Genomic DNA, 288,358 nt, shown 5'->3' on the forward strand with positions numbered 1-288,358 from the left:
ATTAATTTTTAGAAAATACATCATTTTTTGACATAACCTCCTTGCTTTTCAATACACTTTGTCCATCTGTCAACAAGCTTTCATATTCCCTTATTAAAAAATGTTTTAGGCTGAGCTGTGAGCCACATAGGCACCATTGTCTTCACTTCTTCATTGGGAGTGAATCTTCGTCCTCATAGAGCTGCTTTCAGGGGACCAAACAGGTCAAAGTCCGATGGAGCAAGATCAGGATTATAGGGAGGATGCTTTAACACCTCAAAATGAAGTTTTTGCAGAGTGTCGACAGTGTGGGCAAAAGTGTGCGGACATGCATTGTCATGCAAGATCACAGCGCCCTTGGATATCAGTCCTCTGCACTTAACCCGAAGTTTAGGCTTCAGCTCTTCAATAAGCATCTCTATCCATTCATACACACTTCTTCGTGACAAAACACTTTCTCCACACTGCACACAAAGTCTTCAATAAATAACGGCACTAGGTATACCCTCAGACCACAAAAAATGAATCACTGCACGCTGCTCTTCTTTCGTGCAGATCACAAGTGGGGCATCTGTTTTTGCTCGCACCGCAGTTACAAATGAACTGTTGTAACACGTTCACATCTGCACAGCAGTGACTGGGGAGACAGTAGCCTTGAATGGAAAGCGCTGATAAGACAGTGCAGCCAACAGAAGTTTTAATATAAGCAGAGTGCGGATAATTTTTGACTCACCCGGGTACTTAGGACATGGCTACCTACCATGAGGATCCAGGAACAGGAAGGAGCCACCCAGGCCAGCATTATTCACTCTTCAGGGCCAGGAATTCAGATCCTTGAAGGCCAGAGTAAGAAATGTAGGTGTTCTTCTAAGTTAGCTGGACCTTGTAAGACTTTAAGCAGAGTGACATGATTTGACATATGAAACGTATATATGGAATATTCTCCTCCCTTTCACCCTCAGCCTCTTCTCATCCTTAACATTCTTCAGGCTTATCCACAGATATGATTATCTACCCTCTTCCCTGGTTTCCCCCACTGTCTAGATTAGATGCCTCCCTTTTCTATCAGGCCTGATACCTTTGCTTGTCATAATACTGCCTGTTTTGTGTAGGTAATTGTCTCTTTCTCTGTCACTATACTGTAAATGCAAGGCTATATCCACAGCACAGTATTACCTGGCTTAAGATATCATCTTGGCCCTCTAATGGAGGATTAATAGATAAATTCTTATTTTTAGCTTTTATTTTAAATTTACTCATATTTAGCTTTTACTATATATCTAGGATTTATTCTCTTTCTCTACACCCCACCCTCAAGCATTGAGTAAAATTCCTTTAGAAAAGCCAGCCTGCCTCCACCGGACAGGGAGAAAGAGGGAAAGATGTCTGTAAGACAGATTGGGAGGAAAAATTAAAGGTGGACACACACATGCACATTCACAGTCTTTGTCGGCTCTGAGAGGTGGTGGAAGCAGGAATAAGAGATCTAGAGTGGAAGATGTGGTCTCTTCCCCAAGAAGGCTCTCCTTTGCTGCCTCTCTAAATGAGGCGGGCACTTTTCTCTTCAAGGTATCACTGGAGTTTTCTCTCCAGGGTTTAAGGGTGCTTGGAGGACCAGGCAGTGCAAGATGCAATTCATATAAACGCTGAAATTCCAGAATTCAACAAAACCAGAGTGAACTAGCAGGTTCCCTAAAAGCCTCCGCTTTTAGCCCGGCATAAATCCATACAATACATTTCTGAACGTTAAAGCTCTTCCCGCGAGATACTTTGCTAGCTCGCACGAGAGGCGCGAAACCAGGCTGGAGTAGTGCATAAACGCCGCTCGCAGGAGAGTGCTGGCTTACTCAAACCCGAGCTTCCGCGCCCATTCCAGCCCACATCCCACAGTTACCAGTTCCTGCAGTGAAAGGTGGGAGCGGGGGTGGGGGGGGTGGGGGGAGGAGGGGGTCGGGCAGAGGAGTAGATGGTCCCAAGAAAGGCTCGGAAGATTCGAGTGCTCACGGAACCTCATCTCCCAGGCAGTCTGGCTGCAATGCGCTCCGAACCTCAGTCCTTCTCGGTTTCTGCGAAACGGTTGGCACCCTCTGGCGAGCCCTTCCCGCCTCCTCCCAGTTCCCTGTGCCAGCTTGGCCATTTAAAATGGCCTTGGACTAGAAGACGAGGCCTCGAAACCCGCCAGGGGCGGGTCTGAGGTGGGGAGATAAGGCGAGCAGACCTGCCCACTAGTACTTATGCAACCCTAGCATCGGGTTGAGGAGAGGAGAACGAGCCCCCGATTCCACCCCGGGGACAGGCTCTGGTCCACAGGCCGGGGAGGCGCGAGGTAGAGGCTGCCGATCCCGGGACGGCGAACGTGAGACTGCAGTGGGTGCTGGCAGAGAGCCCAGATCTGCGCGTCTGGGAGACACACTGCTTGGCAGGGAGCTCAGCCCAGTCCCCGCTGCCTGCGCGGGGGGCCTCATCTGGAGAGCTCTGCTGGCGCTTTTCGTGGAGCGAGGGGCCAAGCCAGTAGCGTGGCTGGGGAAGGTGTCCGCAAAGCTTAGAACCTATCACTGCTTCCCAGGGGAATCGGCCTGCTAGGGAAAGGAACTAGATATCTGGGGAGTGTTTCGGGCTGGAGCGAGGCCCGGAGCGCATCGCTGGCATCGCCCCCACACTTGGCCAACTCCGACCGTCAGTGGCAGGGGCCTCGGAGGAGCTATGGCAGCATTCCTGCCCTCCTTGGATGTTGAGTGTCCATCACTACAGCTCTTTCGCAAATCCTTCCTTTCCCCCTGGTTCATCTGTGGCTCCAGTTGCGGACTCCATCTGGCGCAGTTACTCCGAGGCGACCTAGCTAGCGCCCCCTCGAGGAGTGCGTGGGGAGCCCGGCTTGCAGACTCCCACAGCAGGTAGCTGCAAAAGGCTTGGTGGCTGAGATGGTGCAATGAGACAGTTGTCAACAGATGGTGCAGCTGCCGCTCTGCGCAAGGGGACTGGCGAGCACGCAGCCAGGTACTGCCCCTTCCCAGTGACGTCTCTACAGCGGGTTATAAAGACCTCGCGCACAGCCTGCCAAGGTTCTGCTAACTTCCGAGCTGAGCAGGACCTGAGCCAAGAGGCGCCTGCAAAGCTGCAGACGGTGGCGGCGGCGGCGGCGGCGGCGGCGGTGGCGGCGTTAGGGAAAGCAAAGGAAAAAAATCTCTAGCTGGACTCAGGGCCCCAGAATCCCGGCCATAGCCTCTGAACTTTTACAGGTCGTGCTGTAACTAATACTCCCCACCCCCACCTTCGCCCCCAGGTCCTCGAGCAGCACAGGGCTTTGCCTTTCCCGCTGCAGGCAGGAGGAATAGCAGTTGCAAGCAGCAGCAGGTGCAGAAAGGTGGAGGATCTCCTGCTTCCTGGAACCGTGACCCGTGGAATTTCTTTCTCTTTTCCAGCTCAACGCAGGAGAGACGCTGTCTCCAGGTTACAGAACTCAAGTGCTTCCTGAAGCTTGAAAGTGGAGGAATTCAAAGCCACCAAGGGCACACAGCATATCTAAAAGCTTTTATCTTAGCACCAAGTCTTCTGCTTACAAGGAAAGAGTTCTGTCCAGAAAGAGCCTGCAGCCCACCTGTATTGGTTAAACAGGACTCTGACCCCAGACGCTGGCTCAGGACTCTGCTGCAAGTGTCTGTGTGTACAGAGAGGAAGGTTTAATCGCTTAGCAGAATGGATAACGTCCTCCCAGTGGACTCAGACGTCTTCCCAAACATCTCCACCAACACCTCGGAGCCCAACCAGTTTGTGCAGCCGGCCTGGCAAATTGTCCTTTGGGCAGCTGCCTACACAGTCATTGTGGTGACCTCCGTGGTGGGCAACGTGGTGGTGATGTGGATCATTTTGGCCCACAAGAGAATGAGGACAGTTACTAACTATTTCCTTGTGAACCTGGCCTTCGCAGAGGCCTCCATGGCTGCATTCAATACAGTGGTGAACTTCACCTACGCTGTCCACAACGAGTGGTACTACGGCCTGTTCTACTGCAAATTCCACAACTTCTTCCCCATTGCTGCTGTCTTTGCCAGTATTTACTCCATGACGGCTGTGGCCTTCGATAGGTGAGCTTGCCCTTTGTGGAAAAGGGAAAAAGTATCCTTAAAGGAAGATAGCAATGCTATGGAGCTTCAGGGTTGGATAGTGCCTGGTTCAAGATGGAGATTGGCCACCTGTACCCCTGGATTTATACTGACAGCTAGCTGAGTCAGTTGTTGATGGGGAATTTTATTTTATCTCACTATTTTCTTTTCTATTTCTCTTTTTTTTCTACTCATTTTCCCTTCTTTTATATGTACACTCCCCCCTTTTCTTCATTTAACTCTTTTTTTTTTTCCCCTTCTCCACTCATCTCCCTGACATTTTCCTTTCAACTTCTACTTTGCCTCTTTCCATATATTCCTTCTCTCTTTTGCCTTTAAAGCCTGAAGGGGATACCCAGGGTGTGGCCAAGGGGCTGGCTTTGTGAATCTTCATAGGCCTGCTATTCAGCTGTGCAGCCTTTTGATGTCTTTCAGTTTTAAGTACATGTAGGCAAAATTTCTCATTTTCACTTTTTCCTGAAGATTCAGGGGCTTTCTGCTCCCACCACAACTCTCCAATATTATTTGAATGTGAAGAGCATTTCATTAGAATCATAAAGTACTCAGGATTCAAATTCAGCTCTCCCTCTGTGTTGCTAGGGTTTCTCATTCAGGAATGAGAGGCAGCTATGCTGTTCTTAAGTAACTCCACACATAGGGATCCAGGAATTTTTCTAAATTCGTCTTGCCATGTAAGGTCAGTGTTTTTAGCCTGTCTATATCCACAGAGAAACATGCTTGGCAAAGGCAATCAAAGGCAATTGAGAGCTCTTTCTTTCCTGCATCCAACAGGCTAGTGTTTGAGAAGCTGATTAAAAGTGAAATTTTGCCATTTTCAAACATTGGGACTACAGTTCTGGAGTGAATGGGTCCTCAGATGGCATGATGGAAAATTGATTATTAGAGTACAGCTCTATTTGTATTGACCCTTTTATGGGTATCCTAGGTCTCTAATGTGTATATCTATGGGTGCACAAGTGTTAAATGTTTACCTAGGATGTGGAGGTATGTTTAAAACACCTGCCACTGTGATTCTGAAATGGGTCCTTTTGATGGCCTTGCTGAGATAAATGAATATGAGAAGCCCAAAGAAGAAGCTAAGAGAAAAAAACTTAAAATTTTTCCCCCAAATTACTGAACTCTTTTGCATAAAGATTTGCAATTGATTTAAGGTCTTTTGCAGGTTCTGTACTCAATGATCACTTTTAAAACCAGAGAAAGCTATGTTTCCTTTGCAGTGATGTCCAAATGCTAATTTTTAAGTTCCCTTTATGCAACTCATGTGCTTAATATGTTGTGTGTAAAATAAGTTGTGGTGAATAAATTTGTATTTTAAATGTGGAAGAGAAACCAATTACCCAAAGTGGTAGTGAAATGAATTCTTTTGTAAATTTATCTCTTATGCTACTCTAGTTTTTAAATATTTGGTTTGTTGAAAGTGTACACTTGTAAATCTGTCTGCACTGACTTGCTCCTTTAACTTCACAGCAGCTTCCTTAAGCTTAGAAAACTCACAGCATGCTGTGTAACTGATTATATGTGCAGTGAAACCTGGTGCCATTTCAGCCTTACACACGCTATCTTGATATTCCCTAAATTAGGGGAAAGTTGGTATTTTTACTGCATTGGGTACTTGTGTGAGCTCAAGGGAGACCTGACAGTCAGTGTGAGTCAAAGCATTCAGTAGCTGATGGAGCCCAAGCATTCAGCAGACAGCTCTCTTGCTTTGGCTTACACAGAAATGACATGTTCCATGGCCCTTGTCTTTCCATATGAACTTAGAAGGTTAGGGGCAGGATTCTGGGTCAAAGTCTTTGCAGTGGGTTGGGCAAGAGCCAGATTTTGGGTGCCTTCACTCTGGCATCTCAGGTTCCACTATTTCTCTCTAGGCAAATCACAGACAGGACCCTGACCTTTTGTGACACCTGCTCAGTGAAGTCAGAGGATCTCTGGTGCTAGAGCTGAGGGAAAGGGCAACAACAAGAAATGTCTGCCTGATGTGTGGATTATCAATGGCAGGCTCAGGGTTAGAGTTCAAGGTAAAGTTAGGGATGATGCCTCAAGGCTGTGTCTCCAAATCCTCCAAGTGCTCCTTCCTTTTTTCCTTGCTCAGCCTCATTAGCAGAGTGAATTAATGCCCTCAGGCACTCTGCTGAATCCAGCTCCACTACAGTTCTGGCCATCCATTCTTTCCCAAGAATGCTTTCCAAAGGAAGAGGCCTCCAGCTCTCTCCTTGAATGATCTCTTCTTTCTCCACCATGGCAATGCAGACTTTGAGGAAATGTTAAATTATCTTTCTGTATGCTCCTTGAATTTTTAACAGATAATCTTTGAAACATCTTAAAAAATAAAAGCAGTGTGGTTTTCCTGATTATAAAATTAAAGCTTCTTCTTGAAGAACATAGACACAAAAATACAAATCAACCATTACTTCACCATGCAAAAGTAACACCTGTTAACATTTTAATTTCTCTTCTATGACTGTTACACTACATAACTGAAGTCAGATGCTAGATAATTTGGTAGCTTACTTTTTTCCATTGATATTAAGGGAAAACATTAGTAATATTTTCCCGTTATTGAAAAGTCTTCAGTAACACAATCATAGTGGCTTCCTATTATTCCAGTATATGAATGTGCCTTTATTACTTTAACCATCCTCCTACTGTTGGGAATCTATGTGATTTCTAGGTTTTCTTTGCCCTTATGACTAAAGTACTAATAAACATTTCTGTACGATAATTTTATTTTGCTTTCTTGATTATTTCCTTAGGGTAGATTCCCAGAAGTAGAATTAGTGGGTCAAATGAAATGAAATTAAAAAAAAAAAGTTTCTTCCTAATTTTAAAGGATTATAAACTCTGGGCAGAGCAAGGAACATGTCTCTTCTGTCTTGTTTATCTCCTCAGAACAAAGAAGAGTGGTTGGCACTTAACAGTCACTACATGTTTATTGATTAGATGGATGAATGAATGAATGAATAAAATAATACATGCTCCTAGGAGAACATTTGGAAGAACATTATCAATGGCATGCTCAGGGTTATAGTTCAAGGTAGAGCTAGGCATAAGGCCTCAAGGCTGTATATCCAAGTCTTCCATTTAAGAAAATTCTACTACTGACAGTTAACTAGTTAAAAGTCTGGCATGCTAGCTTATGCTTACTTTTTCTGTGTTATTTATGCCACATACAGTCACTCATACCCTTTAGGATAAATTTTGGATCATAATAAAAACAGTTTCAATAGCTGTTTTTTTGTCTGTTGTTTTGTTCCTTAGCATCATATCATGGCCATTTTCCATGTCATGAAATAGTTTTCAAAATAGGATTTTTAATGGATGCATTATAATGCATGGCTATAATCATTTATTTAACCATTCCTCTATTTTTAGATGTATATTGTTTCCATTCTTAATGATTACAAGTAACTTTGAAGCTAATATCCTTGACATAAACCTTTGAGAGCATCCCTTGTTATTTTCACATAATAAACTCCTTAAAGTTGAAAAGCTAGGTCAAACCGTCTTTGTAAACTTTGACAAATTTCCTTCTAGAAAGAAAATGTAAGCAGAGAAAAAAACTTGAGCTGCAGACTGTAGAACTAATTTGAATCTTTCCTGTAATCTTTCCATAGAATGAGGGAAGGGAGGGAGAGGGGGAGAGAGAGAGAGAATGAGACCCCCCTCAGAAGGAATTCTTATTTACCGAAGGCAATAGCTACCTAGAATTTTTAAAAGTTGCAGAGACAAATATGCTAAATAATTTCAGGTCTACCTCTAATCAAATTCCAGCAAACACCAGGGATTTTACTTTTTAAAACTCCATAAAACTTTAAAATTCCCTCCTATTGCAAAAACTAGAAGGTGTGTATGATGTTTCATGAAATTAGAAGCTAGAGGACACTGAGAGGTGACACCTTCATTTTTCAGGAGCGAGTGATGATGACTGGTTCTAGTTTTGTCGAGCAGCATCTAAGAAGAGAGGAGGGGGGTTACCAATCCTTAAGCCCCACAAGAGAGGCTATGGAGGCAAAAGGTTATCTGACTTGGAACCTAGCACACAGCAACAGGAGGTTCAGAAAAGCACTGGTCTGATAACTGCTTCTTTACATGGTAGGGGCAGTTATAATTTTCGTGAGATGAAAGGTGAAGGTTGCTCACTACTCAGACTGTTTCTAGATATGTTGTATCTACATGAAAGAAAACATCCAAATGATGATGGCCTCTGGACAATATGAAATTTTGTCAGGACCAAAAATATAGTTGCTCAGATAGGGGTAATGGTTGAAATAAAAGAGGGAATGAACTCTCTGAGAGATTGAAAGAGTAAAGACATGCATAAATAACAAAACTCTGCCTACTGATTCCCTGGTATCCATTTCACTCTGCCCCAGTCATACTCAGCTACAAGTCTAAATAGCCTGCTTCCTGAGTCTCTGCTAGACCTGCAGTCTATCCTTGAACCTCACCTTGTTGATAGACTTGGACCTCATTGTATATTTCAGGGAAGTCCTTCTCCATCACACCCAGAAGTGAGTCTTACATTCTAAGACCCTTTGCACTAGTTTAGATAGATGTTACAATCCATGACTAAGCACCCAAGTGTTGCTAAGAATGTACATTCACTAGAAACTCATCCACAGTTTCTGACCCTGTCTTTTCAAATCAGGAATCTTGAATGTCAAGTTTATGAGGATCAACTTGAGTCTGTTATATCTTGGATGAGTCATTTTGGCTGCAGAACATTTCCTGGAGAGGTTTAATCCTATCTACTCCCCGGAGTTCCCCCACTGCACTTGCCCCATCTTCTCCCTACTCATATGAGCCCCCAGTGTCCTGAATGGTCAAGGCCCTTGTTTTGGCAGAGGGGAGGGGATTAGTTGTCAGAAACATAGATAGGTTCAACTGGGGGAAAATAAAGAGCAATTTTCAATGTAAAAGCATGTAGTAGGAGCACAAGACTTTGTTACTGTTGTTGTTGAATTAGCAAATGATAGAATAAGGATTGTGAGGGAGAAATACTCACTGTTAAATTTGGACAAAGATCTCCAGTCCATCAAGGGATGGTGCCACCAGGTAAGGTGGTTCCTGAATCAGGGCCTCATGTCTTCCCCCAAAGGGCTTATGCTACATAATGAGGAAAATAAGACTGATTTAAAGATAACTGCAACATAAGGTGTTATGTGATAAGGTTCATAAGTATTGTACAGACAAATTCTATAGGAGATTATCTAGCAGTGATGATCAAGGAAGACCTCAAAAGGTGGCAACTGATTTGGGCCTTGAAGATTAGATAAGATTTTAAGAGAAGAAGATAAAGAAAGCTTGCATTCTAGATAAAAGAAACTATGACGAAAGTATGGAAGTAAAAAGTTGCAAAGTGGGGAGAATGACAGGCTGACTCAAAGTGAATTCACAAGTGAATCAAGGAATGAATGGAGGAGTTGGTCAGAAGAAAATGAGTACAGTTTTTGTTGGATTTTACATGAAAATATAACGATTAGTTGGAAATGCCCAACAGGCAATTTGAGAGGTGGGGCTAGAGAATGAGAACCCAGGGACCAAAATATGTATTTAGGAATTTTCCAAACAGATGGCTTATTGGAGATTTGAAAGTAGAAAACATCTCTGTTACCAATGTGCATATTTCCAGAGAAGAGGTCAAAGATCCATGGAAATGTGCTATCAGGTAGTAGGAGGGAAAAAAAGAAGAAACAGAGAGTTAGTAGAATAATCAGGACATGTGGAGTGACAAAAATTAAGAGAGCCAAATTGTGGTGGGTTATATTAAATATAGTATCATTAGAATCCAAGGATGATGACATTGATTGTGGCAATTAGAGAACATTGGTGAGCTGTGAGAGACAGAGTCAGCAAAGTGTGATAAGGGAGGATAAAATTAGATGGTAATGAGGGAAATGGCCTCTTCCTCATCCATCCATCCATCTATCCACTCATGAAACCATTTTTGAGCACTTACTATGTACCAGATGCTAAGGCAGTGAAACATTGCCTTTGCCCTTCTGCACTCAGTCTTCATTTATTGACAAAGTTATGAACACTGCTATAACCCAATGTAATTAGTACCATGCAGAAGGAGCTTGGAGACAAAGCAAAGAACTATCCTTGGGAATATGGCAAAGACTTATAGTAAAATAAAGGAAAGGAAGAGGAGGGGAGGAGGAACGAAAGAGCAAAGTACAGAGAAAACAATGCGGAGTTTGGGTTTTTTTGGATTGGGAATTATCATAATGATTTATTAATGTTTGTCACTTAGAAACTAGAAAGGAGATTTTATGTTACTAAAATTTATAATGATACACTATGATGCACTCTCTCCGATCCACTGTCTCATCGAATTCTTGATACCAACAGGGATTTTGTTTCCACATTGGAAAGACTATTAGAAACAATTTCTTTTAGCATCAGTCCTCATACTCTCCACTCCCTCATAGCTTGGAGACTCATGTGATTTGTATTTGTGTGCCTTAGACATCTGCCTGTATACTTCTGCTCAAGATGGCTTTTGATGCTACATCATCTAAGGAAAGTGATTTAAAGGTCCTACTGTGTCAGAGAGGATGTTAGATACCTTTTGACAAAGTTTCACTCAAATAATAACTCAACCCCACAACCTTCTAGACAGGGTCATTGTAAGAGGATCAGATTCTGCTTAAATATTTTACTCAGTTTGTCTCATTTGTTAAATCCATTCCATTCTGAATCATTATAAAATGTCTCCTTTTGTTGAAGGAATAATGCCTCTGATTTGGGGCTGCTCTTACTAGTATAATGCCTCTTCCATGTGGCTGTCTCTCTGATAGATCCCTCCTGAAGCTTCTCCATCCTTGGTTAACTGTCCCTGGTTCCTTCATCCTTCCATCCACATTGGTCTCTACTTGTTATTCCCATTTGCTAATGACCCTTTCAACTGAGAGTTTAACTAATGCCCAGAACTGAGCATTACCCTATTATCCTTACCTTGTCCAGATCCACTTGCTGTAGGGCTGGCATACTACCTGGTGATTTTGTCTTAGACTTAATTCAGGTGTCATCTTCACTAAGAAGCTGACCTTAATCTACAGGTCTAGATGAGATGTCCTTCTTATATATTTCTATGTCATTTATGCAACACTCTGTAACTTGTTGGTCTCTCCCACAACCCCCTACCCACTAAATTGCAAGCACTATGAAAACAGGAATACTTTATCTGGTTTCCTGTTAGCAGTAGCTTTCCAGTTGCCTGGCACAGAATAGGTACTCATTAAAGTGTGTGTATAGTGGTTGATATGACTATACCTCTCTTCCACACACATCAACCAAAATCTGAAAATGAGATCCAATGCATCAGGCAGACTTCAAAATACATGTATGATGCTATGCCTTGAAACAAAAGAAAAATCAGGCCAAGTTTATGTCTACCATGGAGTTTTGCTACAATACAGAACACTTTTGGTTTAGAACTCCCTGTTCAAGAATAACTGCATGTTCTAATTCACCTTGTCTCTTCCACACTTCACTTGACTGATTCCCACTGGATTCCTGACCCATACGCTGTCCCCAACAGGTGGGACACCCAGGAGAACACCTTTAGTTGAGAGAGGTGTTTATCATTTCTACCTTACCAGTATCAAAGCATACTGGAAACTCTGAGATATTTCATGGACACTTCTGTGGCCCAGCTGTTGCCAACTACCCTGGCCTTATCCAACACCCCCTGCTAGCAACAGGAAGTGAACTCTCTGCTTTGCTTAGCCTTCCTGAGGCAGGAGCAGCAAAAGCCTATCTTCCTAGACTATACCATATTAAAATACCACCACAAACATAGGAATATACCAGCAGAGTGGCCTGAGAAAGTCATAGACCTGGAGGACAGACTGAGAAACTGACTTATATTACCCAAAGCTTCCCTCTTGCCACTTTTAGAAGCTGTGATTCCAACTTATTGGAAGGGGAAATAGACGCTCTATGGATAAGGAACCCCAGAGATGAAAGGATGCTTTAATGATGCCCATGTGACATAAATCTCAGCATGAGTGTTAATACATGAACTCCGCTAGGAACCTTGTATAAGCATCCTGGAGCTTGATGCCTTTCCCTTCTCTTTTATAATTCTTTACTTAATCTACTTGCCAATTCAGCTTTATCAGTACATTTAATATTTGGGACTCTCCATGGAGTGCCTTTCATGTCCTTTGTATAAGAATGTCTTTTAATAACCTTACCTCTGACCTTTGATTATGGAGTTTAGTGTAGGAAAGAGCATGGCAGTGGGTCCAGCAGTGGTTCTACCACTTACTAGCTATGTGAATATGGGCAGGATACTTAACCTCTCTTGGCCTCAATTTTCCCATCTGATAAAAGGGATATTAATAAAAGTTACCCTGTGGAGTATTGTTGCAAGGAGAGAGGGAAAAGGAAAGGAATGGAAAGGTATGAAAAGTTCCTGATCTGTGATCTCCAATAAACCCTGACACACCACTATATCCATTATATATACCCATTTCTGTCACAGCCTCCTCTTGGGTTCCTTCTACATCAGGTGTAACAGCAACAGGGTGAAACATTTATATCCTTCCCTCCAATAAGTATAGCTTAAAATACTCCTAATTGGGTCAGCAAACCTGTTGTTAAATGCCATCCAGCATCCTTCCCAACTGTGGAGATGCACATACCCTCTACTAGAAGCCAAGAATTTGGATATTGTATACAGTTGACTCTTGAATAACAGGAGTTTGAATTGCATGGGTCCACTTATACTCAGATTTTTTTCAATAGTAAATAATATAGTTCTACACAGTCAGTGATTGTTTGAATCCACAGATATGGAAGAACAGAAGGCAGGCTATAAACTATACTGTGGATTTTCAAGTGTTGGCACCTCTGATCCTTGCATTGCTCAAGAGTCAACTGCGTTACAGCCCAGAAAAAAACAGATCATTTTCTTTTATACCGTCTCCAAAGTTTCACATTCACTTCCCACATCCTGTATATCCCAAAGTCACCACCCTCATATGAAGCTTCATTTGAGTGTTTCATGTCTGAGGGAGAAATTGGTCATAGCAAAAAATTCTTACTTGCTGCATGTGTTTTCATTGATATTCAATTTGTTAAAGTTGTGTTTCTTTTGCCTTTGAAAACATCTTCTAAATCTTGGAAGTTTTCTTGTAAATCTAGTTTGCGTGTGTTAAACATTCACTTTCCTTGTCCTGTGACTAATGCTCAATTAGCTATTAAATATGAGCTGGAGTCCTTCTCCCTAAACATTTAACAACATTTTCAAGCTTAATCAATCGAATGATCTTACATATTTCCAATTAGCCACAAAATTTTATAAACTTAAATAATCTTAAAAATGTAAACATCACTTTTAAACTTGATTAATTAAATATCTCTAAATATTTCAAACTATAATTGCAAACTTAATACATCTGATTTTCTTAAAACTTCAAATCCCTAACAGGATGATTTATAAATAGGAGAAACAAAATCTTTCTCAGAACTTACATAGTTCCAGTAAAGCTAATAAATCAAAACTTCTAAATGTATCATATCAAATTCTCTTAAATCATGTCAACCTCCTAAGAACTATTCTTACAAATTCAATAAATGAGGTTCTCATGAATATCTAAACAATGACTATGATAATAATTAGTTAAATCTTCTTAAATATTTCAATTAAAATTATAAATCTGGTAGATCAACTTCTCTAGTATTTCAGATTCTCATTTCCAGCATATTAAAAACAAATCACATAAAATAACATATACTGATGATAAAACTTACTGATATACCCACACCTCTTACATAGAAGTACCACTTCTTGTCTACTTACTTTTTTTTTAGCATACATATAGATGAGGAGTCTTTTATTTTTATTTTTTAAGAACTTTTATTGAGATACAGTTGACATACAATAAACTGCCTTTGTTGATTGATTTGTAAATATTTTCTCCCATTCTGAGGGTTGTCTTTTCATCTTCCTTATACTTTCTTTTGCTGTGCAGAAGCTCTTAGGTTTTGTTAGATCCCACTTACTTATTTTTGTTTTTATTTCCATTACTCTAGGAGGTGGGTCAAAAAAGATCTTGCTGTGATTTATGTCAAAGAGTGTTCTGCCTATGTTTTCCTCTAGGAGTTTTATAGTGCCTGGTCTTACATTTAGGTCTTTAATTCATTTGGAGCTTATTTTTGTGTATGGGGTTGGGGAGTGTTCTAATTTCATTCTTTTCTGTGCAGCTGTCAACTTTTCCCAGCACCACTTTTTGAAGAGGGGGTCTTTTTTCCATTGCATATCCTTGACTCCTTTATCATAGATTAGGTGACCATAGTTTATCTCTGGGCTTTCTATCCTGTTCCATTGATCTATGTTTCTGGTTTTGTGCCAGTACCATACTGTCTTGATTACTGTAGCTCTGTAGTATAGTCTGAAGTCAGGGAGTCTGATTCCTCCAGCTCCATTTTTTTACCTCAAGATTGCTTTGGCTATTTGGGATCTTTTGTGTCTCCATACAAATTTTAAGATTTTTTGTTCTAGTTCTGTGAAAAATGCCATTGGTAATTTGATAGGGATTGCATTGAATCTGTAGATTTCTTTGGGTAGTATAGTCATTTTCACAATGTTGATTCTTCCAATCCAAGAACACGGTATATCTCTCCACCTGTTTGTGCCATCCTTGATTTTTTTATTAGTGTCTTATAGTTTTCTGAGTACAGGTATTTTACCTCCTTAGTTAGGTTTAGTCCTAGGTATTTTGCTCTTTTTGTTGCAATGGTGAATGGGATCGTTTCCTTAATTTCTCTTTCTGATCTTTCATTGTTAGTGTATAGAAATGCAGGAGATTTCTGTGTGTTAATTTTGTATCCTGCAACTTTACCAAATTCATTGATTAGCTCAAGTAGTTTCTGGTGGCATCTTTAGGATTTTCTATGTATAGTATAATGTCATCTGCAAACAGTGACAGTTTTACTTCTTTTCCAATTTTATTTCTTTTACTTCTCTGATTTGCTGTGGCAAGGACTTCCAAAACTATGTTGAATAGTAGCGGTGAGAGTGGACATCCTTGTCTTGTTCCTGGTCTTAGAGGGAATGCTTTCAGTTTTTCACCATTGAGAAGGATGTTTGCTGTGGGTTTCTTGTATATGGCCTTTACTATGTTGAGGTAGGTTCCCTCTATGCCCACCTTCTGGAGAGTTCTTATCATAAATGGGTGTTGAATTTTGTCAAAAGCTTTTTCTGCATCTATTGAGATGATCATGTAGTTTTTATCCTTCAATTTGTTAATATAGTGTATCACATTGATTGATTTGCATATACTGAAGAATCCTGGCATTCCAGGGATAAACCCCACTTGATTATGGTGTATGACCCTTTTAATGCATTGTTGGTTTCTGTTGGCTAGTATTTTGTTGATGATTTTTGCATCTAAATTCATCAGTGATATTGGTCTGTAATTTTCTTTTTTTTGTAGTATCTTTGTCTGGTTTTGGTATCAGGGTGATGGTGGCCTCATAAAATGAGTTTGGGAGTGTTCCTTCCTCTGCATTTTTTTGGACGAGCTTGAGAAGGATGGATGCTAGCTCTGGTCTAAATGTTTGATAAAATTCACCTGTGAATCCATCTGGTCCTGGACTTTTGTTTGTTGGGAGATTTTTAATCACAGTTTCAATTTCATTCCTTGTGATTGGTCTGTTCATATTTTCTATTTCTTCCTGATTCAGTCTTGAAAACTTTGACCTTTCTAAGAATCTGTCCATTTCATCCAGGTTGTCCATTTTATTGGCATATAGTTGCTTGTAGTAGTCTCTCTTGATGCTTTTTATTTCTGTGGTGTCCATTGTAGCTTCTCCTGTTTCATTTCTAATTTTATTGAGTCCTCTCCCTCTTTTTCTTGATGAGTATTGCTAAAGGTTTATCAATTTTGTTTATCTTCTGAAAGAACCAGCTTTTAGTTTTATTGATTTTTGCTATTGTTTTCTTTGTTTCTATTTCATTTATTTCTGCTCTGATGTTTATGATTTCTTTCCTTCTACTCACTTTGGGTTTTGTTTGCTCTTCTTTCTCTAGTTTCTTTAGGTGTACGGTTAGATTGTTTATATGGAATTTTTCTTGTTTCTTGAGGTAGGATTGTATTGCTATAAACTTCCCTCTTAGAACTGCCTTTGCTGCATCCCATAGGTTTTGGATCATTGTGTTTTCATTGTCATTTGTCTCTAGGTATTTTTTGATTTCCTCCTTGATTTCTTCAGTGTATTTCATAGCGTGTTGTTTAGCCTCCATGTGTTTCTGGTTTTTTACAGTTTTTTTTTTTTCCTGTAATTGATTTCTAATCTCATAGCATTGTGTCAGAAAAGATGTTTGATATGATTTCAATTTTCTTAAATTTACCAAGGCTTGATTTATGACCCAAAATGTGATCTATCCTGGAGAATGTTCTGTGTGCACTTGACAAAAACATGTAATCTGCTGTTTTTGGATGTAATGTCTTATAGATATCTATTGAGTCTAGCTGGTTTATTGTGTCATTTAAGCTTGTGTTTCTTTATTAATTTTCTGTCTGAATGATCTGCCCATTGGTGTAAGTGGGGTGTTAAAGTCCCCCACTATTATTGTGTTACTGTTGATTTCCTCTTTTATAGTTGTTAGCATTTTCCTTATGTATTGAGGTGCTCCTATGTTGGGAGCATATATATTTATAATTGTTATCTCCTCTTCTTGGATGGATCCCTTGATCATTATGTAATGTCCTTTCTTGTCTCTTGCAACATTTTTCAATTTTAAAGTCTATTTTATTGGATATGAGTATCACTACTCCAACCTTCTTTTGATTTCCATTTGCATGGAATATATTTTTCCATCCCCTCACTTTCAGTCTGTATGTGTCCCTAGGTCTGAAGTGGGTCTCTTGGAGATAGCATATATATGGGTGTTGTTTTTGTATCCATTCAGCCAGTCTGTGTCTTTTGGTTGGAGCATTTAGCCCATTTGCATTCAAGGTAATTATTGATATGTAAGACCCTGTTACCATTTTCTTAATTGTTTTGTTTTTGTTTTTGTAGGTCCTTTTCTTCTCCTGTGTTTCCAGCTTAAAGCAGTTTCTTTAGCATTCGTTTTTGGACTGGTTTGGTGGTGCTGAATTCTCTTAACTTTAGCTTATCTGTAAAGGTTTTGATTTCTACATTGACTCTGAATGAGATCCTTGCTGGATAGTATTCTTGGTTGTAGGTTATTCCCTTTCATCACTTTAAATATATTGTGCCACTCCCTTCTGGCTTGCAGAGTTTCTGCTGAGAAATCAGCTGTTAACCACATGGGAGTTCCCTTGTATTTGTCATTTTTTCCTTGTTGCTTTTAATAATTTTTCTTTGTCTTTAATTTTTGTCAATTTGATTACTATGTGTCTTGGTGTGTTTCTCATTGGGTTTATCCTGCCTGGGACTCTCGGCACTTCCTGGACTTGGGTAGCTCTTTCCTTTCCCATGTTAGGGAAGTTTTCAACTAGAATCTCGTCCAGTATTTTCTCAGGTCCTTTATCTCTGTCTTCTCCTTCTGGCACCCCTATAGTGCAAATGTTGGTGCATTTAACATTGTCCCAGAGGTCTCTTAGGCTGTCTTCAGTTCTTTTCATTCTTTTTTCTTTATTCTTTTCTGCATCAGTGATTATTACCATTCTGTCTTCCAGGTCACTTACTTATTCTTCCTCAGTTAATCTGCTATTGGTTTCTTCTAATGTATTTTTCATTTCAGTTATTGTATTGCTTATATCTGTTTGTTTGCTCTTTAATTCTTCTAGGTCTTTGTTAGACTTTTCTTGCATCTTTTCTATCTTTGCATCCAGTCTTTTTTCAAAGTCCTGGATCATCTTCACCATCATTATTCTGAATTCTTTTTCTGGAAGATTGCCTATCTCCGCTTCATTTAGTTGTTTTCCTGGGGTTTTATCTTGTCCCCCCATCTGGTACAAAGTCCTCTGCCTTTTCATTTTCTTTTTCTTTCTGTGGCTATGGTTTTCAGTTCCACAAAATGAAATACTGCTGATACTGTTTGATACTGCTTGATACTGCTGTCTGTCCTCTTGTGGAGGAAGCTCTCTAAGAAGCCTGTGAATGCTTCCTAATGGGAGGGACTAGTGGTGTGTAGAGCTGGGTGTTGCTTTGGTGGGTGGACCTCCATAAAACTTTAATTTGTTTGTCTGCCAATGGGTGGGGCTGAGTTCCCATCCTGATGGTTGTTTCACCTGAGGTGACCCAGAACTGGAGCTTACAGTCTCTTTGGCTGGGCTAGTGGCAGGCTCTGGGAGGGCTCACACCAATGAGCCCCTCCCAGAACCCCTGCCGCCAGTGTCCCTGTCCCTGCAGTGAGCCACAGCTGCCCCCCACCTCTGCAGGCAACCCTCCAACACCAGCAGGTAGGTCTGGTTCAGTCTCCTATGAGGTCACTGCTCCTTCCTCCTGAGTCCTGGTGTGCACACTCCTTTTTGTGTGCCTCCAAGAGTGGAGTCTCTGTTTCCCCCAGTCTTATGGAGGTCATGCAATCAAATCCCACTGGCCTTCAAAGTCTGATTCTCTGGGGATGCCCCCTCCCTTTGCTGGACCCCCAGTTTGGGATGCCTGATGTGGGGCTCAGAAACCTCACTCCAGTGGGTGGACTTCTGTGGTATAACTGTTCTCCAGTTTGTGAGTCACCCACCCAACAGTTATGGGATTTGATTTTATCATGATTGCACCCCTCCTACCATCTCATTGCAGCTTCTCCTTGGTCTCTGAATGTGGGGTGTCTTTTTTGGTGAGTTCAAGTGTCTTTCTGTCAATGATTGTTCAGTAGTTAGTTGTAATTCCAGTGCTCTTGCAAGAGGGAGTGAGCACACCTCCTTCCACTCCACCATCTTGAACTGTCTCTCATCTATTTACTTTTAAAAAATGCCTTCCCAAGGTTACAGAGTTATACAAGCAGTTGAGGCAGAATCATCTTCTCTGTGAGGGGCCACTGAGTTTCTGGAATCAGGGTTGAGACAGAGACCTGAATCTGGGTGTGTTTTTCAGATGTCTTGCCCAGAACTACAGCCCAATACCCTGTGTCCTTTTCACAGTGGAGCTCTGCTGGCTCAGTGCCCATAGTACCCACCCACACCTTACTACTGGAATGAGTTTTGTAATCCCAATGTGTCCTGTATTTCTGTGGCTTCCTTCAAGTTTTACCACTTACCAATTTTCATCTTAACATTTTATTATCTGATTTACCTAGATGGAATCACACAGAGCCTCATCCCACTAGTTTGCATCCAACTGCTTTGCTACCTGAGTAGAACTAGCTACATCCTGTATCCTCTTTTATTTCACCTTCGTATGAACCCCCATTTCAGACTTGCTTATTGATATGGATAAAATGACAAAAACAATTACCATCTGTCCTGGGTCCTTCAGTTTCTTTTTTGAGACTTTGAGGTCATGAAAAATATGTGCCAGAATTTTTGTGTATGTATCCTGTTTCTTCACATGAATCATTAAAAATGGAGGGGTAAGTGCCTGTTGGTTTGGACAAAACCAGGCTCTCAGCATATTTCAGATCTGTGCCTAGAGACCTTGTGTGTCTCCTGTGCAGAAGGTCTGAGCAGCACTTTCCATTCCTCAGTGGCAAGGCCTTTATTCTTAGAGCCTGGAAGACTTGTATCCTCCAACTGGATAATGAGATTGTCCTTTCTTCAGATCAACTGGGTTACCCTATGAGAACAGAGTCTCATGGCTTTTGCATAGTTTGAGGAGTGCTGAGTTCCTTTACCTTACCTTCTTTCTCAGTGTCATAGATTTCAGATAATAAAAAAATAAGCAATGCTCTCTTCTTACAGCTCAACACAGTACTCTAAGCCATATATGGACTGATCAGCAGTCATCCTCATAAATTACACAGCTGCCTGCTGGGAGAGTGCTGAACAGTCATACCAGCTACCCCTTGACTCTATCATAGAATATGATGGAGACATTAATTTTTAAAAGCATTGTTTTTACATTTAGTAGCATGTGGAGAGATTAGGAGCATACACTTAGATACCTACCTTATACAAGTAATTAATTTAATTTTACTGTGGAGATATTTCCTCTTGAATAATTAATATGTTTACGAGGATTTGTCTTATTCTGAAAAGAATAAAGAAAACTTCATTAAATGTTCTGCTATAAGATCATGCTTAATGGTTACAATGTATTATAATTTTAATAATCCCGCCTCCTAAGAATTTGTAGATTTTTCTAACTTTTGCTGCAATATGTGATTTGTGATCAATACATTTTAGCTAAATTTGGACACATGCACAATTACTAGGATAAATTCTTAGAAAAAAAGTCTGTTCAGGGTGTTGGATATTTTTAAGGCTTTGGCTTCATCCTGCTAAATTGGTATTCAGGAAAGTTGTAACAATTTAATAAGATGAATCAGAATATACAGACCCATTGTATAGCAGTGTTCCTTTTCCCATATTTCTAACAATTTCACAGATATATTTTCCAATTTAAAAGATTAAAATTATTATGTTTGCATTTTTTACTAGTAAGGTTGAATATTTTTGTATATTTATTATTCCTTTGTAGTTCACTTGTTGTGGATTATCTATTTTTGACCCTAAATTTTTCTGTATATTAATCTTGTGTCTTGCTACCTTGCTGAATTCATTTTGTTCTAATAGTTTTGGGGTGGAGATTTAGGGTTTTTCTATATGTAGGATTATGTCACCTGCAAATACAGTAAGTCCCCTACATATGAATGAATTCTGTTCTGAGAGTGCATTCATAAGTCCAATTTGTTCATAAGTCCAACAGATTTAGACTAGGTACCCAACTAACACAATCAGCTATACAGTACTGTACCATGATAGGTTTATAATACTTTTCACACAAATAATACATAAAAAACAAATACAAAAAATAAAGACTTTTTAATCTTACTGTATATTACCTTGAAAAGTACAGTATTAATAACAGTACAACAGCTGGTATACAGGGGCTGGCACTGAATGAACAGGCAAGAAGAGTTACTGACTGGAGGAGGGAGAGAAGGTGGGAGATGGTAGAGCTGAAGAATCATCAGTAATAGGAGATGGAAGACAAGCTGCAATTTCACTCATGCCTGACGTTTATGAAATGCACTTTCTCCATCTTTGAAAGTTCGCAACTTGAAGGTTTGTATGTAGGGGAATTAATGTAGTGACAATTTTATCTCTGCCCTTTCAATTTGGATGCCATTTATTTCTTTTTTTTTGTCTGACCTCTGTGGCTAAGACGCCAATGCTATGCTGCATAGAAACGGTGAGGGTGGGCATTCTTGTCTTTTTCCTGAATTTAGGAGGAAGTCTCTCAGCTTTTCACCATTGAGTATTATGTTGGCTGTGTGTTTGTTACAAATGGCTTTTATTATGTTGAGATTTGTTCTCTCTATTCCCATTTTGGTGAAAATTTTTATCATGAATGGATGTTGAATTTTGTTAAATGTTTTCTCTGCATTTATTGAGATGATCATGTGGTGTTTGTCTTTGCTTTTGTTAATGTGGTGTATCACATTGATTGATTTGTGTATCCTTGCAACCCTGGAATGAATCCAACTTGATTATGGTGTGTGAACCTTTTTATGTCCTGTTGGATTTGGTTTGATAATGTTTTGTTGAGGATATTTACATCTATATTCCTCAGAGATATTGGTCTGTAATTTTCTTTTTTTTTTCTTTTTCATAATTTTCTTTTTTTGTAGTGTATTTGTTTGGTTTTGGTATCAGGGTGATGGTGGCTTTGTAGAATGAATTTTGGAATGTTCACTCCTCTTCAATTTTTTGGAATAGTTTGAGAAGGATCAGTATAAGTTCTTCTTTGTATGTTTGGTAGAATTCCACAGTGAAGCTGTCTGATCCTGAACTTTCATTTGGAAGGAGGTTTTTTTTTTTGCTTGTTTGCTTGTTTTGTTTTTTTTAAATTACAGATTCTATTCCACTTCTAGTGATGACCTGTTCAAGTTATCTGTTTCTTCTTGACTCAGTTTTGGCAAGCTGTAAATTTCTAGAAACTTGTCCATTTCTTCAATTTGCTAGCATAGTTCATAGTATTCTCTTATCATTTTTTGTTGACGATTTTTGTGTCTATGTTCATCAGTAATATTGGCCTGTAACTTTCTTCTTGTGGTAACTTTGTCTGGTTTTGGTATCAGGGTGATGGTGGGGCTGCAGGTTGGAGCACTGTAGCTTCAGGAATTGAGGTAGATGTGCTGCTGCCTAGCCTCTGTGGTAGACTTCTTCCGGGACCTGTCTGCCCCAAATCTAGTGCTAAGCCGTGGTGTGGAGTGGGCAGAGCTAGGGCGCTCTTGCTGGGAAAGCAGTCACTGAGTACTCCTGCCCAGAGCCTGTCTTCCCAAGATTCAGCAGTTGGCCACTGTGTGTCCCTGTGGCACCAGCAGATACATGCATTGACAATGGTTTTCTGGGCTCTGCCTGGATCACACTCCGGGCACCCTGGTCTGTCTCTGTGTAAGTAGACTGAATCTTTGCCCTGATCTTGCACCACGCTGTGGTGTGGAGTCAAACAGGGCTGGGAAGTACAGCAAGGTGGCAGCCACCAACGCAAGGCTCTCTCTTCCCTGATTGTCAGCAAGCCAGCACTCCTTGCCAGTAGAGTCAAGCTTTCTGCAGCCCTTCTGTCTGAAGCAGATTTCCCAGCCAGGCATGTCTCCTCCATGCAGGACCCCAGGACTAGGATGCACAGATTGTGAGTCAATCTGCTCTCTTTCCCAGGGTGGGAGTCCACCTCTGTGGACCTTCTTTTCCTTACAGACCCCTCCCAGAGGAGCAGGTCCTGACCTGATACCTTTTTTTCCTATCCTACCTGGTTATGTGGAGATCTTTCTTGCAGCTGCGGTTGTAGACATCTTATGCCAGTTTCCTGTTAGTTTTCTGTGAGAATTGTTCCACATGTAGATGTATTTTTGATGAGTTTGTGGGGGGAGGTGAGTTCCATGTCCACCTACTCCACCATCTTGATCCCACTCCAGATCTAGATATTTAACTTACCAGGTTTTTTTTTTTTTTTTTTTTTTTTTTTTTGAGGCGGGGGGGGCGGAGATTCACCAATATGTGTTTTTCTATTGCCTGGTTTCTTAGATTTCAACTATTCTAAAGTTCCTAGAATAAACAGTAGTGGTCTTAGGCTTCATTCTAAATTGGCTTGCTAATATTTTATTTAAACTTCTGTGTCTCTGCTGTAAAGACCAATTGCAATTTCACCTTTTTTGATGCTGTCTTTTCAAATTTTTGTTTCAGAGCTGTAAGTAAAATAGGTGTTTTTTAAGATTTATTCTGTTGGTTGAAATAAATGAACTTTGGTAAGAAGCTTTATTTCCAATCAGTTTTCTGGAAGATATTGCTTCCCACTTTTTCTCTGTTTAGTCATCACACAGTAGTACAGGGCATTTCTCAGGCCCTCCAGATGAAATAAAAGAAAAAAAGAAATAACACAATGGGTTGTTGATTCAGAAAATCAGTGGGAGTGAGGTCTACACAGTAGTTTGCAAGTATCACCCTCAGTTTAAAAGCCTCACCGGCCAATGACAGAAACACATGGAAAGAATCCAAGCCAAACGTTCCTTGTGAGAGTGATCAGTGCAAAAGCCAGCCCCAGGCAGAGCAGGGAAGATTCCAGCAGTAGTTTTCAGTGAACTGAAGTCCTTAGTTAGAAGGAGAGACTGAGCCTTGATGCTCCATCTTTTGTTTTCTCCCACAATATGCACTGTCCCAGGAGAGACACATCCTCATAGGCAGAGGGATTTGGGGAAAATGTAACAAGTAAGCAAAATATAGCAGCACAGACGTTATCAACTTGGGAGTGCATTTTGTAAGGTTTTAACAAGCCCATGGTTAATAAAACTGCTTATTTAAGGACCTCATTTTAGAGGGAAAAATAAGCATTGCAATTTTTAAAATTAAACTTTATTTTTCAAACACTGAGTTTTACTTTTTCCAGACTCTCCCTTCCCAAATCAATACGAATAAAGCAAGCCAATATCACTGATGAACATAGATGCAAAAATCATCAAAATACTAGCAATTCAAATCCAACAATATATTAAAAGGATTATATACCATGATTAAGTAGGATTTATCCCAGGGATGCAAGGATTTTTCAATATCTGCAAATCAATCAGTGTGGTATACCACATAACAAACTGAAGCATAAAAACCATATGATCACCTCAATAGATGCAGAAAAAGCTTTTGACAAAATTCAACACCTGTTTATGATAAAAAAAAAAATCTCCAGAAAGTGGGCATAGAGGAATCGTACCTCAACATAATAAGGGCCATATATGACAAATCTACAGCTAACATCATACTCAATGGTGAAAAGTTAAAATCATTTCTGTAAATTAAGGAACAAGACAAGATGTCCACTCTCATTGCCACTCTTATTCAACATAGTTTTGGAAGTCCTAGCTATGGCAATCAGAGAAGAAAAAGAAACAAAAGAAATTCAAATTAGAAAAGAAGAAGTAAAACTATCACTGTTGGAAGATGACATGATACTATACATAGATATTCCTAAAGATGCCACCAGAAAACTACTAGAGCTAATCAACAAATTTAGGTAAAGTTGCAGAATACAGATTTAATACTCAGAGATCTGTTGCATTTCTATACACAACAAAAGATCAGAATGAGAAACTAAAGAAACAATTTCATTTACCACTGCATCAAGAAGAATAAAATACCTAGGAATAAACCTACCTAAGGAGACAAAAGACCTGTATTCTGAAAACTATAAGATGCTGGTGAAAGGAACTGAAGGCAACACAAACATGAAAAGATGTACCATGTTCTTGGATTGGAAGAATCAATATTGTCAAAATGACTGTACTACCCAAGGCAATCCACAGATTCAGTGTAATTCCTATCAAATTACCAGTGGCATTTTCACAGAACTAGAACAAAAAAATCTTAAAATTTGTATGGAGACACAAAAGACCCCAAATAGCCAAAGCAATCTTGACAAAGAAAAATGGAGCTGGAGGAATCAGGCTCCCTGACTTTAGATTGTACTACAAAACTACAGTCATCAAAACAGTATGGTACTGGCACAAAACCAGAAATATAGATCAATGGGAAAAGATAGAAAAACCAGAAATAAATCCACACACCTACAGGTAATTAATCTCTGACAAAGGAGGCAAGACTCTATGATGAAGGAAAGACAGTCTCTTCAATAAATGGTGCTGGGAAAACTGGATAGCTACATGTGAAAAATGAAATTAGAACATTCTTTAACACCATATATAAAAATAAACTGAAAATGGATTAAAGACCTAAACGTAAGACCAGATACTATAAAACTCTTAGAAGAAAACATAGGCAGAACACTCTTTGACATAAATCACAGCAATATCTTTTTCAATCTGTCTCCTAGAGTTATGAAAATGGAAACAAAAATAAACAAATGGGACCTAATTAAACTCAAAATCTTTTGCACAGCAAAAGAAATCATAAACAAAATGAAAAGACAGCCCACAAAATGGGAGAAAATATTTGTAAGTGATGTGACTGACAAGGAATTAGTCTCAAAGTTTACAAACAGCTCATGTGACTCAATATCAAAAAATAAACAACCCAATCAAGAAATAGGCAGAAGATCTAAACAGACATTTCACCAAATAAGACATACCATTGGCCAAGACATGCATTAAATTGCTGGTTATTAGAGAAATGCAAATCAAAACTACAATGAGATATCACCTCACACAAATCAGAATGGCCATCATCAAAAAATCTGCCAACAATAAATGCTGGAGAGGTTGTGGAGAAAAGGGAACCCTCCTACACTGTTGATTGGAATGTAAATTGGTACAGCCACTATGGAGAACAGTATGGAGGTTCCTGAAGAAACTAAAAATAGAGCTATCATATGATCCAGGAAACCCACTCCTGGACATATATCTGGAGAAAAACATGGTTCAAAAGGACACATGCCCTCCAATGTTCATTGCAATGCTGTTTACAATAGCCAAGACATGGAAGCAACCTAAATGTCCATCAACAGATGAATGGATAAAGAAGATGTGTTACATATATACAATGGAATATTACTCATCCATTAAAAAATAATGAAATAATGCCACTTGCAGCAAAAAGGATTGACCTGGAGATTATCATACTAAGTGAAGTCAGAGAAAGTCAAATATTATATGATATCACATATGCAAAATCTTAAAAAAATGATACAAATAAACTTATTTACAAAATTTATTTATTCCCTGATAGTACAGTGGTTAAGACTTTGTGCTTCCATTGCAGGGGCACGTGTTTGACCCCTGGTTGGGGAATTAAGATGCTTCATGGTGCAGCCACAAAAACAAACAAACAAAACAAAACAAAAAAACAGGTTCACAAACTTATTGAATGAGCTTATAGTTACTACAGGGGAAGGGTAGTGGGGAGGGATAAATTGGGAGTTTGGGATTGACATGTACACACTGCTATATTTAAAATAGATAACCAACAAAGACCTACTGTTTAGCACAGGGAATTCTACTCAATATTTGGTAATAACCTAAATGGGAAAAGAATTTGAAAAACAAGAGATACATGTATATGTATAACTGAATCACTTTGCTCTATACCTGAAACTAACACAACATTGTTAATCAACTATACTCCAATTAACATAAATTGTTTTTTAAAATGAATAAGGCAAGCAAGTAGATACTATTGAAGAAGAAATATAAATAAATCTTATTTTATGGTTTAAAAAATCATTATACATACAGGTTATTGGTTTCTAACATATTAATACAAACTGAGTTTGGCATGTTTCATTTTCATCATCACTTTGCTTGTAAAGTGATAATTGTATGTTCTACTAACATCAAACTCCTTCATGCTGTATACATATGGATCTAAGTATTTATAGGGAGTCAATACCATACATACCTTGGTTCCAGTTATACAATAGTCAGCAAGAATAAAGCTTGGTTTCTGCTCTGAAACAGATATTAATAAAACAATCCAAAGATTATTCAAATTAATGTATAATTACAAACAGTCTTAAGAGCTATTAAAGAATACTAATGTTTTGAGGATATGTAAAAATTCACTTTGTCTGAATGGTTTTAGGCTGAGATCTAAAGTATCAGTAGAAATTATAATGATACAGCCACCATGGAGAACAGTGTGGAGGTTCCTTAAAAAATTAAAAATAGGACTACCATATGACCCAGCAATCCTACTGCTGAGCCTATACCCTGAGAAAACCATAATTCAAAAGGACACATGTACCCCAATGTTCATTGCAGCACTATTTACAATAGCCAGGACATGGAAACAATCTGAATGTCCAACAACAGATGAATGGATAAAGATGATGTGGATGGAGAAGACAAGTTAATTGCATTTCTGAAAACCCTGGGCAGGAGGAAGTATGATTCATTGGAAGAATCAATATGTTTCATTTATACTTGCCCTTTTTCACATTAAAAATTTATTCAGGATAAAACTAAAAGAAAACAGAAGACATAAAATCACAACTTGTAAGCACTATGGTAATTTATTACCATCCCAACTATTAGTGGAGCCTCAGTAATAGAGGTTCACTGTAGGCTGTGGGGTAGACAAGATAGGATGAAAGTTATCAGAAATTTTCATTATGAGTCCACTGTTTTATCTATCATAACATCTATCTATCATCTATCTATCTATCTATTATCTATCTATCTATTATCTATCTATCTATCTATCTATCTATCTATCTATCTATCTATCTACCTATCTGTCATCTATCTACATTCTTTTTTTAAATTTTTTATTGGATTATAATTGCTTTACAATGTCATGTTAGTTTCTGCTGTACAATGAAGTGAGTCCGCTATATGTGTGTATATATATCCCCTCCTTCGTGGCCCTCCCTCCCACCCACCCCCAATCCCAGCTAAGTCAACAGAGAGCACCAAGCTGAACATCCTGTGCTTTATAGCATGTTCCCACTAGCTATCTATTTTACGCATGGTAATGTATATATGTCATTCCTAATCTCCCAATTCGTCCCACACTTCCTTCTCCTTCTGTGTCCACATGTTTGTTCTCTGCATCTGCATCTCTATTCCTGCCCTGCAAATCGGTTCATCTGTACCATTTTTCTAGATTCCACATATATGCATTAATATGTTTGTTTTTCTCTTTCTGGCTTAGTTCACTCTGTATGACAGAATCTAGGTCCACCCACATCTCTACAAATGACCTAATTTTGTTCCTTTTTATGGCTGAGTAATATTCCATTGTATATATGTACCACATCAACTTTATCCATTCATCTGACATTGAAAATTTAGGTTGTTTCCGTGTCCTGGCTATTGTAAATAGTGCTGCAATGAACCTTGGGGTACATGTGTCCATTATTAGGTATGGTTTTCTCAGTGTATATGCCCAGTAGTAGGATTGCTGGGTCATACAGTAGTTCTATTTTTAGTTTTTTAAGGAACCTGCATACTGTTCTCCACAGTGGCTATATCAATTTACATTCTCATCAATGTTCAAATAGGGTTCCCTTTTCTCCATACTGTCTCCAGCATTTATTGTTTGTAGATTTTTTGATGACAGCCATTCTGACTTGTGTGAGGTCAGAACTACCTCGTAATTTTGATTTGCATTTCTCTAATAATTAGCGATGTGCCTCTTGGCCATCTGAATGTCCTTTCATGTGCCCCTTTGCTACCTGTATGTTCTCCTTGGAGCAATGTCTATTTAGGGCTTCCATCCATTTTTGATTGGGTTGTTTGCTTTTTTGAAACTGAGCTCCCTGAGCTGTTTGTATATTTTGGAGGTTAATCCTTTGTTTGTTGTTTGATTGGCAAATCTTTTCTCCCATTCTGAGGGTTTTCTTTGCATCTTCTTTATGGTTCCCTTTGCTGTGCAAAAGCTTTTAAGTTTAATTAGGTCTCCATTTGTTTATTTTGTTTTTATTTTCATTACTCTAGGAGATGGGTCAAAAAAGATCTTGCTGTGGTTTATGTCAAAGTGTGTTTTATGTTTCCCTCTAAGAGTTTTATAATCTCCGGTCTTACATTTAGGTCTTTAATCCATTTTGAGTTTATTTTTGTATATGGTGTTAGGAAGTATTCTAATTTCATTCTTTTACATGTAGCTGTTCAGGTTTCCCAGCACCACAGGTTATGTTTTCTCCATTGTATGTTCTTGCCTCCTTTATCACAAATTAGGTGACCACAGGTGTCTGGGTTTATCTCTGGGTTTTCTATCCTGTAACATTGATCTACATTTCACTTTTTGTGCCAGTACCATACTCTCTCGATTATTATAGCTTTGTTGTATAGTTTGAAGTCAGGGAGCCTGATTCCTCCTGCTCTGTTTTTCTTTCACAAGATTGCTTTGGCTATTCAGGGTCTTTTGTATTCTAATTCTGTCAAGAATGCCATTGGTAATTTGAAAGGGATTGCATTGAATCTGTAGATTGCTTTGGGTAGTGTAGTCATTTTCACAATGTTGATTCTTCCAATCCAAGAACATGGTATATCTCTTCATCTGTGTCATCTTTGATTTCTTTCATCACTGTCTTATAGTTTTCAGAGTAAGGGTCTTTTGTCTCCTTAGGTAGGTTTATTCCCAGGTATTTTATTCTTTTTGTTGCAGTGGTAAATGGGATTGTTTCCTTGATTTCTCTTTCTGATATTTTGTTGTTAGTGTATAGGAATGCAAGAAATTCCTGTGCATTAATTTCGTATCTGGCAAATTTACCAAATTCACTGATTAGCTCTAGTAGTTTTCTGGTAGCATCTTTAGGATTTTCTATGTATAGTATCATGTCATCTGCAAACAGGACAGTTTAACTTCTTTTCCAATTTGGATTCCTTTGGTTTCTTTTTCTATTCTGATTTCTGTGGATAGGACTTTCAAAACTATGTTCAATAAAAGTGTCAGTGAGAGTGAACATCCCTGTCTTGCTACTATCTTAGTGGAAATGCTTCCAGTTTTTCATAATTGAGAATGATATTTGCTGTGGGTTTGTTGTATATGGCCTTTATTATGTTGATGTAGGTTCCCTCTAGGCCTACCTTCTGGAGAGTTTTTATCATAAATGGGTATTGAATTTTGTCAAAAACTTTTCATGCATCTATTGAGATGATCATATGGCTTTTATTCCTTAATTTATTAATATGGTGTATCAAAATCATTGATTTGTGTATACTGAAGAATCCTTGCATTCCTGGGACAAATTCCACTGGATCATGGTGTATGGTCCTTTTAATGTGTTGTTGGATTCTGTTGGCTAGTATTTTGTTGAGGACTTTTGCATCTAAATTCATCAGTGATATTGGTCTGTAATTTCCTTTTTTTTTTGTAATATCTTTGTCTGGTTTTGGTATTAGGGTGATGGTGGCCTCATAGAATGAATTTGGAAGTGTTCCTCTCTCTGAAATTTTTTGGAAGAGTTTGAGAAGGATAGATGTTAGCTCTTCTCTAAATGTTTGACAGAGTTCACCTGTGAAGCCATCTGGTCCTGGATTTTTGTTTGTTGGAAGATTTTTAATTACAGTTTCAATTTCATTACTTGTGATATGTCTGTTTATATTTTCTAATTCTTCCTGATTTAGTCTTGGAAAATTGTACCTTTCCAAGAATTTGTCCATTTCTTCAATGTTGTTCATTTTATTGGCATATATTTACTTGTAGTAGTCTCTTATACTCCTTTGTATTTCTGTGATGTGAGTTGTACTTTCTCCTTTTTCATTTCTAATTTTATTGATTTGTGTCCTCTCCTTTTTTTTTCTTGACGAGTCTGGATGAAGGTTTATCAATTTTGTTTATCTTCTCAAAGAATCAACTTTTAGTTTTATTGCTCTTTGCTATTGTTTTCTTCATTTCTATTTCATTTATTTCTGCTCTGATCTTTTTTATTTCTTTCCTTCTACTCACTTTGGGTTTTCTTTGTTCTTCTTTCTCTAGTTGCTTTAGGTGTAAGGTTAGATTGCTTATTTGAGATTGTTCTTGCTTCTTGAGGTGAGATTGAATTGCTATAAACTTCTCTCTTAGAACTGCTTTTGCTGCATCCTATAGGTTTTGGGTCATTGTGTTCTCATTTTCATTTGTTTCTATGTATATTTTTTTGTTTCCTCTTTGATTTCTTCAGTGATCTCTTGGTTATTTAGCAGCTCACTATTTAGCCTCCATGTATTTGTTTTTTTTTACAGTTTTTTTCCTGTAATTGATTTCTAATCTCATAGCATTGTGGTCAGAAAAGATGCTTGATACAATTTCAATTTTCTTAAATTTTATGAAGCTTTTTTTGTGACCCAAGTTGTGATCTATCCTGGAGAATGTTCTGTGTGCACTTGAGAAGAGAGTGTATTCAGCCACTTTTGGGTGGAATGTCCTATAAATATCTATCAAATCTATTTGATCTGTTGTGTCATTTAAAGCTTGTGTTTCCTTATTTATTTTCTGTTTGGATGATCTGTCCATTAGTGTAAGTGGGGTGTTAAAGTCCCCCAATATTATTGTGTTACTGTTGATTTTGCCTTTTATGGTTGTTAGCATTTTCCTTATGCATTGAGGTGCTCCTATGCTGGGTGCATAAATATTTATAATTGTTATATCTTCTTCTTGGACTGATCCTTTGATCATTACATAGGATCCTTCCTTATCTCTTGTCACAGCCTTTATTTTAAAGTCTAGTTTATCTGATATGAGTATTGCTACTACCACTTTCTTTTGATTTCCATTTGCATGGAATATCTTTTTCCATCCCCTCACTTTCAGTCTGTTTGTGTCCCTAGGTCCTAAGTGGGTCTCTTGTAGATGGCATATATATGGGTGTTGTTTTTGTATCCATTCAGGCAGTCTGAGTCTTTTGGTTGAGGCATTTAATCTATTTACATTTAAGTTAATTATCAACATGTATATTCCTATACAATTTTCTCAATTATTTTAGATTTGTTTTTGTGGGTCTTTTTCTTCTCTTGTTCTTCCTACCTAGAGAAGTTCCTTTAGCATGTGTTGTAAAGCTGGTTTGGTGGTGCTGAATTCTCTTAGTTTTTGCTTGTCTGTAAAGCTTTTGATTTCTCCATTGACTCTGAATGAGATCCTTGCTGGGTAGAGTAATCTTGGCTGTAGGTTTTTCTTTTTCATCACTTTAAGTATATCTTGCCACTCCCTTCTTGCCTGCAGAGTTTCTGCTGAAAGATCAGCTGATAACCTTATGGGAATTCCCTTGTATATTATTTGTTGTTTTTCCCTTGCTGCTTTTAGTATTTTTCCTTTGAATTTAATTTTTGTTAGTTTGATAAATATGTATCTTGTTTTTCTCCTTGGGTTTCTCCTGCATGTGACTCTCTGTGCTTCCTGGACTTGGGTGTCTATTTCCTTTCCCATGTTAGAGAAGTTTTTGACTATAATCCCTTCAAATGTTTTCTCAGACTCTTTCTTTTTCTCTTCTTCTTCTGGGACCCCTATAATTCAAATGTTGGTGTGTTTAGCATTGTCCCAGAGGTCTCTGAGACTGTCTTCAATTCTTTTCATTATTTTTTCTGCTCCTTAGCAGTTATTTCCACCATTCTATCTTCCAGCTCACTTATTGATTCTTCTGTTTCAATTATTCTGCTATTGATTCCTTCTAGTGTATTTTTCATTTCAGTTATTGTGTTTTTCATCTCATTTTGTTTCTTCTTTAATTATTCTAGGTCTTTGTTAAACATTTCCTGTATTTTCTTGATCCTTGCCTCCATTCTACTTCTGAGATTTTGGATCACCTTTACTAGCATTACTCTGAATTCTTTTAGAGTAATGATAGTAGATTGCCTATCTCCTCTTCATTTATTTGGTGTTGTAGGTTTTTACCTTGCTCCCTCATCTGTAACATTATTTTTTGTCATCTCATTTTTCTTTTCAGTGGGTTGGACTGTGTTCCTCTCTTACTGGTTGTTTGGCCTGAGGCTTTCAGCACTGGAGTTTGTAGACTGTTGGGTAGAGCCAGGTTTTGGTGCTGAGATGAGGACCTCTGGGAGACCTCACTCTGATTAATATTCCCTGGGACCTGAGGTTCTCTGTAAGGCCAGTGGTTCAGACTCAGTGCTCCCACCACATGAGCTCAGGGCCAGCTCCTGACCCATGAACCTAGATCCTGAAGGCTGTGCAGGGTGACAAAAAAAAAAAAAAAACAAAAACCAGGGGGTGGAGTGGGTAACAATAACAATTAGTAAAAAAAAAAAAAAAAAATAAGGTTAGGAAACTAACAGATAAGTTAGAAAAAATAAAATATAAATGAAACAAGTAACCACAGTGGCAAAAAAAGAAAAAAAATTGGCAGAAAAGGCCTTGGCTGGGGTGGGGGTTGGGGGGCAGGGCTTAGAATGGGGCCGGGTTTAGCCATGTGGCCAGAAAAGGCCCTGGGTGTTGGGGGCAGGGCTTAGACACTGGAGCTGGAGGGGCTCCGGTGTGCCTTTGGCCTCAGAGTGCAGATGATCAGGTCTGAGACCTCACCAGACTCCCCATTCACCTCTACTCTTCTTACTCCCTTCCTTCCCATACCCCTAGGACCCATGCAGCTGGAGGGGGCCATGGGAGGTGAAGAACCAGCCCCAGGAGCACAGCAGGCTTCCTGGTGCCTGCATGGGTCAGGGAAACACAAACTGCATTCCCCCCCTGATCCTCTGACCCCCAATGAGTCCCTCCCTATTCACCTCTACTCTTCTCTCCCCTGTCCCTCCTACACCCCTAGGACCCATGTGGCCAAAGGATGCCCTGGGGGGTGGAGGACCCAGCCCAGTACCCCGGCAGGCTCCCAGGACCTATGTGGGCAGGGGAAATGCTAGTTGTGTTTCTCCTATCCTACAGTCCCAGAGGGTCCCTCTCCATTCACCTCTCCTCTTCTCCTCCCCCTCCCTCCATCCTATGCCCTTAAGATCCACATAGCTGGAGGGTACCCCAGAAGGTGGAGGACAAGACCTGGGAGCCCAGCATGCTTCCTGGGGCCCAAGTGGGCAGGGGAAATGTCAGCAATGTTCCTGCCATCCTCCAATCTCAGAGGGTCCCTCCAGGTGCAGAAATATCCCCCCTACCCTGACCACCCCTCAGGGGCACTGGTCCCATATGACCTCCACTTCTCCTCCCCCCCCTCATTTTCCCCCACATCTTTCCCAGTTGCTTGGGGGTTCCTTCTGTCCCCTTGGGTGTCGAGGTCCCACATCAGAGTCTGGTAGTTGCCCACTTGTGGGGAGTTGCAAACTTCATGTCCTCTTACCCCACCATCTTTACACCACCCCCCTCTCCAAGTCCACTCTTTATTTCATAAATAGTCCACTCTTTATTTCAGGAGAGCAAGTGAGTGAGTAACATACTGTAGGGATTATGTTGAATCCATTTTCATTTGTTTTTAATAATCTTTATTTTTTTTGGCCACATCACAATGTGCAGGATCTTAGTTCTCCAACCAGGGATTGAACCCATGCCCCCTGTAGTGGAAGCGTGGAGTCTTAACCACTGGACCACCAGGGAAGTCCCTATTTTTAATAATCTTAAAATTTTTTTTTTTAAATAAATGTATTTGTTTGTTTATTTTATTTGTTTGTTGGCTGCATTGGGTCTTCATTGCTGCACACGGACTTTCTCTAGTTGCAGTGAACGGGAGCTACTCTTCATTGTGGTGCACAGGCTCCTCATTGTGGTGGCTTCTCTTGTTGCAGAACATGGGCTCTAGGCACGTGGGCTTCAGTAGTTGTGGCACATGGGCTCAATAGTTGTGGCTCATGGGCTCTAGAGCACAGGCTCAACAGTTGTGGCACATGGGATTAGTTGCTCCACGGCATGTGGGATCTTCCTGGAGCAGGGCTCGAACCTGGGTCCCCTGCATTGGCAGGTGGATTCTTTACCACTGAACCACCTAGGAAGTCCCCTAATAATCTTAATGTTTAACATTATATGAGGAATAATAAATTATTCAGGCAGTTGAGAACCAACATGTTGAAGTATGTCTGCTTTTATTTTCTTTTAATTATTTTTCCCTTATTGAACTTGCTCAAGTTATATTTTTGGTTTTTTTTTTATTTAAAAAAATTATTTCCTAGGTGTTTTTAAAAGGAATTTGGGAGAGAAGTATTTCAAACTGACCTCATGGTCTATTATCCTACTATAAATCAATATTTGTTTTGTTTTGTCTTATTGAAAAAGTTGATTTATATTACATTATTTTCAGATGTGCAATATAGTGATTCTCTGTTTTTATAGTATACTCCTTTTAAAGTTATTATAAAATACTATATTCCTGATTTGTACAATTTATCCTTGTAGCTTATTTATTTTATACAAAGTAGTTTGTACCTCTTAATCCCCTACCTCTATATTGGCCCTCACTGCCTTACCTCTTCCTATTGGTAACCACTAGCTTGTTCTCTATGTCAGTAAGTCTGTTTATGTTTTGTTATATTCATTCATTTGCCTCATTTCTTAAATTCCACAAATGAGTAATAGCATACAGTATTGGTCTTTCTTTGTCTGACTTATTGCACTAAGCATAATATCCTACAGGTCCGTCCATGTTGTTGCAAATGGCAAGTTTTCATTCTTTTTAATATCCCATTGTATATATATACCACATATTATTTTTTTAAAGCTCTTTATTGGAATATAATTGCTTTACACTCTTGTGCCAGTTTTTGCTGTACAACAAAGTGAATCAGCTGTATTTATACATATATCCCCATATCCCCTACCTCCCACAACTCCTTTCCACCCTCCCTATCTCAGCCCTCTAAGTCATCACTCATCATTGAGTTGATCTCCCTGTGTTATGCAGCAGCTTCCCACTAGCTATCTATTTTACTTTTTATACCACATATTCTTTATCCATTCATATATTGATGGATCTTTAAGTTGCTTCCATATCTTGGCTATTGTAAATAATGCTGCTATAAACATTGGGGTGCATGTATCTTTTCAAATTAGTGTTTTTATTTTCTTCATATATATATGCCCAGAAATGGAATTGCTGGATCATATGGTAGTTCTATTTTAAGTTTTTTCAGGAACCTCAATACTGTTTTCCATAGTGGCTGCACCAATTTACATTTCCACCAAGAGTGTACAACAGTTCCCTTTTCTCCACATCCTCACCAACATTTGTTATGTGTGGTCTTTGTGATGATAGCCATTCTGACAGATGTGATGTTATATCTCATTATGGTTTTGATTTATATTTCTCTGATAATTAAAGATGTGTGTCTTTTCATGTGCCTTTTGGCCATCTGTATGTCTTCTTTGGAAAAATGTCTATTCACGTCTTCTGCCTATTTTTTAATTGGGTTTTTAAAAATATATATATTGAATTGTATGAGCTGTTTATATATTTTGGATATTAACCCCTTGTTGGTCATTTCACTTGCAAATATTTTCTTTCGTTCAGTAGGTTGTAGAAGCAGACTGTTTTAAATAGGGAGATCAGAGAAGCCCTTTCTGAGGAGGTGACATTTGAACAAAGACCAGAATAATGTGATGAAGTCTGCCATATGATTATATTGGGCAGAGACTTTCTAGGTAGAAGGGACAGCTAGAATAAAAGACCCTGAGGCAAGAATGATTTGGCAATAAAGGCTGGGTGTGGCTGGATTGCAGTGATTCACAGGGAGAAAGCCTAATGAAGTTAGAGAAAAAAGCCATGTGTACCACATGTATTAGTCAAGGTAGGGTATGGTATGCTGCAGTAACAAGCAAACCCTCAAATTTCAATGGCTTAATACACAGAAATTTATTCATCACTCACTCTAAGTCTACTGCAGGTTCCATTTCTCTTCTGGGAAGCTCCCTGAAGACATTACTTTGTCATAGGCCATTTCCATCTTGTAGCTCAACCATTTCAACCTGAGCTCCTTGGTTGCTACATTAAAGGAAGAAAGAAGCAACAGTCACACAGAAGCTTTAACTTGTCCCAGTCCATAGGCAATACAAATTGCTTCTCCTCACAGTTTATTAGCAAGAACTAGTCATATGGTCTGGCCCAACTGCCAGGACTCTGAAAAATGTGGGAGAGCAAATGAATATTATTGACCATTAAGAGTTTTTGCCACAGCAAGATAAATTTTGTTTTCATTCTATGTGTGATGATAGGCCACTAGAATAGAATGAGTTGGGTAGAGAGATGATCTTGTCTACTCTTCTAAAATACCATCTGCCTGTTGTATGGAGAATAGACAGTAGGGAGGCAAAAGTGGAAGCATAGTGACCAGTTAGGATTTCTCCTATTGTGACCCCAGAAGAGAGATCATGGTGGTTTAAAGAAGGGTATAATGGTAGGGGTGGTAAATGTTCAGATTTTGGATATGTTTTTAAAGTGAAACAAATGATTTACTGATGAAATAGATGTGGGATGGAAGAGAAAAACAGCAATCAAGAATCATTTCTATGCTTGAGGCTAAGCACTGGGAGAATAGTGGTTTCATTTACTAAGATGGAGAAGAATGGAGAAGAAATAGGTTCAGGAACAAAAATCAGTGATTTCAGAGTGATTTTGGCTCTGATACGTTTCAGATCAGTAGCAGATAGACATGTGGAAAAGCTGAGTGAATCAACAGTTGATTATTATTACTTTATTTTTATTGAAGTATAGTTGACATATAACATTTTATTAGTTTCAGGTATGTAATACAATGATTCAGTATTTGTAGATATTGTGAAGTGATCATGACAATAAGTCTAGTTAACATCTGTCACCATACATAATTAGAAAAAAATTTTTTTTCTTGTGATGAGAACTTTTAAGATCTACTCTCTTAGCAACTTTCAAATATGCAATACAGTATTATTAACAATAGTCAGCATGCTGTACATTGCATCCTCATGACTTATTTTATAACTAGAAGTTTGTACCTTTTGATCCTCTTTACTCATTTCACTTCTCCTGCCAAATGGCTGCCTCTGGCAACCATCAATCTGTTCTCTGTATCTATGAACTTATTTTTGTTTTTGTTTTAAATTCCTCATGTACATGAGATCATGTAGTATTTGTCTTTCTATAACTGATTTGTTTCATTTAGCATAATGCCCCCAGGGCCCATTCATGTTGTTGTAAATGGCAAGATTTTATTCTTTTTTGTTGTTGTTGCTGAATAGTATTCTATTGTGTATATACACCACATCTTTATCCATTCATCCTTTGATGGACACTTAGATTATTTCCATATCTTGGCTATTGTAGATGATGCTGCAGTGAACATGGTGATATATATATATCTTTTCAAATCAGTGTTTTCTGCTTCATTTCATTTTGTTTGGCCATGCCTCATGGCTTGTGGGATCTTAGTTCCCCAACCAGGGATTGAATCAGGGCCCTCGGTTGTGAAAGTACTGAGTCCTAACCATTGGACTGCCAGGGAATTCCTTCAAATCAGTGGGTTTTGTCTTCTTTGGATAAATACTCAGAAGAGGAATTGCTGGGTAATGTAGTAGTTCTACTCTTAACTTTTTGAGGAACTTCCACACTGCTTTCCATAGAGGCTGCATCAATTTATATTCCCATCATCAGTGCACAGGTGTTCCCTTTTCCCTACATCCTTGCTAGCATTTGTTTTTTCTTGTTTTTTTGATAATAGCCATTTTAACAAATGTGAGGTGGTTGCTTCTTGGGATTTTGTTTTTCATTTCCCTGATGATTAATGATGTTGAGCATCTTTCAGTGTACCTGATGTCTACCTGTATGTCTTCTTTGAAAACAGTTGGTTTTTAAATATGGATTTTATGAAAAGAGGTAGGGGCTAGGATAGAAATTTGAGAGTTATTAGCATATACCTAAAACCATAGGGCTGTATACAATTACCTAGGGGAAAGTGTGGGATAGAGAAGATTGCCACTGATTGAGCCCCAAGGAAATCCCAACTTAGAAAATCAAGAAGAGGAGTAAGAACTAGCAAATATAACAAAGCAGGAATAGTCAGTAAGTTAACTAGTAGGTTAGGTATTCTGGAAGCTAAATAAAGCCTTTCAGGAAGGTGGAGGTACCTACTGTGTCATAAGCTACTGAGAGGTTAAGTACGATGAGAGCCAAATCCAGACCATTGGATTTGATAAGATGAGATAATTACTACCTTTAACAAAATTGTCTTCAGTAGAGTGATAGAGAGTGACTGGATAGGCTAGGGCAAGACTGAGGGAAGTAGTGGAGTTATAAATGGGAAAAGAGGAAAAGCAAAGTAGGCAGAAGGGATATTAGTATAAGGAAGAATTTTTTAAGTTACTGTATGTTTGTATGGTAATGAGAATGGGGCAACTGAGAGAGAAATTCATGATGCTGATGATGGGAGAATATAAGAGCAAAGCATTTGAATGTACAAATAGGGTTGGGTCCAGTGTTGACCTTCAAAATGAAGTGAGACAATAAATACACTATAGCTGGAAGATCCATGGACAATGGGTAGAGATGAAGATAGATAGACTGGTAGGTTTGATGATAAAATTATGTGATTCATTTTAATTGCTTCTACATTCCCTGTGAAATAAAAAGTAAGGTCATCAACTGAAACTGAGGAAAGAGGAGGTGCTAGATGTTGAAAAGAGAGGAAAGGTGGTGAAAGTTATGTTGTGGAGTTGGAGAATAAAGTGACTGGAAAATACTTTAAGATTGTTAACCAATGTGAAAGGGACACTTGAGTGTTGTGAATTGACAAGAGAATTTAGAGGTCAACATAATGCATGTTTTTTCTATAATGTAAGCTTAGGGAAGGTAGAGAATTATGTATTAGCATTGGGGTTTTGTCAGATGAGTGAAATGGAGAAAGGAAAAAAAGTGGAGTCAACTGTATATATAAGAAATGATTATAGGGATAACCATGGAATCTAAGCTAGGTGAATAGAGAATCAAGAACATAAGGGGGTGAGAGATAATAAGAAGTGGTAAGATTGATGGACTGGAGATTCTGGTGAATATTAAGAATTGTTGGATTTGGAGTACCAGAGGGCATGAGCTGAAAAGATAAGAATTGATACTCACAGAGTAAGAGGCTTGAAGTAAGAATTTTGGAAATGATGTAGTTACTAGTGATGACAAAGTCCAGGTAATGATTCAGGTATGAGAGCGGAAGGCTAGAGGCAAGTGGAAGAAAACATATTATAGTCACCAAAAATGAAGACAAGAACAGTGGTGGGGAGGAAGACAGTGAGTCAAGAGCTAAAATCTCCAGTGGATGAAAAGAATGAGCACTAGATGAATCAGGGAATGGCTGCAACAAGTGTAACAAGTGGTGTAGTCTTATATCAAATGCTTCAAAGAGGCAGGAATTTAAAAGAGAAAGAAGGAATAATGGCCTGAAGTGAAGATTAGGAGCTATAAGTACATGTGTCACTGGTCTAGGCTCTATGGTGAATGGACTATAAATGAAGAACAGCCAGCCACCTGAGATGACTGCAGTTGTAGAAGTGATATCATGAAACAGCCAAGTTTCATGTAGCAAAATAGTGAAGGGAGCCTTTGAAGAAAAGGGTGAAGATTTTGTTGATGGTAGACTATGTGTTCCATAGGGGTGGAGGTTGGGAGGGTGCATCACGCTATGGAAGTTCTTGGAGCCATTTTGGAGATAAGAGCCAAGGTGGTTGATGTTAAATAGAGAAGCTCAGACCTCTTGTGGTGGTCAGATACACAAAGAATTGAGAAACATTGGGATTGTTCTTGGAGGTCATTATAAGAAAGACCCATAATTTTCCTAATTATAGCTTCCCCCCTTGATACTGGGCACAGAGACATCTTCTAGTGATAAGGTAGGAAAAGAGTAGATGTCTTATCGGGAGCACTTAGGCTCCATGGTATTCCCTGAAAGCCTGCTGTAGCAAGAACAGTTTTGCCATAGGCTTTTGGATTTCTAGAAGCCTCCAGAGATTTTCCTGGAAAGTTAATTATCTTGAGAGTAGAATGCTTATCAGAACTATAGAATATGTCACAGGGGCATGGCTTGAGGCCCTTAGCAAGAGTAAGTTCAGTGGAGTTTTGAAGGAGATTGAAGGAAGTGAAATCCAGGGCATAGATGGTAGTGCTAGAGAAAAGGGATTTTGTCAGTTGAGAGGGGCAGCAGGAATCTGAAATGCATACATCTGACTCAATGACTTACTTTTTATATCAAATGTTTTATTTTTAAAGTATTATATCGAAGTATAGTTGATTTACAATGTTGTGCTAATTTCCACTGTACAGCAAAGTAATTCAGTTACACACACACACACACACACACACACAGATATATATATATATATATATATATATATATATATACTTTTTCATATTATTTTCCATTATGATTTATCACAGGATATTGAATATAGTTCCCTGTGCTATACAGTAGGATCTTGTTGTTTATCCATTATATACATACCAGTTTGCTTCTGATAATCCCAAGCTCCCAATCCTCCCCTCCATTCCTTGGCAAACTCAAGTCTTTTCTCTATGTCTGTGAGTCTGTTTCTGTTTTGTAGATATGCTCATTTGTGTTGTATTTTAGATTTCACATATAAGTGATATTATATGGTATTTGTCTTTCTCTTTCTGAATTACTTCATGTAGTATGATAATCTCTAAGTCTATCCATGTTGCTGCAAATGGCATTACTTCATTCTTTTTTATGGCTATAATTCCATTGTATATATTTACCACATCTTGTTTATCCATTCATCTCTTTTTTTTTTTTTTGCTTTTTAATTTTTTTTTATTTTTTATTTTTTTTTTATTTTTTTGGGAGTACACAGGTTCAATCATCTGTTTTTATACACATATCCCTGTATTCCCTCCCTTCCTTGACGCCCACCCCTCGAGTCCCCCCCACCCTCCCTGCCCCAGTCCTCTAAGGCATCTTCCATCCTCGAGTTGGACTCCCTTTGTTATACAACAACTTCCCACTGACTATTTTACAGTTGGTAGTATATATATGTCTGTGCTACTCTCTCGCTTCGTCTCAGTTTCCCCTTCACCCCCCGCCCCCTCCCATACCTCAAGTTCTCCAGTCCATTCTCTGTATCTGCTTCCTTGTTCTTGTCACTGAGTTCATCAGTACCATTTTTAGGTTCTGTATATGTGAGTTAGCATACAATATTTGTCCTTCTCTTTCTGACTTACTTCACTATGTATGACAGATTGTAGTTCTATCCACCTCATTACATATAGCTCCATCTCATCCCTTTTTATAGCTGAGTAATATTCCATTGTATATATATGCCACATCTTCTGTATCCATTCATTTGTTGATGGGCGTTTAGGTTGCTTCCATGTCCTGGCTATTGTAAAGAGTGCTGCAATAAACATTATGGTACAAGTTTCTTTTGGGATTATGGTCTTCTCTGGGTATATGCCCAGGAGTGGGATTACTGGATCATATGGAAGTTCTATTTGTAGTTTTTTAAGGAACCTCCAAATTGTTTTCCATAGTGGCTGTACCAACTTACAGTCCCACCAACAGTGCAGGAGAGTTCCCTTTTCTCCACACCCTCTCCAACATTTGTGGTTTCCAGATATTGTGATGATGGCCATTCTGACTGGTGTGAGGTGATACCTCATTGTGGCTTTGACTTGCATTTCTCTAATGATTAGTGATGTTGAGCATCTTTTCATGTGTTTGTTGGCCATCTTTATGTCTTCTTTGGAGAAATGTCTATTTAGGTCTTCTGCCCATTTGTGGATTGGGTTATTTGCTTTTTTGGTATTAAGCTTCATGAGCTGCTTGTATATTTTGGAGGTTAATCCTTTGTCCGTTGTTTCATAGGCAATTATTTTTTCCCATTCTGAGGGTTGCCTTTTAGTCTTGTTTATGGTTTCTTTTGCTGTGCAAAAGCTTTTAAGTTTCATGAGGTCCCATTCGTTTATTCTTGATTTTATTTCCATGATTCTAGGAGGTGGGTCAAAAAGGATTTTGCTTTGATGTATGTCAAAGAGTGTTCTGCCTATGTTTTCCTCTAGGAGTTTTATAGTGTCTGGCCTTACATGTAGGTCTTTAATCCATTTGGAGTTTATTTTTGTGTATGGTGTTAGGAAGTGTTCTAATTTCATTCTTTTACATGTTGCTGTCCAATTTTCCCAGCACCACTTCTTGAAGAGGCTGTCTTTTTTCCATTGTATACTCGTGCCTCCTTTGTCAAAGATAAGGTGCCCATATGTGTTTGGGCTTACTTCTGAGTTCTCTATTCTATTCCATTGATCATCCTTTCTATTTTTGTGCCAGTACCATACTGTCTTGATCACTATGGCCTTGTAGTAGAGTTTGAAGTCAGGAAGCCTGATTCCACCAACTCCATTTTTCCTTCTCAAGATTGCTTTGGCTATTCGGGGTCTTTTGCGTTTCCATACAAATTGTAAGATTTCTTGCTCTAGTTCTGTGAAAAATGCCATTGGTCATTTGATCGGGATTGCATTGAATCTGTAAATGGCTTTGGGTAGTACAGACATTTTCACAATGTTGATTATTCCAATCCAGGAACATGGTATGTCCCTCCATCTGTTTCTGTCGTCTTTGATTTCTTTCATCAATGTCTTAAAGTTTTCTGCATACAGATCTTTTGCCTCCTTAGGCAGGTTTATTCCTAGGTATTGTATTCTTTTTGTTGCAATGGTGAATGGGAGAGTTTCCTTAATTTCTCTTTCTGCTCTTCCGTTGTTAGTGTATAGGAATGCAAGAGATTTCTGTGCATTAATTTTGTATCCTGCTACTTTACTAAACTCATCAATGAGTGCTAGCAGTTTTCTGGTAGAGTCTTTAGGGTTTTCTATATATAATATCATGTCATCTGCAAAGAGTGACAATTTTACTTCTTCTTTTCCAATTTGGATTCCTTTAATTTCTTTTTCTTCTCTGATTGCTGTGGCTAACACTTCCAAAACTATGTTGAATAACAGTGGTGAGAGTGGACACCCTTGTCTTGTTCCTGTTCTTAGAGGGAATTCTTCCAGTTTTTCTCCATTGAGAACAATGTTGGCTTTTGGTTTGTCATATATGGCTTTTATTATGTTGAGGTAGTTTCCTTCTATGCCCATTTTCTGGAGAGCTTTTATCATAAATGGATGTTGAACTTTGTCAAAAGCTTTTTCTGCATCTATTGAAATGATCATATGGTTTTTATCCTTCAATTTGTTGATATGATGTATCACATTGATTGATTTGCGTATATTGAAGAATCCTTGCATCCCAGGGATAAACTCCACTTGATCGTGGTGTATGATTTTTTTAATGTGCTGTTGCAGTCTGTTAGCTAGTATTTTGTTGAGGATTTTTGCATCTATATTCATCAGTGATATTGGTCTGTAGTTTTCTTTTTTTGTGACATCTTTGCCTGGTTTTGGTATCAGGGTGATGGTAGCCTCGTAGAATGAGTTTGGGAGTGTTCAACCTTCTGCAATATTTTGGAAGAGTTTGAGAAGGATAGGTGTTAACTCTTCTCGAAATGTTTGATAGAATTTGCCTGTGAATCCATCTGGTCCTGGGCTTTTGTGTGTTGGGAGATTTTTAATCACTGCCTCAATTTCCGTACTTGTGATTGGTCTGTTCATGGTTTCTATTTCTTCCTGGTTCAGTCTTGGAAGATTGTATTTGGCTAAGAATGTATCCATTTCTTCCAGGTTATCCAACTGATTGGCATATACTTGCTTGTAGTAGTCTCTCATGATGTTTTGTATTTCTGAGGTGTCCGTTGTGACTTCTCCTTTTTCATTTCTAATTCTGTTGATTTGCATCTTCTCCCTTTTTTTCTTGATGAGTCTGGCTAATGGTTTATCAATTTTGTTAATCTTCTCAAAGAACCAGCTTTTAGTTTTATTTATTTTTCTTATGGTTTCTTTCCTTTCTTTTTCATTTATTTCTGATCTGATCTTTATGATTTCTTTCCTTCTGCTCACTTTGGGGTTTCTTTGTTCTTCTTTCTCTAGTTGTTTGAGGTGTAAGGTTAGGTTGTTTATTCGATCATTTTCTTGTTTCTTAAGGTAGGACTGTATTGCTATAAACTTCCCTCTTAGAACTGCTTTTGCTGCATCCCATAGGTTTTGGGTTGTTGTGTTTTCGTTGTCATTTGTTTCTAGATACTTTTTGATTTCCTCTTTGATTTCTGTAGTGATTCCTTGGTTGTTTAAGAGTGAATTGTTTAGCCTCCATGTGTTTGTATTTTTTGCAGTTTTTTTCCTGTAATTGATATCTAGTCTCATGGCGTTGTGGTCTGAGAAGATGCTTGATATGATTTCAATTTTCTTGAATTTGCTGAGGTTTGATTTGTGACCCAAGATGTGATCTATCCTGGAAAATGTTCCATGTGCACTTGAGAACGTGTATTCTGTCGTTTTTGGATGGAATGTCCTATAAATATCAATTAAGTCGAGATGGTCTAATGTGTCATTTAAAGCTTGTGTGTCTTTATTTATTTTCTGTTTGGATGATCTGTCCATTGATGTAAGTGGGGTGTTCAAGTCTCCCACTATTATTGTGTTACTGTCGATGTCCCCTTTTATAGCTGTTAGCATTTGCCTTATGTATTGAGGTGCTCCTATATTGGGGGCATAGATATTTACCATTGTGATATGTTCTTCTTGGATGGATCCCTTGATCATTATGTAGTGCCCTTCCTTGTCTCTTTTAATAGTCTTTACTTTCAAGTCTAATTTGTCTGATATGAGTATTGCTACTCCAGCTTTCTTTTGACTTCCATTTGCATGGAATATCTTTTTCCATCCCTTCACTTTCAGTCTATATGTATCCCTTGGTCTGAAGTGGGTTTCTTGTAGGCAGCATATAGAAGGGTCTTGTTTTTGTATCCATTCCACCAGTCTGTGTCTTTTGGTTGGAGCATTTAATCCATTTACATTTAAAGTGATTATTGACATATGTGTTCCAATTACCATTTTCTTAATTGTTTTGGGTTTGTATTTGTAGGTGTTTTCCTTTTCTTGTGTTTCCTACTTAGAGAAGTTCCTTTAGCACTTGTTGTAAGGCTGGTTTGGTGGTGCTGAATTCTCTTAACTTTTGCTTGTCTGGAAAGCTTTTGATTTCCCCCTCAAATCTGAATGAGATTCTTGCTGGGTAGAGTATTCTTGGCTGTAGGTTTCTCTCTTTCAGGACTTTCAGGATATCCTGCCATTCCCTTCTGGCCTGCAGAGTTTCTGTAGAAAGGTCAGCTGTTATCCTGATGGGTTTTCCCTTATATGTTGTTTGTTGCTTTTCTCTTGCTGCTTTTAATATTTTTTCTTTGTGTTGAATTGTCGTTAGTTTGATTAATATGTGTCTTGGTGTATTTCTCCTTGGGTTTATTCTGTATGGGACTCTCTGTGCTTCTTGGACTTGGTGAATTATTTCCTTTCCCATGTTGGGGAAGTTTTCCACTATCACCTCTTCAAATATTTTCTCAGACCCTTTCTTGTTTTCTTCTTCTTCTGGGATGCCTATAATTCGAATGTTGGTACGTTTAAGGTTATCACTGAGGTCTCTGAGGCTGTCTTCTATTCTTTTTATTTTTTTTTCTTTTTCCTGCTCTGTGGCATTTATTTCTCCCATTCTATCTTCCAACTCACTTATTCGTTCTTCTGCCTCAGTCATTCTGCTGGTTATAGCATCTAGAGTATTTTTAATTTCAGTTATTTTGTTATCCATTGCTGTTTGTTTTTCTGAGTTCTTATGAACTGTTTCTTGTACTTTCTCTATTTTGTTATCGAGATTTTGTATCATTTTTACTATCATTACTCTAAATTCCTTTTCAGGCATTTTTCCTATTTCCTCTTCATTTATTTGGTCTTGTGGGTTTTTTTCCTGCTCCTTTGCCTGCATGGGGTTTCTTTGTTTCCTCATGGTTGTCCAAGCTTTTGGGGTTGCTTGTCCTGGTGATAGAGGTGTTTATAGAAGACTGTCCAAGCCTCAGACTAATGTCCAAGTATTGGATTAAACGAATATTCAGTCTAGGAAACACATACATGTATAAGACACACAATTATTGAATCCATTAGGACATAAGGCTCTAGAAAGACCTGACAGAACCCCAGTGTGCTATCAGATATTCAAAGAGAAACCCAGCAGAAATTGACAACTGAAACAGAACAAATCAGAGACAAAAGCAAAAGCAAACAAACAACAAATAACACCCTACACATACAAACATCAATCCAGGGAGATTTTGTAAGCTAGGATCAAGTATAGAAATGAGCTGGAGTACCACCAGAGAGAATGGAGATTCTCAGAATGTAATTAGACAACTGTACTAAGAACTAAGATAAAGACAAAAGCCTAATATTAATACCAAGGCAGTGCATCATCTGGAAAATAGAGCAAGGAGTCTGAGAAGACCGATAGTGTTGCTTATAAGTATGTTAAGATAAAATAAACTTAAAATGGCTGGAAGAAAGGGGAGCAGAAGAGCGTAATGTGGTTGGAAATATGCAAAGAAAAAGAAAGGAATAGAAGTGTATAAAAGATAGGGATGAAAGGAAAGTATGAGAGATATATTGTCCGTACTACCAAAAACTTAGCTAGATATAGAAGTATATAAAAAGGCAAAAAAAAAAAAAAAGAATAAAAAATATCCTTAAAAAATTATGTTATAAAACTTGTAGATCCTTTAGGGCTAAGATTGTATTTAATAAATAAAAAAAAAAAAAAAAGAGAGAGAGAGAGAGAAAGAAAAAAAAAAAATCCAGAACTGATCCCAGAATGGACCAGTTCAATAGGTATTGATACTACTATTTCTGTTTCCTTAGCGTCTCAACTGTAAGTGTCCTTCTCCTTGCCTTGGGTTTTTTTTTTTTTTGCGTTATTCTGTGACCAGCAGAGGTTCCTTTATTGTTCGTCTGTAAGCCTAGGTGTGTGGGGAGGGAGAGGGTACAATAGTGGCTCCTTCTCCTGGGAGTGAGTGAGCAGTGGCGCACTGTTGTTTCAGTCAGGCTTGGAGGTGCCTGTTGCATAGGGCGCTGGTGGCTCAGGCATACACAGAAAGTCTTAGAGTTGGGCCTCTCTCGGGGTTTTTTCTTTTTGATGCTGGTTTTTTTTTTCTCTTGGCAGCCTCCCTGCTGCTGGCGTTGCAAGGAGTTTTAATCTAGCCCCGCCCGAGTGCCTGAGGGTACTTGTTATCCCTGAGCACCTTAGGTGGCCCGCAGGGCGTCTCTCCGCTGCCTGTTGCAGAGGCACCGAAAGAGAGAGAGAGGCTATGCGCGCGGCTCCTCCCCCCCACCCGGGAGCCTGCAGCCTCCAGCCGCCATCATGGCCGGGCAGCTCTCAGGGACGGGCACTCCTCTCCGCGGACCTCCTCCCTCCTGTCCTCTCGGTCCGTCACCCTACCGGCAACAATGTTTCTCACCCTGAACCAGCTCTCCAGTTCCCACGTTCCCACTCCCGGACCCTCCGTTCAGCCGCAGTTCTATGTCTCGGTCCGGGAACACTGAGCTGCTCTGCGGACCCTCCGTATGTTTCTCACTCCCTCCCGTCTGCCACAGCTCCGCCGCTTCACCCTCTTTGAGCCCTCGTAGATGCCTCCCTACCGGCTATGTCGGGCTCCCCGCAGCCCTTTCTGGTGTCCGAGGCCGTCTGCTGGTGTTCAGCTGGTTCTCTGTGGGAATTACTGAGTCCTTCCGTGCATTCCCAATGCATCTGTGGAGAGGGATGCACTCCACGTCTCTCTACTTCGCCGCCATCTTTTTTCATCTCCATTCATCTCTTGATGGACATTTAGGTTGTTTCCTTGTCTTGGCTATTGTAAATAGTGCTGTTATGAACATAGGGGTGCACGAATATAGTTTTTTCTGGGTATCATGGTAGCTCTATTTTTAGTTTTTTTCAAGGAACCTCCATACTGTTCTCCATAGTGGCTGTACCAATTTATATTCCCACCAACAATGTAGAAGGATTCCCTTTTCTCCATGCCCTCTCCAGCATTTATTGTTTGTACATTTTTTTGATGATGGCCATTCTGACTGTTGTGAGGTGATAGTTCATTGTAGATTTAATTTTCATTTCTCTAATAATTAGTGATTTTGAGCATCTTTTCATGTACTTTTTAGCCATCTGTATGTTTTCTTTGGAGAAATGTCTATTTAGCTCTTCCACCCATTTTTTGATTGGGTTGTTTGTTTATTTTGATATTGAGCTGCATGAACTATGTGTATATTTTAGAGAGTAATCTCTTGTCAGTTGCTTCATTTGCAAATATTTTCTTCCATTCTGATGGTTGTCTTTTTGTTTTGTTTATGGTTTCCTTTGCTGTGCAAAAGCTTGTGTTTGATTAGCTCCCATTTGTTTATTTTTGCTTTTAATTCTATTGTCTTGGGGGACTGAGCTAAGAAAACACTGGTATGATTTATGTCAGAGGATGTTTTGCCTATGTTCTCTTCTAGGAGTTTTATGGTGTCATGTCTTATATGCCCACTCTCACCACTTCTCTTCAACATAGTATTGGAAATCCTAGCCACAACAATCAGAAAAGAAAGAGAAATGAAAAGGTATTCAGATTGGTAGGGGAGAGGTAAAATTATCATTATATGCAGATGTCATGACACTATATATAGAAAACCCTGAGGACTTCACACAGAATCTACTAGAACTGATAAATTCAGCAAGATAGCAGGATACAAGATTAACATACAGATATTGGTTGTATGTCTTTACCCTAACAATGAAATGGCAGAAAGGGAATGTAAACAAACAATCCCTTTTAAAATGTCATTAAAAAAATAAAATACTTAGGAATAAACCTGACCAAGGAGGTGCAAGATTTATATGCTGAAAACTACAAACTGTTAATAAAGGAAATTGAAGATGATTCAAAGAAATGGAAAGATATCCCATGCTCTTGGATTGGAAAGATTAATATTGTTAAGATGACCATACTACCCAAAGAAATCTGCAGATTTAATGCAATCTGTATCAAATTACCCATGACATTTTTCACAGGACTAAAACAAATAATCCCAAAATTCATATGGAACCATTAAAGACCCAGAATTGTCAAAGCAATCCTTAGGAAAAAGAACAAAGCAGGAGGCATAACCCTCCCAGACTTCAGACAATACTACAAAGCTACAGTAATCAAATTACTACAGTAATCAAATCAAAACAATGTGGTATTGGAACAAAACAGATATATGGACCAATGAAACAGAATAAAGAGCCCAGAAATAAACCCACACACCTATGGACAATTAGTCTTTGACAAAGGAGGCAAGAACATAAAATGGGGAAAAGAGAATCTCTTCAGCAAGTGGTGTTGGAAGACTTGTACAGCCACATGTAAATCAATGAAGTTAGAACACTCCCTCACATGATACACAGAAATAAACTCAAAATGGCTTAAAGATTTAAATATATCAACTATTTTATAGTGTCCCCTTTACTATACTGAAATATAATTCATAGATATTATAATCTATACTCATATTTTCAAGGGAAAAAAAATCAGTATAATGTCCTAACTGTATTGTAAAAAAGAAAGAGGAAAAACAATTTATGGTAAAATACTACGTATTTCAATATGGAAATGCTCAGGCATACAACATGCTGGGCTTGTACCTTTATTGAGAAGAAAGAGATGTGATGGCAACAGATTCAGACAGATATAGAAGTGGGGTTTCTTCTTTCTTTTATTGGGGGGTTGCTACTCAAATACTATGAGTCATGCTGATATCAGTGACATGATGTTCTGAAATGGGGATCAATTCTTGGTAATGAACAAAACAAAATACAATATTCTCTTATTTATATGGTAGTTAGGTCCCTAGAAAATTCATGATATTAAAAAAAATTCAAAAATACATTTTATATTATAGGCAGAATAATGGTCTCCCAAGATGTCCACACCCTAATTCCCAGAACCTGTGAGTATATTATCTTACATGACAAAAGACAGATGCGATTAATTTAAGGACCTTGAGATGGAGAGATTGTCCTGGGCTATCTGGGTGGGTCAATGCACAAGGGTCCTTATAAATGAAAGTGGGAGGCAGAAGGCTCAAAATCAGAGAGAGAGACCTGAAGATGATATGCTATTGGCTTTGAAAATGGAGGGAAAGGCCATGAGCCAAGAAATATAGGTATCCTCTAGAATCTGGAAAAGGCAAGGGAATGTAGTCTTCCCTAGAGTATCTAGAAAGAAGGCAGACAAGGTAACACCTTGATTTTAGCAGAGCAAAACCCGTTTCAGACTTCCAAATTCTAGAACTCTAAAATACATTTGTGTTGTTTTAAGTAACAGGAAACTTATCCACTTTATTTATATGAAAATCAAAGTTAGGTTCTGAATTTGGGTAATTACAAGCAGGTTTTTCACCTGCCTGAATATCTGGAGGGACATTCGAAAATCATTTGGAGTGTGGGATAGTATTTTTTTGGACAATACTGCACCACTCATTAAAGAACATCCAGCATTCCTGGTCCCCACATCTAAATGCCAGAATCATTGTGACAACCAAATCACACCTCTACAGTAGTCAATTTGCAAAAGAAAGCACCCATCATCCAGAAGCAATGAGAGTGAGGGTATTTATATCTGAGGACTTCTTTGAACTAGAAGCCCAATTTCAAAGATGCTTTCGTGGGCTAGTAGTTGATTGGCACTCAGTAGCCTCAAAGTGGACACTGTTTCAGAGTAAAAGTCAAAAAACCATCAGAATTTCTTATCAATCAATAAAGACTCCTGACTGATTCCTTAAAAGCCTGTGTTCAGCCCTTTCTCATCCCCTGCCCCTGAATTGAAACTGAGAACAGAATCTCCATTTGACAATAGAAGCCATTGTAATCCATAGCCTTCTAATTTCCCAGGGAGACATCTTTAATGAAATCCCCAACCCTTATAAAAATTCACAAGTGGAGAGGATTAATACAAATAAAATGGAAAAAAAGTCATTCTCCTTTCAGTCTCCATTGCTATGTATTATGAAAAAAAAAATCCTTTTTTTATATAATAACCTCTTCCTCCCTCAGCAGCCATTTGTTATTATCTGCGAAGGTGGTGCAACTGCTTTCAGAAGAGAAATGTTAGAAAACAATACAAAATAGATTTCTGTGTTATGGAGGATGTAGTAGCATCAATGTCATTTGAGAGTTCAATGGAGGATTCTTGGCATAGTATCATGGAGAAAAAGGACCACAGAATTTCGAAAGGGTAATGTACAGATTGTGAGCCAAAACATGGAAGTCCTTCGGTTGGGAGTGCAGCACCGGAGTGAGTGAGAACTCAAGGCAAAAGAGTGATTGTTTCATTCCTGAATTCCTGAGCTGCAGTGCTGTAATTAGCCCTCATCGGGGAGACCAGGCACCAGCATATTGTTTAGCACATCAGGCATCAATCCTCTGGGAAGTTTGCATGGCTCAAAAGGATGGAGAAATCTTATTAAAGAACTGTTCTCTGCGTAAGAGAAAGGGAGGTCTAACTTCTGCCTTTCTCTCTACTTAAGAATGTAGTTTGATCATTACTAAGTCAAAGGATGTTCTTTTTGGTGAGGGAAAAGTATGATGAATATTCTTTCAAGTTAGAGTAGATAACTATTGTATAATTAGGTAGAACTTCATTTTGCAGTTTGCTCCTGTTCACCACTGTGTGAAGACCAGAAAAGGAATTGTTTTCCTCCTTCTCTGCCTGGTTCATTATGGAGAAGTCAGCTGCTGAGTTCGTCCAGTTATTCCCATCCCACCTTCATTTTTCACACTCTTCCTTTAGTTTAGCCAGATTTAATTGTCCAATGCATTGGAAGCCAACTCCCTAACTGGAAAATAACCCCTATTTATTATTCAAGATTCGAAGAGAGTATTAAAACAATTCACAACAATAAAGTGTGGTAAAAGTATGACAGAACACACTTTGGGATCACTTTTATTAACAAATATTTGATGACTAGAATGTCACAGTTAATCTGGAAGTCAGTTAATAACCCCTGACAAAGCCTCTTTAGGATTTTTGCTTGCAATACAAAACTCAACAAAGTAGACAAAATTATGGAAACCTGCAATAACGCTGGGTATTAAGGTTAACAGCTGAATGTATACCAGTGTATGGGGGCAATTTTCACTGGATTGCAAGAAGTTTATCAAGAACTCTGAGACAATAAGTTTCTATTGTTTAAGCCATCCAGTTTGTGGAACTTTGATATAGCAGCCCTCACAAATGAATACAAGCACCTCTGCTGCTAACATGAAGAAACAGGTTTTGCAACCTTAAGGGCAAGGCAGTATTTTCTGAGGTGACTGGAAGAACATGTTCATCCCATCCTCTTTCCCACTGGAGAGCCTCTTGTCCTGGGAGGCTACAACTCCCTGGATACAGGGGAAGGTAGAAGACAAGGGAGGGACAAGTATTGGCACCTGATATGTGTGTTCAGGCCCCTTAGGGAAAACATGGAAGAGAGAGAGCCCTGAAAGAAAGATGTTCAAGGGGCTGTTGTTTTTCACATTCTTTCTCAGACCAAAGGATTATGTGCTCATAGAGAAATGAGCATTTGGGACAAGTTCAGCAAAACGACACAAGATAAATATACTTGCTAGGTTTAAAACTTGGGCAGCGGCTGTTCAACCTGTCTTCTAGAAGGGATTTCTACTAGCTCCCAAATGTTCAAGGGACCCTGTTCATGTCAAATCCAGATTTGGCTGGGTCTCTATTCAAGAAACATACATGGGGCTTAGAAAAAGATTCTGCAGCATGGGATGAGGAGAGCATTCTTCAGAGGGATTAAAGAAAAATGATTCTTTTAATAACTTAGCACAAGAAAGAGAAAAAATCAGAAAATATTCACATTAGTTTCTTAATGTAAAAAAAGCCTCTCAAATGGAGAATTCAAATCAGAAAATCAGTGTGAGAATAAAAAAGGATCTGGCTGAGAGATGAGAAAACCACAAGGAGACTAAAAATGCAATTTTGAAATTAAAATCACACTGACAATAATGAAAAGCTGAACTGACACAGAAAAGCAAAATCAGTCACACAGAAGAAAAACACAAGTTGTTCTAGAACAAAGAAGAAAAGAAAAGAAAAAATAAAAATTGAGAGAGAAGTTATTAGTTATAAAAAATACAAACCAGAAATCCAACTTTACATACCAAGTGCTCTTGCAAAAGAAGCCAGCTTACTATAAAACTTTTCTAAGCAGAATATACATAGAATGGGCTCACATATTCAAAGTAACATGAATGGGAAGGAGAAAAAAAAAAAAACAAACAACTGTACTCATTAATATTCCTTTCATTTTCTGGTAAATTTTTAAATTCTAAGTTTTAAAATTTTAAATCCCCTTATATATCCCAGCAGGAAAAATAAAAGACATAAAATGAAACAAAAATTACTCTGACCTCAGTCTTCTAGTAGATGGCAATAAGTATCAGACAGCAATTGAGCAATGTCTAAAATTCTTAGGAGAAAATGTTATAACAATTATATAATAATTGTTATATAATACTTACATTGTTATTCATGTGTGAAGGATATTTTCGGATATGCAAGGACTTTGAAAATAGAATGGTCATCTCCTTTTCCTGAATAAAAATTAAATCAATGCAAAGACATATTACAACCAGTGAAGAAATGAATCAAAATTGAAGACTCAAGGAGGAAGAACTTGTACAAAGGAATTGATAATGAGAATTGCTATCTGTCAAATACAATTTCCATCCAATTGCTATATAGTAATGAAATTGGGGGCAAAAGTTAAATTCTGAAAGATAAATCTTGAAATAGGTTTATATTTTATTAAAAACAATAATACAATAATAATTTCAGTAGCATAAGACTAGGATTTAGGTAGAGCTGGGAAAGTAGAAGTAGTTGCTTGCCGTAAAAAGTAAAGCCATCATAAATTAGACTATTATTATTGATTTAATAATTAGAGAAATATAAGTTAAAGTGTATTTTACCTAACACTTATTTGTATTTTTTTCTGATTACAAAGGAGAAATATTTTATAATATCTGGAAAATAGAAAATCAAGTAAGAAAAAAGTCTATTATAATTACAGCATCCAGAAATGATCATTGCTAATCTATTTACTTTTCATCATTGGAACTAGGCTGCTAGACTTACGATTTTGTAATCTGCTTTCTACTTTAAATAAGTTGTTAACCAATATGATTTATAATTACTGACAGCAAAGTATACCATTTATATTAGTTTTCTCTTGTTGCTGTAACAAACTACCATGAACTTAATGGCTTGAAACAACACAAATTTATTATCTTGCAGTTCTGTAGAAGTAAAATGGGTAAAATCAAGATGTTGGCAGGGCTGTGTTGTTTCCTTTCCTTTTCCTGCTTCTAGAAGCCAACTGCAAACCTTGCCTCATGGGCTGCCTCCTCCCTCTTCCAAGCCAGTAACAGTGAATCTCTCTGACCATTCTTCTCCTGTCTTTCCTCCTGGGGACCACAGCTAAGAAAGATTCCTCTTTGCATTTAAGGACCAGTGTGATTATTCTGCCTACCACAACTGTTTATGGCTATAATTCATTTAACCAATCTCCCTTTTTTGGAATTCTGTTTTGGAAATCTATAAATAACAAATATTCTTCTACATAAGTCTGTGCAAACTATTTCCATAGGGCAAATTTCTAAAATTGGAATTCCAAGTCAACAGTTATTTTTTTAAATGCCAGTGCTCTTGACATGTTGAATTTACATCCTGAGAGGTCTAAACTCATCGCTTTCCAGTGGTGTATGGAAATGCCTGATTCTGCATCTTGACAACTGGAGATTATATATCGATTTTTTTTAATATTTGACACATTGATAAGGGGAAAATGGTATCACGTTATTATACCAACTGCATTTCTTTGCTTACTAATGAGCTGACTCTTTTTTATTTAATATTTCTGTTTCCCATTTGTATTTCTCTGTAAATGGTTTATCTCCTTTGACCATTTTTATATGGGGTTTATTTGCTTACTTCTTAAATTTCTTTGTAAGTGTTCTGTGTTAACAACATGAATTCTTTAATATAAGGTACAAATATATTTTTATTTGCTTCTTAAATTTTTCTAACTTTTTTTGACATTCAGAAGTTTTACATACTTAATCTATTAAGCATTTTTTGCCACTAATTCTAAGTTTAGAAAGCTCTCTGTCACTCCAACATTAAATATTTACCTTTTAGTTTTTGTATGAGATGAGGTAATAAAATATTTTTCCAGATAGTTTACCAATTGTGCCAGAAGGATTTCCTGGCAATTTTTGCTTTTCCCATAAATTTATAATGTCACAGGTATACTAGATGCTTATATATGATAGAGTCTGTTTCTAGGCACTTTATTACAGTTATTTGGTCTATCTTCCTATCCTTGTGTTGATATGACTTTGTTTTATTATCTGATTAGACAGGAAGATGCCTCCCACCACCAACCACCCTATGTACATGCCAAGATTCTCCCCTCTATTTCTGACTTGCTGGACTCTTTTGCAAGTTTATTCTCTCAGATGAACTTTAGAATCACTAAGTCATGGATCAAGAAAAATCTCGCTATAATTTTTGTTGGAATTGGGTTAAAATATAAAATGACTGGAAAATAATTCTTTCACTATAATAAGCTCTCCCATTTTAAGTTTTCCATTTCACCTCCAATAAGCATTAAATGTATTCATCATACAAATGCCCTCCACATTTTAATGACATTGCTCTGTAGTTTATCTTTTTGTTGCTACTGTGGAAATATTGCTTTATTATACATATTCTTATTTATCATTACTGTAAGTATATTTTAAAATCTATTATTTCATATCTATTTGGTAACTATTGTCAACTGAAAAAAAATGCAACTTAAAGTTGAGAATTATGTTTTATTCAGTAACCTTGAGGACGACAGCTCAGGATACAGCCTCTCAGATAGCCCTGAAAATTGTTCCAAAGAGGCAAAGGAGGAGCCAGGATATATAGCTGTTTTTGCTGAAAACAAACAAACAAAATGTAGTCCAAACATCAAAAGATTACACCAATCACAAAAAACAGATATGTCAAGTTAATTGTTTTAGTGACTTTCTATGTATGGGAAGATGCAAGAGTCTGGGCTCATTGATATGCATCTTAACTATGTAGGGCTAGTATCTTATTTTTCTTCATCCTGAATTCCCCTCAGGATGCACAACTGAGGCGGCTGCAGTGGCTGATGACTAGATGGTGGACAGCATTTTGTTTACTGAAGGGAACATTTTGGAGGTCTAAAGTGTCTCCTCTTGGTTATAAATTTGACCAAGGTTTGAGAGGCATTTCATGACCAATCTGTTCCATGGTGCTAGGAAGTTGCATTCCTAGGTCAGATGAGGATTTCATTGATAGGCCATTCAATATGCTATATTTTGGATTAAGCCCTCTTGATAATCTAAAATTCTCTGTATCACCTGTCTTACTGGTCTATTTTGATCCAGGAAATGTTTTTCCTTTTGCTTCTTCCCATATCTAGAGTTGTACTATTACAATTATTCTATGTTGAGTTATATATATGATCAACTGTCTCAAGACCTTTAGCCATCATTAATTTTGTCAGAGGTCTGGTTACATATTAGGTAATGCAAGAGACTACAATCTTATAAAATACAGGATGTAAATAACACAGCCTACTTACTATTAATACATTAATAAAGTCATAGTACATTACAGAGATGCATATGGCATAATTTGAAAACAAAAACAACAGAGAACAAATTAAAACAATGATTAGTATAACTAGTTGTATACTGGTTGCAATAAGCCATCAAGTCCACAGGGAACCAGATGGAAAAGCCAAATTCTGAAGGACCAGGCAGAGAGAAAAAAAATAAATGTTTTATCTTTGTTTACTAAGGTATACTTTATTAACTTGTAGGTCATAGTTAGAGTAAGAAGGAAGGTTTCCTGGAAAACAAAGAAAAAGCCAGTGTACTTCAGAAAAAAAGTCATAAAATTATAAATCATATTTATCAGTTTGAGTTCCATGTAATTAATTTCTGTTGATCTAGATAAATTCATCAGGTTTTCCAATAGAGTTTTGCAATTTCTTATGCAGTTCAGTGGTACAATCTAAAAGTCATCAGACACATATTTGTCAAAAAGTCCTTTTTATGAATTTTTTTGAAGATCTTTATTTTATAAAAACATAAGAGTAGAGGTGCCGCGGGGCTGCGGGCAGGTGGAGGCGCGGCGCGGGCCGGTGGCGGCGGCTCTAGGCTCGCTATTTCCTTGGAGGGAGGACTACAGGCTGTTTGATTTCTGAAGAAGAGAAAGTGGAAGGTACACAGTGGAGTCCAAGAAGAAATTCCATCCTGGAGAGCAAGTGAGCTGGTGAGCACTGAGGGAACTCAGGAAGGAAAAGACTACCTGCCATGTAACAGTCAGCTGCTGCAGCCACTCCCAAAGGTGCAGAGGAAACTCAGGATGAGAAAACACAAGATACCAGCCCCAGATACCTGAGGTGCATATCAAAGGCAGACTGAATATTCGTCTAATCCAATACTTGGACATTAGTCTGAGGCTTGGACAGTCTTCTATAAACACCTCTATCACCAGGACAAGCAACCCCAAAAGCTTGGACAACCATGAGGAAACAAAGAAACACCATGCAGGCAAAGGAGCAGGAAAAAAACCCACAAGACCAAATAAATGAGGAGGAAATAGGAAAAATGCCTGAAAAAGAATTTAGAGTAATGATAGTAAAAATGATACAAAATCTCGATAACAAATTAGAGAAAGTACAAGAAACAGTTCATAAGAACTCAGAAAAACAAACAGCAATGGATAACAAAATAACTGAAATTAAAAATACTCTAGATGCTCTAACCAGCAGAATGACTGAGGCAGAAGAACGAATAAGTGAGTTGGAAGATAGAATGGAAGAAATAAATGCCACAGAGCAGGAAAAAGATAAAAAAATAAAAAGACTAGAAGACAGCCTCAGAGACCTCAGTGATAACCTTAAACGTACCAACATTCGAATTATAGGCATCCCAGAAGAAGAAGAAAACAAGAAAGGGTCTGAGAAAATATTTGAAGAGGTTCTAGTGGAAAACTTCCCCAACATGGGAAAGGAAATAATGAACCAAGTCCAAGAAGCACAGAGAGTCCCATACAGAATAAACCCAAGGAGAAATACACCAAGACACATATTAATCAAACTAACGACAATTCAACACAAAGAAAAAATATTAAAAGCAGCAAGAGAAAAGCAACAAACAACATATAAGGGAAAACCCATCAGGATAACAGCTGACCTTTCTACAGAAACTCTGCAGGCCAGAAGGGAATGGCAGGATATACTGAAAGTCATGAAAGAGAGAAACCTACAGCCAAGAATACTTTACCCAGCAAGAATCTCCTTCAGATTTGAGGGAGAAATCAAAAGCTTTCCAGACAAGCAAAAGTTAAGAGAATTCAGCACCACCAAACCAGCCTTACAACAAGTGCTAAAGGAACTTCTCTAAGTAGGAAACACAAGAAAAGGAAAACACCTACAAATACAAACCCAAAACAATTAAGAAAATGGTAATTGGAACACATATGTCAATAATCACTTTAAATGTAAATGGATTAAATGCTCCAACCAAAAGACACAGACTGGTGGAATGGATACAAAAACAAGACCCTTCTATATGCTGCCTACAAGAAACCCACTTCAGACCAAGGGATACATATAGACTGAAAGTGAAGGGATGGAAAAAGATATTCCATGCAAATGGAAGTCAAAAGAAAGCTGGAGTAGCAATACTCATATCAGACAAATTAGACTTGAAAGTAAAGACTATTAAAAGAGACAAGGAAGGGCACTACATAATGATCAAGGGATCCATCCAAGAAGAACATATCACAATGGTAAATATCTATGCCCCCAATATAGGAGCGCCTCAATACATAAGGCAAATGCTAACAGCTATAAAAAGGGACATCGACAGTAACACAATTATAGTGGGAGACTTGAACACCCCACTTACATCAATGGACAGATCATCCAAACAGAAAATAAATAAAGATATACAAGCTTTAAATGACACATTAGACCATCTCGACTTAATTGATATTTATAGGACATTCCATCCAAAAACGACAGACTACACTTTCTTCTCAAGTGCACATGGAACATTTTCCAGGATAGATCACATCTTGGGTCACAAATCAAACCTCAGCAAATTCAAGAAAATTGAAATCATATCAAGCATCTTCTCAGACCACAACGCCATGAGACTAGATATCAATTACAGGAAAAAAACTGCAAAAAATACAAACACATGGAGGCTAAACAATTCACTATTAAACAACCAAGGAATCACTACAGAAATCAAAGAGGAAATCAAAAAGTATCTAGAAACAAATGACAACGAAAACACAACAACCCAAAACCTATGGGATGCAGCAAAAGCAGTTCTAAGAGGGAAGTTTATAGCAATACAGTCCTACCTTAAGAAACAAGAAAATGATCGAATAAACAACCTAACCTTACACCTCAAACAACTAGAGAAAGAAGAACAAAGAAACCCCAAAGTGAGCAGAAGGAAAGAAATCGTAAAGATCAGATCAGAAATAAATGAAAAAGAAAGGAAAGAAACCATAAGAAAAATAAATAAAACTAAAAGCTGGTTCTTTGAGAAGATTAACAAAATTGATAAACCATTAGCCAGACTCATCAAGAAAAAAAGGGAGAAGATGCAAATCAACAGAATTAGAAATGAAAAAGGAGAAGTCACAACGGACACCTCAGAAATACAAAAGATCATGAGAGACTACTACAAGCAACTATATGCCAATCAATTGGATAACCTGGAAGAAATGGATACATTCTTAGAAAAATACAATCTTCCAAGACTGAACCAGGAAGAAATAGAAACCATGAACAGACCAATCACAAGTACAGAAATTGAGGCAGTGATTAAAAATCTCCCAACACACAAAAGCCCAGGACCAGATGGATTCACAGGCGAATTCTATCAAACATTTCGAGAAGAGTTAACACTTATCCTTCTCAAACTCTTCCAAAATATTGCAGAAGGCGGAGCACTCCCAAACTCATTCTATGAGGCTACCATCACCCTGATACCAAAACCAGGCAAAGATGTCACAAAAAAAGAAAACTACAGACCAATATCACTGATGAATATAGATGCAAAAATCCTCAACAAAATACTAGCTAACAGACTGCAACAGCACATTAAAAAAATCATACACCACGATCAAGTGGGGTTTATCCCTGGGATGCAAGGATTCTTCAATATACGCAAATCAATCAACGTGATACATCATATCAACAAATTGAAGGATAAAAACCATATGATCATTTCAATAGATGCAGAAAAAGCTTTTGACAAAGTTCAACATCCATTTATGATAAAAGCTCTCCAGAAAATGGGCATAGAAGGAAATTACCTCAACATAATAAAAGCCATATATGCAAAACCAAAAGCCAACATTGTTCTCAATGGAGAAAAACTGGAAGAATTCCCCCTAAAAACAGGAACAAGACAAGGGTGTCCACTCTCACCACTGTTATTCAACATAGTTTTGGAAGTTTTAGCCACAGCAATCAGAGAAGAAAAAGAAATTAAAGGAATCCAAATTGGAAAAGAAGAAGTAAAATTATCACTCTTTGCAGATGACATGATATTATATATAGAAAACCCTAAAGACTCGACCAGAAAACTGCTAGCACTCATTGATGAGTTTAGTAAAGTAGCAGGATACAAAATTAATGCACAGAAATCTCTTGCATTCCTATACACTAACAACGGAAGAGCAGAAAGAGAAATTAAGGAAACTCTCCCATTCACCATTGCAACCAAAAGAATAAAATACCTAGGAATAAACCTGCCTAAGGAGGCAAAAGATCTGTATGCAGAAAACTTTAAGACATTGATGAAAGAAATCAAAGATGACATAAACAGATGGAGGGATATACCATGTTCCTGGATTGGAAGAATCAACATCGTGAAAATGACTGTACTACCCAAAGCAATTTACAGATTTAATGCAATCCCGATCAGATTACCAATGGCATTTTTCACAGAACTAGAGCAAGAAATCTTACGATTTGTATGGAATCGCAAAAGACCCCGAATAGCCAAAGCAATCTTGAGAAGGAAAAATGGAGTTGGTGGAATCAGGCTTCCTGACTTCAAACTCTACTACAAGGCCATAGTGATCAAGACAGTATGGTACTGGCACAAAAATAGAAAGGAAGATCAATGGAACAGAATAGAGAACTCAGAAATAAGCCCAAATACATATGGGCACCTTATCTTTGACAAAGGAGGCACGAGTATACAATGGAAAAAAGACAGCCTCTTCAATAAGTGGTGCTGGGAAAACTGGACAGCAACATGTAAAAGAATGAAATTAGAACACTCCCTAACACCATACACAAAAATAAACTCCAAATGGATTAAAGACCTACATATAAGGCCAGACACTATCAAACTCCTAGAGGAAAACATAGGCAGAACACTCTTTGACATACATCAAAGCAACATCCTTTTTGACCCACCTCCTAGAATCATGGAAATAAAATCAAGAATAAACGAATGGGACCTCATGAAACTTAAAAGCTTTTGCACAGCAAAAGAAACCATAAACAAGACTAAAAGGCAACCCTCAGAATGGGAAAAAATAATTGCCTATGAAACAACGGACAAAGGATTAACCTCCAAAATATACAAGCAGCTCATGCAGCTTCATACCAAAAAAGCAAATAACCCAATCCACAAATGGGCAGAAGACCTAAATAGACATTTCTCCAAAGAAGACATACAGATGGCCAACAAACACATGAAAAGATGCTCAACATCACTCATCATCAGAGAAATGCAAGTCAAAGCCACAATGAGGTATCACCTCACACCAATCAGAATGGCCATCATCACAAAGTCTGGAAACAACAAATGTTGGAGAGGGTGTGGAGAAAAGGGAACTCTCCTGCACTGTTGGTGGGACTGTAAGTTGGTACAGCCACTATGGAAAACAATTTGGAGGTTCCTTAAAAAACTACAAATAGAACTTCCATATGATCCAGTAATCCCACTCCTGGGCATATACCCAGAGAAGACCATAATCCCAAAAGAAACTTGTACCATAATGTTTATTGCAGCACTCTTTACAATAGCCAGGACATGGAAGCAACCTAAATGCCCATCAACAAATGAATGGATACAGAAGATGTGGCATATATATACAATGGAATATTACTCAGCTATAAAAAGGGATGAGATGGAGCTATATGTAATGAGGTGGATAGAACTACAATCTGTCATACAGAGTGAAGTAAGTCAGAAGGAGAAAGACAAATATTGTATGCTAACTCACATATACGGAATCTAAAAATGGTACTGATGAACTCAGTGACAAGAACAGGGAGGCAGATGCAGGGAATGGACTGGAGAACTCGAGGTATGGGAGGGGGCGGGGGGTGAAGGGGAAACTGAGAAGAAGCGGGAGAGTAGTACAGACATATATATACTACCAACTGTAAAATAGATAGCCAGTGGGAAGTTGTTGTATAACAAAGGGAGTCCAACTCGAGGATGGAAGATGCCTTAGAGGACTGGGGCAGGATGGGTGGGGGGGAATCGAGGGGGGGGCGTCAAGGAAGGGAGGGAATATGGGGATATGTGTATAAAAACAGTTGATTGAACCTGGTGTACCCCCCAAAAAAAATAAAATAATAATAAAAAAAGCCTTAATTAAAAAAAAAAAAATAATAAGAGTAAAACAATAATTGTCCATAAGTGACAAAAGACTTAAAATGGCATCATTAAAGATCTGATTATAATTTAATTGATAAGAAACTTGGTTATTTCTGTGACATTCAACATTTTAAGATAACTAGAATTGTGACTGGTAATATTACACCAGGACATATCATAATTGTAGGAATTCCCCATGGATTTTGGAATATGACATTTATCCATAAAAACAACCTAAGAAGGTTTTATCACCACTATTTGGCAATGTTTCCCATATAATTTAACGTGCCAAATAAGCCTACTTAGTTTAATGTCTCTCTTTGGGATGTCTCAGGGGCCTTTTGTAGCATCCCAAGGTTAGCTGGAGGTCAAAATATCCTTAATTAGAATTTGACATTATGGAAGTTTGTCAAAAATAAATCAAAAAGTTTTAAAACACCTGGTCAATAGGATCATAGGTCACTGTGAGACAAGTATTTACTTAATCAAAGTAACAATAAGATTTTATAGGTTCTACAAGATCATATTAAGGCAAAGAAACTCACAAATCTATTATCAAAAGCAGCTCAATATTTTAAGAAAACTTTGTTTTCTGAACAGAGGGAGAAATCAAACTCCAGTGTTGCACCAGCACACCCCCAATAACAAAATTCATTTACCTAATTCATTTCAATCCAATCCCAGCCTGACCATAAACAAAACTTTTTTCTCAGGGCTCCCTTTCTATGAACATTCCACAACTTTTTGTATCAATGTTAGTTTATTCCTTATTTTTTTTCCATTTAGAAATAACAGCTTTAAGACAAAACCATTTTCTTACCCCTTAACAAAATGCATTTCCATTTCTCACATCTTCTTTTGCTGAAAACACACATCCCACTTTCTTTGTGTACTAAGATGTTTCTCAATTATTTCTAGTAGCCTTAATTACATATTTTATGTAATATTTTTTAGAATTCTCAACTTTTAAAAATACATCTTTATTGGAGTATGATTGCTTTACAATGCTGTGTTAGTTTCTGTTGTTCAACAAAGTGAATCAACTATATTTATACATATATCCCCATATTCCCTCCCTCTTGAGCCTCCCTCCCCCTCCCCATCCCACCGCTCTAGTTAATGACAAAGCACCAAGCTTATCTCCCTGTGCTATGCAATGGCTTCCCACTAGCTATCTATCTTACACTTGGTAATGTATATATGTCAATGCTACTCTCTCACTATGTCCCAGCTTCCCCTTCTCCTCCTGTGTCCTCAAGTCCGTTCTCTACTTCTGTGCCTTTATTCCTGCCCTGTCACTATATTCACCTCTACCATTTTTCTAGATTGCATATATATGTGTTAGCATATGGTACTTTTTACTCTGTATGACAGACGCTAGGTCCATCCACCTATTACAAATAACTCACTTTTGTTCCATTTTATGGCTGGTTAATATTCCATTGCATATATGTGCCACATCTTCTTTATCCATTCATCTGTCAATGGAGGTTTAGGTTGCGTCCATGCCCTGACTATTGTAAATAGTGCTGCAATGAACATTGTGGTACATGTATCTTTTTGAATTATGGTTTTCTCAGAGTATGTGCCCAGTAGTGGGATTGCTGGGTCATATGTTATTTCTATTTTTTGTTTTTTAAGGAATCTCTATACTGTTCTCCATAGTGGCTGTAACAATTTACATTCCCATGAACAGTGCAAGAGGGTTCCCTTTTCTCCACATCCTCTCCAGCACTTGTTTTTCCTAGATTTTTTTGATGATGGTCATTCTGATCAGGGTGAGATGATACCTCATTGTGGTTTTGATTTGCATTTCTCTAACAATTAGTGATGTTGAGCATCTTTTCAAGTGCCTGTTGACCATCTGTGTGTCTTCTTTGGAGAAATGTCTATTGAGGTCTTCCACCCATTTTTGATTGGGTTGTTTGGTTTTTTGATATTGAGCTGCATGAGCTGTTTGTATATATTGGAGATTAATTTTTTTGTCAGTTGCTTCATTGGCAAATATTTTCTCCCATTCTGAGGGCTGTGTTTTTGTCTTGTTTATGGTTTCTTTTGCTGTGCAAAAGCTTTTGTTTCATTAGGTCTAATTTGTTTATTTTTGTTTTTATTTTCATCACTCAAGGAGGTGGGTCAAAAAGGACCTTACTATAATTTATGTCATAGTAATATCCTTTCCCTATGTTTTCCTCTAAGAGTTTTATGTTGTCTGGCCTTATATATAGGTCTTTAATCCATTTTGAGTTTATTTTTGTGTATGGTGTTAGGAGGTGTTCTAATTTCATTATTTTCCATGTAGCTGTCCAGTTTTCCCAGCACCACTTGTTGAAGAGGCTGTCTTTTCTTCATTGTATATTCTTGTCTCCTATGTCATAAATTAGGTGATCATATGTGTGTTTTATCTCTGGGCATTCTATCCTGTTCCTGTGGTCTGTATTTCTGTTTTTGTGCCAGTACCATACTGTCTTGATTACTATAGCTTTGTAGTATAGTCTGAAGACAGGGAGCTTGATTCTTCAAGCTCTGTTTTTCTTTCTCAAGATTACTTGGCTATTTGGGGTCTTTTGTGTTTCCATACAAATTGTAAAAAATTTTTATTATAATTCTGTGAAAAATTCCATTGGCAATGTGATAGGAATTGCACTGAATCTGTAGATTGCTTTGGGTAGTATAGTCATTTTCACAATGTTGATTCTTCCAATCCAAAAACACAATATATCTCTCCATTTGTTTGTATCATCTTTGATTTCTTTCATCAGTGTCATAGTTTTCTGCATACAGGTCTTTTGCCTCCTTAGGTAGATTTATTCCTAGGTATTTTATTCTTTTTGTTGCAATGGTATGTGGGATTGTTTCCTTAATTTCTCTGATTTTTCATTGTTAGTGTATAGGAATACAAGAGATTTCTGTACATTAATTTTGTATCTGGCAACTTTACCAAGTTCATTGATTAGCTCTAGTAGTTTTCTGGTGGCATCTATAGGATTTTCTGTGTATAGAATCATGTCTTCTACAAACAGTGATAGTCTTACTTCTTTTCCAACTTGGATTGATTTTATCTCTTTTTCTTCTCTGATTGCCATGGCTAAAACTTCCAAAACTATGTTGAATAATATTGGTGAGAGTGGGCATCCTTGTCTTCTTCCTGATCTTAGAGGGAATGCTTTCAGTTTTTCACCATTGAGAAGGATGTTGGCTATGGGTTTGTCACATATGGCCTTTATTATGTTGAGGTAGGTTCCCTCTACGCCCACTTTCTGGAGAGTTTTTTTTTTTTTATCATAAATCGGTGTTAAATTTTGTCAAAAGCTTTTTCTGCATCTATTGAGATGATCATATGATGTTTTTTCCTTCAGTTTGTTGATATGGTGTATCACACTGATTGATTTGTGTATATTGAAGAATTCTTGCATTCCTGGAATAAACCCCACTTGATCATGGTATATACTCCTTTTAAATGTGTTGTTGGATTCTGTGGGCTAGTATTTTGTTAAGGATTTTTGCATCTAAATTCATCAGTGATATTGGTCTGTAATTTTCTTTTTTTTTGTAGTACCTTTGTCTGGTTTTGGTATCAGGGTGATGGTGGCCTCATAAAATGAGTTTGGGAGTGTTCCTTCCTCTGCATTTTTTTGGAAGAGCTTGAGAAGGATGGATGCTAGCTCTGCTCTAAATGTTTGATAAAATTTACCTGTGAATCCATCTGGTCCTGGACTTTTGTTTGTTGGGAGATTTTTAATCACAGTTTCAATTTCATTACTTGTGATCAGTCTGTTCATATTTTCTATTCCTTCCTGGTTCAGTCTTGGAAGGTTGTACTTTTCTTTGAACTTGTCCATTTCTTCCAGGTTGTCCATTTTATTGGCATATAGTTGCTTGTAGTAGTCTCTTATGATCCTTTGTATTTCTACCAACGTTACTTCTCCTTTTTCATTTCTAATTCTGTTGATTTTGGTCTTCTTTTTTTTTTTCCTGATGACTCTGGTTACTGGTTTATCAATTTTATTTATCTTCTCAAAGAAACAGCTTTTAGTTTTATTGATCTTTGTTATTGTTGCCTTCATTTCTTTTTCATTTATTTCTGATCTGATCATTATGATTTCTTTCCTTCTGCTAACTTTTTTTTGTTGTTGTTGTTATTCTTTCTCTAATTTCTTTAGGAATAAGTTTAGGTTGTTTATTTTAGATTTCTCTTGTTTCTTGAGGTAGGATTGTATTGCTATAAACTTGCCTCTTAGATCTGCTTTTGCTGTATCCCACAGGTTTTGGGTCATCATGTTTTCATTGTCATTTATTTCTAGGTATTTTTTGATTTCCTCTTTGATTTCTTCAGTGATCCATTGGTTGTTTAGTAGCATATTGCTCAGCCTCCATGTGTTTGTATTTTTTACAGTTTTTTTTCCCCTGTAATTCATATCTAGTGTCATAGCATTTTGGTCAGAAAAAATACTTGATATGATTTCAATTTTCTTAAATTTACTGAGGATTGATTTGTGACCCAAGATGTGATCCATCCTGGGGAATGTTTCATGTGCACTTGAGAAGAAAGGGTATTCTGTAGTTTATGGAATGAATGTCCTATAAACATTAAGTCCATCTGGTCTAATGTGTCATTTAAAGCTTGTGTTTCCTTATTTATTTTCTTTTTGGATGATCTGTCCATTGGTGTAAGTAGGGTGTTAAAGTCCCCTGCTATTATTGTGTTACTTTTGATTTCCCATTTTATGGCTGTTAGCATTTTCCTTATGTATTGAGGTGCTCCTATGTTGGGTGCATAAATATTTATAATTGTTATATGTTCTTCTTGGATTGATCCCTTGATCATTATGTAGTGTCCTTCTTGTCTCTTATTACAATCTTTATCTTAAAGTCTAGTTTATCTGATATGAGTATTGCTACTCCAGCTTTCTTTTGATTTCCATTTGCATGGAATATCTTTTTCCACCCCTTTACTTTCAGTCTGTATGTGTCCCTAAGTCTGAAGTGGGTCCCTTGTAGACAACATATATATGGGTCTTGTTTTTGTATCCATTCATCCAGTCTGTGTCTTTTGGTTGGAACATTTAATCCATTTACATTTAAAGTAATTATCAGCATGTATGTTCCTAATGCCATTTAAAAAATTGTTTTGGTTTTTTTTTTTTTCTAGGTCTTTTTCTTCTCTTGTGTTTCCTGCCTAGAGAATTTCCTTTAGCATTTGTTGTAGGGCTGGTTTGGTGGTGCTGAATTCTCTTAGCTTATGCTTGTCTGTAAAGCTTTTGATTTCTCCATTGAATCTGAATGAGATCCTTGCTGGGTAGAGTAATCTTGGTTGTAGGTTTTTCTTTTTTATCACTTTAAATATATCATGCCACTCCCTTCTGGCCTGCAGAGATCCTGCTGAAAAATCTGCTGATAACCTTATGGGGATTTCCTTGCATATTATTTGTTGCTTTCACTTGCTGTTTTTAATACTTTTTCTTTGCATTTAATTTTTGTTAGTTTGATTACCATGTGTCTCAGCATGTTTCTTCTTGGGTTTATCCTATATGGAACTCTGTGCTTCCTGGATTTGGGTGACTATTTCCTTTCCCATGTTAGGGAAGTTTTCAACTATAAGCTCCTCAAATATTTTTTCAGACCATATATCTTTTCTTCTGGGACCCCCATAATTCAAATTTTGGTGCATTTAATGTTGTCCTCAAGATCTCTGAAACTGTCCTCGTTTCTTTTCATTCTTTTTTCTTTATTCTGTTCTGTGGCAGTTATTTTCACCATTCTATCTTCTAGCTCACTTATCTGTTCTTCTGCCTCAGTTGTTCTGCTACTGATTCCTTTTAGTGTATTTTTCATTTCATTTATTGTATTGTTCATCACTGTTTGTTCTTTAGTTCTTCTAGGTCCTTGTTAAACATTTCTTATATCTTCTCGATCTATGCTTCCATTCTATTTCTGAGATCTTGGATCATCTTTACTATCATTACTCTGAATTCTTTTTCAGGTAGATTGCCTATTTTCTCTTCATTTATTTGGCCATGTAGGTTTTTACTTTGCTCCTTCATCTGACAATTTCTCTGTCCTCTCATTTTATTTAGCTTACTGTGTATGTGGTTTTCTTTCTGCAGGCTGCAGGGTGGTAGTTCCTCTTGCTCTGGTGTCTGCCCCCTGGTGGATGAAGTTGGTCCAGAGGCTTGTGTAGGCTTCCTGGTGGGAGGGACTGGTGCCTATGCTCTGGTGGGTGGAGTTAAAGCTTGTCCCCCTGATGGGAAGGGCCATATCAGAGGGCATGTTTTGGGGTGTCTGTGAACTTAGTACAACTCTAGACAGCCTGTCTGGTGATGGGTGGGGCTGTGTTCCCTTCTTGCTGGTTGTTTGGCCTGAGGCCTCCAGTGCTGGAGCTTGCAGGCAGTTGGGTGGAGCCATGTCTTGGTGCTGAGATGGGCACCTCTGGGTGAGATCACACTGATTGATATTCCTTGGGGCCAGGAATTCTCTGTTGATCCAGTGGCCTGGACTCAGCACTCCCACCACAGGGGCTCAGGCTTAAGCTCTGGCTGGAGTACTGAGTCCCTGCAAGGTGCCCACTGCAGCAAAAGAAAAGGAATAAAAAAAACAGAAAAACCCAAGACATAATAATAAAAACAAAACCAAACATACCAAAACAGAAACAAGCAAACAAAAAAGAAAGGAAACAAACAAAACCCAAGACAAATAATAAAAAACAAAAGGAAATAAACAAAAGCAGAAACAAACAAAAAACAGCAAAAAAATAAAACAAGAAAACAACCAAACAAAAAAAACCCCCAAACAAAAACAAAAATAAAAGCAAAACTAACAAAAACAAAAAACAAAAAAAAATTTAAAATGCAAGGAAAACAAAAAATAAACACAAAAATGACAAAAAAGGCAAAACCAAAACAAAACCCAAAAAGCTAAACAAAAGAAAAAAATCAAAGCAAAAACAAATAGCAAACAAAATATAAAAAGAACCAAAAATAGAAAAATAAAAAATATATTAAAAATTAAAAAAAGAAAAAAAACTAAACCCAAGAGCAAATATTTTTTTAAAAATGAAAAAAAAAAAGAAAAAAATTTCCTGGAACCTCTGCTATCAGTGTCCCTTTCTCCACCGTGAGCCACAGCCAACCCCCACCTCCCCAGGAGGCCCACCAAGACCTCTATGTATGCCTCTGGACCCACTGTGGGCACTGTGGGGGCAACTCAGACTCTGCCCTGGCCCAACTGCCATGTGTAAGTGCCCCCAAAGTCCACAGCTGCTAAAGCTAGACCAGTCTCAGTTATGGGAGCACTCCTTGTCTATTCACATATTCCACAGACCCTGGGTTTACCAAGCTGATCGTGTGGGTTTAATCCACAGCTTGTGCAGCTGCACAGAGAGATTTTAATTTCTCTTCCTTAGCCACACAGCCCCTGGGCCTCAGCTTTGATTTTGGCCCCACCTGTATGTGAGCCACCCTCAGGCATCTGTTCCCTGCCCAGCAGAGAGGGGGCAAAGAGAGCTGCTGATTGGGGCACACTTATTTGCTTAGGTGGGAGGGGCAAGCAGTAGCAACCAAATGGGGCATGCACACTCTCTCAGGCAGAAGAGGAATAAGGTGGCCACATCAGGGCCATGTGCACTCACTCTGATGGGATCCCCCTCTAGTGCCCACAGAGGCAGGGATCAGCAAGAGGCTGTGACAGACTGGGGTGTGCTCACTCTAGTGGGAGTCCCTCCTAGTGCCCACAGAGGCAGGGGCTGGCATATGGGGAGAGAGTCCTTGATGGCAGCCCCACCCCTTGCACACCACTCAATAATGGTGCCTTGCTTCCAAGGCAGACAGTGCTTCCTCCAGGAGCATTCCCAGCTGTGGAACTCCTCACTCCCATCAGGCTGTCTCCACTCAGCTGAGCTCCTTATTCCTATCCCTTCAGGCTCTCTCTATGCAACCAACAGCAGTCCTTTCCCCAGGTCCACTCTCCTACCCCTACATTTCAGCACCCAGCCCCCACTTAGGCTGGGGACCCAGGGCTGTGACACATAGCCATCCATGCACATCTCATTCTGTCCTGCCTGCCACAGACTGGCTTCTGTACTTTCTTATAATAGCCCCCAAAGCCCCACCTCTATTTCGGTGGTGACCACTCCTCTCCTTCAGCTCCCCCCCCCAGATGTGTGGATCCCAACTCATTTCCTCTTTTCTTTTTCTTCCCTTTCTCTCCTTCATCATATACCTTGTTACACTGGATTTTTTCTTATCCTTTTAGGTGTCTGAGGTCTTCTGCTTGTGTTTAGCAGGTGCTGTATGGGAATTGTTCCACTCATAGATGTATTCTTGATGTACTTGTGGGGAGGTGAAACCCAGGTCCTACTATTCTGCCATCTTGATCTTGACCTATTAAGTCTTTGTTAAGTTAGTGTCTCTAAGTCTTGCAAAATAATTCATTTAGTCACAGTTATTTTTTCTATTATTTTTATTTTGTACAATATATATGGTCCCTCTTGCTTTTTTAGTTTGTATTTGCCTGATTTGTCTTTGTACATTCATTTGTTTATTTTTTAAGAGCACATGTGTTTATTTCAACCCTAGGGTGACAATGTTTACACCACTTCATGAAACATTCCAAAGACACAGAAGAACAGTAATTTTGTAAAACTATAAACTAGTTCACCTACAAGAGAAACTTAAATGACTCATTTAAACTTTCACTGAACACAATGAATAGAATCATGAAGAGCAGTGATGCAATACTAGGATAAGGGTCAGTTTCTCTCCCTCCCGCTGTCTCCCTCCCTTACTATTAAGACATCCACATTTTATATTGGATGGACTATCTTCTTCAAAATAAACTGTAAAGTGCTTCTAATAAAAACAAGATTGAATGTCATTTTTTAAAATAAATTTATTTATTTGTTTACTTATTTATTTATTTATTTACTGGCTGCATTGGGTCTTCATTGCTGCACATGGACTTTCTCTAGTTGTGGCGAGCAGGGGCTACTCTTGGTTATGGTGCATGGGCTTCTCATTGCAGTGGTTTCTCTTGTTGTAGGACTTCTCTTAAAGCACAGACTCTAGGTGCATGGGCTTCAGTAATTGCAGCACTCAGGCTCAGTAGTTGTGGCTCGAGGGCTGTAGAGCACAGGCTCCGTAGTTGTGGTGCACACAAACTTAGTTGCTCTGCAGCATGTGGGATCTTCCCAGACCAGGGCTCGAACCCATGTCCCCTGCATTGGTAGGTGGATTCTTAACCACCGTGCCACCAGGGAAGCCTGAATGTCATATTTTTTAACATACCTATGCACTAACTTTCTGAGAATTTGTCATCAGGAAGTTCAGAGCTCAGTCTTTCTATCTCAACATTTTCCCTATTTATCTGCTAAAGATTTAATTAAAAGCAAAACCAAAAAACCCTGCAATGTTTGCCTTTGCACTACCAAGCAATTAATGTAGAATTGCATTTAATAGAATATATGTATATGAAGCACTAAGTTGATTATTAGGGCTTACATAAATGCCTTTATTTCAGAGTTTGTACATTTCAACTGCTATGAGCTGATTCACATTTTCATTCAAAGCAAATATTTATAGGGCCTAAGGAACTTCAGCCCAAAGAAAAACACAAAAAGGCCTATATTAGGGTAACTAATTAATAGTAGCTGCAGTAGATAAACCCTGAATTCTCAGCAGCTCAGCACAACAGTTTATTGCTTGCTCTCCCACACTTTGATGTGAGTCAGCTGGGGCTCTCCTCCATTTGGTGACTCAGCAATCACATCTCATTCCATCTTGTGACACTGTCATTTCAACAGTGACTTCCAAGGTTGCCATGACAGGATAAGAGGGAGTATGCTGGTGGCATATCAGGTCTTAACTGTCTTAACCTGGAAGTAACACACATCACTTCCACTCACATTTTGTTGGTTAGACTTAGTCACACAATCTTGCCTAGTTGTAATGGGACTGGGAATTGTAATCTCTCACAGAACCAGGACAGAGAATATAACTGGATATGAGAGAGCACCAATAGTCTCTTCCACAAGTGATAAATACATAGTGCTTCATACTCAGTATAGCAGATTGTAAATGAAATCCCAGCATGGAATTTTAATAATCTTGAAACATCAATAAAATTTCTTTGAGTCATCCATTTGTCAGGGAGTGAGAAATTCCACCTGTGGCTCCTCTTGAGTTCTATTAGCTGGACTAATAGTAAAATTTACACCAGTGATCAACAGGACAAAAAGAAACAAATCTTAATTCAAGTACATAGAGGTCTCATAGTGGCCAAAGCAGTCAGCTTTTATAATTTTTAGACAAAGAAACAATAAATTTGTGAGAAATTGACAGGACAAAGGAACTTAGGTTTTGGGTGCCCAATTAGTGAAGACTCTAAGCAGAGTTTGGGCTTGGGGTAGTAAATTAAGAAGTAACAAGGTTTGTTTTCATAGGCTTCAAGGCCCAAATTCCCTATCTTTGGCGATAAAAATGATTTTCTACCTTCAGATGCAGGGAGTGCACCTTTCACGTGAGAGGTTTATTTCCTGCTCTCAGGGAGACAGGAGAGTCAGAGTGTTCCTCTTGTGTTGGCCATTCCTTAAGTAACTTTAATTCAAAGTAAGCAATATGCCACTGAAGCACATTTTGGGGCTGTCTACCCCAATAGATCTTTTTAAAAAATGGTAACAAAATTAATGACCCAAAAGATCTTAAGTAAAAGATCTTTACTTAAGATTAGCATCTTGAGTGTCACCCAGACATAAATAGTGAAGAAAAAAATGCTAAAAATATAATTATATTGACTTTCAATTAGAGGGAACTGTATCCCCAATCAAGAAAGTCATGAAATATGATTAACTACATCTGAGATAAAACAGAGCTCAAATAAACTTGTTTCCTTTGATATATTTTTTTATTTCTAGCTGAAGTTTCTCAATTTCCAATGGCATGTTTTATTGTTCTGGTCTCAAGATTTTCTTTCCTAAAACAGGATAACTGAATATTATAGACCTTCATATACAGGCAACCAGATTTCTTCTGCTACTATTTGGAGATTCAGAACTGTTAGCCATTGACTTGAATTAGTTAAGGTATACTACACTGTTTGCCTCTACCACCTTTTTTTTTTTAATCTTTATTGGAGTATAATTGCTTTACAGTATTGTGTCAGTTTCTGCTGTACAACAAAGTGAATCAGCCACATGTATGTATATATCCCCATATCCCCTCCCTCTTGAGCCTCCCTCCCAATCTCCCTATCCCACCTCTTTAGGTCTTCACAAAGCATCAAGCTGATCTTCCTGTGCTCTGTAGTAGCTTCCCACCAGCCATCTATTTTACATTTGGTAGTGTGTATATGTCAATGCTACTCTCTTACTATGTCCCAGCTTCCTTGGTGTCCCCAAGTCCGTTCTCTATGTCTGCATCTCTATTCCTACCCTGCCACTAGGTTCATCAGTACCATTTTTCTAGCTTCCATACATATGTCTTAGCATATGGTATTTGTTTTTCTCTTTCTGATTTACTTCACTCTGTATGACAGACTCTAAGTTCATCCACCTCACTATGAATAGCTCAATTTCATTCCTTTTTATGGCTGAGTAATATGGAAAACAGTATGGAGGTTCCTTAAAAAACTAAAAATAGAACTACCATATGACCCAGCAATTCCACTACTGGACATATACCCAGAGAAAACCATAATTCAAAAAAATACATGTACCACAATGTTCGTTGCAGCATTATTTACAATAGCCAGGACATGGAAGCAATGTAAATGTCCATCGACAGATGAATGAATAAAGAAGAGGTGGCACGTATATATCTACCACATTTAAAAAAAATTCTATCACTTATCTTAAAGAAGTATTTAGGTTGGATCATGAAAACATGCAATACTTTGGGATGCCTTTGACTTTCATAAATCTGATTTTGTAAACTTTTAGTTGCATGGCTCTCTTCTGAATGTGTAGGTATCACAAAAGAATAATATTTTATTCTAAAATGCACTTTCAGAAACTTCTTTGGTTCATGATGTAAAAATAGATTTCCAGTATGCTTCTGAGTAATGTTAATGGGAAGATTTCCAAAATTTCCCCTTTTCTGTTCCTTGTTTTTGTTTTTAATAGTCTGTACTTGTTAGAGTCTTGGCTGGGCTTCTGCAACTCAGTTTTGACTAATTCATCCTGCATTAGTGGTTACCTGATTCACCCACTTACTCTTAACCCAACACTGCCCATGTTTTTCTCTGCAAGATGATGAGAAGACATGGCTCAATTCCACAAGCTGAATTTGTGCACAGGGTGTCCATTTTTGTATTTGCAAGTTTTCCTAGGAATTATTTTTTTAGGACGTCTACTTAGTTGTTTATATGCAGCTGATATTTTAGGGTCATTTTCTTTTAGCTTTTTATCTGCTGTTTGTTTCCATCATAATGAATATGCCTGATCTGCTTCTGCTGTATATTATCTGTTGTTATTGTTATCTCATCAGTTTTCTTTTTTTACTACATTGACTGTGTTTTCTTTGACTTTGTTTCCTTTAGTGATTTGAAAGTTATGTAATCTGTAGTTAACTTTTGGGGTCTAATTTTACATTTTAAAAAATTTGAGAAACTATTCTTTTATATTCTTTTATCACTGCCAGTGCCAAGAATTAGGCTATATTTGTTGCATAGCTCTATGAAAGATTAACATTTTCACATACGTTTTTAATTCCTCTTTCCTTTCTCTCACTCTCCCAGTTTTAAAAGTTACATGTGGATTTTTTTCCCTAGTGTAAAACTACTATATTGAGAGGCTTGATGGGGTATCAAAGGGCTGAGAGGACAGTGAAATCTGAAGTCCTCAGTCTGGCTGAGATCTCCCCAGCCTTGCAATCACAGAAAGTTATATGTGGGATTTCTTTTTGTTGTTGGAGTATAGTTGCTTTACAATGTTGTGTTAGTTTCTGCTGTACAATAAAGTGAATTAGCTATATGTATACATATATTCCCTCCCTCTTGGACCTCCCTCCCATATCACTGCCCCCCTAACCCCTGCCCCAGTCCCACCCATCTAGGTCATCACAGAGCACTGAGCTCAGCTCCCTGCACTACACAGCAGGTCCCCACTAGCTATTTATTTTATGACATATATACATGGTAGTGTATATGTCACTCCTAATCTCCCAATTTGTCCAACCCTCCCCTTCCCCCACTGTGTCCACATGACTCATGATTTTATGCTGTATATTTTCTACTTTAAGAGGTATTTTTAACATTTGTATTGTCTTATAGTAATATTAAACTACTCTTCAGCCTTGATTTTTATTTAAATTATTGCAATTTTAGCCATAACTTTTTAATTAGCAATTTTTCTTTACTTGGACTCTTCTGAACTGTTTCTCTCCAGTTAAGTAATGTCTTTGGTGTTGCTGTTGTTGTTGTTGTTGTTTACAAGGAAGGTGCAGCTAGTATATTTTCTGAGCTCTTATGTTCCTGATGACTTCTTTCTGTTGCCTTAACACATTAAAAATAACTTAGGCAGACAATTCTCAAACTATAAGATTTCTCCTGCCATAATTTTATAAATGAGGTTCCTTTATTTTCTGGAATTATAGTAGGAAAGAATTATGAGACCAGCCTAATTTTTTTTCCTATAGAAAAATGTGTATCTACTTGGATGACTGATAGACTTCTACTTTAAATCTTGAAATAAGAAAATATATATATCAGAAAATCTCTAGGTGTGTATTCCCTCTCCCATATACATTGGTTTTGTTTAGTATAAGCAGTCCTAGATGTTTATTCAATTCAGGAACATTTTTCTTCTGTGTCTGAAATCATTACTTCTGTTCAAATTATTTAGTTCTCCTATTCAAGAACCTCCATTTCCTCATTATTTTTATTTTGTTTTCATTTTACTTAACATTCGGGAACAACTTCTAAAGCAGGTTGATTCATTTCTAATTTGCTTTTCCGCAATTTACTTATTCTAATGCTGAAATTACTTCTGAAGCCACATTTTTAACTCTTCAAAATTTTTTCTCATCTCCATCAACTCATTTTTCATTCTTGCCTCTCATTTTCACTGTATTTTTGTTTAATTTCAGCTTTTATTCCTTTGATCTTATCTTTGATCTGTTTCATAGAATTCATGTTATTCTGAATAGTTTTTAAAGCCCAAAGGAACTTCACTGTAAAATTTATTTCTGGAAACCACAGTAAGTCTTTTTTTTTTTCTAAAAAAACCCATAAGACCAAATAAACGAAGAGGAAATAGGAAAATTTCCTGGAAAAGAATTCAGAGTCATGATAGTAAAGATGATCCAAAATCTCAATAACAAAATAGAGAAAATACAAGACACACTTCATAAGGAATCAGAATAACTAAAGAGCAAAGAAACAGTAATGGACAACAAAATAACTGAAATTAAATGTTCTCTAGATGGTATAAACAGCAGAATAACTGAGGCAGAAGAACGAATGCATGAGTTGGAAGATAGAATGGGGGAAATAACTGCCATGGAGCAGGAAAGAGAAAAAAGAATAAAAAGAATGGAAGACAGTCTCAGAGACCTTGGAGACAACATTAAGCTCACCAACATTCAAGTCATAGGCATCCCAGAAGAAGAAGAGAAAAAGAAAGGGCCTGAGAAAATACTTGAAGAGGTTATAGTGGAAAACTTCACCAACATGGGAAAGGAAATAATTAGTCAAGTCCAAGAAGCCACAGAGAGTCCCATACAGAATAAACTCAAGGAGAAATACACCAAGACACATATTAATCAAACTAACAAAAATTAAACACAAAGTAAAAATATTAAAAGTAGCAAGAGAAAAGTAGCAAATAACATATAAGGGAAAACCCATAAGGATAACAGTTGATCTTTCTGCACAAACTCTGCAGGCCAGATGGGAATGGCAGAATATACTGAAAGTCCTGAAAGAGAAAAGCCTACAGCCAAGAATACTCTACCCAGCAAGAATCTCATTCAGATTCAATGGAGAAATCAAAAGCTTTACAGACAAGCAAAAGTTAAGAGAATTCATCACTACCAAACCAGCCTTACAACAATTGCTAAAGGAACTTCTCTAAGTAGGAAACACAAGAGAAGGAAAAGACCTACAAAAACAAACCCAAAACAATTAAGAAAATGGTCAAAGGAACATGCATGTCAATAATCACCTTAAATGTAAGTGGATTAAATGCTCCAACCAAAAGACACAGACTGGTGGAATGGATACAAAAACAAGACCCTTCTATATGCTGCCTACAAGAAACCCACTTCAGACCAAGGGACACATATAGACTGAAAGTAAAGGGATGGAAAATGATATGCCATACAAATCGAAGTCAAAAGAAAACTGGAATAGCAATACCCATATCAGACATATTAGACTTTAAAGACTGTTACAAGAAACAAGGAAGGACACTACATAATGATCAAGGGATCCAACCAAGAAGAACATATAACAATTGTAAATATCTATGTACCCAACATAGGAGCACCTCAATACATAAGGCAAATGCTAACAGCCATAAAAGGGGAAATCGACAGTAACACAATAATAGTAGGAGACTTGAACACCCCACTTACATCAATGGACAGATCATCCAAACAGAAAATAAATAAGGACACACAAGCTTTAAATGACACATTAGACCATCTCTACTTAATTGATATTTACAGGACATTCCACCCAAAAATGACAAAATACACTTTCTTCTCAATGGCACACGGAACATTTTCCAGGATAGATCACATCTTGGGTCACAAATCAAGCCTCAGTAAATTCAAGAAAATTGAAATCATATCAAGCATCTTCTCTGACCACAATGCCATGAGACTAGATATAAATTACAGAAAAAAACTGTAAAAAATACAAACACATGGAGGCTAAACAATATGCTAGTAAACAATCAAGAAATCACAAAAGAATCAAAGAGGAAATAAAAAATATATGAAAACACAACAACCCAAAACCTATGGGATGCAACAAAAGCAGTTCTAAGAGGGAAGTTTATAGCAATACAGTCCTACCTTAAGAAAAAAGAAAAACATGGAATAAACAACCTAACCTTATACCTAAAACAATTAGAAAAAGAAGAACAAAGAAACCCCAAAGTGAGCAGGAGGAAAGAAATCATAAAGATCAGATCAGAAATAAATGAAGAAGAAGGAAACAATAGCAAAGGTCAATGAAACTAAATGCTGGTTCTTTGAGAAGGTAAAATTGATAAACCATTAGCCAGACTCATCAGGAAAAAAAGGGAGAAGACTCAAATCAACAGAATTAGAAATGAAAAAGGAGAAGTCACAACGGACACCTCAGAAATACAAAACATCATGAGAGACAACTACAAGCAACTATATGCCAATCAATTGGATAACCTGGAAGAAATGGATACATTCTTAGAAAAATATAATCTTCCAAGACTGAACCAGAAAGAAAGAGAAACCATGAACAGACCAATCACAAGTACGGAAATTGAGACTGTGATTAAAAATCTCCCAACACACAAAAGCCCAGGACCAGATGGGTTCACGGGCAAATTCTATCAAACATTTCAAGAAGAGTTAACACCTATCCTTCTCAAACTCTTCCAAAATATCGCAGAAGGCGGAACACTCCCAAACTCATTCTACGAGGCTACCATCACCCTGATACCAAAACCAGGCAAAGATGTCACAAAAAAAGAAAACTACAGACCAATATCACTGATGAATATAGATGCAAAAATCCTCAACAAAATACTAGCTTACAGACTGCAACAGCACATTAAAAAAATCATACACCATGATCAAGTGGGGTTTATCCCTGGGATGCAAGGATTCTTCAATATACGCAAATCAATCAATGTGATACATCGTATCAACAAATTGAAGGATAAAAACCATATGATCATCTCAATAGATGCAGAAAAAGCTTTTGACAAAGTTCAACATCCATTTATGATAAAAGCTCTCCAGAAAATGGGCATAGAAGGAAATTACCTCAACATAATAAAAGCCATATATGAAAAACCAAAAGCCAACATCATTCTCAATGGGGAAAAACTGGAAGAATTCCCTCTAAGAACAGGAACAAGACAAGGGTGTCCACTCTCACCACTGTTATTCAACATAGTTTTGGAAGTGTTAGCCACAGCAATCAGAGAAGAAAAAGAAATTAAAGGAATCCAAATTGGAAAAGAAGAAGTAAAATTGTCACTCTTTGCAGATGACATGATATTATATATAGAAAACCCTAAAGACTCTACCAGAAAACTGCTAGCACTCATTGATGAGTTTAGTAAAGTAGCAGGATACAAAATTAATGCACAGAAATCTCTTGCATTCCTATACACTAACAACGGAAGAGCAGAAAGAGAAATTAAGGAAACTCTCCCATTCACCATTGCAACCAAAAGAATAAAATACCTAGGAATAAACCTGCCTAAGGAGGCAAAAGATCTGTATGCAGAAAACTTTAAGACATTGATGAAAGAAATCAAAGATGATACAAACAGATGGAGGGACATACCATGTTCCTGGATTGGAAGAATCGGCATATTGAAAATGACTGTACTACCCAAAGCCATTTACAGATTCAATGCAATCCCGATCAAATTACCAATGGCATTTTTCACAGAACTAGAGCAAGAAATCTTACAATTTGTATGGAAACGTAAAAGACCCCGAATAGCCAAAGCAATCTTGAGAAGGAAAAATGGAGTTGGTGGAATCAGGCTTCCTGACTTCAAACTCTACTACAAGGCCATAGTGATCAAGACAGTATGGTACTGGCACAAAAACAGAAAGGAAGATCAATGGAATAGAATAGAGAACTCAGAAGTAAGCCCAAACACATATGGGCACCTTATCTTTGACAAAGGAGGCACGAGTATACAATGGAAAAAAGACAGCCTCTTCAATAAGTGGTGCTGGGAAAATTGGACAGCCACATGTAAAAGAATGAAATTAGAACACTTCCTAACACCATACACAAAAATAAACTCCAAATGGATTAAAGACCTACATGTAAGGCCAGACACTATAAAACTCCTAGAGGAAAACATAGGCAGAACACTCTATGACATCCATCAAAGCAAGATCTTTTTTGACCCACCTCCTAGAATCATGGAAATAAAATCAAGAATAAGAAAATGGGAGCTAATGAAACTTAAAAGCTTTTGCACAGTGAAAGAAACCATAAACAAGACTAAAAAGCAACCCTCAGAATGGGAAAAAAAAATTGCCTATGAAACAACGGACAAAGGATTAACCTCCAAAATATGCAAGCAGCTCATGCAGCTTCATACCAAAAAAGCAAATAACCCAATCCACAAATGGGCAGAAGACCTAAATAGACATTTCTCCAAAGAAGACATACAGATGGCCAACAAACACATGAAAAGATGCTCAACATCACTAATCATTAGAGAAATGCAAGTCAAAGCCACAATGAGGTATCACCTCACACCAGTCAGAATGGCCATCATCACAAAATCTGGAAACCACAAATGTTGGAGAGGGTGTGGAGAAAAGGGAACTCTCCTGCACTGTTGGTGGGACTGTAAGTTGGTACAGCCACTATGGAAAACAATTTGGAGGTTCCTTAAAAAACTACAAATAGAACTACCATATGATCCAGTAATCCCACTACTGGGCATATACCCAAAGAAAACCATAATCCCAAAAGAAGCTTGTACCATAATGTTTATTGCAGCACTATTTGCAATAGCCAGGACATGGAAGCAACCTAAATGCCCATCAACAGATGAATGGATACAGAAGATGTGGCATATATATACAATGGATATTACTCAGCTATAAAAAGGGATGAGATGGAGCTATATGTAATGAGGTGGATAGAACTACAATCTGTCATACAGAGTGAAGTAAGTCAGAAAGAGAAGGACAAATATTGTATGCTAACTCACATATATGGAATCTAAAAATGGTACTAATGAACTCAGTGACAAGAACAAGGATGCAGATACAGAGAATGGACTGGAGAACTCGAGGGATGGGAGGGGGCGGGCGGTGAAGGGGAAACTGAGACTAAGCGAGAGAGTAGCACAGACATATATATACTACCAACTGTAAAATAGTCAGTGGGAAGTTGTTGTATAACAAAAGGAGTCCAACTCAAGGATGGAAGATGCCTTAGAGGACTGGGGCGGGGAGGGTGGGGGGGACTCGAGGAGGGGGGAGTCAAGGAAGGGAGGGAATACGGGGATATGTGTATAAAAACAGATGATTGAAACTGGTGTACCCCCCCAAAAAAAAATTCTACATGGCAAAAAAAAAAAAAAAAAAAAGAATATGAAGGGCTTCCCTGGTGGCGCAGTGGTTAAGAATCCACCTGCCAATGCAGGGGACATGGGTTCGAGCCCTGCTCCAGGAAGATCCCACATGCCACGGAGCAACGAAGCCCATGCACCACAACTACTGAGCCCATGCACCGCAACTGCTGAAGCCTGAGCACCTAGAGCCTGTGCTCTGCAACAAGAGAAGCCACTGCAATAAGGAGCCCATGCACCACAACGAAGAGTATCCCCTGCTCTCTGCAACTACAGAAAGCCCACTCGCAGCAACAAAAACCCAACACAGCCAATAAATTAAAAATAAACAAGTAGTAATTTTAAAAAAAATGAATATGAAGACTTTGTTAAATGAATTGTAAGAGTAACAACATGTCCGAATTTGTATCTTAAAAAAAAAAAAAAAAAATCTCCCAACAACCAAAAGCCCAGGGCTAGATGGATTCACAGGTGAATTCTATCAAGCATTTAGAGAAGAGCTAACACCTATCCTTCTCAAACTCTTCCAAAAGATAGCAGAAGGAGGAACACTCCCAAACTCATTCTATGAGACCACTATCACCCTGATACCAAAACCAGGAAAGATGTCACAAAGAAAGAAAATTACAGGCCAATAACACTGATGAATATAGATGCAAAAATCCTCAACAAAATACCAGCTAACAGAATCTAACAGCACATTAAAAAGATCATAAACCATGATCAAGTGCGGTTTATCCCTGGGATGCAAGGATTCTTCAATATATGCAAATCAATCAATGTGATACACCATATCAACAAATTGAAGGATAAAAACCATATGATCATCTCAATAGATGCCAAAAAAACTTTTGACAAAATTCAACATCCATTTATGATAAAAAAAAAAAACTCTCCAGAAAATGGACATAAAAGGAAATTACCTCAACATAATAAAAGCCATATATGAAAAACCAAAAGCCAATACGTTCCAAATGGTGAAAGCATTCCCTCTAAGAACAGGAAGAAGACAAGTGTGTCCACTCTCACCATTATTATTCAACATAGTTTTGGAAGTTTTAGCCACAGCAATCAGAGAAGAAAATGAAATACAAGGACTCCAAATTGTAAAAAAGGAAGTAAAATTGTCACTCTTTGTAGATGACATGATATTATACAAAGAAAACCCTACAAACTCTACCAGAAAACTGCTAGCACTAATTGATGAATTTAGTAAAGTAGCAGGATACAAAATTAATGTGCAGAAATCTCCTGCATTCCTATACACTAACAACGAAAAAGCAGAAAGAGAAATTAAGGAAACTCTGCCATTTACCATTGCAACAAAAAGAATAAAATACCTAGGAATAAACCTACCTAAGGAGGCAAAAGGCCTGTATGCAGAAAATTATCACACTGATGAAAGAAATCAAAGATGATACAAACAGATGGAGAGACATACCACATTCTTGGATTGGAAGAATCAACATTGTGAAAATGACTATACTATCCAAAGCAATTTACAGATTCAACGCAATCCCTATCAAATTACCAAGGGCATTTTTCACAGAACTAGAACAAAAAATCTTACGATTTGTTTGGAAATGGAAAGAACCAGAATAGCCAAAGCAATCTTGAGAAGGAAAGATGGAGTTGGTGGAATTAGGCTTCCTGACTTCAAACTACACTACAAGGCCACAGTGATCAAGACAGTATGGTACTGGCACAAAAACAGAAAGGAAGATCAATGGAATGGAATAGAGAACTCAGAGGTAAACTCAAGCATATATAGGCCCCTTATCTTTGACAAAACAGGCAAGAATATACAATGGAAAAAAGAGAGCCTCTTCAATAAGTGGTGCTGGGAAAATTGGACAGCAACATGTAAAAGAATGAAATTAGAACACATCCTAACACCATACACAAAAATAAACTCCAAATGGATTAAAGACCTACATGTAAGGCCAGACACTATAAAACTCCTAGAGGAAAACATAGGCAGAACACTCTATGACATCCATCAAAGCAAGATCTTTTTTGACCCACCTCCTAGAATCATGGAAATAAAATCAAGAATAAGAAAATGGGAGCTAATGAAACTTAAAAGCTTTTGCACAGCAAAAGAAACCATAAACGAGACAAGAAGACAACCCTCAGCATGGGAGAAAATACTTGCCAATGAAGCAAAGGGCAAAGGATTAATCTCCAAAATATACAAGCAGCTCATGCAGCTTAATACCAAAAAAGCAAATAATCCAATCTGTAAATGGGCAGAAGACCTAAATAGACATTTTTCCAAAGAAGACTTGCAGATGGCTAACAAACACATGAAAAGATGCTCAACATCACTAATCTTTAGAGAAATGCAAGGCAAAGCCACAATGAGGTATCACCTCACACCAGTGAGAATGACCATCATCAAAACATCTAGAAACAATAAATGTTGGAGAGGGTGTGGAGAAAAGGGAACTCTCCTGCACTGTTGGTGGGAATGTTAGTTGGTACAGCCACTATGGAAAACAGTTTGGAGGTTCCTTAAAAAACTCAAAATGGAACTACCATATGATCCAGTAATCCCACTCCTGGGCATATACCCAGAGAAAACCATAATCCAAAAAGAAACATTACCACAATGCTCATTGCTGTATTATTTACAATAGCCAGGACATGGAAGCAACCTAAATGCCCATCAACAAATGAATGGATACAGAAGATGTGGCATGTATATACAATGGAATATTACTCAGCCATAAAAAGGAATGAAATGGAGCTATAAGTAATGAGGTGGATAGACCTAGAATCTGTCATACAGAGTGAATTAAGTCAGAAAGAGAAAAATAAATACTCTATGCTAACTCATATATACAGAATCTAAAACAACAACAACAACAACAAAAAGGTAATGATGAACAGGGCAAGAATAAGGATGCAGATGCAGAGCATGGACTGGAGGACACGGGGTTGAGGGAGGTAAAGGGGAAGCTGGGACGAAATGAAAGAGTAGGATAGACATATATACACTACCAACTGTAAAACAGATAGCTAGTGGGAAGTTGCTGTATAACAGAGGGTGATCAACTCAATGGTGGGTGATGCCTTAGAGGGCCAGGACAGGGAGAGCGGGAGGGAGTTGTGGGAGGGAGGGGATATGGGGATATATGTATAAATACAGCTGATTGACTTTGGTGTACCTCAAAAGCTGGTGCAAGACTATAAAGCAATTATATTCCAATAAAGAGCTTAAAAAAAAACCAAAACAAACCTGTGTTCTCCCTCTGCCTTTTGAGCATGTTCTCCTTCTTTCATAATACACTCTCATACTTTGTTGGCTCTAAGTTCATTTTTTTCTATTTATTCATCTTTTAATGTCTAAAGTTCTTCTCAGGCTGAATTTTACTGTAAATGCCATATTTTTTTTAACTTGGTTTCCTTTGCTGTCCACATAATTGCTGATAGGATTCTCATTTCCAATCTGCAAATCAAGACTTGGTTGATATTTATACATTCTAGTTCTTTTTTTTTTTTTTTTTTTTTTTACTGTTTTGAAGTCTTTTACTTAGTGTGAATGTATTGTCAGGAGGAAACATTTAATTCTACTGCCTATTTATCTTTTCATCATTGGCAATGATTCCTACATAGTCAGACATTATTTCTAGTTCTTTACTTACCTGAGCCAGTGAATGGTAGGTTTGCTTGCCATATAGTAAGTGCTCAGTAGGTGGGTCCTCCAGTATTCAACAGAACTCCCAGAATGCACCACAACTCTATCAGGCTCAGTTCCTTCCAGCTGCCAACCTGACCCTCCTAGACACAGGCACTCCTAGTCACACAGCATTGTGGGTATAATTATAGTCCCAGAATTGATGCAAAAAAAACAGCAATTAATGCCAGGGAAGATGTAGCAATATGGCTCCAGGTATTCTAGAAGGCATATCTAGGCTGGCTTCTCTTTCTCCAGTAGGAAGACTCCACATTTCTAAGGGAAAGATTTCTGGTAGACGTAGCTTTATAGAATGTCCTACCACCCTTTTCCTTTTTCCTGCTTGTAATTTTCCTCAGAACTTTGGCTAATAGAAATTCCTTTTGTTTCCTGGCATATACTCAAGGATACTCAGAGTTTCCAGTTTTGCTGAAACTAGTTTCTTGGAATTGAAGCTTGAGGAGAGAAAAATCATGATTTATTAGATTTTTTAAATAAAAAGATAATACAACAACTAATAATTATATAGATTTAACTGGGTTCAGTACTTACCAGTTGGCCTTTTATAACACACCTTCCCCATTTGAATTCTTTGATATGTGTCTTAGCTGGTCCAAGTACTTAATACTATAAATGATGTAACTGGGGACAGCATATTGTTTGAGGTCTGCTTTCTGAACATTACAGGTCTAGAATTAGTTAATAGCCAAGCTAGACTAGAAATCAGATCTCCTATTCCTTGGCCTTTCCTACCAAATTAGCTACTTTACTTGTCTCTCAAAAGAAAAAAAAAAGTACCAATAAAAAGTTGTTTTATCAGCTCATGGTTGTTTTAGGAATTAAATGAGAAAACATGTCTAAAGCACTTAGTACAACACCCTTAGAGCTGCTATCTCTGTTTTACACATGTGGAAACAGATGCTCAGAGATTGGCAATTTGCTGGAAGCCGCAAAGTTGGTTAGAGGCAAAGCCAGGGCTGGGACATCAGACCATCTGAATTCAGAGCAGAGGCTCAACTCTCACTAAATAGCCAGCAAGCATCTCATAGACCACAGATTCCTCTTTTCAGTTCTGCTACCCTCTGCTATCCTCTGGCATGTTAATTTGAGGAATACTCAGCTTTCAGAGCTCAGCTGCCAAATTAATTATGTTGCGAACAGTCAGCTGTCTCCCTGTGCTACAGCACATACTCAGCAGACATTTCAACAAAAATTAATTGATGAAAATATACGACAATCACCCAAAGCTGACAAAAACAACTTTTACCCCTTCTGATAAAAACTAATAGATTCTATGTTTAGAGCTTTACTTGAAGCTTGGGTTAGAGACACCCTCTTAGGACCATTTCCATTTATCTATTTAAATATATATTTTATCTTGAATAATAGCTCTGCTGTTGCTGCCCCTTATTTTAACTCCTTTTATTAAGTCAGGCCCTAAGAATATACAGTATGGCTGCTCTGCCCAGGAAAAAGGTAGAGAGTAAAGGAGAGTTAGGAAAGTTTGGAAATCTTTCTTTGTCCACTATTTCTAATCAAAATTATACTGATTAGTTACCTGGAAAAATGCTTTCCCCATAAATGCCTAGGCCTTCACCCATCTTAAGCTCTCAGAGGCATTAACCTGAAGTCAATTAGATCCCAAAGTAATGAGGAGTGTTGGAGAACCAACTTGGGTCATAGTTAGAGCCTCATATTCTCTCTGCCCTCAACTGTCTCTATGATCTTAGATAAATTCTCAACACAGCTAAGCCTCCATTTTCTCATACACAAAATAAGGTTTAGACCTAACCTATGAGGTTATAATGAGAAGTACATAAATCTATATGTGTCTATGCAAGTTATTTGAGAAACCAGCTCTTAACTAAAGCTTATTTCCATGGGAACTTGGACTCAGAATGTTCCTACTTCCCTGTCTCTAGGTAGAAACACCATAAATTGCTTCATTGTTGTGAGTTCTCTCTCAATAGTAAGAAGATTTTCATTCAGGCTCCTTCTCACATCTTCCTGATAATGGCCAGTAACCAGAGCTGAAAGAACAGAATGAAATATTGAAATTGTTCACCTCTTGAATTATCCACCTCTTCCAGAATAAATTAAAACATTTGTATATATTTTCCTCTTATTTTTTTTGAAGTGCAGTTCCCCTAAGAGTGAGGGCAGGGCATCCCTGTGCCTGGCCTCTGTCTTGGGGTGCAGTGGGGTTCCCATTGATGCCAGTTGTCATTGTCCTGGCCCAGGGCTATTTGGAAGCTGCCTGGACTACTTATCTGCCCTTTTATGGCACATTGTACATGAACCAGTGGGGAGCCAGGTGAGTGCAACCCGCCTTTTTCATCTCTTACCAGTACCTTCTCTGAGGCCACTAAGTCCAATCCTTATCTTTGTAGGTCCTTACCTTGCCTGAGTCTTCTCTTTTGGGAGTATAAGAAAGAGAAGTGTGGGTACCTAATCAAGTAGCCTTTTCTTCCATGGATGGATGAGGAAACTACTGCGGGCAGGTTGTACAAAGGAAAATGGAAGGAAAGAGGATTTGTTCAGACTTGGTAGAGTGGGGTCTAGCCTTCCTCCATGTCTCAGTTACCAGTTTGTTCAAAGTTAGCAACCTTTCCTCTTTCACTTTCTTTCTCCATACTTCCCCAATTCCTATCCTATTACTACCACAAACTTGAAAGAAACCTCAGGAGACAATCACTTCCAGCCTCTATTTTCTGTCACCATTGATCCAGGGCAGAGACTGGGATGCTTTGGAGAATAAAGTCCTTTGGAGAGCTGGGTAGAGCACCCAGCCCCCAGCTCCACTCGCATCATGAGGGAGGGAGAGGTGTCAGCATCACCCTGTGGACATACAAAGGCTTTCTTATTCAACTTCATAGAAAGACAATGTGTCCTTTACATTATGCATTATTTATTTACCTCCTTTAGGAGAAAACTAACCTTGAATGAACATAACAAAATACAATGTAAAAATACAAATTGGAACAGGGTTGGCAAAATTTCTGGAAAAGGTCAGTGTATGTTTCCCAGTTTTTAACAAGTTACCACAAACAGGGTGGCTTAAAAAACAATATTAGTTTCTCACAGTTCTGGGAGTCACAAGTATAAAATCAAAGTGTTAGCAGATCTTCATTTCCTCCAAAGGCTCTATGAGAGAAATCCTTACTTGCCTCTTTCAGCTTCTGGTCGTTTCAGGAGTTTCTTGGTTTGTGGCTTCGTAATTTCAGTCTCTACCTCCATGGTCATTATGGCCTTCTCCTCTGTGTCTACATACGTCATCACCTCTGTCTCTTACAAGAACACTTGTCATTATACTTGAGGCCCACCCTGATAAATCTAAGATGATTTATCTCATCTCAAGATCCTTAATTTCATCTGCAAAGACACTTTTTCTAAATCAGGTGACATTTGCAGGGGCTGGATATCAGGGCATTAACATATCTTTGGGGGGCTACCATTCAACCCATTACAGTCAGATAGTAAGTATTTTGTGCTTAATGGGCCATAAATGTTGCAACTACTTTATGTCCCAAATACTTGACTCTGTCATTGCAGCACAAAGGTAGCCACAAACAATCTATAAATAAATGAATGTGGCTGTAGTCCAGGAAAATTTAATTTATAGACACTGAGATTCAAATTCCATAGAATTTTCACATTATGAAGTATTCTCCTTTCTATTTTTTATCAGCCATTAAAAAAAATAAAAACTGTTCTTTGCCCATAGACCATATCAAAAACAGGCAGCAGGCCAGATCTGGCTCACAGGCTGTAATTTGCTGATCCTGGGTTGGAATTACAGAATATATTTTAAATCACCTTGATTTCTTTTTGGAGGCCTCCATTAAGCTTCAAAGGAGGCCAAATATCTTTTTGTGTGTCTTCATTATTATAAAAGTTTCTGTGTCTTTTGACACACCTTGTCACTGCTCTCCTTTTCAAAACTCTTCCTCTAGCCCTGTGGATATAATGACATGTAAATATGGCTTCACGAGAAATATGATAATGGAGGGTAATATGGTGACTTTCTAAGGCAGGAAGGTGATAGTCTGGACCTTGTTTATGTGTGTCTGAGCTTTGTGACCCATAAGAACAGGGTATGGTGACTTCTTGCGGAATAGAACCTTCCGCAAATGAGCTGGGCCAGATGTTCCATTGGGGGTGGGAGATGAATGGAACTAATGACATTATAGACAGAGACAGAGACAGAGAGAGGAGAGAAAGGGGAAAGAAAGGCACATAAGCAAAGAGAAGGGAAGATGGGGAAAAGAGGGGAGAGAAAAGAGAAAGAAAGATGAAATAGGTTGCTAAAGGCAAAAGATGAAGTTAAATCCAAATGATGCTAAGGTACCTTGAGGCTTATCAGGCCATACCAGGAGAGAGGGCAATTAGAGACAGCTTAGAGCTGAGGAGAATTAAGATGTGTTAGGAGCTGGAATCTCAAGAATGAAGATAACATCCTTGAAGGCCAAGGGCAGGAAGGACAAGAACACTAGGTCTTAAGGAGAGTTCCTGACTGTTTGGGGGTTTGTTTTTGTTATTTTTAAAATGTTAGACAAGGTGTAACCACCTTCCAAAATTAACAAAGTAAGTTGTATTTAGCAGCCCTTTCCTTTGGTAGGGAAAGGTGGGGTCTAGGAGGACTGTGCTTGCTATGAATTTCTGAGAACAAAGGAATGGGGAGAGCATAGATTTCCGGGGAGAAGGGGCACTTCCTCAGGCCACCATTACTGAGTTGGAAGTGGACTGGGTGTGGCTTCTGAAGCCAGCAGCACAGGGTGGGCCAGAAGTGGTGATGGGGTCATAACAGGAGCTGAGCAGTACTTTGGAGAGTGCTTCAGAGGACTCCTGACAAGAGGATGCAGGGTGGCTGGACAGGGAGACACTGGGGCAGAAAACCAGAGAATATAGGACAATTAAGAGTATTTGGGGGGGAGTCAAGGAAGGGAGGGAATACGGGGATATGTGTATAAAAACAGTTGATTGAACTTGGTGTACCCCCCAAAAAATAATAAATAAATAAATAAAATTTAAAAAAAAAAGAGTATTTGGGAGGAAGAAGTTTTCTTCTACTCTTCTAGGTTCCTCACTGGTCTAAGAGTTAAATTGACATGAGACAGATTAACAGGAGAAAATCAAACAAATGTTTAGTAACAGATATACATGGGAGAGACCCAGGAGAACTGAGTAACTCGCCAAAATGGCTGCAACTGTTACCTTGAATACCATCTTCAGCTAAAGACAAAAGAGAATGTTGGGGGTAGGGGCATGGGACTTCAAAAGGGAAGAAGGCCATTCACATAGAGATGAAAAAGCAACTGTTTGATAAACAAATGTGCTGGGCCTTGCAGAGATAATGGGACCCAGGGAGAAATTTTAACAAATGGACTTTGCTAGGTTCCTCCCTGTCTCCACACCTAGCTCATACTATAATTATCTATGAAGATAGCCCTCTTCCTAAAACAGGTCCTCTGTCTACATTCTTTTAGGCAGTAAGGGGGAAGGTCAAAGTTTCTTACTGATTCTTCTGGGACTTGAATGTTTTCAGCTTGAAATAATCTGCATGCCAGAGATATTTTGGGGTGGCAAGTTTTGCTTCCTCACAGTGGCCTCTGTTCTCAGCTTAGGCAGGATGCATAAGGGCCTGCCCCATAAGTGATGAAAGGGAGAAGAAAGATGGCAAATGCTTTTCAGAGAGGGACCGTGGCTGGGTGGCTAACAGCCTGGCATTTTTCACTCAGCTATGCTGGGTTTGGTCCGGAGTCCCCAGTGGTTTTTGCTTGGCTGATTACCTCCCTGGGGCCAAACTTCCAGTTAGAAATCTCCCAGAGCAGGAAGCTTCAGCAATGCAGTCTTCCCTCATGACACGCTCAGTCTGGAGGGTCTAACTACTCTCCAGCGGGCTCCTCAGGGGTATTGTTGTTTGGGGGTTTTCAGGAACAGGACATTCATATCTCAGCAGCTATAGTGTGACCCTGATTGTTGGAAACCAAGCAGCAGCCAGGAGCCTGGGAGGAAGGCAGCATCAGGCCTTCCCCCCGGGAGGGAAGCACTGCTTTGGGCCAAGTACTGCTTTGGGCACTAGGAGGGGCACCCGAGAGAGCTAGTGTTCCGTACAGCCAGCCCCCAACCCCCATCCTTCGATTAACCCCCGTTCTTCAGTTAACCAGCAAGCTCAGCCTTATTTGAAATCCTTCAGCCAGGCTAGTCCTTTACCAAGGCTGATGATGCCCTTATACAGCAGGGACCACTCCAGTTGTTTTCTTTGTACAACACCTTGAATAAAGCTGAATAGTGCTGTACATAGTCAACAACTTCAGTAAAAATTTTAATGAGCCTGGTTAGAGTATTTGCATGATGCCAATGACTTATAATTAGCATGAGTAGGTTAGAGAACGTGCCAGGAATCAAATTCCTACCCATAGGAGTTAAAACTGTCTCCTCTGTTTTTCGCCCTGGGTTTGCCTGCCTGGATCTTCTGCCCTGATACGTTAAAAGAGTTAGCAGCCATGTGGAAGGAAATGGGGAATGTGTTGGGTGAATTACAGGAATCTTGCTGCTGCTTCTCCCCCAGTGATATACACCTACTCTAAGAATTAAGAAATTAGTTTTAATAGTCTTTGTTCCGATTCTAAAAATGAGTCCTAGGTCCTTAGATCTGGAAGAGATCTCAGAGCACAGCCAGCCAACATTGGTATTTGACAAACGGGGTCAGTGACCCTCAGAAGGGAGTAACTTGTCCTCGGTGAGTTACCTCATTTCAATGTCAGGACTATCTTTCCTTTGGGCAATTTTTCATAATGTCCCACTGAGGTATGAATGGCGTCAGAAGATTCCTGTCAATTTCTGCTTCCATGCCATGCCATGCCATGATGTCTCATTAGATTCAATCAAGGTGATTGTGACCATTGTGTCATTCCCAGTCTGCAATCCTGCTGAACTTTTGCCTAAAAAAAAACTCTTCCAAGATTGTTCTTGGCCCTATCTCTCTTTGGGATTTAATAGTCATTGGTCCATCTACTGAGGATGGCAGAGTGTACTGTGTAGTCTGCTCTCCCAGGAAGCATGTCACCATCCCCTTAGAAATGAATTATCCCAATGCAAAAAGAGTTTCAGTGGTGAGGAGAGTTGTGATCTAAAGTCACGGTTTTTGTTTGTTTTGTTTTGTTTTTTTAAGCTGTTTATTACAATATAATTGCTTTACACTGTTGTGCCAGTTTTTGTTGTACAACAAAGTTAATCAGCTGTATTTATACATATATCCCCATATACCCTCCCTCCCACAACTCCTTCCCACCCTCTCTATCCCAACCCTCTAAATCATCACCAATCATCGAGTTGATCTCCTTGTGTTATGCAGCAGCTTCCCACTAGCTACCTATTTTACGTTTGGTAGCGTATATATGTCAGTGCTACTCTCTTACTTCATCCCAGCTTCTCCTTTGCCCCCCACCCCATGTCCACAAGTCTGTTCTCTACATCTGCATCCTTATTCTTGCCCTGTCACTGGGTTCATCAGTACCATTTTTTTTAGATTCCATATATATGAGTTAGCATATGCTATTTGTTTTTCTCTTTCTGGCTTACTTTGCTCTGTATGACAGACTCTAGGTCCATCCACCTCACTACAAATAACTCAATTTCATTCTTTTTATGGCTGAGAAATATTCCATTGTATATATATATGCCACATCTTCTTTATCCATTCATTTTTGATGCGCATTTAGGTTGCTTCCATGTCCTAGCTATTATAAATAGTGCTGCAATGAACATTGTGGTACATATTTCTTTTTGGATTATGGTTTTCTCTGGGTATATGCCCAGTGGTGGGATTGCTGGGTCATATAGTAGTTCTGTTTTTAGTTTTTTAAGGAACCTCCAAACTGTTTTCCATAGTGGCTTAACCAATTTACATTCCCACCAATAGTGCAGGAGGGTTCCTTTTTTTTTCACTGTCTCCAGCATTTACTGTTTTTAGATTTTTTGGTGCTGGTCATTCTGACCGGTGTGAGGTGATACCTCATTGTGGCTTTGCCTTGCATTTCTCTAATGATGTTGAGCAACTTTTTATGTGTTTGTTAGTCATCTGCATGTCTTCTTTGGAGAAATGTCTATTTAGGTCTTCCGCCCATTTGTGGATGGGGTTATTTGCTTTTTTGATATTAAGCTGCATGAGCTGCTTGTACATTTTGAAGATTAATCCTTTGTCAGTTGCTTCATTGGCAAATATTTTCTCCCATTCTGGGGGCTGTCTTCTTGTCTTGTTTATGGTTTCTTTTGCTGTGCAAAAGCTTTTAAGTTTCATTAGGTCCCATTTGTTTATTCTTGATTTTATTTCCATGATTCTAGGAGGTGGGTCAAAAAAGGTCTTGCTTTGATGTATGTCATAGAGTGTTCTGCCTATGTTTTCCTCTAGGAGTTTTATAGTGTCTGGCCTTACATGTAGGTCTTTAATCCATTTGGAGTTTATTTTTGTGTATGGTGTTAGGATGTGTTCTAATTTCATTCTTTTACATGTTGCTGTCCAATTTTCCCAGCACCACTTATTGAAGAGGCTGTCTTTTTTCCATTGTATATTCTTGCCTCCTTTGTCAAAGATAAGGTGCCCACATGTGCTTGGGCTTACCTCTGGGCTCTCTATTCTATTCCATTGATCTATGTGTCTGTTTTTGTGCCAGTACCATACTGTGTTGATCACTGTAGCCTTGTAGTATAGTTTGAAGTCAGAGAGCCTGATTCCTCTGGCTCCATCTTTCCTTCTCAAGATTGCTTTGCCTATTCAGGGCCTTTTGCATTTCCATACAAATCGTAAGATTTCTTGTTCTAGTTCTGTGAAAAATGCCATTGGTAATTTGACAAGGATTGTGCTGAATCTGTAAATTGCTTTGGGTAGTACAGTCATTTTCACAATGTTGATTTTTCCAATCCAAGAACGTGGTATGTCTCTCCATCTGTTTGTATCGTCTTTGATTTCTTTTTTTGTTGTTGTTATAATTTTTTTTATTTTTTTATTTTTTTATTATTTTTTGGGGGGTACACCAAGTTCAATCATCTGTTTTTATACACATATCCCCGTATTCCCTCCCTTCCTTGACTCCTTCCCCTCGAGTCCCCCCCACACCCCCTACCCCAGTCCTCTAAGGCATCTTCCATCCTCAAGTTGGACTCCCTTTGTTATACAACAAGTTCCCACTGACTATCTATTTTACAGTTGGTAGTATATATATGTCTGTGCTACTCTCTCACTTCATCTCAGCTTCCCCTTCACCCCCCGCCCCCTCCCATACCTCGAGATCTCCAGTCCATTCTCTGTATCTGCGTCCTTGTTCTTGTCACTGAGTTCATCAGTACCATTTTTAGATTCCGTATATGTGAGTTAACATACAATATTTGTCCTTCTCTTTCTGACTTACTTTACTCTGTATGACAGATTGTAGTTCTATCCACCTCATTGCATAGAGCTCCATTTCATCCCTTTTTATAGCTGAGTAATATTCCATTGTATATATATGCCACATCTTCTTTATCCATTCATTTGTTGATGGGCATTTAGGTTGCTTCCATGTCCTGGCTATTGTAAATAGTGCTGCAATAAACATTATGGTACAAGTTTCTTTTGGGATTATGGTTTTCTCTGGGTATATGCCCAGGAGTGGGATTACTGGATCATATGGTAGTTCTATTTGTAGTTTTTTAAGGAACCTCCAAATTGTTTTCCATAGTGGCTGTACCAACTTACATTCCCACCAACAGTGCAGGAGAGTTCCCTTTTCTCCACACCCTCTCCAACATTTGTTGTTTCCAGATTTTGTGATGATGGCCATTCTGACTGGTGTGAGGTGATACCTCATTGTGGCTTTGCCTTGCATTTCTCTAATGATTAGTGATGTTGAGCATCTTTTCATGTGTTTGTTGGCCATCTGTATGTCTTCTGTGGAGAAATGTCTTCTGCCCATTTGTGGATTGGGTTATTTGCTTTTTTGGTATTAAGCTTCATGAGCTGCTTGTATATTTTGGAGGTTAATCCTTTGTCTGTTGTTTCATAGGCAATTATTTTTTCCCATTCTGAGGGTTGCCTTTTAGTCTTGTTTATGGTTTCTTTCGCTGTGCAAAAGCTTTTAAGTTTCATGAGGTCCCATTTGTTTATTCTTGATTTTATTTCCATGATTCTAGGAGGTGGGTCACAAAGGATCTTGCTTCGATATATGTCATAGAGTGTTCTGCCTATGTTTTCCTCTAGGAGTTTTATAGTGTCTGGCCTTACATTTAGGTCTTTAATCCATTTGGAATTTATTTTTGTGTATGGTGCTAGGATGTGTTCTAATTTCATTCTTTTACATGTTGCTGTCCAATTTTCCCAGCACCACTTATTGAAGAGGCTGTCTTTTTTCCATTGTATACTCGTGCCTCCTTTGTCAAAGATAAGGTGCCCATATGTGTTTGGGCTTACTTCTGAGTTCTCTATTCTGTTCCATTGATCTTCCTTTCTGTTTTTGTGCCAGTACCATACTGTCTTGATCACTATGGCCTTGTAGTATAGTTTCAAGTCAGGAAGCCTGATTCCACCAACTCCATTTTTCCTTCTCAAGATTGCTTTGGCTATTCGGGTCTTTCGCGTTTCCATAGAAATCGTGAGATTTCTTGCTCTAGTTCTGTGAAAAATGCCCTTGGTAATTTGATAGGGATTGCGTTGAATCTGTAAATTGCTTTGGATAGTACAGTCGTTTTCACAATGTTGATTCTTCCAATCCAAGAACGTGGTATGTCTCTCCATCTGTTTGTATCGTCTTTGATTTCTTTCATCAGTGTCTTATAGTTTTCTGCATATAGCTCTTTTGCCTCCTTAGGCAGGTTTATTCCTAGGTATTTTATTCTTTTTGTTGCAGTGGTAAATGGCAGAGTTTCCTTAATTTCTCTTTCTGCTCTTTCATTGTTAGTGTATAGCAATGCAGGAGATTTCTCTGCATTAATTTTGTATCTTGCTACTTTACTAAATTCATCGATTAGTGCTAGCAGTTTTCTGGTAGAGTTTGTAGGGTTTTCTATGTATAATATCATGTCATCTGCAAAGAGTGACAATTTTACTTCTTCTTTTCCAATTTGGATTCCTTGTATTTCATTTTCTTCTCTGATTGCTGTGGCTAACACTTCCAAAACTATGTTGAATAATAATGGTGAGAGTGGGCACCCTTGTCTTGTTCCTGTTCTTAGAGGAAATGCTTTCAGTTTTGCACCATTTAGAATAATGTTGGCTGTTGGTTTGTCATATATGGCTTTTATTATGTTGAGGTAATTTCCTTCTATGCCAATTTTCTGGAGAGTTTTTATCATAAATGGATGTTGAATTTTGTCAAAAGCTTTTTCTTCATCTATTGAGATTATCATATGGTTTTTATCCTTTGATTTGTTAATGTGATGTATCACATTGATTGATTTGCATATATTGAAGAATCCTTGCATTCCAGGGTAAAGTCGTGTTTAGTGGTATATATCAATTGTGTATTAAGCATTCATTGAACATCTATTGTGTGTCAACTGCTAAGCTTGCTGTTTTCAGAGTCAGAAGGACACTCCAACTCTTGGCCTTTTAGCTGAACTGAGTGCCTGGATGGCCATTTTCAGGGTCCCCATAGCCCTTTGAACACACATTTATTAAAGTTCTTATCTCACTGTATTTTAATTCAGTGCTACCATGTTTCTTTTGTTATTGTTTGTTTTTTGTGGGTTTTTTGGGGTTTTTTTTTGTTTGTTTTTGTTTTTCTGCTGAACTCCAGGATCTTCAAGAGCAACTGTGTCATTCATTTCTGTGAACCTTACCCCTAGCAAAGTGCCTGGTGTTTCATAGATACTTAATGAATACATTTTATAGGGATGGATGTAAGAAGGAATAAATGTGGGATTAAGCCCATTATGTTATTACCACTTGACATGTGTCACTGAAATGTTCCCATTAAGGGTTTGGAGGAATATCAGTGCTGTGAACATTTTTGATCACAACAATAGAGGGGAAAGACAATTGAAATGTCATCTGGTTTGGGCCATGTGCCAAGCATTCTGGGGGGTGTTTGATAGGGATGCTTTCCAGCTAAGTTCTGGGAAGGAACACAGTACTTATATAAGTGCTGGCATCTACTTACACAAACAAGAAAATGCTCCACCACCTCACGTGACTGGAACTGGAATTCTGGTCTCCATTTGATGGCTGAAACAATGCAGGGCATTGCAAAACATTTCAGATCAGTTGGTTTCCCTGGCAGCTTAGTTTGCGTCAGTGCAAAAGCACAGAGTAGATCATGTGTCTGTGTTAACAAGCCTGCAGAACTCTGCCTTGGGTTGAAAAACTGGGACTACAGAGGAAGTGATGGGAAAATTTTTCAGGGCCATTATCTCAGGGCCAACCTCTTTAACACATTTCATGTTAAAACATTACCTGGAAGTTGGCCAGAACTAAAAATAACACCATCTGTTATATAGTGGTTTATAGTTTATAAAACATTTCACGGTTGTTATCACACTTTATTTTTCTTTTTGGCAACTGCAACTCCAGTTTATAGAAGAGGAAATTGAGCCTCATTAGGGTTTGTTGACTTCACACAGTAACTGGTATATTTCGTGTGTACTGTCTCCTTCCTGATTACTACCATCACAAGAAATTCAACAATCCTTATCTCAACTTTTCTTGCCATTGTGACCAGCAATCTCCTAGAAGCCAAATACTATGGAATCATCCATTTTTATCTTGCCTGATCTTTCCATAACAGATGAGACCATGTGGACTACTCCCTACTTCTTAAGACAGCCGTCTTTGGTTTCTATGATGCTGTTCCCTCCTGGTTTTCCTCCTCTGTCTTAAAACACACCTTTTCAGTCTCATTTACTGGCACCTCTGTCCCTGTGCACTTTATGAATGTTGGTATTCTCCATGATTTGGTCTTTGGCCCTTTTCTCTTTGTACTCCATACTCTCCTAGGGGATCTCACCTATGTTCATGGCTATAACCATGAACTTCACAGTGGTAACTCCCAAATCTCTGTTGCCAGATCTCTCATCTGAATTCAAGTTATATAATGAGTGTGATTTCTTCATCTCCACCTACATTTGCAAACTCCACACACTATACTGTTCTAATATTATGGTATTGGATGTGCCAGTTTAACATGGTATAATGTTTCTTCACTTATTCAACTTTCCATTATTTCTGTCAGTAAAGGAATATTTAGTAGTTCTCTTCATGCAGATTTTACATAATTCAATTTACTTCTAAGTATTACTATATACTTTCATGACCATTGTGATATGATCTTATTTCCATTGTATTTTATAAATGGCTACGCTAGCATGTAAAGAAGCTGTTGATTTTTACAAATTTATTTTGAAACCATCCTCTGAAATCTCTATTTAGTATTATATGTTTTTCAGTTGATTCTTTTTGGTTTTTAGATAGGCTATTATCTGCAAATAAGGATAGTTTTCTATTATTTTACACTATTTAAGCCTCTTACTCCTTTTCTCTTCTTAATTGCATTGGCTAGCCTAGAACAATATTACCACTGGCAATAATTGTCATTAGACCACTTTAATTTTTCATCATAAAGCTCAATATCCTTTCATCACTAAATTAAACCTATGTATATACTTTATATTATTGACGTAATATGTTCTATTTCTATTTTACATTAGTAAATAATGTTAATTTTTATTAAATCTTTTAATTAACCAAAGAAAAGATATTTTTTCTCCTTCGATCTAGTCATATAATAGATGATATTAATAGAGTTTCTGATATTGAATTATTTCAGTAAATTTTTTCTAGAAAGGGCCCCATTTAATTTAAAAACAAACTTTTATTTAGCTCAGGGGACTATGTACTAAATTTATTAATTATTGTTTCCCCTTCTAGAATTCTTATTATACTATATTTTATCTCCTAAACCTACCCCTCATAGGTCTTACATTTTTATGTATTATAATTGTTTTGTTTTTTGCTTCTGGGAAAATTTCTCAAACTGAACTTTTTTTTCCCCTATTTTGTACATATTTTATTTGTTTAGTCATTTTGAAGATTTTTTTAAGCTCTTTATTGGAATATAATTGCTTTACAGTCTTGTACCAGCTTTTGAAGTACACCAAAGTCAATCAGCTGTATTTATACACATATCCCCATAATCCCTCCCTCCTGTGACGCCCCTCCACCCTCCCCATCCCAGCCCTCTAAGGCATCACGCATCATCAAGCTGATCTCTCTTTGTTGTACAGCAACTTCCCACTAGCTATCTATTTTACAGTTGCTAGTGTAAATATGTCTATGCTACTCTCTCACTTCGTCCCAGCTTCCCCTTCGCCCCCCGCCCACCCAACCTCATGTCCTCCAGTCCATTCTCTGCATCGTAATCCTTATTCTTGTCTTGTCACTGGGTTCATCAGTACAGTTTTTTTTTTTTTTAGATTCCGTATATATGAGTTAGCATACAAAATTTTTTTTCTCTTTCTGGCTTACTTCACTCTGTATGACAGACTCTAGGTCTATCCATCTCATTACATATAGCTCCATTTCATTCCGTTTTAAAGCTGAGTAGTATTCCATTTTATGTATATGCCACATCTTCTTTATCCATTCATCTGTTGATGCACATTTAGGTTGCTTCCATGTCCCGGCTATTGTAAATAGTGCTGCAATAAACATTATGGTACATGTTTCTTTTTGGATTATGGTTTTCTCTGGGTATATGCCCAGGAGTGGGATTACTGGATCATATGGTAGTTCTATTTTGTTTTTTAGGGAACCTCCAAACTGTTTTCCATAGTGGCTGTACCAGCTTACATTCCCACCAACAGTGCAGGAGAGTTCCCTTTTCTCCACACCCTCTCCAACATTTATTGTTTCTAGATGTTTTGATGATGGCCATTTTGACCAGTGTGAGGTGATACCTCATTGTGGCTTTGCCTTGCATTTCTCTGAAGATTAGTGATGTTGAGCATCTTTTCATGTGTTTGTTGGCCATCTGTATGTCTTCTTTGGAGAAATGTCTATTTAGGTCTTCTGCCCATTTGTGGATTGGGTTATTTGCTTTTTTGGTATTAAGCTGCATGAATTGCTTGTATATTTTGGAGGTTAATCCTCTGTCCGTTGCTTCGTTGGCAAGTATTTTCTCCCATTCTGATGGTTGTCTTCTTGTCTTGTTTATGGTTTCTTTCGCTGTGCAAAAGCTTTTAAATTTCATTAGGTCCCATTTGTTTATTCTTGATTTTATTTCCATGATTCTAGGAGGTGGGTCAAAAAGGATCTTGCTTTGATGGATGTCATAGAGTGTTCTGCCTATGTTTTCCTCTAGGAGTTTTATAGTGTCTGGCCTTACACGTAGGTCTTTAATCCATTTGGAGTTTATTTTTGTGTATGGTGTTAGGATGTGTTCTAATTTCATTCTTTTACATGTTGCTGTCCAATTTTCCCAGCACCACTTATTGAAGAGGCTGTCTTTTTTCCATTGTATATTCTTGCCTGCTTTGTCAAAGATAAGGTGCTCACATGTGCTTGGGCTTACCTCTGAGTTCTCTATTCTGTTCCACTGATCTTCCTTTCTGTTTTTGTTCCAGTACCATACTGTCTTGATCACTATGGCCTTGTAGTGTAGTTTGAATTCAGGAAGCCTGATTCCACCAACTCCATTTTTCCTTCTCAAGATAGCTTGGGCTATTTGGGGTCTTTCGCGTTTCCATAGAAATCATGAGATTTCTTGCTCTAGTTCTGTGAAAAATGCCCTTGGTAATTTAATAGGGATTGCGTTGAATCTGTAAATTGCTTTGGATAGTACAGTCATTTTCACAATGTTGATTCTTCCAATCCAAGAACGTGGTATGTCTCTCCATCTGTTTGTATCGTCTTTGATTTCTTTCATCAGTGTCTTATAGTTTTCTGCATATAGCTCTTTTGCCTCCTTAGGCAGGTTTATTCCTAGGTATTTTATTCTTTTTGTTGCAATGGTAAATGGCAGAGTTTCCTTAATTTCTCTTTCTGCTCTTTCATTGTTAGTGTATAGCAATGCAGGAGATTTCTCTGCATTAATTTTGTATCTTGCTACTTTACTAAATTCATCAATTACTGCTAGCAGTTTTCTGGTAGCATCTTTTCTTGGCTGTGAAGATTGGGAAAAGTCTACAGCTAGAAACATCTGCACAGAAGAGAATCCCGTGTTGTGATAAATAATTTTTTCCACAGCATATTGAAGTCCATGGTTACCTCAGAACCCCACAGACTATGCCCAGACTTTTAATTATCACACCTCTCAAGGCTGGAAGGGCTCCATCTATCAGCTCCCACTCTATTTCCTGAACACTTATGAAAACCATGCCTTTTGTCCCAGTCATGGCCCTATGGAGTCCTGGGCCTGCTGCTCAAAGTTAGGAATATTTGTGCCAAGTCAGAATTCCCCTTGACTGCGGAAGCTAGGAAAGTAATTACAAATGAAGGCCCTCTCGTGGTAGGGAGTTTCACTGCCAAGTAGCTCGGGAATCACTCCTCCATATGCACAGAACTGGGGGCATTGGTCACTAGCTAATGAAGACCATTAGCACCACATTCTTACAATATATTAGGCAGTATAATGCTGTAAGTGCTTGGTCTCTACAGCCAGACTCCCTGGGTCCAAATACTAGCTCTTCTACTAGTTGTGGGACTGATGAACTTAATTACCTTCCCTGTGCTATGATGTCTTCATCTGTACCATGGGGATAATAGTAACCCATCAGTGTGGATAGTGAGAGCACTCACCTATGGAGGACCATGATGTTAAGCATCCCAGACAGTGGCTACACTCAGTAATGCTCAGTCTATGTTAACTAATGTAAAGTTATGGTTCAAGGAAGGCATCCTTCCCTGATTATTCTTTTTCATATTTCTTTGGATAATGCCATGGAATTCTGAGAAAGATAAGAGTTAAATGTGTAGGCTCAAATGTCCATCTTGTTCCAGAAATTTTGAAGTAATCTTTCTGAAATGAAAGCTGATCATTTCACTCCCTGATTTAAACCTTTAAATAGTAGTCCATATCAAATAGGGTAAAATTCAAACTTGTTGGTGGCATCAACAAGGCCACCTGGAATCTAGCTCACCTCCCAGCCTTTTCTCTAACCTGGTCCTCTCTCCTACCCTAGGCTCCAGCCCAACCAACCCTCCTGGCTCATCATGGTAATCCATACCGCAGGGCCTCTGCTCACATAGAATGTTCCCCCTGGAGGCCCTCCTCCCACCATCTTCTCAGCACCCTGTGCACCCTATTTGCTCTAATGCAGTTCTGAAGGCTCACTTCAGATATTGCCTCCTCCAGCAGACCCTTCCTTGCCATCCACGCTGCACCCAGTGTAAGGCTTTATTCTCAACTGCCATGGTTGTTGGAATCAACTGTGGAGCTTATCAACAAAACAAATAATCGCTCTGGAAGATTCCAACTCATTAGGTTAAGAATCCATATAAATTATAAAACAACTAAGATGATTCTGAGGACCAGTAAAATTTGGTTTAATAGTACATCCTCTCTAGTTAACATCCCTGTCTGCTTAATAAGGCTCCTCTCTGGTTAGGCCCTCCCTTCTGATTAGCTTGTCCTCTTCTCTGGTTAACTTGCCCTCCTCTCTGGTTAGGGAGCCCTATTCTCTCTAATAGACCATGGATTTCTTTCAAGCAGGCACCATGTCTTATCTGTCTTACGTCCCCAGCAACTTACACAGTTCCAGGCACTGAAAAATGTGTTGCATGAATGAATGAATAACTGAATCGCCTTCCCCCTGCATGTTCCAGCCTCCAGTCTCCCAGGTGTTTCTGTCTTTTATTGTTCATTGATTTTGCCCACTCCCATTTGAATTTCAGGGACTTAACTGAGGAGCTTATGAGTCAGGAATCATTGTTTCTACTTTGGCAACATATGCCAGACTTGTTTACCAAACTTACCGTGAATCTTCTGTCTTCTTGAGAATGAAAGCTCAGGGAATCAGAGGGGCTATGGTGCAGCAGCTTCCTCCTGAGACTTAAATATTTGGCAATTTCAGGCTTGACATGAGAATTGGCATGAGAAATTAAAAACAAAAACAAAAACTGAACACCCATAAAGCACAAGCCAGCATCTTAAGTAAACTTAGTGGTGTGCTAGACAGAATGTAAGAGCAAGGCTGGGGACTCTAGGCCTGAGCCAATCTCTCCTCCACTAGCTTCTACTGGCTGTGTTACTTTAGGCAAGTCATTAAACTACTCTGAACCTCAGTGTTCTCATCCATAAAAGAGGGATGAATAACTTATCACAGGGTTGATATGAAAATAATGTGAAAACATCAAGTATAGTGTAAGAAATGTTTCCTTTCTCCTTTCTGTCATATCTTGGGCCTTTGCCTGGAAAACTGCAGCAGAACAGTAAGAGCGACCAGAAACTTTGGCTTGGATTCTAACAGTAAGATGGGGCAGAGAGTGAGGTATGCAGCTGCAGAAACCTGGAGAGTTCAGTCTAGCAAGTAGACCACAGTTCCAGAAGGTATGAAAAACAGACCATTGAGATAGAGCAAGCAAGCCACCTTCTTAGAATATCCAAGAATCTTCATAGGGTTGTGTGATAGGAGACGGTGTAACACGTTTCTGGCACGTATCAGTGCTCTTTGGGGAAAGGCCCATACCTCATTCTTCTGTGTAGTTCTAATGTCTAATGTGTGCCTGATAGAGGACCAATAAATATCTGTAAATTGAATAGTGGGAGGACAAAGTCATAGCTTGACACCAACTCTCCCTTGTTCTTTCCTAGTTCCTCAGTCCTCCAGATGATGTGTGATGTGAATAAATTGATGTTTACCGAGGGTCAGACAGGCCATTCTGTTCATGCTCCTGCCTTCACACCTGGATGTGCTTAAGCCATTCCAAACAGACTTCTGTCTCCTGTGCTATTCGTGACAGTGCCCAGGATCCACGCAGCTTCATACTGCATGGTGACTGAGCTTTCTTCTCTCAGATAAAGCCATGAGTGTTGCAAAACATCTTTATTAAGGAGGGTTTCTTGTTAGGTGTCAAGTCCTGTTTAATGTATCAGGGAAAAGTTATCATTTAAAGCTCCAAATGTTTTCTGAGGAGAGTGGGTCCCATTATGAGTTTGCTTTGTTCTGATGAGACCCTGTGGATTTGGAATTGCAAACTGAAAGAACTGGAGGGTTCCACATTCTGAAGGGAGTATGACTTGGGACTTCTGAGGCAATCTAAGAGAAGGGAGAGAGCCAACAAGATGATGAGTCATTCAGTGAGACCCTCCTGTGACCTCTAAACCCCCAGTTCCTACTAGGTTCACCAACTTGCATGGAAACCAATAAAAAGTGAGTTTTGCATCCAGGTGAACAAGGGGAAAAAACAGTCTATGCATTTAGGAACTAGGCACAATGGGAACCATGAAAAGAAAGACCATGAGAATCCCCACATACATAGGGCTTTGGACTTTACCAAGATTACAAAACTGAGAGTTTGAGCTAAATTAATCTGGACCACTGAAGGGCAACACAGGGGCATCTCAAGCAATACCTGTATCCTCTGAACTTGGCATCAATCTAGACCCCACAAGGAATGCATAGTTAGCATGCAAACTGGTCCTTGTCCTCAAGAGGCTTACAGTCTCATTGTGCAGACAAGATATAAAGCCATTTCACAACATGTTTTCAAGGTGCATTTTAATCTCAGTACAATAAAGATAATTAGAGTAAGGCCTTGAGCAGGGCTTCTTGAGAGGTCACTCTGAATTGAGTCTTAAAAGAGAGATGACAGGATTGACGTTGGCAGAATACAAGAACAGCTTTTTCAAGAGCTCCCTGTCAGAATCTAAAACAGACCAGTCAGGAAGTACCCAAGAAGAAGAAAACAGCTCTGTCCACTGCTCATTTTAAGTACATGCCTCACATAATTTGCCTGTGTAAACTCTGCAGGCAAATTTGGTTTCCTTTTTCATTATAAAGACTTTTTAAAGTTATTTCTTCAGATGGACATTTACCTGACTTGGTCCTCTTTTTTTTTTTTTTAATATTTTATTAAATCTGATGTGATTTTATTTTTATTTTATTTTATTACATTTCATTTCATTTTATTTTTTTTACTTTTGTCTTCATTGGGTCTTCGTTGCTGCACGCGGGCTTTCTCTAGTTGTGGTGAGTGGGGGCTATTCTTCGTTATGGTGTGCAGGCTTCTCATTGCAGTGCCTTCTCTTGTTGCAGAGCATGGGCTCTAGGCACGCAGGCTTCAGTAGTTGTGGCACACAGGCTCAGCAGTTGTGGCCCATGGGCTTAGTTGCACCGAGGCATGTGGGATCTTCCTGGACCAGGGATCAAACCCATGTCCCCTGCATTGGCAGGCGGATTGTCAACCACTGTGCTACCAGGGAAATCCCCTGACTTGGTTCTTTTTCTGAAACAAAACAAAACAAAAACAAACAAGAATAAAACAAAACAATTTTTTTCTGTTACTTTTAGCATCCTACCTTCATTTTCATTTGCCATTGGCCTTTCTGGATTAATTTGAGTTGGAGAAATGCATGCACTTGCCACTTACTCAACCCTCTACTCCTAGCAAAGTGTGTAGAGTGTCTACACATAATAGAGAGTGCTACTTTGAGAAATTCAGTTGTAGCTTCCAAAGGCCAATGGGTAAAATTGAGTATTTCCATTTGCATTGTGGCCAAGAAAAGTAGAGATAATTTTTCACAGTATCCAAAAAATGACTGCTCCATGTGATGGGACTTCAATTTCCATTTTAATGGAAACATTGATTTAAAAGCAACAAAAGCAGATTTCTGAATTATGTGTCTTCTCTCCCCGTTAACAACCTGGGCAGGTATGGACTACATTTTTATTCCAGTTCTGCTAGGGGGCATTGATCAAGATTGTTGTGTACCTGATATCTGATCTTTCTTACCTCTCTGCCTCATTGATTCCCCCTCCTGAATGAGATGTTAGTATCTTGGCTATCTCTCAAGTAAACTTACAATTCAGGTTTTTATTTCTTCCCCAGGGGAGCCTCTCAAATCCTTTATCTTCAGCTTAACAGGAAGGTAACTTTGTTACTATCTTGTATGAGTGCTGATGATTTGCTTGTTTGTATATGAGGGAAAGAAAGATCTGAAATATTCAATTACATATACAAAAGTTCCTGGTTCTCTATGTGGGGGACCCAATGTGACTGAAGTGCATAGAAAGATGCTGCTTTACACAGCTTCGCTAAGTGGGGAGGAACAGACAGAGATAAACAGACCCATCGTTATGCCTTTGTAGCCACAGCAGGGGAGCTGGAAACATAGATTCTCCTTTACCACTCTCATTTTAGTAGAAAAATTACAGGCGCTGAAGTCAGACACCTGGACTTGAATCTTTCCTGATCCCTAACTCCAGCCTAATAGGCCTATTCAGACATCCCCTTTCGTCACTAGCAATGGAAACTTGGGCAAATACCATAATTACTTTGTGCTTTAGTTTCCTTATGGGCAAAATATAAGTGATAATACTTGGGTAACAGAACATTTTATAGGAAATAAAAACCATGAAGGGTCTAGAATAATGCCTGGACAGTCCCATTTGTTAAGCATCCCATATTGAATACTTAAACAAATGCTCGTTTTAGTTCCCTTTCCTTTAGAAGGCTAAATTAATACTTTGACTGTTTAGTGCAGGGGTGGGCACACTATGGCCAATGGGCCAAATGCATCCAGCTACCAATTTTTATAAATGAAGTTTCACTGGGACATGCTACACACATGCATTCCTATGTTGCCTGTGGCTGCTGTCACTCTACAGCAGTTGAGTGAAAAACGGCAGAGTTGAATAGTTGCAATAAAGGCCATATGGGGGGTTGGATCAAGATGGCAGAGTAGGAAGACATGGAACTTACCTCCCCCGACAAACACATCAAAAATACATCTACATGTGGAACAATTCTCACTGAAAACTAACTGGAAACTGGCAGAAAGATTCCTGTACAGCCAAGGCTGTAAGAAAAATCTACATGTAATCATGTAGGAAGGGAAGAAAAGTGATGAGATTGGGACCTGTGCCCCTGGGAGGGGACTCAGAGAAAAGGGAGAATACACAGCCAGAGACCCACCCTGGGGATTGAGTGATGAGAGCCAGAGATTGGATGCTCCAACCTGGGGTCCTACACAGGGGAGACGAGCTCTCTTGGCTGGTTGGAGGACCACTGGGACTAAGAGGAGGGCTGTGGGAAGGCTGAACTCCACTTGTGAGGAGTGTGTGCATTCTGGCTTACCCCTAAGACAAAGTGGACAGCTAAATATAAAAGAATGACATTAAAACATTTCCTTACCCTATACAAAAATAAACTCAAAATGGATTAAAGACCTAAATGTAAGACCTAAAACCGTAAATTGCTAGATATAACACTTTTTGACATGCTATAGCAATTTTTTAAGATTTGTCTCCTAAGGCAAATGAAATAAAGATAAAAATAAGTAAATGGGACCTTATTAAACTTAAAAGCTTTTGCACAGCAAAGGAAACCATCAACAAAATGAAAAGACAACCCATTGAATGGGAGAAAATATTTCCAAGTGATATGACTGACAAGGGGTTAATATCCAAAATATAGAAATAGCTCATGTAGCTCCATATCAAAAAAGCAAACAATCCAATTGAAAAATGGACAGAGGACCTGAACAGACATTTTTCCAAAGAAGACATACAGATAGCCAACAGGCACATGAAAAGATGCTCAACGTTGCTCATTATTAGACAAATGCATACCAAAACCACAATGAAATATTACCTCACACCTGTCAGAATGACTATCATCAAAAAGTCTACAAATAACAAGTATTGGCGAGGATGTGGAGAAAAGGGAAACCTAGTATACTGTTGGTGTTAATGTAAATTGGTGCACCTATCATGGAAAACAGTATGGAGTTTCCTCAAAAACCTAAAAATAGAACTACCATGTTATCCAACAATTCCACTCTCCTTTGTACATATCCAGAAGAAAAAACAAAAACACTAATTCAAAAAGATATATGCACCCCAATGTTCATAGTAACACTATTTACAATAGCCAAGACATGGAAACAACCTAAGCATCCAACAGATGAATAGATAAAGAAGATGTGGTTTATATTTACAATGAAATATTATTCATCCATAAAAATGAGTGAAATTCTGCCATTTATAGCAACATGGATGGACCTAGAGAATATTATGCTTAGTGAAATCAGAGAAAGACAAATATTATATGATACCACTTATATGTGGAATCTAAAAAATAAAACAAGTGAATGTACATAGCAAAACAGAAACAGACTCACAGATATAGAAAACAACACTGGTTACCAAAGAGTAGAGAGAATTGGGAATAGACAAGGTAGGGGCATGAAACTGAGATACAAACTACTATGTAAAAAATAGATAAGCAACAAGGGTATATTGCACAGTACAGGGAATTATAGCCATTATTTTGTAATAACTTTTAATGGAATATAGTCTATAAAAATACTGAATACTATGCTATACATCTGAAACTAATATAATATTGTAAATAAACTATGCTTCAACAAAAAAAGATCATAAGGCCCACAAAAGTAAAAAATATTTACTGTTTAGCCTTTAAAGGAAAAGTTTGCCCATACCTGTGTTAGCAGGAGACTGGGTTTAGAGAAACTGATTTAAATTCTCACTCTGGTATTAAGTGTGAGGTATTAAAGGGGCAGAAAACTTACTGAGCCAAAGTTTCCTCATTTGTCAAGTGATAATTGTATTACCAGGCTCAAAGGGCTATGTTGGCATTAAGCAATAGAAAATATATAAAGTGTCAGCTCTTTGAAAGAACTCTGGTTCTTCCTACTCTTCTTTTAATGGATAAATGGCAAAAATCATCATTTTGAAGCAAGACCTTATAAGTAATCTGCTTCAGTCTTGGAACGCTTCAAAAATACTGATTTCTGAAACTCCTCCCGAAAATTCTGATTTGGTAGGTCTGCAAAGTGGGAATGGTATCTAACTTTTGTTTATAGTTCCTTAGATAACATTGACCAGCCTGGTCACTTTACACATGAGGAAGCCAGTCAGCAAATACAGAACAATTGCAGCCTCCAAGGAATCTAGTCCCCAGGTCAGAGGCAGTCATGGTGGTGTGGAGAACTCAGACAGCGTGCCTTCTGCTCTTCCCTGCCATTGGAGTGAAGAGACATGGTGGATGGACTTTTTAATGTCTGCAGAGGCTTCATCCAGAACCTTAGTATCTGTCCCTTCTATAGTTCTTCTGGAAGCCCCAAGTTCCAGAACCCTAAAGCCATAGGGTGCAGGGGACAGCAGTTTTATAACAGAGCATAATTCTTACCTCATGTGTACATGTCCCAGTATGTCATATAGAGGCAGAGTGACCCCAAAGTTGTCATGCATCAAGCAGAGTTCAATGAGCCAGAGTGGACTCTTCAGGGTACAAACCTGGCCACCCCACTCCTTAGCTGAAGAACATGCAATTATTTCCCATTCCCATCTGGGTAGATACCTCCCATCCTGCTCACTGCTCTAGAGGTAGGCTATCTGAAGAGTCCAGTTGTTTAGCAGCCATATGACCTTGGGTACATAATCTTTCTGTGTATGTGAAATGAGGAAATAATAATAGCCTTTACCTCTTTGGGTCTTTACAAAGATTGAGTTCATATATAAAAGCCTTTAAATAGCACCTGGTACAGTGCAAGCACCCAATGATGTTAGCTATTATCACCGTCCTGCACCATTCTCCCTCATACTCCCTGTGTTTCAGTATGTCTCCTTCCACAGGGGCTTTGAACATGATGTTCCCTCTCCCTCTCTGAAATGACTCCACCCACATGTCATTCCTCACCTACCACATCCAACCCATCTTATAAGGTTTCAGCTCAAATGTCACTTCCTCAGAGACTCTTCCTCTGACCCCCTGGCTGTCCAGGTTCCCTTGTTACATGATTTTCTGACCTTTCGTCTTCATAGAATTGACCACAGCTGCAACTGGACATTTATTTGTAAGTTTAATTGATTACCATCCATCTCTCACATACAGCTGGAACTCCCTGAGATCAGGAGTGATATTCACGATCTCTGCCTTTGCACCCCCAGCCCCTTTCACAGTACCTGGCTCTAATAAGCACTCAGTAAGCATTTGAATAAAAGCATCCAGGCTGCCAACCAGTGATGGGTAAGGACCACAAAAGTAGCCAACGGGGAGAGGCAGATATCGTGCCCTTTGACATTACTACAGCCCAGCAGAAGCTTTTTTATCACAGTGTGTAGTCGTAGTAAAGGCCAAGGCTACATGGGAACACAACCATGTCAACTGGGAGACACTCCACACTTGCCTCGGATGGATGTGTTCAAACAACCCTCCCCTTATTTTTGAGTCAGTGAAATGGAGCAACTCTTCATAGCAAAGGATCATTCCAGCCCTGTAACCTATTCCTACTTAAGTAGCAAACACCTTCCTTGAGAAGAAAGCAAAAGTTCAGGGTAGATAGCTTCAGCTGTGGGTGAAAATGCAAAGTTCACTCACTGCTCTGCCCAAAGCGGAACTCTCTCAGGGCACACAGTACCTGGCACATAGCTCAAATAAATAACAGTCAATGCTAAAATCTGTTACCTTGTCATTCCTGGTCCTGTTTTCTTATGGGACCTTTGAACTGGGGAGGACTCTACATTCCCCTTCCAAAGAAAGCATGGGTTTAGAAATGAGACAGAACTAATGGGTAGAGGGCCTACATTTGCTATTTAACTTTTACATGTCTGTGAACCCCAGTTTTCTAACATGCTGTCAAAGGATAATGTAATGGTAAATACGTTCATCTCTCCCAGTACATCTCTTTGCTGGTCTCTGGAGTCATTTTATTCAAAGCTATTAAGTTGTCTTACATGTACATATGTCCTGGGCAGCACTGGTGAAACCTGGCACTGTATGCTCAATACTCTACAATGTCTTGTGTCAAAGATCCCATCATGAACAAAGATTTAGGGCTGTGGAGCAAGTAGATATGTATAGGAAGGACAAGACACCCTAACATCTCAATCATTGGAAGATACTTTGGGCAGAAGCTCTCCATAGGCAGCTGGACCTCTAAGGAATATTTTTCTCTTAGACCTAGAGAATAAAGGGAATTAGAGGTAGTACCACATGTGGTCACTCTACCTACATAGTTAGGATTCTGTTTATAGAAACTCTATTTTGTAAATACTAATTTAAAAAATGTGTAGGGGTGAACTAAAATAAGCAGTTATTTCTATTGGAAAATTACGCCCTGCTATTAAGCTCACGCAGGGGTTTAAAACAACCCCAGTAGGAGGCAGGTCAACGTTCCAAGGATGCCAGAGATATGCAAATACTAGACTTACCTAAAGCCAGTGGCCACAATAGGACAGGTATAGTGGCTCTCTGAAGCCATCAGACACCTGGACTCCTTCTGTCTTTCTGCTCCCCCACATGTGGCTTCCATTCTCAAGTCACCTGTTGGTCTGAAGTGAATGCTAAGGTTCTGACAGTGCATCTGCATTCTAAGTAGCAAAAAAGGATGAAGGGAGAAGGGAGAAAGGTGCTCCCTCACAGAGTTCTTTTAGAACCTTGCACTTACATCTCCTTAGCCAGAACTTGCCTGACTAAAATTAGGGTTTTGTAACTGAGGAAGAAGAGGAGAACAGAGGTTTGTGTGAGCCACCAGCTGGCTGTACTCTGGACAGTGATTAGGTATTATATTCCAGAGGATGGTGAATTAGATATCTGATATAAAAGGCACCATTCTCAGAGAATCTGAAGGGGAGACTGTTTCCCCAGAGGAGGAGTAGGCGGTTGCTTACCCATTGGATATCCAGGAGTAAAAAATTATAAATGGACAAGACTTGACAGCAAAGACATGTTGATGCCACCAGAAATCACACCATTATTATTCCATGTGTTTTAATAGGCTTCTCCATCCCCTTTGTGGACCCCATCCCGTCTCTCATGCCCGCATTATCACCAACTCTCCCTTATATTAGAGCCTGAGAAAGTGGTGCTGGGAAAACTGGACAGATACATGGAAAAGAATGAAATTAGAACACTCCTTAACACCATATACAAAACTAAACTTAAAATGGATTAAAAACCTAAATGTATGGCCAGACACTATAAAACTCCTAGAGGAAAACACAGGAAGAACACTCTTAGACCTAAATAACAGCAAGATCTTTTTTGATCCACCCCCTAGAGTAATGGAAATAAAAACAAAAATAAATAAGTGGGACCAAATGGAACTTCAAAGCTTCTGCACAGAAGAGGAAACTATAAGCATGATGAAAAGACAACCCTCAGAATGGGAGAAAATATTTGCAAATTAATCAGCAGACAAAGGATTAATCTCCAAAATATATAAACAGTTCATCCAGCTCAATATCAAAACAAACAAACAAACAAACAAACAACCCAATCAAAAAATGGGCAGAAGACCTAAATAGGCATTTCTCCAAAGAAGACATACAAATGGCCAAGAGGCACATGAAAAGCTACTCAACATCACTAATTATTAGAGATATGCAAATCAAAACTACAATGAGGTATCACCTCACACTGGTTAGAATGAGCATCATCAGAAAATCGACAAACAGTAAATGCTGGCTAGGGTGTGGAGAAAAGGGAACACTCTTGCACTGTTGGTGCGAATGTAAATGGATACAGCCACTATGGAGAACAGTATGGAGGTTCCTTGCAAAACTAAAAATAGAGTTACCACATGACCCAGCAATCCCACTGCTGGGCATATTCCCAGAAAACACCATTATTCAAAAAGACACATGCACTCCAGTGTTCATTGCAGCACTATTTACAATAGCCAGGACATGGAAGCAACCTGAATGTCCATCAACAGATGAATGAATAAAGAAGATGTGGTACATATACAATGGAATATTACTCAGCTGTAAAAAGCAATGAAACTGGGACATTTGTAGAGACATGGATGGACCTAGAGACTGTCATACAGAGTGAAGTGAGTCAGAAAGAGAAAAACGAACATCGTATATTAACACATAAATGAGGACTATAGAAAAATAGTACAAATCAACCAGTTTGCAAAGCAGAAATAGAGACACAGATGTAGAGAACAAACATATGGACACCATGTGAGGAAAGCGGGGAGGGTTGGGGGGGAATGAACTGGGAGATTGGGATACCAAATTGTACACTCTAAATATACGCAGTTTACTGTCTGTTAACTGTATCTCAATAAAAGTTCTTAAAAAAAAAAAAAAAAAGATAGAGCCTGAGAGAGGTGGGGGTGGTGGAGGGGGACAGACTTGGAGGTGGAGAAGTAAGTTTCTGCTCATTACTTGATAACAGAAAAACATTTCTACATGTTGACCTCACCATCTTAAAAATACATTCATATAAATCTGTTGAATCAAACTGTCCTGCTTCATTTTAGGTGGGATACAAATCTTGGTGACAGGGCTGCAGTGAGATTCCAGGAGCCACTTAGAATGTAAACCATCCAGCTCCTTTTAAGACAATGTCTCTTGGAGCGGACCGTGGCCATCTTTGTCAGTTGGCCGGTCACCCAGGAGACTTGTAATCACTCAGAGTAAATAGCCAAAAAAAGAAAAAGGAAAAGAAAGAAAAAATTGGGAGGAGAGGCCTCAAAGCCAGTTGGGTAGCCATGAAACAAACAAAGCCATTGAGGATGTTCAAACAAAAGTCTTTAATCTATTTGTGAGATCTGTCACCTAGAAACAGAAAAGGCCCTGAAGGTCAAGACACATGGGAGCAAGAGTCCTTTCACCATCCCTCCCCACAACGGCATTGTAAAGCTGGGCATAAATCATTATCTTTTCTGTTTGTAATTATTATTATCAGTAAAATCCCATTTTAATGAATTCTGTCAGCCCTCCAAATTTCTGGTAATAGAGGTTGGTACTAATGAGTTTAATGCTAGAAATCACTTTCTCAGTCTCCTAAATCTGGGCATGAGATGGAGGTGCCTGCATATCTCTATAGTGAACATCTATTGCTAAGACTGCTCCTCACCATTGCTTCCCCATGACCCTGGCAGGGACAGGGCCTGGGCTGCCTTGCGCAGAGGGTGGGCTCATTGCTGTGTGGATCTGCCTTCTTCCCTCTTCACCTAAAAATGTTCATATGGCCACATCTAGTAGAGAAGAGCATGTTCTTGGTCGTCAAGCTGTGTTGGTACCAAAGATTGGCTTTAATTCTCTTCCATCTGCATGAGCTCTTCCCTTGTATTTTTTTTAATATACTTTGACACTTTTCAATCTTATGTAAAGTCTTACACAAAAGCAGCTTCAAGACAACCCTCTCCCATCCCCTTAGCCCAATTTATTTCCCCAGCCCTTCCAATACAGAAATTCTGGAGCCACCACTGGCTTTAAACACAACTTGGCCTCAAACCTTGATTGTTCATGCCATCTCTCTGGGCCTCAGTGGTCTTGTGTGTTTAGTGAAGGGACTGAACTACACAACCTGTAATCCTTCTCCCCATCCTAACAGCCTGTCTAATCAACGAGGTCCTGTGTGTCATAAACATGCAAGGAACACGAACACACTCACCCTGATTCCTGGTTCAAGCTGCTTCTAGGATAGTGAGTTACCATTGACCTAACAATTTCTCCTTGAAGTCCAGGCTAAGGGGCCATTATAAATTGATGGTTAGGACATCCTTATCTGTTGAGATCTGCTCTGCCATCATCTACCCCCAGATGTCTATGGTCTTTCCAAAGCTCTGAATGTGGCACAACACACCTTGATGAGTTGTCTTTCTTCCTGTCTCTCCTGGGCCTGAATATCTGTTTGGTAAGTATACCTAACAGTGCTTCACGTAACAATCACAAGTCCTTAATTTTTGTCTTATTTTGTCCTCACAATATTTACATGATACGGAAAAGTTAATGTGCCTGTTAGGAATTTGGCTATTTCTGACTGGAATAAGGGGATTTTGAAAGACACTGGCTGAGAGGTCCTATAAAATGTGACAGGGATGAGGGAAGGAACAGACTTCAGAGCAGCTGGGAGAAGCAGCCCAACTCTACCTCCAGGGCCAAGACTCACAGCAAAACTAGTACATAGATTTTACAGAACATCTACAGAAATTATTCACCAATAGGGAAACCAGGACTCAAGAAGAGATGATTTGCCAAGAGCTCTCACTAGTCAGTGGCAGAAAAAGAAAAGACTAGAATTCAGTTCTTTCTGACTTGTTGTCAGAGGAGATTTTGTCTTTGTTGTTGCACTATACCAGTAAGTGTAAATGTCTTCTGCTCTGGGCTATATAAGAATGAAGAAGTGAGTGCCAGGCCCCTTGGAGCTTGGATCTATATCTCCCTAGGGAGCAACCACTGCATCGGGCAGGAAGGATGGCCAGAGAGACGGCTATACTGAGGACTCCAGAAGCACTAGGCGTCTGAGCTGTGCTCTGTCAGGTGACATGCCTGGGCCCTTTTACCAACCCCTGCCCTCCCTGTGCACTTCCTTCTTCCTTGGGAATGTGCTTTCCTCCTCCTGTGCAGTCCCCACATTCACAGTCTGTGTGCTTCATCCTCTGACAATGCCCCACTAGTTCCTGGTGTCACAATAGCTCTTTGGCAAGCCTCTAACAAAGAAATGAGATTTACAAAAAGGCAGTGAGGCAGGATGCTGAATAAAGGAGGAGGGTTGGCTACACAGGGGAGTGGGGAGAAGGTGAATCAGGTTCCTCCTCCAAGAGGAAGCATGGACTTAGGGTCCTGCAGGGTAGGAATTCATTCCAGCAAACCCTAGAGGAGGTCTGATGTGTAGCTGTTTACATTTTAGTGTCCCTTTACCAGTCTGTGACAGCACATTTCAGCAATTGTCATGCTTAAATGTCTCAGTGGAATTCACACATGGGGGCTGTGGGGATGAATAATACTACCCCAATTTTTTTTTACCATGAAATACTATTTAAGTTGTAAATTGAGTACTTGCATCCTTGACAACAGCTATTAAGCTGACACTACTGCTTCATTGTCCTTTTGCTGTTTGAGCATCCTTTGGGTGCCTGGCCCCATATTAGCTCAGTAACACATGGTTTAAATAGCTTAGTATCTGATGCCCTGGGTACCTAGGTTTAAGCTAGGTGCTGAGCCTCTGAGAAGACATCATGCTGCCTCTGGTCATGTGCATTACAAAGATGCTAGGGAAAAATGAACCTGTGTCATGTGTCTACTGCGCACCAGGCTCTGTCCTTTTCCTTATCATGTTATCTCAGTCAGCCATCATTACCTAATAAATAGTATGTGGCCTGAGAAACCAATTCAAGAGAGATTAAGTAGCTGAAAAGCAACAAGTAAGAGCAAGGGGGAGAAGGAAAGAAGTATGTTCTGTGCTGGGAGCCCCATGGGAGGAGGAAAGGCATAATTCAGACAACACGGGCTCTAGGGCCTAGGAATGCACTGAGAAAGCCCTAGATCATCAGCAGGATGGGCCACAGGGTGGTCTGTAAACACAAACCTGGGTAGTGTTTACTTTCTGGAAAGTGCTTTTTCCTCTCTTGTGTGGTTACTCTGTGTTTTTGGCAGTCTTGGTCCCAGCATCCTTCATTTGTTCTCTTGGAGGCTAGCATTCTCTCTGGGCACTTTCACCAGCAGAGACCCATAAGACCATATCCTTCCTCACACAACTCTCTCTCCTTGTTTTCCCATCAATGTCTGGGAGGAGCAAGCTCAGAGGCCAACGTCTGCATGCTTAATAGAGTGAGTTGTTACATTAATTAGATGGTAGTCACTAAGGGGCTATGTTGTACCTGGCCAGGTGCCATGGGGATACAAAAGAAACAGTACTTGGTTATTCCTGATAAGCATTTCATAACGTTAGAAGTGATTATAAACAAGCCATTACTTTTCATGTCCCCAGATCTTTGTATATGCTGTTGCTTCCTCCTACAAAGCATGTGGCACACAGTCCTCCATAGATATACCCAACAACTCACCCTTCAAGGTCAAATTCAAAAACCACCTGCACTGAGAATCTTCCCTAACTTTCATGCCCAGGCTGAAATGGCCTTCTGTCTGCTCTGTGCTTCCTATGCATTGTAACTGTACTGTAGCACACAGCATCATTGTATCTATCATTATCACATTTGTGTGCCTCTCCCACAAGACAGATTACTCCTTCAAAAAAATGAATATACTGAGCTCTGATGTGACATATAAAAGGGGATAAAATAATGCTTATTGAATAAATGAGTAAAAAAGAAATTAAGAAAAGGTATGAATATATAGGTGTGTATATGCAGAGAAAAAAAGGTTTCACCCATTGTTGACAGTGAATGTGAGAGTTCTGGATAGCGCTATGATTAAAAGAAAAGCAAAAGGGGTCGGGGGGAGGGAAGGAACATGGCTCTGAAGCCACACTGTGAAGTTCAAACCCAGCCCCATCACTTGGATGAGTCTTTTAAATTCTCTGAGCTTCAATTTCCTCAAATGGAAAGTGGGAGTCATAACAGCAGACTACCTCAAAGAGCTAGTGAAAGATAAAATGAGTTAATGCACAGAAAACACATAAAATAAAGCTTGGCACTTCCCAAGCGCTCAGTATGTTAGCTCGGTATTTGTGTTAGGAAATAGAGATGGGATAGAGGCTTTCCCTTTATGTCCTCCTGTATTATTCGAATTTTTACTACAAATATTTAGACAAGAAAAAGAAAAATAAGACAGCAGAACTTCCGCTTCCAGCAAAGTGGCATACTAAATATTCTGATATGTGTTCTTTAAATTAACCAAAAAATTCTGGATAAGATACCACCATCATCAAAACCAAAAAACAAACAAATAAAAAAAACCCAAAAAAACAGAAAAAAAACTTTCTTAAATACAATAATTATCTGGTGAGAAAGTGAGGAATAGTCAGGTTAAAATTTAAATGGAAACAAGATTTCTAAGTACTGGACAGAGCAGCAAAGCAAGCTTTTGTCTCCAGGGCATTTGACCTTGATTTTGGCTTATAGGGTTTGGGAACATGACTCAAAGCCTAGGACCTGCCCAAAGTGGATTGTCTAATAGGATACCTTCTCTTAAAGTTGAGAAGCAAAGGAGAACACTCTTAGTGTTTAAGAGAGCTAGAAGTGCCTACCCTGCCAGGGACTGCAAAGAAATTTGCCCATCCCAACCTTGGTGCTCAGTCAACAGAAAAAAAATCTTTCTTGTAACTTTGCAACAGAAAAGCAATTCTCATATGGTTATGCAGGATGAATCCATATCAGTTAGTTGGCCTAAAAATCCTTACACTGAAATCTGGTTTACCTTGATCCCAGCCTAGAAGTGCTCCAAGTTTCTTGGCAGAAACTATTGCAAGTCTTCTCTGAACCCACCTTCAACCCAAGTATCGATGAATTCTCACAGATAAAGTTCCAAGGCAAATAAACAGGATGCAATCAAAATGAAACAGATAATGAAACAAATCATTATGAACCTACAGAAGCAGACCCACAAAGACTTCAGCTATTGGAGTTAGTAGAGACACGGAATATAAACTATACTTACTATGTATAAGGAATTTTAAAAGAGGCTTGAAAATATGAAGAGCAAGTGAAAAATATAAAGAATGATGAAGCATGCTAAAAAATAAGCAAATCAAAATTATAAAAATGAAAAATGATGAGTTGAAATGTAGATCAGTGGACAAGTCTAGTAGTAGACTATAAATGCTAAAGAGAGAATAAGTGAACTGGAAGATTATTCCCCCAATATTAACCAGAATGAGGCACAAAGACACAAAAAGATAGATTTAAAAAACAAAACTAAGTTGTCTAAGTTGATAAATAAGTTGTCTCTATATATCTTTTTAATATTTTACCAAATTTTGATATTGCATAATTGTAGTCCTTCCCAGTTTCATACCAGTCTATTCAGATATAGAATATAAACTATTTACTAGAAAGTCAGAGATCCAAAAGAAGATGTGATCCAAAAGAAGATGCACACACACACGCAATGAAATACTACTCAGCCATACAAAAGAATGAAATAATGCTATTTGCAGCAATATGGATGGACCTAGAGGTTATCATACTACATGAAATGTCAGAAAGAGTAAGACAAATACCATATATCACTTACATGTGAAATCTAAAATATGACACATATGAACTTATCTACAAAACAGAAACAGACACACAGATGTGGAGAGCAGACTTGTGGTTGTCAAAGGGGAGGGAGGATGGGGGAGTTCAGAATTAGCAGATACAAAATGTTATATATAGATTGGATAAACAATAAGTTCCTACTGTATAGCACAGGGAACTATATTCAATATCCTGTAATAAACCATAATGAAAAAGAATATAAAAAAGAATACACACACACACATATATGAATCACTTTGCTATATAGCAGAAACTAACACAACAATTAAATCAGCTATACTTCAATAAATTATTTTTTTAAAAAAATAGGATATCCATCAACAGATTCCTCCCGCAAGTCAAACTATTCCTAAAAGAAATCCAAGAATTTCAAAATTAAATTGTGCACATCATAGAGCTTTTATTACTTACTTTGTACAGTTCCTCTCTTGCTTTTACAGGAATAAATTTCAGTGTCTTTTTGTTTGCCAGATTTGTATTCAAAAATTGAAATTTTCTAAAAGCTTCAAAAGCTAAAATATTGGGATACTCAATTAAAAACATTTTTATGAAGATGTTCAGTGAATTTTAAACAAAATGCAACCAAAAAGACTACTCACTTATAGAAAGTTCAATATTATTTCTTAGGTTAATTCACAAAACAGTTTGTCAAATGCACAAACATTTCTAAAATCCTATTGAAATATACTTTTGTATTCATCATTAACTTTGTCACCAAAAAAAATTAGTTTAATTACTCTGTACCTACAAATTTTTTTATAAGTTTCAGCAATTTCAGCTTCTATTTCAATTGGTAAAATATCACAACTTGTTTGGACACAGTGGTAAATTATGTGTATCACAATCTATTCCAAGTACATTTCTGTTCCATAGATTTTTTAATTTAGTTATAATATGTTAACACATTGTAATTATGTTAGTACCAAAACAAGACAAAACAATTTATCTTCACTGTTCAAGTCTGAAATGAGTTTATGGTAACATTTACAATGATGCCAATTTGAAAACTGAGTTTCAGAAACTTTGAATCCATGAAGTGATTTTAAAAACAATTGAACCATTACTGGAATTAACTGATTTCCTGTTTGAAAAATCTTGTGACACATGTAAAATTGTAATGTGGTATATCACATTGACTGTCTTGCATATATTGAAAAATCCTTGCATCCCTGAAATAAATCCCACTTGATCATGGTGTATGATCCTTTTAATGTGTGGTTGGACTTGGATTGTTAGTCTTTTGTTGAGAATCTTTGCGTCTATGTTCATCAGACATACTGGCTTATAATTTTCTTTTTTTGTGATATCTTTGTCTGGTTTTGGTATCAGGGTGATGGTGGGCTCCTAGAATGAGCTTGGGAGTGTTCCTTCCTCTGCAGTTTTCTGGAAGAGTTTGAGAAGAATCGGTGTTAACTCTTCTCTGAATGTTCAGTAGAATTCACCTGTGAAGCCATCTGGCCCTGGACTTTTGTTTGTTGGAAGTTTTTAAATCACAGTTTCAATTTCAGTACTTGTGATTTGTCTGTTCATGTTTTCTGTTTCTTCCTGGTTCAGTCTCAGAAGATCATACCTATGTAAGACTATGTCCATTTCTTCTAGGTTGTGCATTTTATTGGCATACAGTTCCTTGAAGTAGTTTCTTATGATCCTTTGTATTTCTGTGGTGTCAGCTCCTTTTTCATTTCTAATTTTTTTGATTTGAGCCCTTTCCCTTTTTTTTTAATTTCTGAAATTCTTCATTTTTAAAATTTTATTGAAGTATAGTTGTTTTACAATATTAATTTCTGCTGTACAGCAAAGTGATTCAGTTGTATGAATGATTCAGTTACTCAGTTATTTGTACATATATACATTCTTTTTCATATTCTTTTCCATTATAGTGTATTACAGGGTAATGAATATAGTTCCCTGTACTATACAGCAGGACCTTGTTGCTTATCCATTCTATATACAATAACTTACATCTGCTAGTCCCAAACTCCCATTCCATCCCTCCTCCACCCCCCATCTCCCTTGGCAACCACAGGTCTGTTCTTTATGTCTGTGATTCTGTTTCTGTTTCATGGATAAGTTCTTTTGTGTCTTATTTATTTGTTTATTTATTTAACATTTATTTTGGCTGCACTGGGTCTTAGTTGTGGCACACAAGATCTTCATCACAGCAGGCATGTGGGATCTAGTTCCCTGACCAGGCATCAAACCCAGGCCCACTGCATTGGGAGCACGGAGTCTTACCCACTGGACCAGAAGGGAAGTCCGGGTGTCATATTTTAGATTGCACATATAAGTGATATTATATGGTGTTTGTCTTTCTCTTTCAGTCCATGTGTTTTCATACTCTTGGAAAACCTCCTTCAACCACTGCTTTTTTTTTTTAAGCTCTTTATTGGAATATAATTGCTTTACACTTTTGTACCAGCTTTTCAGGTACACCAAAGTGAATCAGCTATATTTATACATATATCCCCATATCCCCTCCCTCTTGAGACTCCCGTCCACCCTCCCTGTCCTGGCCCTCTAAGGTATCACCCATCATCAAGTTGATCTCTCTTTGTTGTACAGCAACTTCCCACTAGCTATTTTACAGTTGGTAGTGTATATATGTCTATGCTGCTCTCTCACTTCGTCCCAGCTTCCCCTTCGCCCCCCGCCTCCCCCAACCCCATGTCCTCCAGTCCATTCTCTGCATCTGCATCCTTATTCTTGCCCTGTCACTGGGTTCATCAGTACCTTTTTTTTTTTAGATTCCATCTATATGAGTTAGCATACAGTATTTGTTTTTCTCTTTCTGGCTTACTTCACCCTGTGTGACAGACTCTAGATCTATCCACCTCATTACATATAGCTCTATTTCATTCCTTTTTATGGCTGAGTAATATTCCATTGTATATATATGCCACATCTTCTTTATCCATTCATCTGTTGATGGGCATTTAGGTTGCTTTCATGTCCTGGCTATTGTAAATAGTGTTGCAATTAACATTATGGTACATGTTTCTTTTTGGATTATGGTTTTCTCTGGGTATATGCCCAGTAGTGGGATTACTGGATCATATGGTAGTTCTATTTTTAGTTTTTTAAGGAACTTCCAAACTGTTTTCCATAGTGGCTGTACCAACTTACATTCCCACCAACAGTGCAGGAGAGTTCCCTTTTCTCCACACCCTCTCCAACATTTATTGTTTCTAGATTTTTTTGATGATGGCCATTCTGACCAGTGTGAGGTGATACCTCATTGTGCTCTGCCCATTTTTTTAAATTTATTTTTTAATTTTTTAATTGCAGCATAATTGCTTTACAATATTGTGTTAGTTTCTGCTGTACAATGAAGTGAATCAGTTATATGTATACCTATATCCCCTCCCTCTAGGGTCTCCCTCTCACCCCTCCACATCCCACCCATTTAGGAAGTAAAACAGTTACTGTTTTTCTACTATACATAGAAAATCCTAAAGATGACACCAAAAAACTTCTAGAATTAATAAATGAATTTGGTGAGGTTGCAGGATACAAAATTAATGCACAGAAATCTCTTGCATTCCTGTACACTAATAACAAAAAATCAGAAAGAGGAATTAAGGAAACAGTCCTATTTACCATCACAACAAAAAGAATAAAATACCTAGGAACATACCTACCTAAGGAAGCAAAAGACCTGTACTCAGAAAACTATAAAACACTGATGAAAGAAACCAAAGATGACATAAACAGATGGAGAAATATGCCATGTTCTTGGATTAGAAGAATCAATATTGTGAAAATGACTATATTACCCAAAGTAATTTACAGAGTCAATGCAATCCCTATCAAATTACCAATGGCATTCTTCACAGAACTACAACAAAAAAATTTACAATTTGTATGGAAACACAAAAGACCCTGAATAGTCAAAGCAATCTTGAGAAAGAAAAATGGAGCTGGAGGAATCAGGCTCCCTGACTTCAAACTATACTACAAAGCTATAGTAATCAAGACAGTGTGGTGCTGGCACAAAAAGTGAAATATAGATCAGTTGTACAGGATAGAAAGCTCAGAGATAAACCCACACACATATGGTCACCTAATTTATAACAAAGGGGGCAAGAACATAAAATGGAGAAAAGACATTCTCTTCAATAAGTGGTGCTGGGAAAACTGGACAGCTACATGTAAAAGAATGAAATTAGAACACTACCTAACACCATACACAAAAATAAACTCAAAATGGATTAAAGACCTAAATGTAAGACTGGACAGTATAAAACTCTTAGAGGAAAACATAGGAAAAACACTCTTTGACATAAACCACAGCAAGATCTTTTTTGACCCACCTCCTAGAGTAATGACAATAAAAACAAACAAATAAAAAACCAAATGAGACCTCTGCCCATTTTTTTAATCAGGCTCCTTTAGTTTTTTTGATGGTGAGTTATATATGAGTTCTTTGTGTATTTTTGATATTAACCCATTATCAGATATATCATTTGCAAATATCTTTTCACATTCAGTAGGCTGCCTTTTTGTTTTGCTGATAGTCTGTTTCACTGCACAAAAGATTTTTAGTTTGATATAGTCCCACTTGTATGCTTTTGCTTTTGTTTCACTTGCCTGAGGAGACATTTTCAAGAAAACAAACAAACAAACATTGCCTAGACCTATGTAAAAGCTCATAAAACTGATGGTTTCTTCTAGGAGTTTTATGGATTCGAGCCTTACATTTAGGTCTTCAATATATTTTGGATTTTTTGTATATGGCATGAGAAGGTAATCCATTTTGATCATTTTTCATGTAACTCTCCAGTTTTCCCATCATTTACTGAAGAGGTTGTCTTTTCCTCATTGTATATTCTTGCCTCACAGTCCTAGATTGATTGACTGTACAACTGTGAGTTCAGTTCGGACTCTCTATTCTGTTCTATTGATCTATGTTTGTTTTTATGCCAGCACCATATTTTTAAAATTACAGTAGCTTTGTAGGATAATTTGAAACCAGGGAGCATTATACCTTCAGCTTTTTTCTTCTTTCTCAAGATCATTTGGGTTACTTGGGATCTGGTGTGTTTCCATAGAAATTTGAAAATTACTTGTTCTAGTTTGATAAAAAATACCACTGGTATTTTGATAGAAATTTCATTGAATCTGTAGATTTCCTTGGATAGTATGTTCATTCTTAAAATATTGATCTTTTTTCAATTTGTGAACATGGTATATCTTTCTATCTGTTTGTGTCATCTTAAATTTACTTCATCAGAATTTTATAGTTTTTAGAGTACAAAACTTTCTTGGTTAGATTTATTCTTGGGTGTTTTATTCTTTTTGATGTGATTTTAAATGGGACTGTTTTCTTAATTTCTCTTTCTGATAGTTTATTGTTTTACTATAAAAACATAACAGATTTCTGTATATTAATTTGGAGGCTGCACATTTACTGAATTCAATTATTAATTTAAGTATTTATTGATGGTGTCTTTAGGATTTTCTATATATAGTATCATGTCATCAGCAAACAGTGACAACTTTACTTGTTCCTTTCCAAGTTTGATTCCTTTCATTTATTTTTCTTGTTTGATTGCTGTGTCTAGGACTTCCAATACTAAGTTGAGTAAAAGGGGCAAAAGTGGACATCCTTGTCTTATTCATGATCTTAGAGGAAATGCTTTCAGCATTTCACCAGTAACTATGATGTTAGCTGTGGGCTTCTCCTATATGACCTTTCTTATGTTGAGGTACATTCCCTCTATACCCACTTGTTGAGAGTTTTTATCATAAATGGATGTTAAATTTTATCAAAAGATTTTTCTGTATCTATTGAAATGATCTTATAATTTTTATTCTTCATTTGTTAACATGGGTGTCACATTGACTGATTTGCTGATATTGAACCATCTTTGCAACACTGTGATAGATTCCACTAGATCATAGTGAATGATCCTATTAATATACTGTCTAATTTGGTTTGCTAATATTTTGTTGAGGATTTTTGCATCTATGTTCATCAGTGATATTGGCCTGTAATTTACTTTTTTGTGGTATCTTTGTCTGATTTTGTTATTAGGGTGATGCTGGCCTCATACAATGAATTTGGAATGTTCCTTCCTCTTCAGTATTTTGGAATAATTTGAGATGGATAGGCATTAACTCTTCTTTAAACGTTTTGTAAAGTTCATCTGGGAAGCCATCTGGTTCTGCACTTTTGTTAGTTGGGAGTTTTTAAATTACTGATTCAATTTCATTACTGTTAATTTGTCTGTTCATATTTTGTATTTCTTCCTGATTCAGTTTTGGGAGATTGTGCATTTCTAAGAATTTATCCATTTCTTCTAAATTGTCCATTTTATTGGTACATAATTTTTCATAGTAATCTCTTATAATCCTTTGTATTTCTGAAGTATTGGTTTGTAACTTCTCCATTTTCATTTCCAATTTTATTTACTTGGATCCTCTCTCTTTTTCTCTTGATGAGTCAATTTTGTTTATATTTTCAAGAACCAGCTCTTGGTTTCATTGATCTTTTCTATTGTTTTCTTAGTCTCTATTTCAGTTACTCCTGGTCTGATATTTTTTATTTCTTTTCTTCCACTAACTTTGGATTTTGTTTATTTTTCATTTTCTAGTTCCTTTAGGTTTAAAGTTAAATTGTTTATTCTAGATATTTCTTGTTTCCTGACATAGGCTTCAATAAATTTCCCTCTTGTAAATGCTTTTGCTGTATCCCATAGATTTTGGATCCATTTTCAATTTCTCTCCAGGTATTTTTTATTTCCTCTTTGATTTCTTCAGTGACCCATTGGTTGTTTTCTAGCATATTGTTTAGCCCCATATGTTTGTGTTTTTCAGTTTTTTTTCTTGTAGTTGATTTCTAGTCTCATACCATTGTGGTCAAAATAAGTGCTTGATATGATTTCAATCTTTTTAAATTTATTGAGATTTGTTTTGTGGCTCAGTACATAATCTACTTTTAAAGAGTGTTTCAGATGCATTTGAAAAGAATGTATATTCTGCTGCTTTTGAGTGGAATATTCTAAATATATATCAAGTTCATCTGGTCTAATGTGTTGTTTCTCTAATGTGTTTTCACCAGCATTTTCTTGTTGATTTCTGTCTCAAAGTTCTGTCCATTAATGCAAATGGGGTGTTAAAGTTCCCTACTGTTATTGTATTTGTATCAATAAACTTCAACCCTTTATTCAGTGCTTTGCTCTTCACCACTTCAGTTATTATATTGTTCTTTTTCCAAGATCTTGGATCACAGCCAACCCATCAGCAGAGGCTGCTTAAAGTATTCTTGGGCATGGCCCTGCCATCAGGGGGACAAGACCCAGCTCCACCCACCAGCAGGCAGGAACTGGCCCTCCCATCAGGAAGCCTGCACAAGCCACTTAGGTAGCCTCATCCAACAGAGGGCAGATAGCAGAAGCAAGTAGAACTACAACTCTGCAGCTTGCAGAAAGGAAACCATAATCACAGAAAGATAGACAAGATGAGATGGCAGAGGAATATGTCCCAGATGAAGGAACAAAATAAAACCCCAGAAGGACAACTAAGTGAAGTGGAGATTAGCAATCTTCTAGAAAAAGAATTCAGAGTAATGATAGTTAATGTGATCCAAGATCTTGGAAAAAGAACGGAGGCATACATTGAGAAAATATAAGAAATGTTTAATGAAGACCTAGAAGAACTAAAGAACAAACTAACAGAGGTGAACAATATAATAACTGAAATGAAAAATACACTAGAAGGAATCAATAGCAGAGTAACTGAGGCATAAGAATGGATATGTGATCTGGAAGACAGAATGATGGAAATCACTGCTGCAAAATGGAATAAAGAAAAAAGAATGACATGAAGGCAGTCTAATAGATCAATGGGGCAACATTAAATGCACCAACATTTGCAATATAGGGGTCCCAGAAGGAGAAGAGACAGAGAAAGGACCTGAGAAAAGATTTGAAGAGATAATAGCTGAAAATTTCCCTATCATGGGAAAGGAAACAGTCACTCAAGTCCAGGAAGAGCAGAGAGTCCCAGGCAGGACAAACCCAAGAGGAAAATGCCAAGACATGTAGTAATCAAACTGATAAAAATTAAAGACAAAGAAAAATATTAAAAGCAACAAGGCAAAAGCAACAAATAACATACAAGAGAATCCCTATAAGGTTATCAACTGATTTCTTGGGAAAAACTTTTCAGGCCAGAGAGAGTGGCATGATATATTTAAAGTGATGAAAGGGAAAAAAATTCTACAACCAAGAACAGTCTATCCAGCAAAGCTCTCTTTCAGATTCAAGGGAAAAATCAAAAGCTTTAAAGACAAGCAAAAGCTAAGAGAATTCAGCACCACGAGACAAGCTTTGGAACAAATGCTAAAGGAATTTCTCTAAGAAGAATAAAAGGCCACTACTAGAAACAACAAAATTATGAATGGAAAATCTGACTGGTAAAGGTAAACGTAAAGAAAAGGTAGGAAATCATCTGCATACAAACAGGATATCAAAACCAGCAACTGTGGGAAGAGGAGAGTACAAATGTAGGATATTGGAAATGCAACTGAAATTAAATGACTAGCAACTCAAGGGGCTTCCTAGGTGGCACAGAGGTTAAGAATCTGCCTGCCAATGCAGGGGACACAGGTTCGATCCCTGCTCCAAGAAGATCCCACATGCCATGGAGCAACTAAGCCCATGTGCCACAACTATTGAGCCTGTGCTTTAGAGCCCATAAATGACAACTAGTGAGCCCATGCATTGCAACTTCTGAAACCCATGTGCCTAGAGCCCATGCTCCGCAACTAGAGAAGCCACAGCAATGAGGAGCCCACGCACCACAAGGAAGAGTAGCCCCTGCTCACTGCAACTAAAGAAAGCCCACACACCGCAAAAAAAGACCCAACACAGCCAATAAAATAAATAAATAAATAAATAATTTAAAAGACTAGCAACTCAAAACAATCTTGTTTATATACAGACTGCTAAATCAAATCCTTATGGTAATTGCAAGCCAAAAATCTACAAGAGATACAGACAGGAAAAAAAAAAAGAAAAATGAATCTAAACCAACATTAAAGTTAGTCATCAAATCACAAGAGAAGAGAATAAAAGAGGAAGGGAAGAAATAAGACCTACAAAAAAAATCCAAAACAATTAAGAAAATGGCAATAGGAACATAAGTATTGATAATTACCTTAAATGTAAATGGATTAAATTCTCCAACCAAAAGACTGGCTGAGTAGATGAAAAAACAAGATCTGTATATGTGCTGTCTACAAAAGACCCACTTCAGATCTAGGGACACATGCAGACTGAAAGTGAAGGGATGGAAAGAGGTATTCCATACAAATGGAAATCAAAAGAAAGATGAGTGGCAATACTGATATTAGACAAAATAGACTTTAAAATAAAGTGTTATAAGAGACAAGGACACTACATAAAGATCAAGGAATCAATCCAAGAAGAAAATATAACAATTGTAAATATATATGCACCCAACATAGGAGCACCTCAATATATAAGGCAAATACCAACAGCCATAAAAGAAGAAATTGACAGTAACACAATAATAGTGGGGGAATTTAACACCCCACTTCATCAATGGAAAGATCATCCAGACAGAAGACCAATATGGAAACACAGGCCTTAAATGACACATCAGACCTGATAGACTAAATTAATGTTTATGGAGCGCTCAACCTGAAAGCAGCAGAATAAACATTCTTCTCAAGGGCACATGGAACATTCTCCAGGACTGACCACATACTGAGCCACATAATAAGCCTTGGTATATTTAAGAAAATTGAAATCATGTCAAGCATCTATTCCAACTACAATGCTAAGTGATTAGAAATAAACTATAAGAAAAAAACTGCAAAAAAAAAAATACAAACACATGGAGGCTAAACAATATGTTATTAAACAACCAATGGTTCACGGAAGAAATCAAAGAGGAAATCAAAAAATACCAAGAGACAAATGAAAATGAAAGCATGATGATCCACAACCTATGGGATGTGGCAAAAGCAGTTCTAAGAGGAAAGTTTATAGCAATACAATCTGACTCCAGGAAATAAGAAAACTCTCAAATAAACAACCTAACCTTACACCTAAAGCAACTAGAAGAAAAACAAACAAAACTCAAAGTTAGTGGAAGGAAAGAAATCATAAAGATCAGACCAGAAATGAATAATATAGAAACAAAGAAAAAAATATAAAAGATCAATTTCATCTTTTGATCAAAAGAGCAAATGCAGTTTTTTTGAAAGGATAAATAAAATTCTTAAACCTTTAACCAGACTCATCAAGAAAAGAAAGGAGAGAGCTCAAATCAATAAAATTAGAAATGAAAAAAAATTTACAATGGACACTACAGAAATGCAAAGAATCATAAGAGACTACTACAAGCAACTATATGCCAATAAAATACACAACTGGAAGAAATGGTCAAATTCTTAGAAAGGTACAATTGCTCAAGACTGAACCAGGAAGAGATAGAAAATATGAACAGGCCAATCACAAATACTAAAATTGAAACTGTGATTTTAAAACTCTCAACAAACGAGAGTCCAGACCTAATGGTTTCACAGGCTAATTCTATCAAACATTTAGAAACAAGTTAATGCCTATCCCTTTCAAAGTCTTCCAAAAAATTTCAGAGGAAGGAATACTAACAAACACATTCTATGAGGCCTCCATCACCCTGATACCAAAACCAGACAAAGAAACTACACACACACAAAAAAAAACTAGAATCTGATATCACTGATAAACATAGATGCAAAAAATCCTCAACAAAATACTAACAATCCAAATCCAACAATACATTAAAAGGATGTGTTAAGTGGGATTTATCCCAGGGATGCAAGGATTTTTCAATATCTGCAAATCAATCAGTGTAATACACCACATAACAAATTGAAAAACAAAACCATATGATCATCTCAATAGCTGCAGAAAAACTTTGGACAAAATTCAACACCCATTTATGATAAAAACTCTCCAGATACTAGGCACAGAGGAAACATACCTCAACATAATTAATGCCATATATGACAAACCTACAGGTAACATCATACTCAATGTTGAAAAGCCAAAAGCATTTCATCTCAGATCAGAAACAAGATAAGGGTGTCCACACCCACCAGTTTTATTCAACATAGATTTGGAAGTCCTTGCCATGGCAATTAGAGAAGAAAAAGAAATAAAAGGAATGCAAAGTGGAAAGGAAGAGGTAAAACTGTCAGGTTGCAGATGACTTGATATTATACATAGAAAATACTTTGGTGTACCTCAAAAACTGGTACAAGAGTGTAAAGCAATTATATTCCAATAAAAAGTGTAAAAAAAAAAAAGAAAAGAAAATACTAAAGATGACCCCAGAAAACTACTAGAGCTCATCAATGAATTTGGTAAAGTTGCAGGATACAAATTAATACACAAAAATCTGTTGCACTTCTCTACACTGACAACAAAAGATCAGAAAGAGAAATTAAAGAAACAATCCCATTTACCATCACATCAAAAAGAATAAAATACCTAGCAAATATACCTATCTAAGGATGCAAAAGACCTGTACTCTGAAAACTATAAGATGCTGATGAAAATATTGAAGATGACAAAAACAGGTGGAAAGATACACCATGTTCTGGATTGGAAGAATCAATATTGTCAAAATGAGTATACTACCCAAGACAATCTACAGATTCAATGCAATCCCTATGAAATTACCAATGGCATTTTTCACAGAACTGAAGAAAAATGTTAAAATTTCTATGGAGGCACAAAAGACCCCGAATAGCCAAAGAAAGCAAAATGGAGCTGGAGGAATCATGCTCCCTGACTTCAGACTATACTGCAAAGCTACAGTAATCAAGACAATACGGTACTGGCACAAAACCAGAAATATAGATCAGTGGGATAGGATTAAAAGCCTAGAAATAAACCCATGCATCTATGGTCAATTAATCTGACAAAGGAGGTAAGACTATACAATGGAGGAAAGACAGTCTCTTCAATAAATGGTGCTGGAAAACTGGACAGCTACATGTAAAATAAATGAACTTAGAAAATTCTTTAACACCATACACAAAAGTAACTTCAAAATGGATTAAAGACCTAAAGGTAAGACCAGATACTACAAAACTCTTAGAGGAAAACATAGGCAGATCACTCTTTGACATAAATCACAGCAATATCTTTTTTGTTCTGTCTCCTGAAGTAATGGAAATAAAAACAGAAATAAACAAATGGGACCTAATTAAACTCAAAATCTTTTGCACAGCAAAGGGAACCATAAAGAAAACAAAAAGACAACCCATAGAATGGGAGAAAGTATTTGCAAACAATGCAACCAACAAGGGATTAGTCTCCAAAAGTTGCAAACAGCTCGTGTGACTCAATATGAAAAAACAAACAACTCAACCAAGAAATAGGCAGAAGACCTGAATAGATATTTCTCCAAAGAAGATACACAGATGGCCAAGAGGCACATGAAAAGATGTTCAAAATCAATAATCATTAGAGAAATGCAAATCAAAACTACAATGAGATATCACCTCACACCAGTCACAGGCTCTTGGTTCCATCTGTTTTTGTACCCATTTCTTATAGTCTAATTGACTGCAATCTTGCTGCCATTTGGTACTTTTTGAAATGAGTCCACTGACAATATTATAAATCTACTTGGACTTGGAGGCAAAAAACTCATGCTATTTAGAGTTGTGCATAACATGGCAGTGAGAATGTGAGGGGCTCTGCCATTACCACAGTGCTTTAGTAGTACATGAACTCTGGGTCATCGCTATTGGCTGCTTGGTCTTAGTTGGTTATAGGTTGTGAGCTTGGTCTTAGTTGAGTAGACAAATTTGCTGGTCAAGTGATCTGGCTAAATGAGGTCCCTGAATTTTGATGATAAAAGAAATGTCCTGGAAGAAAACCCCAACTGATGAAATGTTAGTGACTTGGATAGAAAGACTATGTCCTCCCTATAATGGGAGGGAGGGGAGTAGGAGAAAGGATGAAGTGACTTCTTGTTCAGAGGAAGAGCCAAAGGGTGATACCACGTAGAAAGACTGAGTTTTGTACAGTTCCCAACATACTGGTCAATGCAGAAATTATCTGACAAATACTCATTGAGAATTTATTTAAGTGTTTAATGTCAAGACCTAGGAAGTTCTGAAGACCTGGATCCAGTGAGGTCACTCCTGCAGGATGATTCCGGATGTCTGTATGACAAAGCAATAATTATTCTCACATATGTTCAGACTGGGAGAAACAAAGGTATAATATGCATGTACTTTGTTAAATTTTCATTGAGTAGTTACTACATCTTAGGCACTGAGGAAGCCAAGGATACCAACATGCACAAGTCACAGCAACTACCATCCTCAAAGAATCTGTGGAGGATAAAGAGAGAAGAGATTGCCATGCTCTCAGCTGTCACCTGCCCTGGTCATTTGAATCCAGGAGATGCAGTCCCTTAAAGGAAACTTGTACCATCACAGGAAGAACTGAACGAGCATAAGGGAGAGCAAGGACTGGAACTGGAGGGGAAAGTGTAGAAGAAGGACCTGGTAAGACAGATCTCCTAGCAGAGGAAAGACATTCTCTTTGCCAAATGACTTAGGGCTTGTATAGGAGAAAGTTATGAGGCTGCTGCAGCTTGTCAGAAGATTGGAATTCTTTCTCACAATAAGATTGTTTCACTCTGTGTCTTTTAAAATGCTCAGCCTTATATTTGGCCAGATTTAAGGGACTATATGGAGAGTTCTTTTTATAAAGCAAAATCATGCAAGAGGAAGCCAGCACCTCAAGTTTTTATCTGGGAGGCCACATACAATTCAAATCAGAGCTCATGGCACTCCATGGGACTGAAACAACCTGAAGTGGAGAACATAATCCACATCCTACACAGCCTCTGGACAGTCTCTGGCAGCATGATGATTAATGCATAAACTAGAAAGACATTTCATTGACTGCCTTCTAGTCCCATGAACACAATGCAGTCAATAAATATTTATTGAATGTAATTTCTTGGGGCTTTCAGCACTTACTCTGTGATAACTTACCACAGAATAAGCAAGAATCTTTCAGGGTGGTTACAAATAAATATATAAAGGTATGTTAATGGAATCCAAGCTACAAATGGACAGTAAGAAAGAAAATATGCATCCATCTGCAGACAAGTCATCCAAGTGGTACTAGATTTGAGGTAAATGTCTCTATTTCATACAAATGAAAATATATACATTTTTTGAAGTCAATCATTTTTATCCTCTCTGGTTTTATGTGTACAACACTTTCATCTGTCACTGAAATAGCTCCTACACTCAGGAAATGGCAGAGTTAGCTGAAATGGGCTTCCAAATTACAATTTTTGCAATAAAAATAAAATATGGCTTTCTGCAACCCATTTGGAGCTACAACAGCAATATGCTGATGCAGTCCCCCTTAAGCCCCAGTCACATTAGATTCTGAGCAGTGTATCACCAATTTGGGCATGAGGATGGGTGTTAGGTTACATTTATTTAACTTTGAACATTTATCCTGAGTCAAAAGTAAATTAAAATTTTGCATTTGAGATAATATCCAAAAGGGACAGTGTAATTACCACATTTTCCCTTGTGCATCCTCCCTAAGCTCCTGTGAAATCTGAGAAGGCTCAGCCACAGTGAAAGCAGGAGCCTGGGAGGTACTGAATCAAGCTGAGCCAGGCATCTTCACAGCTGCATGTCTAGCTTTGTAGGGGAAAGATCTTGCCTCCGGAAAATGCTTCGGTAAGCAATTTTACAATTTTAATGCAAACACTCAAAGAGACTTTAGCCATGACCGTCCAGGTCCAGCCCTTCACCGAATTGGAAAGAAGACAATAGTGATTGTACAAATCCACCTCCACTGGCTCTGATTCCAGGATTGCCACAACCACTCCATGACTAAAGAGGAAACCAAGGCTTCATTGCTGTCAGGCAGGAAGAAAGAGGCAGAACCAGGAGGGAATTCAAGACTTCTCAGGATTCTTTTCAGGATACCACCCCAAGTATGGAGGGTCATCAGGCCCACAGAACACTGGACCTCCCCAGACAATGCTTGATTCACTGCATGTTGACAATTGTCTTTGCTCTTTTGATTTTCTGTAGATGGCAGTTGAGTGACAGACTTTATAGCCACCAAACTTCACCAGGGAAACTTGCTCAAAGATTTATAGATTACTACTCACCTCCACCACAATATCTTTTGCAATTCTCTTCCTAATTCCACTCTCTCCTGACTTCAAGACTACCCACCTCAGTGTCTTTTTGTTAAGGCATAATTATATTTCCTAAATAGGTGACAAATTTTCCAGAGTCATACTGACACTTTTGTGTAGCAAATGAGGGGCACAGTGACTTGGTGATATGTCATGACTATAATATTCAAATAAGTAGAGACATGGGTATGAAATGTATAGTGTGCGGAGTCAATAATTACATAATATCTTTGTATGGTGACAGATTGTAACTAGACTTCTTATGGTGATCATTTTGAACTGTATAGAAATATCCACTCACTATGTTGTATACCAGGAACTAACATAGTATTGTAGGTCAATTATAATTCAAAAACAAACAAATTCATAGAAAAAAATCAGATTTGTGGTTATCAGGGGTGGAGATTGAGGGGGAGGGGGAATTGGATAAAAGTAGCCAAAAGGTATAAACTTTTCATCATAAGATAAAAAAGTGCTAGAGATGTAATGTACAACATGATGAATATAATTGACACTGGTGCATATTATATATGAAAGTTGTTAAGAAAATAAATCTTGAGTTCTCATCATAAGGAAAAAACATCCTACCTACCCTTAGAATGAATATATATGTATATAACTGAATCACTTTGCTGTACAGCAAAAACTTACTAAACATTGTAAAGCAACAATACTTGAATAAAATAAATTAGAGAAAAGACTACCTACCCTCTTTCCAAAAGAGGGAGAAGGAAAAGATCCTGGGGATTTCCTTCCTAGGAGTTATCACCAGTCCTGATTACATATGTAAAAGATGACCTGAGGCATCCTACTATACTTTCATATTCTAAACACTGTCCATGGCATCGCTCTTAGAGACCAGAGAAGGAAAATGTGGGAAAGGTATTCTAAAGTTTAGGATGTTAAAAGGATGATCAGGGAAGCCTTCATGAAAACTGAGCCATCAAGCTTCACAGACAGGGAAGATCTAACTAATCATAACATGGAGAAGGGAAGAAGTATCTGAATGCTTCCTGTCCTTCAAGCCAGATGCTCAACAGGCTCACCCCCCAATCCAGCTAAGCACACCCCTTTAAGCCTCTTCAATAGTCCACTCACCATTCCAAATCTTGATTACCTCTGCAGCCTCCCTAAGGCTCTGAGATATTTATCAAATTACCACTTGAGGTCACATATCCTCCTGTCATGTTTTATGGTGCTTATTTATGTGATTTTCTCCTTGGAGAAATTAGAAGCTCGGAATCCAGAAGGAAACACAATGTTTTGCGTGCAGCAGGTGTGCAGTGTGAATTTGTAGTGCACATACCGAATGAAATTGCTTTCCTTGTAGCCCTGATCCCAGTTTCAGCCTAGAGATCCTAGAGTCCAAAGACTGTAAAAAAGAATTACGTGGAATTACGTGGAGCCAGCTGACAGCTGTTCTATTTGTCTGCTCCTTTCTGAAGTCTCCATTGACTATTCAGTCCCACGGAAACCAGAAACACCTTCATGTCAGAGAATCAAATGCATGATTCTGAGATTTTGTCAGATGTTTAAACTCCAAAGGTGATATAAGACATAATTCTTACTATGAAAAAAATGCATATTTTAAGGGATGGATACATGAACTTTGCAAGCAAAAATTTTTTTTCAATGTAGGCAATATTTATTAGCAGATGTTAAGAGTGCAAAATAGTAACAAAAGGATGGGAAAGGAGGTGTGGCATGGCTCCCCTTCCCCAAGTGAGGACCCTGTAACCAGGCCAGTGAGGTGGGAGTACTTGACTGTGGCCACTTTGAGTCCAGCACCCTCTGGAGAACAAGCTCCCAGGCAGGAGGGGTCCTCACAACATGGGGGAAGGGAGCAGCACCCCAGATGGGGCATAGGCTGTGTTCCAGCCCAAACTGCTTGGTATCTGCCCACCTCACATCTCGACAGCTCAGGGCAGGGGTGTTAGAGGACTAGGCTAAACTTAGCCCTATAAAAGGTAGATGACTTTTTAAATGCAGGAGGCAGAATTGATATGATAATAACTGATAAGAAATGCTGACTGGAATATTTGTTAATTCTAACAATTTGTAATTCTAAAATTTCTGCTGAATCTCAAAGGCTACACACAAATTCAGACATGAACACTCATTCAAATGACACCATTCAGTGCTTGACCCCAAGTAAGAGATGGAGAAATGGTTCCGGGCCTGCAGTCATCATTCACTTTGCTGTCCTCTTCCTACAAAGAGGTTTCACTCTAGGCTTTGATATGCTCAAGTGTGTCTGTCTCAGGAGGTGGAGAGTCTCTTTCTCTTTATGAAGCATACTTTGTTAGCCACACACTGACTTCTAGACAAAGAATTGGTGAAGATTTCTCCAGGAGCTACTGTTTCTTGTTAGCTTTAGGCCACTGCTTTCTCATTCGTGCACATTCACTTTCCTTCAAACTGTATGGACCTGTACAGGATTGCTAGCCTTTTAAATTGCCACACCAGGGCTTTAAAAACTACTATTTCTATCACAGTTATTCCTTAATCCAAAAAAGATAAAGATAGTCTTTATGTTGAAGAAATTCACAATATTGTTCTTATTTTTCTGATTTCACTATAAGCCACCAACCTATACTTGGGTATCATGTCCCTAGCATAAGGACAAGGATGAAAATTTCTCTCCTGGAATATTGCTAGATGGGTCCTAAAATATTAAGATATCTGGCTGGCTTTTCTTATGGATTTTAGCATTTATGTCATAAAAGTTATAAACCTTAAGGATAGAATATCAAAAGGAAAATAGTTGTGAAAATCACCAGGACTCAAAGGGTTTCTGGGCAATTTTTCATTGGGCAGAAACAACACATAATCACTAATGCAGATTTGGCTGAGCAAATTGGAATTTTGTCCTTTCTTCTCTGTTCCAGGTACATGGCCATCATCCACCCCCTCCAGCCCCGGCTGTCGGCCACAGCCACCAAGGTGGTCATCTGTGTCATCTGGGTCCTGGCTCTCCTCCTGGCCTTCCCCCAGGGCTACTACTCAACCACGGAGACCATGCCCAACAGAGTGGTGTGCATGATCGAATGGCCAGAGCATCCCAACAAGATTTATGAGAAAGTGTGAGTAGAGACAAATTCCAGTACCTTCTTTGCCCTTTCTTGTTCCTTCTTTCTTTTGTTGGTTAGGATTTAATTTGTATGTTAGGATTTTTTATTTGTATGCATTTATCACAACCACTCTGATGTCAGGTTGATGTGTCCGTAGTTATCAAGGGACTGTTATGTCCCAAATACTATTCTGGACTTTGAATGAAAAGTTTTAAAATGTAAGACCTGGATCCTGTTATAACATACCATTTGGGCACACTTTCATATTCCTCTTGCTTCTTACCAGCAAGTTTGCCCTGTCAATGTCTGCATTTCTTTGCCTGGGAACCTTTTCCTAACCTATAGAATGCCACTTTGCCCTCTTGCACAGCATGCCAGAGGGTGAGGGAATTACCACCCTGCCCAGTCCCATCAGCTCTCAGAAACAACTGATAGGAGTTGGCATATGAACACCCCAGCTCCCTCACCCTCAGGTGGGATCTCTCTGAGGTTTGTGTTTTACTGTGTTCAGGGTTTCCTCTTGGGATTAAACTCCAGCCACCCTGGTGGCAGCTGGCCTGATGACATACCCTTTGTTAGTCCCACTCCCTAATGGTGTTTCTTTCTCCTTCCAAATAAGTCACTGGCACATGAATCTTCATCTCAGGATCTGTCTCTGGGCAAAACTAACTAAAACACCTACCTTCCAGGATTTTGCAGCTGGAAAAATACCTATACATGTGAAATGCACGTGAAGGCAAGGCCAGCACATTGAGACCCTAGAGTCCCCCACAGGGCAGATCCGCTTCTGTTCCAGGAGCCTGACTAATCACATTTAGAGTTTTTCAAAGCTATCCTGGCACATTTTTCCAAGGCTTCGTACCTTAGAGGCAACATAAATATGGCTTATTCTTTGTTTTTTTCTATTCAAGTGAGCAGCAATGTGACACTTATATTACCATCAGTTTTCTGGACTCAAAGCACATTGATAATGTGGCTCCTTTTGAAAGTCCTCTATAATTTTCCAATCTTGGGTTTATTAAGTGAATTGTAAAAGACCACTGGTGTTAGCACCAGAAGATTTGGGTTTTAATTATAAGATTGCCAGTTTCTAGCTATGTGACCCTGGGCAAGATTACAGTCTCTCTTCCTTGTTAAATGGACTATGATAAAGCATTGCCTCCCATAAACAACTGCTTTGAAGAGCAAACAAGATAATGTATTCTCACCTTGTAAGCTGTTAAATGCTACACGAAAGATAAGATGTTGTTATTGAACCAAATTCATTAGATAGCATAATCATATAGACCTTTGAACTTATTAAATGGTAAAATGAGACACTGTACGTGATGGCCCCCTAGATTTGAGGGCCCAAAATCCTGTTGCACACAAAGTTACACTGCTGCACCTGTTCCATGGAGCACAGAAATGTGGCTTGCCGGAAAGCAATACATAAAGCTCAGACTTTGCCTTCCAGACACGAACAGTGGGATTTTACTGATCAAGTAGTGGGAGGATTAATGCTCAGCCTAGGAGATACTGAACATTTTTCTTTCAAATGAAACTACAAGCCTGAGCGGAGTCACAGCAGGAGAAAGAACATAGTTTTACAAGCTGTACAAGACCGATGAACATGTTCAAGCCAGAAGCTTCCCTCAAAGGGAGAAAAAAACCTCTGAATTAAAGCTTGTTATATAAACTGCTTCAGAAACTGCCATAAACTTCATGGACTATACCTCAGTTTTCAGTGCTTGTGATCTTTCAAAGTCTGATCACCTTTCTGCAATTTTTTTTTTTCAAATAAGCACAGTTCATTATCTTCCAACAAATTCAAAATTTAACTTGGAAATAAAGGTTTATTTTCTCATAGATCTCTGGGATCTCATCCAAGAAACAGCAGTGTTTAGTGTTTTACTTTTAAACATTTTGCTGTTTTATGCTTGCTAATGATTAGAAGTCCCTTTGAGACTCAACATTTTGGACTGTCCTTTCAGGTTACCTTTCAAGAATTTAGGGAAACTGCTACTGGATGCACAGTTAGGCTTGCCATTATTGTTTTTTTCATGATTTTAACCTAAAAAGATTGAGCCTGGATTAAGAACATCTGATTTTATCTATTCAAGATGTATAAAATGTTTATAGATGCAGTAATAAGTTGAAAGAGTCTATATTTGCCATTCACATATTGTCTGTGAGACAAACATAAGTGTAAGCTTTATGCAAACCTATTTTATTTATCAGTATCTGTCATTATGATATATTTTTAGGGAATTTAAATTTTACCAGTTCTAAACTAAGCACTTAATTATATTCTCTTCTGTTAGAACTAATGACTGCCATTTCCACAGTACACAGTAATTCCAAATTTGAAATCAGAAGAAAATTTTATTTTGAGACAGTGTGATTATTAGGGTAAGAGCATAGGCTCAAGAGTCAAATGCAGAATCAACTCCCAGCTACATCACTCTCTAGTTGAATCTAATGATCAAGTTATTCAAGCTTCTAAGCCTAATAGTACAGTCCATATAGAGGTATTGAGAGAAGTAAGTACGATACCTGCTTGGCTCAGTGCCATGCACATTGGGCAGAATATAGTGAATGTTACCTACTGTTGTTAGCATCATGCACCTGGGCGCATGCGCCCGGGCACATGGCAGATGACTGGCAGCAGACAGTGTGCTACCTTTGCCTTCTGACTGCGTGGTTAACCTCTAACCCTGATCACTTATCATTTAGACTCATTAATACATGGATCAAACTAAGAACTTAAAAAAAAAGAAGCAGTCCAATAAAAGAAAGGGCAAAAGTTTTGAACATGTGCCTCACAAAAGGAGATATCTAAATGACCAATCAATATATAAGGAGGCACACAACTTCATTCATCACTAGTGAAATGCAAATTGAGACTATAATGAGATACTGTCCACCCATTAGACTAGCAAATGTTCAGAAGTTTGACTAAACTAAGCATTTAGAATCTCTGGCAAAGAATCTTAGTAGACTGCTAGAAGTATACACTGATAAAACCATATTGGAAGACATTTTGTAGTATCTAGTAAAGAAGAAACTATTCATACACCATAACCCTGCAGTTTCACTCAGAGGTAATTAATTATCCTAGAAAAACTCATGCTATGAACCCACATACATCTAGATATTGTTCATATCAATATCATTCTTAAAGCCTTAAACTGGAGATATTCCAAATGCCCATCATCAGTAAGATGGATATTTTAAATGTGGTACAAGCATGCAATGGAATACTATGTAGTTGATAGAATGAGCAAAATGTAGCTCCATGCAGCATAAACAGCTCTTGTAAATAAGGTTTTAAAACAAGCAAAATGAAAGTATATGTTTAAGAGTACATAAGTAGGTGGTAACACTACAACTGCAAGCAAAGAAGTAGTCACCATGCAAGTAAAGACTATGATTATCTCTCTAGGGAGGGAAAGGGATGTGATCAAGAAGGGACACCAGGAGGTGCTTCTGAGGAGATGGCATTATATTTCTTCAGCTCAGTGGTAGTAGCACGAGTGTTTACTTTAAAATTACTCATAATACCAGGTAATTTGATTTATGCATTTTTTCTGGAATGTAGGTTTCATTTTTATTTAACTTTAAATTAAATGCTATTGAAAGGTTTTTGCTTTTCAAGCTCTCAAGAAACTGTTTCCATTGGGATAACCCCCAAATTTCCTCCATAGGAAATTATTCTGAGGTGTGGGTCTCTGCCTAGGCTGATATTCATAAGCACTGATCTCTGAATAAGCCAAAGTGTGGATGGGTCCCACTTCATTCTCATGTTTGTTTGCATTTTGCCTTGCTGACCCCTATGTGTCAGCCCATCTGGAATTTTTCCAATTGGTCTAAGGGAGCTTAGCACAAATTATTGTCCCTGGAGGGGTGTGACAAATGTTAACCCGAGAACAAGCTAATAGACTCTCCATAGCACTCATCCCTTGCTGCTCTTATTCATAAGCACGTACATCTGGGCTACAAAATGCTACAGATAGACTTGGTTCATCTTCCTGGAAAATCATTTAAAATTTTATTTTGCATTTAAAAATAGGAATAAATCATGGAGTATAGTGAAAATTCTTATAATTTCTTTAATCACTCATATTCCCATCATTTACAAAGGCTCTAACACTTTGATAAATTTCCATCCAGGGAAATATTATTCTTAGTTTCTTTTGAAGTGTCTTGTGTACATACAGGTCAACACAAATATAGATTGTTTCCCTTTTTGTAACACAAATGTAGCTTATCATGCACATTGTTCTGTATCCTATTTTTTATTTAACTTAATACATCTTAGCAATCTTTCCGTATCAGTTCATGAAGAGCTTCTTTATTCTTTTTTCCAGCTACACAGTACTCCATGTTATAAATGTACAATGTTATTTAACCAGTCACTTCTGGTGGACTTAGGATTGTTTCCAGGCTTTTGCCATTGGAGTGCTGCCATGAATATCCCTTACACTTATCATGTAAGGCTATGTGCAGCATAAAAATCTCAAAAATGAAATTGCTAAGTCAAATTTTTATATTTGTCCTCCATACTAATTTACATTCCCACCAGAAATGTGCGAAAGTCCCTGTCTCTCCACAGCCTCATCAACAGACTATACTGTCAAGATTTTAGATTTTTGCCCACTAAAGTTAAAAATATACTTCTTTTATTAGGAGTGAGGTTGAATTTTTTTCATAATTTGAGTCATTTATATATACAACTTATAATCTACCAATTTATTTTCCATATCGTAAACAATTTCCTAAGTCATTAAACATGTTTCTCTAAGTTGATGTGAATATATATGTATGTATGTGTATATAAATAAGTTTTGTTAACTAATCTCCTTCTTTGAAAATTGATTACTCCACAGTGGTTTCTCTTAGCTGACTAGTAAGATAAAATAGCAAACTTCATAAATGTATTGCTTCCAGCTACATCCTTAGGTCCCTTCAGGGACAGGTTCAATTTCCTCTGCCATCCACTGTTTATGTCTACAATCTGCAGTTATAGAATGTTATTCTAATGTTATAATATTCATGAAAGTGGAGACTTGAGCTCATTATTCATGCAATATTGTCATAGTTTGTAATTGAGTCCTGCCATAACTTTAGCAACTTGGCAACTGTGACTGTTTTAGTGAAACTGTGACACCACCTAGGAAGCCCTATAATGATAGAGTGATTGACTGGTGAGAGGGAAAAAATTCATGGGTAACCAAAAGTGACTCTTCCTGGTGGAAAAGAAAAGCACAGTAAAAGAAAACTGAAAGTGTAAAGAAGAAATATTTAGCTTTGCAAAATGCAAATTCAGTAGCTTTCAAAGTTATTTGGACCCAAGCCCACTCTTGAGGATACTATACAGGCTGTCAAGTTGCCATGGTCCTGGAAGGTTATAGGGCAATACCCCTAAGCACAAGGAAGATGAACAAGCCAACATTTCTTTAACAGAGAGCTCACCAATATGACCAAGAAAAAGTCTATAATAAGGATGAAAAATGAGAAATACATCCCAAAGAATGAGATTTAGACAGCCTGGGGAATTTTAGCTTCCCCGAATCATTTATTAATATTGGTCATATGTCATTTTCTGTTAATTAAACTTCCTTGTACATAACTTTGTTGTAAAGTTTTAGCATAAAGTAAGATGTACCTGTTCTGAATTCCAGATATTACCAATAGTCCTGAGAAAGGAAGCTATGTCAGGAAACAGCATCACTCATGACTCTAATTACCTGTGGATTTGGGTGAAGTATATATGAATGTGGATGTATTAACTCTAATATAATTCTCTATTAATACCAATAGTAACGGAAGTCTATCTTTATTTATATCATTTTGTCTTTTGTATGTCATGACCCATCATCTTAACTGAAATTTTTATATTTAAACATATTCTTTACTTCCATTGATAATAATGAAAATTAAAAATCAACTAATTGGTGGAGATTAAGAAGGAAAAAAGAATACTAGAAAAAGTACGTGCAGTGTTACTTCCCCAATTTTCCACATTCTTGATTGCTTCACAAGTGAAAAAGAAGTGTGGATCTTTTGCCAAACTGCTCCAGGACTTGGCCAAAATGGTGTCAGCATATTTGTGGTTCCAGGATTGTTTATGCTGGCTGCTATGATTAATCTTCTCCCTGACACCTACTATATTTATATAGCCCAGCACTCCATCGTCACTGCTGTTGATGGAAAGCAGTTAAACCAATAATGAAAAGTGCATTGACATTTCAGGGAAAAATGGTTGCATAAAATAAGCCTTCAACCCTGACTCCCAGAAAAAAAATTACAGTAAATAAAGTAAAAAGGAGAAGGAGAAGGAGAAAGAAAAGCCCATAGTAATGCAGAAATGAGGAAGGTTGCCATAAAAATGCCAGGAAGTTCACTACATTTCTGGTAGATATTGCACAGATAGAGACAGAGAGGAGGCAGCCGCCACCACTGGCAGTCATGGGCAATGCATGTGGCAACCCCTAATTAGGAGGTGAAAGTGTAAGCCTGAAAAATATGGGACTACCAAATTTGGGATTCTTTTGTGCTGTCATGTTAAATTTCCGGAGGTAGCTGACCTTACTGAAAGAGAAAGCGCAACCAGGCCTGAAAACGTAATTGAATGAAGATAAAATGGACAATTTTCTACAAAATTGTAAATAATCACACTGATGCAGCTTGAGAGGAGAGGAATGAAAATATTGTTCAAGAGTTATATTTATAAAAGGCAATAGAATCGAAATTTGTGCAGAAAATTTCTTTCAAAAACCTTATAAGCGGGGGGTGAAGGGGAAGCTGAGAGGAAGCGAGAGAGTAGCACAGACATATATATACTACCAACTGTAAAGTAGTCAGTGGGAAGTTGTATAACAAAGGGAGTCCAACTCGAGGATGGAAGATGCCTTAGAGGACTGGGGCAGGGAGGGTGGGGGGGACTCAAGGGGGGGGAGTCAAGGAAGGGAGGGAATACGGGGATATGTGTATAAAAACAGATGATTGAACCTGATGTACCCCCCAAAAAAAAAAAAAACCTTATAAGCTCTTAATGAGTCCAGAACCATGGAGAACTTGCTAATTTATTATACACAATTGGTATGACCTAAATGTAAAAAGTTGACAAAGGAAGCTCCAAAAACAAATTTTCAGACCAATTTCACTTCTAACTATAGATACAAGAGTCACACAAAAAAATTCAAAATTAAAATAGCAATGTTTCATTTTTTGAGTATGACTTTTTCCAGCAAATAAAGTTAGTGAGTTATCAGGAAATTGTTATTTTATTTTACCAAATGAATTGGTCAAAGGAAAGTATTATATATTTATCTCAATAAATGTCAAAAATAAATTTGTTAAAATGTTATGTCTATTAAAGAAAAAATAGTTTATGTCAGCAATAATCCTTGGGGAAATAAAGTGAATAACAGATCTTCTTTACAACAGAAACCAAAAAAAAAAAAAGAAAACAAAACAAAACCACAACCAAAACAAACAAGAAAAAACCACACACACAGAAAATTAAGAAATAGGTATTATATGAAGAAAATGAAAAAATCATGCTATTTTAAACTTTACCGAATGGCTGAGAATATTTAAGAAATATATTTCATGTGATCCAAAACCTGGACAGTATCTAAGTGTATACAGGAAATAATCTCCCATCTATATACATATTTTTTTATTTGTACACCAATGTTTACAGCAGCATTTTTCACAATAGCCAAAAAGGTGGAAACACCCTTCTATCTTTATATAATTCCATAAAGGTATCAGTTCTTCTCAAACTATTCCAACAAGTATGTTTAGGTGGCTGATAAAGCAAATCATTTGAATAGATTAAAAAATAGTTCAAGAAAAGGTTGAACAAGAATTAATTTTGATATCAGCAAAATAACAAAAAAGAATGATAAGAAGTGACTTTCTCCTGAAGTAAGCCAGAAAGAGAAAAACAAATACCTTATGCTAACTCATATATATGGAATCTAAAAAATGGTACTGATGAACCCAGTGACAGGGCAAGAATAAAGATGCAGAGTAGAGAAAGGACATGGGATAGAGATTGAAGGGGAAGCTGGGACAAAATGAGAGAGTAGCATTGACCTATATACACTATCAAATATAAAATACATAGCTAGTGGGAAGCTGCTGCATAACACAGGGAGATCAACTTGATGATTGGTGATGACTTAGAGGGGTGGGGCAGAGTAGGTGGGAAGGATATGCAGGAGGGAGGGGATATGGGGATGTATGTATAAATACAGCTGATTCACTTTGTTGTACAGCAGAAACTGGCACAACAGTGTAAAGCAATTATACTCCAATGAAGAGAATAAATAAATAAATATTAAAAAATACAAAATGCAAAATAAATACAAAATGAAAAGAAGTGACTTGCTCCTCCAAATATGAAAATACTCAGTACAGAGTATAGAACTGGTCAAATAGAGAATAGAAATCACACACACACACATAGAAATCCAAGAATATAAAATTTTGTGTATACTATATGCTACAGATAGCATGTGAATTCTCTAAGGATTAGTCCATAATTTTTTTTCAGAAATCTGAGAATCCCAAATTCTTTAGGATTTTGTAATTTGAGTGAGTTTATAAGTAACCATTGTGGGTAACCACATAACTCACCACTGCCCCCAACTTATAGAGTCACAATACACATTAGTGTACTGAAGCCTCTAAGAGTTTTTCCATCTTTAAAATTTTTAATTTACTTTTATAGGTAATATATTCATGTGGTTTAAAAACCAGGATGTGTAACAATGTAATCAGAAAAAGATTTCTCTCTCTCACCACTGCTCTTAGTTTCCTGTGAGCCTTCCAAAGTTCCTTTATGCTTATCTAAAAAAGTTTGAATATATATTCTAATTGTCTCCTTTCTTAACACAAAATATCATATGTGATAAACCCTATTCTTGTTTTTTTCACTTACAGTTTAACTCAGATATTCTTTCACATTAGTATAGAGCAAATTTTCCCATTTTTTCCTTTACAGCTGCATAGTATTCCTTTGTCTAGAAAAAACATAACTTATTTATCTGGAATGATATTGATGTACATTTGGATTGCCTCTAGTGTTTTGCTATTTCAAATTATATTGTAATGAGTAGGCTCCACTCTGATAACTTTGCAGTAAGAAAGCTGATGGTTTTGTTTAAATCTTGTGTTTCCCAAATTTACTTGATAATAGAATCCTTGTTTTGACTAACCCCTGTTAACATCCTACATAAATATTTTCCATAAAATATATTCTGGTGAAACTCTGGGATAATCAAAAAAAAGTGGTTCTTTCCCACACCTTAAAATCAATACAAACTCCAAACAAATTGGGCTGGAGTAAAAGCTTTCAAAACATAAAACTCAAGGCAAAACCAAAATGAAAGAGATGGTTAGTTTGAGTACAAACATAGATATAGATACAGATACAGATATAGATATATTTGTTAAATACTTTATGTCAGGAAACTCTGTGAAGAAGTTCTGCAAATGGCAAATTGAGGAAATAAACCTGCAATGTATGAGACAAACCACTGATATAAAATTAACATAGAGGAGGTCTGAGCTTCTGTGGTGGGAACACTGAGTCCAAACCACTGGACTAAGAGATAACCTCAGATTCCAGGGAATTTAATCAGTGTGAGCTCTCTCAGAGGTCCTCATCTCAGCACCAAGATCTGCCTCCATCCAACTGCCTGCAAACTCCAGTGCTGGATGCCTCAGGCCAAACAACCAGCAAGACAGGAACACAGCCCTACCCATCAAAAAAAAATGATACAACAAAAAAGTATGTTACAGATGAAAGAGCAAGGTATAAACCTACAAGACCAAATAAATGAAGAGGAAATAAGCAACATACCTTAAAAAGAATTCAGAGTAATGATAGTAAAGATAATCCAAAATCTCAGAAATAGAATGGAGGCATGGGTCGAGAAAATACAGGAAATCTTTAACAAGGACATAAAAGAACTAAAGAACAAATAAAGAGTGATGAACAACACAATAACTGAAATGAAAAATACACTAGAAGGAATCAATAGCAGGATAACTGAGGCAAAAGAATGAAAAAGTGGGCTGGAAGATTGAATGGTGGAAATAACTGCTGCAGAGCAGAATAAAGAAAAAAGAATGAAAAGAAATAAGGACAGTCTCAGAGACCTGTGGGACAATAGTAAATGCACCAACATTCAAACTGTGGTCCCAGATGAAAAAGAGAAGAAAGGGTCTGAGAAAATATTTGAAGAGAGTATACTTGAAAACTTCCCTAAGGTGGGAAAGGAAATAGCCACCCAAGTCCAGGAAGTGCAGAGAATCCCATAGAGGAGAAACCCAAGGAGAAACACACTGAGACACATATTAATCAAGCTAACAAAAATGAAATTCAAAGAAAAAAATATTAAAATCAGCAAGGGAAAAGCAACAAATAACGTACAAGGAAATCCCCATAAGGTTATCAGCTGATTTTTCAGCAGAAACTCTGCAGGCTAGAAGAGAGAGGCAGGATATATTTAAAGTGATGAAAGGGAAAAAACCTGCTACCAAGATTACTCTACCCAGCAAGGATATCATTAAGATTCATAGAAGATATCAAAAGTTTTACAGACAAGCAAAAGCTAAGAGAATTCAGCACCATCAAACCAGCTTTGCAACAAATGCTAAAGGAAATTCTCTAGTCAGGAAACACAAGAGAAGAAAAAGACCCACAAAAACAAAAGTAAAACAATTAAGAAAATGGTAATAGGAACATACATATCGATTATTACCTTGAATGTAAATGGATTAAATGCTCCAACCAAAAGATACAGATTGGCTGAAAGGTTACAAAAACAAAACCTGGGCTTCTTAGGTGGCACAGTGGTTAAGAATCTGCCTGCCAATGCAAGGGACACGGGTTCGATCCCTGCTCCAGGAAGATCCACATGCTGTGGAGCAACTAAGCCCATGCACCACAACTACTGAGCCTGTGCTTTAGAGCCCATGAGCCACAACTATTGAGCCCATGTGCTGCAACTACTGAAACCCATATGCCTAGAGCCCGTGCTCCACAAGAGAAGCCACGGCAATGAGGAGCCTGCACACCACAATGAAGAGTAGCCCTCACTCACTGCAACTAAAAGAAAGCCTGCATGCAGTAAAAAAGACCCAAAACAGCCAAATAAATAAATAAATAAATTTACATTAAAAAAAACCCATATATATGCTGTATACGAGACACACTTCAGACCTAGAGACACATACAGACTGAAAGTCGGGGGATGGAAAAAGACATTTCATGCAAATGGAAATCAAAAGAAAGCTGGAGTAGCAATATTCATATCAGATAAAGTAGACTTTAAAATAAGGACTATTATAAGAGACAAGAAGGATACTCCATAATGATCAAGGGATCAATCCAAGAAGAAGATACAACAATTATAAATATTTATGCACCCAACATAGGAGCACCTCAATACATAAGGCAAATGCTAACAGCCGTAAAAGGGGAAATCGACAGTAACACAATAATAGCATGGGACTTTAACACCCCACTTACACCAACAAACAGATCATCCAGAGAGAAAATAAACAAGGAAACACAAGCTTAAATGACACAATAGACCAGATAGACATAATTGATATTTATAGGACAATCCACTCAAAAATGGCAGAATACACTTTCTTCTCAAGTGCACACAGATCATTCTCCAGGATAGATTACATCTTGGATCACAAATCAAGCCTTGATAAACTTAAGAAAATTGAAATCATATCAAGAATCTTTTCCAACCATATGCTATGAGATTAGAAGTCAATTACAGAGGGAAAAAATGTAAAAAACACAAACACATGGAGGCTAAACAATACACTACTAAATAACCAAGATATCGTTGAAGGAATCAGAGAGGAAATCAAAAAATACATAGAAACAAATGACAATGAAAACTTGATGAACTAAAACCTGTGGGACACAGTAAAAGCAGTTCTAAGAGGGAAGTTTATAGCAATTCAATCTCACCTCAAGAAATAAGAAAAATCTCAAATAAACATTCCAACCTTACACCTAAAGCAGCTAAAGAAATAAGAACAAAAAAATCCCAAAGTTAGTAGAAGGAAAGAAATCATAAAGATCGGAAACAAATGAAATAGAAATGAAGAAAACAAGAGCAAAGATCAATAAAATTAAAGTTGTTTCTTTGAGAAGATAAGCAAAATTGATAAACCTTTAGTCACTCATCAAGAATAAAAGGAGGGGGCTCAAATCAACAGAATTAGAAATGGAAAAGGAGAAATTACAACTGACACTGCAAAAATACAAAGGATCATAAGAGACTACTACAAGAAACTATGTGCCAATAAAACGGACAACCTGGAAGAAATGGACAAATTCTTAGAAAGTTACAAACTTCCAAAACTGAACCAAAAATAAATAGAAAATATGAACAGACCAATCACAAGTAATGAAATTGAAACTGTAATTTAATATCTTCCAAAAAACAAAAGTCCAGGGCCAGATGGCTTCACAGGTGAATTCTGTCAAACACTAAGAGAAGATCTAACACCTGTCTTTCTCAAACTCTTCCAAAAAATTGCAGAGGGAGGAACATTCTCAAACTCATTCTGTGAAGCCACCATCATCCAGATACCAAAACCAGATAAAGATATCACAAAAAAAGAAAATTACAGACTAATATCACTGATGAACATAGACGCAAAAATCCTCAACAAAATACTAGCAAACAGAATCCAGCAACACATTAAAAGGATCATATAGCATGATCAAGTGGGATTTATCCAAAGGATGCAAGAATTATTCAATATACACAAATCAACCAATGTGTTACACCATATTAACAAATTGAAGAATAAAAACCATATGATCATCTCAACAGATGCAGAAAAAGCTTTTGACAAAATTCAACACCCATTTGTGATTTTTAAAAAAAACTCTCCAGAAAGTGGGCACAGAGGGAACCTACCTCAACATAACAAAGGCCATATATGACAAACCCACAACAAATATCATTCTTGTGGTGAAAAACTGAAAGCATTCCCTCTAAGATCAGGAACAAGACAAGAATGTCCACTCTCACCACTTTTAATCAACATAGTTTTGGAAGTCCTAGCCATGGCAATCAGAGAAGAAAAAGAAATAAAAGGAATGCAAGTTGGCAAAGAAGATGTTTGCAGATAACATGATACTATACATAGAAAATCCTAAAGGTGCTACCAGAAAACTACTAGAGCTCATCAATGAATTTGGTAAAGTTTTGGGATACAAATTTAATGCACAGAAATCTCTTTTATTCCAATATTCTAACAATGAAAAATTGGGAAGAGAAGTTAAGGAAGTAACCCCATTTACCATTGCAACAAAAAGAATAAAATACCTAGGAATAAACTCACCTAAGGAGGCAAAAGACCTGTACTCAAAAACTATAAAACACTGATGAAGGAAATCAAAGATGACACAAACATATGAAGAGATATACCATGTTTCTGGACTGAAAGAATCAATATTGTGAAAATGACTATATTACCCAAAGCAATCTACAGATTCAATACAATCTCTATCGAATTACCAATGGCATTTTTCACAGAATTAAAACAAAAAAATTTACACATTGTATGGAAATGAAAAAGACTGTGAATAGCCAAAACAATCTTGAGAGAGAAAAATGGAGCTGGAGTAATCAGGCTCCCTGACTTCAGACTATACTACAAAGCTACAGTTATCAAAACAGTATGATACTAGCACAAAATCAGAAATATAGATCAATGGAACAGGAGAGAAAGCCCAGATATAAACCCATGCAACTATGGTCACCTAATCTATGAAAAAGGAGGTAAGAATATGCATTGGAGGAAAGACAGCAGCTTCAATATGTGGTGCTGGGAAAAAAGGAAAACTAAATGTAAAACAATGAAATTGGAATAGTCTCTAACTCCATACACAAAAGTAAACTCAAAATGGATTAAAGACCTAAATGTAAGGCCAGACACTATAAAACTCTTAGAGGAAAACATAGGCAGGACACACTATGACATCCATCAAAGCAAGATCCTTTTTGACCCACCTCCTAGAATTATGGAAATAAAATTAAGAATAAACAAATGGGACCTAATGAAATTTAAAAGCTTTTGCACAGCAAAAAAAAACCATAAACAAGACAAGAAGACAACCCTCAGAATGGGAGAGAATACTTGCCAATGAAGCAACAGACAAAGGATTAATCTCCACAATATACAAGCAGCTCATGCAGCTTAATATCAAAAAAGCAAATAACCCAATCCACAAGTGGTCAGAAGACCTAAATAGACATTTCTCCAAAGAAGGCATGCAGATGGCTAACAAACACATGAAAAGATGCTCAACATTACTAATCATCGGAGAAATGCAAGGCAAAGCCACAATGAGGTATCACCTCACACTGGTCAGAATGGCCATCATCAAAACATCTAGAAACAATAAATGTTGGAGAGGGTGTGGAGAAAAGGGAACCCTCCTGCACTGTTGGTGGGAATGTAAGTTGGTACAGCCACTATGGAAAACAGTTTGGAGGTTCCTTAAAAAACTCAAAATGGAACTGCCATATGACTCAGTAATCCCACTCCTGGGCATATACCCAGAGAAAACCATAATCCAAAAAGAAACATGTATCATAATGTTCATTGCAGCACTATTTACAAAAGCCAGGGCATGGAAACAACCTAAATGCCCATCAACAGATGAATGGATAAAGAAGATGTGGCATGTATATACAATGTAATATTACTCAGCCATTAAAAGAAATGAAATGGAGCTATATGTAATGAGGTGGATAGACCTAGAATCTGTCATACAGAGTGAACTAAGCCAGAAAGAGAAAAACAAATACTGTATGCTAACTCATATATACAGAATCTAAAAATAAAAAATGGTACTGTTGAACCCAGTGACAGGGCAAGAATAAAGATGTCAATGCAGAGAATGGACTGGAGGGCAGGGGGTTGAGGGGGCAAGGGGAGAAGGGGAAGCTGGGACAAAGTGAGAGATTACCATAGACATATATACACTAGCAACTGTAAAATAGATAGCTAGTGGGAAGTTGCTGCAAAACAAAGGGAGATTAACTTGATGATGGGTTATGCCTTTGAGGGCCAGGACAGAGACAGCAGGAGGGAGTCGTGAGAGGGAGGACATATGGGGATATATGTATAAATACAGCTGATTCACTTTGGTTTACCTCAAAAGCTGGTACAAGCATGTAAAGCAATTATTTTCCAATAAATAGCTTAAAAAAATCAGTGGTGAATCATCCATACAATGAAAAACTATGCAGTCATTAAAAATAACGTTGCACAGCATGCACAACATAATTAACATGAAATATATTCATGATATTCAAATCAGTGGGAAAATAAAGGCTTTAATATAATATGTATGTTGATACCATCTGTGTGTTTTTAAAGTGATTACATGTACTTAAAGATTATAGGGGAAAGTCTGAAAAGATATGAATCAAAGTTTAATGCTCAATGTTTTAATCTTGGAAGTGGGATTACAGGTCATTTAAAATTTTCATTTTTGCTTATCTGCAACTTAAGTTTATTCAGACTGAAAATAAATTATCACCTGCACTGCATTTTAAAATTCAGTAATGTGAAATTCTTAAGGCATCTACTTCTAGAAAAAAAATATTATCACTAGAAAAAGATCATTAGGGAATAAAAAGATGAAATAAAAATGACTATTTTAGCACTTGAAAAAATAATTTGGTGAACTATATAGTTGTTAGACTGGAGTCATTTTCCCACTGATTTCTTTAGACATTGTTCTGTGGTCTTCTGGCATTTTTGTTTTATGAAGAAATATGATGCCATCTGATTTTTTCCATTTTAGATAATTTGTGATATCTGCCTGCATCTGCTTAAGATTTCTCTCTATTCTTTATGTGTATACATGCAGAATATGTGTATTTAGATGTTTATATTGTATTTTTCTATCATTTCTATCACTTTCTATCATTTCTAAGACCTTATAATCTTAAGTTAGATCTCTAGGCCAAGGACTTTTTTTTAATATTTTTTTCTTTTAATTGCTTGCCCTCTGTCCTGCTCTCCTTCTCAGAGTTAATGCTATGTATAAATTGTTTTTCTTTAGTCTGTTCTCCATTTCTCTTACTATTTTATTAATCTTGGTCATTTCTTTCTGTTTTTCTGATTTCTCGGTGAATTCTCCAGCATTTTTAATGAAATTGTGAGATCAAGAGTTTATCTGCTGTTTACTGCTTCTGTTGAATTTTTAAATTCTGTAATCATGTTTTCCTTTGAAAGCAGTATTTCCTGCCTTTTTCATATATGCAATAGCCTCTCAAACCTTGTTGTAAAAATGAATAAACTGTTGCCTAGAATTTCCACCTGTTTCTTGAGGCAAGATTTTTCACAGAGTCACATTTGTTTCTTTCCCAGATTCCTATTGTCAGTTCTACCAAATATTAAACCATTTTCTCCTTTTGCTCATCTTTATAAACTGTAACCCAGTGTGGAGAGTTAAGATGGATACAGAGTTTTAGGGATCCCTCCTAAAATCTTTCAATGGAATATGAAAGAAGAAGGAAGTGTGGGTTTGCTGTGGTTTCCTCCTCCCAGCTGCCTGCCTAATGTAGGGGGCAGCCCAAAGATATTCAGAGTCCTGCACCCTTTTCTAGTTATTAGGGGGTTCATGCCCCTAGGTGTCCAAGCTCCTAAGCAAACCATTTCTTACCCTGATGCCTGCTGCACATTCCAAAACTAGAAGCAGGCTTGAGATCTAACTGCACCCATTCCCTCAAGCCCTTCCTCGGCATCACGCTGCAGCCTTCTGCACATAGACAGCTTCCTAACATTTACTTTTCCTCATGGGCTGTTCTTTCTCCAGCTGGCTGGACTCTCACTCCATTACGTCTCAGCTGCTCAGTGATCTGAAGAAATGTGTTCTGGCCCATGGTGAACACCCTCCACTTGAAATGGATTTTTATGTTTCTTTTTCTCTTTTTTGGGGGGGGGGGGTGGGGGGGGACAGTATAATTGCTTTACAATGTTGTGTTACTTTCTGCTGTACAATGAAATGAATCGACTATAGGTATACATATATCCCCCCCCTTGGACCTCCCTCTCCCCTATCTCACCCATCTAGTCATCACAGAGCACCAATCTGAGCTCCCCATGCTATACAGCAGGTTCCTACTAGCTATCGATTTTATACATGGTAGTGTATTTATGTCAAACCTAATCTCCCAATTCATCCCACCCTCCCCTTCCTGTCTGTGTTCACATGTCCATTCTCTATGTCTGCATTTCTATTCCTACCCTGCAAAGAGGTTAATCTGTACTATTTTTCGTAATTCCACATATATGCGTTAATATATGATATTTGTTTTTCTCTTTCTGACTTACTTCACTCTGTATGACAGACTCTAGGTCCATCAACCTCACTAAAAATAACTCAATTTTGTTCCTTTTTATGGCTGAGTAATATTCCATTTTATATATGTGCCACATCTTCTTTATCCATTCATCTGTTGATGGGCATTTAGGTTACTTCCACATCTTGGCTATTGTAAATAGTGCTTCAATGAGTGTTGTGGTACATGTACCTTTCTGGATTATGGTTTTCTCAGGGTATATGCCCAGGAGTGGGATTGCTGAGTCATATGGTAGTTCTATTTTTAGTTTTTTAAGGAATCTCCATATTGTTCCCCATAGTGGCTTTATCAATTTACGTTCCCACTAACAGTGCAGGAGGGTTCCCTTTTCTCCACAGCCTCTCCAGCTTTTGTTCCTAGATTTTTTGATGGTGGCCATTCTGACCAGTGTGAGGTGATACCTCATTGTGGTTTTGATTTGCATTCCTATAATGATAGTGATGTTGAGCATCTTTTCATGTGTTTGTTAGCCATCTGCATGTCTTCTTTGGAGAAATGTCTATTTAGGTCTTCCGCCCATTTCTGGATTGGCTTGTTTGTGTTTTCTTGATATTGAGCTGCATGAGCTGCTTCTTTATTTTGGAAATTAATCCTTTGTCAGTTGCTTCATTGGCAACTATTTTCTCCCATTCTGAATGTTGTCTTTTTGTCTTATTTATGGTTTCTTTTGCTGTGCAAAAGCTTTTAAGTTTCATTAGCTCCCATTTGTTTATTTTTTTGACCTTGAAGAAAATTGTATTTAATTGAATTGAAAGGCAGATATATTTAAATTACTTTTCACTGCTACTTTCTGTGACATTTACACTTTGTATCATAGTGAAATTCTTTTTTTTTTCCAGCTATTTGTTGGAATATAATTGCTTTACACTGTTGTGCCAGTTTCTGCTGTACAACAAAGGTAATCAGCTGTATTTATACATATATTCCCATATCCCCTCCCTTTTGAGCCTCCCTCCCACCCTCCTCCCTATCCCACCCCTCTAGGTCATCACCAATCATCGAATTGATCTCCCTATGTTATGTAGCAGCTTCCCACTAGCTATCTATCTTAATTTGGTAGTGTATATATGTCAATGCCATTCTGTCATTTCATTCCAACTTCCCCTCCCCTCCATGTCCTCAAGTTTGTTCTCTGCATCTGCATCTTTATTCTTGCCCTGCCACTGGGTTCATCAATACAATTTTGTTTTAGATTCCGTATATATGTGTTAGCATACTGTATTTGTTTTTCTCTTTCTGGCTTTTGTTTATTTTTGGTTTTACTTCCATTACTCTAGGAGGTTGGTCAAAAAGGATCTTGCTGTGAATTTTGTCAGAGACTGTTATGCCTATGTTTTATTCTAAGAGTTTTATAGTGTTTGGTCTGACATTTAGGTCTTTAATCCATTTGAGTTTATTTTTGTGTATGGTGTTAGGAAGTGTTCTAATTTCATTTTTTTATGTGTAGCTGTCCAGTTTTCCCAGTACCACTTATTGAAGAGGCTGTCTTTTCTCCATTGTATATTCTTGCCTCCTTTGTCAAAGATAAGGTGACCATATGTGTGTGGGTTTATCTATGGGTTTTCTATCCTGTTCCCTTGATCTATATTTCTGTTTTTATGTCAGTACCTTACTGTCTTGATTACTGTACAAGGCTCCCCTAGTTTGACCAGAGTGAATTGCAAACAGCCCACACATGCTTTCATTTCTGCAACTTATCCACTCATTTCAAATGCATAAATCTTAGCCCCTGATTTCTTTCCTCCTGAAACACTCTCCCTCTCTGTTTATCCAATCTCTATCCTTCTTTAAGATTCAGATAAAATATCACCTCTTCCATGAGGATATCCTAGACTCCCCATCCTTCATAAATTCCCTTCTCTAATAGGGGCTGGAGAAGGTGCTGTATACAGTGCTGTCATCCCCAATCAGTTACCTGGAACCTGACCAAACTGTGGACTGGGTTACAGACATGGAAAGGAGGTCTGTGTGTGAATCTGCCACTGCCTTAGTGTGTACACTCAGAGAAAATGAAGGGAACAGGAAAAGAGTGAAATTCAGCTGCCTGGTCAACTCCTTAATCCCGGCTATTTTCAGAGCACCTACCACATGTTAGGCACACTGCCAGACCCTATGGCAAAGCCAAGGAACTCAATATATTGCCATGTCCTCACAGAGCTGGTTAATACACAGAGCATGTCTTCCTGGATCCCCACACCCAGTCAGTTGTCAAGCTCTGTTGATTCACAAGTGACTCTCATGTCTACACTCACAACTCTGTTCTAAGGGCTACTGCCCTGAGTGAGTTCCTCATCATTTTTCATTTGTTTGTTTGTTTGAATGATTCTAGTCATCTAGCTGTTCTCCTTGACATTCTGGGCAAATACCTGTTCAAAATTTCTGTCCTAGTATCCAAGGCTTCACTAGATAACCCCAGGTGCACCTCTCTGAGGTTATCTTTCACACTCTTATCACACACCATTCACCCCAAATTCCAGGCAGTCAGAGAAATTTACTGACCCCCAGTGAAGCTATTTCCTCACCTTAGAATTCCCATTCCTGGAAATCTCTGCCTGTAGAAAATCCTGCCTATCCTTGAAAGCTGAGTGCAAATAGCAGTTCTTCATCGCTACCACTATGACCATCTTCATGGCCACCACTACTTTCACTACCATTACCACAACTTCTTCCACTACGAACACCAGCTCTACCTCAATCACCACCATCACTGTGACCACAACCATCACCATTATCATCACCACCATTTCTATCACCACCACTCCCATTGTCACTGCCACTACTACTAACACAACTACTAGCATTATCACCACCAGTATCAGCACCTCAATAAGCATCATGGATACCCCCACCACAGAAGAGTTTAGAAGTCACAAACCGTGTATCCTTGACATATTATAAATGTTATTTGCTTTAAGAGCGAGCCACCAATCATGGAGATGTCAGAGATCACTGTGATCACTGGTTGTTAGTGAATACCCTTCCTGGTGATGGACAATTTTGTGTATAATGGATAAATTAAGGAAACATAAGCTTTGTCTCAGTTTTCTAGATATTTTACCCAAATAAATTCCATAGCCTAGGGACTTCCCTGGTGGTCCAGTGGTAAAGAATCCACCTTGCAATGCAGGGGATGATGGTTCGATCCCTGGTGGGGGAACTAAGATCCCACATGCCACAGAGCAACTAAGCCCATATGCCACAACTAGAGAGCCCATGTGCCACAAACTACAGAGCCCATATTCTCTGGAGTCTGCATGTTACAACAAGAGAGAAAACCCACACACCACAATTAGAGAGAAGCCCATGTGCCACAACAAAGAGCCCGTGTGTTGCAATGAAAGATTCTGCATGCTACAACAAAGATCCCATGTGCCACAACTAAGACCTGATGCAGCCAAAAATAAATAAATAAATAATTTTTTTTAATTCCATAAACTACGTCTCTTTATTTTAATTTAAAAAATGTATGTGGAATGCCTAGTTAGAACAATTTTTGATTCTCTTGTTTTCCAACTTTAGTCTTTCCATTTGGAAAACTGTGACTTTTTTTTCGTCCTAATACCCTATAATTAAATCAGCACTAACAGCATTATCAATTGCAAATGTGTCTTAAGGAGCTATTTGCACACAGTGCTATCTGCACATAATATGGGGTATCTTAGGCTTAGCCATGAAAACAGTATCAAGAGAGAGCACTACTGCTAAGAGTTGTAAGACCTGGGTTCTAGTGCTGGATTTGCCTCTAACATATGGTATAACCCAAGTAACTCTCTGTCCCTCTGTGGGCTTGTTACTCATCTACAAAAAGAAAGCTTTGAACTAGATCATTGCTAACATCCCAGGATTCTAAGGCAAAACTCTTAGCCCTCATTTTGTTATTCCACAGGTAAATCCAATTGTCAAATGTGCTAGTCATGAATTTTCTCCAATTAAAACACCAAACCACATTGATTTTTAAACTCTTATTTATAAATTACTATCTGCAAAACAGCCCATATGGTAGGTTGCTGAGGTGTTACAAATCTAACAGAAACTGTCAGCCATAATGCCACAAAGACTTAAAATTACCATCCTACCAAATACAAGGCAGAGACATATTCTGCAGATGCTACAGATAAACAAGCGAGGTGGCTTCAGATTCTTGCCTATATTTCACAGGTGTTAAGGCCTTTGATTGCCAATGCCCACCCTCATAGTTCTTTTTCAATGCCTCTAACAGTAGTCTTGATTTTGTTGAGAATTCCACAGGGGGACTAACAGTAGATCAGATTCATTCTGCTCCAAGTTTAATGGTGGAGAAAATCTAGCAAAGAGAATAAAGCTTACAGTTGCCGTTGACAAACCTCCTGGTCCTTTCCATTGCCCAACCTCTAACTCCTAAGATCTGTGAGATTTTTGCTGCATAGATATTATGCACAGATAATAAATTAAAATTCTCAATATTCAGGTAAATCTTTGCTCTGTGGAAACTCTTGCAGGAGTAAATGGGGGATTAATTTGTGAGGAGGAAGAAAATCAGGACTAAACATCCTGAGATCATTGTAAATCATTAAAATGAAACTATGATACATCTTCACCCTTTCTCCTGTTACCTCCTCTCTTTTTTTTTTTTTTTTTGAGAATAATTTTTTTAATTGAGGTATAGTTTTTTTACAATATTATATTTGTTTCAGGTGAACAACATAGTGATTCTTATTTATCTTATATGTAGTGGCTTGTACCTCTTAATCCCCTAACCCATGTTGCCATCCTCCCTTCCTTCTTCCCACTGGAAACCACTAGTTTGTTCTCTATATCTGTAAATCTGTTTCTTTTTTGTTGTATTTATCCATTTGTTTTATTTTCTAGATTCCACATATAAATAATAACATACAGTATCGATCTTTATCTGACATTTCACTAAGCATAATCCCCTCCAGGTCCATCTATATTGTTGCAAATAGCAAAATTTTCATTCCTTTTTATGGTTGAGTAGTATTTCATTGGGTGTGCGTGTGTGTGTGTGTGTGTGTGTGTGTGTATAAATTCCACATAGTTTTTATCAATTCATCTGTTAACACAGATGCTTCCATATCTTAGCTATTGTAAATAATGCTACTATAAACATTGGGGAGCATATATCTTTTCAAATTAGTGCTTTCATTTTCTTTGCATATATGCTCAGGATTGGAATTGCTGGAGGCATAGTAATTCTATTTTTAGTTTTTTGTAGGAACTCCATACAATTTTCCACAGTGGCTGCATGAATTTCATTCCCACCAACAGTTTACAAGGGTTCACTTTTCTCCACATCCTTGCCAACATTTGTTATTTGTCATCTTTTTGAAGATAGCCATTCTGACAGGTGTAAGGTGATATCTCATTGTGGTTTCAATGTGCATTTATCTGATGATTAGTGATGTTGAGAATCTTTGCATGTGCCTGTTGGCCATCTAAATGTCTTCTTTGGAAAAGTCTGTTCAAGTCTTCTGCTCATTTTTCAATCAGGTTGTTTGGGGCTTTTTAATATTGAATTGTATGGGTTTTTTACATATTTTGGATATTGACCCCTAATAAGTCATATAATTCACAAATATTTTCTCCCATTCAGTAGGTGGCCTTTTGTCAATGATTTCCTTTGATGTGCAAAAGCTTTTTAGTTTGATATAGTTCCATTTGTTTATTTTTGCTTTTGTTTCCTTTGCCTTAGGAGACAAAAAATAATTGCTAGAATTTATATCAAACATTGTTCTGCCTATGTTCTCTTCTAGGAGTTTTATGGTATCCAGTTCTACATTTAGGTCTTAAATCTATTGTGAGTTTATCCTTGTAGATGGTGTGAGAAAATGTTCAAACTTCAATCTTTTACTTGTAGCTGTTTGGTTTTCCCAGCACCACTTACTGAAGGGACAGTCTTTTGCCCATTCTATATTCTTGCCTCCTTTGTCATAGATTAATTGACCTATGGTGTGTGGGTTTACTTTGGGGTTCTCAACCTGTTCCATTGATCTACATGCCTTTTTGTGTGTTTTTTTGTTTGTTTTTTGTTTTTGTTTTTGTTTTTGTTTTGGTGCCAGTACCATACTCTTTTGTTTACTGTAGCTTTGTATTATAGTCTGAAGTCAGGGCACATGATACTTCCACCCCTGTTTTTGTTTCTCAAGATCATTTTGGCTATTAGGGGTCTTTGTGTTTCTACACAAATTTTAAAATTATTTGTTTTAGTTCAGTGAAAAATGCCTTTGGTACTTTGATAGGGATTGCATTGAGTCTGTAGATAGGGTAGGGTAGTGTGGTCATTTTAACTATATTAATTCTTCCAATCCATGAACACAATATATATTTCCATCAGTTTGTGTCATCTTCAGTTTCTTTCATCGGTGCCTTATAGTTTTCTGAGTACAGGTCTTTTACTTCCTTAGCTAGGATTATCTTGAGGTATTTTATTCTTTTTTTATTTTTTTTAAATTTTATTTATTTATTTATTATTTTTTGGGGGGTACACCACGTTCAATCATCTGTTTTTATACACATATCCCCATATTCCCTCCCTCTCTTGACTCCCCCCACCCTCCCTCGAGTCCCCCCCACCCTCCCCATCCCAGTCCTCTAAGGCATCTTCCATCCTCGAGTTGAACTCCCTTTGTCATGCAACAACTTCGCACTGGCTATCTATTTTACAGTTGGTAGTATATATATGTCTGTGCTACTCTCGATTGTAAATGTGATTGTTTCATTAATTTCTCTTTCTGATAGCTCATTGTTAGTGTAGAAATATGACAGATTTCTAAATATTAATTTTGTGTCCTGCAACTTTACTGAATTCATTGATGAGCTGTAGTAGTTTTCTGCTGGCATCTTTCAGATTTTCTATGTATAGTATCATGTCATCTGCAAACTATGACAGTTTTACTTCTTCCTTTCCAGTTTGCATTCCTTTTATTTCTTTTCCTTGTCTGATTGCTATGGCTAGGACTTCCAATACCATGTTGAATAAAAGTGGCAAGAGTGGGCATCTTTGTCATGTTCCTGATCTTAGGGGAAATGCTTTTAGCTTTTCACTGTTGAGTATGATGTTAGCTGTGGTCTTATCATATATGGCCTTTATTATGTTTAGGTATGTTCCCTCTTTACCCACTTTGTGGAGAGTGTTTTTTATCATAACTGAATGCTGAATTTTGTCAAGAGCTTTTTCTACTGACTTGCTGGTGTGTGGGCTTGGTCCTGCCATGACAGGCTGCAGGGCTGCAGTTGTCCTGGGGCTAGTATGCATCTACTGGTGAATGGGGCTGGTCCCAAGGCTAAAGCAGTCTTGCTGGTAGGCAGTGCCAGGGCCCAGGAGAGTCTGGTGCTGGTGCCTGCCCATTGGTGGGTGGAGCTGTGTCCTGGGGTCTATGGCTGCACAGCCCTGGGGGTCTCAGGTCTAATGTCTACACACTAGTGTGTGGGGGTGGTTTCTGCACCCTCTGGGCAGGGTTCTGTCCAAGGGTGGCTGTGGGTTCAAGGAATTTTAAGGCAGCCTGTCTTCTGGTGAGGGGTGGGGGCTGTTTCCCTGCCTAGTTAAATGCTTGGTTTGAGGCTCCTAGTACCAGTGCCTACAGGCTGGTGTGCAGGGACAGGGCTGGGTCCTGAGGCTAATAAGGTAGAGGAAGTTTTCCAAAATGGCACCTACCAGCACCAGGGTCCACATGATAGAATAAGCTCCTCAAAATGGTTGCTGCCAGTGTCTGTGTCCAAAGGATGAGCTTCAGTTGCCTCCTGCCTCTCCACAAGATTCTCCAAGATCAGCAGGTAGGTCGGACCCAAGCTCTTTTCAAATTACTGCTTCTGCTTTGGGTCCCAGAGCTTGTGAGATTTTGCATGTGCCCCTTGAGAGTGAAGTCTCTATTTCCCCCAGTCCTTTGGGACTCCCCAAAATAAGGCCCACTGGACTTCAAAGCCAAATATTCTGGGGTGTTCATCCTCCTGGTGCAGGACCTCAAGGCTGGGGAGACTGATGTGGGGTTCAGACCCCTCACTTTTGGGGGAGAACTTCTACAAATATAATTATTTGCCCACCCATGGTACAATCTTGTCTGTTCCATGGCTGCTCCTCCTACCAGTCTCATTGTAATCCCTTCTTTATATCTTTAGTTGTAGAAGATCCTTTCTGGTAGGTTCCAGGATTTTTCATCAATTGCTGTTCTTTAAATGGTTATAATTTGGTGTGCCCATGAAAGGAGGTGAACTCATGGTCTTCCTACTCTGCCATCTCGTGAATTCCTCCACTGCCTTTGTGCTCTTAAAGGACCTCAAGTCCAGATACACCGTCTGTGCCATCTGTTGCATATCTCTCATTGATGATATGACTTATTGTTCACTAAGGTATTAGAAACAAATTTAGTTTACCACACACAGAATAACTTTGCCTGTAGATGATAAGGAGTAGTTGAAGACTCTTAATCAGGAATTTTCTTATTTTGATAGCTTTAATTCCATTTCCCTTTTTCTAAGCAACTTCAGATTTCTTTCATGTTACCCCTTCTGTGTAAATTTGATTTCCAATTAATTCTTGGATAGAACCCTCCAGACAAAGGTAATCACACTGACATGGTAGGTTAAGGCAGACAGTCTTTGATAGGGTCTGTTGATCTGTGAGATTGATCTTATGAAATAGATTATGTCATCTTATTAACCAGTCATGTCATCCCAAGGAATAGGGTTCTAAGTCAGGCAATTCTAAGTGGTCTTTGGAGACCCCCTTGTACCCCACCAGGAGCTTTCATAGATGGGTAGATATGGGGATTGGGTGGGGCCCTGTGTCTCTAGTGTAGAGTGATAGATGAATGTCAGTTGCTGAATATAGTTGGTCCAATTTTTCAGAGAATAGGAGGTTGAATTGCAGAGATATTTTATCCAGCACTGGATTCTCTTGATCTGTCTATAACTCTTTTGTAATTGGATTAAAATGTCCCTGCTCCCATTTTCCAGCACCTCTCTATATCTGCATTGTTCATCTAAGTTACAAAAAAGATTTTTTTTCTTTTTTATTGGAGTATAGTTGATTTACAGTTTTGTGTTAGTGTCAGGTGTACACCAAAGTGAATCAGTTATACATACACATATATCCACTCTCTTTTTAGATTCTTTTCCCAATAGCCCATTACAGAACATTGAATACAGTTCCCTGTGCTATACAGTAGGTTCTTATTACTCATCTACTTTATATATAGTAGTATGTATATGTCAATCTCAATGTCCCAATTTATCCTTCCACCCCCTCAACCCCTACCCCTGCTTGTACCCTGGTAACCATAAATTTGTTTTCTACATATGTGACTCTACTTCTGGTTAGTAAATAAGTCCATTTGTACCCTTTTTTAAGATTTCACATATAAGCAATATTATATTTGTATTTCTGTGTCTGACATACTTCACTCAGTATGACAAACTCTAGCTCCATCCATGCTGCTGCAAATGGTATTATTTTGTTCTTTTTTACGGCTGAGTACTATTATATTGTATATATGTACTGCATCTTCTTCATCCATTCCTCTGTTGATGGACATTTAGGTTGCTTTCATGTCCTGGCTATTGTAAATAGTGCTGCAGTAAACATTGGGGTGCACGTACCTTTTTGAATTATGGTTTTCTAAAGGTATCTGCCTAGGAGTGGGATTACTGCGTCATATGGTTGTTCTATTTTTAGTTTTTTAAGGAAGGTCCATATTGTTCTCCATAGTGGCTATACCAATTTACATTCCCACCAACAGTGCAGGAGGGTTCCCTTTCCTCCACACCATCTTCAGCACTCATTGTTTCCAGATTTTTTGATGATGGGCATTCTGACTAGTGAGGTGGTCATTGTGGTTTTGACTTGCATTTCTCCAGTGATTAGTGATGTTGAGCATCCCTTCATGTGTTTGTTGGCCATCCATATGTCTGCCCTGAAGAAATGTCTATTTAAGTCTTCTGCCCATCTTTAGATTGGGTTATTTGTTTTTCTGACATTGAGCTGCATGAGCTGCTTCTTTGTTTTGGAGATTAATCCTTTGTCAGTTGCTTCATTGGCAAATATTTTCTCCTTTTCTGAAGGTTGCCTTTTTGTCTTGTTTATGGTTTTTTTGTGTGCAAAAGCTTTTAAGTTTCATTAGGTCCCATTTGTTTATTTTTGTTTTGTTTTTCTTTCCATTTTTCTCAGAGGTGGGTCAAAAAGGATCTTGCTGTGGTTTATGTCAGAGGATGTTCTGCCTGTGTTTTCCTCTAAGAATTCTATAGTGTCTGGTCTTACATTCAGATCCTTAATCCACTTTGAGTTTATTTTTGTGTATGGTATTAGGAAGTGTTCCAATTTCATTCCCTTACATGTAGCTGTCCAATTTTCCTAGCACCACTTACCAAAGGGGCTCTATCTTTCTCTCTCTTTTTTTAATACATCTTTATTGGAGTATAATTGCTTTACAGTGTTGTGTTAGTTTCTGCTGTACAACAAAGTGAATCAGCTATACATATACATATATCCCCATATCTCCTCCTTCTTGAGCCTCCTTGCCACCCTCCCTGTATACCTCCCCTCTAGGTCATCACAAAGGAATGAGCTTATCTCCCTGTGTATACAGAAGCTTCCCACTAGCTATCTATTTTACATTTGGTAGTGTACATATGTCAATGCTACATCCCAGTCTCCCCATCCCCCCCACCTTGTTCTGTAGTCTGTTCTGTACATCTGCGTCTTTGTTCCTGCTCTGCCACTATGTTCATCAGTACCATTTTTCTAGATTCTGTATATGCATTAGCATATGGCATTTGCTTTTCTCTTTCTGACTTACTTCACTCTGTATGACAGTCTCTAGGTCCATCCACCTCACTACAAATAGCTCAATTTCATTCTTTTTTATGGCTAATACATCCATTCATGTGTTGATGGACATTTAGGTTGCTTCCATGCCCTGGCTATTGTAAACAGTGCTGCAATGAACATTGTGGTACATGTATATTTTTGAATTATGGTTTTCTCAGGGTATATGCCCAGGAGTGGAATTGCTGGGTCATATGGTAGTTCTATTTTTAGTTTTTTAAGTAATCTCCACACTATTTTCCATAGTGGCTGTATCAACTTGCATTCCCACCAACAGTGCAGGAAGGTTCCCTTTTCTCCACAGTTTCTCCAGCATTTGTTCCTAGATTTTTTGATGATGGCCATTCTGACCAGTGTGAGGTGATACCTCATTGTGGTTTTGATTTGCATTTCTCTAATGATTAGTGATGTTTAGCATCTTTTCATATGTTTTTTGTCCACTTTCTTCGAAGAAATGTCTATTTAGGTCTTCTGCCCATTTTTGGATAGAGTTTTGTTTTTTTTTTAATATATATTGAGCTGTATGAGCTACCTGTATATTTTGAAGATTAATCCTTTGTAGGTTCCTTCTTTTACAAATATCTTCTCCCATTCTGAGGGTTGACTTTTCTTCTTCTTTATGGTTTCCTTTGCTGTGCAAAACCTCTAAACTTTCATTAGGTCCCATTTGTTTATTTTTGCTTTTACAAGGGTGAGTCAAAAATTATCCACACTCTGGCTGTAGAATTTATAGAAGTTTTAATATAACCAGAGTGCGGATATTTTTTGACTCACCCTCTTATTTCCATTACTCTAGTAGGTGGGTCAAAAAGATCTTGCTGTCACGTATGTCATACAGTGTTCTGCCTATGTTTTCCTCTAAAAGTTTTATAGTCTCTGACCTTACATTTAGATCCTTAATCCATCTTGAGTTTATTTTTGTGTATGGTATTAGGGAGTGTTCTAATTTCATTCTTTTACATATAGCTGTCCAATTTTCCCAACACCACTTATTAATGAGACTGTCTTTTCTCCATTGTACATTCTTGCCTCCTTTGCCAAAACCAAGGTCACCATATATGCATGGGTTCATCTCTGGTCTTTCTATCCTGTTACATTGAAATATATTTCTATTTTTGTGTCAGTACCATACTGTCTTGATCACTGTAGCCTTGTAGTATAGTCTGAAGTCAAGAAGCCTGATTCTGCCAGCTCTGTTTTTCTTTGTCAAGATTGATTTGGTATTCGGGGTTTTTTGTGTTTCCATATAAATTGTATAACTTTTTGTTCTAGTTCTGTGAAAAATGACATTGGTAATTTGCTAGGGATTGCATTGAATCTGTAGATTGTTTTGGGTAATATAGTCATTTTCACATTGTTGATTCTTCCAATCCAAGAACATGGTATATCTCTCCATCTGTTTGTATCGTCTTTGATTTCTTTCATCAGTGTCATAGTTTTCTGCACACAGGCATTTTGGCTCTTTAGGTAGGTTTATTCCTATGTATTTTATTCTTTTTATTGCAATGGTAAATGGGAGTGTTTCCTTAATTTCTATTTCTGGTTTTTCATTTTTAATGTATAGGAATGCAAGAGATTTCTGTGCATTAATTTTGCATCCTGTTGCTTTACCAAATTCTTTGGTCATCTCTTGTAGTTTTCTGGTATCATCTTTAGAATTTTCTGAATATAGTATCATGTCATCTGCAAACAGTGACAATTTTACTTCTTCTTTTCCAATGTGGATTCCTTTTTTTCTTTTTCTTCTCTGATTGCTGTGGCTAAAACTTCCAAAACTATGTTGATTATAAGTGATGAGAGTGGACATTCTTGTCTTGTTCCTGATCTTAGAGGAAATGCTTTCAGTTTTTTACCATTGAGAATGATATTGGCTTTGGGTTTGTCATATATGGCCTTTATTATATTGAGGTATGTTTCCTCTATTCCCACGTTCTGTAGAGTGTTTATCATAAGTGGGTGTTGAATTTTGTCGAATTTTTTTCTTCATCTACTGGATGATAATATGGTTTTTATCCTTCAGTTTGTTAATATGATGTGTCACATTGATTGATTTGCATATGTTGAAGAATCCTTGCATTCCTGGGATAAACCCCACTTGATCATGGTGTATGATCCTTTTAATGTGTTGTTGGATTCTGTTTGCTAGTATTTTGTTGAGGATTTTTGCATCTATATTCATCAGTGATATTGGTCTATAATTTTCTCTTTTTTTGACATCTTTGTCTGGTTTTGGTATCAGGAGGATGGTGGCATCATAGAATGAGTTTGGGAGTGTTCCTGCCTCTGTTATATTTTGTAAGCGTTTGAGAAGGATAAGTGTTAGCTCTAAGTGTTTGATAGACTTCACCTGTGAAGCCATCTGGCCCTGGGTTTTTGTTTGTTGGAAGAGTTTTAATCACACTTTCAATTTCATTTGAATTTGTGATTGATCTGTTCATATTTTCTATTTCTTCCTGGTTCAGTCTCGGAAGATTGTATTTTTCTAAGAATTTTTCTATTTCTTCCAGGTTGTCCATTTTATTGGCATATAGTGGCTTGTAGTTGTCTCTCATGAACCTTTCTATTTCTGTGGTGCCAGTTTTTATTTCTCCTTTTACAATTCTAATTCTATTGATTTGAGTCTTCTCCTTTTTTTTTCCTGATGATTCTGGCTAATTGTTTGTCAATTTTGTTTATCTTCTCAAAGAAACAGCTTTTAGTCTTATTGGTCTTTGTTATTGTTTCCTTCATTTTTTTTTCATTTATTTCTTCTCTGGTCTTTATGATTTCCTTCCTTCTGCTAATTTTGGGGGTTTTTTTCTTCTTCTTTCTCTAATTGGTTTGGATGTAACATTAGGTTGTTATTTGAGATTTTTCTGTTTCTTGACCTAGAATTGTATTGCTATGCACTTACGTCTTAGAACTGCTTTTGTTGCATCCCATAGGTTGTGAGTTGTTGTGTCTTCATTGTCATTTGTTTCTAGGTATTTTTTTGATTTCGTCTTTGATTTCTTCAGTGATATTTTTGTTATTTAGTAGCATGTTGTTTAGCCCCCATATGTTTGTATTTTTTAGTTTTTCTCCTGTAATTGATATCTAGTCTCATAGCATTGTGGTCAGAAAAGATGCTTGATATGATTTCCCTTTTCTTAAATTTATGGAGGCTTTATTTGTGGCCCAAAATATGATCTATTCTGGAGAATGTTCCATGTGCACTTGAGAAGAAAGTGTATTTTGTAGTTTTTGGATGGAATGTCCTATAAATATCAATTAAGTCCATCTAATGTGTCATTTAAAACTTCTGTTTCCTTATTTAGTTTCTGTTTGGATGATCTGTCCATTGCTGTAAGTGGGATGTTAAAGTCTCCTACTATTACTGTGTTACTGTAGATTTCCCCTTTTATGGTTGTTAGCATTTGCCTTACGTGTTGAGGTGCTCCTGGATGCATAAATATTTACAATTGTTATATCTTCTTCTTGGATAAAGCTCTTTATCATTATATAGTGTCCTTCCTTGTCTCTTTTAACAGTCTTTATTTTAAAGTCTATTTTGTCTGATATGAGTACTGCTACTCCAGCTTTCTTTTGATTTCCATTTGCATGGAATATCTTTTTCCATCTGCTCACTTTCAGTCTGCATGTGTCCCTAGGTCAGAAGCGGGTCTCTTGTAGATAGCATATATATATGGTCTTGTTTTTGTATCCATTCAGCCAGTCTGTGTCTTTTGGTTGGAGCATTTAATCCATTTACATTTAAGGTAATTATTGATATGGATGTTTCTATTACTATTTTCTTAATTGTTTTGGGTTTCATTTTTGTAGGTCATTTTCTTCTCTTGTGTTTCCTGCCTAGAGAAGTTCCTTTAGCAATTGTTGTAAAGTTGGTTTGGTGGTGCTGAATTCTCTTAACTTTTGCTTGTCTGTAAAACTTTTGATTTCTCCATCAAATCTGAATGAGATTCTTGTGGGTAGAGTATTCTTGGCTGTAGGTTTTCCCCTTTCAACACTTTAAATAAATCCTGCCACTCCCTTCTGCCCAGCAGAGTTTCTGTAGAAACATCAGCTGTTAACTTTATAGGGGTTGCCTTATATGTTATTTGTTGCTTTTCTCTTGCTGCTTTTAATATTTTTTCTTTGTGTTTAATTTTTGTTAGTTTGATTCATACGCGTCTTGGCATGTTCCTCCTTGGGTATATTCTGTATGGGACTCTGTGCTTCTTGGACTTGATTGACTATTTCCTTTCCCATGTTAGGGAAGTTTTTGACCAAATCTCTTCAAATATTTTCTCAGGCCCTTTCTTTTTTTCGTCTTCTCCTGGGACACCTATAATTTGAATGCAGTGTGCTTAATGTTCTCCCTGAGGTCTCTGAGACTGTCTGCCATTCTTTTTATTCTTTTTTCTTTATTCTGCTCTGTGGCAGTTATTTCCACCATTCTATCTTCAAGCTCACTAATTCATTCCTCTGCCTCAGTTATTGTGCTATTGAAGCCATCTAGAGTATTTTTAATTTCAGTTATTGTGTTGTTTATTACTGTTTGTTTGCTCTTTAGTTTTTCTACATCCATGTTAAAGTCTTTCTTGTATTTTTTCTATTCTGTTTTCAAGATTTTGGGTCATCTTTACTATCGCTACTCTGAATTCTTTTTCAGGCAATTTACCTATTTCTTCTTCATTTATTTGGTCTTGTGGATTTTTAATCTTGCTCCTTTGCCTGCAAGATGTTTCTCTGTTTTCTCATTTTGTATAATTTACAGTATTTGAGGTGTCCTTTCCTTAAGCTGCCTAGTCATAATTCCTCTTGCTTCTGTTCTCTGCCCCCTGTGGTGGGGTTGGTCCAGTCTCTTGAGTAGGCTTCCTGAGGGGAGGGATTGGTGCCTGCTTTCTGGTAGATGCAGCTGAGTCTTTTCCCTCTGATGAGCAGGGCCATGTCAGGTGGTGTGTTTTGGGGTATCTGTGAACTTAGTATGACTTTTGGTAGTCTGTGTGCTGAGGGGTAGGTTTGTGTTCCTGTCTTGTTTCTTGTTTGATGTGAGGCAGCCAGCACTGGGAGCTGTAGGCAGTCAGGGAGAGCTGGGTCTTAGACTCTGATAGAGGCCTCCATGAAAGCTCTAGCCCCAGGGGTTCTGTGGCCAGGGGTTCTCTAGTGGTCCAGCATCCTGGACTCAGTGCTCCCACCCCAGAGACTCAAGCCTGACTTCTGGTTGAGGAATCAAGACCCTGCATGTTGCTCATCCAAGCAATAGAGATGATTAGAAAGGAATAACCAAGCCCCAGACTAATGGTAAAAAGTTAAGTCAAACAAACAAATACTGAAACAAGGAATCATGTACATGCACAAGAGAAACAAAAACAGACCCAAATAAAACATAAAGCACTAAAACAACCAGACAAAAGAACCCCAGAACAAATCAGACAATTAAAAAGAAAACAAACAAAAACTCAAATCCAAAAATATAAAACCAAAACAGAGTGCCAACTAAAGGCTGATGCAAAGAAACAAAAAAAAACTGACAAGAATGATTTAAAGGAGAGTAAAGAAGACAGAACAACAGAAGAGCAACGTAGAAATGGAAATTTATACAAAAAAATTTTTAAAGGAAGAGAAATAAAAGAAAAAAAATGACAAACAAAACTCCAGAGAAATGGCGAATACAAAATCAAACCCACAAAAATATAAACAAGGATCAAATATAACAAAGAGCAAGAGAACAACCAGATAAAATGAAGAGCCCCAAAATGAAATCAAACAATTAGAATTAGAATTAAGATAAAGACAAAACCTGAAAACAAAAACCAAAACAGTGTGTCAACTAAAGAATAAAGCAAGGAAACAGAACAGACTTATAATGATGATTAAAAATAAGATAAAATAAAATAAATAGGGATAAAACAAAGAACAATAGAAAAGCAAAGTATAAATGGAAATATAAAAAGAAAAAGAAATAAAATAAAATAAAAATGTGTTTAAAAAGGGGGAAAAGATAGGGGAAAAGAACACAGTGCAACAGAAAAGCCAACTAGAAGTAGAAATATATTTAAAAATTAAAAATAAAAGTAAAAAAATCGAATAAAAAAATGTTATAAAACACTATGATCCCACAAGACTAAACTAGTAATTTAATAAAAGGGAAAAAAAGCCAGAACCAACAACAGAATGAATCAAAACAATAGAACTAATAATCATAATTCTGTTTCCTTGGGGTCTCAGCTATAAGTGTCCTTGTGCACACCTTCAGCCACAGGCCAACTTCACCTCCCCAGGAGGCCCTCCTCTGCCTCTGGGTTGGACTCTGGACCTGCTGTTGGCCCTGTGGGGTCATCTTAGGCTCTGATCTGGCCCAATTCCTGCATGTGCTTGCTCCCAAACTCCACAACTGCCAGAGCTAGACCTTTTTCATTTGTGAGAACATTCATTGTCTACTCAAATATTCGAAAGATGCAGGGTCTACCTAGCTGACCACAGGGATTTAATCTGCAGCTTGTACAGCTGAGGGAATGTTTTTCAATCCTCTTCCTTAGTCCCTGTCTCTGGCATTCAGCTTTGGTTTTGTCCCTGCCTCTGTGTGTGGTCCAACCAAAGGAGTCGGGTCCTGAGGCTGCCTTGGAGCTCTTGGGTCTGCCTCAGTGAGGACTTCCTTTATTGTTCATCTGCAGGGACCAGTGCATGGGGAGAGAGAGGCTACAATAGTGGCTCCTCTCCCTGCGTGTGACTCAGCAGTAGCACACTGCTCGGATTGCAGGAGTGCAGATGGCAGCGCCAAATGCACAGGGAAGCCAGTGGCCACAGGTGTAGGAAATATGGCCCTAGTGAGGGTCTTTACTGGCACCTGGTATAAGGCACATGAAGGCTTGCCCTCAGGGCCTTTTTATATTACTCTGCAACTGGTGGGCAGCAGCTGGTCCTGCAGAGGGCTTCCTTTATTTTCATCTGCAGGCACTAGAATGTGGGGAGAGAGAGGCTATGATAGTGGCTCCTCTCCCTGTGTGTGACTCAGCTGTAGCTCCCTGCTTGGCCCGCAGGAGCCCCAGTGGTGGCACCAAATGTGCAGGGAAGCCAGCGGCCACAGGTGTAAGTGGTATGGCCCTAGTGATGGCCTGCCCTGTCCAGATGTTTTTTGGCACTTGGCCGCAGGCACACTAGGGCCAGCCCTTGAGGGGCCATTTCTATTACTTGTCCACTAATGCATGACAGTCAGGCCTAGAGAGGGTTTCCTTTATTGTTCATCCCAGGCACCGAGAGAGAGGCTACAATAGTGGCCCCTCCCCCTGTGTGTGACTCAGCAGTAGCACCCTGCTTCCATGGCAGCCCAGTCTTCCCCAGTAGGCATTCCCTGCTGTGGATTTCTTCCCTCCCATCCCCTCAGTTTGTTTCCCCACAGCCAATAGCATTTCTCACTCTGGACCTGTTCTCCAGTTCCCATGCTCCAGCTCCCTGCCAACTGCACTCCACTGAACACACGTCTCAGACCACAGCCTGCAGTATGGACTGTCTGTGTATTTCTCACTCTGTCCCATCTGTCACAGATCAGCTGCTTCACACTCTTTGGGCAGCCCCAAATGCTTCCCTTCTGTCCCAATCAAATTCCCCATCAGAGAGGGGGTTTCCCCATCAGGTAGCAGGTTTCCCTGAATTTGGGAATCTTTCCTCTGCTTCAGCTCCCCCATCCCAGGGTGCAGGTCCCATTCCCTTTTCTCTTCTCCTCTTTCTCCCTTCCTTTTTTTTGTCCTACCCAGTTATGCAGGAATCTTTATGGTTCTTTCTAGTATCCAAGGTCTTCTGCTAGTGTTCAACTGATTTTCTGTGAGAATTGTTGCACCTATTGTTTGTATTCCTGATGCATCAGTAGGGAGAGACAAACTCCATGTCCTTCTACTCTGTCACCATCTTGCTCTCCAATGGGGCATATGAATAATTTATAACATAGGAATCTAACACCCATCTTGTGAACCAGAACTTTATTAAGCTATAGAACCGTCTGTTTCCTTCCCATAGGTGGTCTGTATGGATTCCTAAAAAATTGATTGTTTTGTTTTTCTTGACTTTCATCTTTATAGAAATGGCTGCTTTTAGTTTTCACCATTAGTTTAATATTTTTGCTCGACAGTATGTAGCTGTGGTTCATTAGTTTTAACTGTTCCATATTGTCTCCTGTATAAGTACTCCATAATTGATTTATCCATTATCTTATTTTTCATCACTTAGGTGGTTTCCAATTTTTTGCTGTTAATTCTTATGTATGATTCCTGAGGCCCAAGTAGAAGAGTTTCTCTAGGGCATATATTGTAAAGTAAAATTAACTTGAATTTGTACATGTTTACCTTTACAAAAGAATGTTTATATGATAATTGTTTTCCAAAGTGGGTGTACCAACCTACACACCCATCAGCAGTAAAAAAGAGTTCCTGATGTTCTATGTCCTTGTCAACACTTGCTGTTGTCAGACTTCTTTATTTTTTGCCTATATGGTAAATATAAAATGCTATCTTGTTGTGATCTTAATTTGCATTTCCATGAGGAAGTTGTTTCAAGAGGAGGGCCTGATCAGCTGTGTAGAATACTCCTTCCAGCTATAATGGCTTACAGCTATAATGGTTTAATGGGCCAGCCCTCCAAAAGATGCCTGCATTTTAATATGGGACAATATTTTGACTCAAAGGAATGGATTTTAAATAGTGTACAATCAGCCCTATTAGAGACAATGAGAGAGGAAACAGCTGGGAAAAGGAGCAGGCTCATAGCAACCCCACATCTAGGGTGAACAACCATACTGATTTGTCTGGAACTGAGGGGTTTCCCTGAATGCAAGAATTTTATTTTAAAATCAGGAAAATCCCAAGCAAGCCAAGATAAGTTGGCCACCTACCTACACTGCACATGTAGATGCTCTCCAACTCTATTATTTCTAAAACATTTTATTCTATGCAGGAAGACTAGTCCTTATGCACACATAGCCCAAATCAGCCTGGCCTCTATATGGCAGATGGCAGCATATAGACTACAATTCAAAGCTACCTTCTTGCCTGAAAATACTGCTTGTTATTAGTAAATAAGGTGAATGAAATAATTTTATTCCTTATTCTAAAAAAGAAATATGAGAACAAATTTTGAAGAGAAATCTGGATCATATTGCATTTCATGTCAGTGCATCCCTCAGTAGCTATTTTTATAAAAATTTCTATTTCCCCATACTAAGCAAAGACATCTCAAAAATGATACAGGCTCCAGATCCAGTCTACCTGGGAAAATCAGCCACATTCTATAGAGCCATGTTACTTGGACATGAAGTTTGAGTTCTGCCTCCCCCACAAGGCAGAGTATGCCCAAGAGATCTTGATGGACTGTTAACAGGGCTTAAGAGACTAGAGGCTGGAGTTTCGGGGAACAAGAATAACAAATAAAAACCCGTTATCAGTTTTGCTCCTTTGCAACAAGTTATGGCAGCACCAGCCAACACTCGTGTGGGTGGTTTCTTACCTTGCGGACAAGCTGGGTGCTCCTCATGAGCTGGGCTGGCATTCAGCAGAAGCACACAGGCACAGCTGCACCAATTTGAGAATATTTTGACACTTCCCTCCATTTAGTAGATAGTATAATACAGTGGGTGTTTTTTTTTTTTAAATACTACTTAATAATATAAACTAATATGTGTGGTTTATCTCAGACTCTATACATGCCATATAGTTCCAAGACATGCCTTGGGTTTGGGCAGAACACAAATTGGGAGGGATGGTACATGTGCCCTCTATCTCAGGGCTTGTGAAGTTGCTTTCAAGTTCAAAGCCCTTGGGTAGGAAAGGGCCTCAAAGCTGAGCTGAGGAGAACCAATTCTGTAAATGCCTCACCCTGCCCAGCAGAAATGGTCCTCCAGGCGGGTTTGGGGAACCTTGATTTATTTTGTCAAATGTCTCTCAGTGAGAGGTGGCCATTCCTATATGAGGCTGTGGGAAATTCCTTTAAATGGAAGTGACAGAGGATTCCTTTCTATGTCCCCCTATTTCCTCCGTGACTGGTCTCCAGACAAAGGAGCCTTGTGTCAGCCTGCCTTACCCACAGGCTGACTGCTGCCTCCTCCCAAACGAGCCCCAGAGGGCGCCCACCTGATTCCAGGCAGGGAAAGACCCATGGTGTGCTCTCACCTGGGAAAAACCACCGTGCCCTATCCTTTATTCCTCCTTGTTTCTTTATCTCTTCTGCCTTGGTCCCACTTAGAAACTGGACTCAAACCAGTTACTGCCCTACCAGCCAACACCAACATCAACCCCCTTGTCACACATCCTCCATCAGAGGGAGATCAGAGTGAAGACGCAGGCTCCAAGCCCTGGTGACCAGCACTAGCCTGTCATCACCCTTCTCCTCAAATTTCTCCTCTTGGAAATAAAGTCACCCTCTGAGACTTTCACAGGATCTTCCACAGACAGAGGATGCCAAAGCTGTCTTTACGTCAGGTACTCATCTGTGAAAGTGACATTGCCCAGTTTGAGAACACCTAAACCCCAATCAGGGTGATCTCAGAGGTGGGGCTGGACTGTGACTGTGAGTAGATGGAAATGAAATCAATCCGATTGTAGCTTGTCTGGGGGGTGACTACAGACAAAGAAAGAGAATGATTGCCCAGATTCTGGGGTGTTTCCAAATACCTAGTCTGTATCCCTGTGCGCAGTGAAGTTTTTTCATTTAAAGGTCTGCTTTGTATGCTGAAACTATGCCCACCCTTCTTTTCTGTTATTAAAATATACCTTGTAGTGATGATGTAGTAATGATGACAATCGTCAGTAGCTTAGTTTAGCTTAGGTTAATTTTTAACATCCTTACTTGGCACAATAAGAAACTGAAAAAAACCCTACCTCAGTTCCCAAATTTTATTTAAAATTTTTCCATGAAATGTGGAAGTCTGGGAACCACAGATCTTGAGATTTTAGGCCAAAGAATCCTGAAGTTGGCCTCACCTTGCTAAGGCACGTTCAGGACACCAGCTGTGTGCTAGCCACTGTGCAAGGGCAGGAGTCCCCTCAGGAACAGATATGTCCATCCTCCTGACAAATAGATCCTCACTGTGGAAGGGGGTGTACCTGCCTTTCAGGCTCTCAGAGTCTGATACCAGGGAGGCCCTGGATTCAGCCAGCCAACTCTCCTGGTGCTGAATCTGGTTACATGATCTGCAGCCTCTTGATGTGGCCAGCACCAGCACCCAGTTTACTTAGAGGTCATATTTCTCCCTTAAAATAGTTTACAAATCAGGTTCCTGAAAGTGTGGTTAGTGTGTCCATGCCTGTGAGGCTATGCATGCTGACAAATGAGGGTTCTGGGGCTCAAAGACCAGGGCCAGTCCCTGCACTGGAGAAAACTTGTTAAGGAAAATGCCCTTGGGGGGGTCTCTTGGTGCCTGACCAGCCAGACACATTTGTGTACCACAGATACCCATTTTCTTCCAAAATGCAGCATAGTTCACTAGTGAATCTGTCCTTGAAGGAGGAATTTGAATGATTTGGAATTTGAATGCCCTAAACTAGATGTTATTGAGGACTTCAACTGTTTTAAGCTGATGAATTTGAGTTCCCTCTCAGAGCACTGATTTTTCACATGTAGGAGGAGCCACCTGCCTCAGAATCACTGAGGCACTTGTTAAAATTCATGTTCCCAGGCTTTCCCTCAGAATCTCTATGGTAGAGCCCAGAAATCAGCATTTTTAAAGCTGACTCACAATGATTTCTTTTTTTACACATTCTGTTTGAGACTAACTGCCATGAAGATGGAAGAAATGGGTTTAAATATGATGGGAAAATCTCTTGTCTTTCTGCTTCTAGACCCAGGAAACTGCCTCCTTATCTTTAAAAACACTTCTGGTTATTGTTAACATGGCACCAAAACAGGTTTTCACCAGAGAATTGTACTCAGAGAGAGTCTGGAGTAAACCAGGGTTATCTTAATTTGGGCTGCTGTAACAAAATACCATAAGCTAGGTGGCTTAAACAAACATTTATTTCTCACACTTTTGAAGGCTGGTAAGTCCAAGATCAAGATTCTGGCCCATTCTTTTCCTGGAGAGAACCCTCTTCTTGGTTTGCGGAGGGCCACCTTCTTGCTGTACCCTCAATGGCTGAGAAAGAGATCATTTCTCTCTTCTTATAAGAGCATTACTCTCATCATGGAGGCTCCACCCTCATAACCTAATTACCTCCCAAAGACTCCCACCTCCTAATACCATCCCATTGTGGGTAACGTTTCAACAGGTCCATTTGGGGAACACAAACATCCAGTCCAAAGCAGAGGTCTTTCTTGGAGTGTTATCGTAAATAGCAAGGGGGTCTTGAGGTTGGACTCTTGCTGGTCCTCTTCCCACTCCTGATTTTCTTGCACTGGAGAGAGGGGAAAGCAAGGAGTGACCTGCGTTACCCATGGTTCCCCCAGGTGGACACTGACACCCTCAAGGACTCTGCTTTTCATAGACAAATTCAGCAGAGAACAAGCACCACTCATGTGACTGGGTAGACCAGGAGGGGTTAGATGAATGGTGTCACAATGAGGAAAGATACGTGATTTGATAGAAATGAGGGTGCTAAAGAAGCTTAACCTTTCAAGGCTTCACTTACCCCCTTAATCTGTGGTACCCTGGGGCCTCTTGGCACACAATTTCTGTAGTATGAAGGTACAATGATAGAGTGGGAAAAGAAATAAATATCTGGATTAAAATTCCAGCTCAAACCATATCAGTCAAGGAACATCTTTGAACCTCAAATTAAATTGCAAAATTGGGGTGATGAAACCCAGTCTTAACAGAAATGGTTAAACAGAGTAACACATGGTAATTTCCTGGACTGCAGTTGGTGCTAAATCAAAGGTAGTTCAATCCAGTGTGTTCACCTAGGCATTGTTCCCAAGGTTTTCCATGGTTTCCATGGCCATCTCCAACCTCAGCTCTCCCACCTTATATTTTCTCCTGATATTTTCTTCCCTCTCAGACCCAGATCTCCCAGGAATGCTAGCAAAAGCCAGAAAATGAGGTTAATTGTGGTCACATTAATTCATGCTACTTGGAGATCTTTCAGCACTTCTCTTACTGATGTCATCAGCTGTCTTCCTGCGGCCAGTATCCTCAGATCTCTAATCCTGCCCTGTATCCTTGACTCAGTAGATGGCTCATGCCAACCACATTGAGAAGACAGAAATTGGGCCTCCCTTCTCTTCTCTCTCTCCCTCTGCTCCTCTGAGCTATTCCTAGCTAACTTCCTCTTCATGCTGCCATTGACTCCAGTCATTCACCCACAAACCCATGCAGTGCTCACCCCAGAATAAACATTGGCCTCCTGGCTGCCTCACCACCTCCTCCTTCTCAGCACAAACATCTACACTATGCTTGCTACAGTTATTTTTTCATTGACATATTCCTTTGTTTCTGCTTTCTGGCTTTTTCCCCATCCTGACACTGAAATTGTTCATGACTGACCTCATCATTGTCAAATCCAGAACTGTTCTCAGGTCTCTTCCAATGATGTAAGAGCATAAGAGGAAGCAAAGTAAGGGAAGGCAGAAAAGACCATTTGCTGAGCAGCCACTATGTTCTAAGCACTAATATGGGCACTAGTTAGCTGGCAAGAATGAGAGTTGAAGATTATATTAGAGAGAGCTTTAAATGTTGTGCTAAGGAGTTCATACTTAATCTGGTAGGCAATTGGAAGCCTAATCAGGGAGGTCATTTGTATCAACAATCAGAGCTGAGTAGTAGACAACTTAATCTGTGGTTGATAATGTAGGGACAAGAAAGATACCCATGGTCCCTGCTTTTATGGACCTTATAGGTAACTTGGAAGACAAAGCTAAGGTGGCTGAAATGAAGAACTGTACAAGGCATCAAGTAATCAAAAACTAAGTAAATGTTAAGTGGTCTGGTAGATCAAAGGAACAGGAGGGATTTTGAAGACTAGACTGGTCCAGAGAAGCTCCCAGCATCCGAAGATGGACCTTGAAGAAAGGTAGGAGTTGGACTGGTGCCAGAAGAAGGGAGAGCATCACAACATCATTAATAAGACCACTGAAGGCACAGTATTGGTCTGCACTACTTTCTTCTATAGTAGTAACTCAACCTCTTCCCTTTGCAGTACAACGGAACAGAGGTGGGCAAAGTTTAAGAGGCCAGGTAGTAAATATTTTAGGTTTTGAAAGCCCTATGGTCTCTGCCACAACTATTCCCCTCAGCCATAGAAGCATGAAAGCAACTACTGACTAGATTCTCTTTGGCCAACTTGAGGAGGTATGAAAACCTATCAACACTCCCTCATTAAAAATATTTGTCCTCTCACATAAAACTCACAACAGACTTCAAACTGATTAATGTAGTCTCCTTGATACTTTCTTGTGAAACACAAATTGCATTGATCAATTTGTTAATGAAAACTGTAAGCTAGCAGCCTGTGTGGTTCACAGCATAATGGTCTATTGTCTTTGCTGAGAAACTCTGGCTGAGGTACAGAAAGGAAAGCATTTGTCTTTCCCTCATATTTCAGCCAACTGAGAGTCTTTGGGCTCAGGGTTCAAGACAGGAAAATGCTGTGGAGATACATGAATCCAGATATAAGCTGGAATCCAAGACTTGGCTACATTCCAAGTCACCCATGTAGACGGAATTTAATTCTGTGTTTGATGTTTTAAGCTATGCTATTTTTCAGTGAATTATCTGCATTAGTAACTGCTGTGAATAATTTCTATGTTTAACATATGTGCTTGTTCTTGAAAACTGTGTTTTGCCCTGCTCTAAGAGACATTTATCCATTTTTCTTTTGAGCTCATCTAAACAGAAATAATAGCAATGCAAAGGGTTGAGATGAGAAAAGAACAAATCTGTTTTCTAGTCCCATTTCAACTCTGAGTGACTTAAACAAAGCAATTACCTTTCCTGTACCTTAATTTTTCAATTTAAAATGGGTTTAGCAATATCTGTCCCTTAACACAAGTCTCAGAAGTAATGAGATGAAGTCAAATCCACTTTTCAGGAACACCTTTACAATGAAACTACTACACATAGAAAATGTGAAATTTCTTCATCTTCTACAAGCCAATGGCTGTTTATGTTGTGCCACTCTTGATAAACTAAATTTCATCAGACTTTATCAAAAGAAAAGAAAAATGGACACTTGGTTGTTATGCCAAGATTTTCCTTGTGGAGAAAAAATACTATCAGAGACTAGCAAGCAAAGTGGGCACTCAGCATGAAGGCCGTGAGTCTGGGCCAGAGTCAGATGCCAGGGACTAGAGTATAAAAATACCCACATTTATAGGCAACTTACTTATATAAGGAAATGTTTACTAATACCATTTAGCATCAATCAAAACTATTTTAAACAATGCCCCACCAAAAATAACAGTATTTTAAATGCTCAACAGAATGGTAAAGTACAAAATTCAGTTCTGCTGCATGTATCTGAGTCCTCCTTGGCTCAGCATGCATCACAAGCTTCAGCAGCCAAGCTCACCCCAGATCTGTCCCTGATTGCTTATACAGCAAAGAATATTCCACTGCAGTGATAGTCAGTTAAGCCAACCTCAAGGCGAGCAAAACACGGAGAGTTAAGAACTATCTAGAGAGGTTGAAGGTGGGTAGGTTATATAAACAAAGCATTTATCAATGTCCACTGACACACAGAAAAAACAAATCACAGATAAAATGCAATCTTGTTCTTAATGGGATTGTAATTATCCAAGGAGGTTTGCAAACCCCATGCAATGTTGGTAAAGACTGGGCCAAGGTACATACAGGAAAATGACATAATGACATGGTAAAGGATTGGGAGGTGGGGTATGCAGTATACAATTAATTCAAGCACATAAAATGCATGCTGTTTTATTAATGGGTTGCTGAAATGCCAGTCACCGAAATGAAATACTGAATGGTTCAGGTGCCAGCTGCATTTTGGGCCACCTGGTGGCAATGTCTGTTCAGACATCAATTAGCTGTGCCCTGTTACTGGCTAGGGTTTCCAGAACTACCATTGAGGATTCAAGGAATATCTACATGATTTGATGTCATCTACCAGACTGGGAAGATTGACCAGGGAGTATAGTAAAGATTCAGGAAATCTGTTTCTGTCTCCCTGGTTCCTGAGACAGAGACTTCCTCTCTACCACACCTCCTACCTTACAAAAGGTAATGGGAACTTTGTGGCCACCACTATCTCTGGCCAGCCCACTTGGCTCCACTCTGGAAACCAGTCCTCCTCATTCATTTCTTCAAAGCCCCACTGACATGGAGTTGTTGGCTAAGTAATAATGTACCTCCATAAAATGAAATATTATTATAGTCATTAGAAATTTTGTCATAGAAATATATTTATTGACATGAAAAGATGACTGTGACATAGCGCTGTTTTTAAAGTAATCAAAAATGTATAAACAAATATGAGAATATATAAATATGTATATATATAAGCATGTATACACAAATATGACTATATACAAATATTAGTGTGTGTATATATGTATGTATATACAAATGAGTGTGTGTGCATATATATGATATTAATCAATTTTATTAGAATTTATTTCTATATGCTAGAATTATAGAAACTTTTGAAGGTTTTCTCTTTTTTTTTTTCAGAAGTAAAAAATAAAAGTATATTCTTCAGGTAAATTTTATATTATGTGTACTTTACCATGATTTCTCAAGTGCATTCTTCAAATGACATTCAGTGTGCCTAGCGTCAGTCAAACAGCTGCCTGTCCAGACAACATTAAGGCGAGCATGCTGGGCTGGACATGTTATATACAGAAGAAAAATATTTTGGCTACAAATGAATGAAAGCTAAATACCCTTTAAGAACTGGAAATTCCCAATTTGCCATCAGATTCATTACACCTTGCCCATCAGTATCCAAGCAAATGCTTAGCATAAATTAAATTGATGTGGAATTCATATCCAACTTGTATCTCACTTTTGAAGGTTTTATTTTAATGTGTGACTATATTTTCAAAACCACAATGAATAGATAGCACTTGTAGTGAAATAAAATGAGAAATGCTTAGGCTTCTAGACTCTCTGCCTGTAGGACCTGCATTCAAGCACATGCTGGGCATACTCCTGTGGGGGATGCCATCAGGAGGCTTTCTTGCTGTAGGGAATGGATCAGGTGAGAATTCTAATGTCCTTTGAAGCCTAAGATTATGTCCTTCTATGAAGTATTGGGTTGGCCAAAAAGTTCACTCGGGCCAACCCACTATTTCCTTGGTGTCTGTGTTGTGAAAGGAATTAAAGAGAAATAACACTGGCCTCTGCCTCTAAGGACCAAGTCATGCAATCAAGCAGATAAGGGGAGGGAGATCAAGATTGTGTAATAGGGGGACACAGAGCTTACTTCCCCCACAAACAGATCAAAAATACATCTACAGGGGAAGCAATTCTCATTGAAAATTAACTGGAAACTGGCAGAAAGACTCCTGTACAATCAAAACTGTAAGAAAGATCTACATGCAATTGAGTAGGAAGGGAAAAGAAGAGATCAGGTCAGGCTCCTGGGAGGGTCTAGGAGGAAAAGGGCAATTACACAGGCAGAGATCCTCCCTAGGAAGTGAGCAGTTTGAGCCACATATTGGCCACACCAACCCTGGGGTCTGATGCCAGGAAGATGAGCCCCCTTGGCTGATTGGAGGGCTGTTGACACATAACAGGAAGACAGAGGGAAGCCTGGACTCTGTTCATGAGGAATGCATAAACACTTGCTTGCTCCTGAAGCAGAGCAGAAAGGGAGAATTGAAACTGCACTGATGGCTGACTGTTTTCCCACAACTGCCCCAGCATGAGCCCCAGCCCAAACTGAGTGAATGCTCCATCACCACTTGCCTTACATTGCAGCTCCATGCTGGAGTAAGGACTGCAACAACCAAGGAAGATGCTGGGCTCTGAGATGCTGAAGCAGCTGAAACCCTAAGCAGTGTCTGAGCAGGGGAAAGGCAGCCACTATTGGCAACTGTACAAGTAGAATATCAGAGGAAGTCTAGATCTCTGACAGCAGCCAGATTGCCACAACCCACACCCCAAACCTTGCTGACTACCCACAACAGCCCCTCTTGCACCAGCACTGCTGGGTGCAGGAGCTGGGAGGGAGAAGAGTACACACTTAAAGGGAACAGAGCCAGCTCGAACCTGGACTTCAGGACTTCTGCTCCAGCAACTTGGGACCTGACCCCATTGAGCATAGGGGAAGCCCTGCTTTACACTTGTCTCTGGCCCTAGTCTCTCCAACTGCAGTCCCACCTCCTTATAAGGTGATAGCTGCCAGCACACTCTGAAGATGTGACTTGTGTTCACATCAAATCCAGATCTCTGACCAAAGCCACTGGGCATAGGAAGACTATATAGGAACATTCCCACACAAGGATACACCTTCAAGACTACGATAGGTAACTGTTTCACTTAATTTCATAGAGACAAAGACAAGCAAAATGAGCAGACAGAAGAATTTGTCACAATTGAAAGAGCAAGAGAAAATCCATGAAAAAATAACTAATGAAACAGAAATAAACAATTAACCAGATAAAGAATTCAAAGCATTAGTAATAAGAATGCTAACTGAATTAGAAAAAAGAAGAGATGAACACAGTGAGAAATTTAACAAGGAACTAGAATACATAAATAAGAATGGGTCAGAAGTGAAGAATATAATAAATGAAGTGAAAAGCACACTAGAAGGAATAAACAGCAGACTTGGTGAAAAAGAAGAATATGTAAGTGATCTGGATGATAGAACAATGGAAATCACCCAATCAGAATACAAAAAAAAATTTTTTTTCAATGGGAATAGTTTAAGGGGTCTTTGGAATAATAGCAACTATACCAACATTTGCATTATAGGGGTCCCAGAAGGAGGAGAGAGAGAGAAGGAGGTTAAAAATCTATTTAATGAAATTACAGCTGAAAACTTCTCAAGCCTGAAGAAGGAAATAGATATCTAGGTACAGGAAGCACAGAGGATCCCAAAGAAGATGAATTTAAATAGACCCACATCAAGACATATAATTAAAATGGCAAAATTAAAGAGAGAATTCTAATGGTATCAAAATAAAAATAAAGAATCACATACAAGGGAACCCCCAAAAGGCTAACAACTACTTTTTCTGCAGAAGCTATGCAGGCCAGAAGGGAGTAGCATGATATATTTAAAGTACTGAAATGGAAAAGCCTGCAACCTAGGATAATCTACCCCAAAAGATTATCATTTAAAATAGAAGAGATAAAGAACTTCTCAGATAAGCAAAAATTAAAAGAGTTGATCAATACTAAACCTTCCCTAAAATAAATGTTAAAAGGTTTTCTCTAAGTGGAAAAGAAAAGGCTACAACATGAAGAATCCGTAGGAAAGGGGAAAATCCCACCTGTAAAGGCAAATATATAACAAACACTGAGGATCAACAACTTAAATAAGCTCATACAAAGATTAGAGGATAAGCAAGTGTAAAATCAAGTATAACTGGAATAATCAGTAAATAGATAAATATAAAGGTGTAAAATATGACATCAAAAACACAAAGTATGGGGGAAGGGAATAAAAAATGTCAATATTTTAGAATATGTTTGAACTTGAAGGACTGCCTGCTTAAAACAAATAGATATAGTTATAAGCGAACATATATGAACCCCATGGTAACCATAAATCAAAAAGCTACAGTAGATACACAAAAACAAGAGAGAAAGAAAGACAGGCATACCACTAAGGAAATCATCAAACCACAAGTGGAGAGACTAAAAGAAGAAGAAAACAACAGGGAAAAAGTACAAAAACAACTTGAAAATGAGAAATAAAATGTACATAAGTACATACCTATCAATAATTACTTTGTGTCAATGGAATGAATGCTCCAATCAAAAGACATAGAATAGCTGAATGGATATAGAAAAAAAAGCAAGACCCATCTGTATGCTGCTTACAAGAGATACACTGCAGAACCAAAGACACACAGAATGAAATTAAGGGGATGGAAAAAGATATTTCATTCAAATGGAAATGACAAGGAAGCAGATAGCAATACTCATGTCAGACAAAATAGTATTTAAAACAAATCCCATAACAAAAGACAAATAAGGGCATTATATAGTGATAAAGGGATCAATACAAGAAGAGGGTATTACACACATCAACATATATGCACCCAATACAGGACCACCTAAATATATAAAGCAAATATTAACAGACATAAAAGAAGAAATTGGCAATACAATAATAGTAGGGGACTTTAACACCCCACTTATATCAGGCTGCCTTAAATCCCCTGAGCCCACAGCCACTGCTGGACACATTCTGCCCACCAAAAGGCCCAAGGCCTGGCCCCACACACCGGGGTGCAAGCATGAGAACCGGGGCCCCCAGGGCCTTGTACTCAGAGGCGTCAGGACTCAGCTTCACCCACAAGTGGGCAGATCTCTGCCCCAGAATCCCTGGCCCCACCCACCCTACTCTAGCCTTGACATGAGCTCCACCCACCAGCAGGTGGACATGAACCACAGAACATTCACAGCCCCATAGCCTGAGGACTCAGTCCACATGATAGCAGGCCAGATCCTGCCCTGGAACTAGCTGGGCCCCAGCTTTGCCCACCAGTGAGCATGGTCTCCTCAGGACCAGCCTCACCCACCAGTGGGTGAACACCAGCCATAGGACAACTGCAACCCCATAGACTGAAGACCTAGCCCACTTACCACCAGGCCAGCACCTGTCCTGGGTCTGGCTGAACCCAGGCCCTACCCACTAATAGGCCAACAAAAGCTTTGGGACACCCCCAACCCAACAGCCAACTATGTCAGGAACTGGACCCACCCACCAACAGTCTGACACAAGCTCTGGGACCCCTGGGTCTTGCAGTTAGATCCCAGGACCCAGCTCTGCCCACCAGTGTGCAGGCAACAACCCTGGGGTGTCCTGGACCCAAGCTCCATCCACCAGTGAGTCAGCACTAGCCCTGGTTCCCCCTGGGGTTCTGAAGCCAACTGCCTTGTAACCCAGCCTCACCCATTAGTGGCCAGCAGCCTTCACAAGGCAGGGCCTGGCAACCAATCAGACCAGGGGCCAACCAACACTACCAGACCACCCACAGTAGTAAACCTGCCACAAGAGAAGAACTCACAAAGCCCACATAAGGGGGCATACAGCTCTGCTGATGAGAGGAGAGTGTACTGCCAAGGCACACAGGACATCCCCTATAAAATGCCACCTTTCCATGGTCAGGAAATGTAACCAAACTACCAGATACATAGAAATTAAAAATAGCAAGTTAGGCAAAATAAGGCAACCGAGGAACTTGTTCCAAATGAAGGAACAAGATAAAATCCCAGAAGAGAAGCTAAGTGAACTGAAGATATGCACTCTAGCCAAGAAAGAGTTCAGGGTAATGAACCCAGGAGAAGAATAGATGCACAAAGCAAGAAGTTAGAAGTTTTTAACAAAGAGTTAGGAAATATAAAAAACAGCCAAACAGAGATGAAGAATACAATAACTGAAGTGAAAAATACACAAGAAGGAATCAACAATAAAACTAAATGATACAGAGTAATGAATCAGTGAACTGGAAGACAGTGTAGTGGAAATCACTACCACTGAACAGAAAGAAAGAAAATGTAAAGAAATGAGGGCCATTTTAAGAGACCTCTGAAGCAACACCAAGTGCACTAGTATTTGCATTATAGAGATTCTGGAGAAGAGAGACAGAAGAAGGGGCTGAGAACATAATTGAAAACATAAAAGCTGAAAAATTCCCTAACCTGGGAAAGGAAACAGTCACCCAAGTCCAGGAAACACAAAGAGTCCCATACAGGATTAACCCAAAGAGGAACACACCAAGACACATTTTAATTGAAATGACAAAAATTAAAGATAAAGAGAGAATATTAAAAGCAGCAAGGGAAAAGCAACAAATAACATACAAGGAAACTCCCATAAGGCCATCAGCTGACTTTTCAGCAGAAACTCTGCAGGCCAGGAGGGAGTGGCATGATGTATTTAAAATGATAAAAGAGGAAAAGCCTACAACCAAAATTACAGTACCCAGCAAGGCTCTCCTTCAGATTTAATGGAGAGGTCAAAAATTTTACAAACAAGCAAAAGATAAATGAGTTCAGCAACCAAACCAGCTTTACTAGAAATGCTGCAGAGACTTTCCTAAGTAAAAAAAAAAAGAAAGACCACAACTAGAAACATGAAAATTGTGAAAGGAAAAAGCTCATTAGTAAAGGTAAATATACAGTAAAGTTAGGAAATGGTCCATGCATAAATCTAGTAGGGAGATTATAAAACAGAAGTAATAAAATCACCTATATCCATAATAAGCAGTTAAGGGATACCCAAAATAATTAGATGTAAAATATGATGTCAAAAACAGTAATTGACAAAAGAGGAGTATACAAATGCAGGGCTGTTAAAAAGTGTTTGCAATTAAGGGGTCAGCAACTTCAAACAATAATATATAGATATAGATATAGATATAGATATGTAGATATATATAAACTTTATGGTAATCACAAAAAAAAATCTATAATAGATACACAAAAGAGAAAGGAATCCCAACATAACACTAAAGATAGTCATCAAATCATGGTAGAAGAGAAAAAAAAGAAAAAAGGAATAAAAAGAACTATAAAAACAACCCCCAAAACAATAAACAAAATATCAGTAAGAAAGTACATATCAAAAATTGCTTTAAATGTAAATGGACTAAATGCTCCTATCAAAAGACATGGAGTGGCTGAATGAATATAAAACAAGACCTGTGTATAATGCTGCCTACAAGAGACTCACCTTGTAGACTCACCTCAGATCTAAAGATATAGAGTGAAAATGAGGGGATGGAAAAAAGTATTCCATGCAAATGGAAATCAAAAGAATGCTGGGATAATTTTTTCACAGAACTAGAACAAATAATTTTAAAGTTTGTATGGAAACACAAAAGACCCCAAATATCCAAAACAATCTTGAGAAAGAAGAGAGTTGGAGGAATCATGCTCTCTGACATCAGACTATACTACAAAGCTACAATAATCAAAACAGTATGGTACTGGCACAGAAACAGACAGATAGATCAATGGAACAGAATTGAGAGCCCAGAAATAATCCCACACACTTATGGTCAATTAATCTATGACAAATGAGGCAAGAATTTACAATTGGAAAAAGTATCTTCAATAAGTGATACTGAGAAAATTGGACAACTACATGTCAGAAAATGATATTAGGGGTAAAGACCTAAATATAAGGCTGGAAACCATAAAACTCCTAAAAGAAAACATGGGCAGAACACTTTTTGACATAAATCACAGCAGTATTTTTTTTGATCTGTCTCCTAAGGCAAAAGAAATACAAGCAAAAATAAACAAATGGGACCTAATTAAACTTAAAAGCTTTTGTACTGCAATGGAAACCATGGACAAAATGAAATTATAAACTACTGAATGAGAGAAAATATTTACAAATAATATAACCAATAGGATTTAATATCCAAAATTATGAACAGTTCATACAACTCAATATCAAGAAAAAACTCAATTAAAAAATGAACAGAAGACCTGAATTGACATATTTCCAAAGAAGACATACAGATGGCTAACAAGCACATGCTTAACATCACTAATCATCAGAGAAATGCAAATCAAAACCACAATGAGATATCACCTCACACCTGTCAGAATGGCTACCATTAAAAAGCCTACAAATAACAAATGTCAGCAAGGTTGTGGAGAAAGGGAATGCTCCTACACTGTTGGTGGGAATGTAAATTGGTGCACCCACTATGGAAAGCAGAATGGAGGTTCCTCAAAAAACGAAAAATAGAATTAACATATGACCCAGCAATTCCACTCCTGGATATATATACAAAAAATCTAACTCAAAGGATACATGCATCCCAATGTTCACAGCAGCATAATTGACAATAGCTAAGCTATGGAAGAACCTTAGTGTCCATCACCAGATGAATAAATAAAGATGTGGTATATAAATATTGATACAATGAAATACTACTCAGCCATAAAAAAAGAATGAAATTTTGCCACTTGCAACAACATGGATGGACTTGTAGGGTACTTAGTGAAATAAGTCAGACAGAGAAAGACAAATACTGTATGTTATCACTTATATGTGGAATCTAAAAAAATAAAACAAACTAATGAATATAACAAAAAAGAAACAGAGTCACAGATATAGTGACAAACTAGTGCTTACCAGTGGTGAGAGGCAAGGGTGGAGGGGCAAGACAGGAGTATGGGATTAAGAGGTACAAACTCTATGTATAAAATAAATAAGCTATAAGGTTATATTGAACAGAACAGGGGATATAGTCAATATTTTATAATAACTATAAATGGAGTATAGCCTCTAAAATTGTGAATCACTATGTTGTACTGAAACATGTATTATAAATCAACTACGCCTCAATTTTTAAAAAGAATAAAAAACAAAAAAAAAAATCAGTGCACATATCTCAACTATCTCGTCATATGGGAACCAAGAGGCCCTTTCTGTCACAGTCTATTGCAGTCATTCCTGATGACTTTCTCTGGCTCACATTTGGCACATCCCTGATCCCTGATCTCTTCTCCCAAGGCAGATATTTGTTCTGAGAGCTGACTATCATATTCAAGAGCTCCCCCCCAAAAAACCCATGAGGCTGTACAAAATAGATTATACTAGGTTCTATACTATACTAGGTTCTATTGATCAGTTCTGTTCTAGGTCCTATTGACCAGTTCCCTAAAATAATGATTTTGGCAAAATATTAAAATGCAGCTTTATCTCCAATCAGCTGCGAGAATATGGTAAAACTTCTCCAAGAAGGTGTCAAGATAGAGGAAATATGTTTATTTTCATATTTTCTAGTGATTAAATTTCATTCATTTGAGCTACATTTATTTAGAATTTTTGATAACAGTCATTAGATTGAGCATTTGCAATTTCTTTGTGAAAGGAGTTTATCTAAGCAAGATTTACTTACCTTTTGATCACATTGGAGGATTTTTATTATTTTAGAAAGCAAGATTGTTGAGGAGTACCTGAAGAGAGTAAAAGGCTGCAAACCTGGAGACTGAGGACCCCAGCTAAGATTAAATGTTCTTATGGCTTTTTATTATATTTTATAATATATATGTATGTATGACATTTACATGTGATAAAATACTCATAATGTAAAATTTATCATTTACATTTATAATGTTGTGCAACCGTCACCACTATCCATTCCAAGAACATCTTATCATCCCAGATTCCATACCTATTAAACAATAACTCCCATCCCCATATCCCAGCCCCTGGTAACCTCTGTTCTATTTTCTGTCTCTATCAATTTGCCTATTCTAAATGTTTTATGTAAGTGGAATCATACAATATTTCTCCTTTTGTGTCTGGCTTATTCACTTAGCATAATGTTTGTAAGGTTCATCCATGTTGTAGCATGTATCAGAACTTCATTTTTTTTAAGGCTAAACAATATTCCATTTTATATATATATATACACTACATTTTGATTATCCATTCATCTAATGAGGGCATTTGTATTGTTTCCACCTTTTGGCTATTGTGAATCATGCTGCTATGAACATTGGTTTACAAGTATTTGTTTGAGTCCCCACATTCAATTCTGGGTATGTATCTAGAAGTAGAATTGCTGGGTCATATTCCTATGTTACTCTTAATTTTCCCTGTTAGAGCATGGAACTGTCTATAACTCAGTTGGAATTAAGTCCATACTTTTTAATTGCTCGCAAGTGAATAACAAAATAATTTTTCCTTCTTAAAAAAAAAAGGTTGATAAATTATGTTTACTGATACAGCTTAGCATTTTCCTAATGGTCTGATCTGTGATTTTCCAACGAGCACTTTGTTTTAAAGTACAGATTTTATTTTTTTATTCAGGTATAGTGAGCCCAACAGATCAGGACATGATTTCCATTAAAAAGATAGTTTATTACTCATAGTTCCCAAAAGAAAGGGGCATGCCATCCCACAAAGGATCACAGGCAGAGAGCATGGGCAAACTGCAGGAAAGCCTTTTTCTATGTTTTTGAGGGAAGGAACCGATGAGGCAGGGTAAACAGGCCTAGGATTGTCTTGTTTGAATCATTTCAGTGGGCTCCAGTGTAGGGGCTGCCCATAGGTGTCTGAGGTGGCCCTAGGGTGATTAGGGCAGGGGGATAGTGTCCTGCAGTATAACAGCCCCAAGAAAGTAGACAGATGGTGGGTAGGGGACTTGGGTTGTTTAATTTGCATATGAAGATACACTAGCAGGGGTTATCCCTAGGAGTTAGCTAGCCCTGGACAGGAAGTCCCTCCTAGATTATCAGCAATACCCGAGATATCAAAGCATCAGATACAGAAACTAGAAAATATGGTTAATATACACTTTAGTGATATCATTAAGTCTCAAACAACAATGTAGTAGTTCCAACAGGCTTATAGGCCTTGGATCTGAAAATGTGATTCTCAATGCTTGTCATATTCCAGAATGGGTTGGGGAATTTTCTAAACTGTGGTTTTCTGCTCCCATACTCATGAGCAATTACATGAGTATCTCTGGACACTGGTCGTTTTAAAATCTCCCCGATGAGTGTCATGTGATTCTGAGCTTGAGAACCACTGATCTAAGACAGTGTTTCTCAAAGTCTGAACCAGAACCAGCAGCATCACCTGGGAACTTGTTATAAATGCAGATTCTCGGACTTACCTCAGACCTGCTAAGCTGGAAACTGAGTGGGGCCCAGGATGGGGTCCAGGCCTCTATGTTTGTACAAGGCCTCTAGGTGATTCTGAGGCTGGTTTAAGTTTGAGAACCACTGGTCCAAGGTAAGGAGCATCTGTGACTTGACTGCAGTATTCTCCCATCACATCCCTGACCCCAACACAGATGCTCAATGCTCTGAGGCAAAGGCCCCACAAAACTCAGCTAACATGTTTTTATCACCAAGTGAGTATTGGTCTTCAAAAGTGGGGGCTGTTCTTACAGATAGAAGAAGTAGGTGCAACCTGTGGGCTCCCAGGGTCTCCCTGTCACCAGTCTCCAAATGCTTTGATTTCAAGCAGTATCTATACAGAAATCAGAAAGAGGGGCTGAGATTAGTTAGGAAACCAGTATGCAGTCACTGCTGTGGTGACTGGAGAACTCAGAGCCTCCCAAGAATTCTCCCAGAGTAGGAGACAATCAAAGTGAACCTTGAAAGCCTGCTGAAACTAGAACAGCCTGTCTGCACAGAACAGCTTGCACTCAACACCCTGCTTTGCTGAATCTGTGGCTTGTTACTTTAAGAATTCTTCAAGTTTCTTCAAGTTGCAAATTTTAGTATTCAGAGGAAACAGAATAAGTGGTAAAACTGTGGGGTTTTACAAAGAAGTGATTGAAAACAAACTATTGATAAAGGAGAAATTGAGTGAGTAAGTGGGTTTTCCTTTTTTGGAAAAAAATTATTGCAGAAAATAAGCATAAATGGCAGAAGAAAATATCATTGGGTGACTTTTCTCCAGTGACAAGAAGCTGGCTCTGGGATCACAGTCTTGCATCCTAATTTCAGCTCCTCATTCTACCAGCTGTGAATTTAGGAAAGTTAATTAAATTCTAAACTTTGGTTTCTTCATCTACAAACTGGGATTATGATAGTCTCTACCCAATCATTTGCTTTGAGGATTAAAGAAAATAATGCCAGTAAAGTGCTTGGCACTGTGCTCTTCACGCAATAAAATCTAACTTCCAGTTCTGCTATTAATACTATCATTAATGTTATTATTAACACAGTGACCTAGAGTATACCACCCAAAATATTACCTATTCTCATTATTATTATTACTATTAGGAATGCTGAGCCTTTACACTAAACTCACATCAAGGGGAAAAGGCATATAACTAGCTAGACATGCCAAGGACCCTCTGAGAAAAAATATTTTTTTCTCAAAATTCAAATAATTTATTTAACTGCCCAAATTACAGTGATTCTCATCTTAAACAGAATAGGATAAGTTGTGCTGTTGTAAGAAACCTCAAAATCTGTGGTTTAACACTGCAAAGTTTGTTTCTTGCTCATGTTCCAGTTAGACTCGAATCATTTGGTAACTGTCCTCCAAATGGTAACTCAGAGACCCAGACAGCTTCCATCTGGAGATATATATTTAAGGACTAGGCTTAAAAGTAGCTTAAACTTTGTGGCTCTCACCTACTGATCCTAATTCTAGGATAAGTCTTATCTCTCTCCAAGATAATTATGTTTATATCCATGAATCCATTTGTCATTTAGGATAGATTGTCTCATTAACCATCATGATGGTTCTCATCTGAATGTACTAGTTGGTTTATGTCCCTGCACCAACACTGACCCTAAGTTTAAATCTGACAAGTATGAATTGAGTGGTACAATCACCTCCTATATTCTAGAGAATATACTTCCATTAATGCAGCCTAAGTTTGCATTTTTTGGAGGGAGAAGTAAGCAATATTGAACTTAACATTAACTAAAATTGCCATAGATATACAACAAATTCAGTTCCCTCTCATCAATGTTTATTCGTCTCTTTTCATTCTGAACAGGAATCTCCATAATGGAAAAACTCCACAAGAAAAACATATGTTGTACAGATTATTGAACTTGGTGTACCTCAAAAAAATAAATAAATAAAATGAAAAAAAGAAAGAAAGAAAGAAAAACATACGTTGAAGAGATTTGCTTTCTTGATTTTATCCATTAACACCCATCCATACAATGCAGGTGGCTAGCCTTATCATCAAAGCTTATTAATGGCAAGTGATGAGAAAGGTAACTGTCAAGGCTTGACCGACCCTATTATTTCTTGAACTGACCCCTCCCATCCACCTTATTGCAGGTACCACATCTGTGTGACGGTGCTGATCTACTTCCTCCCCCTGCTGGTCATAGGTTACGCGTACACTGTAGTGGGCATCACGCTGTGGGCCAGCGAGATCCCTGGGGACTCCTCTGACCGTTACCACGAGCAAGTCTCTGCCAAGCGCAAGGTGAGCAAAGGGCAGGCAGCACTTAACCCACCCTGGCATAGGTGACAGACTGGCAAGCATATGAGCCCCAGAGCCTCAGGAGTCCCAGAGGCAGCGAGCACAAAACATCCCTGGGTCCGGGGAGCAGTAGAAGGGAGGGGAGGAAAGGGGAGGGGAGGGAAGAGGTCTTTCTTCAGTGTATTTGTAACCTAGTCCTGCCTGTACAGGCATAAGCCACCTCACTCATGCCTTAAGACTAATTGAAAAACTGTCAAGTCATTAAAACACAAATACGCATTTTTAACTACAAAAGTATGAAGTCAGTTCTCTTTTATTATTAAAATTTGACAAAATAACACATTCACTTGGTTCAAACATCAAAAAGTACTAAAACAAAATTATAATGATAGAGAACAGACTAGGAGTTGCCAGGATTAGTACTGGGGGAAGAATCTGCCTACAAAGAAATAGCATGAGTGAGTTTCTTTGTGATGATGGAGCAGTTCTGTATCCTGATTGCTATGGGTTTTTTCACTTATCTCTACATATGATAAAATTTCACAGAACTATACACCAAAAAAGTGCATGTAAAAACTGGCAAAATCCAAATACAGTCTGTAGTTTGGTTATTAGTACTGCTCTATCATGGGTTTCCTGATTTTGATCATGTGGTATAGTTATAAGATGATGTCATTGGGAGAAGCTGTGTGATGGGTACCTGGGAACTCTCTGTCCTATTTTTGAAACTTCTTGGGAGTCTTAAGTTATTTGAAAATTAAAAGTCAAAAAATATATTGAGTCTTACTGTGAAAAGGCTCCCGCCTTTCTAGGTCCTCCATCTATACAGTTCCCAAATGTGTATGTGCATACACACATACCCACACACACACCCACGCCCACATACACACACACGCACTGGTAACCACAGTTGTTATTAATCCTTTCAGATGTCGTAATGCATTTATAAGCCAAATAAATATATATTTTTTTTTACACAAATAGCAATTACTCACTGTTCTTCCTCTCATTTTTAAACTTAACAATATCCACAAAATTTTCAATATAGAAAGATCTTTTTTTTTTTCTCTTTTGGTACCTCTTTGCATAATATTTCATTGTATGGATGCTAGATGGCTTTTCTTTTTTATTGAAATACCATTGACATAATAGTATGTTAGTTTCAAGTGTATTATATAATGATTTGACATTTGCATCCACTGTCACCACAATAATTGTGGTAACCATCTGTCCCCATACAAAGTTATTAAAATATTATTGGCCATATTCCTTATGCTGCTTATTACATCCCCATAACTTGCTTAAGTTTTGTACCCCTTAATCCCCTTCTCCAGTTTCACTCACCAGCCCATCCCCCTTCTTTCTGGCAACCACCCCTTTATTCTCTACATCTTTATGAGTCTGCTTTTGTTTTGTTTCTTTGTTTTTTAGATTCTGCATATAAGTGAGATCATGTGGTATTTGACTTTCTCTTAGGATAATACTCTCTAGATACATCCATGTTGTCCCAAATGACGAGATTTCATTTTTTAATGGCTGGGTAACATTCCATTGTGTGTGTGTGTGTGTGTGTGTGTGTGTGTGTGTGTGTACATATATATGTATATATATATCCATTCCTCTATCAATGGACACAGGTTGCTTCTATATCTTGCCTATTGTAAATAATGCTGCTATAAACATCAGGGTGCATGTATCTTTTCAAAGTTTCCTTCAGATAAATACCCAGGAGTTGAATTGCTGATTCATATGGTAGTTCTATTTTCAATTTGTTGAGGAATCTCCATACTGTTTTCCAGAGTGGCTGCACCAATTTACATTTCCACCGATAGGTTACAAGGGTTCACATTTTTCCTCATCCTTCCCAATTCTCGTTATTTGTTGTCTTTGTGATATATTTTGACACATGTGAGGTAATATCTCGTGGTTTTGGTTTGCAGTTCCCTGTTGATTAGTGCTGTTGGGCAAATTTACATGTGTCTTTTGGCCATCTGTAAGACTTCTTTGGAAAAACTTCTATTCAGGTCCCTGCCCATTTTTTAATGTAGTCGTTTGGGTTTTTTTGCTGTTGAGGTACATGAGTTCTTTGTATATTTTGGATATTAATGCCCTATCAGATATATTCTTTGCAAATATTCAGTAGGCTGCCTTTTTGTTTTGTTTATAGTTTCCTTCACTGTGCAAAAGCTTTTCACTTTGATGTAGTCTCATTTGTTCATTTTTGCTTTTGTTTCCCTTGCCTGAGGCGACAAATTTAAAAAAAAATGCTAAGACCAGTGTCAAAAAGGATGCTTCCTATGTTTTCTTCTAGAAGTTTTATGGTTTCAGGTCTTCCATTTAAGTTTTTAATCCAGTTTGAATTTATTTTTATATATGCTATGAGAATGTAATCCAGTTTGATTTTTTTTTGCATGTTATAGTCAACTTTTCCCAACATGGTTCTTTGAAGAGGCTGTCTTTTCCCCATTGTATATTCTTGCCTCCTTTGTCATAGATTAATTGACCATATGAGTGTGGGTTGATTTCTGGGATCTCTATTCTATTCTTTTGAGCTCTGTGTCTGTTTTGTGCCAGTAACATACTGTTTTGATTACTGAAGCTTTTAGTATATTTTTTGAAATCAGGAGAATAATACCTCCAGCTTTCTTCTTTCTCAAGATTGTTATGGCTATTTGGGGTCTTTTGTGTTTCCATATAAATTTTAGAATTATTTGTTGTAATTCTATGAAATTGCCTTTGGTATTTTTTAAATTTATTTTTATTAGTTATCTATTTTATATATATTACTGTATATAGGTCAATTCTAATCTCTCAGTTCACCCCCCCAACCGCCTGCTTTCTCCCTCTTCGTGTCTATACATTTGTTCTCTACATCTCTGTCTCTATTTCTGCCTTGCAAACTCGTTCATCTGTACCATTTTTCTAGATTCCACATATATGCATTTATGTGCGATATCTGTTTTTCTCTTTCTGACTTACCTCACTCTGTATGACAGTCTCTAGGTCCATCCACATCTCTACAAATGAACCAATTTTGTTTCTTTGTATGGCTGAGTAATATTCCATTGCATATATGTACCACAACTTCTTTATCCATTCCTCTGTCGATGGACATTTAGGTTGCTTCCATGACCTGGCTATTGTAAACAGTGCTGCAATGAACATTGGGGTACATGTGTCTTTTTGAATTATGGTTTCATCCAGATATATGCCCAGTAGTGGGAATTCTGGGTCATATGGTAATTGTATTTTTAGTTTTTTATGGAACCTCCATATTGTTTTCCAAGGTGGCTACATCAATTTACATTCCCACCAACAGTGTAAGAGGGTTTCCTTTTCTCCACACCCCCTCCAGCATTTACTGTTTGTAGATTTCCTCATGATGCCCATTCTGATTGGTGTGAGGTGATACCTCATTGCAGTTTTGATTTGCATTTCTCTAATAATTAGTGATATTCAGCAGTTTTTCATGTGCCTCTTGGCCATCTGTATGTCTTCTTTGGAGAAAGGTCTATTTAGGTCTTTTGCCCAGTTTATGATTGTGTTGCTTGTTTTTTGTTTGGTTGGTTTTTTTGTTTTGTTTTGTTTTGTTTTGTTTTTGGTATTGAGCTGAATGAACTGTTTATACATTTTGGAGATTAATACTTTGTCAGTTGATTCATTTGCAAATATTTTCTCTCATTCTGAGGGTTGTGTTTTCATCTTGTTTATAGTTTCCTCTGCTGTGCAAAAGCTTTTAAGTTTCATTAGGTCCCATTTGTATATTTTTGTTTTTATTTCCATTATTCTAGGAGGTGGGTCAAGAAAGATCTTGCTGTGATTTATGTCAAAGAGTGTTCTTCCCATGCTTTCCTCCAAGAGTTTTATAATGTCTGGTCTTACATTTAGGTCTTTAAACCATTTTGAGTTTATTTTTGTCTATGGTGTTAGGGAGTATTCTAAATTCATTCTTTTACATCTAGCTGTCCAGTTTTCTCAGCACCACTTATTGAAGAGACTATCTTTTCTCCATTGTGTACTCTTGCCTCCTGTGTCATAGGTTAGTTGACCTCAAGTGCTTGGGTTTATCTCTGGGCTTTCTATCCTGTTCCATTGATCTGTATTTCTGTTTTTGTGCCAGTAACATACTGTCATGATTACTGTAGCTTTGTAGTATAGTGTGAAGTCAGGGAGCCTGATTCCTCCAGCTCTGCTTTTTTTTCTCAAGATTGCTTTGGCTATTCAGGGTCTTTTGTGTCTCCATACAAATTTTAATAATTTTTGTTCTAGTTTTGTGAAAGATGTCCTTGCTAATTTGATAGGGATTGCATTGAATCTGTAGGTTGCTTTGGGTAGTATAGTTATTTTCACAATATTTATTCTTCCAATCCAGGAACATGATATATCTCTCCATCTGTTTGTGTCATCTTTGATTTCTTCCATTAGTGTCTATAGTTTCTGAATACAGGTCTTTTACTTCCTTAGCAGGTTTATTCCTAGGTATTTTACTCATTTTATTGCAGTGGTGAATTGGATTCTTTCTTTAATTTCCCTTTCTGATCTTTCATTGTTAGTGTATAAGAATGCAAGAGATTTCTGTGTATTGATTTTGTATCCTGCAACTTTACCAAATTCATTGATTAGCTCTAGTAGTTTTCTGGTGGCATCTTTAGGATTATCTATGTGTAGTTTCATGTCATATGCAAACAGTGACAGTTTTACTTCTTCTTTTCCAATTTGGATTCGTTTTATTTCTTTTTCTTCTCCAATTGCCATGGCTAGGACTTCCAAAACTGTGTTGAATAACAGTGGCAAGAGTGGGCATTCTTGTCTTGTCCCTGATCTTAGAGGAAATGCTTTCAGTTTTTCACCATTGAGAATGATGTGGGTTTGTCATATATGGTCTTTATTATGTTGAGGCAGTTTCCCTCTATGTCCACTTTCTTGAGATTTTTTTATTACAAATGAGTGTTGAATTTTGTCAAAAGCTTTTTCTGTCTCTATTGAGATGATCATATGGTTTTTATTCTTCAGTTTGTTAATATGGTGTATCGCATTGATTGATTTGGATATATTGAAGAATCCTTGCATTCTTGGGAAAAATCCCACTTGATCATGATGTATGACCCTTTTAATCTGTTGTTGGATTCTGTTTGCTAGCATTTCTTGAGGATTGTTACATCTATATTCATCAGTGATATTGGTCTGTAATTTTCTCTTTTTGTGACATCTTTGTCTGGTTTTGGTATCAGAGTGATGGTTGCCTCATAGAATGAGTTTGGGAGTTTCCTTCCTCTGCAGTTTTTTGAAAGAGTTTGAGAAGGATGGGTGTTAGCTCTTCTCTAAACGTTTGATAGGATTCAACTGTGAAGGCATCTAGTCCTGAACTTTCATTTGTTGGAAGATTTTGAGTCACTATTTCAATTTCATTACTTGTGATTGGTCTGTTCATATTTTCCATTTCTTCCTGGTTCAGTCTTGAAAGGTTATACCTTTCTAAGAATTTGTCTCTTTCCTCCAGGTTCTCGATTTTATTGGCATATAATTGCTTGTAGTAATTTCTTATGATGGTTTGTGTTTCTGCAGTGTCTGTTGTAACTTCTCTTTCATTTCTAATTTTACTGATTTGAGTCCTCTCCCTCTTTTTCTTGATGAGTCTGGCTGAGGGTTTATCAATTTTGTTTACCTTCTCAAAGAACCAGCTTTTAGTTTTATTGATCTTTGCTATTATTTTCTTTGTTTCTATTGCATTTATTTTTGATACTTATGGTTTCTTTCCTTCTACTAACTTTGGGTTTTGTTTGTGCTTCTTTCTCTAGTTCCTTTAGGTGTAAGATTAGATTGTTTATTTGAGATTTTTCTTGTTTCCTGAGGGAGAATTGTATTGCTATAAACTTCCCTCTTTGAACTGCTTTTGCTGTGCCCCATATGTTTTGGATCATCGTGATTTCATTGTCATTTGTCTTTTCTGATTTCCTCTTTGATTTCTTCAGTGATCTCTCGGTTATTTAGTAGCATATTTTTTAGCCTCCATGTGTTTCTGTTTTTTACAGTTTTTTTCCTGTAATTGATTTCTAATCTCATAGAGTTGTGGCTGGAAAAGATGCTTGATATGATTTCAATTTTCTTAAATTTGCTGAGGCTTGATTTGTGACTCAAGATGTGATCTGTCTCAGAGAATGTTCCATGTACACTTTAGAAGAAGTTGTATTCTGCCACTTTTGGGTGGAATGTCTTATAAATAAATATCAATTAAATTTATCTGGCCTATTGTGTCATTTAAAGCTTGTGTTTCCTTATTAACTTTCTGTCTGGATGATCTGTCCATTGGTGTAAGTGGGGTGTTAAAGTCCCCCACTATTACTGTGTTACTGTCTATTTCCTCTTTTATAGCTGTTAGCATTTGCCTTATGTATTGAAGTGCTCCTATGTTGGGTGCATATATATTTAAAATTGTTGTATCTTCTTCTTGGATTGATCCCTTCATCATTATATAGTGTCCTTCCTTATCTCTTGCAACATTTTTTATTTTAAAATCTATTTTATCTGATATAAGTATTGCCACTCCAACTTTCTTTTGATTTCCATTTGCATGGAATATCTTTTTCCGTCCCCTCACTTTCAGTCTGTATGTGTCCCTAGGTCTGAAGTGGGTCTCTTATAGACAGCATGTATACACGTCTTATTTTTGTATCCATTCAGCTGGTCTATTTCTTTTGGTTGGAGCATTTAATCTATTCACATTTAAGGTAATTATAGATATGTATGTTCATATTACCATTTTCTTAATTGTTTTGTGTTTGTTTTTGTCGGTCCTTTTCTTCTCTTTGTAAAGCTGGTTTGGTGGTGCTGAATTCTCTTAGCTTTTGCTTTTCTGTAAAGCTTTTGATTTCTTAGTCAAATCTAAATGAGATCCTTGCTGAGCAGAGTATTCTGGTTGTAGTTTCTTCCCTTTCATCACTTTAAATATATCATCCCACTCCCTTCTGACTTCCAGAGTTTCTGCTGAGAAATCAGCTATTAACATTATGGGAGTTCCCATGTATGTTATATGTGTCATTTTTCCCATATCACTTTTAATAATTTTTCTTGGTCTTTAATTTTTGTCAATTTGATTACTATGTGTCTTGACATGTTTCTCCTTGGGTTTATCCTGCCTGGGACTCTCTGTACTTCATAGACTTGGGTGGCTATTTCCTTTCCCATTATGGAAGTTTTCAACTAAATCTCTTCAAATATTTTCTTGGGTCCTTTCTTTCTCTCTTCTTCTTCTGAGACCCCAATGTGAATGTTGATGCATTTAATGTTGTCCCAGAGGTCTCAGGCTGTCTTCATTTCTTTTCATTCTTTTTTCTTTATTCTGTCCTGACACAGTGATTTCCACCATTCTCTCTTCCAGGTCACTTATCCATTCTTATGCCTCAGTTATTCTGCTACTGATTCCTTCTAGTGTATTTTTCATTTCAGTTATTCTTTTTTCATCTCTGTTTTTTCTTTAATTCTTCTAGGTCTTTGTCAAACATTTCTTGCATCTTCTCAATCTTTTCCTCCATTCTTTTTCCAAGGTCCTAGATCATCTTCACTATCATTATTCTGAATTCTTTTTCTAGAAGGTTGCCTATCTCCACTTCATTTAGTTGTTTTTCTGGGGTCTTATCTTGTTGCTTCTTCTGATACATAGTCCTCTGCTTTTTCATTTTGTCTGTCTTTCTGTGATTATGGTTTTTGTTCTGCAGGCTGCAGGATTGTAGTTCTTCTTGCTTCTACTGTCTTCCCTCTGGTGGATGAGGGTACCTAAGAGGCTTGTGTAAGCTTCCTAATGGGAGGGACTGGTGGTGGTAGAGCTGGGTGTTGCTCTGATGGGAAGAGCTCAGTAAAGCTTTAATCCACTTGTCTGCTGATGGGAGGGGCTGAGTTCCCTCCCTGTTGGTTATTTGGCCTCAGGTGACCCAGTGCTAGAGCCCACAGGCTCTTTGGTGGGGCTAATGGTGGATTCCAGGAGGGCTTACACCAATGAATACTTCCCAGAACTTCTGCTGCCAGTGTCCATGTCCCCATGATGAGCCACAGATGCTCCCTGCCTCTGCAGGAGATCCTCCAACACTAGGAGGTAGGTCTGGTTCAGTCCCCTATGGGGTCTCTGATCCTTCCCCCTGGATCCTGGTGCACACACCACTCTGTGTATGCCTTCCAAGTGTGTAGTCTCTGCTTCCCCTGTCCTGTCAAAGTCCTGAAATCAAATCCTGCTGGGCTTCAAAGTCTGATTCTCTGGGGATTCCTCCTTCCATTGCCAGACCCCCACATTGGGAAGCCTGATGTGGGGCTCAGAACCTTCACCCCAGTGGGTGGACTTCTGTGGTATAATTGTTCTCCATTTTTGTGAGTCACCTACCCAGTGGCTATGGGATTTGATTCTATCATGATTGTTCCCCTCCTACCATCTCATTCTGGCTTCTCCTTCTTCCTTGGATGTGGAGTATCTTCTTTGGTGAGTTCCAGTGTCTTCCTGTTGATGATTGTTCAGCAGTTAGTTGTGATTCCAGTGCTCTCACCTAGATTCCCTTTCATATTGCAGAGAAGACATTCCACTTGCCTGTGATGATTAGGTCATATGTCTTACTCTCCAGTGGCCACATCAGTCTTGAGACATCAGATTTTGCATAGATTTCCAAAGGATCATGAGGCTTTTCCAACGTGGAGAACATTTTCAAGAATTGGAGAATAACTGCACCTGAGCAGAAAACCACAAGCTGAAACTTCCACAAGAACTAGTGCTGCAGTAGGAAAGCCTGACATGATTAATGAATTTCTGGAAGCCTGCTGTGGGTAACATTGAGAGTAAAAGCTCCAGGAAACCCTGATTTTGGTATTTTGATAGATTGCATTTAATCTGTATGTTGCCTTGGGTAGTATGGTTATTTTAACAATATAAATTCTTCCATCTGTGAGCATTCTATATCTTGGTTTTTGCTTGTGTCTTCTTCAATTTATTTTATCAATGTCTTATAGTTTTCCAAGTATAAGTCTTCTATCTCCTTGGTTAGATGTTTATTCTTAGGTTTTTATTCTTTTTGATAAAATTGAAAATGGGATTGTTTTCTTAATTTTTCCTTCTGATAGTTCATTATCAGTATACAGAAATGCAACAGATTTCTGTATATTAATTTTGTATCCTGCAACTTTACTGAATTTGTTAATTAGTTTTAATGATTTTTTGGTGATGTCTTTAGGATATTCAATATATAGTATCCTGTCATCTGCAAACAGTGAAAGCTTGACTTCTTCCTTTTGAATTTAGATATCTTTTATTTCTTTTTCTTGTCTGATTGCTTCAAATACTACATAGAATAAAAGGGGTGAGAGTGGGCAACCTTGTCTTGTTCCTGACCTTAGAGGAAATGCTTTTACCTTTTCACTGATGAGTATAATGTTAACTATGGGTTTGTCACATATGGCCTTTATATGTTGAGGTATGTTCCCTCTATACCCAGTGTGTTGAGAGTTTTTATCATAAATGGATATTGAATTTTGTCAAAAGTTTTTTTCTGCATCTATGAAGATCATCATATGATTTTTATTCTTCACTTTGTTAGTGTGGTGTAACACATTGACTAATTTGCTGACGTTGAACCATCCTTGCATCCCAGACATAAATTTCACTCCATTGTGGTATATGATCCTTTTGATGTATTGTTGAATTTGGTTTGCTAATATTTTGTTGAGGATTTTGCATCCATGTTCATCAGTTATATTGATCTCTAATGTACTTATTGCCATTTTGTTAATTGTTTTCTGGTTGTTTTGTAGTTCTTTTTTCTTCTTTCTTCTTTTGCTCTCTTCCTTTGTGATTTAATGTCTGATGTTATGTTTGGATTTCTTTCTATTTTTTTCATGTGTATTTATTAGAGATTCTTTTGGTTTGCAGTTACCATGAGGTTTATATATAGCAAATTATATATACATACATGTGACTATTTTTAAGGTAGTGATCACTAAAGTCCAAACACATTCTAACCACCCTTCATTTTTACTTGCCCCCCCACATTTAATGGTTTTGACATCATATTTTACATCTTTTCATTTTGTGTATCCCTTAACTACTTATTGTGGATATAGATGATTTTACTACTTTTGTCTTTTAATCTTCCTACTAGCTTTATAAGTGGTTGATCTGCTACCTTTATTTGTATGTTTGCCTTAACTAATGAGATTTTTCCTTCATAATTTTCATATTTCTGGTTGTGGTCTTTTCTTTTCCCCTTAGAGAAGTCCGTTTAACAGTTCTTGTTAAGCCAGTTTAGTGGTGCTGAATTTTTTAGTTGTTTCTTGTCTTAAAGTTTTTATCTCTCCTTCAAATCTGAATGATAGCCTTACCAGATAGAGTATTCTTGGTTGTATGTCTTATTCTTTCATCACTTTGAATATATGTTGCCACTCAATTCTGGCCTGCAAAGTTTCTACTGAAAAGTCAGCTGACAATCTTATGGGAGTTCCTGTGTATGTAACTACTTGTTTTCTCTTGCTGCTCTTAATAGTCTCTCTTTATCTTAAATATATGGCTCTTTAATATAATGCGTCTTGATGTGGACTGCTTTGGGTTCATCTTGTGTGGGACTCTTTGTGCTTCTTGGACCTAGATGTCTGTTTCCTTTCTCAGATTAGGAAACTTTTCAGCTATTATCCCTTCAAATAAGTTCTTTGACCCTTTCTCTGTCTCTTAGCCTTCTGGGACCCTTCTGATGCTAATATTAGTACACTTTGGTTGTCCCAGAGCTCTCTTAAATTACACTCATTTTTTGTTAATTATTTTCTTTTTTAATTTTTTGTTCAGCTTGGGTGTCTTCCAGTTTGTTGATTCACTCCTCTGTGTCACCTAATCTGCTTTTGACTCATTCTAGTGAATTTTTTATTTCAAGTATTGTATTCTTCAGCTCTGTTTGGTTCTTCTTTATATTTTCTAACTCTATTTAAATTCACATTGTGTTTATCCCTTCTTCTGTTGAGTTCATTAAGCATCTTTATGATCATTACTTTGAACTCTTGTTCAAGTAGAAGGCTTATCTCCATCTCATTTAGTTCTTTTTCTTAGGTTTTGTCTTGTTCCTTTGTTGAGAACATATTCCTCTGTCTCCTCAAATTGTGTATATTTATTTCACTGTGCTTATTTCTATGCATTAGCTAAGTTTGCTATATGTTCTGATCTTGGAGAAGTGGCCTTGTGTTGGAGCTGTCCTGTGAGCCCCAGCAGCACCCTCCCATCTGATCAGCAGAGCTATATGCTCTAGGGGTGCCCTCTATGTGTGGTGTGTGGGCCTTTCTCTTGTGGTGGGGCTGACTACTGTGGGCATACTGATAGGTGAGGCTGGACCCCAGCCCAGTTCACTGCCAGACTCTGCTTTGTGTGGTGACTGTTGGCCCACTGGTACACAGGGCCAAATCCTGGGGCACCTGGCTCTGGGCCTATGAGGGCCCTGGGGCTGGTACCAGACCACTGGTGGGTGGGTAACCTCCCAGAGCTAACAGGCTAGAAGGAGAACTCCAGAATGACATTTGCAAAAGCCAGGGTCCTCTTGGTAGAATGAGCTCCCCAAAATGGCTTCCACCAGTGTTTTTCTCCCCAGGGATGGTCCCAATTGCCTCCTGCCTCTCCAGGAGGCTCTTCAAGGACAGAAAATGGGTGTGACTCAGGCTTCTTTCAAATCACTGCCTCTGTGCTGAGATTCAGAGCATGTGAGATTTTTTGTGCACTCTTTAAGAGCAGGATCTCTGTTTCCTACAGCCCTCTAGCCCTCCTGTGTGCAAGCCCTGCTGACCTTAAAAGACAGAGATTCTTGGGGTTTGCCTTCCCAGTGCAGGACCCCCTAGCTGGGAAAGCTTATGTAGGACTCAGACCTCTTGCTCATTGGGGAGGAACTCTGCAATTGTGATTATCCCTCCATTTGTGGGTCACCTCCCCAGAAGTATGGGTTTTGACTATACTGCATCTCCGCCCCTCCTACCCATCTTATTGTGATTCCTTATTTATATCTTTATTTCAAAAAAATCTTTTCTGCTAGTCTCCAGGTCATTCTTATAGATAGTTGCTCTGTAACTAGTTGCAATTTTGGTGTGCCCATGGTAGGAGGTGAGCTCAGCGTCTTCCTACTCCACTATCTTGGCCACACCTCTTCTAGGTCATTTTTTCTCTGAAGATTTCTTGGGAATAAAATGGAATGGGTTATATCACCCAGTACTCATAAAACCATTTTATGAATACCCCCTTTAAACATCTGACACTCCCTTGCTACAGCTCTCTGAATCCCACCTCTTCTCTTTCCCTCCTCCTGAGTCTTCAAGGCTAGAAGCCTGCTCTGTCTCACAGCCCCTTTCCCTCTGCTGTTTCCTCTCCATTCCTGGATCTTTTCCTCCTGAACACCCATTCCCCTTTGCTCATTAATCTAGTCTCCCTTGGATTCTCCAGTCATTGCCCAGAAGTACGGTAAACACAATAATTCTCAAACATGAGTACACATCAGAATAATCTGAAGGGCTTTCCAAAGACTGAATTCTGGGTCCCACACTCAAAATTCCTGATTTAGTTAGCCTGGAATGGGGTCCAAGAATTTGCATTTCTGACAAGTTCTCAAGTGATGATTATGTTGCTGGTCCTGGGGCCACCCTCTGAAAATCACTGACATAACCAAAGTCCTTTGGTACCACACATAAATACTCCTTCCTCCACCTGGAAAGTATTATTATATCACATTGTGCACAGTAAGGGAGCAGGATAACAGAGAAAATAACCATGAGAAAGAGGGGATGTGCTGGTGGTCTCACCTCTCTCACCCTCTTGCCAGGTGGTTAAGATGATGATTGTTGTTGTATGCACCTTTGCCATCTGCTGGTTGCCCTTCCACATCTTCTTCCTCCTGCCTTACATCAACCCTGATCTCTACCTGGAGAAGTTTATTCAGCAGGTTTACTTGGCCATCATGTGGCTGGCTATGAGCTCTACCATGTACAACCCCATCATCTACTGCTGCCTCAATGACAGGTAAGAATCCCACCGTCCATACTCTCTCCAGGACAATATGCTAATCATCACACTGTTCAATCCCTGCTGACTGAACTGTGTGATGATTAGTTTTCTGTAGTCCGCACCACTCCCTCTTGTTTCATAGCCGACTTTGCTCATTTATGTTGGCTACTTGGGGACTGCAAAGACAAATGGTCTTCTTGTCGCCATGCAAGAATACAAGCCTTGAGGAGACGTTTTTTCTTTTCCCAGAGGAACCAGAAATCCATATTTTTATGTGAAATCTTCTAACTTTTAAACACTGGTTACTAAGTCAGTAGTAGAGGATGGGGTACAGGGGCAGATAAAAAACCTCTGTGATTAATGCATATAAAGCAGGTTGCAAGCTTGATCAAGTTCATGAATTGCTCAATCTGCTCTATGGATCCCATGCACAGAGGGCTGTGCATGCAGACAGAGAAAGACAGAGAATCAAATAGCAAGAGAGTCAGAGAGTGAATGAGTCAGAGAGTGATAATGAGAGCAAGAGAGAGAGACAGATTGATGCCACTAGAATATTATCCACCACAATGCACATTTTCCCTCCTCTGGTCTCTCATGTTCCTCTTCCCATCCCATCATAAAATCTGGGCAGCTTTGTCCAGTTTCTTCCAGTACTTCCAGCAAGACAGGGTAAGCAAAAAAAAGTCAGAGCCTCAAAGGCCTAATTCTGCCTTTACTTGGCCAAAGGGCCTGGAGACACCTCCCTGAAGTGGAAGCCAACCTCAGACAAGTAAGAGAAGGGAGAGCCATCCAGATTGGTGATCAGCAATAGGGAATTCACCACTGTGTGCAGAGTCCCCAAGAGGGAGCTGGGATACCATGGTGGCAGCCCAGTCATCTGGAGCACCACCTCAGCCTCTGTATAAAAAAGGAGGTAGAAAAAGGAGGGGGAGGGATAAAAGGCTTGTCACATTTATAGCCAACAGTTATCAGCCTATAAGATGCCTTCTATGAATGAGACACTCAGGTACCATGAATTCAGGGACAGATATTCCCTGGGACTTGTCCAAATGGTCTTGTTTGTCTAACTCACAGTTATCTTTCTTCTAAGAGCCTCACAACCTGCCTAAACATGTATAGGTTAAACCTCCCAGCATGTCTTTAAGTAAAAGCTGATTCTCCCTGCTTAAAAAACAGGGAAACTGAGTCACACTGAAGGGACATTATTGGCAGAAAGTCAGTGGGCTACTTGAAGGAAAGGACTGAGTATTGTGCATATAGTGAACACTTGTTGAGTGTTTTCATTGCTGTTGAACTGACCCAAAACCAGCTGACTCCAAATCAGTGGAGGCAGCATATTTCAAAAGCCACCCCCTATACAGACACGCATTTCACGTGAACTTGGGTTCTAGTCCTGGAGTTGACCATGATGACTGACCTTTGAATCTTTTTGCCCTTAGCATCTCCAGCTGTCATTTAATTAAAAAATAATAATAACACACTGTCCCATTTGGGTATGTCCACCTATTAAAGAGCTACAACAATGGTGGGAATGCCCTCTGAAAGCAGGCCATACTCAAGGATTACTTCTCCTTCTGGTCTCTCTCCAGGTTCCGTCTGGGCTTCAAGCATGCCTTTCGGTGCTGCCCTTTCATCAGTGCTGGCGACTATGAGGGGCTTGAAATGAAATCCACTAGGTACCTCCAGACCCAGGGCAGCGTGTATAAAGTCAGCCGCCTGGAGACCACAGTCTCCACAGTGGTGGGGGCCCATGAGGAAGACCTGGAGGAAGGCCCCAAGGTCATGCCCTCATCCCTGGACCAGACCTCCAATGACTCCTCTCGCAGTGACTCCAAGACCATGGTGGAGAGCTTCAGCTTCTATTCCAACGTGCTCTCCTAGACCACGGGGCCTTCAATAGGCACAAGCCACCCCTGTCTTTGTCTTGCTTCATGTCATGCATGGATAAATCCTCAATATGGAAACCATAAGAAACACCCTTGGGGCTTGTGAAGGGGTCAGAATAGTTTAGGAAAAACATTCCATTCTGGAATCAAAAACCTGCATTCTTTTATGTCTTTACCACCCACATGCCATGTGACCCAAAACAAATCATCGAACTTCTCTGAGCCTGTACAATGGGAAGGTTAGACTTGAGTTTCTCTACAATCCATTCCAAGATTCTAGAATTAACTTTAATTGCATGTGGGCTCTCATTTCAGGGTGATTCCTGCAATGCAGCAACAGATCCAACTGATCAGTTTGCCTGGAGCTCCTGCCTTATTTCAATAAAAGTGTTCTTAGTCTTGCTTAGATTATTTTCCTTTAGCTGGTGACTCATGCTGCATCGGCCTCTGCTTGATAATGTGAGCAAAAGGAAGAACCACGTGAAATCTGAATGAAAGCTTTAACCCTCTCTTCTAAGCATGCATGAAAAGAAGGCATACTTCTGCCCCTTTTTGGCATCTCAATATCTCAGTGCATTTTGGGATTGAGAGCCTCAAGTTCATCTGCATCATGTCCCCAGTGACTGTCCTGAGCAACAGATGCAGATAGAATATGTACACTGATACTAGCTAATGTCTGTTATGAATGAAGACTCAGGAGAACTGTGCATTACTTAATCTATCTGATCCTCTCTTCCCTTATTTGTAAAACTATGAGGCTGAACTCATCATCCAAGTGTCCCTTCAAATTTTAACATTCATTGGTTCAGTGATTGAATGAGATTTTTGTTTGTTTAACCAAAAATTGGTAGTCTCAGAAAGAATAGGAGCAGTAAGTCTAGAGACTTAACACCCAGCTCCTAGAGATGTAGCAACTGCTAAGACCATGTATCAATATCTACATATGACATTCTCTGAGTTATCCTAAAACTGTGAGCACTTTCCTTCTCCTGGAAGATTTTGGCCTTTGGCAGAACAGAGGACTTCGTGTCGAATCCTGCATCTCTCCATCAAGCTTCAGCAGGTTAAGTCTCACAGCTGCAGAATGCCACCAGGGAAGAAAAACATATGGGCTCTCTGCTCTGGCCTTTTGGGTATCTTAGGGCAGGGACACTAACCCAGGTTTTTAGCTTTATACTAACATAAGGCATGTGCTCAGATGCCCAGTGACTGAGGAGGCTGTGCCCTGCAACAACACTTGTGGGAAGAGGCCACCTTGCATCTTCCCTTTAGACTCTCTGAATCTCCCCTTCCTGCCACCAGCTTTGCTGGCCTCCTGTCCAAAAAAGGTGGAATGATCAATCAACCCTACAGAAGAGTCAGTCGACAGAGGGATGAACTTAAAGCTTCGTTTCCTGACACAGTTTTGGGGTTACAGCAGGTGAGCATGCAGTTTCTTTCTGTCTCCCAGATCTGTGCTTTGTCCAGATGTGGCTGAAAGCAGAAACCTCATGTAACTACCATAAATGCCTTCCTTGTGGTTTGAAGAATACGTGCACATGTTCTGCATCCATCATGTTGAGGGAGAACAGTACTGCACACAGGGTTTACAGCCTTTATCAGTTGTGCTGGCCCTAACCCTACCAGGGCACTGGCAGACCAGGAAGAAGCTGTATAGCAACAATATACACCAGAAATACCTGACAGCCATATTCTCCAAAGCAGCATGAGAAAGATTAAATACACTAAGAAAACCATCTCAATGCAAATATATGAATGGAATACATACTTTAGGGGCAATAAAAGTCAGTCCCCAAAGCATTAGTCATACTTCTGATAAAGAATCATGCCGTGTATGGATTACTCACTTCAGAAGGATGTGAAGAACTGCCATGATTATGAGAGGACCTAAGAAGAAATTGCTAAGGAGTAGAGGACATCCTCTCTATAGAAGAGGTTTGAGTTGAACTCAGCAAAGATTATTGAGCACGTGCTCTGCACTTGGCCCTGAGCTGGGGACACACAGCTCCTTCTGTTCTTGAGGAGCCTACTGACAGGCCGTTGCTAATTCACCAGTCTTGGTGGGTCTAGACTGCCCAGAAGGCATGGAGGCAGTTGAGAAGCAGATTCTCCACAGGATTCTAAAGACCCACACTCAACATAAGTAATTGGGACGAAAACCTTAAGATAGCCTTTTGCAATGAGAGCTCTCTGAGATAATTGCAACGAGAGCGCCAGCCAATCCAGGGGAACCGAGGGATGTGTTTGGACAGCATCATCACTGCAACATAATAGGAATGGGCAGTTTCAAATACGGCAGAACATTTCCTCTGAGAGAGCCCAGCAGGCCTTCCTCTGACCCACTTGCCAACACTGATTTAACTTATAAAATTGTTGTCTCCTCCCATGTGTGAGAAACACCATGATTTGCACTGTGCATGGGTCTCATTCTTATAGAAATGTGTCACTCTGTGTTTATCTCCTAAGTGTTTTCCTTGATATTCTGTTCTGTAGTAATAGAATATAAGGCATCACCAGACTATCTTTGTTATGTTACTTCCAAAATGTGGGATCCAGTTGCTGTCAATGAGCTATTTGTATTGTGCCAATTTCTCCTCCTTCTTTCACAGAGAGAAGCTGATGTATATCATGGACTCACAGGAGGACCATGGCAATTGAGGGATGGGGAGGGAGACTATATGAGACAGGAGTCCTTGTCTTTCTCACCTCTCACTGGAGCGTTATGACATACTGGAATGTCCTTTCTCTTGGAAGGATTGAGTGGAATCCTTGGAAAAGGGGACTTGGGAGGTGACCTTATTGACCTGGCTTTCAGGAAGAATCATGTAAGAGGAGAGGGGTAATTCTCCAAGTTTCTATGTTTTCCAACCTGGAATCCTGGAAAGAATATCCGTACCAAAATAAAGTATGTTTTTGACTACCTCATGCCTCCGTTTCATCTCCAGGGAAACTAAGCACGCTACAAGAAGCTGAATGGGGTAGTACTATGAACCCTAATAAATTGCATAGACAAAAGAATGGAGCCCAACACCCAGAAAACTCCTAATTCTGTGACAAAATGGGTTGACAAGATGTGGGAACTATTTCCAGGTGGGGATCTTGGAAGGTAAAATGGGATTGTGTGAAGTGACCAACAGTGTCACCTATGAATAGAACTGTGTCAGTTCAGGTCCTCCCAGAAGCATATACCAAGACGGAGTTAGAAGAGCAAGGGATTTATTGAGGGAACATTTGGGAAAGATAAGGGATGAGGAAGGTAGCCAGGGGAGGCCTTGAGACCACTGTGCAGATCTGACACCTATGAAAAAAGGGGGAGGGGAAGATTGGGCAGAAGGAGCTTCCATATGAGGTGCAGCCCTCAGAAACTCTTAGCTGGCCTGCTAGCGTGCAAAGGAAGTCCAGAGAGGAGCCTCAAACTGGCAGAAATGACCAGACCTGGTACCCCCAACACGCTGGGTCACCAACTGGGAACTCTCCGGGGAGAGAGTGGTCTGCTCTTGAACACTGCAGTGGGTCCTGAAGGCACTGCAGCTGGAGGCAGGCAGCTGACTGCACGCCCACCACTGGATCTCTCCTGAAGGGAGATCTGTGCCATCATTTCCACAGCTGCCATCAGAGCTTTGGTCCAGCTCCTCGTGGTTGAAAACACACGTCAGGAAGATCGTGGCAGTGTTAAAAGCTTCGGTGGTTAATCTCTGTGAGCCCTGGCAACCTGGAAGGAAGCCCAGAGGTAGGGGCCACCCTGTACCACCCCATCCCGCAGACATTCATCCTCAAAAAAGTGATGAGCCGCTGTCAGCAGGCTTGCAATGACAAAGATTGTAAAGGCTCTAAAAGAGGGAGTTTTGAGGAAAATCTAGAGAGCTATGCAACATGATGAGTATCAGAAACGAATAATAAAGATGTTTCTGTTTAAACTAAGGCATCTGAAATTGAGGTGCCAGAATAAACTTCAAGGAATTCACAAATTCCCTTCAAGTTCCCCACAAATCATATGTAAAACATCATGTGTGTGTGTGTGTGTGTGTGTGTGTGTATAATAAAGGGTGCAAAACCTGAATCTTCTCAGAAGAAATCATTCACCATCTGCTCTCCAGAGAAGGAAAGAAAATAAATTGTTTATAGGAGAGGGAAGAGGAGCCCTGAGGCCTTCAGAGCACAGTGAGAGAGGTAAATGAGCCCCAGGAGAACCAGAGTGGCTGCCGTGAAACTTGAAACAACTTTGGAACAAAATCATAACTCACCTCAGGCACCCAGATGAGTTAAAGCTGTAGAATGTCCTTAAAGATGTTTGTGGCAGTAAAAACACCAAATTCATGATGAAGGGGTGTGCTCACTCTTTCATGGAAAGAAGAATATTTGTTAGCTAAAGAAAGACCACCTTAGTTATAGGTCAACAAATAATATCAGCTGTGGAGTATGGACATTACTGTGGAAATGCAAGGACGTTTTCATCAGGTCCCCTGTAGGCACATGTGACCTCATGCATACTGCTGGTACTTAGCTTCAGGAGCCGTTCTGGCTTTGGTAACTCTCCCCATATAGCCACCTCGGGTCTTTTTCATGAGCAAATGGATCTCCTCAGCTCTGGAAGCCAAGATGGGGTTTCAGTCAAGGCCTCAAACAGAGGGACATGCCAAGAGCGTTCCTCCCCATCTTCAAAGGTGGAGGGAGAATCTAACTGCTGAAACTGCTTTCCTGAACTCCACCTCATTTATCTCTACCCAGTTAAGAAAACAGGGAGGGGGCTTCCCTGGTGGGGCAGTGGTTAAGAATCGGCCAGCCAATGCAGGGGACACGGGTTCAATCCCTGGTCCGGGAAGATCCCACATGCCGTGGAGCAACTAAGCCCATGCGCCACAACTACTGAGCCTGTGCTCTAAAGCCTGTGAGCCACAACTATTGAGCCCACATGCCACAACTACTGAAGCCTGCATGCCTAGAGCCTGTGCTCTGCAACAAAAGAAGCCACTGCACTGAGAAGCCCGTGCACCACAACAAAGAGTAGCCCCCGCTCACCACAACTAGAGAAAGCCTGCACAGCAGCAACAAAGACCCAACACAGCCAATAAATAAATAAATAAATTTATTAAAAAAAAGAAAACAGGGAGGAATTGGAATGAGGCCATGGAAGGGCACATCTCATGAACACCAAATTCAACATAAAGTGGTTGTGACCTTTGGTCTGACTTCTTTCTCAAGCAGTGCAGCTAGAAAGAAGAAAAGGCTGCCAATTGGAAACAAACGACAAAGTGTATCAGCAATGACATGAGCCCCACCGGGGGTGCTTCCCTGGCCCTGCCACTCTCTGCTGGCATGTTAGCAGCATCTGTGCCACCAGCTTCAAAGATTTTTATAGAGGCAGATTCAAACCCAAGTCCTCTGCATCGTGTACACCTGTCCTTTGTCTCTTTCCTCTTCTTTTTATGTCCAGTTTCCTTTTGTTCCCAACATTATTTTCATACCTAGACACCCTCTCCTCCTAACATACTCCCTTCTGAAATCTCTAGGTTTTAATCCCACTACTCTGGATGTCTTCCTAGTACACACTTTAATAGAGAGTATTTGGTGTAATAGTGAGAACCCACCATCCCTAACAAATTCCCTTTTCCCATCTCAAGTCCCCCCTTGCCCACATCATGTACCCAACCGCCCACTCTTTTCTTTCACCCCCTTACCCTACCTCCCACTCACCCATTTTCTGAAATTAAGAGAACTCTCAGAGCAGGGCTCCTGAGTTGGTGCCAACACTCAAAAGAAGCAGCTTAAGCAACAGATCCAGCCACTAGGCTGGGCTGGGATAACAGCAGACTCTGGAGGGATGCAAGGTTCCAGTGCTGTCACCTCCTAACCATGCCAATATATGAATTTAAAGAACAATGTTAGTGCATGAAGAGGCTACAGGACAGAGTAGAGGGAGTAAGGTAAGTCAGTGCATGCTCGCTGCCCATGAAGCTCATGCTGGGCTTGGGCGTGCTCTTCTGCCTTTTTCTGACTCATCCACACATGCCCATTGCCCTCTTGTTCCATAACCACTACCTGGAGGAGTACCCATTTTGGCAGAAGTGTCCTGTGGGACAATAGCTATTCCTGAAACGTGGCAGCCACCTGGGCTTGTCCAGATAGTCGAAAAGAGATACTGTTAGGGATGATTATGAGCATGATTCTGGGTTAACCTGAGAAATCTGGGGACAACCCAAACACTATCTCAAAAAGAGATGTAAAACTTTTCTGCTTATTTTATACCTATAAGGATTTGACAGCTGATAATTCAACTTCATCTGCTGAAGATTTGCCATGATGTAGCAGGAACTCTGTGGGGGGTTGGGAATATAAATTTCAATAGCACTCGGTCCCTGCCCTCAAGAAACACACAGTCCAGCGGGGTAGACAGATGTTCACCATAGTTCAGTGGGAGGAATGTCAAAGTAGAAACGCTAGAAAGAACTGTTTGATGTCCCACCACACCAAACATTGTTGAAAGACAACAAAATCTTAAGCTCAATGTTTTCCTCAATAGCCATGCACATACAATCACTCACAGAAAATGTTTTCCCAACTCATTGACTTGCTTCCACCACCTTCTAAGTTTTCTCATATCAGACGGACACCCTTGCTTTTTTTAGGTTGTGAAGTTCAAAATTCTTTAACCCTCTTTCAATTGTTGATTTTCCAGTTGGGTTTTCTGTTGATTTTATATCCTCCCAAAATCAGAAGGCAGTCCCTCAATAGTCCCAGTTGAATCTGACCACTACTACTCCTATCCCCACCTCTCTCCAGGTTCCACCTCTGGGCCACAGGACGGCTCTCGGCTGCCCTCTGGAGGACTCTATAAAAATACACAGGTTAAAGATCAAATGAATGAAGTATCCAACACTAACGCCAAATGCTCTCTGACAGCAGGTGTGGATGTCACTTTAAAGTGTCCCAGGAGCTAATGCCATAAGCATGACTTTCCTGTGCCTGGGTGTTGTTTGGGTTATAGATTTGAAGAAAGAAGACACACATTAGAATGCACGGGCCTGGAAACGGGACTTCTCATACAATTGTACTCACCATACATACAATTACTTCTGCTTCTCTTCCCACCAGAAGAAGTCCCAATCTGACTATGGGAGCTGATCACGGGGCTCCACCATCGACGACTCCTCATGTCATTATAGTTCTCTCCTCTCTGATTAGAAGATCCCACATCCCTAACCATAGTGGGCATTCTGCCAACTCCCAAATATCCCTGTGTTGATCTTAGTGTTCCAGTGGGAGTTGTCATAATGGGAGTGAAGAACCGTGGAGAGCTATGTCCACAGGGATAAGCAGAATAGGGGACATGGCATCCCAGCAGCCCATTCAAGGATACCATGCTAGGTCCTCTCTTTAAAAAATAATGCACTTCTCTGCTTCTTATGTTGCCACTGATGCCAAGTCTGGGCAGGGCAGGCTCAGTTTCCCCTTGTAATACCTGTGGGGAGGAGGGATTTATTTTTCATTGGATACTTTAAGTTTAGCAGGACCACTTATGACTCCAATCTACACTGGCCTTGGATTTGGAACTGAGGCAGGAGATAGATGGGCTCCAGGCTAGGCATTTACAACTGGCCCCTTGTTCACACCACCTGGGGTGAGAAGAAGATGAGCTCCAGCCCTGACATTCATTACCAGCTCCCTGTTTACATTTCCTGAGGCAAGAGATAACTGGGCTCTGGTCTACATATTTATGAACAGACTCCTTTCTACATTTTGAGAACTGCACCTAGATATAAGGAACAGCAACAGGAATAGGGTAGATAACCAGACTTTGGACATTTTTATGGCAGGGACAGAGAAGGGCTAAACCTTGTTAAAAGATCAAGAGGTCATACACTCCCCATCCTTGGGACAGAGGAGACACTACAAGAGCGCAAAAGTCTTCATGGGGTCAAAAAGGCAGGGGATACCAGACCATAGTAAGTCTTGCTATCTTCCTCCCAGAGGCCTTTGCGATGGGATCCACCTTGACTGAGGGGTGCATGTGCACCCAGGGGAGGGTCTAGAGGCAAATTAGCCATGGGGTCAAAACAAAACGATTGGCCAAGAAGAAAACAAAGACCCGGAAGACTGCCACTTATAAAGGATTTAAACTCCCTAAAGGCGTGACTCTGGGGACTCTCTCTCCCTGAGTTCACCCATGCATCTTTCCACATGCACTTTGCTTTCCAATAAACTTATTTACTTTTCTCTTTACCTTCCACCTCCTCTCCTGAATTCATTCTTGACAAGTCAGGCAAGAACTAGGACCCAGGCTCTAGCTGCCGGCCCTTGTGGTCCAGTGGTTAGGACTCCCAGTCAGGGAACTAAGATCTTGCTTCCAGCTGCTGCTTGCTGCAAGCTGCCGCTTACAGCTGCCTACTTCCGAAATCAGCATTGGATGATATGTCTCAACTGTCAAGCCTCACCAGCTTCTTAATATTACTAGATGATTGTCATGGATCTTTTTCAGATTTCCAGTGCAGAACTCAGTCCATGTGTTTCATAGGGGACGGGGTATAAATGCTCAAAAGGATGATTAGAGTAGGTGAAAGAGGGAGACCCAAACCCTGGGTTTGTGTTCTGAGAGGCCTCTCTTACTGCACTGGGCTCAGGGTCCCATAGCCTAAATGAGGTATAATTCTGCCAGCTAATTTTTCAAAAAGAAGATAACATTGAGGTTATCTTCAGCACCCATTCCCCAGCTATCATCAGGCAAGATGGGTGGATGGCCCTTACCCTTTCCCATTTGTTCCCCAAGAACTTGAGACTTCTTTGGCCCTGAGTGTTTGTGTTGCCTAGATTGTATCTGTACAAAAAATAGGGTGGGAGAAGGCACACAGAGTAAAGTATCCCCAAGTTCCTTGTGCTCCAGAAAAGTTTGAAGTCTTAAAAAGTAGAAGAACAGAGGAAGTGCTTAGAAGGAAGAAATAATGTTGATAATGTTATTAATAATATTAATAATGTTATTAATAATGATAAGTTCTACATTCTAAATCCCTTGTACCAAGCACTTCATGTTTAATCTTCACTTGCCATGAAATCAATGTTGTTATTGTTTTCCTTAATTTAATATGCGATCAATGGGGCATAGAGAGTAACCTGTCTGAGATCCCATTGCCAGAACTGACTCTCAGCACTACCCAAATCCAAAGCCCAAGGTCTTAAGCAAGACCTTTACTCCTTGTATTTCTGGGTCTCTACCCTTTTCTTAAAGGTGCCACAGCCTAGACTGGAATAACCACCCCAAACATGTTGCCAAAATTCTAATTCGGTAGGTGTTGTTTCCATGAGCAGCAAATTTCCATAACCCCATTAAAACATCAGAATAGGAACTAAGAAGCTGAAAACTAGAGGGACCAAACCAATGGTTGCAAACTCTAATGGGCATAAAAAATACCTAGGGGGTTTATCAACTCCTAGATTCTTTTTTTTTTTTTTTTTTTTTTTTTTTTTTTCCTTTGGTGAGTTTCAGTGTCTTTTTTTTTTTTTTTAATTTATTTATTTATTTTTTTGGGGGGTACACCAGGTTCAATCATCCGTTTTTATACACATATCCCCATCTTCCCTCCCTTCCTTGACGCCCCCCCCACCCTCCCCGCCCCAGTCCTCAAAGGCATCTTCCATCCTCGTCAACTCCTAGATTCTTAGCCTCATCTCCAGAGATCCTGACTTAATAGCTCTGAATTTTAACAAGCATGCCAGTGATTATGATACAGATGGTCCACGGAACCACTGGACTAGGCAAAACCTAAACAGAATACAGTGTGGAGGAAGAATGTCACCTGTCATATCAGTAAAGAAAGGATGTTGCAACCATCCATCAGCCATTGCAGCTGCTGGGTGCCTTAGGTGAGAGGCTCGTCTAACATCTTTGCCTCCAACTAACACTCCAGCCAGGTTTATGTATGTACAAAATTTATACCTACAAGCACTTACTTAATTGAGAATTAAAAGGAAATTTCATCCTGAAAATAGCCAATATGAGGCTCTTTTATTGCCTAAGTAGTCAACTTAGAGAAACCCGGCTTGATAAAACATCTTTTCAGAATTCTGACCTTAGAGAAACAACAGCTCTTCTAGAAGGGCACTTGCATTTCTCTTCCTGTATCTTTGAGATGTAAATGTTCTACCTGATGTTCTTTGGCATGGTGTTTGTGTGTGTGTGTGTGTCTGTCTGTCTGTCTCTCTGTGTCTATGTCTGTGTCTGTGTCTGTGTCTGTGTCCGTGTGTTGAGAACTTCTGCCATCTGGAAGGTACACTTGCCAATCAAATACACTGGGATTGTAAGCAGTCTTGTGTCTGACTGTGCCAGCTCTCAGGGGACATCTTAACCTGTACAATGAAGGCCTTTACTTTCTTAGATTTTTGGGGGGGAGTAAATTTTGTAGATCTTGTTTAGGTAGCATCCTCCACACTCCATTGTGGGGATGCCTCTTGTGTCTTATTGGTTTGAGTCACTATTAAGATACCTCTCACTAATGGCCAGATGATGGATCCTTCAAATTGGAGAAACGTCTAAATTGGTAAATTTTGGGAGAGCTATTGTTAGGAGAACCACTAACTGAAACTGCCAACCCTGGCCAGGACCGATAATAACCACTTGCTTGAGTTGTCTTAAACAGGAGGTCCTGGTAAGGAATGTGGAGCTGACAAGCTACCACCAACCAGAAGAATTTGGGAAAGGTCAAAAGAAGAGAGGAGACTCCAGTCCATATGTCCTACCAACCTCCCAGAATCCTCCTTGCTGGAATCCATCTTGGCTGACTGATGTGTGTGCCACTAGGAAGGATCTTGAGTCAGAATGATTGTTCAGAGACAACCTGGAAACCAATCCCATTACCATAAAACCCAATGCTGCAAGCCACGTGACAGAGCAGTCCTCCTGGTTTCCCTTACCTTCCTGCTCTCCACCCAGGTGCCCCTTCCCAATAAAGTCTCTTTCTTTGTCAGCATTTGGACAATTCATTTCTGAGTGTTAAACAAGAGCCCACTCTTAGGCCCTGGAAGGGGCCCCCCTTCCTGCAACATTATCATTATAAACAGCTGTTTTATTCATACCTATCAGAAAAAAAAAATTAGAAGGTGGAAAAAGATATATATAGTGGTTAACCTAACAACTTTAATTTAGGCTGCATTGGTAGTTCCTACTTCCCCTCAATGGGTTTTATAAATGCTAATAAAAACATTAGGGTAATTAATGTTAATTAGGTTGATTCACAGGGAAGTTAAGAAAAAAACTGGAAAGAAAGCATAAAGACTTCTTCACAACAAGATATAAATTTTAAAGGGATTCATCCCAAATGGATAAATCTTTAAATGGCTATTTTAAAATGGGATCAATAAAACAGATGATAATGGAATTAAAACAAAAGGTTTTGATACAACACTACCTAAGGTTGGATGGGCCAAAGGGATTCCCTGTTGGTCCCCAATGTTAAAGGGCCCCAAACAAGTCCACTCTATTTATCCCAGTTTAAGATATATATAAGGCTGGAAAAAATTGCACTGAGATACCTGACCAACAATTGCTTGAGCCAATTAATTAAGTTTAAAAGATTAATCAAAAGGGCATTAGTGGGGGGCGTCAAGGAAGGGAGGGAATATGGGGATATGTGTATAAAAACAGTTGATTGAACCTGGTGTACCCCCCAAAAAAATAAAATAAAATAATAATAAAAAAAAAAAAAAAAAAAAAAAAGGGCATTAGTCCCTTGACTCAGCCCCTCACTGGGGATCCCAAAGCCTTTTACACAAAAGTAGATAAAATGGTTGGGATAAAAAGAAAATTTTCTGGACTCCTTATAAGACTAAGCCCTATTAATAGGGTCCTAATAGAAACTAAAGGTAAAGGCATAAAAGTTGATAAAATTGAGATAAAAGTTTATAAAAATTGGTATATTTAAATGGGCTTTATATAAGATGGTTACATCTCTTTTGCTTAATTATATTCTGTTACAGACATGTTTCACTGGGGAGTGTTTCCCCTGCCTGATATTAAAAGACAGGGCATAAATGTCTCCCCCTCAGACAATATTAAACATACCAAAGGAAACCAATAGGGTTACCTGAGCCCACACAATATGAAGTAAAACTGAGAGCTAATATTCAGGGGCTAATAAAAATAAGAAATATTTTGTTCTGGATCTAACCCATATACTCAGAAAGAGGGCCTTTGTTGAATGCCTTATGCAAGACTTTGAAAACATGATAAATCGAACCCTAAAGTTCTAGAGCATAAAACTCTTACTTTTCAGCTTAGTTGAAAATCTTCTCTGATATAAAAAAGCAAGTTAAAAAATATATGTTGGGCAAATCAATCTTTTGATATCATTTAGGCAGCAGAGCTGTTCTTTGGAGACTTAGAAGTAACAATCTTTGTCTTGCAAATCTCTACAAATCAATAATGTAAATACAGCCCACAATCATCTGAGACTGAGCCTAATTCGTTGAATCAGGTAGAACCCAAAATCAAGTGGGTAAAGGGGGGAAAGGGCCTTTTAAAACTCAAACTGCTTAAAAGGCTCCCTCACCCAAAATCTAATTCATAGCCTCCCTAAGGGTTTATCAAGGACAAATACAAATAAGTCTTTTCTACAAACAGGGAAGCCTTAGTCATCTAAGCAAAGATTTATTGCAACAGTTATTTATAAACCAGTAAGTTTATATTGTAATACCTGATTCATAACTAAGTTTTTAAAGTGAAGCTATGAAGCTGCTAGTTTTGTCTGTATATATGTCTGTATGTACATTATACATATGTGATGTCTCTACCTCTGGAAAATATTATCAAAATTAAATTTATAAAAGAGCTCTACTTAACTGACTTAAAAGTAAGTGCTTACAAACTGTATATTTCTAAATGTAAAAGAAACTGACCAGAATTAATTTCAGGTTCATGTGATCTAGGAAATACTCAATATTAAATTGATATCTGGTATTAAAGCTAGCTTAAACTTGTTGGTTTAATCATTATAGACATTTCTTATTTTTATTGTGTCTAGGTATGCTGAAGGTCAGTAAGTTCATGTTATTTTTGTTATAGGGTCCCTCAGCAAGAAAAAATAATTAACTTGGTATGGTTTTCATACGTTATAAAATAAAGATAAATTAGATGAGAATTTTCAGGTGAATTCTTTAAGAATAATTATGTTTTGGGTATGTTTATCTAAAGTACTTTTTCCAGATTTTTGGTCACTTGAGACTTTGGATTTTGCTAAGTTAAGTTAAATGATAAGAATCATTAAATATCCAGGTCATTTTAAGTAAGACAAAATGCTGGAAAGTTAATTGCTAGATAGACCTTAATTTACCTACTTTTGTCTTCTTATGAGAGGAAAAGTAAAGATGTTTGAGGTTTATTAGACTCTTGCAACATATTGAGGAAAGAAATTATGCTATGAAAAGATGTATGTTTTACAATTAGTTCCTACTTGTTGGTTTTCTCTAGAAATTCAGATTTTTAAGGATTAAAATTGTAATATGTAATTAAAGCTACTAGAAATAATAAAGGAAACATTTCAGCATGCAAGGAAACTAGGATGTGTGTTTTCAGCAAAAGAAGGTATGAGGAATGGATATAAACTTTCTTAAAGACATCAATTGAAAAAAAAGTGTACAACCTAAAGTTGAAAATTGTGTTTTATTCAATGGACATACCAAGGACTTAAGCCGAGGAGACAGCCTCTCAGATATCTCTGAGTGACTGTTCCAAAGAGGTAATGCAGAAGCCAGGATATGCAGAATTTCTTGAAAAAAAAAAAAGTAGTCAGAACATCAAAAGATTATTGTTAATTGAAAAAAAATCTCAAGTTAATCAATTTAGCACTTTTCTATGTACGGGAAAATGCAGGACTCTGGGCTCATTGAAATCATTCCTTTGATATGCACCTTACCTATCTAGGGCCAGTATCCTGTTTTTCTCCACCCTGCATCTCCTCGGGGTGCATAGTCAGGGGCAGCCACAGTGGCTGATGGCTTGATGGCCACAACACTCTTTGACTACTGATATGGCAGGTGACATTCTTCATCCACAAGGGGAAAGAAGAATTTTGTCCTAGAGATGGTTGTTTCTGGGTGAAAAAAAATAAGGGATGAACTAATGTAGATACCTTGTGGAAGGTGTGTGGAAAGAGAACTCTGAGAAAAGAGTTGTGTAGATGGTAGGTGGGATTAGATTAAATTTAATTAGGTAAATGGATTTTGTTATTAAAAGTAGGCTGATGCAGAAATGGATTTGTTCCTCTCTCTGTTAAGAGAACAAATTTTCTTGGAATACTGCTTTGATAACAGGTTGTATGAGTTTCTTTGCCTTTAAATGATCTATATTTGCTGTTAAAATCTTTTATCATTTTGGTTAAGTGTGCAAGTATTGTTTCACAATGACCTATTATTCTGTTTGATCAAACTTTTTGAAACTTTTTTGATATTGTTCACAGACTTCTCAAATAAAAAATTCTAAGGTTTTTTGACCTCCAGCTAACTCTAGAATGCTTAAAAAAAAATCCTGAGGCATCTCACAGACAAATGTTAATTAGGCTTATTTCATAAGTGAAATTACTTGAGAAGCATTTTCAAGTGATTGGAAGCAAACCTTAGGTTATATTGTATGGGTAAAAGTCATTAATATAGATGTTCCAAAATTTATATGGCATTCCTAAAAATCTGATGTATCCTGGCATAATATTATCAGCCATAACTCTAGTTATTATCTTCAAATGTTGTATGTCATAGAAAATCCAAGTTTCTTATCAATTGCATCATAATCTGATCTTTGTTTTTTTATTTTTATTGGGGTATAGTAGTTTTATAATGTTGTATTAGTTTCTACTGTACAGTGAAGTGGAATTCCCTGAGCTATACAGTAGGTTCTCAGTTGTCTATTTTATGTATATTAGTATATATATCAATCCCAATCTCCCAATTCATCCTACACCCCCTTTCTTCCCCTGGTGTCTATATGCTTGTTTTCTACATCTATGTCTCTATTTCTGCCTTGCAAACTGGTTCACCTCTACCATTTTTCTAGATTCCACATATATGTGTTAATATATGATATTTGTTTTTCTCTTTCTGACTTGCTTCACTGTGTATGACAGTTTGAAGTCCATCCCCATCTCTACAAATGACCCAATTTCATTCCTTTTTATGGCTAATAGTCCATTGTATATATGTACCATACTCTATCCATTCATCTGTCATTGGATATTTAGGTTGCTTCCATGATCTGGCTATTGTAAATAATGTTGCAATGAATGTTGGGATGCATGTGTCTTTTTGAATTTTGGTTTTCTCTGGGTATATGCCCAGTAATGGGATTGCTGGGTCATATGGTAATTCTATTTTTAGTTTTTTAAGGAAACTTCATACTGTTCTCCATAGTGGCTGTATCAGTTGACATTCCCACCAACAGTGCAAGAGGGTTCTCTTTTCTCCATACCCTCTCCAGCATTTATTGTTTGTAGATTTTTCTGATGATGCCCATTCTAACTGGTGTGAGGTGATACCTCATTGTAGTTTTGATTTGCATTTCTCTAATAATTAGTGATGTTGAGCATCTTTTCATGTGCCTCTTGATCATCTCAATAAATGCAGAAAAGCTTTTGACAAAATTCAACACCCATTTGTGATTAAAAAACAAAAACAAAAACAAAACCTCTCCAGAAAGTGGGCATAGAGGGTACTTACCTCAACATGATAAAGACCATATATGACAAATCCACAGTAAACATCATTCTCAATGGTGAAAAACTGAAATCCTCTAAGATCAGGAAAAAGACGAAGATGTCCACTCTCACCACAATTATTCAACATAGTTTTAGAAGTCCTAGCCACAGCAATCAGAGAAGAAAAAGAAATAAAAGGAATCCAAATTGGAAAAGAAGTAAAACTGTCACTGTTTGCAAATGACATGATACTATACATAGAAAATCCTAAAGATGCCACCAGAAAACTGCTTGAACTAATCAATGAATTGAGTAAACTTGCAGGATACAAAATTAATGCAAATAAATCTCTTGTATTCCTATACACTAACAACAAAAGATCAGAAAGAGGAATTAATGAAACTTCATCATTGCAACAAAAAGAGTAAATCTCCTTGGAATAAACCTACCTAAGGAGGTAAAAGACTTCTATTCAGAAAACTATAAAACACTGATGAAAGAAATCAAAGATGACACAAGCAGATGAAGAGCTATACCATGTTCTTGGATTGGAAGAATCAATATTGTGAAAATGACTAAACTACCTAAAACAATCTACATATTCAATGCAATCCCTATCAAATAACCAAGGGTATTTTTCACAAAACTATAACAAAAAAATCTTAAAATTTGTATGGAGACACAAGAGACCCTGAACAACCAAAGCAGTCTTGAGGGGAAAAATAAAAGAAAGGAGCTGGAGGAATCAGATTCCCTGACTTCAGACTATACTACAAAGCTACAGTAATCAAGACAATATGGTACTGGCACAAAAACAAAAATATAGATCAATGGAATAGAATAGAAAGCCCAGAGACAAACCTGCACACCTGTGATCAACTAATCTATGACAAAGGAGGCAAGGATATACAATAGAGAAAAGACAATCTCTTCAATAAGTGTTGCTGGGAAAATTGGACAGATACATGTAAAAGAATGAAATTAGAACACTCCCTAACACCATACACAAAAATAAACTCAAAATGGATTAAAGACCTAAATGTAAGACCAGACACTATAAAACTCTTAGAGGAAAATATAGGAAGAACACTCTGACACAAATCACATCAAGATTCCTTTTGAGTCTCCTCCTAGAGTAACGGAAATAAAAACAAAAATAAAAAAATGGGACCAAATGAGACTTAAAAGCTTTTGCACACCAAAGGAAACCATAAAGAAGATGAAAATGCAACCCTCAGAATAGTAGAAAATATTTGCAAATGAATCAACAGACAAAGGATTAATCTCCAAAATATACAAACATCTCATGCAGCTCAATACCAAAAAAGAAACAACCCAATCAGAAATGAGTGGAAGACCTAAATAGACATTTCTCCAAATCAGATCTTTTTCAAGTTTTTGTTGTTTATAGACAATCATTGTTTTACTCTGTTGCTTTTATAAAATGAAGATCTTCAAGAAGATTCATAAGAACTTTTTTGACATACACAAGTTTCTGGTAACTTTTAGAACATACCATTAAACTGTGTAAGAAATACAAAACTCTAATGGAAAACCTGACGACTCCATCCAGATCAACAGGAATTAATTACATGGGACTAAATGAACTGATAAATATGAGTTATTATTTTCTGAAATATACTGGCTTTTAGTCTTTGTTTTCCAGAAAACCTTTCCTCTTCATTATGACCTACAGCAAGTTGATAAAGTATACCTTTGTAAATGAAGATGAAACATTTCTCTTTTTCTCTCTCCCTAGTCCTTCCAAAATTTGGCTTCTCCATCTGGCTCCCCTGTGGAATTGATGGCTTATTGCAACCAGATTACAACCAGTTATATTAATTATTGTTTTAATTTGTTCTTTATGTTGTTTTCAAATTATTTATGCCTTGTGGCTCACTTTACTGTACTATGACTTATAAATGTTACTAGCTATATTACTTATATCTTATCTATTTTATAAGATTGTTGTCTCTTACATTACCCAATGTGTAACCAGGCCTCTGACAAAATTAATGATGACAGAAGAACCTTGAAGCAATCGATCATATGTATAACTCTACACAGAATAATTGTAATAGTACAAATCTAGATATAGGAAGAAGCAACACGGAAAACATTTTCTGAATCATAATAGACTAGTAAGACAGGTAAACAAGAGAATTTTATTTTATTTTTTATGATGATTTATTTTTTTTATTTAGGCTCTTTATTGGAATATAATTGCTTTACACACTTGTACCAGTTTTTGAGATACACCAAAGTCAATCAGCTGTATTTATATACATATCCCCATATTCCCTCCCTCCCGTGACTCACCCCCACACTCCCCATCCTGACCCTCCAAGGCATCACCCATCATCGAGTTGATCTCCCTTTGTTATACAGCAACTTCCCACTGGCTATCTGTTTTACAGTTAGTAGTACATATATGTCTATGCTACTCTCTCACTTCTTCGCAGCTTCCCCTTTGCCCCACCCCCCAACCTCGTGTCCTCCAGTCCATTCTCTGCATCTGCATCTTTACTCTGAACAAGAGAATTTTAGATTATTAACAGGGTCTGATCCAAAAGTTAACACATTGAGTGGCTTATTAACAGAATCCTTGACTGATCTAGGAATGACTCTTCTTAGTGCCAAGGGACAAAATTGGTCATGAAAAGCCTCCTAAATATTGGTCAAACTTGTGACCAAGAGGAGGCACTGTGGACAAAGAATGTCATCTACCATATCAGGAGACAAAGGGTGTTGTGGCCACAAGCCATCAGCCACAGCAGCTGCCCCCAACTGAGCACCCTGAGGAGATTCAGGATGGAGAAAAACAGGATACTGGCCCTAGGTAGTTAAGATGGATCAAAGGAATGATTTCAATGGGCCTTCAATGACTCTTGCATTTTCCCATACATAGAAAAGTGCTAAATTCATTAACTTGAGATGTCTGGTTTTTCTTTAATTAACAGTAATCTTTAGATGTTCTGACTACCTGGGTTTTTTGTTTTGTTTTGTTTTTCTTTTTTCTTTTTTTGCGTGAACTCCTATATATCCTGGCTCCTCCTCAACCTCTTTGGAACAATTTCCAGAGCTATCAGAGAGGCTGTATCCTGGGCTTATGTCCTTTGTAATGCCCCAAATAAAACATAATTCTCAACTTTTAGGTTGTGGGGCTTTTTTTCTGTAGACAACAGGTTGTAAAGTCAGAGGGAGGGGGATGAATTATAACCAGCTGAATGGAGGGGATTCCTAACATAGGCTTAACTCACTTAAGACTCTTAAAGAACTGAGCTTAAGAAGCTGATTGGGAGCAAGACCCCAGGGTCAGAGCCACAAGATAGTAGAGGGACAATAGGAGGAAATATAAGAGGGAGTTATGACTCAATCCATTTCTCAACTTTTCCCTGTCTGAATCCCCATTCCTAGTGTCCTTCCAACATCCCAATACTATCCCTCCAACATAAAGAAGCTTAGTATCCCCCACCCACTCTCTTCCCTTTTGAGTCTTCCTTCATGCAATTTTACTAAACCAGAATTAAAGTATGAAATTTTCACTCCCTAGATTTCTAGACATATGCCAAATCTGCAACTCCTGGAAGGCACTAGCGTTGAACTTTGTCCAACTCAGGATGGAATTATTTGTTTTCCCTGAATTCTAAAGCAATTCCCAGAGCATTTTATATAAAAAGTACTTTATTTTTATACAATCCTAACACTCAATCCAATTTTATGACTTTTTCGATTATTTACAACTTTCCCTTTATGTTCAACTCAGATTCATATTCAAACAAAGGAAGAAGTTTAAATGCCAGAGCAATGTTGTTCATGTGCACAGTGAGAGAAAGAGGAAATAAAGTGGAAATATAACTAAGACAAAAGCAACAGACCTTGGATATACTTTTTTTTTTTACAACAAGAAAAGAGACATCTCCAATTTTATCCCTCTTTCAATAACAGACATTGTTTGTTCCATTAGACATTGTGATGGCAAAGGTAGCACCTGGGGTATGGTTGACAGCTGGGGTATAGGATCTCTGGATGCCCTTTCTTGACTATATAATCAGAGCAGAATTAATTGTGAGATTCCCTGAAACTCACTCTTTCAGCAAACATTTACTGAATCCCTAGAAACATTCCCTCACAGATGATGAGTAACTTCTATAGAAGCCACATTGGTGCTTTGGTACTCTAGATCATCTCCAGTGGTCTTTGTGACAAGAAATATGAAGCTTCCTTCAGGTCTGAGTGTGCTTACTTCTTCATTCATTCACTCTTTGACTTCCTACAATACAAAATCTCCTACAATACAAAATCAGCCCTATGCTGATTATCAGGGATGCGATGAGAGTAAAATCAGACATGATTTTCAGTTGCAAGCAGCTTTCAGGTTGATGAAAAGATATGTTAATTTAAAAAATCCCACAAAAGAAGGTATAATTAAAAACCGTGATAAGGACCATTGAAGGAAAAAGGCTTTTAATGAGAGCTTGTTATAAAAGAACTGACTCTAGTATTTGAGGCCAGAGAGTCTTCTCTGAGAAGTGAAGGCCTGGGGAGGAATGAGAGTGAACCAAACAAAATGAAGGAAAGATCATTTCAAGCATGGAGAATGGCATGGAGAAAGTCCTGTGACAAGAGGGAATGTGGTATATTCAAAGTACTGAGAACACAATACCAATGTACCTGTATGGAAGAGGGAGGAAAGAGTAGTGGAAGACAAGACTAGAAAAGAGGGAGGCAGATAATCTTTGACACCCTTATAGGACTTGATAAGAATTATGGTCCTTAGTCTTAGAACAAAGCAAGTCATCAAAAGATTCATGAAGTGATAGAATCAATCTGATTTTGGAAAAGATCACTCCAGCTACAAGGAAACCAATGAAGAGGCAATCGCTATGGTTCAAGTAAGAGGAGATGGGGATATGGATATGTGCACAAGTGGATGGATTTGAGGAGTTTTTAGGAACTACATGAGAAATATTTATTTGGTGATTACTGCACTGGTTGTAGGGAGAAGAGATGTGGATTTGATGTTTTTTACTTGTGTAACTATTTGAATGATTAAATCATTTACTGAAACAGCATACATTGGAATACCAATGTTTGGGGAAGGGGAGAGGCAGAAATATTGTTTGATCTTAAACATGTTGAAAGTGAGATAACTTTGAGACATCAAAGGAGGTAACAAATAAGAAGTTGGATATGCAAATCTGGAGCTCAGAGAACAGTCTGGTCTGAGAATATCAATTTGCAAGTCAATTATGGATGGCAGTTGATGCCATGGGCATGAATAAGCTTACCAAATGTGATAGTATTGAGTAATCAACTGAAACATTTAATACCTCAGTAGGAGTCAGATTGTCCTTAGACAGGAAAAAAATGGGGAAGAGAATGTTTGTTTCAAGGAGAGAATTCTGTGATATTGAATGGTGGAAAAAGTAGAGAAAGAGAGGAAGTAGAAAATGCCCAGCAGGTTTAGTAATAAAGAGATAAGTGATGGCCTTAGCAAGAACTATTTGAGTGGACTCCTGAGGTAAAAGCAGGTCACAGTGAGCTGAGGAAGGAATGTTTGATGAAGAAATAGAGTCCCAAACCTACAGAATTCCTTTCAAAATTTTAAGGTATAAGGAGAGACAGAGAAGGTGGTAGCTAGAGGGAAGGTGGGAACCAGGAAGGTATTTTTAATTTCTATTTGTTGCTTAATAGAAGAGACTTGGACATACTTCAATGCCTATGGGAATGATCCTTTTGAAAAGGACAGTTGAAAATACAGGAGAGGAGAGAATTGATAGCAACAATTTCTGTGAAAGTAGGAGGGAAGTATGCAGAGCACGGTTGGAAGATGGAGACAGAGTGAAATTAGGTTAGGAGATTTGAAAGCAGGATATCAGAGAAATTCCTCTAGCTGATAGTTTCAATTTTCTCTGAGAAGCAGAAAGCAGGGTTATCTATAGGTAATGGGGCAGGGGTTGTGGAACAGGGCTATAAGCTAATGATACGGTAGCATATAAAAGATTTCAAGTAATCATTGCAGATTCCCCAGAAACTGTGATTCAGTCATTTTGGGGTGGTGTTTCTAAATCTACATTTTTAACAAGCAGCACAAGCTAATTCTGATGCAGGTGTTTCAGAGACCAGGCTTTGAGAAACACTGGCCAAGATTTGGGAACACATACCTTTCATATCCCCATATCAAACCGACCATCAAGAATGGAAGAAATGGGACTTCCCTGGTGGCACAGTGGTTAAGAATCTACCTGCCAATGCAGGGGACACGGGTCGAGCCCTGGTCTGGGAAGATGCCACATGCTGCAGAGCAACTAAGCCTGTGCACCACAACTACTGAGCCTGCACTCTAGAGACCATGAGCCACAACTACTGATCCTGCATGCTGAAACTATTGAAGCCCATGCATCTAGAGCCCATGCTCCACAACAAGAGAAGCCACCACAGTGAGAAGACTGCACACCACAACATAGAGTAACCCCTGCTCGCCACAACTAGAGAAAGCCCATGCCCAACAACAAAAGACCCAGCACAGCAAATTAATTAATTAATTAATTAATTAAATGGAAGAAATAAATAGTTCCAAGATGATTATACTGGTGCACATGATGATCTATGTGATTCTATGTCTCCACATGGCCCCACTGCTCCAGGAGGGCTGTTTGAACCTAAAGACCAAACCTTGCTGGCCACCTGTTTTTTATGTAAAGTTTTACTGGAACACAGCCACAGTCATTCACTTATGTATTGTCTGTGACCACTTTTACTGTACAATGACAGAGCTGAGTAGTTGGAATAGAGACCATATGTTTCACAAAGCCCCATGTGTTGGTAGCACACAGTCTTTTGGGGTAGGAAAAGTCCAAAGTGTCCAGGGTTGCTGGATTGGGTATGGTAGGCTAACTACTGTAACAAATAGGCCCCAAAATGTATGGTGACTCGGACACAAGAAATTTATTTCTTGGTTACATAACAGTAGTAGGTATGTTAATAGATCTTTCAGGGACCCAAAATTGATGAGGCTTTGCTTTTTTCAACTCACAGCTTCCAAGGTCACTCAGGGAGTTGCCTCTAGTCTGTCCAGAAAGAAAAAAAAATGCCATATTTCTGCATTGGGAGGTTTTTATGAGACAGGCCCAGAAAAAGCTTATATCACTTCCACTAACACACCATTGAAGAGAATCCAGCCAAATGGCTGCACCCAACTGCATGGATTGCTGGAATATATAAATGCTTTCTGCTCAGCACTTTCCAGTTCTGCACTATAGAGAGGGAAAGGCACAGATTTGGAATGCAGGATGGAAAGCAGTCTACCTCTAGCCCAGGTAGGATACAATTTCCAATTTCCAACAAGAGCTGAAAATTCATTATTGTTTTATTGTGCATGTATTTAATTAACCCTGAGGTTGATATCTATTTTTATGTTTCTTAGCCACTTATAATTTCTCCTCTGAATTACCTATCTTCATGTTTTTTGTTCATTGTTCAGTTGAAGTCTTGGAATTTTAAAATCATTTTTATAAGCACTTAAATGGTTAAAAATCATAATCCCCATTTGTTGGTGTCCTGTTCATTTTTACATAGTTTTTGAGTGACAGAAGATCTTAAAATTTTATGTAAACAAATCTATGTGGGTTTTTTTGAGGGGGTGGTTCTTAACGTTTTTATTTTATACTGTTGTCAGTTGGTTAACAATGTTGTGTTAGTTTCAGGAGTACATCAAAGTGATTCAGTTATACATATACAAGTATCTATTCTTTTTCAAATTCTTTTCCCATTTACACTGTTACATAATATTGAGCAGAGTTCCCTGTGCTATACAGAAGGTCCTTATTGGTTATCCGTTTTAATAATAGCAGTGTGTACAGTATCCCAAACTCCATAATTATCCCTCCCTCCCACCCTTCCCCCACCCCCGTAACCATAAGTTCCTTCTCGAAGTCTGTGAGTCTGTTTCAGTTTTGCAAATAAGTGCCTTTGTATCATTTTTATTAGCATCTGCATATAAGCAACATCATAAGATATTTTTCTTTCTCTCTCTGACTTACTTCACTCAGTATGACAATCTCTAGGTCCATCCTGTTGCTACAAATGGCATTATTTCATTCCTTCTAATGGCTGAGTTAATTCCATTGTATATATGTACCACATCTTCTTTATCCATTCATCTGTCAATGGACATTTAGGTTGGTTCCATGTCTTGGCTAATGTAAACAGTGCTGCAGTGAGCATTAGGGTTCATGTACCCTTTCAGACCATGTTTTTCTCCAGATATATACCAGGAGGAATTGCAGGATCATATGGTATCATTTTTAGTTTTTTAAGGAACTTCCATACTGTTCTCCATAGTGACTGTATCAATTTACATTCCCACAAAAACTGTAAGAAGTTTCCCTTTTCTCCACACCTTCTCTAGCATTTATTGTTAGTAGATTTTTTGATGATAGCCATTCTGACCGGAGTGAGGAGATACCGCATTATAGTTTTGATTCGCATTTCTCTAATAATTAGTGATGCTGAGCATCTTTTTATGTGTTTATTGGCTATCTGTATGTCTTTTGGGAGAAATCTCTATTTAGGTCTTCCACCATTTTTTGATTGGGTTGTTGAGTTTTTTTGATATTGAGCTGAATGAGCTGTTTGTATATTTTAGAGATTCATCCCTTGTCAGTTGCTTTGTTTGCAGGTATTTTCTCCCATTATGAGGTTCTCTTTTCATCTCGTTTCATCTTTACAAAAGCTTTTAAGTTTTTTAGGTCCCATTTATTTATTTTTGTTTTTACTTCCATTACTCTAGGAAGTGAGTCAAAAAAGATCTTACTGTGTTTTATGTCAAAGAGATTTCTGCTTAAGTTTTCCTGTAAGAGTTTTATAGTGTCTGGCCTTACATTTAAGTCTTTAATCCATTTTGAGTTTATTTTTGTGTATAGTGATAGGGAGTGTTCTAATTTCATTCTTTTACATGTATCTGTCCAGTTTTCCCAGTACCACTTATTGAAGAGACTCTCCTTTCTCCATTGTGTACTCTTGCCTCCTTTTCATAGATTAGTTGACCATAGGTGTGTGGGTTTATCTCTGGACTTTCCATCCAGTTCCATTGATCTATATGTCTGTTTTTGTGCCAGTACCATACTATCTTGATTACTATAGCTTTGTAGTATAGTCTGAAGTCAGAGAGCCTGAGTCCTCCAGCTCCGTTTTTCTTTAGCAAGATTGCTTTGGCTATTCAGGATCTTTTGTGTCTGCATACAAGTTTTAAGAATTTTTGTTCTAGTTCAGTGAAAAAATGCCATTGGTAATTTGATAAGGATTGCATTGAATCTGTAGATTGCTTTGGGTTTTATAGACATTTTCAAAACATTGATTCTTTCAATCCAAGAACATAGTATATCTCTCCATGTGTTTGTGTCATCTTTGATTTCTTTCATCAGTGTCTTATAGTTTTCCAAGTACAGGTCTTTAACCTCCTTAGGTAGGTTTATTTCAAGGTATTTTATTCTTTTTGTTGCAGTAGTAAATGGGATTGCTTCCTGAATTTCTCTTTCTGATCTTTCATTGTTAGTGTATTAGAATGCAAGGGATTTCTGTGCATTAATTTTGTATCCTGCAACTTTACCACATTCATTGATGAGTTCTAGCAGTTTTCTGGTGGCATCTTTAGGATTTTCTACATATAGTATCATGTCATCTGAAAATAGTGAAAGTTTTACTTCTTCTTTTCCAATTTGGATTCCTTTTATTTCTTTTTCTTCTCTGATTGCCATGGCTAGGACTTCCAAAACTATGTTGAATAGTAGTGGTGAGAGTGGACATCCTTGTCTTATTCCTGATCTTAGAGGAAATGCGTTCAGGTTTTCACTGTTGAGTATAATATTAGCTGTGATTTGTCATATATGCCCTTTATTGTGTTGAGGTAGTTTCCCTCCATTCCCACTTTCTGGAGAGTTTTTATCATAAATGGGTACTGAATTTTGTCAAAAGCATTTCCTGCAACTACTGAGATGATCACATGGTTTTTATTCTTCAGGTTCATGTAGTGTATCACTGATTGATTTATGTCTATTGAAAAATCCTTGCACACCTGGGATAAACCCCACTTGATCATGGTATGTGATCCTATTGTTGGATTTGGATTGCTAGGATTTCATTGAGGATTTTTGTGTCTATGTTTATCAGTGATATTGGCCTGTAATTTTCAGTTTTTGTAGTATTTGGTATCAGGGTGATGGTGGCCTCATAAAATCAGTTTGGGCATTTTCCTACCTCTGCAATTTTTTTGGAACAGTTTCAGAAGGATAGGTGTTAACTCTTCTCTAAATGTTTGATGGAATTCACCTGTGAAGTCTTCTGGTCCTGAACTTTTGTTTGTTGGGAGTTTTTAAATCACAGTTTCAATTTCAGTATCTATGATTGATCTATTCATATTTTCTATTTCTTCCTGGTTCAGTTTTGGGAGACTGTACCTTTCCAAGAATTTATCCATTTCTTCCAGGTTGTCCATCTTATGGGCATACAGTTGCTTGTAGTAGTATTTTATGATCCTTTGTATTTCTGTGGTGTCAGTTGTAACTTCTCCTTTTTCATTTCTAATTTTATTGATTTGAGTTCTCTCCCTTTTTTTTCTTGATGAGCCTGGATAAAGGTTTACCTATTTTATATTTTCAAAGAACCAGCTTTTAGTTTCATTGATCTTTACTGTCATTTTCTTCATCTCTATTTCATTTATTTCTGCTCTGATTTTTATAATTTTTTTCCTTCCACTAAATTTAGGTTGTGTTTGTTCTTCTTTCTCTAGTTGCTTTGGGTGTAAGGTTAGGTTATTTATTTGTGATTTTTCTTTTTTCCTGAGATAAGATGGTATTGCTATAAACTTCCCTCTTAGAACTGCTTTTGCTGCATCCCATAGGTTTTGGATCATTGTATTTTCATTTTCGTTTGTCTCTAGGTATTTTATTTCCTCTTTGGTTTCTTCAGTGATCCATTGGTTGTTTAGTAGCATATTGTTTAACCTCCAAATGTTTGGGTTTTTTACAGTTTTTTTTTTCTTGTAATTTACTTCTAATCTCATAGCAGTGTGGTCCAAAAAGATGCCTGATATGATTTCAATTTTCTTAAATTTACCAAGGCTCACTTTGTGGCTCAGCATGTGGTCAATCCTGGAGAATGTTTCACATGCATATGAGAAGAATGTGTATTCTGCTGCTTTTGGGTGGAATGCTCTATAAATATTGATTCATATTTTTATAAGTTAAAATTAAGTCCATCTGGTCTAATGTGTCATTTAAGCCCAGTGTTTCCTTATTGATTTTCTGTCTGGATGATCTGTCCATTGATGAAGTGGGGTGTTAAAGTCCCTCACTATTATTGTGTTACTGTCAATGTGTCCCTTTATGGCTATTAGTATTTACCTTATATATTGATGTGCTCCTATGTTGGGTGCATATATATTTACAATTGTTATATCTTCTTCTTGGATTGATCCCTTGATCATTATGTAGTGTCCTTCTTTGTCTCTTATAACAGTCTTTATTTGAAAGTCTACTTTGATATGAGTATTGCTAATCCAGCTTTCCTTTGATTTCTATTTGCATGGAATATAGTAAGTCCCCTACATATGAACGAGTTGTGTTCCAAGAGCACATTCACAAGTCCAATTTGTTGGTAAGTCAACAAAGTTAACCTAGATACCCAACCAACACATTGACTATATAGTACTGTTCTGTAATAGGTTTATAATACTTTTCACACAACTAATACTTTTAAAAAAACAAAATAAAGAAAATATTTTTAATCTTATATTACATTACCTTGAAAAGTACAGTAGTACCACACAACAGCTGGCATACAGGGGCTGGCATCAAGTGAACAGGCAAGAAGAGTTACTGAGTGGAGGAGGGAGAGATGGTGGGAGATGGTAGAGTTGAAGGACCATCAGCAATAGGAGAGGAAGACAAGCTGCAATTTAACTCACACCTAATGCTGATGGCACAGGTTCTGGTTACTTGCTGGATTCAATTCTGTCTACCCCTTGAAAAAACAATCCAGTGATGTCTGGGTAGTTGCTTTTTTTCCTCATCATAGATGACACAGTAGCACTGGATTGCATTCTGAACAGCTGCTGCAACCTTCATGTACCATTCTACATTTGGGTCCTGTGCCTCAAAAACTAACAGTGCCTCCTCAAATAAAGAAAATCCGCATGCCATTTTCTGCATTATGATTCTCTTCATTTCCTCGGTTATTTCTTCTTCCTCCTGTCTCTCTTCATCCTTTCTTAGCATTTGGCACTTCTTAGCAGTACCTGCTACATCACCGCTTCTCTTATGCTCGCTTCTGGACATCCTGGGCTTGAAATAAAGATACTGTACTACTGTACTCTACACAGTACTTTATAGTATAGTACACAAAATCACAAACACTTGTAGAGGATGCATGCACAGGACAATGTACGCCAGACACATGAACTAACTTACATGACTGGACATGCAAATGCACATTTGCATCTTTGAAAGTTCACAAGTTGAAGGTTCATATGCAGGGGACTTACTGTACCTTTCTCCATCCCCTCATTTTCAGTCTGTATGTGTCCCTAGGTCTGAAGTGGGTCTCTTTAGACAGCATATATATGGGTCTTGTTTTTGTATCCATTCAGCCAGTCTATGTCTTTTGGTTGGAGCGTTTAATACATTTATGTGTAAGGTAATTATTGATATGTATGTTCCTATTGCCATTTTATTAACTGTTATGGGTTTGTTTGTGTAGGTCTTTTTTCTCCCCTTCCTCTTTTGTCCTTTTCTCTTGTGGTTTGATGACCATATTTAGTGTTATGTTTGGGTTGCTTTTTCTTTTTTGTGTGTTTTGGGGTTTGCTGTTCCCACGAGATTTTGCTGTAGCAGTCTATTTATGTACAAGTTTGTTTTAAGTTGCTGGCCTCTTTCTCACCTAGAGAAGTTTCTTTAGCATTTGTTGCAAAGCTGGCTTGGTGGTGCTGAATTCTGTTAGCTTTTGCTTGTCTGTAAATCTCTTGATTTCCCCATCAAATCTGAATAAGAGTCTTGCTGGGTGGAGTATTCTTGGTTGTAGGTTCTTCCCTTTCATCACTTTAAATATATTGTGCCACTCCCTTTTGGCCTGCAGAGTTTCTGCTTAGAAATCAGCTGATAACCTTATGGGAGTTCCCTTGTATGTTATTTGTTGTTTTTCCCTTGTTGCTTTTAATATTTTCTCTTTGTCTTTAATTTTTGTCAATTTGATTACCATGTGTCTTGGCATGTTCCTTCTTGGGTTTCTCCTGCCTGGGACTCTCTGCATTTCCTGGACTTGGGTGACTGTTTCTTTTCCCATATTAGGGAAGTTTTCAACAATTATCTCTTCAAATATTTTCTCAGGTCCTTTCTCTCTTTTCCTTCTGGGACCCCTATATAATGCAAATGTTGGTGCATTTAGTGTTGCCCAGAGGACTCCGTCTTCATTTCTTTTCATTCATTCTTCTTTATTCTCTTCTGCTGCAGTGATTTCCACCATTCTGTATTCCAGGGCACTTATCTGTTCTTCTGCCTCAGTTATTCTGCTATTGATTCCTTCTAGTTTATTTTTCATTTCAGTTATTATATTCATCTCTGTTTGTTCTTTAGTTCTTCTAGATCTTTGTTAAACATTTATTGCATCTTTTCAATCCTTGCCTCCATTCTTTTTCTGAGACCCTGGATCATCTTCACTATCATTATTCTGAATTCTTTTTCTTGAAAATTGCCTATCTCCACTTTTTTCTAGAGTTTTATCTTGTTCCTTCATCTGGGACATATTCCTCTGCCACTTCATTTTATCTAACTTTCTATGATTGTGGTTTCCATGCTGCAGGCTGCAGGATTGTAGTTCTTCTTGCTTCTGCTCAAATCTATGTTTTTGCCTTTGTAATTACTTCCATGTTTTCTACTTGGAAATCTCTTACCTATTCAGAGATTAAATACACATTCATCTGTTTTCATCAAATTTCTTAAAGGATTTATATGTACTTTTTTTGGGGGGGGGGGGTACACCAAGTTCAGTCATCTGTTTTTATACACATATCCCTGTATTCCCTCCCTTCCTTGACTCCCCCCCTCGAGTCCCCCCCCTCCCCACCCCAATCCTCTAGGGCATGTACTTTTAAGTTAGGTTCTAAGTTTATTACTTTTAAAACTAACCAATTTCTTAGCATCAGTTATTAAATAATTCATCTTTATTATTGATTTTTGATGCTTAATTTACTATATTTTAAGCTATTTTGTGTTCTAGAATATGGATGTCTATTTATGTCTTAAATCAGTGCCATGAAATTTTAATTATAATCTCTTTATAGTCTTTTCATATATTATATTTACATCTGGTGAGGTAAGTCCTTCCCATGTGACTTCTTTTCTAAATATTTCTTTTCTGTACTTACTCATTTAATTTATATAGCTGCATTTTTTTCTCATTGCAAAAATAATACATATATACTTTTATTTCAAAATATACAATGTGAAAATAGAGAAATTTTTAGGTATTTTTTATAACTATTGTGTTAAATTCCTTTTTTTAATAAATTTATTTTTAATTTTAATTTTTTTTGGCTGTGTTGGGTCTTCATTGCTGTGGGTGGTCTTTCTCTAGTTGTGGTGAGCAGGGGCTACTCTTCTTTGCAGTTCACAGGCTTCTCATTGTGGTGGCGTCTCTTGTTGCAGAGCAAGGGCTCTAGGTGTGTGGGCTTCAGTAGTTGTGGCACATGGACTCAATAGTTGTGGTTCACAGGCTTTAGAGCACAGGCTCAGTAGTTGTGGTGCACGGGCTTAGGTGCTCCACGGCTTGTGGGATCTTCCCGGACCAGGGATGGAACCCGTATCCCCTGCATGGGCATGTGGATTCTTAATCACTGCACCACCAGGGAAGTCCCTAAATTCCTTTTAAATTCCTGTTAATATTCTAATTATGTATATATTATACCCATAGATTAATTTGAGAAATTAATCTCTTCACAATCTTGAAAATGCCCCTTATTTGTTCTTTTATGTTCTTCAGGAACACTTTCTGATTTTCTTCATATAAAACCAGTACATTAATTTCATTCCTAGGTATTTTATATTTTTATGGCATTTAAATATGATAAAGTTCAAATTCCATTTTTAACTGGCTTTGCTGATATATTGTACAGCTATTAATGTTGTAATTGATCATACAGTTTTTCAATTGATTTTCTTAAATTTTCTAGAGAAACAATCATATCATCTAAAAATATTTATTTATTTTGTAAATAAATGTAGAGCTCTTCCTTTTGGTCTTCCTTTTTAGTTCTTGCTTCATTGAATCCCCTACAGCAGTGTTGTCCAACCTATGGTCCACAGAACTCTAGTGTCCCATGAATTTGCAAACTGCTGGGTACTTTATTTTCCTCTCATAGGTTCATAGCTTACACTTCAATGTTGATGGTTATGAAGAGTTATATGATAAAGAAACCTAGTTAAACTTATTCAACCTTGCATCACTAGTGTACCTAGTACCCAGAAAACAGCCATTAATGTACCTCAGGACAATGGCAGTCCCAGTCTCAAATATTCCCATCCCACAAGCGTTTGTCCTCTTAGCCTTTCCTACCTATAAATTCTACAGTCACCACTTCTTGTAAAACCTGTATTCATAGATTGAAATTATGGTAATTTGGGACAACAATTTCTGAACAATGTTGAAAAAGCATCTTTAAACTATTAATATGATGTATCATAACAGTTAACTCTGTTTATCTTTTCTTTTTTTCTTAATAGATTTGCCGGAGGTTTATACAACTGATTTTTTAAAGAATCTTCTGTTTGATTTATCAATTCTATATTTCTGTGGGTATTAATTCATCAATTTCTGCTATTATCTTTATTATGTTTTCCTTCTGCTTTCCTTGAATGTACTTTGCCATCACTTTTTCTAATTTGGGAATTTAGGTCCTTAATTCGTTTACTTTCATATTTTCAACTACATATCAAAATGTATGGGTTTTGGCCAAATGCCAAAATACTTCCATTATTAGGAAAAATAAAGGAAGGAGGAGAGATTGCTTGGTTAAATTTCAGGCTTGTTTCTCTCATAGAATGCAATATATTAATTAAACTTTGTATCAGAAAAGCTAATTTAGATAAGAATAAAGAACTTAAGAGTTTTGGAAACAACTTTGAAAAATAATGAAGTATAGTCAGTTTTGCTGTGAACCTGCAACTGCTCTAAAAAAAGTCTCTTTTAAAAAAAGAAAAAAAAATAATGAGGTATGAAGAATTCAAACACCCTTTCAGATGGGCAAATCAAAGTCATGTGACAGGCAAAGAAGAGCTCAGCTGAAATGAATACACCATTTTCAAGGGCTCTTCTGGAAATAAAAAGTGGCCTTATATTCAGCTCAAATTTGTCTTATGATTTCAGAGGCTGTCTTCATTTGGGTTCCTCCGAAGCCAGTTCTGAGGCAAGAATTCCCAACTAACTGTTTTATTTGGGAAGCAATCCCAGGAAACAGCACTAGGAGAATGGGGAAGTGAGTCAAGGAAGGAAAGAAGGCAATAAAAGGAGCATTGTCAAGCAAGTTCCTATTGTGGGCCACTGAAGCTTGATTCTGCTATGGAACCCTGGAGATCAATGTAGAGCATGTGTGTCAGAGCTGTCCCACCCCAGAGGTGAGGGAGCTGGGATGTTTATTGATATATACAAATCAGCTCCCATTAATTGGTGGAAGGCTGCTAAATGTAAGGACCACTACTGGCCTGCAGGTTGCGCAAGAAAAGCCCACAGAAAAGGATATGTGGATACTGGCAGTCAGAAGTCAGACCAACAAGCATCAAGTGAAAAAGGTGAGGTGATATGATGAGCATGGAAAGTGAGGGCGTGAGGAGTGTCCTGACAGCTGCCATAGGGGCACTGGATTTCCTTCCCTTTGACCAACCATAAATTTCTCACCCAGGCTTGATACTACTACCTGGATTTACTTTGGGGCTAATCTGCTTCCTGGGAGACATAAAATTTTAAAAGGGATTTGTTTCTAGTCTAGGTGATACTATGATCTACTATAGTCTCATCATCAGAGAAGCATCTTCTGGAAACGCAACCGAGAGAGCAAAGATTGAGCCCATGGATGCTCCCCAGGAGTGGAAAAGCAAAGGGGATAAATTGCACCTTCATGACAATTTTATTGTCTTAATAATTACTTTACTTTTCTAGGGACTCCTGATATTTCAAGACCTTAAACTATCATTAAGAACAAAACATCATCTCTCCTAGCTCTAGTTCAATCTAGATGAACTTAAGACAATTTTACCTCTAAATAGGAAAGGAAATAAAAACTGCTACTCCCAGGGAGTAGTTGTAACAACTGATTAAATGTAGGGAAGCCTTTTGATTAGTAAGTGTTTGCTAATAAAAGCAAGTAGTTCTCACAAGAATTTGCTCAGCTTAATTAGTGTAGCAATCTGTTCTCCAAAGCACAATGCAGATGCAGTATAAACAAAAGGGATCTGACCCTATTTTTCTTGCCAATTACCCAAGTGGAGAATAATAAAATATAGGTTCCAGCTAGCTCTTTTACGCTGATTAATTTATTCTCCAAAGCAATATTTTGAAAATTAAAATGTCTTCCCATCAATACCATGCCTTTTTAATAAATGTAGTTCTCGTCCATCCATTAGCTGAGTCTCATAAACTACTTACCACAGCTACAGTAGAATAGTCACCAATAGTACTGGCCTTTATGTACTTGCTGTGTGGAACTCTGAGTAGATACCATCAAGATGCTTTTCCTCTGCAGAAAATGTTTTACCTAGGTCATCAACACCTGTCTGCTTTTTTGATGAGTGGCTTTCTCAACTAAAGCCCTCACACACTAATTTGCAATTCTGTCTTTTCCTTCTCGTTTCTGGTGACAAATAACTGTGTCCTCCTTCCAGAATTCAGCTTGAATTTAAAGTGCACAGAAACATTGTGCAGCCTAAGTTTCTGTGCCACTCAGATCTGCCCACATGCCTTGCTTTGTGGCCCTAGAGACAGCTTGTGATTGTGGAGCCAGGTCACTGTTGCTGCTGTCACTACCACAGATCAGGACGCCTCCCACATGGGGCAGACAAAGAGAGCTTGCTGCTCCTGCAAACAGGTGACAGAACTAAAAGTATGGTGGAGTTTTACCCCATGGGGTGACTGACCAGTGAGAGACAGAGTGGAGGAGCTGGACCAGGGAAAGAACTTCTTTTCTCTTTTTCTTACTTATGGATTATTTGGAAACTTTGAAGATATCCTATGAAACCAGTCAATTAGCTGTGCTTGTTAGACTCAGACCAGCTAAGTAACATTTTTTTCTCTCTCTTTTTAAAATGTGGTTTAAAAAAATTCATTGCATAAAATTTACCATATCCTCTATATTTAAGTACAGTGGTATTAACTATATGAACATTATTGTGCAAAAGAGCTCTAGAATTTTTCATCTTGCAAACTGACACGCTATATATACCCTTTGCCCCTCTCCCCAGCCCCTGGCCACCACTATTATATTTGCTGTTCCTAAGAGTGACAACTTTAGATACCTCATATAAGTGGAATCATGCAGTATTTGTCTTTTTGTAATGTTGAACAATAATCAGTATCAAGGCTGCAAAGAACAAAGAGCTTTTCTTGGCATTCTTAGGAACTGCAATTAAGGAGACACAGATTCCGGTAAAACCTAGTGTTCTGGGGAAGACAGAGTCAGGGGCTTATAGAGACAAAAGCCACAAGGTTGTTAGTAGTTGTCTGAAGAGAACTGTGATTGACTCTGAGGCAAGACAGGAAATATTTGTCCTTAAGGAATCATGGCTTATTTTAGGGTAAGTGTCAGATAGGTATCTTGAGTTTCTGGCAGATGTTCTGGATGCACTAAGACAGTAAGTGGTCAAAAAGTCAGATTCCATCCAGGCTGAGACGTGCATAAGTCACACTTCCTCAGTGGCCTTTTGGCTCCATTTTAGAAAGCTCTCTTAGCAGCACAGAATCCATTTTTATTTTCCTTTCACAGTGGCAGGCTTATTTCACTCAGCATAATGTCCTTATGGTTCATCCAAGTTATGGCGTAAGACAGAATTTCCTCTTTTTAAGGCTGAATAATATTCCACTGTATGTATACTTCATAATTTCTTTATTCATTCATCTGTCAATGAACATTGGTTGCTTCCACCTCTTCAATATTGTGAATAATGCTGCAATGAACACAGGTGTGCAAATAGCTGTTGAAGACCCTGTTTCAATTCTTTGGGGGTATATACCCACACCTCCTTGTTTTTGAACTGCTTCCTTCTCTACCTCACTCCTCTTTTTCTCTCACTCCTGGTTCCCTGGGTCTGCCCAGTGGTGTTCTGGTGAATGTTCAACAACTGGCTCTCCTAGGATAGTCCCAATGTAAATATTGGGTGATATTTTCATTTATAATGAATAAGATGAAAGTGAAACTACAAAGACATATCAACAAATAAGACAAGCCCCAATTTGTATCATTTACCTATTTCTGTGGTGTAAATACTCCCACCATGGCTACTTTCAAGCTGCTAACATAATGCTACTGGAAGTGGAGTTGGAAAGAGGTGTGCAAGAAGAGCTATTATTTGGTATTTCAACCACATTCAAGACACAGATAACCTCAAGAGCATAGATAATAGGAAAATATAATCAAATAATCAAGAAGTAATGTTTGGGGTATTTATTAGTTTTGTATTTCATATGATTTCTTTAACTGGAAATTTGTGTAATTAAAGTTTTAATGATGGCAGCATTTTACAAAAATCCCTGAAAACTAAACAACTGTCTCTTGCAAGACAGTACAAGCCAGCTCCAACACAGCACTCACTGGTTTGCACTCTGGAACAAAGAATTAGGCCATAAGCTTTTCCCTTGAGCTCTGCTTTCTAGGAAGTGTAGACTATGAAAGATACCCTCAAAACAACTGTGAAGTGTTTTATTGTTTCTTATTAGTTTTGCCTTTTCTTACCCATTTATCTTCCTCATAAAAAGGAAAAAAGAGAGACAAGAAAGGAGGGCGGGAAGGAGGGAGGCAGGGAGGGAGAGAGGAAGGGAGGGAGGGAGAGAGAGAGAAGGGGGGGAGGAAGGGAGGGAGGAAGGGAGGAAAGCAGCACTCAATAGTAGCCAAAGACCTCAAGACCTCCTTAAGTGTTTGATTTTTCATAAAGCCCCTGGAACCTTTATATCATTCCAGGGTAAAGAAGGAATGAAGGAAAAAGCCCCAATATTGATGAGGTTCAATTTCCTTCTCATCCAGCAGTATGGGGACGCGGAGTTGTGTTTACTTTGATTTAAATTTACATGGTTGTGCCTTACATGGTTGTGTTCACGGAGCACTGCCCCCTCCAACTGTATCCTGTTTCTATCACTTAACAACTGCATAACACATGGGAGGAGCATTGTCAGACAAGCATAAAGGAGGAATATAAAAAAATAGGATTTCCATGTCCCTTCCCATTTGGAAGTGTTGATTCTAAGGATCCCCTCTAAGTCACAGGCCATATTTCCTCCATAAATAAGGAAATGTAAGGTGTTACAAGCTGCTAAAGTACTGTATTGAATCCTGACCAAGAGGAATTGTCTGTAAATCCCTGCCCCTTATTCTGAGTGATTATAGGTCAACCCAATTGCATCTAAGTGTCCCCCTCTAAGTCTTCCCCAAACATATCCTTTGCCCACTTTTCAACTGGGGGTAATTATCTTTTGCTTCTGAAGAAATTGAGATATTATGAAAACTAACATTTCCTAACATGTATGTTGTAAATGATTTCTTAATTTGTCACTAGCCTTGCAATTCATTCATAAACTTGCATGTAGCCATATCTATCAATATTTTGTAACCATTTTCTTAAGGAACCACTTGTTTTCCCATTATTTCCTTCAACCATGCCCCTTCCCATTCCTTAACTGTATCTTGGCAATGGTTGGAGTTCTCTATCTGTTGGCTGTCATCATTCCTCTGGGTAACTATGGCCATAGATGCCTTTTGAGCAGCAGAAGTTTAAATGCTGGTGCCAACATGAGGTGTTGGCAGATTCTCCAGAGAGCCCTGAAGGACCTCACCACTTGGTACTCTGATGAGGAGGTCTGGGCTCCACTTGTTCCCTCCCTACCTGCTTCATCTCTTGCTATTAGGGGTATACCATGGCATCTTGCTACTAAAACACCTGTTGTAAGTAGTATCTTGGGTACAGTACTTGCTAGATAATGCAAGACCAGATAACATCCATGAGATTGACTTGACCAATGGAAAATTCACACATCTTTCCTGTGGTGATTTCAAAATATGTTCACAAATTCTTTGGTACTACTTTGGTAAGGCAGGACCTAATTCTTCTCCCTTTGCTTATGAAATTGACTTATTGACTCACTTCTAACTAATAGAATAAATAGAAGTGATGTGTCACTTCTGAAACTGGGTCATAAAAGACACTGTGTCTTCCACCTTGGGCAATCTCTTGGGTTGCTCCTTCTGGGAGAAGGTAGCTACCATGTTGAGGGGACACTCAAGCAGCCTATGGAGAGGCTTATATGGCAAGGAACTGAATCCTTCTACCAAAAGCCAGTGAGGAACTGAAGCCTCTTGCCAACAGCCACTTGAGTGAGCCATCTTGAAAGCCGATCCTCCAGTTCCAGTCAAGCCTTCAGATAACGGCAACCCCTGCCAATAACCTGCCTGTAACCACATGAGAGATCCTGAGGCAAAATCATCTGATTAGGCTCCTTCTGAATTTCTGACTAAATTAAATTTCTTGATATTGTAATTAGGAGTCCTGCATTTATACCCACATCGGGTTGCTGCTCCTTCTGCAAACCCCCATGCAGCCCACATGCTCTGAAATCTTCCTACCCCTGTCAGTGTCCAGGCTCCTGCTGCTTGCCCTGGCCACTGTTTGCTGATTGCCTGCTTCTACAGCTGCATTTGAGAGGGTAGCCTATTGATCACCCAGCGACTCCAGACCAGCTTCGGATTGGACAAACCAGCAAACTTTTATACTATCCATTGGGCCGAATCACACCTTCTTTAATGAGGTCTGAAGTCCTTCCAAATTTATCCTTTTTTGTATACTCCTCCTCAGCCTTAAGGTACCATATAGTTTCCTTATAGTGACTCTTTCAGCATAGTTAGTAATTTTTATGTTAAACTTCTCCTATTCAACCCACTGTATAGTTTACGTCCCCTGATGTGACCCAGACTGCTACAACCAGGAAGAACTTCATTAACATCTCTTCCTTGGAGCTTGAGACAGCTGGAGACTCAGGTCATCCCTGAGAGTTAGGTCAAAAGCAAACGCTAGTCCTGCCTACAGCCGTGGGTCTTCAAGTCACCCTTCTCAGTCTGTACCTACTGTTATTTTTTTTTTAATTTTACCAGAAATTGATAATATAGTGCTTGCTTTTACGGAGGGTTTCCCTTTAGCGATGTGCACATATTTTAAAGTAGGTCTGCTATGAAATATACATTAACTTCTTCCTAAAAACATAATCACTGAGTAGAAAAAATTATATTTATAAATGTCTTGTCACCCTGTTTGCAATGATTCACTCTCCATGTTCAGTGTAGAAGTTGCAAGAACATAGTGTATGTCTATTGTTGCCACAGAGCTTCTGCCGTATCACAACCCTCTCAGATAGATGCAGCTTGCAAGGTGGATGAATATTAACCCAGTTGTCCATTCTTGATTCCACACCATTTCTACACCATCTTTACACACACACACAAAAATCCTTCATCCCTTGAAGCTTAATACCATAGTTTTTTTTTTTTTTTTTAATTTATTTTATTGGCTGTGTTGGGTTTTCTTTGCTTTGCATGGGCTTTCTTTAGTTGCAGTGAGTTGGGGCTACACTTCCTTGTGGTGCGTGGGCTCCTCATCGCCGTGGCTTCTCTTGATGTGGAGCACAGGCTCTAGGTGCGTGGGCTTCAGTAGTTGCAGCACATGGGGCTCAATAATTGTGGCTCACGGGCACTAAAGCACAGCCTCAATAGTTGTGGCACACGGGCTTAGTTGCTCCGCGGCATGTGGGACCTTCCTGGAGCAGGGATCGAACCCGTGTCCCCTGCATTGGCAGGCAGATTCTCAACCACTGCACCACCTAGGAAGCCCAATACCATAGGTTTTTATCTCCCTCTGGATGAGAGGCAATGAGGCCATCTTCTCACATCTGTTATCCCCTGGTCAGCAGATTTGCTCAGCTGATCTGGCTGATTAGGCTGATGATATTTTCTTCCTTCTCATCTCTGACCCCTGGCTCATAGCACTCCCCACACCCCAGCACAGAACAGTGCTTAGCAGTGTGGGCTCTACAGCCCAAGCATGTGGCTCAAGCACCACCTCTGTGACTAGCTTGCGACTAGATATGCTACTTCATTACTCTGTGCTTCAATGCCTTCACATCTATAATGAGGATGAAATAGTAGTACACATGTTGTGAAATTGGTAGAGGATTAAATGAGTTAATGCATGTAAAATTTTTAGAAGATTTCCTGGCCCATAAGTAAGTTTAGCTCACATTATGATTTGCTTTATAATCATCTTCATGGAAATTTTATCATCCATATAGATGAACCATCCCACACATTAGTTTAACTACCTTGGGTAATCTGGACCTGGCCTTAATCTGGGGGCAGAGGTCAAAGTAGGAATTTCCTGAGACTGTCAGAGGAAAAGCACCACATGCAGTGGCCTGAGTGGTGACACTTTTGTTGGGACCAAAGTTAACAAAGGTAATTATAGGTATGAATCTTGCAAAATCAGTACTTTGAGACACCCACCCCTGCCTTAGACAGGACTTGCAAGGATTCTGCACCTTCTGAAGCCCCTTGGGAAGCCCAGAACCTCCTTGGTTGTTTCTATAGTACATAGGTGTCGTCCAGGATCCTCATTTCTGTGATTGTAGGAGGAGGGTTTGTGGATGAGGAATTTCCCAGACAAGTTGCCTCACTCTTTCTAGGATAGAGCACCAGCCTGTTGGTTAAGTCTGCCTGAAACTCAGCAGATGGTGCACAGTTCCCAGCTGGTGAACACTCCAGTAGGACTGGGCAGAGAAAGTTAATCAGTTGGGAAGAAGTGATTGGTATTTAAATAAGATAAGTTGCTTTGAAGGAAACAAGTCCCCGTAATGGAATCATTCTCTTCCTTGTGGTGAAAGTCAAAACAGCAGAGATTTTCTCAGTTACTTCCAATCCTCATAGGCTTCTTTCTGGAATGAAGAGGCTTAGTGGCTGCTTGTAAAGTAAATCCTCTTTTGGGAGGAATTCTGGGGTTATGGTGATGGCATGTTTGTCAGCTGAAGTATTTATTCATTAGATATTCCCGCCAGGTCCCAGACACTGCACTAGCATATCAGTTCAAGCACATCTGGCTGCAAGTAACAAAATCCCTGGCTGATGGGGGCTTAAATGATAAAGACATGTAATTATCTCATAGAACCAGAGGTCGGGACATAGACAGTGACAGGACTGATGCAGCGTTTCCATCATGCCAGCAGGAATGCATGATCTTCCCATCTATTTCCTCTGCTACCCTTGGTGAGTCAGTTATGTCTGCCCTCATGTTTTCAAGATGGTTTTCACAGCTTCAAGTACCACAGACTTATATGATGCAATGGACTGAGTATTTGTGTTCCTCCAAAGTTCATATGTAGAAGCTGAATCCCTAATGTGGTGGTATTTGGACATGGGAAAATAATTAGGTCATGAGAGTGGAGCCCTTATGAATGGGATTAGTGCCCTAACAAGAAGAGACATGAAAGAGATAATCTCTCTCTCTCCCCACCCGCCATGTAAGGGCACAGCAAGAAGGTGACCATCTGCAAACCAGGAAAAGGGTTCTCACCAAGAATTAAATTGGCCAGCACCTTGATCTTTGACCCCTCAGCCTTCATAACTGTAAGAAATAAATATTTGTAGTTTAAGTCACTCAGTTATGATACATTTGTTATGGTAGCTCAAGCAGACTAAGACATATGGCAATATCCTAAGGAGGAAGGAAAAGATCAGAGGCAAGCAACCCTTTGCCTCACATGAATTATTTTCACTAAGGGGGGAGATCTTTCCAGAAGATAAGAACTAGGTAAAATGGTCATCTGCACACCAGTCACTTGGAAAGGAGAATAGGATTACCTCATTGGCTTAGACAGTCATGATTTGTCCCTTGGGAATGGCACAGTACCCTGGGAACAAAATTAAAATTCAATCATTAAGGAAGAGGAAGAGCAGCTGGTGGGAGACTACCCACACTGTATGCCACAACCAGGCATGAGCAACACAGAGATAAACACAGTAGACATAATCTCTGCCCTTAAAGCTCAATAATGGAGACAAGGGAGATAGGCAAGAAAGAGCCATTATGTATATGACCTCAAATTGTATTAACTGCTTTGAAAGAAAAGCTGTGTTTTATGAGACAAAACCTCAGTGAAATTAAGAAGATAAGGTAACTTCTATCATCCATTATATCTATCTTCCATGGTATGTCAGGAAGGTAGACTCCCAAGCCACCTGTTTCAGACCAGGTCCTCTTGTTTGAATACAGTGCGGTAGGCAGAATAATACTCTCCACCAAAGACGTCCAAGATGTCTAGTCCCTATAACCTGTGAAATATTATCCTACTTTACAAAAGGGACTTTGCAGATGTGATGAAGTTAAGCATCTTGAGATGGGTAGATTATCTTGGATTATCCAGATGGACTCAATTAATTTTAAAGGTCCTTAGAAAATGAAGGTAGGAGGGTCAAAAGCAGAGAAGGAGATGTGATGATAGAAGCAGAGGTTAGAATGATGTGGCTAGGAGCCAAAGAAAGTAGGAAACCTCTAGAAGCTAGAAAAGGCCAGGAACAGATTCTCCTGTAGGGCCTCCAGAAGGAAAACAGTCCTGCTGATACTTTGATTTTAGCCCCTTAAGATCTCATTTCAGACTTCTGACCTCCAGAACTGTAAGATAATAAGTTGGTGATGTTTTAAGTTTAATAACTTTGAAGTAACTTGTTATAGAAGCAACAGAAAACTAATATGACAAATTAGTCCCAGTTCAAACTCTTCACATCTTAGTCTATCTATAAATACTCGCAGATGGAAGCCAGAGAGAGTATATCACCTGGGTACTTGGAGGAAGGGATTCATTGTCAATCATTTTGAACAGCTTTAATCTAAGAGTAGATGACATTAAAGGCATTTCTGTAATATTTTTATGAAGTATTCCTCTACCTCTCTCTAAAGGGACAAAAAGGGAGGCTTAGCACCTTCCAAGTATTCTCTGGAATACAGTTACAGGAGTCAGTTATGTTTTTCTCTCTAAGCTGACTTTCCCAAGAACTCATCATCAGGTATACATAATAGAGAGCATGATTTAAGATCATAGCTTTCCTCTTAGAGAAACATAAAAACAGCTAACAGTATTTTTCCAGCAATTCTCCAGAGCTGATGCTGGTGCTGGACATAATCTGTCTCTGGGGAAGGATTCTGACCTACAGCTCTCCTGTGAATCACCAGTGTAAATCAACCTTGAGCCTTCCCTTGTGAACTAACATGAAGATCAAGAGGTAGGTGCTGAGAAGGTCTTTGTAGGACTCAGGAAGAAAGTCCAATGAGAAAAAGGCAGCCAATACCATTATTTGAGGAGAGAAACTATTATTGGAACACAAGCCTAGAAGATGGTAAAATAAGCAAAAAAGGGAAAATTTAAATAAAAATTGAAAAACTTCTAATATGAAGACCTAAAAAAATGAACAAACATTCCCATAAAGGGCCCAAAGGACATTTTATGGAATTTAAATAGAAAGCAAAAGGCTTTATCTCTTCTCCATCCCTTCCTAGCTAGCCCTGTGCCACTGCCTTGGTATGGGCATTCAACATCTCTTGCCTTGATGATGAAACAGATTTATAACTCATCTTTCTGCCTCATCACATTCTAGTCTGTTTTCCACATTGCTACCAGAGTGGATTTTTAAAACATAGATCTTATCAAGTCACTTCTCTACTAAAAACAATTTGTTGACTCCAAGAACCAGGCACCTGAATATTTACATATGGCACATATAATCCTGTATGAGCTGGCCCATCTCTCACTCACACTGTTCTTCCCTTCAGCCTGCAAGTCAGCCACACTGAGCAGGCCATGCTATTTCAAGACTCCATACACTCACATATGCCCTTCCCCTTGCCTGGAATGCCCTTTCTCCAACCCCACTCTAAATCCACCTAGCAAACTCCAACTCATTCTTTAAGATCAAACACAAACATCTCTCAGTGGTCTTCTTGGCCCATTCAGATTTGACCATCCTGACCACTGATATTTACTACTAGAGTAGCTGGTAATATAGCACATTGCTAATGTTTTTTTTATGTCTGTCTTCTCAACCTGACCATGAGTTTTCCAAAGAAAAGACTCTGGTTTATTCACCATTTTATCCCCAGCAGCCAATGCACAGTCAGGTATTCAATAAATGTTTACTGAAAGCAAATCAACAAGAGGTTGTGTTTAGCTGCATGTAACAGAGACACATATATTTGTGAGAGTTATTTTTTCTCACATGCTTAAGAAGTCTGGAGGTTGGAAGTCCAAAGCTGCCTTAGCCTACCATGTCCCAGGCCTCATATCCTTTTATTCCTCTTGTCTGAGCTTGATCACCTCAAGTTGTCCAAAGTCAGTTTTCTATGCCAGGAAACAGGAAAAAGAAAGATGTGGCAAAGGTGAAACAAGCTTCGCCTATACCGTGAAAGAAAAATTTTACAAAATATACCCAGCAGACTTCTACTTAAATCTCATTGTCCAGAACTGTGTCACATGGCCATCCTTAACTGCAAGAACAACTGGGAAATGTAGTTTCTTCATTGGGTACACTGTCACTGAACAAAGTCAATATTTTCTTAGAAAGAGTGAATGAACATTGGATACACAATAAAGCACAGAATGCATGCATGGGAGCATGCATGAGAAATTGAGCCTTAACAAGTCACTGAGACAGTAATACCCTGTAAAAGGTATAGTCAAAGCTTCTGAAGGTCAAGGTGCCCAGTCCAGGAGCACAGTGAACACTCACTCCAGTGGTTCTTCCCACAGTTGTGGAGCTTTTAAAAAATACAAAATTACAGATACCCAGGCCCAACCCTTTTGCCACAGAACCAGAATCTCAGAGGTTGGGAATCTAAATTGCTGGTTGACCATGTATGTAAAACTGTGTACAGCTAATGGCAGCCATATGACATGGCCCTGCTAACATGTGGCTTTCATAAACTCTATAAGCATTTCTACTACATAACCAGGGTTTAATCTCTGCCTTAGATACTTGCCCTTTGATTTAAGCCACAAAGTCAAACCTCAGATGGGAAGATGGGAGTATAATGCATGGGCCCTGGAATCATATGTTCTTATCTCCCCCCACCCCACACCCCATATCTGCTGAGCAATCTTAAGTAAGTTAGTTGATGTCTCTGTGCACAGTTTTCTTATCCACAAAATGGGATAATGAAGGTATGAATATTATAGGGTTAGTAAGAGGATCAAATGAGATGATATCTGTTGAAGGCTGACACATGGTAAGCATTCAATAGGTGTTATTTACTGATATTATTACCTTAGATCTGTTTTTGTTTGTTTGTTGTTTTAGTATTTGTTTATTTTTTTTAATTCAGTCTTTTGGGATCTTTGTGTTTTATAACATACTTTTATTTTTTTCAACTTTTATATATTTCTGTTTATAGTCTGCTTTTCTCTTGTTCTCTGTTCTTTTCCCTTATTTTTCTCTTCTTTTTCTTTAATATAGTTTTTATTTTTTTTATATTTTCATTTCTACTTTGTTTTTCTGTTCTGTGTTTTTTCACTTTTTACTTTATCTTCTGTTATTTTTGATCATTTTTATCAGCTTGTTCTGTTTCCTTGCTTTATTCTTCAGTTGGCACACTGCTTTAGTTTTATTTTTAGGTTTTCTGTTTTTCACAGTTCTGATTCTAATTGTTTGATTTCATTTTTGGGTTCTGTTTATCTGGTTGTTCTCTTGTTTTTTGTTTTATCTAGTTCTGTTTTTGTTTCTTTTGAGTGAGTATGTGTTTCCTTGTTTCTGTTTCTGTTTGCTTGATTTTGTTTTCACCATTTCTCTGGGGTTTTGTTTGTCTTTATTTTTTTTTTCTTTTCTTAATTATTTTTTATTATATTTTCTTTTCTTTCTATTTCTACTTTGCTCCCCTGTTGTTCTTCTTTTCCCTTTCTCACTCTTTTTTTTTTTTTAATTATTCTTGTCTGTTTTTTTTTTTCCTTCCTTCATTCTTCAGTTGGCATTCTGCTTTGGTTTTGGTTTTTTGATTCTGTGTTTTTGTTAGTTTCCTTTTTAACTGTTTGGCTTTGTTCTGGGGCTCTTTTGTTTGTCTGGTTGTTATTTTGTTTTCTGTTTTATTTGGTTCTGTTTTTGTTTCTTTTGTGCATGTACGTGTTTCCTTGTTTCTGTTATTGTTTGTTTGATTTAACTTTTTACCGCTTATCTGGAGCTTTGTTAATCTTATTTTTTAAGCTCTTTATTGGAATATAATTGCTTTACACTCTTTTACCACCTTTGCTAGTCTTTTTTTTAATCCCCTTTTTTGCCAGGATGAGTGACTTGTGGGGTCTTGGTTCCTTAACCAAAAGTCAGGCCTGAGGCTCTGGGGTGGGAGCACTGACTCCAAAATGCTGGACCAATAGAGAATTCCCAGTGCCAAGGAAGATTAATTGCCAAGAATTGTCATGAAGGTCTCTATCAGAATCCAATACCCAGCTCCTTCCACCCCTACAGCTCCCAGCACTGGACGCATCACAGCAAACAACAAACAAGACAGGAACACAAACACGCTGATCAGCACACAGACTACCTGAAGTCATCCTAAGCTCGTAGACACCCCCAAAACACACCAACTGACATGGCCCTGCTCATCAGAGGGTAAAGACTCAACTCCACCCACCAGAATGCAGGCACCAGTACCTCCCATCTGGAAGCCTATACAAGATACTGGACCAACCCCACCACTGGGGACAGAGAACAGAAGCAAGAGGGACTATGACCCTGCAGTCTAGGGAAAGAAGACCTCAAATACTGTAAATTAGACAAAATGAGAAGACAAAGAAATATCTTGCAGGCAAAGGAGGAAGATAAAAACCCACAAAACCAAATAAATGAAGAAGAAATAGGCAAACTGCCTTAAAAGAATTCAGAGTAACAATAGTAAAGATGATCCAAAATCTCAGAAACAATAGAGAAAATACAAGAAATGTTTAACAAGGACCTAGAAGAACTAAAGAGCAAACAAACGGGAATGAACAACCCAATAACTAAGATTAAAAATACTCTAGGGCTTCCTAGGTGGTGCAGTGGTTAAGAATGCACCTGCCAATGCAGGGGACATGGGTTCGAGCCCTGCTCCAGGAAGATCCCACATGCCGCGGAGCAACTAAGCCCGTGCGCCACAACTATTGAGGCTGTGCTTTAGAGCCTGTGACCCACAACTACTGAGCCCATGTGCTGCAACTACTGAAGCCCACGCGCCTAGAGCCCATGCTCTGCCACAAGAGAAACCACAGCAATGAGGAGCCCGCGCACCACAATGAAGAGTAGTCCCCACTCACCGCAACTAAAGAAAGCCCGTGCACAGCAAAAAAAAAAAAAAAATACTCTAGAAGGAATCAATAGCAGAATAACTAAGGCATATGGATGGTTATGTGAGCTGGAAGATAGAATGGCAGAAATAACTCCTGGAGAGAAGAATAAAGAAAAAAGAATGAGAAGAATGGAGGACAGTTTTAGAGACCTTGAGGACAATATTAAGCCACCAATATTCAAATTATAGGCATCCCAGGAGAAGAAGAAAAAAAGAAAGGATCTGAGGGAATATTTGAAGAGATTTAGTCAAAAACTTCCCCAACATGGGAAACGAAATAGTCAACTGAGTCCAGGAAGCGCAGAGTGTCCCATACAGGATAAACCTAAAGAGAAACACACTGAGATGCATATTAATCAAACTAAAAAAAACTAAACACAAAGAAAAATATTAAAAGCAGCAAGGAAAAAGCAATAAATAATATACAAAGGAAGCCCCATAAGGTTAACAGCTGATCTTTCAGCAGAAAACTGTGGGCCAGAAGGGAGTGGCATGATATATTTAAAGTGATGAAAGGGAAAAATATACAACCAAGTTTACCCAGCAAGGATCTCATTCAGATTCGATGGAGAAATCAAAAGCTTTACAGACAACAAAAGCTAAGAGAATTCAGCACCACCAAACCAGCTTTACAACAAATGCCAAAGGAACTTCTCCAGGCAGGAAACACAAGAGAAGGAAAAGACCTACAGAAATAAACCCAAAAACAATTAAGAAAATGATAATAGGAACATACATATCAATAATTACCTTAAATGTAAATGGATTAAATGCTCCAACCAAAAGACACAGGCTGGCTGAATGGATACAAAAATGAGACCTGTATGTATGATGTCTACAAGAGACCACTTCCAACCTAGGGACTCAAACAGACTGAAAGTGAAGGGATAGAAAAACATATTCCATGCAAATGGAAGTCAAAAGAAAGCTAGGGTAACAATACTTATATCAGACAAAACAGGCTTTACAAAAAAAAAAAGACTATCACAAGAGACAAGGAAGGACACTACATAATGATCAAGGGATCAATCGAAGAAGAAGACATAACAATTGTAAATATCTATGCACCCAACATAGGAGTACCTCAATACATAAGACAAATGCTAACAGCCATAAAAGGGGAAATTGACAGTAACACAATAGTAGTAGGGGACTTTAACACCCCACTTACACCAATGGACAGATCATTCAAACAGAAAATAAATAAGGAAACATGAGCTTTAAATGACACATTAGATCAGTTGGAATCAATCTACATTTATAAGACATTCCATTCAAAAACAACAGAATACATGTTCTTCTCAAGTGCACATGGAACATTTACCAAGATAGATCACATCTTGGGTCACAAATCAAGCCTCAGTAAATTTAAGAAAATTGAAATCATATCAAGCATCTTTTCTGACAACAACACTATAAGACATCAATTACAGGAAAAAACTGTAAAAAAATACAAACACATGGAGGCTAAACAATACACTACTAAACAACCAAGAGATCACTGAAGAAATCAAAGAGGAAATAAAAAATACCTAAGAAATAAAAAATGACAGTGAAAACACATGACTCAAAACCTATGGGATGCAGCAAAAGCTGTTGTAAGAGAGAAGTTTATAGCAATCCAATCCAATCTCAAGTAACAGGGAAAGGATCAAATAAAAAACCTAACCTGACACCTAAAGCAGTTACAGAAAGAACAACAACAACAAAAAAAAAGCCAAAGTTAGCAGAAGGAAAGAAATCATAAAGATCAGATCAGAAATAAATGAAAAAGAAATGAAGGAAAAAATAGCAAAGATCAATAAAACTAAAACCTGATCCTTTGAGGAGATAAACAAAATTGATAAGCCATTAGTCACACTCATCAGGAAAACAGGGGAGAAGACAAGTCAACAGAATTAGGAATGAAAAAGGAGAAGTTACAACTGGCACCACAGAAATACAAAGGATTATGAGTGACTGCTATAAGCAACTATATGCCAAAAAAATGGACAACTTGGAAGAAATGGATAAATTCTTAGAAAAGTACAACCTTCTAAGACTGAACCAGGAAGAAATAGAAAATATGAGCAGATCAAACACAAGCACTGAAATTGAAAATGTGATTAAAAATCTTCCAACAAACAAAAGCCCAGGGCTAGATGGCTTCACAGGTGAATTCTATTAAACATTTAGAGAAAAGCTAGCACCTATCCTTCTCAAACTCTTCCAAAATATAGCAGTAGGAGGAACACTCCCAAACTCATTCTACAAGGCCACCATCACCCTGATACCAAAACCAGACAAAGATATTACAAAAAAAAGAAAATTACAGGCCACTATCACGAATGTACATAGATGCAAAAATCCTCAATAAAATACTAACAAACAGAATCCAACAACACATTCAAAGAATCATACAACATAATCAAGTGAGGTTTATCCCAGGAATGGAAGTATTCTTTAACATACACAAATCAATCACTGTGATACACCATATTAACATATTGAAGGATCAAAACCATATGATCATCTCAATAGATGCAGAAAAAGCTTTTGACAAAATTCAGCACCTATTTATGATAAAACTCTCCAGAAAGCGGGCACAGAAGGAACCTACCTCAACACAATAAAAGCAAAATATGACAAACCCAAAGCCAACATCATTCTCAATGGTGAAAAGCTGAAAGCATTTCCTCTAAGATCAGGAACAAGACAAGGATGTCCACTCTCTCCACTATTATTCAGCATAGTTATGGAAGTTTTAGTCATGGTGATCAGAGAAGAAAAAGAAATAACAGGAATCCAAACTGCAAAAGAAGTAAAACTGTCACTGTTTGCAGGTGAAATGACACTATACATAGAAAATCCTACAGATGTCACCAAAAAACTACTAGAGCTAATCAATGAATTTAGTAAAGTAGCAGGATACAAAATTAATGCACAGAAATCTCTTGCATTCATATACACTAACAGCAAAAAACCAGAAAGAGAAATTAAGGAAACACTCCCATTTACAACAAAAAGAATACAATGCCTAGGAATAAACCTACCTAAGGAGGTAAAAGACTTTAATACAGAAACTTATAAAACATGGATGAAAGACATCAAAGATGATACAAACAGATGAAGAGATAAACCATGTTCTTGGATTGGAAGAATTAACACTGTGAAAATGATTATACTACCCAAAGCAATCTACAGATTCAACGCAACCCCTATCAAATTACCAAAGGCATTTTTCACAGAAGTAGAACAAGAAATTTTACAATTTGTATGGAAAAACAAAAGACCCTGAATAGCCAAAGCAATCTTGAGAAAGAAAAACAGAGCTGGAGGAATCAGGCTCCCTGACTTCAGACTATACTACAGAGCTACAGTAATCAAGACAGTATGATACTGGCACAAAAACAGAAATATAGATCAATGGAACAGGATGAAAAGACCAGAGATAAACCCATGCACATATGGTCACCTTATCTTTGAAGAAAGAGGCAAGAATATACAATGGAGAAAAGACATCCTTTTCAATAGTGGTGTTGAGAACTTCCCTTGTGATGCAGTGGTTAAGAATCTGCCTGCCAATGCAGGGGAAATGGGTTCAATCCCTGGTCCAGGAAGATCCCACATGCTGCAGAGCAACTAAGCTCGCACACCACAACTACTGAGCCTGTGCTCTAAAGCCCATGAGCTGCAACTACTGAGCCCACGTGCCACAACTATTGAAGGCTGTGCACCTAGAGCCCATCCTTTGCAACAAGAGAAGCCACCACAATGAGAAGCCATACACCACAACAAAGAGTAGCCCCTGCTCACTACAACTAGAGAAAGCCTGCCTGCAGCAACAAAAACCCAAGCAGCCAAAACATTAATTAATTAATTAATTATTAATTAATATTAATTTAAAAATAAGTGGTGCTGGGAAAATTGGACAGCTACATGTAAAAGAGTGAAATTAGAACACTTCCTAACATTATACACAAAAATAAACTCAAAATGGATTAAAGACCTAAATGTAAGGCCAGACACTATAAAACTCTTAAAAGAAAAGATAGGCAGAACACTCTATGACATAAATTACAGCAAGACCTTTTTTGACCCACCTCCTAGAATAATGGAAATAAAAACAAAAATAAACAAATGGGACCTAACGAAACTTAAAAACTTTTGCTCAGCAAAAGAAACCATAAGCAAGACAAAAAGACAACCCTCAGAATGGGAGAAAATATTTGCCAACCAAGCAACTGACAAAGGATTAATCTCCAAAATATACAAGCAGCTCATCCAGCTATATATCAAAAAAACAAAAAGAACAAAAAACCCACAATCCAAAAATGGTCAGAAGACCTAAATAGACATTTCTCCGAAAAAAAGGCATACAAATGGCAGCAAATACATGAAAAGATTCTCAACATCACTAATCATTAGAGAAATGCAAATCAAAACCACAATGAGGTGCTCGCTTCGGCAGCACATATACTAAAACCACAATGAGGTATCACCTCACACCAGTCAGAATGGCCATCATCAAAGAAATCTAGAAAAAATAAATGCTGGAGAGGTTGTGGAGAAAAGGGAACCCTCCTGCACTGTTGGTGGGAATGTAAATTGATACTGCCATTATGAAGAACAGTATGGAGGTTCCTTAAAAAACTAAAAATAGAACTACCACATGACTCAGCAATCCCACTACTGGGCACATACCCTGAAAAAAAACATAATTCAAAAAGATACATGTATTCCAATTTCATTGCAGCACTATCTACAATAGTCTAGACATGGAAGAAACCTAAATGTCCATTGATAGATGAATGGATAAAGAAGATGTGGTACATATATATGAAGGAATATTACTCAGCCATAAAGAAGAACAAAATAATGCCACTTGCAGCAACATGGATAGACCTAGAGATTGTCATACTGAGTAAAGTCAGACAAAGACAAATATCATATGCTATGGCTTATATGTGGAATCTGAAAAAAATGATATAAATGAACCTATTTACAAAACAGAAATAGAACCACAGACATAGAAAATAAATTTATGGTTACCAAAGGGGAAAGTGGTGAGGGGAGGGATAAATTAGGAGTTTGGGATTAACACATATACACCACTATATATAAAAGAGATAACCAACAGGGTCCTACTGTATAGCACAGGGAACTGTACTCAATATTTTGTAATAACCTAAAAGGGAAAAGAATCTGGAAAAGAATATATATATACAGTGAATCACTGAATCACTTTGCTGTATACCTGAAACTAACACAACATTGTAAATCGATTATACTTCAACTAAAAATAAAAGTTGTATCATATTACTTTTATTGTATTCTATTGGTCAAAGCAAGTCACAGACTAGTACAGTTTAAAGAAAAGAGGAATAGACTACACTTCTTGATAGAAGTGACAAAGTCACATTGAAAAAGTGGCAGAAATTATTGCCCCCATCTTTGGAAACAATACACTACAGGGATCTTGAGCAATTTACTCATACCTTCTGTGCCTCAGTTCCCCCACCTGTATAGGGAGATGATACTAATTCCCAGGTTGTTGTGAAAATTGAGAAAAAATATGATGCACTTTGATGCATCTAATACAGTCATTCTCAAAACTTGGTGTTTAGTAAAACCTTATTAAACATTTATTAAAAAGAGATCCCTGGACCGCAACATCTAGAGTTTCAGATTGAGCAGGTCTGGGGTAGGGCCCTCAAATTTCCATTTTTAAAAGTTCCCAGGTGATGCTATTGCTACTGGTCTTCAACCACACTTTAAGTAGTACTGGGATGGTATACAATCAGCACTCAATAACTGTTAGCTATTTTTATTGTAAACAAAAGAGGAAAAAATGATTATAGACAACTTTGCTGTTTTTAGACCCTAAACGCACAAGGAAGTAACATTATTGACTTTCTCTCGCCTGAAGGAGATAGTTTGTATGTGTTTAAAAAAAAAAAGAAAGAAAAGAAAAAACAAACAAAAAAACACATTGCAAAATGGGACTAAATGCATGGCTGAGCCTTTCAGTGCTGTGGTTCACTAAGGGCCAGTTGATGAGGAACCCACCTTGAAAAAGCGCATTTGGAGCTGCGTGGCAAAGGATAGATAGAAACAAGACAAGGGGGGAAGTGCCTTCCAGGAAAACGTATAAATAGATGTTCATCAGCATAGTCACTATGTGCACTGTTTAATGGGTTATTTTTTAAAATCAAGCCGTGTGGCAGAACTGTAAGGAAAGAATATTCATTCTACGTAACCCCAGGCCTCCACAGCCCAATTTTTCTCATCTAGAATCAGGATGCCAAGCTCTGTCAGCTCCATTGTATCATTATCCAGCCTGGGCCTCTCCAAGTTGTCATGGTAACAGAATAACTTCATCTCTCTCTCTCTTTTTCTTACAGATTATTCAAAGGAATAAAATGCCATGACACCAGCATGTCTCCCATTTTCAGCTGAATTTCTTTGAAAACTGAACATTCTCAAGAGCAGACTCATGAATTCTCAGGGTTGGGTCCTCTCTTTTGTGGGTAACCCTTGTCAGATATCTAACCCTTTGTTTTCTGAAGCAATGTATGACCTTGTACTTCAGCTCTGGGAGACCTTGACTTTTGCAGACTGATTCTCACATTCCCTATGGCTTTGAATGTATCTGTTTTCTCAATGAGAAAGAAGTAAATGCAGTTTTAATACCAAATTTATTCCAGCCCTATGCCACATCACCCTGCTCAATAAAATTCCTCAGAAGGAAAAGAACACAATTTAATTTAATTTCTAGATACTGTAAGGATTAATTGGGCTTTTTATTTTTTCCTGGAGTCAATTCTCATGGTCTCACATTACCTACTTTAATTTAAAAGAATCTTCAAAGGTGTAGTGTTTAGCTCACACTTAAACTTGCATCAGAATCACCTGGAGGGCTTGTTAAAACACATTGCTGGAATTTCTGATTCAGCAGGTATGGAAGGGGTCTGAGAATTGATATTTCTAACAAGTTCCCAGGTGATGTTGATACTGCTCTCTGGGGACCACACTTTGAGAACCATCAACAGTTGCTGAGGCTGGTTAGTAAGGCTATGAATGACCGGCATTTGGTAAACTCCTAGAATGCACCTGTTAAAAGCAGGGGTGGGCAGGGGAAGGGCTCTCCCAGTACCTGCAGATAGAAGATATTTGTTCCACATCTATACTTCCCTACCGCAACTAAATAATGGGTCTTCTTAGGCAAGTCACAGAACTTCTCTAAGCCAAAATTTGGCCTTAAAATAATAATAATAATATCCCCTTACTTAACTTTGCAAAATTATTGTTCTAATTAAATACAACAAAGTGTATGAGGCTACTCAGTCAGTGGGGAACTGCTATATAAACGTAAGTTATTAAGTGTTGCTGCCATAACTACTGAAGTGAAATGTTATTTGTATTCTCAAGGCCACCTCAAAGATTACCTCCTCAGGAACACAGCTACTAATTCCCATAGACAGAATTGATCCTTTTCTCATCAAAAGTACCACAATGTTTGGTTTATACCTCTCTTTTGATACTTAATTTTTGTAAGGGTGTAAAATTTTACACGTTACAGGCCTGCCTCCCCCATAGATTCTGACAGTGTTATACACTTTTAAGTATTTAATAAATACTTGTTTGAACTAGTAAATAAATAAACAAAAACATTAAGTTACATAACCTTGATTTCAGATAAGATGACAACATATATACAGTGTATACCTGCATTCTTCCCCTCCTCTCACAAAACCTCACTATCCAAACACATATATATATGCTTATATATAAAAATAGACTATATTATACACAATATACAGGCTATATTTACTATGTCATTATATATATATATAAATAATATGTATATATAAATAATACATATATATAAACACATACACACAAATAATAGAGTGAACTCAAGAAACTAAAACTTGTGGCCATATCCAGCATGGCTTTCCCAGTTTACATGGGGGGGATGGGTCAGGCACCCTCAAGGTAGACTCTTTGGAAGATGGAAGAAAGCTGGATAGTGAGCAACTCATCCCTAAACCAGATGGTTGACCCCTACCTGGACCAGCTCCCAAGAAAAGAAGTGACAGGACAGAGACTGCCAGACCTGAGATTTCCCTTGATAATAGGGCTCCCAATACAGTGCTGTGGGCATTGGCCTTGGCCATGCAAGCCTGGGTGGGATCAAATAAACTAGAATTAGTGAAGATCTGTGTATTTTCAGCTGCTTTGGCCACAAGAATTCTGCAACTACAGAACACCACCAACCCCACCTTTCTTTCTTGAGGATGTTGGTTACAAGAGAAGACTGGGTGGAAAGTAAGGAACAAAACACCATAATTTTCATGAATCCCATCCAGGAATCACTGATGTCTTTAACTAACCAGGAAGCTCCCACACATTGTCGGCATCTTGACTGGTAGAGAGGGAAAGCCTAGTGAGCCCATTTCATGAACAAGTGCAGATGACTTGCCAATAACCTTGGCCTCAAACTCAGGAGGGTGCACCAGACCAATTGTACGGTCCTAAACGGAACAGAGGTCACTTCTTTCTCTCTATCTGGAAACATCTTCCCCTAGGCAGCATGTTTATCTGGAATTCTTGGCATGAGGTGCAGAGGGTAGATTCTGATAGGAAACCTAGCTACAGAAACTTGAGATAAAGTAGAATAGATGGGCCCTTCAAATGGCCCAGCCAGGGACCTCAGCCAGAGGAAGCCCCAGGTAGACGAAGGAGAGGTAGACAAAGGGCCTTAGCAGCGGCAACGGACTGCACCCAGCACTCATCCTTGTCCACAGCCCTCTGCAGGGACAACCTTCAAGGTCCTCACTCTTGCACGGGTATGGAGTGCTCATATGCATAAATCTCCTTTGGACTTGGTTTTTCTGAGACTGTCTGAATTTCTGGCAAAAAAAAGCAAAGACCCAGCCAGGAATATAGTGGTCTAACACCTCTGGGGTCCTGATCTCAGCACCTAGATGGCCTTCCTTCCTCTCGCCTTCACTTCTGTCCTCTTTAATGTCAATAATGAACAGAAAATATTTAAACAAAACTTACAAATCCAATTCACATTTTTAAAATATTTTAGTCAACCCTGGTTGTCGTCATCTGCAATTGAACACCGCTTTATTATTATTGTGTAAGTATTCCCAAAAATGCATTTTCTCATTTAAATATCACAGGAAATTGAATACTTAGGTGGGCTGTCATTTGTAAATATCACTCAACTCTTCTATGTCCAGCAAGGTAAATGGGTTATGGAGAATTTTCTTTCTTTATGCTCTGCACCTCAGTGTCTACTCACCTAAAATAATTCTAGCTCTGTGCTATAAAATATTTAAAAATAAAATGGTCTGTTTATCATTTAAAGTGCATTTCTGGTGACATTTGATATGAAAATCCCTATAAAATGCCCTCCTCCAAAATTTCTTTACTGGCTCCCTGGGGTAACTTTTAAAATCACCCTCAGTATCCTGGGTCTTCTGTCACTTGTCCAAATTTAGTGGATTTGTTCACTGCAGCCATGCTTGTCATCAGATTCATACCCTCCCTTATGTCATTTAAGGAAATGGCCAATAGGATGCAGAAGGCCCTGTGGGTTTTCAGAGTCTGGATTTATTTTTTTTTTATCCTATCAAGTAATTTGAAAGTGGTTTCTTCAAACCAGCTAGAAAGACAACTACTTCTGAATGTGACTCAGACAAAAGAAGACAACAGGAAAGCACTTTGCTGGAGACCATGAGGAGGAAGCTCATTCAATCCAAGGTACTTGTTGATCAGCTACATTCTACCTGGCCCAGAAGAAATAAGGAAGAGAAAATAAAAAGCAAAAAGGGATGGCTAAAATGAGCAGTACTAATTGGTGGCCCGCCCAGGAGGAAAACAAGGATTTAATAGCTATGATACTTTAACTTTTAGAGCATTTCTAACTTTTCAAAGTAATTTTACGTATAATATCTCTTTGTATCCTTCTAGCAGGAGTGCAGGAAGGATTGTTTTCATTTGTATTGTTATTATCCTAATTATTACTTCTGTTTAACAGAGACCAAGGTCAGGGCTGGAAGAATCTGGCAAATCACCTTGTACACATGAGAGCAAGTGGCTTTTGTCCTTTGAGACTCTTCTGTTTTACACATTATGAAGTACAATTTTCCCAAGGTCCCTCTCAGTGAGTTCAAGATGGAACATAGTTAGAAAGCGAGGAAGATAAGGGACTGGGCAACAAATGGGGTACAAGGGGGGGGGGGAAGCAAATGGTTCCACATGTGGGCTGTGAACAGAAGTGCCAGGACCATGCTAGAGGCAACTGCATGAAACTGGGTCAGCCTACTGACCTCATAGCCAGCTGGACAGGGGGTGGTTGGGTTGTCAAGATCTAACCAGAAGATTCTAAGAAACATGAGGTTTACTGAAAAATGGGTGAAGCTACACCAGCAAACACCCATTTATGGTCCCCAACCCAGATTAGGACATATTAGGGAAAACTCTTTTGGTGGCAGACAAAAATTTTTCATCATTGTAGAGAGTTCTACTGGACACTGCTGGTCTAGACTAGATTTGAAATTATCTAGGCAGTATATGATAACAGGGTCCCCTCATCACCCGGGCCCTAAAGCAGCAGTATGATTCTGAGCCAAGTCCTCACTTGGTAGAGCTAACAGATCTGCTTACAGGACTCCCCAGGGAGGCCATGTGCTGATCCATAGGACAGCATGTGCCCATAGAAGTGTAAGTGGCTAAAAAGGAAGCTACCTAGTAAACACTGGAGGTACATCTTCCCCTTTTCCAGACAATGCAATTCCAATTCAAAAGTCCAGGACTCCCTTGGTGTTCCAGTGGTTAAGACTCCACACTTCCACTACAGCTGGGCACAGGTTCAATCCCTGATGGAGGAACTAAGATCCCGCATGGCACGTGGTGCTGCCAAAAAAATAAAAGGAAATTCAAAAGTCCTTTTAGAATTTCTGCATTGTTGCCCCCCACCCAGCTTCACCCATTGCTTAAAGGTCTCACAAGGCCAGTTGGCAATAACGATTAGACTAAAGGAGAGACAAGGATCTCCTCAAGAAAAATCCTGCTCTTGCACCTTAGGACATGAATCTTTATTCCCAGAGACTTGCATTTTCTTCTCTCAGCATTAGGAAGAATGGTATCAAAGCTCCTTTGCCCACTTACTGGGAATCTGGGTTGGGGACAACAAACAGGTGCTTGTTTGTGTAGCATCAGCCATTTTTCATTAATCCCCACATTTCTTAGAATCTTCTTGCTGCACCTTCACAACACAACCATCCTGTGGAATATATACCTCACTTTACACACTAGTTGACTGTCCCATGTGATTTTAGCCCAGCCCAGGAAAGTCTTGGGCCAATCCAAGCAAGTGCCAAGACATCAGAGCCAAAAGTAGTAATTGGTTTGTGACATTACTATGAAGGCTGGAGTCAAAATGAACTAGGAAGATAATGAGATATATGGACATAAATATGACTCAGAAATAGAAGACTCAGGTGAGGAACCAAGGACCAGGACAAAAGATGGAACGTGTTTTTACAAAAAAGAGACAGAGAGAGATGAATGGCCTGGCTACTGTTAACCAAAATTTCAGAAATGGAGACGTGATTGAAATAAAGAGGCATGTATTTGGGGTTTGTTAGGACTGTAGCCCAGGACACACAGATCCAAGAAGCAGTTAAATTATGTTCTGCTGAACTCCAAAATGGAGGAGGCTTATAAAGGCAAAACACCACAAGGTTGCATAAATTGTTTGTCCAGAATTAGGATTGGAGCTAGCAAGAAGTATGTGTGCTTGTTAAACAAGGATTGGCTGGGGTCTGAAATGATTACATAGTTGCAAAGGGCAGAGTAGGGGTGACTTTGAAACTACAAGGTTGTAGCTAGCAGCTGCTAACAGGTATTGTTTTGAAAATGGCGGGAGGTGTCCTTGAGTCTGATGCAGTTTAGAGAAATTCAGCTTCTCAGTGATGCAGAAACATGTTCTGAAACTGTATCCACAATGGCTACCTGGTTCCATTTTGGATCCCTGAACCACAGTTACTCCATTTTGATTTTTAAATGATCTTAAATATGTAATCAGTACAAGGAATGCACCAAAACAAACAGTCTAGGACCCCCACAGAACTGTGCTTGGGGGTCCAGTCCATCAGGGTGGTCATCTGCCCACAATGTCTCTTCTAAATCTGTTGGCCACACTGCCCTTTGGCCATAACAGTTCATCACATCTTGGACCTGATATACACAGTCAACAAAGCCAGAAGCTACATTTGGGGCTTTTCTTTGCTCTCCCTCCATTCCACCATACTCATGTCCCTTCTAGATTGTACAGTACAAATCCTGAATCTAGAACTAGATTAGCTGGTAACCTCACCTCCTTAGAATGTAGCTGAAAACAAAGTCTGAGAAAATAACATGTATAAAAGCCTCCAAACAACCAAAATGATGGTGTTAAAGTTACTGCAGTCTATTTGTGGGATTAGTCTTCAATCTCTCATTCAGAATTTACTGATCTTATTTTATACCCCACAGTTACAAGTTAAACTATCTGGTTCATCAGTACAAAGCAAATGCAAGAAAAAAATTAGGGAAAGGAGACCAAATATTATAAAAGAGACATCAGGTCAACTCACAAAGCACAAGTTGAAACCATTTGGTATAGTATTAAACTATTCTACTTCGTAACAGTAGCTTCCAGTAATTAGCACAAAATGATTATATATTGTCCAGTTTTCTCTGCTTAAGTCACAGATTTGTCATAGTAATTCAGAGATTAAAGATACTGGCTTATGTGCTAAGCTGTATCTCTTTTTCATTTTATTTTCATTTTTTATGTTACTCTTGAAGAAAGGAGGAAGAAGTTACTTTCTTCTCTAAAGACCCAGTGGAGGTGGATCCTGTAAAATGATGACCCAGTTCCAGAAAGTGGAATGAATGTCACCAGAGGCAGCAGGGAGGTAGAAATGAGAAGTCATTTTTTAATGCCTGCAGAATTTCTGTTCAGGATGATGAAAAAGTCCTGGAAACGGATAGTGGAGACAGTTGTACAACATAGTAAATACAATTAATGCCACCTAAATTGTACACTTAAAATGATCAAAATGGTACATTTGATGTTATATACATTTTACCACAATAAAAATAAAATAATTAATTAATTAAAGATTAAAAGGCGGCCCAGCTAAAGGGCTAGAGACAGAGGTGAGGGAAGGAAAAAACCTCCAGGAAGAAACTCTAGGAGGCATGATCCCTACCATACAGTTTGAATTTTCCTTTTCTGCATGGTAATTACCACCTGTTCTCACCAAGTCTGCAGGTAAAGACTGTTCTAGACTGTTCTTTGGGGAGAAAAAGTAGACCACTTCTGGACTATGATGAGAGCACAGTGGTCACCTGGAGAAACAGTAATGAGAAAAAGTATTGACCAGCAGAGCAGCTGTTGACTGAGGCTGCAGGTGGGAATGAAAGGATATAGATGACATGTGAGCATGCCCTGGAGCCTCTCAGGAACTGCAATTCTCTCACAGGCTGGACCCCCACAGGCTGTGAGCCAGGTACTAAAGGCTGGACCACTGGCTACAACCCTAACTTCTTCCCTGGTACCAGCATCTTCTCAAATTTCTGCCCAGCCTGGTTCCACTACCTGCTCTGTGTCACTGGCAGCCTCTTGGGGACACTTTGTATTTGAATCCAATGTTACCCAGAGTCCTCCTGCAGCTGAAACATTCTGGTCACCTTCCCTCCCCCAATCCATCCAATCCTCCTCATGTCCTGTTCCCCCTACAGTTATCGCCACACTCCCTCCTAGGATCCCCACTGAAGCCAGCTTTGCCTAAGCCCCAGGAAGGATCACAGAGTTCTACTGTGGCTGTCACCTCTTCCTCAAGCACAGAGCCACCTCTGCTGGACCAGAGCTCCATCCAAATACAATCTTTTCAACTCTATTGTTCACCAGGGGCTAAAGTAAGTCCAGGAGAATCTCACTGCTCAGGTACTACACCTTCCTCCACTTGGTCCTAGGTGCCATCATTATCAAAATACAACACTTAGAGTCCCCGCAATATGGGATAGTGTGGGGCTGACTGGCCCCTGGTAGCACTCTGTGTGACCCCTCTTGAAAGTGGCAGAAGGATCTAACACCAGCCATGGGTGCTGCTTAATTTTCTTCCTATTTAGGGCTCCCTGGATACAGCTACCTGGATACAGCTAGGCATGAGATGTCTGTATCACTCAGGGCCCCAGCATCCTGAACTGAGATGTCACATGCAATTTTGGATAATTTGAGAGCAGTTTACTAATGGAGTATTTACAAAAGTGTAGGCAAGGAGTAGGGACTTCACAAGGAATAGGGTGGTATCCCAAAGTCAGAAACAGCCTTCATCTCACCCCCTAGGACTGAAGGGATGAAGGACGATGTGATTAAGGGAACTCAAAGATGAGGAGGCTAAGTTGAGAGGAGGTCTGCCAAGAGCTGAGGCCTTTAGTCAAGGGCCACAGCTACTTGTGGCGATCCCACAGGGTGAAAGGAAATTTACATTGGCTTGACTCTCCCTCTCTTCTTCCCATCTCCCATGAGACTCCCCATTGAAGGAAGCCCACTGATATAAGGGCATGCAGGTCAGCTTCCAAGAGCACGGTAGCATGGAGAAAGGTGCAGGTGGATGATAACCAGCACAGTGCCCCTGCCCTTGGTAACGGAACATCACTCACCTGCATAACGCTGACTAATAGGTACCCACAGTGCTGGTGACAGGGTAGGAAGGGGAGGGAAGACTAAAGTAATCTTTGCCCTGCAGAGTTTCAAACCTAGACATTGAGACACAAACCCAAAGAAGGCAGATTAAAGATCTAAGCAAGCCAGATTTTCCTGGCCACATTTACTGCCCCCGACACTGGGTACAGCTCCCTCTCTCCTTCCCTACCCTCTCACTCACTGGCTAGTTTCCCATCCCAAAATAGTGTTAACAACACAATTTTCAAAATCAACCCACAAAGACATAAATAGACAGTTTATAGACAAAGAAATACAAATGACTTATCAACATATGAAAATATACTCAATCTCATAATTTATGAATTGCTATTTTTTAAACCTCTTATACTGGCAAAGATTAAAAGATTCGATGATACATAATATCTGCATGGTTATGAAGAAACTATTGGAAGCAATATAAATTAATGAAATTTCTTTGGAGGATCATAAATTTAAGATTTACATATTGGTTAATTTAGCAATCTTACTTCTAGAAATGCATCCTATAAATACCCTCCCACATGCAAGCAAAAAACTGAACAAAGATACTTGTTGCCACATTGTATATAAAAGCAAGGATTTTGGATTAGGATTGGAAAAATCCTAATTGTTTACGAATAGGGGAATAGTTAAATAAATATAGTTTGTACACACAGTGTAATACTACATAACAGACTTTAAAAATAGATACATATTGTGCTGGTAAGGAAACATCTCTAAGATATGTTATTATGTAAAAAGTAAATTACAGAACAATAAGCGCAGTATGCCCTATTTGTGGAGGCTTTTGGGTTTTGGGGTGGGGATGAGGTTTGCTTTTTTTTGGATGGAGCCATAATCAACTAGAATAGGACCATGATAAAAGTTAGTTCATTCTTTCCCACCTCTTCTGCTTAAACTTGTGGACTTGTTCTTTTTCCACACTCCAGGTGAAGTTGCTGGCAGGTCCTACAGTTTCCAGCCACTCCTAGATAATTTAAAAGCCCCCAGTCACATTCAGTCATAATAAAAATCTCATTTTAGTAATATAACAATCCATCCGGTGTAGTAGCTAAAACTCCAGTCTCATCCAATGTCAAACTTCTCCCTTCTGGGCCTTCCCTAGTGGCGTATTGGTTAAGTATCTTCCTGCCAATGCAGGGGACACAGGTTTGAGCCCTGGGCGGGGGAGGCCCCACATGCCATGGAGCAACTAAGCCCATATACCACAACTACTGAGCCCACATGCCTAGAGCCCATGCTCCACAACAAGAGAAGCCACTGCAGTGAGAAACCTGCGCACTGCAATGAAGAGTAGCCCTCGCTCACCACACCTAGAGAAAGCCCATGCACAGCAAGGAAGACCCAACATAACCAAAATAAAATTAAATAAATAAGTAAATAAATAATATAAGAAATCTTAAAAACACACACACACACACAAAAAACTCCTCCCTTCTCTGTCAGTTCTAGGCCTGTTGTCTGCAGGTTGGTGCTGCTGGGGGAGAGGCTATGGTGGGGCAAGTTTGCCTGCTCTCTCTTCCCCACTCACAATCCCCAGTCGTTTGCTGACTGCAGTTTCTGACCCCCACCCCCACCCCTGCCTCCACCTTAGAGTGCAGGGGAAGAGGGCCTGTAGGGAGAGGGTGGTCTTCTATGGCTGATGCAGAGATAACAGAGCCTAGCTCTGAGTGTGAAAGATGTAGAGTTTCTAGGTGTTTTACAGAGAGCCATTATAAGATTTGATGTTTCTTTTTTTCCCTCCCTTTTTGAAGCTCCTCCCACTGAGAACTGATAGCTATGGTATCTTTGCCCCAGGAGCTTCCCTGTGTCTGGCTATAGACAATCTCTTCCTCAGGCCCACATATTCACTCTGTTCAGATCACATGGTCCCAACAGGAAATCTTCCTTGGTGGAACCCAACAACCCTAGGCTACACCCCAAACCCAACAGAATCCACACCTGGTCCCCTCAAAACATGCATTTTTGCTCCACAACTCCTGAAAATGCAGCTCAATTCTAATGTAGCCACCTCTCTTCACTCAACCCCCAGGTAGGCAGTTCAAAACAGCCATTTCATCTTCTGCAGATAGAAACAGATGCAACTTTGTTTCTGATAAATGCCAGGTAACAGGGTCCAGTCCTCTGGGAGATGGCCTTGAAGCTTGCTCACTTGGCCAAGCACACTGACAACACTCTCTGAAGAGATCTCTCAGCCTCTACACCCACTACTCTTATTGGCCAGGAGAGGGTTGTTAATATAGCCAATCCTCTCTCACAGTTTCTCAGCACAACCTACAAAGGCAGTTGAACCAGTGTAAGTATAAGGTATCTATTGTACTTTTGCAGGCCTTTAGGCCTCACTCAAGAGGAAGAAAGAGTACCACTTCAACAACTTATTGCATATACATATATCCAGGTATAAGCAAAACCAAAACCAAAAACAACTTCTGTAAGGATTATACAAGAAATCATGCACAGTGATAAAACTCTGGCTGAGAGTGAATTGGGAGACCAGGATGAGAAAGAAATTTACCTTTGATTGTTTATCTTTCTATACTTTTAATCATTTTTATAATGGCATATATAACTTTTAAAACTAAACAAAAATCTAGTTAATACACTTTAAAATATGAGAGAGATTTATATACCTCAAGATCAAAGAAGGCTTCATTGATACAATGGTAAGTAAAAAACCAAACAGTTACAAAATGTATTAGAAAATATAATCTCATTTATAATAGCAACCAAAGAGGTAAAATACAAGACAAGGGCAAAATCTGTCAAAAGTAAATTTTAAAATTCTACTGAGGAACAGAATTGAATGTTTGAATAAATGGAAATAATTTATTGAATAATTGAATAAATGGAAAGACATACTCTGTTCTTGAAAGACTTAATAGTTTAAAGATGTCAATTCTCCCTAAATTAAATGATAAAAGTATACAATCTCAATAAAATGCCAATGGATTTTGGAGGGAGGTAACGGGGGAGACTAGGCAAGTTGATTATAAAATTCATATAAAAAATAAAAATTAAAGATGGACTAGGAAAACCCTTTTAGGCCAACCAGATAGCAGAATGCTTTGTACTCTTATGGCAGTTAAAACCATTTGACAAATTTCTGAGCAAATACAACCATCCAAAATGCCACCACCAAAAGAAGAGTGAAGTAATAAAAGTGTAAACCAAAAATCCAAAGAGAATGGGAGGAACAGAGGAAGCTATAAACTGGATGCTTTATCGAGAAGAGGGGAAATAAGAATGAGGAGGGGTTTTCCCCCAATAGACCCTGGAAAAGCCTCAGGACACAGAGGAACAACCTTCTGAGGAAGATAGGATGAGGCAAGGGACTAAAAACATAGAGATTAGTGGAAAGTCTATTTACAGGGATATCCGAATCCCCTGCATCCCTTCTCCAAGCTTAGCAAGGTAAATAATGTCCCCCACTCTCCCACCAGATAACACTGATTTATTTTCTGGGAAAACAGAAACTGAAAAGTAAAATGACTTTCAATCTAGCATCTAGCCTATATGCAGCCAAACTAACAAGTCAACATGTGGCTGGAATAAAGACATATTTAGACATGCAATGTCTCAGAGAACATACCATCCTGAAGAACTAAGTGCCTGTGATATTGTAATTTATAATAAGAAATATGTACTTTGTCTTTGTCCCCATTCCTGACACAGAGCTCCTAAAACCCTTCGAATTCCCTAAGTGTTAAGAGCACTAGGAGTATCTTTTGTTCTGATATTTGATCTTGACTGCAGTTCCTGAAACAAAGTGCATAAATCCCTTGGAATTTCCTGGGTGATAGGAAATTTGTTCTAATAATGTGCCTCTTGGTGGGCTCCTGGAGAGGGCCTGGTCACCAGAAAAGGCAAGCCATGATTAGATGCTTGGAATTTTCAGTCCCACCCCTCCATTCTCCAGAGAGGGGAAAGGGGCTGGAAATGGAGTTAATAACTGATCATGCCTGTGTGAGGAAGCCTCCATAAAATCCCAATAGTATGGAGTTCAAAGAGCTTCCACATTGGTGAGCACATCCCCAGTTCCACAGGAATAGACGCTCCTGTGCTAAGGACCCTCCCACACCTCACCCTATGTATCTCTTTATCTGGCTGTCCTTCTGTATCCTTTATCATACCCATTAATAAACTGATAAACATGTTTCCCTGAGTTCTGTGAGTCACTCTAGCAAATTAATCAAATCTGAGGAGGGGGTCATGGAAACCTCAGATTTACAGCTGATAGGTCAGAAACACAGGTAACAACCTGGACTTGTGATCAGCATCTGAAGTTGGATAGCATCTTGTGGGGCTGAGTCCTTAACCTGTGGGATATGACACTATCTTCAAGTAGATGGTGTCAGATGGAGTTAAGTTGTAGGACACCCAGCTAGTGTCACAGAGAATTGCTTGGTGGGAGAAAACCCCACACATCTGGTGTCAGAAGTGTTGTGAGTGTGGTAAAAAGGAGGAAAGATTGAGATTTTTCCTTAAACAGTGCCTCTCAAACTTTCCTGAGCAAAGGAAACTCTTGAGGATCTTATTCAACTGTACTTTCTGATTCCGATCCTCATGGTATTGGTGCTGCTGGTACCTGGACCATACTTTGAGCAGCAAGATACCACAGTAGTAGTTTCCAAAGTGTGGCCAAGGGACCTTTGGGATCCTTTCAGGGATCACTGAGGTCTTTGCTTTTCCAACTACATATCTGTGTTGAGAACAGATTTTCTCCATACACTCCAACTAAAGTAATTCACCACAACAGGTCTCAGCACCCAGCTGTTTTCTATTCAGCCAGACATTAAGGAGATTTGCAAAAATGTAAAACAATGCCTCTTTTCTCAGTAATTTTTTGTTTTAAAAAACTATATTTTTCATAAAGAAATTTATTTATATTAATATATAATGTATTTTGTTATTGTTATTTTGAAGTGAATTAATGAATATTTTAAAGATCTTTCAGCTTTAATTACTAACATGGTAAATATTAATAGGTATAACTGCAACAAACATTCTTTGGGGTCCTCGATAACTTAAGAGTGTGAAAGCCTCCTAAGACTAAAACCTTTGAGAACAGCAGTACTAGAAAATATGCTCCAGAAGGAAGAAAAAGGATCTAGAAAATGTGGACTCCAACACAAGAAAGATGAGAGTGAAGTCCATGGTGACAGCTATACTAGTTTTCTCTTGTGCTGTAACTAATTACCACAAACTTAGTGGCTTAAAAAAACACGTTTATTACTTTACAGTTTTTGCAGAAGTTCAGGGCTTCTAGACCACCCCTAGCAAGTCAAATCTCTCTGACCTCCCCTTCTGCCTCATCTTTCCTGCCACATCTCTCTGACCAACTTTCTGCCTCCCTCTTCTGCTTTCAGGGCTCATGTTGCTACACTGAGCGCACGAGGATGATCTCCCTATTTTAAGGTCAGCTGATTAATGACCTTAATAGCATCTGCAAACACACACACACACACACACACACACCCGCCATAGTAGTACCCTGACTGGCGTTTGCTTGAATAAACAAATTGAGGTCTTAAGAAATTCTTTAGAATTCTGCCTATCACAACACCAAAGGGAAATTTCCAGCAGGGAGGTGGTCTAGGCCCCAACGAGTTCAGATTGGCATAGGCAAACAGAGGAATATAAAATAAAATAATAGAATAAAATAAAATAAAATTATAAACAGATATGTTAGAGGATATGAAAAAATTTATTGAACGGCACTGTAGAGAAATGTTAGAGTGTTTAGATAAACTTAGCAAGAAGCTCATAGAAAGATGGGCAAATGAAAAATCAATGTGTTTCTCACTACAGGACAAAATGAAGAATTTAAAAAGAAAGGAGGCCCAATCATCATGAACCTCTTGGCTTGCCAGTGAAATAATCTCTGCATACTCCTAATAATGTAAACACTGATTTAACAACTACAAGAAAAATACATAACTACGATGAGAGTGAAAGAAGGGGAAGAGATAGTTAAAAACACTGACTGCTGATTTAACAACAAGAGAAATGTGTAACTAAGATGGGAGTGAAAGATGGGGGTGGTTAAGGAAGTCAATTGATAAATTTTAAAATGGTAGTATTAGTCTATTGTTTAGAAATATGGGAAGAATTAGCTCAAGGTGGGGGAGTAGATGGATGTGAGCTTACCTCTACTTATGTAAACCAAAATTACAATGAACTGCTAAACAACAATTGATCAAAAAAAAAAAAAAAAAAAGCTGGATCCTACCAAAAAAGATAGCCTACACCCCAAGGCAAAGAAGAACTCACAATGAGATGGTAGGAGGGGCCTAACTGCCATGAAATCAAATCCCATACCTGTTGGGTGGGAGACCCACAAAGTGGAAAACAATTATACCACAGAAGTTCTGCCACAGGAGTAAAAGTGCTGAGTCTCACATCAGGCTTTCCAGCCTGGGGGTCCAGCAAAGGGAGGAGAAACCCCTAGAGAATCTGGCTTTGAAGACAAGTGGAGTTTGATCACAGGAATTCCACAGAGCTGGGGGGAGCAGAAAATCCACTCTTGGAGGGTGAACACAAGGTCATGTGCACACCCAGACCCAGAGAAAAAAGCAGTTACCTCATAAGAGACTGGGCCAGACTTACCTGCTAGTATTGGAGGGTCTCCTGCAGAGGCAGGGGGCAGCTGTGGCTCATGGAAGGGACAAAGACACTGGCAGTGGCAGATCTTGGGAGTACTCATTGGTGTGAACCCTCCCAGAGTCTCCCATTAGCCCCACCCTACAGCCTGTAGCCTTCAGTGCTGGGATGCCTCAGACCAAGCAACCAATAGAACAGGAACACAGCCCCACCCATCAGCAGACAAGCTGTTAAAAGTCTTCCTGAGCACAGCCCTGCCCACCAGAGAGACAAGACCCAGCTCCAGCCAACAGTAGGCAGGAACCAGCCTGTCCCAACAGGAAGCCTGCACAAACATCATCCACCAGAGGGAAGACAGCAGAAGCAAGAAGACTGCAGCATGTGGAATGGAAACCACAATCACAGAAAGTTAGACAAAATGAGAGGACAGAGGAATATGTCCCAGATGAAGGAACAAGATAAAACCACAGAAGAACAACTAAGTAAAATGAAGATAAGCAACCTACCAGAAAAATAATTCAGAATAATGATAGCAAAGATGAGCAAAGATCTCAGACAAAGAATGGAGGCAAGGATCGAGAAGATGGGAGAAACGTTTAACAAAGAAAAAATAAGAACAAACAGAGATGAAAAATACAATAACTAAAATGAAGAATACACTAGAAGGAATCAATAGCAGAATAAATGAGGCATAAGAATGGATATGTGAGCTGCAAGACAGAATGGTGAAAATTACTGCTGTGGAACAGAATAAAGAAAAAAGAATGGTAAGAAATGAAGACAATCAAAGAGACCTCTGGAACAACATTAAATGCACCAACATTAAATGCATGATAAATTCCCTAACAAGGGAATGACAACAGTCACCCAAGTCCAGGAGGCACAGAGAGTTCCAGGTAAGATAAACCCAAGGAGGAACATGCTGAAACCAATATTAATCAAACTGATAAGAATTAAAGACAAAGAAGAACTATTAAAACTAACAAGGGAAAAGCAACAAATAGTGTACAGGGGAACTCCCACAGGGTTATCAGCTGATTTCTCAACAGAATCTCTGTACTCGGAAGGGAGTGGCATGGTATATTTAAAGTGATGAAAGGGAAGAACTTACAACCAAGAATACTCTACCAAGCAAGGCTCTCATTCAGATTTGACAGAGGAATCAAAAGGTTTACAGACAAGCAAAAGCTAAGAGAATTCGGCACCAGCAGACCAGCTTTACAACAAATGCTATAGAAACTTCTCTATGTGGAGAAGAAAAGGCTACAACTAAAGACAGGAAAATTACTAATGGAAAAGCTAACTGGTAAAGGCAAACATACAGTAAAGGTAGGAAATCATCTGCACACAAATATGATATCAAAACCATCAATTGTGAGAAGAGAGCACAAATGAAGAATATTGGAAATGCATTTGAAATTAAAAGACCAGCAACTTAAAACAATCTTGTTTATGTATAGACTGCTATATCAAAACTTTGTGGTAAATGCAAACAAAAAACCTACAATAGATATACACACAAAAAAGAAACAAGGAATCCAAACATAACATTAAAGATGGTCATCAACCCACAAGGGAAGAGAACAAAAGAGAAAGGGAAGAAAAAAAGACCTACAAAAACAAACCCAAAACAATTTAAAAAATGGCAATAAAAACATACATATTGGTAATTACCTTAAATATAAACTGATTAAAGGTTCCAACCAAAAGACACAGACTGGTTGAATGGATACAAAAACAAGACCCATACATATGCTGTCTACAAAAGACCCTCTTCAAATCTAGGCACACATACAGACTGAAAGTGAGGGGATGGAAAAAGTATTCCATGCAAGTGGAAATCAAAAGAAAGCTGGAGTAGCAATATCATATCAGACAAAGTAGACTTTAAAATAAAGAGTGTTTCAAGAGACAAGGAAGGACACTACATAATGATCAAGGGATCAATCCAAGAAGAAGATATAACAATTGTAAATATATATGCACCCAACATAGGAGCACCTCAATATATAAAGCAAATACTAACAGCCATAAAGAGAGAAATCAACAGTAACACAATAATAGTGAGGAACTTTTAACAACCCACTTTCATCAATGAACAGATCAACCAGACAGAAAATCAACAAAGAAACTCAGGCCTTAAATGACACATGAGAACAGAGGAACTTAATTGATATTTATAGAGCATTCCATCCAAAATCAACAGAATACACATTCATCTCATGTGCACATGCAATAGTCTCCAGGATTCATCACATGTTAGGCCACAAAGTGAGCCTTAGTAAATTTAAGAAAATTGAAATCATATCAAATATCTTTTCAGCCATATTACTATGAGATTAGAAATCAAGTACAGGAAAAAAGCTGTAAAAAAAAAAAAAAACCCACAATCACATGGAGTCTAAACAATATAGTACTAAACAACCAATGGACCACTGAAGAAATCAAAGAGGAAATCAAAAAGTAGAGACAAATGAAAATGAAAGCACAACAATCCAAAGCCTATGGGATGCAGCAAAAGCAATTCCAAGACGGAAGTTTATAGCTATACAATCTTACCTCAGGAAACAAGAAAAATCACAAATAAACAACCTAACCTTATACCTAAAGCAATTAGAGAAAGAAGAACAAACAAAACCTAAAGTTACCAGAAGGAAAGAAATCATAAAAGTCAGATCAGAAATAAAAGACATAGAAAGAAAGAAAACAATAGAAAAGATCAGTAAAACTAAAGGCTGGTTTTTGAAAAGATAACCAATATTGACAAACCTTTAGCCAGACTCATCAAGAAAAAAAAGAGAGGGCCCAAATCAATAAAATTAGAAATGAAAATGGAATATGCAGAATATAGAAAAATGGTACAGTTCAACTGGTTTGCAAGACAGAAATAGAGACATGGATGTAGAAAACAAACACACGGACACCAAGTGGGGAAAGTGGGGTTGGGGAGAGGGGAGATGAATTGGGAGATTGGGATTGCCATATATACATTACTAACAAGAAAAATAATATCAAATTGTATACTTTAAATATATGCAGTTTATTGTATATCAATTATATCTTAATAAAATTCTTTTAAAAAAGAAATGAAAATGGAGAAGTTACAATGGACACCACAGAAATACAAAGGATCATAAGAGACTACTACAAGCAACTGTATGCCAATAAAATGGACAACCTGGAAGAAATGGACAAAGTCTTAGAAAGGTACAATCTCCAAAGACTGAACCAGAAAGAAATAGTAAATATGAACAGACTAATCACAAGTACTGAAATTGAAACTGTGATTTTAAAACTCTCAACAAACAAAAGACCAGGACCAGATGGTTTCACATGTGAATTCCATCAAACATTTAGAGAAGAGTTAACACCTGTCCTCAAACTGTTCCAAAAAATTGCAGTGAAAGGGATACTTCCAAACTCATTCTATGAGATCACCATCACCCTTATACGAAAACCAAACAAAGATACCACACACACACACACAAAGAAAATCACAGGCCAATATCACTGATGAGCATAGATGTAAAAATCCTCAAAAAAATACTAGCAATCTAAATCCAATGATACATTAAAAGGATCATACACCATAATCAAGTGGGATTTATCCTGGGGATGCAAGGATTTTTCAATATCTGTATTCAATCTGTGATACACCACATAACAAATCAAAGAATAAAAACTATATGATCATCTCAATAGATGTGGAAAAAGCTTTTGACAAAATTCAACACCCATTTATGATAAAAACTCTCCAGAGAGTGGGCAAAGAGGGAACATACCTCAACATAATAAAGGCCATATATGACAAACCTCCAGCTAACGTCATACTCAATGGTGAAAAACTGAAAGCATTTCCTCTAAGATCAGGAACAAGACAAGGATGTCCACTCTCTCAACTATTACTCAACATAGTTTTGGAAGTCCTAGTCATGGCAAACAGAGAAGAAAAAAATATATAAAAGGAATTCAAATCGGAAAAGAAGTAAAACTGTCACTGTTGGCAGATGATGCGATACTATACATAAAAAATCCTAAAGATGCTACCAGAAAACTAGAGCTCATCAATGAATTTGGTACAGTTGCAGGATTCAAAATTTATACACAGAAATTGATTGCATTTCTAAATACTAACAACAAAGGATCAGAAAGAGATATTCAAGAAACAATCCCATTTACCATCACATCAAAAAATAAAATAAAATAAAATAAAATACCTAAGAATAAACCTACCTAAGGAGACAAAAACCTGTATGCTGAAAACTATAAGATGCTGATGAAAGAAATTGAAGACAACACAAACAGATGGAAATATATACCATGTTCTTGGATCAGAAGAATCAACTTCGTCAAAGTTACTGTAGTACCCAAGGCACTCTACAGATTCAATTCAATCCCTATCAAGTTACTAATGGTATTTTTCACAGAACTGGAACCAAAAATCTTAAAATTTGTAGGAGACAAAAAAGACCCTGAATAGCCAAAGCAATCTTGAGGAAGAAAAATGGAGCTGGAGGAATCAGGCTCCCTGACTTCAGACTATACTACAAAGCCTCAATCATCAAAACAGTATGATACTGGCACAGAAACAGAAATATAGATCAATGGAAAAGGATAGAAAGCCCAGAAATGAACTCATGCACCTATGTCCAATTAATCTACAACAAAGGAGGCGAGACTATACAATAGAGGAAAGACAGTCTCTTCAATAAGTTGTTCTGGGAAAACTCGACAGCTACATGTTAAAAAAGTAAAATTAGAACACTCAAACAACATACACAAAAATAAACTCAAAATGGATTAAAGACCTAAATGTAAGACCAGACATTATGAAACTATTAGAGGAAACCATAGGCAGAATACTCCTTTTTTTTTTTTTTTTATCTTTATTGGAGTATAATAGCTTTACACTGTTGTGCCAGTTTCTGCTGTACAACAAAGTGAATCAGCTGTATTTATACATATATCACCATATCCCCTCCTTCTTGAGCCTCCCACCCAGGCCTCCCTCCCACCCTCCCTATCCCACCCCTCTAGGTCATCAGCAGTCATCGAGTTGATCTCCATGTGTTAGGCAGTTGCTTCCCACTAGCTATCTATTTTACATTTAGTAGTATATAAATGTCAATACTACTCTTTCACTTTGTTCCAACTTCTCTTTCCCCACCTCCCCATGCCTTCAATTCTGTTCTCTACACCTGCATCTTTATTCTTCCTCTGCCACTGAGTTCATCAATACCATTTTTTAAGATTCCATATGTATGTGTTAGCATACGGTATTTGTTTTTCTCTTTCTGACTTACTTCACTCTGTATGACAGACTCTAGGTCCATCCACCTCACTACAAATAACTCAATTTCATTCCTTTTTATTGCTGAGTAATATTCCATTGTATATATGTGCCACATCTTCTTTATCCATTCATCTGTTGATGGACATTTAGGTTGCTTCCATGTCCTGGCTATTGTAAATAATGCTGCAATAAACATTGTGGTACATGTGTCTTTTTGAATTATGGTTTTCTCTGGGTATATGCCCATTAGTGGGATTGCTGGGCACAGAAATCTCTTGCATTTCTATACATCAACAATGAAAAATCAGAAAGAGAAATTAAGGAAACACTCCCATTTACCATTGCAACAAAAAGAATAAAATACCTAGGAAAAAACCTACCTAAGGAGGCAAAAGACCTGTATGCAGAAAACTATAAGACACTGATGAAAGAAATCAAAGAGGACACAAACAGATGGAGAGATATACCATGTTCTTGGATTGCAAGAATCAACATTGTGAAAATGACTATACTACACAAAACAATCTTCAGATTCAGTGCAATCCCTATCAAATTACCAATGGCATTTTTCACAGAACTAGAACAAAAAATTTTACAATTTGTATGGAAACACAAAAGACCCCAAATAGCCAAAGCAATCTTGAGAAGGAAAAACAGAGCTGGAGGAATCAGGCTCCCTGACTTCAGACTATACTACAATGCCATGGTAATCAAGACAGTATGGTACTGGCACAAAAACAGAAATATAGATCAATGGAACAAGATAGAAAGCCCAGGGATAAACTCACATACATATGGTCACCTTATAGTTGACAAAGGAGACAAGAATATACAATGGAGAAAAGACAGCCTCTTCAATAAGTGGTGCTGGGAAAACGAGACAGCTACTTGTAAAAAGGATGAATTTAGAACATTCCCTAACACCATACATAAAAATAAACTCAAAATGGGTCAAAGACCTAAATTTAGGGCCTGACATTATAAAACTCTTAGGGAAAAACAAAGGCAGAACACTCTATGACATAAATGACAGCAAGATTTTTCTTGACCCACCTCCTAGAGTAAAGGAAATAAAAACAAAAATAAAAAATTGGACCTAATGAAAATTAACAGTTTTTCACAGCAAAGGAAACCATAAATATGATGAAAAGACAATCCTTGGAGTGGAAGAAAATATTTGCCAATGAAGCAACTGACAAAGGATTAACCTACAAAATATATAAGCAGCTCATGCAGCTCAATATAAAAAAAACCAACTCCATCCAAAAATGGGTGGAAGACCTAAACAGACATTTCTCCAAAGAAGACATACAGATGGCCAACAAAGACATGAAAAGATGCTCAACATCACTAATCATTAGAGAAATGAAAACCAAAACCACAATGAAGTATCACTTCATGCCAGTCAAATTGGCCATCATCAAAAAATCTAGGAATGGGAGGAAAAGATGGCGGTGAAGTAGAGAGACGTGGAGTGCATCCCTCCCCACAGATGCATTGGGAATACACGGAAGGACGCAGTCATTCCCACAGAGAACCAGCTGAACACCAGCAGACGGCCTCGGACACCAGAAAGGGCTGCGGGGAGCCCGACATAGCCGGTAGGGAGGCATCTATGAGGGCTCAGAGAGGGTGAAGCGGCGGAGCTGTGGCAGACGGGAGGGACTGAGAAACATTCGGAGGGTCCGCAGCGCAGCTCAGCGTTCCCGGACCAAGACATCGATCCGCGGCTGAACGGAGGGTCCAGGAGCGGGAGTGTGGGAGCAGGAGAGCTGGTTCAGTGTGGGAAACATTGTTGCCGGTAGGGTGACGGACCGAGAGGACAGGAGGGAGGAGGCCCGCGGAGAGGAGTGCCCGTTCCTGAGAGCTGCCCGGCCATGATGGCAGCTGGAGGCTGCAGGCTCACTGGCGGCTGGGAGGAGCCACGCGCATAGCCTCTCTCTCTCTTTCCGCGCCTCTGCAACAGGCAGTGGAGAGACGCCCTGCGGGCCACCTAAGGTGCTCAGGGATAACAAGTACCCTCAGGCACTCGGGTGGGGCTAGATTAAAACCCCTTGCAACGCCAGCAGCAGGGAGGCTGCCGAGAGAAAAAAAAAAAAAGAAAAGAAAAGAAAAAAACCCCTGAGAGAGGCCCAACTCTAAGACTTTCTGTTTACGCCTGAGTCACCGGCACCCTCTGCAACAGGCACCTCCAAGCCTGACTGAGACATCAGTGCGCCACTGCTCACTCCCTCCCAGGAGAAGGAGCCACTGTTGTACCCTCTCCCTCCCCACACACCGACGCTTACAGACGAACAATAAAGGAACCTCTGCTGGTCACAGAATAACGCAAAAAAACCCAAGGACAAGCAACCCCAAAAGTTTGGACAACCGTAAGGAAACAAAGAAACACCATGCAGGCAAAGGAGCAAGAAAAAAACCCACAAGACCAAATAAATGAGGAGGAAATAGGAAAAATGCCTGAAAAGGAATTTAGAGTAATGATAGTAAAAATGATACAAAATCTCGATAACAAAATAGAGAAAGTACAAGAAACAGTTCATAAGAACTCAGAAAAACAAACAGCAATGGATAACAAAATAACTGAAATTAAAAATACTCTAGATGCTATAAACAGCAGAATGACTGAGGCAGAAGAACGAATAAGTGAGTTGGAAGATAGAATGGGGGAAATAACTGCCACAGAGCAGGAAAAATAAAAAATAATAAAAAGATTAGAAGACAGTCTCAGAGACCTCACTGATAACATTAAGCGTACCAACATTCGAATTATAGGCATCCCAGAAGAAGAAGAAAACAAGAAAGGGTCTGAGAAAATATTTGAAGAGGTTATAGTGGAAAACTTCCCCAACATGGGAAAGGAAATAATTAACCAAGTCCAAGAAGCACAGAGAGTCCCATACAGAATAAACCCAAGGAGAAATACACCGAGACACATATTAATCAAACTAACGACAACTAAACACAAAGAAAAAATATTAAAAGCAGCAAGAGAAAAGCAACAAACAACATATAAGGGAAAACCCATCAGGATAACAGCTGACCTTTCCACAGAAACTCTGCAGGCCAGAAGGGAATGGCAGGATATCCTGAAAGTCCTGAAAGAGAGAAACCTACAGCCAAGAATACTCTACCCAGCAAGAATCTCATTCAGATTTGAGGGAGAAATCAAAAGCTTTCCAGACAAGCAAAAGTTAAGAGAATTCAGCACCACCAAACCAGCCTTACAACAACTGCTAAAGGAACTTCTCTAAGTAGGAAACACAAGAAAAGGAAAACACCTACAAATACAAACTCAAAACAATTAAGAAAATGGTAATTGGAACACACATGTCAATAATCACCTTAAATGTAAATGGATTAAATGCTCCAACCAAAAGACACAGACTGGCTGAATGGATACAAAAACAAGACCCTTCTATATGCTGCCTACAAGAAACCCACTTCAGACCAAGGGATACATATAGACTGAAAGTAAAGGGATGGAAAAAGATTTTCCATGCAAATGGAAGTCAAAAGAAAGCTGGAGTAGCAATACTCATATCAGACAAATTAGACTTGAAAGTAAAGACTATTAAAAGAGACAAGGAAGGACACTACATAATGATCAAGGGATCCATCCAAGAAGAACATATCACAATGGTAAATATCTATGCCCCCAATATAGGAGCACCTCAATACATAAGGCAAATGCTAACAGCGATAAAAGGGGACATCGACAGGAACACAATAATAGTGGGAGACTTGAACACCCCACTTACATCAATGGACAGATCATCCAAACAGAAAATAAATAAAGACACACAAGCTTTAAATGACACATTAGACCATCTCGACTTAATTGATATTTATAGGACATTCCATCCAAAAACGACAGAATACACGTTCTTCTCAAGTGCACACGGAACATTTTCCAGGATAGATCACATCTTGGGTCACAAATCAAACCTCAGCAAATTCAAGAAAATTGAAATCATATCAAGCAACTTCTCAGACCACAACGCCATGAGACTAGATATCAATTACAGGAAAAAAACTGCAAAAAAGACAAACACATGGAGGCTAAACAATTCACTCTTAAACAACCAAGGAATCACTAAAGAAATCAAAGAGGAAATCAAAAAATATCTAGAAACAAATGACAACGAAAACACAACAACCCAAAACCTATGGGATGCAGCAAAAGCAGTTCTAAGAGGGAAGTTTATAGCAATACAGTCCTACCTTAAGAAACAAGAAAATGATCAAATAAACAACCTAACCTTACACCTAAAACAACTAGAGAAAGAAGAACAAAGAAACCCTA

General features: G+C 38.5%; 1 protein-coding gene across 1 annotated transcript; it reads left to right on the top strand.

Annotated features, from left to right (window-relative positions):
- The first annotated feature begins 3,675 nt into the window (after positions 1-3,675).
- TACR1 (tachykinin receptor 1) lies at positions 3,676-211,078 on the top strand. The gene is made up of 5 exons (XM_057740415.1): positions 3,676-4,064; positions 138,823-139,017; positions 196,053-196,203; positions 209,016-209,212; positions 210,787-211,078. The coding sequence occupies exons 1-5, from the start codon at positions 3,676-3,678 to the stop codon at positions 211,076-211,078; spliced, it is 1,224 nt and encodes a 407-aa protein (XP_057596398.1).
- Positions 211,079-288,358: the final 77,280 nt, after the last annotated feature.

The sequence above is a fragment of the Hippopotamus amphibius genome, chromosome 7 (assembly GCF_030028045.1).
Source record: "Hippopotamus amphibius kiboko isolate mHipAmp2 chromosome 7, mHipAmp2.hap2, whole genome shotgun sequence".
Lineage (NCBI taxonomy): Eukaryota > Metazoa > Chordata > Mammalia > Artiodactyla > Hippopotamidae > Hippopotamus > Hippopotamus amphibius.

Coding starts and splice junctions, on each gene's coding strand:
- TACR1 (XM_057740415.1), top strand. CDS start 3,676: ATGGATAACGTCCTCCCAGTGGACTCAGACGTCTTCCCAAACATCTCC. Junction 4,065..138,822: donor ACGGCTGTGGCCTTCGATAG/GTGAGCTTGCCC, acceptor TCTCTGTTCCAG/GTACATGGCCATCATCCACC. Junction 209,213..210,786: donor TACTGCTGCCTCAATGACAG/GTAAGAATCCCA, acceptor GTCTCTCTCCAG/GTTCCGTCTGGGCTTCAAGC.